General features: G+C 44.7%; 3 protein-coding genes, 2 long non-coding RNA genes, 1 other non-coding gene and 2 pseudogenes across 15 annotated transcripts; 5 read left to right on the top strand and 3 right to left on the bottom strand.

Moving 5' to 3' along the window:
• The first annotated feature begins 9,195 nt into the window (after positions 1-9,195).
• On the top strand, positions 9,196-64,093 carry LOC103352041 (complement C5). The gene is given in 22 exon segments (XM_089301775.1): positions 9,196-9,316; positions 10,578-10,770; positions 11,955-12,111; positions 12,852-12,922; positions 15,065-15,096; positions 15,098-15,154; positions 17,243-17,325; positions 18,635-18,737; positions 19,698-19,812; positions 20,395-20,521; positions 22,067-22,182; positions 22,646-22,831; positions 28,770-28,973; positions 30,108-30,317; positions 30,400-30,549; positions 31,709-31,832; positions 41,197-41,259; positions 44,530-44,718; positions 47,548-47,632; positions 56,764-56,837; positions 61,110-61,229; positions 63,816-64,093. Coding segments are annotated over 21 exon segments (2,490 nt in total). The 5' UTR covers positions 9,196-9,251; the 3' UTR covers positions 61,196-61,229; positions 63,816-64,093.
• Positions 64,094-80,399: 16,306 nt separating this feature from the next.
• C5 (complement C5) lies at positions 80,400-174,997 on the top strand. 2 transcript variants are annotated; one of them, XM_008273377.5, is made up of 41 exons: positions 80,400-80,545; positions 84,247-84,439; positions 88,239-88,401; positions 93,224-93,294; positions 95,247-95,338; positions 97,474-97,556; positions 100,124-100,214; positions 102,145-102,259; positions 104,488-104,614; positions 107,365-107,480; positions 108,686-108,871; positions 110,079-110,282; positions 111,798-112,007; positions 112,128-112,277; positions 114,630-114,759; positions 116,029-116,091; positions 117,165-117,362; positions 119,277-119,367; positions 120,652-120,725; positions 121,408-121,547; positions 121,902-122,129; positions 122,618-122,678; positions 129,223-129,312; positions 130,986-131,198; positions 131,625-131,700; positions 136,263-136,422; positions 139,368-139,463; positions 141,535-141,706; positions 143,903-144,114; positions 150,317-150,469; positions 152,870-152,932; positions 157,386-157,467; positions 159,272-159,320; positions 164,483-164,585; positions 164,932-165,006; positions 165,123-165,228; positions 166,558-166,641; positions 168,476-168,565; positions 171,319-171,402; positions 173,744-173,882; positions 174,470-174,997. In XM_008273377.5, exons 1-41 carry the CDS (start codon positions 80,481-80,483, stop codon positions 174,606-174,608), a joined length of 5,037 nt encoding a protein of 1,678 aa, XP_008271599.2. In that variant the 5' UTR covers positions 80,400-80,480; the 3' UTR covers positions 174,609-174,997. The 2 variants fall into 2 exon arrangements, with proteins under 2 accessions (XP_008271599.2, XP_017205534.2); XM_017350045.4 differs by lacking the exons at positions 164,483-164,585; positions 164,932-165,006; positions 165,123-165,228; ... (3 more) ...; positions 173,744-173,882; positions 174,470-174,997 and adding an exon at positions 162,598-163,253.
• On the bottom strand, positions 124,881-126,055 carry LOC103352037 (dnaJ homolog subfamily A member 1 pseudogene; annotated as a pseudogene).
• Positions 143,259-143,365, bottom strand: LOC127484990 (U6 spliceosomal RNA). Its single transcript, XR_007912199.1, has one exon. It is a non-coding gene; the product is annotated as a U6 spliceosomal RNA (small nuclear RNA).
• LOC127485396 (U2 spliceosomal RNA) lies at positions 164,370-164,445 on the top strand (annotated as a pseudogene).
• On the bottom strand, positions 171,491-178,835 carry LOC127490252 (uncharacterized). 7 transcript variants are annotated; one of them, XR_016211474.1, is made up of 4 exons: positions 178,086-178,835; positions 173,466-173,811; positions 172,418-172,511; positions 171,491-171,716 (listed from the first exon to the last, which is right to left on the bottom strand). It is a non-coding gene; the product is annotated as an uncharacterized LOC127490252 (long non-coding RNA). The 7 variants fall into 7 exon arrangements; XR_016211468.1 differs by having other exon boundaries at positions 178,090-178,826; XR_016211473.1 differs by having other exon boundaries at positions 172,443-172,511; positions 178,090-178,826.
• A 12,262-nt stretch (positions 178,836-191,097) lies between these two features.
• On the top strand, positions 191,098-195,052 carry LOC138845093 (uncharacterized). Its single transcript, XR_011381806.2, has 5 exons — positions 191,098-191,778; positions 193,356-193,591; positions 193,939-194,188; positions 194,406-194,504; positions 194,956-195,052. It is a non-coding gene; the product is annotated as an uncharacterized LOC138845093 (long non-coding RNA).
• A 5,346-nt stretch (positions 195,053-200,398) lies between these two features.
• Positions 200,399-226,611, top strand: TRAF1 (TNF receptor associated factor 1). Of its 3 annotated transcripts, XM_002720502.6 has the most exons (10): positions 201,021-201,416; positions 202,053-202,127; positions 202,829-202,949; positions 203,176-203,517; positions 205,218-205,302; positions 214,221-214,286; positions 214,753-215,163; positions 217,152-217,329; positions 219,785-219,933; positions 223,155-226,611. In XM_002720502.6, the coding sequence occupies exons 4-10, from the start codon at positions 203,378-203,380 to the stop codon at positions 223,371-223,373; spliced, it is 1,248 nt and encodes a 415-aa protein (XP_002720548.1). In that variant the 5' UTR covers positions 201,021-201,416; positions 202,053-202,127; positions 202,829-202,949; positions 203,176-203,377; the 3' UTR covers positions 223,374-226,611. The 3 variants fall into 3 exon arrangements, with proteins under 3 accessions (XP_089157818.1, XP_002720548.1, XP_089157820.1); XM_089301692.1 differs by lacking the exons at positions 201,021-201,416; positions 202,053-202,127 and adding an exon at positions 200,399-200,712; XM_089301694.1 differs by lacking the exon at positions 201,021-201,416 and having other exon boundaries at positions 202,006-202,127.
• The last annotated feature ends 16,699 nt before the right edge of the window (positions 226,612-243,310 follow it).

The raw sequence follows: 243,310 nt of genomic DNA, 5'->3' as shown, positions 1-243,310 counted from the left end.
CCAATTTTTAAAATCAGGATATTTGTTTTGAGACATGAGTTGTTTTTATAAATACATTTTGATTATTAACCCCTTATCAGATGTATGGTGTGCAAATATTTTTTCCGAATCTGTAGGTTACTATTTAATTTGTTGATTCTTTCATTTGCTGTGCAGAAGCTTTTTAGTTCACATAGTCTCATTTACTTTTGTTTCTGAAGCTGAGGTTTTGGTGTAATACTCAAACATTGCCAACCAAGGACAATGTCAAAGAGCTTTTACCCTATATTCTCTTCTACAAGTTTTATGGTTGCATTTCTTCACTTCAGGTTTTTTAAAATCCATTTTGAGTTGGTTTTTGTGTATGATATAAAAAGATAAGCCCAGTTTCATTCTTTGGCTCTTGAAAATCCAGTTTTTGCAGCATTTCTTATTGATGAAATTATTCTATCCCAAGTTTACTTCTTGGTGCCCTTGTTGAAAATTAATCGATTGTATTTGTTTTGATTTATTTATGGAAACTTTATTCTGTTCCATTGGTCTATGTGTCTGTTTTTATTTCTTGATTAGTATAGCTTTGTAATATAATTTTATTTCAAAATTTTTTATTTTTATTTAATTTGTAATTTTAAATCAGAAAGTGTGATGCCTTTAACTTTTTCTTTCTCGAGATTGCTTTGGCTATTTGGGGTCTTCTGTGGTTCCATATGAATTTTAGGATTCTTTTTTCTATGTGAAGAGCACCACTGGGATATTGATAGAGATTGCATTGAATCTATATATTTCTTGGGTAGTATGAACATTATAATGGATGATTTTAGGTGTCAACTTCTCTCTCTTTTTTAAAGATTTATTTTTATTTACTTAAAAGAGTTACAGAGAGAGGGAGAGACAGAGAGAGAGGTCTTCCATCCACTGGTTCACTTCCCAGATGGCTGCAATGGCTGGAGCTGCACGGATCTGAAGCCAGGAGCCTCCTCCGGATCTCTCACATGGGTGCAGGGGCCCAAGGACTTGGGCCATCTTCTACTGCTATCCCAGGCCATAGCAGAGAGCTGGATCTGAAGAGGAGCAGCCGGGACTAGAACTGGCGCCCATATGGGGTGCTGGTGCTTCAGGCCAGGGTGTTAACCTGCTGCGCCTCAGAGCCGGCCCTTGTCAATTTCTCTCAATTAAGGAATACCTGATAAAGCATTATTTTTTTTAGTGTGTCTGTGAGGGTATTTATGGAGGTGATTAGCATATGAGTCTAAGTAAATGAAGTGGGGAAAATCTACCCTCAATGTAGACAGGCACCATTCAATTGGCCTGGGGCCTGGAGAGAAGTAAAAACAAAGAAGGTGAATGTATCTATTTCTATGAGTTGGGATATACTCTTTTTTTAATATTTATTTATTTATTTGAAAGTGAGAGCTTACACAGAGAAAGAGAAGCAGAGAGAGGCCTTCCATCTACTAGTCCACTCCGCAGATGGCCGCAACGGCCAGAGCTATGCCGATCCAAAGGCAGGAGCCAGGAGCTTCTTCCAGGTCTCCCACGTGGGTGCAGGGCCCAAGGACTTGGGCCATCTTCCACTGCTTTCCCACCCCATAGCAAAGAGCTGGATCGGAATGGAGCAGCCAGGACTCGAACCGGTGCCCATAAGGGATGCTGGCACTGCAGGCGGCAGTTCTACCCTCTATGCTGCAGCACTGGCCACAGGATATACTCTTCTTCTCCTGGCCCTGGATGTCAGAATTCCAGCCTCCTTAGCCTTCAGCCATCAGCACTCCAGGTTGTCAGGTTGATGTTCAGACTGAGAATTGCACCATCAACTTGCCTATTTTCTTTGGACTTGGATCGAATCATGCCACGGCATCCAGGATCTCCAACTTGTGGACAGCCTATTGTGGGACTTCTCAGCCTTCACAGTCATGTAAGCAAATTTCCTTAATAAATTGCTTCTCATATATCTATGTGTCCTATTAGTTCTGTCTCTGTAAAACTTTGACTAATCTTAGGCATTTTTAACAATATTAATTATTTCAGCCAATGAGCAAGTTTTTTGTGTACCTTCAGTTTTTTTCATTACTGCTTTGTCATGTATCTGCATGGTTAAATTTGTTTCTGAGTATTCTTTTATGTTATAATAAATAGAATTTTTTCTTTATCCACTTGGTTGGATTTTTTGTGTAAAGATTGATATTGATGTTGATTTTTATATCCTTTAAATTTACTGAGTTCATTTATTCTAACAGGCTTTTTGTGGAATATTTGGGGTTGTTTACATAAGGATTGTTATCTGCAAGTAGGGATAATTTTGCTTATTTTCTGATTTGGATATCTTTTATTTCTTTTTCTTATCTGATTGCTTTTCCTAGTACTTCCAGTACTATGTTGAATAGAACAGTTGAGAGTGAATATCTTTGCCATGTATTGGATCTTAGTGGAAAAGCTTTAAATTTTTTCTCCATTGATTAAAATGTTAGCTGTGAGTTTTTTCATAAATAGGCTTTATTATCAGGGCTGGCGCCATGGCTCACTTGGTTAATCCTATGCCTGCGGCACTGGCATCCCATATGGGCGCCGGGTTCTAGTCCTGGTTGCTCCTCTTCCAGTCCATCTCTCTGCTGTGGCCAGGGAAGGCAGTGGAGGATGGCCCAGATGCTTGGGCCCCTGGACCCACATGGGAGACCAGGAGGAAGCACCTGGCTCCTGGCTTTGGATCGGTGCAGCGCCGGCCGTAGCGGCCCTTTGGGGAGTGAACCAACAGAAGGAAGACCTTTCTCTCTGTCTCTCTCTCTCTCACTGTCTAACTCTACTCGTCAATAAATAAATGAATAAATAAATGAGCTTTATTATGTTAAGGATTTTCCCTTCTATACCTAAGCTGATAAGAATTTTTTATCAAGAAACAGTGTTGAACTTTGTTGAATGTTTTTCCTGTGTCAATTTAGATAATCATGTAGCTTGTAGCTTTTATCTTTCAGCTTGTTAATGTCATGCATCATGCTGATTGGTTTGCATGTGTTAAACCAGCCTTGCATGCCAGAGATAAGTCCCTCTTGATCATGATGTGTAATCTTTTTGATGTTTTGTTAAATTCAGTTAATATTTTATTGAGTTTTGTGTCAATGTTCATCAGGGATATTGGCTTGTAGTTTTCTTATGATGTCTTTGGCTTAGGTCAAGGTTATACTGGCTGCATAAAAAGTATTTTTAATTATTCTCCCTAGCTCTATTTTTTTGGAAAAGCTTAAGAAATTTTGATATTAATTCTTCTTTATTTGGTAATATTCAATGTTTAAGCCATCTGACCTGGCCTTTTCTTTGTTGGGAGGTTTTTAAAATTACTTCATCAGTCTCTCCCTCTTTTGTTTTTAAGAGTTTATTTATTTATTTATTTGAGAGGTAGAGTTATAGACAGAGAGAGGCAGAGACAGCGAGAAAGGTTTTCCATCTGCTGTTTCATTCCCAAAATGGTCACAAAGTCCGAACTGGGCCCATCTGAAGCCAGGAGCCAGGAGCTTCTTCCGGGCCTCCAATACAGCTGCAGGGACCCAAAAACTTGAGCCATCTTTTACTGCTTTCCCACACAACTAGCAGAAAACTGGATCAGAAGAGGAGCAACTGGGACACAAACTAGTACCTATATGAGATGCCAGTACTGCAAGTGGAGGCTTAGCTCACTATGCCACAGTGCTGGCCCCTCCTCAGTCTATTTAATTGTTATTGGTCTGTTCAGGCTTTCTGTTTATTCCTGATTCAATCTTGGTAGGTTGCATTTTTCTGAGAATTCGTTTGGTCTAGGTAATCCAATTTGTTGGCATATATATAAAATTGTTCATAACAGCCCCTTATGATCAGTTGTAGTGTCTTCACTTTAATTTTTTATTTTATTTATTTTAGTCTTGTCTCTTTTTCTTATTTTAGCTGAAAGTTTGTCAATTTTTTTTTATTTCAAGAAAAACAAACTCTTAGTTTTATTGAGTTTTCTCATATAGTTTTTTCTTCTTCTTGATTTGACTTGTATTTGATACTTCCTTCTTCTAACTTTGTGTCTAGTTTGGTCATCTTTTTCTAGTTCTTTGAGCCATAATACTACAGTATTTATGTGCTATATATATATATTTTTAATGTATGTGTTCATTGCTATAAATTTCCCTTTTAGAATTGCTTTTGCTGCATCCCCTGGGTTTTGGTATGTTATGTTTCCAGTGTCATTTGTCTTATGATTGAAAATTTTTTTGTTATTTTTATTTGAAGGACAGAGAGAGAGAGAATAGAGATCATTCATCTGCTGATTCATTCCCCAAATGCCTGCAACAGCCAAGGCTGAATCAGGCTGAAATCAAGAGACAGTGTAGCAGGTAAAGCCACCACCTGAAGTGCTGGCATCTCCTAAGGGCACTGGTTCGAGTCCTGGCTGCTCCACTTCCGATCCAGCTCTCTGCTGTGGCTTGGGAAAGCAGTGGAAGATGGTCCAAATCCTTGGGCCCCTACAGCTGCATGGGAGACCTAGAAGAAGCTCCTGGCTTCTGGCTTTGGATCAGTGCAAATCTGGCTGTTGCAACCATCTGGGGAATGAACTATCAGATGGAAGTTCTCTTTCTCTCTCTCTCTCTCTGCCTCTGCCCCTCTGTAACTCTGCCTTTCAAATAAAGAAATACATTTAAAAAAAAAAAGGACAGGAACTCAACCTGGATCTCCTACGTGGATGGTAGGGACCTAAGTACTTGAGCCTTCACAAGCTGTCTCCTTGAGTGTGCTTTAGCAGGAAGCTGGATATGAAGTAGAGTAGTTGGAACTTGAACAAGGTATTCCAGTATGCAATGTAGGAATCCCAAGCGTTGTCCTAACCACTTTATCAAACAGCTGCCCCAAGGTATTTTTAAGTTTCTCCTTTAGATTTCTTCTTTGACTCATTGGTTATTCAAGAACATATTTTAAAATTTCCACATTTCATGAATTTTCCAAGTTTCCTCCTATTTTTGATTTCCAGTTTCATACAGCTGTGGTTGGAAACAATACTAGATGTGATTCAGTCTTCTTAAGCCCATTAAGATTTGTTTTGTGGTCTAACACATGATCTATTCTGGAAAGTGTTCTATGGGCACCAGATAAGGTTGTGTATGACTGTTGGTGCCTCCGTATCCTAGGTTGTAGGAATTTGTGGCAGCAGTGGTTATAAGCATAGGTTGTTGGGGTCTTTCTTTCTAAATTGCTCAGTCTCATATTTTGCTATAGCAATAGAAAGTAGACTAAGACAGTGTGCCTGGCTGTAAATATATTTTTGTCATTCTGCTTAGCATTTGGCAGATTCTTTCAATCTGACAACTGTGTACTTATATTCTGGAAAATGATTTTAGTTGTTTCATTAGCTCCTCCTGTCCTCTCTATTCTTTCTGGAGTTCCTATTACTTAGCTGCTAGAAGTCCTGACCTGGTCCTCTTTATCTTGTTCATTTTTCTCTTATTTATCATCACTTTGTCTTTTTGCTCTGCTTTTTTGAAGATTTACTCCACTTTATCGTCCACATATTTTTATTTATGCTGTCATGTTATTAATATCCTAGAACTCATTTTTTTCTCTTTTTTCTATCTTATTCTTGCTCTATGGATGCAATTTCCTATCTTTCTTTTTTCTTTTTTTGACAGGCAGAGTGGATAGTGAGAGAAAGAGACAGAGAGAAAGGTCTTCCTTTGCCGTTGGTTCACCCTCCAATGGCCGCTGCGGCCAGTGCGCTGCAGCTGGTGCACCGCGCCAATCCGAAGCAGGAGCCAGGTACTTATCCTGGTCTCCCATGGGGTTCAGGGCCCAAGCACTTGGGCCATCCTCCACTGCACTCCCTGGTCACAGCAGAGAGCTGGCCTGGAAGAGGGGCAACTGGGACAGAATCCGGCGCCCCAACCGGGACTAGAACCCGATGTGCCGGCGCCGCAAGGCGGAGGATTAGCCTATTGAGCCACGGTGCCGGCCCAATTTCCTACCTTTTTGAGTATATTAATGAAGGATTTTTTTTTTTTTTTGGCAGGAGGAGTAGTCTTCACTTTGTATAGTCTGTTTCTTCCAAGTTTTCTGTTATTTTTGTTTGTTTCCCTGAATATTTTGGTTCCTATCTTTCATTTAGAGGTCTTTAGAGATGGTACTTTTTTTTTTTTTTTTTTTTTTGCTCTGTTTGGGGAGGGCAGCCCTTTGGAATTTCAGATTTGGACTTTATTATATTTAAGATGCTAACTAGATATACAAGTAAGGGTTTTGCGTAAGGTGGTTAAATGTATGATTCTGGAGTTTAGGGGAGATCTAGGGAATTAAATGTCGGTGTAGTGGTGTAAGCAAATGATACTCAAGTGCATTGAATTACATGAGATTGCCTAATGAGTGAATGTAGATAGAAAAAAGGAGTGAATTCTAAACTCTTAGCATGTTATCATTCAAGGGGAGATCTTGCCACCAGAGATATAAATTTGAAAGTCATCAGTAAAGAAATGGTGTTTGAGTATTCTTTCTTATAAAGGAAACAGAAGGAATTACAGTTTCCTATGGTCACTTAAAAAAAAAAAAAAACACCTCAGTTGAAAATCCTGCTGAATTTTGTATCTCTGATAAAAGCACAGATAAGAATTCTCCTCATTCTCACTTTAAAGGCTAAGCCAACTGCACAGCAACCAGCAATTCAGTGAATTTTCAACTAACAATCATTTTACCTTGCTCCCTACACCAGGGAGTGTTTAACAATGTCAGGAACATTTGTTGACATAAAGGCTCTACTGACATCTAATGGGTGGAAGCCAGGCATGCTTCTAAGCTGCACAGGCAACAGCTCACTACAAAGAATCACACAGCTCAAAATTCAGTAGCACTGTGCATGAGAAACATTGAGATAATCTCACTGTATTATCTTGTTTATTCTGCTATTTGTCAGAAATCGGGAGAAACAATTCTAAACATTTCAGTATCTGAGGATGTCAAATGTTTATGACCTAAGTTACACACTGATAATAATATGAAATTTGACCAGGAGATTGTTGGCTTTTTGCTTTTTTTTCTCTGTCACTGTGTTTGCTCCTCCTCCGCAACAGTGTAAACAAGAAATACAAATTGTCTTTCTGGACCTGGGTTGTGAAATCCTTATGAGGAGCTCACACAATGGTAAATATACCCTTGAACTAAAGCATTGGTTTTTGTTTCCCCCCTGCAGATGTTTTCAATTACTGAGACAATTGGCCAAAAATAAAGGCACAGTTACAAGCATCCTCATCAGACATGAGAACATTTTCTGTCACATCTGCCTGTAAATGTTCTGAACTATATTGATGCCAGATTTATTGGTCGTGCCAGCTGATCTATAGATTCTTTTGTGTATTAAACCAACCTTTTTAATGCATTGTGATTTGTGATTTTCCTGTCATTGTCCCTGTGGTATCCTGCTTGATTTGGTTCAGAACTCAAACAATTAAATTTTTTTTTTTTTGACAGGCAGAGTGGACAGTGAGAGAGAGAGAGAGACAAAGAGAAAGGTCTTCCTTTGTCATTGGTTCACCCTCCAATGGCCGCTGCCGCCGGCGCGCTGCGGCCGGCGCACCGCGCTGATCCAAAGGCAGGAGCCAGGTACTTATCCTGGTCTCCCATGGGGTGCAGGGCCCAAGCACTTGGGCCATCCTCCACTGCCTTCCCTGGCCACAGCAGAGAGCTGGCCTGGAAGAGGGGCAACCGGGACAGAATCCGGCACCCTGACCAGGACTAGAACCCGGTGTGCCAGCGCCGCAAGGCAGAGGATTAGCCTATTGAGCCACGGCACCGGCCTCAAACAATTAAATATTAGCCTACCATAGAGCTGCCATTGTGGCACAGAAGGTCAAGCCAACACTTGTGTTGCAGCCTGCCATATGAGTGCCAGTTGTAATCCCCACTGTTCTACTTCCTATCCAGTTCCCACAAATGTGACTGGGAGTGCAGTAGAAGATGGCCAAAGTACTTGGACCCCTGCTACCCACATGGGAGACCAAGATGGAGTTCCAAGTTCTTGGCTTTGGTTTGGCCCAGCTTCTGTGGCCATTTGGGGAGTAAACCAGCCAATGGAAGATTCATACTCTCCCTCTCTCCCTCCCTCCCTGATTGCCTCTCTCTCTCTCTCTTTCTCTCCCTCTCTCTCTCTCTCTGTCTCTTCCTCTCCCTCTCCTTCTGTAACTCTGCCTGTCAAAACAAATAAATAAGTAGAGAGTGACATTGTGGTTCAGCAGGTTAGCTGCTACCTGCAAGGCTGTCATCCCTAAGCCTAAGACAGCTAATACCTTTATAGCTTCTTTGTCTGTTTACTGGTTATTGGAAGCCCATTTCTAAGCCCAGATTCCTGGAAACATCTCAGTATCTGGCAGATTGCTCTGGGATTTCAGATCTGCTCTAAAGAGGATCAGTAGAGGCCTCACGAGCCCCAATTCAAAGGAGACCCATGCCAGGGAAGCCTCGGAAACATTTCCTGACCCAAGACAATCCACATATAGTCCAGGATGATAATCTTCTCCCATTGTGCCTTAAATTTAGAGTAGTTCCCTATTAAAAAAAGCCTAAAATAACCATTCTCATGCAAGTGGTGTTTTGAGATACTGCTCTTAAAAGAAACCCATAAAGTGGAGAAGAAAGCATGATAGGGCAGGACAAGAAACTAAGCAAATATGTGGTTTCTCCTGAGGTCTAGCATTAGCCTCATCACAGCCCACAAAGTTGTCCCACCTTGAGGCAAGGGAACTAGCCTGTTGTATCCCCCTGAATCAGTCAGTTATTGGTTGTGGACCAATCCCAGGGAGAAGGGGTAACTTCTAAGGCATCTTCTAGGCAGACTGTATTCTCTAGCTGAGATGAATAACCTGGAGAAAGGTAGAGTTAGGAAATTTAAGCACCCAATATTCACAGCATCTGTAGAAAGAGTATGCTGGCTCAGCAAAGATGATCTGGTCAGGGCATCAGCTGTATCTATTATGCCCAGAAAATGTGCGTGACCAGAATATTTGGTGTTCATGTCCAGCTTTGAAGCATTTTCCTAGAGACTCCTACTTAGGATATTTTTTCCAATTTGTTTGTCAAAATCAGGATTCTCCACTTTGAAGTCTACAATTACCTATGGATATTAAAAGGTTGTCATTTAAATTTTTAGATTTGCTTCTCACTGACTCTACTATCTGATATTAATAATTAACCTGAAGACTAATTTAACCAAAATTTTCAAGCTGAGTTCACAAAAAGAAGGGCAGTTTAAAGAAAGTTTGTGTTAATGATCTAATGCTATCCTGGCCATGGATACTTTAAGCATACTCTGTGTTTTCTTCTACTTGGGAAGAAGTTGGGGACAGGAACAAATGTAAGTGAAGGGTGTATTTTCATTTGAAATCCATCTTTGTTGTGTATGTACAGAAAGCAGAATTCAATCAGTGTTACATGAAATTAACTTCCTGCCTTTTTAGAATGCCAAGTGAATGTCCTCTATTCTCTAGCACCTGGTGGTTTACTCTTTTTTTTCTTTCTTTCTTTCTTTTTTAATCTGAGTGCTTTGGGAGCTTTGTATAACTTATGTTCTGATATTCTCTGTTTTACCCAGGCTCTTACCCTTGCTTCTGGACAAGAGTAACTTCCAGATTGGTGTTTTCTTTGAAAATAGATTCTTAGGGGGGCCGGCGCCATGGATAACTTGATTAATCCTCCGCCTGCAGCACTGGCATCCCATATGGGTGCTGGGTTCTAGTCCTGGTTGCTCCTCTTCCAGTCCAGCTTTCTGCTGTGGCCCGGGAGGGTAGTGGAGGATGGCCCAGGTGCTTGGGCCCTGCACCCACATGGGAGACCAGGAAGAAGCACCTGGCTCCTGGCTTCGGATTGGAACAGCTCCAGCCGTAGCGGCCATTTGGGGGGTAAACCAATGGAAGGAAGACTTTTCTGTCTCTCTCACTGTCGAACTCTATCTGTCAAAAAAAAAAAAGAAAAGAAAAGAAAATAGATTCTTGGGGACCTATGTCATGGCGCAGCAGGTAAAGCTGCTGCTTGCAACACTGACATCCCATGTGGGTCTGGTTTGTGTCCCAGCTGCAGTGGAAGATGGCCCAACTGTTTGGGACCTTGCCACCCACATGGGAGACCTGGAAGAAGCTTCTAGCTCCTGGCTCCATCCTGGCTAGGTGTGGGCTATTGTGGCCATCTGGGGAGTGAGCCAGCAGATAGAACATTCTCTGTCTCCTGCAGTGCCAGCAATATGGGTGCCAGTTTGAGTCCCCACTGCTCCGCTTCTGATTCAGCTCTCTGCTATGGCCTGGGAAAGCAGTAGAGGATGGTGGCCCAGGCCGTTGGGCCCTGCACCCATGTAGGAGACTAGAGGAAGCTCCCGGTTTCTGGGTTTGGATCAGCCCAGCTCCAGCCATTGGAGCTATTCAGGGAGTGAACCAGCAGATGGAAGATCGATATCTCTCTCTCTCTCTCTCTCCCTCTCCCTCTCCCTCTCCCTCTCCGTAACTCTGCCTTTCAAATAAATAAATAAATCTTAAAAAAAATACTGATAATTCATGTTGATTCTCCTAGGGTAAATTTTTTAAATTGTCTATTAACAAATTGACTATATTTTACTGTTTTAACAGGTATGTTGTCACAGCACCTAAAGTATTCTATGTTGGAGCCTCTGAAAATGTAGTAATTCAAGTTTATGGATACACAGAACCATTTGCTGTGACTGCTGCTATTAAAAGTTATCCAGATGAAAGTTTTGTATATTCTTCTGGCCAAGTTACTTTATCCCCAGAAAATAAATTCCAAAATTCTGCAAACTTAACTGTAGGTATTCATCTCATATTTTCTTCTATATGTCAAATGTTTCTTTATAAAATATATACATAGATAACAACATTGATTCCTTTTAGATATGTGGACACAAATATGCTATATATCATGCAATAAAGTGAACTCACTAGTTGATGTGAGATTAAGCACCATTATGTTTATATATATATATATATATATATAAAATGGGAAATGTTAAATGGTGAATCTGTTTCTGATTTGGGGATAATATACAGGTAAGGTAAAAGTCTGAAGTAGGTAAAGGTTATTAAGATGAAAGATTTGGCGGCGTGAGTTGAAAACTATCAATTGACTCATAAGTATTTCAAACTTACGTGATAAATACTAAGAAGAGATCATGTAGATGTTAAAACTTAATATAATATTAGGAATGCACACACACAAACATGAGTTTGGCTCTGTTGTTCTAAAGAATTTCAGAAAAAGGAATGGAGAACATTTTTAGCATTTGTTTTCCTAACTACAAACCATAAAATACTAATTCCATGGTCCTCTAAAATATTTTTTCTAAAATATGAAATTTTTTATATTTCTCTTTGGACTTTAACCAAAGTTTCTTTCAAATAAGTTTTTCAACAATGTATAAGGAAAACTAGAAGTGCGTACAACCATATTATTATAAAATACTGACCCAATGCAATGTATTTGAAGAGAGCCATATACAAATTATATAATGACTAATACTTAAGAAAAAACATTGGTTAAAAATGATTTAGACTTTCAGCATTTCTAAATATAAATATGAAGAGCATTTAGTTCATTTGCAATATTATGAGACAAGTCACTGAGTACTTTCTATGTGAGTTATGAATCCTCCCAATTCTCCTTCCCCTCCATTGCTGATAAGCATTTGAACTTTTGATCATTTGTCAGTGACTTTTGGTGTTTTGTCTGTTAAACATTGAATTTTTTTCAGTGATTGTCATTTAAATTAGAGATTAAATCTGGATTAATTTTAAAGTAACTTTTAAACTAAATTTGATAAGAAAATACAAATCAGAGGTATTTCCATAGAAAAATGAACTGTTTTATTTTACAAAATATTTATGTTTGTTAGAATATAAAGAGTTATTCAAATTATTAGCATGGATACATAAAAGGCAATGCTTTTATTATTTTAGAATTATAATAGTCCTCCACTAAATTTTTTTAAATAGATACAACCAAAAGATTTATCTGAAGCTGCAGTTTCACATGTGTATTTAGAAGTTGTATCTGTCCATTTTTCTAAAGCAACAAAAATTCCACTACGCTATGACAATGGATATCTTTTCATTCAGACAGACAGATCTGTTTATAACTTGGATGATTCAGGTAATATAACGAGGTAATTTTCATCCAAGGGAAGGGGGTGAGTACAGTCTCATTTTGGTAAATTACACCTGGCTAATAGGAGTATACTGAAAGCCATTGAAAATGCTGCTGATGGTATTGATGCTAACTTCTTGATAAGTTGATGATGGTCACCATAATTTTAGCAGTAGAACAAGGTCTCTGTCACTATACATGAAGCTCAGAGTTAGAACTGTCTCTTGGATACCTGGTCAGAGGATGTGTCCAAGGAAAAAGATCATTCTTGTGAGGCTTTCTCTCTCCCAGGTGTTTAAATAGTTAATCACACCTTTAGACATGCAGATTCTTGCCTGCTTCTTCCTTCTGAGTTAGAGAATGTTTCATTGATTGGGTTCTAGTGACACAATTAGTTCTTCCACCTCTATTTACAGAATTTCAGATACTAGATTCTTTTTTATCTAGCAGCGATTTAAAAATACAAAAAGTGAATTAGAAAATAGTAGTTCCTAATAATCTGATTCATATTTTAAATACATAAGTCAAACAATTTTTTAAAATCCATTAAGCAAATATTTTATGAAAAGTATTTTTTTTTCCACTATACTATAAAGGCAAGCTGTGACATCCTGATTGATCCTTTCTTTTAAGCTTGGATATTGTTTTGGACTTTGAAATTTTTCTGTGTCTTGTTTTACAGCATTATTAATAACTTTCAGTTTATTTAGACTTGGAGTTTCTTACAATGACAATTTTTCTTACAGTGAAAGTTAGAGTTTATTCATTGGATGAAGACCTAAAGCCATCCCAAAGAGAAGTTATCTTAACTTTTATAGTAAGTATACCATTAGGTAAATCAAATTTTGACCCTGGCATTTCTATTATAAGAACAAAGTTTTAATTATTATAAAACAAGTCACATATGCATTAATTTATTTTGTCAATATTGAATAATGGAAAACATTTATTCAGCATCTACTATGGGTATAATCTGGCAGTTTTATACTTCTCTTATCCTAAATAATAATTTTTCTGTGTAAAATAAATGTTAGTTGAAATATCTTTGAAAACTTCACTAAAGAACAGCGTTTGGTAGCCCTGTCTCTAAAGCAAGTCATATAATCAATTTGTATGCTTTTGCTGTCTGTGAAGCCTGGGCAGATGTGGGAAGTACTATGAGAAGGGCATGGCTTGTTACTGTTGTTACAGCTTTATAATGTCATTATCCTCCTCAATGGATGAGACAGCTAAGGGTTAGAGAAATTCAGTGATCACTGAGATCATTCTGATAACGTTTAGCTGAATCAGGATTCAAACCCAAGCCTGTGTCTCCAGAGTCAACAGTGCTTAGGCTCTCTCTGTTCATTTGGGGGATGATGGGATGTGTCCCTCCATGAACTTTCGAATTTGGAGACCAGGAAAGCACACATAACACACCAAACCAAGTGAAAGAGGATGTAGGACAAATAGCAGGCCAGCTTGAAAGGGAGGCAAAGCTGGAGATGAAGTTCCCCCTCTCTGAGAGGATTACTAGAGGACAAGATGCTAGTCCCAAACTGGGTCTGGAAGGAAACTATGGAGAGGGTTTGATAGAGAAAAGCTGGATTATGTTTCAGGTGTTGTACAGGGGGAGTTGAGTTCTGGAGCCAGGAAGATGCAAGAGGTGGAGACAACTGTGCTGTGACCCCAGCAGACTGGCCTGCAAACACTTTAGGGAGAGCAGTGGCAGGTCTGGGGAGTTGTGGTAAATCGTCTGGCCTCACAGATCCCACCATTCACTGGTTAGAATTTCCTGTGGAGAAAAGACATCAAGCAGGACAGAGGCGATTGCTATGGCACTGTCTGCATGTGTTCAGGTTTGCTGTCAAAGAGAAGAGGGAAGCAGAGGAGCATTTTGGCCATGGAGTGACATTAAAAAAATGGTGTTGTGCAGGTCTTCAAAGAGGGAGGTGCCTTTCTCTGAAGGGAGGAGAGAACCTCCACTTTGACTATGACCTTGTCTAAACAAGATAAGAGTCGGAGAACTCAAGGGGCTTCCATAGCCTTGGAAACTCATGACTGGTGCATAGGGAGATTATTGATGCCATAAACAGGAGTGTCAATTTGTAAAGTCAACAACAGGAGTCACTGTGCACTTACTCCTCATGTAGGATCTCTGTCCTTAATGTGCTGTACACTGAGGCTTAATGCTATAACGAGTACTCAAACAGTATATTTCACTTTGTGTTTCTATGGGGGTGCAAACGATTGAAATCTTTACTTAATGTACACTAAACTGATCTTCTGTAAAAAAAAAAAAAAAAAAAAAAAAAAGAAATTATCAATTCCCAACTTGACTCTCACTGGGATTAAACATGACAATAGGTCTGATCTGATTTCATCATGATTTAAAAAAAAATCATCTATTATTTTTCACTTTATGTTTCTGTGTGGGAACAAACTGTTGAAATCCTTACTTAAGGTATACTAAGCTGATCTTCTGTATATTAAGATAATCGAAAATGAATCTTGATGTGAATGGAAGGGGAGAGGGAGTGGGAAAGGGGAGGGTTGTGGGTGGGAGGGACGGTATGGGGGGGAAAGCCATTGTAACCCATGAGTCGTACTTTGGAAATTTATATTCATTAAATAAAAGATAAAAAAAAAATGGTGTTGTGGAAGATTATTCTAGAATTTCTGTGCAGGAAGGAGGAAGATGGGTAAGACACCTGCTGGGAGTTTAATGTGTCTTAAAGATTTATTAAAAGGCCTTTTTTCCCTAGAAAGTAATCTTTGTTAACCAAACTGCCAAGTGCCAGTTTTTGCCTCAGTGGGAGGCCAGCATCACACATGCTCAGTTTCAACAGAGACTCTTAGAACCTATTAATGAATATTTCTACAAGAACTATAAATCACGTTATGTTTATATATGGCTTCTGTAGTTACAGGTTTTCAAGAAAAGATTAAACTTGCATTTGTTTTTTCTTTTTGCTCAAAGGATCCAGAGGGCTCAGAAGTTGCCATGGTAGAAAAAAAGTTACACTGGAATTATCACTTTTCCTGACTTCAAGATTCCTTCTAATCCTAAGTATATCAAATTATTTGTTGGTAAAGTTATTTCTTATAAAAGCAGTGGATTCACCCAGGGTCACTGAAGAGCCAGTGGAGCTATTACACTTAACTGAAGTGTGCTGATGATGTTGGCTGTTGTTGTCAATCCTAATGAATAACCTAAGGGAAGGTGGCACTTGCTTGGGCTCTTCTGCGTCAAGGCAGGGGGACTGATATAATACTGTCAGCTCTGGGCACCACAGTAGTCATCTCTAATGTAAAGAGCTCTTTCCATGGCAATGTACACACAGTGAACACAGTGGTAATACAGATCCTGGCCCCCAAATGCTGAGAACGCGACAGAAAAGAGAGGAGGGAAAGAATAGACAGAAGATGTCAACTAAGCGTGTGTTTCATTTTCCTTAAAAGTTTTATAATTTTCTCTGACATTTTAGTTCATATTCCCAGAACATGTAAGATATTTTGAAATATGATTTGAGATTTGTATATTATGTAATGCCTTAAAAGTATAACACTTCAAAGAGGTAAGGGAACTGGCATTTATGGATTTCCTACCATGTACCACACACTGGGCTGGGTCATTTATTTATTTGAGAGGTAGAATTACAGAGAGAGGAGGAGACAGAAACAAAGGTCTTCCATCTGCTTGTTCACTCCCCAAGTGGGTGCAATGGCCAGAGCTGGACCGATCTGAAGCCAGGAGCCAGGAGCTTCCTCCGGGTCTCCCACGCGGGTACAGGGGTCTAAGGACTTGGGCTATCCTCCATTGCTTCTCCAGGCCATTAGCAGAGAGCTGGACTGAAAGTGGAGCAGCAGGGACTCGAACCAGTGCCTATATGGGATGCAGGTGCCTCAGGCAGAGGCCTAGCCCACTATGCCACAGCACCAGCTCCCCCTCTGGCTGGGTACTTTATCACTCTCATTTTCAAGATAAGTAAACTAAGGCTCAGAGAAATGTATAGGCCTATCAACTTCAGACATGGTTAAATAATGAGGCCAAAATAGGAATCAAGATCTCTCTGAGGGCAAGGCTTATCCTTGTTCCTGTTTCTATCATACAGTTTCTCTAAAAACAAACTTATGCTTGGAGCCTGTGCTGTGGCTTAGCTGGTAAACAGCCACCTGAAGTGTTGACATTCCATATGTGTGCAGGTTTGAGTCTCAGCTGCTTTACTTCCTATCCAGCTCCCTGCTAATGGCCTGAGAAGGCAATGGAAGATGACCCAAGTATTTGGGCCCTTGCACCCATGTGGGAGACCTGGATGAAGCTCTTGGCTCCTGACTTAGGTTTGACCCACCCCTGGCTGTTGTAGCCATTTGGGGAGTGAACCAATGAATGGAAGATATCTCTCTCTCTCTTTCTGTCTCTCTCTCTGCCTCTCCCTCTCTAGTTCTGCCTTTCAAATAAATAAATAAATCTTAAAAAATAATCTTATGCTGGCTTTGAGTTATAAAATTTCCAAAACTATATGTTTATATCATTGTAGTTGGGTTTAATCTGATCAAATGGTCCTCAAAATGTAGTCTTTTCTGGCAAATTATGTTGTAAATATCTAGTAATCAGTTATCCATCCATTATGATTAAACTCAAGATTGGTTCAAATGACTAATCAATATTTTAAAATATTTTCTACTTAAATATGTATTATGATATACTAGCAAAAGAGCCCATAGCATGAAAATAAATGTCAATATGTTTACAATTTTCATAAAATGCATTTTTAAATAATTTTAAAATGTCTTCCAAATATTGCGTATTAGGTTGTATATAAATCTTAAGCTGTTGCAGGGTCATCTAGGCATGGAGTTGTAGTCAATGGCCTTGGACCAAGTTTGAGTCCCTGCTCTACCATGATACTATCTGTGTGTTTCTGAACAAGTTTTTTTTATCTCTCTGTGGCTGAGTTTTCTGGTGACAAAATAGAGATAATAATATAATGTATTCCATAGTATTTCTGTGAAGATTGAGCCAACACATGCAAAGTAGTTAGAACAGTACCTGACCCATAGTATGTGCTCCTTTGAATATTAGCTACAATCATTGAGTGAATTAAAGGTATGTTACTTGAGGATACCTAAAATTTTTGATGTGTTGCTTTTATAGATATGGTTTGTGGACTATTAAAGCAAAATACAAAGAGGACTTCACAACAACTAGAACTGCGTATTTTGACGTTAACAGCCGTGGTACTGATGTCCTTCCAAGATCTATGGTTCTCTGTTGCTGTTAGAGATTGTCAAATCTGATCCCCTAAGTTCTAGCAGTTGTTTCCTCTGAACTGAGATGATAATGCCACCTCTGAATCTCAAGCTCAGTGCTCCTTCCCATCAGCCCCCATAATCAATGATATGTTTGGGAAATTACAATGTTTGGGGAGCAAAATGTGTTATATGTATTTTGGAGATACTCATTTCAGTTGTGCTAATAATTATACATAGCTACTTTGTTCATTTCTCATGTGAACTTTTTCTAATGTTAGCTTATATGCTCATATGTAAGCTTTATTTAAGCCAATTTTCTGGCAACCAGATTGATCACAAAAGGAGGAGTATTTATAACTTGGAAAAAAGACCAAGCACATGTTAAACTTTGAAACATTTAACATGCTAAGCTACAGCAACAAAATACCCTGTGAAGCAATGTAACTCTACTTTGGAATTGTTTATTAACTCTCTTGGATATGTTCATGGTTACAAAATTCTGGTTACAAAGGTCCTTGCTCTGATTTTTTGCTTGTACCCGGAAGGGAGAAGCAGCCAGAACAGTGAGTCACTTGCTTTCCCCATCTATAGCCAGCCTCTCACCACCTGTGCTGGTCACTCTGGAGCTAAGTCTCACTTCTCTCCAAAGGGCAGCCTTCTCCTATTGGGTTAAGCATCCTTCAGAGTGTGGTAAATAGGGCTGGGAAGCCTAGTATTATTTCTTGAGTGGATAAGAAAAAAAATAGCTCCATAAGCAGTCAACATAGTATTATTTGTGAATTATAGCATCAAAGAGATAGAAATTCTAAAACTTCCCTTTGTTCTAATTTTCATTTTTGTAAGAAAGTCATTTTCTACAGCTAATAACTAATAACTAGAGATGATATCTTTCCTAGATGAGAGCTGAGATTTCTGCTCAAATTTTGGACACTGAATCAAATTGCTAAACACAAGAGACGTGCCAAAAAATAAAGGCTTTCCAATTTAATAAACATTAATGAAACTTACTGCTGGGGGGAAAGTTTGCACAGATAAACAAGATCAGGACTTTGTCCTTACAGAGCTTAGGCTCTATGACAGTAGCCCAAGTGGCTCAATACTGGCCAGGGCTGTTGGAACAGAAAGATGAGATTGATCACTGTGGAAGATAACAAGGTTTTCCAGGGATACTGATGATTATGATGAAGGGAAGACTATTGGTGTTGCTGCTGTTCACATACTTCATTATGCCAAAGCATTCCTCACTTGAAATACAGTTATAATTTCAGCTGTATTTTTTTTTATTTGCACTTAGATTTGTATTTGAAGAAACCACAATTGTATATTTTAGTGGAACCGGAAAATTACTTCATTAGCCATAAAAACTTTGAAGACTTCAAAATTACTATCAAAGCTAGGTAAGAAAGTTTTTATTTTCAAGTCAGTCTATTCCCTGAGTGTCAAACATACTTCATTTCAAGGTCGAATATGACTTGATTGGCAGTGCTTGCCCCGGGGCCCTAGGTTGAGAAACATCTTCAGGCTCAATGTAGAAACTATTGTAATTGAGCCTATCTACCATAGTTGTGGGTTCAGGTGTATTTTCATGTAGTATATTTGCTGACTCCAATCTTGCTATTGTCGTATAATTTCATAAGCAAAATATGCTAAAGATTGAAGAGCACAGTGACTATTCAGGTGGTTATACTATAAACTATAAAAACTGTATGAAAACATTCTCTTCTCTTATTTTTGACATTTAATATCAGTTGACACACAACTTAATTATCAAAATCAGTTGTAGAATTGATTGAATTGATTCAGAAATCCCAGTTGGCAGATGAACTATGGAAAATTATTTCCTAATGGGGATACTGACTTGCCTGTTTTACATTTAAATAGAGAAAGTTCATGTTTTTCTTTGACTGAAAGGAAAATATGGAGCCCAAAGAAAATAACTTGCCCCCAGAACATATGAGATGGACATGATGCTATCCCTTTTGCTAAAGAGGAGCAGCAGCGAGCGGATCTCTATTGTTGCCACATCATGTCATCGTCATGGTATAGTGTGGCCAGTTACAAAGAGAGCTGGGTCCTAAGTGCAGTTCTCTTTTAATTCATTATGAGCATTAAAAATATGGGAAGTTGGGCAAGTTCTTTTCATCCCTCTGGTACTCACTTTTCTTACTTGTCAACAGAAATAAATATACTTGCATTAGCTCTGCCACTGCAGAGTGTAAGGATGAAATATAAAACTGGTTGTGAGCATTGTTCCAAGAGTAGAAGACAGTTTTCACGTGGTTGTATTTTATCTGCATCTCATTTCTATAGTTGCTTTATTTGAAAAGGGGGTTAATTATTGCATTCTCTTTTGACAGATATTCTTACTATAAGAACGTAACTGAGGCAGAAGTGTCTGTCTTTTTTGGAATCAGGGATGATTTATATGATAGTAGAAAAGAAATGATGGATAAAGCAACACAAAGGATCCAGGTAAGCAGGGATCAAGCTATGATCATAGAAATGGAGAATTCAGTTCACCAGAGTACAGAAATTAAAAATGGACTTTTACCTCCAAATGCTCACAGAACTGAAAAACAGTAATACTTTGGGCTTAGGAAGTTCCACTACTGGAAACAGACAGTTACAGTGATATTTGTTTTCAATTTGGTGACCTGGGTTTGTAAAACCTAGTTCCAGTGACAGTATTATTTCTTTAAGGATATAAATAATATCCTTGAATATACATAATATCCCATCAGGTAGAAAGTGGTACCCAAATTTTAGCCTCAGATTCCAAACATAATTTTGAATCAGATGATCTTAGTCCACTGAGCATCTGTGTACGTGATCCTGCAACTTAACCCAAGGCTTTTGACTGAAAAGAAATGCCCTAAATATTAATCACTTATAACTCATGAAATCAAGCTTATGCTTTGTATTACCCTTAGCTATAACCACAATGTTATTTCCAAGAAGATTTGCAGACTGATGAAAGCAAAATTTGTTGTTTCCTCTTGATAAATTCTTTTTTAATATAGTTTCTACCTTTTTGTTCTCCCCATTGAAAAATAGCTGATCAATGGAGTCGCACAAGTCAATTTCAATACTTCAAAAGCAATTAAAAACCTGCCATATGAAGGTCTAGAAGATTTAAATAACAAGTACCTTAATGTTTTTGTAGAAGTAGAAGAAAGTACAGGTGAGTTCATGTAAACTAATCTATAAAATCACTTCTCACAATTTTTTCTTCTTCCAAATTTTGGATAGAAATCTGCAACCTATTATTGGTACATTCCTGCGCAAAAACATTTATCAGATATGGCCCACCAAGATATTGTCTACCTGCTCCCTTCAGGAGAAATGCTCATGAAAGGCATATTTGTGCAAGATGGTTACCTATTCCCTTGTTGGTGGGATAGCCTTCTCTGTTGTTAAAAACTATTGGTAATACCAGAAAATTTTACTTGAGTAAATAAATGAGATGGTAGAATTATTTATATTGCAGAAGAATCCCATGGTTGTTTGGATTTTTGCTTTATTATTAAATATTCAACACATATCTCTCACCACACTACCTGATGTTTCTTTGAATATTGCCTTGCAAATGAGAACAAGCTTTTCACACTTGTACTATGGTTTGCATGTGATTTGGCCCCCATACATTCAATTTAGTCTCCAAAGTCTTATGTTAATGGTAATAAAAGGATGGCAACGTAATCCGATTATGATGTTTAGAGTTGGAGCTTTGCAGAGTGATTAGATCAGACAGAGAGGAGGCCCCATGATCAACTCCCAGTGGCTTTCTAAGGAAAGAGATAGATAGAAACACATGATCTCTGTCTTTTACTATGTAATATCCTGTGCCACTCTGGAACTCTGCCAGCAGGAATACCATCATCACAGGCCAAGTCAGGAGACCTATCTGATATTAGTCCATGAGTCTCTATAACCATGATCCAAAATAAGTTTCTGTGTTCATATAAGATTAGGCTGTCTCAGGCATTTCTTTTTTTAAAAAAAGATTTATTTATTTTATTTGAAAGTCAGAGTTACACAGAGAGGAGAGGCAGAAAGAGAGAGAGAGAGAGGTCTTCCATCCGATGGTTCACTTCCCAATTAGCTGCAATGGCTGGAGCTGTGCTGATCCGAAGCCAAGAGCCAGGAGATTCCTCTGGGTCTCCCACGTGGGTGGAGGGGCCCACGGTCTTAGGCCATCTTCCTCTGCTTTCCTAGGCCATAGCAGAGAGCTGGATCAGAAGTGGAGCAGCCGGGTCTTGAACTGGCTCCCATATGGGATGCCAGCGCTTCAGGCCAGGGCGTTAACCCGCTGCGCCACAGTGCCGGCTCCTGTCTCAGGTATTTTCATTATAGCAATGAAAAATTTTCTACTATGGTGTCTCTTGTAGCAGGATTTTCAACTCATTGAGGGCATCTGATTATGTGAAGAAAAGAATGGGACAAATAATCTGACAGATAGTCTAGAACAGGGCACTGTAGTTGAAACAAATGAATGGGCATCTTATCAACCTCTGTAAAATGTGCGTTGCTAGTTCATAATGGCCAGGATCTTTCAGAGGGATCACAGAAATCAGACTTTGGGTAAAATTGTATGGGAAGTGACCAGAAGATGAATGAATGGCTTGTCCTTATCCAAATAATTAAATAAATAGAACAGGTACTCACATAGGTCACTGTACTACATTGTTTTTGGCAAATCTGAAAGCAATGCATGTTATTCCATTAGGTGAATTCTTCAAAGAAGCCAAAGAAACTGATGTGAAATATGTTCTCTTTCCCTACACACTGAATTTGGTGGCTACTCCACTTTTCCTGAAGCCTGGGATTCCATATTCCATCAAGGTTGGATGATTATAAAATCTAATATGACTTAATTTTACTATCTACCAATAGGCTGCTTAATCTGTAGATGGCAGAAGAGAAGAATCTCAGAGAGATCTTACTCCTCTGTGACTTCCAGCCCAGACAATTAAATGTAGAAGAGACTTTGGTGGGTGGGTAAGCAATAGGACAAGGCAACCAATATGGCTGCAATGGAAAACAGAGCTCAGATTTAAGCCTGGAAATAATCCTACCCAATCCATGGCCTAATTACAAGTGCATAGCACAGTGTCCTGCTCTATTGAACATTCAATAACTATACATTGAATTGAGTTAAATGTAATACTATTATATATACCTGGAGTGGTGAAAACACACTGGGACAACCCCATCTGATTACTGAGTTAAATATTGTCAAGTTTGTGTTTGAGAACAAAAGAGAAAGTTATTTTAGGATTTTCTTGATATGGATTTGATCCAACAGGTGCAGGTGAAGGATGCCTTTGCCCATTTTGTAGGAGGGATTACAGTAATCTTGAAAGCAAAAGTTGTTGTTAAAACTCAGGCGAAAACTGATCTGGAGCCAAGGAAAAGTAAAACAAATTATCACGATGGAGTAGCTTTGTTTGTGGTTAACATTCCCACTGATGCAACAGCGCTGGAGTTTCATGTGAGTAGAATTCTCATTTGTTGTATCTCCTAACATCTCTTCAGTTTGTGTAGTAGTTAGTGTCCAGACAGATGGGGAAGATTTTATGTGTACATCTAGCAAACTTCTCTGAAAGGTCTGACCTGTGGGTACAGAAAATACAATCTAGTGTGCTGAGTATTCCACAAAGGGAATCAGTCCATCAATTTTGTATTTAGGATATGTTTTCTTTTTATGCTGAACATGATACTATCCAAATTTGAAAATTTTAGAACAACTGCCAGTAGGATACAAAAATGCAGACACTTCTCTTACCCATTATTTCCACTAAAGAACTGTCCACATTCCTTTGCCTCTTCCCACAGCCCTTAAAGCTACTAAAAACTGGCTTTAGCCCTCACCGTTCCACTGAAACTGCTCTTACCTAGATTATACATGTACATCAAATATTTTTCATTTCTATTTTTTTCTTGCCTTCTCTGAGACATCTGGTGCGATTGATTGTGGGCTCTGTCACTCCATGTTTCCTTGTTTTACATTTTCCCTCATTGTTCTTTTCTTTATAGCCTTCATTTTGAAACCATAATCCTTGGCTTGCCCTCTAATGGGAGTGATAATATCCTCAGAGTTTAATGCAGACCATCCTGTCTTATGTGATACATCCACTTGGTGACTTCATCAGCTCTTGGAGCTTATGCTTAAGACTCATCCTAGGCGGAGAATCGTAATGCAGTGGGCTTAGCTGCCACTTGGGATGTCTGCATCCCGTATCATAGTACAAGCTGGATTCTCAGATACTCTATTTCAATACAACTTCCTGCTAATGCTCTTGTGGACGCAGCAGATGATGGCCCAAGTACTGGAGTCCTTAGCATATATCTGGAAGACCCAGATGGAGTTCTGGGCTCCTGGCTTCAACTGTCGCAGACATTTGGGGAGTGAACCAGCAAACAGATGATCAATCTCTCTTTCTGTCTCCCACTCTTTTACTCACTCACTCTGCTTTTCAAATAAATAAATAAAACTTTTTTAAAAAAAAGTTTGTCCAAGGTACTCAAGAGCCTTTTAGACGCTGCCTTCTCCCTTTCTTTTCCTTGGATGTTTCAAAGAAGCGAAACCATTACTTTGTCCAGAACTCAGGACTAACTGCAAACCTGAAACCCAGACTTCCCCTGGACGGTTTGTTTCAGTGGATGGTCCCACAGCCATCTGATTTCTCACTCTTGTGCAAGTCACCCCTCTCTTTGTAGCCAATGGGATAATGTGATCTTTTTGAGACCCAAGTCCGAGCTTGATTGACCTTGTCTCTGTTCCCTTCTCCAAACTTATCTCTTACCACTCTTCGCATCACACCCCAAACTCCAGCATCCTGGACAGTTTGTAGCTCCTCAGCACTCTGCTATTTCCATAAGGCTTTTGCTGCTCTACCTTGGATACTCCTCAGTCTTTATTTAGAGTTTAATTTTTAAGTTGCATCCTCCAAGGAGCCTTCTCTATCTACTCTCTGCTAATGGGGTAAGTATTCCCTACTCCATTTTTGTCTCACAGAGTTTGACTTTCCTGAGGGCAATAGCTGTTGTCTGTATGTTCATCTATGTATCCCCATCAACTAGCATAGTTCCTGACCCATATTAAGAACAAGTGAAATTGGTAGGTGAATGCATAATATATCTCTTTCTAAACCTAAACAAGGGCAAAATGTCTCTCTTGTCTCTAATAGCATGAACCATTTTGTCATTTCTCCCAGCTTCAATCTGACCGACCCTTAGTTGTTTGTGAGACCTTGGGGGTGTGAATTAGTGAATGGCAATAATCTCGCTCTTAAAATTACTTTCACCAGCAAATTATATATAATTCTTTGGCTTCAAATAACAAATAGCTGGTTTCAGCAACTTGTTCAATCGCTAACAGAATGTGACACATATGTTTGTGGAGTTCTTTATGACCTTGCACTTCCCTCTCAAGAACAGATCTTGTTTATGCTCCTAAATTCTTCTCCTTGTCTCTTTCCTAAGAGGCAGTAAAATTATTCACCATCATTTCCACTCACAACATCTCCATCAAATTTTAAGAATTATTGTCAGGAATGACATGGGCAAGGTGGCAAAGTAGGAGATGCCAGCTTTTGCTGACTCACTCTGTAGAGGACGGCAGCATCTTTCAACACTGAGGTAAACAATTGCCATCCCTGACAAGGGCCCTGAGGAGGACTTAGCTGCTTTCTCCCCTCTTCCCTCTGCCCTTGTCCCTAACCAACCATCTAACTGAACAAACAAACAAAAGCCAGCTCTTTCTTCTATTTTGGGACCAGAGCTCCATATCCTCCCAGTGTCATATGTACCCCCCTCACCACAGAGCCATGTACTTCATGGTGCCCATGCTCCAGATCCAGCTCCACAGTTTCTCTGAAATTGCCAGCATTTTAGAACATGACTCTGTGGCCATACCTCATGCACGTGGGCCTCAAGGGTGCAGCTGCTGAAGCTGTGGACTGGCCTGGGGTGGCCCTGGGACCCCAGAGCCCAAGTTGCCCTGTTTGCACCTGTCCTGCAGATCTGGGCTCCACAGCCTCTAAGTGAACATTTATGCTTCTGGCTTTTCAGCCACTGTCACAAAAACACTAACTCACTCTCTATACCTTGAGTTGCGTTTTCTTCTCATAGGCCAACCGCTCAGTGTCCACATCATATATGTCCTTGAATAGCCAAAACAATCTTGGGCAAAAAGAATAAAGTTGGAAGCATCACACTACCTGATTTCAAAAATATGCTACAAAAATATAGTAAATTAAACAGTATTGTATGGACATAAAGACATACACAGAAGAATGTAGCAGAATAGAAAGGCTAGGAAAAATACATGTATTTACAATCAATTGATTTTGAACAAAGATGCCAAGAACATAAATGCAGAAAGGACACCCTTTCAATAACTGGTGCTGAGAAAACTAGATATCCACATGGCAAAGATTGAAACTGGGCCCTTATACCATACATAAAAACAAATCCAAAATATATTGATTTAAGCACAATATCTTAAAATGTATAACTACTAGAAGAAAACATAGGGGGGAAGCTTTATGATATTGGTCTGAGTGCTAGTTTTTTTGGATGTGACCCTAAAAGCCCAGACAATGAAAACCAAATATAGAATAATGAGATTGTAACAGAAGAAACAATTAACAAAATGAATGGCAGCATATGGAATGGGAAAATATTTGCAAGCCATATATCTGACAAGGGGTCAATACACAGAATACAAAATGAACTCAAAACAACTCAACATGACAATAGCTAGATTAGAAATGCACAAGTAAAATGAACAGACATTTCTCATAAGAAGACACAAACAGCCAACAAACTGTATGAAAAAATGCCCAGCGACAGTAACCATCGGGGAAATGCAAATTAAAACTATGATGAGCTATTAGAATGGCTCTTATTAAAAAGATGGAAGATAAGTATTGATGAAAATCTGGAGCAAATAAATCCTTGCACACTGTTAGTGGGAATGTAAATTAGTTCAATGATCATGTGAAACAGTATGAAGTTTTCTTAAAATATTAGAAATAAAACTACTGTATATACCACTCCCATGATTGAATATATGAGGATATTTCAAAAAGTTCATAGAAAATGGAATTTAAAAATAAGTTTATTTTGGTACAGAAAAAAATTTGAAATCCGTGCATAGTTTTTCTATAATATACACTTTAATGGTTTTTTTGAAGACACCTTGTATGCATTAACCTCAATTTTTTTATACTAAAATAAACTTGTCTTTTAATTCCAGTTTCCATGAACTTTTTGACACACCCTCATCTATTCAAAGTAAAGGAAATCAGAATTTCACTGAAGCATTATTTACACTAGCTAGGATATGGAATCAAAATAAATATCAATCAACAGATGACTACATAAAGAAAATGAGGTATATATACACAATGGAATACTATTCAGCCTTTAAAAGAACAGCTTGTCATTTGTGACAACATAGATGGACCTGGAGGACATTATGTTAAAGTGAAATAAGCTAAACACAAAAAACAAATACCACATAATCTTACTTATGCATAGAATTTTAAAAAGTCAAATCATAGAAGTAGAGAGTGCTAGTTACCAGGAGCTGGGGTAGGGAGGGGAATGTTGACATTTCTTCTAAGGATACAAAGTTTCATTTAGACTTAAGAATTAAGTTCATGGGGTCTACTGCACAGCAAGTATCACCATATAACTACAGTTAATAACAATGTATAGTATGCTTGAAGTTGCTAAGAGAGTAATTTTAAATATTCTCTCTCTCTTTCATACACACACACACACACACACACATACACAAAAGTCAAGAATGTGAAGAAGTGAATATATTAATTTGTTTTAGTTATCCCACGATGTATACATGTATCAAAACATCATATTCTGCATATGTATGTATACATCTTTTGTTTTTCATTAAAAAAAAAGTGCTATTTAGGGACCGGCACTGTGGCTCACTTGGTTAATCCTCGGCCTGCAGCGCCAGCATCCCATATGGGCACCGGGTTCTAGTCCCGGCTGCTCCTCTTCCAGTCCAGCTCTCTGCTGTGGCCCAGGAATGCAGTGGAGGATGGCCTAAGTGCTTGGGCCCCTGCACCCGCATGGGAGACCAGGAAGAAGCACCTGGCTCCTGGCTTCAGATTGGAGCAGCTCCAGCCGTAGCGGCCATTTGGAGGGTAAACCAACGGAAGGGAGACCTTTCTCTCTCTCTTACTGTCTATAATTCTACCTGTCAAATAAATAAGTGATATTTACTCACCACTTTGGAAAAAAAAAATTATTGACACAGCCCCCTCCACATTCTCCCTCTCTTCAAATACCTAGTTTCTGCCAGCCTGTGGCAGGAATTGAGTCAATAAGTTGACATGCCAATGAGAAGAAAGCCAATTCTAAAACTTATCTTGGACTCCTCTGGAGCAGCCTAGATTTACACAGTCCATTTTATTATTTTTAAATCAAAAGCCTTTCTAGGGGCCAGCACTGTGGCTCACTTGGTTAATCCCCCGCCTGCAGCGCCAGCATACATAACACGTGGGCGCCGGGTTCTAGTCCCGGTTGCCCCTCTTCCAGGCCAGCTCTCTGCTGTGGCCCAGGAGGGCAGTGGGGGATGGCCCAAGTGCTTGGGCCCCTGCACCCACATGGGAGACCAGGAGGAAGCACCTGGCACCTGGCTCCTGGCTTCGGATCGGTGTAGCTCTGGCTGTAGCGGCCATTTAGGGGGTGAACCAATAGAAGGAAGATCTTACTGTCTCTCTCTCCATCTGTCAAATAAAAAAAGTTTTTTTAAAGCCTTTCTAGAGTTACTTCATAACATAACTTACCATGAGGCCGGCGCCTCGGCTCCCTAGGCTAATCCTCCGCCTAGCGGCGCCGGCACACCGGGTTCTAGTCCCGGTCGGGGCGCCGGATTCTGTCCCGGTTGCCCCTCTTCCAAGCCAGCTCTCTGCTGTGGCCAGGGAGTGCAGTGGAGGATGGCCCAGGTGCTTGGGCCCTGCACCCCATGGGAGGCCAGGAAAAGCACCTGGCTCCTGGCTCCTGCCATCGGATCAGCGCGGTGTGCCGGCCGCAGCGCACCGGCCGCGCCGGCCATTGGAGGGTGAACCAATGGCAAAGGAAGACCTTTCTCTCTGTCTCTCTCTCTCACTGTCCACTCTGCCTGTCAAAAAAAAAAACAAAAACAAAAACATAACTTACCATGATATTTGGCAGTGGGATGCTAATCTGCCTTTTCATAAGGTGTTGTGAAGTCTGAAGACTTATAAAATATGTGGATGCACGTGTACTTGTCAAGCACTTAAAACCAAAATTGGCACAAAGCGAATGCTAGACAAGTGTTAGCAGGTATCGTCACCACCGCCATCATCATATCATTAAAGCAAACTTAACCACCAATGTTTTACATTTTTTGGCACAATCTTTTTTAGATTAGAACTGATGACCCATACCTTCCAGAAGAATATCAGGCCAGCAATGACTACCAAGCTGTGGCTTATTCATCACCCAGACGAAGTTTCCTTTCTCTTAGCTTGACAAATGGTTACAAGAGTTTGCTTGTAGGAGAACAACTAAGCATAACTGTTACCCCCAAGAGTCCTTATGTTGACAAAATTACGCACTACAATTTCTTGGTAAGTTCAATAATATGTGCATCTAGTCCTCAGTTTGCAACAATTTCATTACTTATACAAATAATCCTTACATTGACTCCTTACTTGACATAGTAATATTTAATGAATAATGAATTAATTACTTTAGATGGCACTTTGGTTGTTAAGGGACATTCACAAGTTTTCTCACAACAGAACCTCATGAACCTTCTTTAACTTGCAGACAGCGGAACAGATTGAAAAGCTTGGATGAGCGGCCCTCATTGCAAGTCATAGGAGGTTTAGATTTTCACTTAAATGACCCCTAGGTTGATATTCCTTCTATGCCACAATGCTAAAGGTTTCTTCAGAGACTTCATTCAGTCCACAGACTAGTCAGTGACCTCAACAATGTTTTGTGGTCAATCAATGCATCATACAGCAACAGACTGATAGGCATTGCAGTGTCACTAAAGATTTTGCCCTATTTACAAAGGGAAGAATCCTGGATACAGTGATTCCAGGCATTGCCCATTGTTGTTTAAAATACAAAGTAGGAAGAATGTTAGCTTGATATATTGGAAAAGGCATAGGCTTTGAGTCAGCAAAGTCAAGGTTCACATTCATACCTACCAGTACCTTGAACCAGTTTTATATATGAGTTCTAATTTCTATAACTACTAAATGGTATTGAAAAAAATACTGGGGCCTGCGCCGTGGCTCACTTGGTTAATTCTCTGTCTGCCGTGCCGGCATCCCATATGGGCACCGGGTTCTAGTCCAGATTGTTCCTCTTCCAGTCTAGCTCTCTGCTGTGGCCCAGGAAGGCAATGGAGGATGGCCCAGGTGCTTGGGCCCCTGCACCCACATAGGAAACTAGGAAGAAGCACCTGGCTCCTGGCTTCGGATCAGCGCAGCTCCGGCTATTGCAACCATTTGGGGGATGAAACAACAGAAGGAAGACCTTTCTCTGTCTCTCTCTTTCACTGTCTATAACTCTACCTGTCAAATAAGTAAATTTTTAAAAATACCATAAATTGTGAGGGTTAAATATATTCCTACTTTTGTGACTGATACAAAGGAAATGATCAGTGACATTAACTCTTTATCATCTGCCCAATGATCAACCTAATTTTAAGTCCATTCTGATGCTTATTTGTTGCTGTGTACTTTTAGATTTCATCTAAGGGCAGAATAGTACACTATGGCATGGAGAAGAAACTCTCAGGTTCGTCTTACCAACATTTAAACCTTTCTGTGACTCAGCACATGGTTCCTACAGCCCATCTCCTGGTCTATTACATCATCACAGAAGAGCAGACAGCAGAATTAGTGTCTGATTCAGTCTGCATAAATATTGAAGAAAAGTGTGGCCACCAGCTCCAGGTGAGATACAAATACTATCCCCAGTCTGAGTCCCTTTTCAGTGACTATGAATCTCACACTTTTATTTTTCAACTAATTTTAGATCCATCTGTCTCCGGATAAAGATATATATTCTCCAGGAGAAGCTATATCCCTTATTATGGAGACTCAGTCAGAATCATGGGTAGCATTAACAACAATCAACAGTGTTACACATAGCATCCAGCAAAGAAGCAAAAATCCCATGGAAAGAGTTGAGTAGAGTAAATCTTCTGTTTACTGATATATGTATTACTTGGGGCCAAGGAGCCATTCTGGTTCTGTCAGAGTACCATGTATTGGTCAAAGGAGAAAGATAAAGGAAAAAGATGCAACCACACCAAAGCCTATCTTCTCAACTGGGTTACTTATTATATCTTGAGCATTATTCTAAGTCTTTATACCTTCCTTTCAGTAAATGTCAGCATCATTTTGTTTATTAAACCATTAGGTAGAATGAGCAATAACCTAATTGACTCTAAGAGAGGGTACATTACTATTCCAATTAAATTACTATCCAAGTCTGAAGAAGGAATGTGATTGAAAATGCTAAAGTTCTCATGACTAGAGTTATTGAATTCACTGGGAAGTGTTAGTGTGGGAGACTATATGGCTACACATGGAAAGGTATCAGTAGCCCTAAATAATTGTTTCTTCCCTCTCTGCCCCTTCTCCAGCCACATCCTTTCCTTGCCAAGCCTCAGTCACTGATAATCACTTTCATGGGCCATGTGGGCCGTGATCACAAACTCTGATGAGTAGTCAACACTCTTCATCAGAAAGAGTTCATCAGGCATTCTCATCCATTTTTCTGCTCTGCACTATCCTGAGCAAAGAAATAAAACACAGGTTTCACCCCTCTCAGGCCTTAGAACCCACAGCTGGAAAAGAACCATGAGAGGTAGTGAATATTTCATTTGCTGATTTGTTCACTCACTTCTTTAAGTGATACTTTATTAGTTAATTCAAGGCACAAAACTTCAAGAAGAGAGTGTAAATCATTTTCTAAAAACTGACTGATCAAAGTTATATCCTTAAGGCTTAACTCTTGAGTGAATTTTGGATAGTATTATTAAACCATTAGGTAAAAACTAGGGAAGGGAACAAAAGGGAAAACTGGAGAATTAGATTTTAGTCATTTTAATGCATAATTTTTAAAATTTTATGTAAGTTATGCAAGTTGCATGTATTTCATATATACAGATGTAGGAACATAGCGATATACCCACCCTATCCTCCAGATTTTAATCATTTAAGGAAAGTGACTGAGTAGCAGCTAAAACTAGCCACAAGTCAGGTATTCCTTGTAATGATCACTAAATGTTGTATTTGGGGATGTGTGTGTATGTGCAGATTATTTCCTCTCTGAACAGGTACTTCAAGCTCTAGATAAAAGTAACCAGGGCTCTGGAGCTAGTGGTGGCAGAAACAGTGCTGAAGTGTTCGACTTGGCAGGACTCACTATCCTCACAAATGCAAATGGCTCCCAACCAAATGGTAATTACTTCTGCTTTCAGTGAAGTAGCATGGATATCCTTTTGTGAAAATAGCACATGTGCACGGCTTTTCCTGACCTGTACACGTTCCTCCTTCAAATTCTTGCTGCTTTCACATCACAATTCTTTTTAATATGAAACATTTTTATTGTTTTAAAAGTTTTATTGTGATAGGAACACAACATAAAATCTACACTAAACAAATTTTTAAGTGTACAAACATTGTTATGGACTATAGGTCAATGTTGTATGGCAGATCTCTAAATCTTATTCATCCTACTTAACTGAAATTTTATGCCTTTTGATTAGTCACTCCCAATTTCCACCTTTCCTCTGGTAACAACCATTCCACTCTTAGATTAAATGAATTTTGTCATTCTAGATTTCTTATATAAGTGATATGATGCACTATTTGTCCTTCTGGGACTGGCTTATTCCACTTAGCATAAATGTCTTCAAGGTTCAACCATGTTGTTACGTATTGCAGAAGTTTCTTCTTTCATTTTTCATTTTATGTATATATGTATGTATTTATAGAGGCAGAGAGACAGACAGACAGAACTCTTATCTCTTACTTCTCTTCCAAAATGCCTGAACAGCTAGGGCTGGGCTAGGCCAAACCTAGGAGCCAGGAAGTCAAACTGGGTCTCCCATATGAGTGACAGGCCAGGTATTTGAGCCATCACCTTCTACCTCCCAGGGTATAACCTAACAGGAATCTAGAACTGGGAGCATAGCTGGGACTCAAACCCAGGCACTCCAATATGGGATGTAGGCATTTCAACCCATGTCTTAACCTCTAGGCCAAACGCCTACCTTGAGCAGTATGCCCCATTCTACGCGCGCGCGTGTGTGTGTGTGTGTGTATTTATATATGATTTTCTTTATCCATTCATCTGTCAGTTAGCATTAAGGTTGTTTTCTTTGCTTTTGTGGATAGTACTGCAATGAACATAGGACTGCCAGTATTTCTTTAAAATGCTGATTTCAATTCTTTTGGATAAATATCCAGAAATGAGATTGCTGAATAATGTAGAAGTTATATTTTAATTTTTTGAGAAATCTCTGAATTGTTTTTTTGTTTTTTTTCCCCATTTATTTTTCCACCCAAAGAACCCTTTTATTTAAGGAATACAGACTTCATGCATTTCATAAGTTCAACGTTAAGAATATAGTGATTCTTCCTACCATACCTGCCCTCCTACCAACTCTCTTACCCCTCTCCCTCCTCTTTCACTCCCAGTCCCATTCTCCACTAAGATACATTTTCAACTAACTTTATACACAGAAGACCAACTCTATACTAAGTAGAGTTCAACAATTTGCATGGTAAAAAAAAAAAAAAAACCAACCCAAAACCCAAACCAAAACAAAAAAATGTTCCTCAACAGTCAAGACAAGGGCTATTCAAAGTCATTGCATCATGAATTTCACTTTTTTTTTTTTTTTTAGAAACTTAATTAACTTTAATGAAGAGCCCAAGAATGACACATCTTTTGGGATCACCTAGACATAGTTATAATACAACTCTTTGAGGACAGAGGTCCTGCATGGTAAGTTAGTACACAGTGACTCTTGTTGTTAATTTAACAATTAATTTTCTTGACGAATGCCTTAACCAGCATTCTGGCCTCAGAATCAGCCCTTAAGTCATTCAGATCTGGCTAAAAAGCCCATGAGAGCATTTCAGGCATGGAAAGCCAAAACACTGTGGCAAAAATGACCTACATGAAAGATCTCTGTGAGTGAGATCCCAGTGGAAAGAAGGGGCCAAAGAAGAAGGAGGAACCTTTCTCTGAAGGGAGGAGAGAACTTCCACTTTGATTATGGTCTTGTCTAAAGAATATTGGAGTTTGTGAACTCAAGAGGCTTCCATAGCCTTGGCAACTCATGACAAGAGTAAATAATATTGGAGTTTGTGGACTCAAGAGGCTCCCATAGCCTTGGCAGCTCATGACAAGAGCCTTGGGTGTTCACTGACGTCATAAATAAGAGTGTCAGTTGTTAACAACAGGAGTCACTGTGCATTTGCTCCCCATGTAGGACCTCTGTCCTTAATGTATTGTACTATGAGAATAAATGGTAAAATTAGTTTTCAAACAGTCCTTTATCTTTGTGTGTCTGTGTGGGTGCAAACCATTGAAATCTTTACTTATAGAATTGATCTTCTGTACATAAAGATAATTAAAAATGGATCTTAATGAAGAACGGGATAGAAGAAGGAGTAGGAGATGGGATGCTTGGCAGGTGGGAGGTGCTATAAACCAAAAGTTGTACTTACGAAATTTATATTTATTAAATGAAAGCTTTCTATAGAAAAACAATTAACATTCTTATGTATGATGTCAGTGATCGCCCAAAGCTCTTGACATGAGCTGCCTAGGCTATGGAAGCCTTTTAAATCAAGAAACTCTATGAGCATTTAGACAAGGCCATAATCAAAGTAGAAGTTCTCTCCTTTCAGAGAAAAATACCTCCTCCTTTGATGACCATTTCTTTCCACTGGGGTCTTGCCCACCGAGATCCCTCATGTAGGACATTTTTTATCTCAGTGTCTTGGTTTTCCATGCCTGAAATGCTCTCATGGGCTTTTTAGCCAGAACAGAATGTGTTAAGATTCTGAAGTCAGAGTACTATTTAAAGCAATTATCATTCTATGAGTCTGCTGTGTGGACTTCTTCCCATGTTGGAGCATTCACTCCTTTTTAATTCTGTATACATTCTTATGGGCTTACTTCCAAGGGTGCAGTTTACAAACTTCTCATGGGACCCCAAGTCCCCTTAAGCTGGGTGGTATTGCATTCAATCTTTAAATTGCTTTTGGTAGTATGAACATTTTGATGATATTGATTCTTCCAAACCATGAACGTGGGAGATTTTTCCATTTTTTGTATATTCTTCTGTTTCTTTCTTTAATACTTAGTAATTGTCATTGTAGAGATCTTTGACATCCTTGGTTAAGTTTATTCCAAGGTATTTGATTTTTTTTTTTGTAGCTATTGTGAATGGGATTGATCTTAGAAGTTCTTTCTCAGCCATGGCATTGTTTGCATATACAAAGGCTATTGATTTTTGTGTATTGATTTTATATCCTGTGACTTTACCAAACTCTTCTATAAGTTCAAATAGTCTCTTGGTGGAGTCTTTTGGATCCCCTATATATAGAATCATGTCATCTGCAAACAGGGATAGTTTGAATTCCTCCCTCCCAATTTGTATCCCTTTGATTTCTTTTTCTTGCTTAATGCCTCTGGCGAAAACTTCCATGACTATATTGAATAGCAATGGTGACAGTGGGCATCCCCATCTGGTACTGGATCTCAGTGGGAATGCTTTCAACTTTTCCCCATTCAGTATGATGCTGGCTGTGGGTTTGTCATAAACTGCCTTGTGTTGAGAAATGTTCTTTCTATACCCAATTTGAATAGAGTTTTCATCATGAAAGGATGTTGTATTTTATCAAATGCTTTCTCTGCATCTATTGAGATCATATGGTTTTTGTTCTTCAAAATGTGATCTATCACATTTTAATGTGATCTAGCACACAGATTTGCAAATGTTGAACCATTGCTGCATACCAAGGATAAATCCCACTTGGTCCAGGTGAATGATCTTTCTGATGTGTTGTTGGATTTGATTGGTTAGAAATTTGTTGAGGATTTGTATCTATGTCCATCAGGGAAATTGGTCTGTAGTTCTCTTTCTCTGCTGTATCTTTTTCAGGTTTAGAAATTAAGATTATGCTAGCTTAATAGAAAGAATTTGAGAGGATTCCCTCTGTTTTAATTGTTTCAAATAGCTTGAGAAGTAGAGTTAGTTCTTCTTTAAGTGTCTGGTAGAATTCAGCAAAGAAGCCATCTGTCCTGGCCTTTCTTTGTTGGAAGGGTCTTTATTACTGATTAAGTTTCTATCTTGGTTATGGGTCTGTGTAGATTGTGTCTTTAGGGCTCAATATAGGTGGGTTGTATGTGTCCAGGAATCTATCTATTTCTTCTGGGTTTCCTGATCTGTTGGCATACAGCTCTTTAGAGTAATTTCTCATGATTCTTTTTATGTCTGTGGTGTCTTATTACATTTTCTTTTTCATTTCTAATTTTATTAATTTAGGTCTTCTCTCTCCTTTTCTTTTGCTTTGTGGACCAGTGGTGGGTCAGTTTTTTTTTTCCCAAAAAACAGCTCTTCATTTTGCTGATCTTTTGTGTTTCTTTTTTTGTTTTAATATTGTTGATTTCTTCTCTAATTTTAATTATTTCTTTTTTCCTACTAGTTTTGGGTTTGGTTTGCTGTTGTTTTTCTAGATCCCTGAGATGCATTGATATCTCATTTATTTGGTGCTTTTCCAATTTCTTGATGTAGGCACCAGCTGTTATAAACTTTTCTCTTAAAACTGCTTTTGCTGTATCCCATAAGTTTTGATATGTTGTATTGACATCTTCATTTGTTTCCTGAGATTTTTTGGTTTCACTTTTGATTTCTTCAGTGACCCACTGTTCATTTAGGAGCATGTTGTTCAGTCTCTATGTGTTTGCATATGTTTTAGATATTCTTGAATTGCTGATTTCCAGCTTCATTCCATTGTGATCTGAGAAGATACATGGTGTGATTTTGATCTTTTTTTATTTTGCTGAAACTTGCTTTAAGTTCTAGCATGTGGTTAATCCTAGAATAAGTTCCATGCAGTGCTGAGAAGAATGTGCATTCTGCAACTGTACAATGGAAAGTTCTGTAGATATCTGTTAGGTCTATTTGGTCTATAGTGTAGATTAACTCTGTTTCCTTGCTGATTTTCGGTCTGGTTGATTTGTGCATTGCTGAGAGTGGGGTATTGAGGCCTCCCATTACTATTGTATTGGAGTCTATATCTCCCATTAGGTCCCTTAAAATTTCTTTTAAATAGCCAGGTGCCCTGTAATTAAGTGCATATACATTTATAATTGTTATATCTTCCTGTTTAATTGATCCCTTAATCATTACATAGTGGCCTTCTTTGTCTCTTTTAACAGTTTTTGTGTTAAAGTTTATTTTGTCTGATATTAGGATGGCTACACCAGCTCCTTTTTGGTTTCTGTTGGCATGGAATATCTTTTTCTATCTTTTCACATGCATGCATCTTATTGGTGAGATGTGTTTCTTGTAGGCAGCAAATAGATGGGTTTTGTTTTTTTATCCATTCAGCCAGTCTGTCTTTTAACTGAAGAGTTGAGGCCCCTTACATTCAAAGTGACTATTGATAAGTAACAACTTTGCCTGCCATTTTTTCCATATATATTCCTATTTTTTACTTCGGATTTCCTTTGTACTTTTATTGGGCAATTTTCTTCCTTTACCTTCTTTCATAGTGATGACCATCCTTCTGTGTTTCTGTGTGTAGTACATCCTTGAGCACCTTTTGCAAGGCAGATGGGTTGTGACAAGTTCTTCCAGTTTCTGTTTGTTTTGAAATGTCTTTATTTCACCTTCATTCATAAATGAGAGCTTTGTGGGGTACAGTATTCTAGGTTGATAGGTTTATTTCCCTTATGACTTAGAATATATCTCACCATTCTCTCCTAACCTGTAGAGTTTCTGATTTGAAGTTGGCTGTGAGTCTAATTGGAGATCTTCTGAAAATAATCCTCCATTTCTCTTGTGCACATTTTAGAATCTTTTCTTTATGTTTTAGTATGGTGAGTTTGATTACAATGTACCATGTTTATTAGGAGTTCTATGTGCTTCCTATACTTGGACGTCTCTTTCATTCTCCAAATTAGGGAATTTTTCTGTTATTATTTCATTAAAAAGCTTTCTAATCCTTTCTCTCTTTCCATGTGTTGAGGAACTTCTAGAACCTGTATGTTGGATTGTTTGATAATGTCCTGTAAATTCCCAACAGTGCTTTTAGTTTTCTAATTTCCTCTTCTTGTTTTTTTGTCTGACTGTATAATTTCCTGTGATTTGTCTTCTAATTCAGATATTCTTTCTTCTGCTTCACTGATTCTGTTGTTAAGGCTTTCTAGTGCATTTTTTATTTGTTCTATTGAATTCTTCATTTTCAAGATTTCATTTTGCTTTCTCTTTGAGATCTCAATTTCATGGGATAAATTTTCTTTCATGTCATGTATGGATTTCATTAGTTATTGCATTTGCTTCTGATTATGTCTATGTAATCTTTTTATTTTATATTATTTATTTGAAAGAGTTACTTAGAGAGGTAGAGTCAGAGAGAGAGAGAGAGAGAGAGAGAGAGAGGCCTTCCCTCTGCTGGTTTACTCCCAAATGACCGCAATGGTCAGAGTTGAGCTGATCCAAAGCCCAGAGCCAGTAGCCCCTTCCAGGTCCCCCATGTGGGTTCAGGGCTCAAGCACTTGGGCCATCCTCCAATGCTTTCAGTAGAAAGCTGGATCAGAAGTGGAGCAGCTGGGACTCAAACCAGCACCCACATGGAATGCTGGCACCATAGGCCAGGGCCTTAACCTACTGTGCCACAGTGCTGGCCTCACTTGTATGTAATCTTACATTTAATTGTTTGAATTCCATATTTTGCATTTCTTCAAACTCTTCATTTTCTCAATGTAGTATTGAAGTGTTTTAGTGTTTTATTCTTTTGGGGGTGTCATGTTGTGTTCCTTATTCTTGTTTCCTGAATTGGTGCATTTATTCTTCAGCATTTGTGAAGATACTCTTTTTTTTTTTTTTTTTTTGCTTTTGCGGTTTTTATCTTTGGGCTGTGTCTGTGTGGATTAGTGGAGTGTCTGCTTTCAGGGAATACCTAGAGGCATGTAGTGGGTGTGGCCAGGGAGCTCTATTCAGTTCTCCAGGGTAAAGGAAGTGTTAAGGTAACACCCAGGTTGGATTTGGTAAATCTCCTCCTCCTCTTCTTCTTTTCTTAAATCAGAGGGAGATTTTTTCTTCTGTTGGCATAGACTCAGCGCATTTCCTTTCCTCAGAGGAAACCAGTGCCTGGGCACTAGCCCCAGTGAGTATAATATTCACCCATACTTCTACAAGGACCACACAAAGGATCTGTGCAGTTTGGTGTAAGCAGATTCCCTAGCAATATCCCTCAAGAGGGAACCAGAGAGCCCTGAGCATGTGGAGGTTCCCACAGTGACTGCCCAAAGACCCAGGCACACCCTGAGCCTTCCCACGCAGCCTCAGTATTTTCAAAGCCCTGCAGTCTCAGTTTTTTCACATCCTGGCACACAAGCCTCCCACAGTCATGAACACCCAGCCACCTATCAGTTCTCCCCATCAAACTCAGGCTGGTTGCTGGGTATGGACACAAGCTGGCACAACTGTTATGTATGTCCAAAATGGCACCTGCTCTGTATTGGCTTGTTACAGAATACCATTGCAGGGTGATCGGGGAGAGAGAAACATGCCCCACACCTTTTTTCCCTCTTGTAGTTTGGCAGGTACACTATCCCCTACAGGGCTTCAGGCCAGATTCCCTCTCAGCTTTTCCTGTACTTTATCACCAGTTGCTTGGGCTGCTGCAGTCTGGTCTCACCTCTCCAAAGCTGGTATGGAGGCTCTAGGCTGCTGGGGTCCTGAATTTTGCATGTTCACACCCTCCCAGCAGGTCTGCTGTGTCCCTCTAATTTGCCTGGAGTTTCCTCTGCCATTTTCTCCCTAACTCTTCCCTGAGACTGCACTCTCTCCACTTTTTTAAAGGTATCTTCTCCTAGACTAGAGAGGTAAGCCTGCTCCCTACTGTGCCATCTTAATCCTTCAGCAGTATGGTTTTTCATAGCAGCTGCACTATTTTATTATTCCCACAAATAGTTTACAAAGCTTCTAACATCTCTATATCTTCACCAACCCTTGTTGTCTTGTATTATTATTATTATTATTATTATTAGCCATACTGATATATGTAAGGTGATATCTCATTGTAATTTTGATTTATGTTTCTCAGATGATTTGTGATTGATGCTAAGCATTTTGTCATATATTTGTTAGCATTTTTATATCTTCTTTTGGGAAAAGTCCATTCAGATCCTTAGCCCATTTTTAATAAGGTCATTTGCTTTTTTAAGTTGTAGGAGTTGTGTATTTTGGAGATTAACCCATTGTCATATATATAATTTGTAAACATTTTTTTTTCATTCTGTATCTTTCCTTTTCACTCTTTTTATTGTTTCCTTTGCTATGTAGAAACTTTTTAGTCTGATGCAAGCCTACTTAATTATTTTGGGATTTTTTTTTTTTTGGCCTAGGCTTTTGCTGTCTTCAAGACCAGTGAAATGGTTTCTTCATTTCCTTCTAGTAGTTGTACAGTTTCAGGTCTTATGCTTAAGTCCATAATCCATTATTTTTTATCTGATAGGCAGGGAGAGAGATATTGATCTTCCATCTGCTGATTCACTCCCCATATGCCCACAACACCAAGGCTGGTCCAGGCCAAAGCCAGGAATCTGCAGCTCAATTCAGATGTACCATGTCAGTGGTAGGGACTCAAGTAATTGAGCTATCATCTGCTTCTCCTCGTATGTGCATTAGCAGAAAGCTGGAATCAGAAGTGGAGCCAGGACTCTAACACAGGCACTCTGACATGGGATACTGGTGTCCCAAGTGGTGTCTTCCTACTGTGCTAAATGCCTGCTTCTACTCCATTTTGAGTTGATTTTTGTGTATGGTATTAGATTAGGGGCCAATATCAATCTTTTAAATGTGGATGTCCAGTTCTCCCAATACCAGTTTTTGAATAGACTGTCCTTTCTACATTATATGTTCTTGGCATCTTTGTCAAAAATCAATTATCTATAAATGCATGGATTTTTGTTTACAATACATTGTTATTGATTATAGATACAATGTTGTACAACAGTTCTACAGCTCAAATAGTGGCATTGGCATCAAGAAATAATCATGTATCTCTTTTTTTAAAAAAGAATTATTTATTTTATTTGAAACGCAGAGTTAGAGAGAGGCAGAGGCAGAGAGACAGAGAGAGAGAGAGAGAAATCTTCCATCCACTGGTTCACTCCCCAAATGGCTGCAACAGCTGGAGCCGTGCCCCTCTGAAGCCCGGAGCCAGGAGCTTTTACGGGTCTCCCACATGGGTGCAGGGGCCCAAGGACTTAGGCCATTCTCCACTGCTTTCCCAGGCCATAGCAGAGGGCTGGATCAGAAGTGGAGTAGCTAAGACTCAAACCAGAGCCCATATGGGATGCCAGCGCTGCAGATGGCAGCTTTACCCACTAGGCCACAGCACCGGCCCCCTGTATATCTCTTTAGTAATGGTATATTTCAGATTTCTTATGAGAAATAGAATATGCTCTCTGATAAATGAGCTTGGAATGACTCTGAAAATGCTTTGAGTACTTAGATATATGAAAGAAGCATTTATTTGAGGGATGTTTTTTTCTTTTCTTTTTTGACAGATGGATTATTGAAGAAAATGCTCAGATCAAGAAGAAATGGCAAAGAGGAAATAGAAAGCCTAGGTGCTCCAACATTTCACTTTTTATTTATGAATTTATATCCCAGAATATTCTGCATTTTCTCATTTCTAGCAACTTGATATAGATCAGGTGAAAAAAACTGCAGGCGGTTCCAACCTTTACTTTCCACAGGGGTAAAGCATTCTGGGCAAATTAATCCACACTCATTTCGCATGGTCTTAACCTAAAGAAAATAGATATCCTTCATGCCAAGACTATAATTATAGTCTTTGGTTATTAATTGTTCATAATTTTACTCTATCATAGTAGCTGGTGCAAAAATTAAATGTATAACTTCCATTAAATTCTCCCAAAAGCTAGGTCTGATGAACTAATAGTAGCTAATACTCTGAATCTCTACTATATGCTAGGCACTGTGGAAACCACATATTTAGATTTTATAATTGAATACTTAAACAAATCACATGTAGTAAGTTATTTTATTTTTCTCATATTCCAGATGAGGGTAAGGAGGTAGAAAACAGTTAAGTAACATGACCAACTCATGGGTAGTAAATGGAATAGGGAAAATTCAAACCCAGACCAGACTGGTAACAGAGACCCCTGTACTGTTGACCACTGTGTTCCACTGGGCACTGCTTGCTCTTTTGTTTGGTGTTTTAATATTTAGGCCATAGCCCGATTATTTGGAAGATATACCAGAGCAAACTAATTTTGATACACCACTTAAATTTCAGGCACACCAGTGTTAAAATACACGCTGGATTAGAGGTTACAGATGCTGTGCTTTTATAATAATAATGTTAATAACATCATTTTTAGAAGGCATCACATAAAGAACAATGTTTTTAGAATCAGAAGCTAGGCTTGGGTCTTAGCTTGACTATTTATAGTCATGTGACCTTAGCCAGGATTCTTCTTCTGCAAAATGGGGGCAATTTCTGCCCCAAAGAGTTATGAGAATTAACTGGTATCACATCGGTAAATCATTAAGCTCAGGAGGAACTCAATAAATGGTAACATGAACTACTTGAATCTTTTAAAATATCCTCTTGGAAAACCCACACTCTGACCTAGGCTAGATAGAAATTATGATTAGCATTTTACTATGGCAAAATCAGTTTCTGAAAACTGTCACACCAATTTCAAATGACTAGTAGGGGAACAGTCCCCTGTACTGCAGTCCAATAGACTACGTTATGATACTGCCTCTTGCTCTATCACTGGCTCTGCCCCTTAGAGCTGTGACCACTCCATATCTGTATTTCCTCATCTCTAAATGACAGAGAGGGTCACTATGAAGTCTGAATACCCTGTCAGTAACTTTTAGGAAAAAAAATGGGAGAACAATCTAAATAAATGCTCTTGATCTTCCAAATATGCAGTTAAGTTTCATACTGACCACAACTTGACTGCCTTTGTGCAAGGAGGGTCTGGTGAAGAATGACTATATGAGGACTTTGAAACCAATTATATTACATGAAAACAAGGTCTAATTTAAAAAGCTCCAGGGAGTCGGCACAATGGTGCAGCAGATTAAAGCCCTGGCCTGCAGCGCCAGCATCCCATATGGGCACTTTTTTTTTTTTTTAAAGATTTATTTATTTATTTGAAAATCGGAGTAACACAGAGAGAGGAGAGACAGAGAGAGAGAGGTCTTCCATCCGCTGGTTCACTCCCCAATTGGCTGCAACAGCTGGAGCTGCGCCAATCCATAGGCAGAAGCCAGGAGCTTCTTCCAGGTCTCCTATGCAGGTGCAGGGGCCCAAGGACTTGGGCCATCTTTTACTGCTTTCCCAGACCACAGCAGAGATCTGGATCGGAAGTGGAGCAGCCGGGACTTGAACCAGTGCCCATATGGGATGCTGGCACTGCAGGCGGAGCCTTACCCACTACACCACAGTAGGTGCTGGTTTGAGTCTCAGCAGTTCCACTTCTGATCCAGCTCTCTGCTATGGCCTAGGAAAGCAATAGAAGATGACCCAAGTCCTTGGGCCCCCGCACCTGTGTGGGAGACCTGGAAGAAACTCCTGGCTCCTGGCTTCAGATCAGCTCAGCTCTGGCCGTTGTGGTCATTTGGGGAGTGAACCAGTGGATGGGAGACCTCTCTATTTTTCTCTCTAGCTCTACCTCTCTCTGTAACTCTGTCTTTAAAATAAATAAAATAAATATTTAAAAAAAAAAAACAAGAGCTCTGGGGATGTCTAATGGTGTATCATAGTCAATTCAGGTAGCTGTATAGGGTGGCTTATAAATAACACAAATTTATTTCTTGTAGTTCTTGGGGCTGGAAACTGAGATCAGGGCCCCATGGCTGGTTCTGGTACAGGCCTTCTTCCAGACTGCAGATTCCAGCTACTCTTTGTATCTTTTATGGCAGAAAGAGAATTGTGTGAGAGAACTTTTTGGGGTCCCTTTTATAAGGCACTGTTCTCTTTTATGAGGGCTGTACCTCACTAATTAATAATCTTCCAAAGATCTCTCCTTTTTTTAGGATTGATTTATTTATTTGAGAGGCAGAGAGAGAAAGAGAGAAAGAGAGGAAGAGAGAGAGAGAGAGAGAGAGAGAGAGAGAGAGAGAGAGGTCTTCCATCTGCTGGTTCACTTCCCAAATGGCCCCAATGGCCAGAAATGAGTCAATCTGAAGCCAGGAGCTTCTTTCAGGTCTCTCATGCAGGTACAGGGGCCCAAGGACTTGGGCCACCCTCTACTGCTTTCCCAGGCCGTAGCAGGGAGCTGGACTGGAACTGGAGCAGCTGGAACTTGAACCGGCACCCATATGGGATACTGGTACTGTAGGTGGCAGCTTTACCCACTACACCGCAGCACCTGCCCAATCCTCCTTTTTTTACCATGGCATTTGGTCATATCACTTTTTATGGGACACAAAATTTCATCATATAAATTTTAAAGGAATACTAAATTTCAGGACTTATCACAGAGAAAGAATAAGACTTAGCTGGTTGTGATGACTATCTTTATATATTTGAGGAAATCCTGATTGTGTTGGTTTTTTGCACAAGAATAATTACCTCATGTACCAAAAAGAGTACAGGTAATAGGAGCTAGATTTTGGTTTAGAATATGTTAGGAAGAATTTTTCGACAGTTAGGGCTCTCTGAAATGGAATAGGCTACTGGCACAGGAAGCAGTTTCCTATTCCAGGAGTTGTTCCAGCTGGGGCTGGCTGACCAATGGTAGTAAATGGAGTGAGGCACGGGGCACCATGGAATAAGATGAACCATTGTTTGTAAGTCGGGCTGGAGACTTTGAATAGGTACTTGGCTAAGAGCATTTGTATTATCTTCTCAGCCTCCTGATTCAAACACCGCGTGATCAAGAAATGCTGTTACGATGGAACTCGACTAAGTGAGGAGAGCTGTGAGGAGAGAGCTATGCGTATTACCATTGGACCAAAGTGTGCCAGAGCTTTCTCTGAGTGCTGTAACCGGTGGAACAGTATGAACCATCACAAGAGTTGGATCTTAGGATTATCAGAACGTACGTGTGAACACTCCTTCTCCATGTGTAATACAGCAGGAGGGTGCCATGTGGAATTTGTGCTGCCATGGGAAAAAGTACTTCCAAATTTGATTTAATGTACAAAGACTGAATTATAAACTCAAGTATTTTGGCTAAAAAAATTAAAAAAAAAAAAACAGACAGTGGCAATAATACTAGCTTGGGTACCATTAGTCCCAACATCACCACTAACTCAACTATGTAGTGGTCCTAGGACTTTGTTTATCCTTAACAGCTAATTTGTTGTATTAGTCTGATTTGCATCACTACAGCAAAATACCTGAAACTGGGTAACTTCATAAAGAAAAGAGGTTTATTTTGGCTCATGACTGCAGGTGCAAGGTTAAGGAACTCTAGCAGATTCGAGAGGCTCTGCAGGGCTTAGTATGACAAGAGACAGGGAGTTCATGCCTGAGTGTTTGTCTGTTCTGGTCTTTCTCTTTCTGTGAAGCTGTCGGTAGTAATTCAGTCATGGAGGTTCCACCCTGATGACCTTATCTGATCCTATTCACCTTCCAGACTCCTTACCTCTGAACAGTATCATCATCACACTTAGCTTCCACCCTCCTAACACCTCCTAGTGGGGATTAAACATCAACATGCCTTTCAGGGGATCAAATCATATTCAAACCAGATCATTTGTGAAAGGAAATACCTGGTTAAATGATTCTGTGGTATTCATTTTGTATAGACTTCACTGGCCACACAGCATGCTGCTTCAAATCTTACAAAAGACACTAGGATATGTTCAAGATTCAAAACATTATTCTTATTTTTTTTAAGATTTACTTATTTATTTAAAATCAGAGTTACAGATAGGGAGAGACAGTGAGAGAGATTGGTCTTCCATCTGTTGGTTCCTCTCCAGATGGCCACAACAGTTAGGGCTGGGCCAGGCCAAAGCCAGGAGCATCTTCCGTGTCTTCCACATGGGTGGCAGGGTCCCAAGCACATGGGCCATCCTCCACTGCTTTTCCCAGGCCATTACCAAAAGGTTGGATTGGAAGTGGAGCAGCTGGTCCGCTACTGGTGCCCATCAGGGATACCGGTGTCGCAGACAGTGCCTTTTCCCTCTGTGCCAGAATGCTGGCCCCAAAATATTATTCTTGATTTCACCACAAATTATAATTAACAAGTAGTAAAAGGAACCCCATTAAGCATTCATGGAAAATAATTTCTTTTAGTTCAGTTTTCCATGATTTACATGGAAAAGAATGATGAGTACAACTTATTTTGTAATGTTACTGCCCCATTTAACCTGTTATTTTGTTTTATTTTTCAGTCTGTTTAAATGTACTGCTTGGGAGATCATACAAGTTAAAGCAGAGAATAACTAAGAATACTATTGCAATTTTAGATAAATATTGTACTGAAAAAAGTAAAATGACTTATAGAAAATGCCTTTCCATGAATTTGTAAAAGTATATAATAATATCTGGAAAGTACATTATAATATAAAATTTATCTTAAGTCCTTAATAATAATGCTATTGTAGAGAAATCCTCCAATAATTTATGAATATACTTATTTTCATGACCTAAAAATGAAAGCAATTTATCTATAGGTTTTTTTCTTTAAAGATTTATTTTATTTATTTGAAAGAGTTACAGAGAGAGGTAGAGACAGAGCGGTCTTCCACCTGCTGGTTCACTGCTGGTGGCTGCAATGGCCGGAGCTGTGCCGATGCAAAGCCAGGAGCCAGGAGATTCCTCCAGGTCTCCCACGTGGGTTCAGGGGCCCAAGGACTTGGGCCATCTTCCACTGCTTTTCCAGGCCATAGCAGGGAGCTGGATTGGAAGAGGAGCAGCCGGGACTAGAACCAGCGCCCATATGGGATGCTGGCGCTTCAGGCCAGGGCTTTAACCCAGTGCGCCACAGTGCCAGCCCCTATCTATAGGTTTTAAAAAGGCCAACAAAAAATTTAGAGGAAAATCAACCAAACATTTAAGAATAAACATTTAGGGGCCAGCCATGTCAGCCAAGGCTGGGCCAGGTCAAAACCAAGAGCCAGGAGCTTCATCCAGTCTCCCACATGGATGCAGGGGACCAGAGACTTGGACCATCTCCTGCTGCCCTCCCAGGAGCATTAGCAGGGAGCTGAATAGTAAGTTGAGCAGCCAGAACTCAAACCAGTGCCCATAAAGGATGCTGGCATCACAGGTGATGGCTTAATCCACTATGCCACAACTCTGGCCCCAACCCATTTTTTAAAATATTGTTTATGATATCAGGAGTGTTTAATAGTTATGTGGTCAAATCTGCATACAGCTTCTGGAGTTGCTTTCATATTAGAAAGACTTTCCTCATCAAGGTTGCACATTATCAGGATACTGCAGTCGGAAGCAGAGCTGGGACTTGAACCCAGGCACTCGTGGATGTGACATGCAGATATCCCAGTCTGTGTCTTAACTGCCAACTCAGATGCCTACCCCAGTTTGAGTTCTCTTTACTTCCTATCAGACTTGCCAAAATTTTCTCTGTTGTATTAATCTTTACTGAGAAACACCTTTTAGTTTTGTTTATTGAACCTATAACTGTGTTCTATTTTATTGCTTTCTCTTTATATAATCCTTCAATCTCTCCCATGTACTTTCTTTAGGTTTTTGGTTGCCCTTTTTCTAACATTTAAATTAACCATTTATTTTCAATACCATATTATCATTCTCTTTGGTTTTCCTGATTTAATTCTCTATAATTTTTATTTTTTATAGCTAAAAGTTAACCATCCTGCTCCAACATAAAAGTCTATGATATATTATTCTATTATAAATTTATGTTTAACGTGTTTTCATTTTTCTATTTTAGCAGCAGTGATGTACTCAGTATCAGTGCCAGTTGTTAGAAGAAATGTTTTAGAAAACTGGTTATGGGAAGTATATCATATCTCTAAAAGGTATTTTAAGACTATTTTCTTTTGAAATTGTTGAAGCATCAAAATATAATAAATATAAGGTCTTTTATTCTTTCAGGGCTTTCTTTGATAATCAACAATATCACTGATAGTTGATCAAGGTTTATTTGTTTAGTTATTGGTTTTTCCTTTGGTACCTGAGTTAACCAAAAATTAAGGCTCTTTGCAAAAGAAAACCATTTCAGTTACCTCAAAAATTTTTAAAGGTTTACATCATTTATTTGAAAGACAAAGAGAGGTCTTCCATCTTCTGGTTCACTCTCCAAATGGCTGCAACAGAGCTGAGCTAGAGCTGAGCTGATCCAAAGGCAAGAGCCAGGAGCTTCGTCTGGGTCTCCCATGTGGGTGCAGGGGCCCAAGGATTTGGATCATCTTCTACTGCTTCTCCAGGAGCTGGATTGGAAGTGGAGCAGCTGGGACTCAAAACCATGTCCATATGGGATGCTGGCACTGCAGGCTGGGGCTTTAACCTGCTGAGCCGCAGTGCCGGCCCCACCTCAAAATTTTACTGAGCATGTAGCTTGGGGTGATATTTAAGCTTTGCTCTTTTACATAATTATTTCACTCTTTCCAGATAGTCTCTTTATAATAAACTCTCTAACAATGTAAATTTTCCATTTTGGCAGATATTTCCAATGCTATATTTCTATATAACACACAAAAGACCCAATATTTTCCCCATACCATAAATACACTTTGTAAAATATTAACTAGCCATAAGGCTTCAGAAATCATTGTGGTTTTTTTAAGATTTATTTTATTTATTTGAAAGAGTTACAGAGAGAGAGAGAAAGGGGTCTTCTCTTCGCTGGTTCACTCCCGAAATGGCTGCAATGGCCAGGAGCTGAGCCAATCTGAAGCCAGGAGCCAGGAGCTTCTTCCTGGTCTCCCACTTGGGTGCAGGAGTCCAAGGACTTGGGCCAACCACTGCTGTTTTCCCAAGCACATTAGCCAGGAGCTAGATCAGAAGTGGAGCAGCCCATATGGGATGCTGGTGCTGTAGGCCAGTGCTTTAACCTGCTGTGCCACAGCACTGGCCCCTGGCTTGTGTTTAGTTATCACAACTTGCTTGATGTCCAACAACATCTTTTATTCTCCCTGACTGTAGACTTGTTCACGTCTCTACTCTAATTCATTTTCCAGATACAGACGCTCAAGTGCTTATATTAAAGCCCAAGTCTGGCCATGCCACTTGCATACCTAATATTACTTCTCCATGACCTACTCCCCCAAATCTATGTAGATTTATTCACCCTCATCTACTGGTTCTTGCCACAGCTCCTGCTTCGTTAGCACCAGTTCTTGCTAACACACCCTATTGTTTGTTCCAATAATAAATACCTTGCTATCTTCATACCTTTGCTGGAAATCCACTTTATTAGTCCTCTACTCCTGACAAACCCCATTTCACTTATAGCAACCCAATTCAAATTTTGAATTATCCAGAGTGACTCCCCCAAAATACATAGTTTTGCTGCATTCATACTTTAGCTTATACATGCACCTATTGAAACATTTTACTATCCTCTATGTATTTCCTTCCTCTTTTGGAGTAAATTCCTTGAAGGCAGAATCTTTGTTATTTATTCTGATGTTTAGCCTCAAGAATGTATCTTGTATCTGATAGACACGAATCATCCATGGAATAGCTAAATTAACTAATGGATCTCTTGTTTCTGAACATTCCTTTGTTTTTAACCATTTTATATACTTCAGTTTTCTTAGGATTCACTGAATATAATTTAATTTTCATTTGATAATCAAAGTCCTTTAAAGTCCTTATTGTAAAAGTTGGGTAATGAAGACAAAACATGGGAGTATGTATTTTGTTTATTTTTTTAGAAAGCTTTTATTTAATGAATATAAATTTTATAGGTACAGCTTTTTGGAAGATAGCAGTTCTTCCCCCCATCCCTGCCCTCCCACCCCCATTCCCATCCCACCTCCTAGTCCCTCTCCCATCCCATTCTTCATTAAGATCCATTTTTAATTATCTTTATATACAGAAGATCAACACTATACTAAGTAAAGATTTCAACAGTTTGCACCCACACAGACACACAAAGTATAAAGTACTGTTTGAATACAAGTTTTACTATTAATTCTCATAGTACAACTCATTAAGGACAGAGGTCCTACATGGGGAGCAAATGCACAGTGACTCCTGTTATTGATTAAACAACTGACGCTCTTTTTTTTATGATGTTGGTGAGCACCCGAGGCTCTTGCCATGAGCTACCAAGACTATGGAAGCCTCTTGAGTCCACAAACTCCGAAATTATTTAGACAAGGCCATAATCAAAGTGGAAGTTCTCTCCTCCCTTCAGAGAAAGGTACCTCCTTTTTCTTTGGCCCCTGCCTCCCACCTGGATCTCATTCACAGAAATCTTTCATTTAGGTCATTTTTTTGCCACAGTGTCTTGGCTTTCCATACCTGAAATGCTCTCATGGGCTGATTTTGAGGCCAGAGTATATTTAGGACATTTGTCATTATATGAGTCTGTTGTGTGTCATGCTTCCCGTGTTGGATCATTTTCTTCTTTTTAATTCTATTGTTATTAGCAGACACTTGGTCTTATTTATGTGATCCCTTTGATACTTATTCCTATCTTTATGATCATTTATGCACTTAAAGTGATCACTTTAACTAGCATAATGGCATTAGTACCTGACAACTTAATGGGATTTGAAGTCTCATGTCAAGTTTTTAGCTTTACCCTTAGGTGTAAGTCTGTGGGAACATGTACCAAACTGTACATCTCCTCCCACCCTTATTCCCACTCTTACGTTTTACAGGTATCAATTTTCATTTGGATGTAAACACCTAAGAATAATTCTATGTTAAGTAAAGAGTTCAACGTAAGTAGAAAAAAAAACACTGAAAAGAATAAAATAGTAAACTGTTCCTCAACAGGACAAGGGCTGATCAAGTCACTGCTTCTCATAGTGTCAGTTTTGCTTCTTTAGGTTTCCTTTTAGGTGCTCAGTTAGTTATCACTGATTAGGGAGAAAATACGATATTTGTCCCTTTGGGAGTGGCTTATTTCACTCAGTATGATGTTTTCCAGATTCCTCCATTTTGTTGCAAATGACTGGATTTCCTTTTTTTTACTGCTGTATTGTATTCCATAGAATACATATCCCATAATTTTTTAATCCAGTCATCTGTTAACAGGCATTTAGGTCAATTCCATGTCTTAGTTATTGTGAATTGAGCTAAAATATACATGGAGGTTCAGATAGCTCTTTTATTTGCCAATTTAATTTCCCTTGGGTCTATTCCAAGGCATGAGATGGCTGGGTCGTATGGTAGGGCTATATTCAGATTTCTGAGGTATCTTCAAACTGTCTTCCATAGTAGCTTTACCAGTTCGCATCCCCACCAACAGTGGATAAGTTTACCCTTTTCCCCACATCCTTGCCAGCATTTGTTGTTTGTTGATTTCTGTATGAAAGCCATTCTAACTGGAGTGAGGTGAAACTTCACTGTGGTTTTGATTTGCATTTGACTGACAGCTAGTGATCCTGAACATTTTTTCTTGTATCTGTTGGCCATTTGGATTTCCTCTTTTGAAAAATGTCTATTTAGGTCCTTGGCCCATCTCTTAAGTGGGTTCTTTGTTTTGTTGTTGTGGAGTTCCTTGACCTCTTTGTAGATTCTGGTTATTAATCCTTTATCGGTTGCCTAGTTTGCAAATAATTTCTCCCATTCTGTTGGTTGCTCTTCACTTTCCTGTCACTTTGCCATACAGAAACTTCTAAATTTGATTTAATCCCAGTTGTTAATTTTGGATATGGCTGCCTGTGCTTCTGGGGTCTTTTCCAAGAAGTCTTTGCCTATGCCAACATCTTGCAGGGTTTCTCTAATGTTCTGTAATAATTTGATAGTGTTGGGTTTAGATTTAGATCTTTAATCCATGTTGAGTGGATTTTTGTGTAAGGTGTAAGGTAGAGGTCTTGCCTCATACTTCTGCATGTGGAGATTTAGTTTTCCTAGCACTGCTTGTTGAATCTGCTGTCATTGCTCCAGGAATTAGTTTCATCTCCCTAATCAAATAAAAGTTGGATCTAGATGTTTGGATTGATTTCTGGTGTTTCTTTTCTGTTCCATTGGTCTATCCATCTGTTTTTGTACCAGTACCAGGTTGTTTTGGTTATAACAGCCCTGTAGTATGTCTTGAAATCTGATATTGTGATGCCTCTGGCTTTGTTTTATTGTGTAAGATTGCTTTAGCTATTCAAAGTCTCCTGTGTCTCCATATGAATTTCAGTATCATTTTTTCTAGATCTGAGAAGAATATCTTTGGGATTTTGATTGGCATTGAACCTGTAAATTGCTTTTGGAAGAATGGACATTTTGATGATATTGATTCTGCCAATCCATGAACATGGAAGATTATTCTGTTATTTTTTATCTTCTATTTCTTTTTTTTAACTTTTATTTAGTAAATATAAATTTCCAAAGTACAGTTTATGGATTACAATGCCCCCCCCATAACTTCCCTCCCACTCGCACCCCTCCCATCTCCCGCTCCCTCTCCCATTCCATTCACATCAAGATTCATTTTCAATTATCTTTATATACAGAAGATCAATTAACTATATATTAAGTAAAGATTTCATCAGTTTGCACCCACACAGAACATAAAGTGTAAAATACTGTTTCAGTACTAGTTATAGCATTACTTCACATTGGACAACACATTAAGGACAGAGATCCCATATGAGGAGTAAGTACACAGTGACTCCTGTTGTTGACTTAACAATTTGACACTCTTGTTTATGGCGTGAATAATCTCCATAGGCTCTAGTCATGAGTTGCCAAAGCTATGGAAGCCTTTTGAGTTCGCCAACTTCGATCATATTCAGACAAGGTCATAGTCAAAGTGGAATTTCTCTCCTCCCTTCAGAGAAAGGTACCTCCTTCTTTGATGGCCCTGTTCTTTCTACTGGGATCTCACTCTCAGAAATCTTTCATTTAGGTCTTCTTTTTTATCTTCTATTTATTTCTTTAATGTTTTGTAATTCTCATCATAGAGATCTTTGACATCTTGATTAAGTTTATTCCAAGGTATTTGATTTTAGAAGTTCTTTCTCACTTGTGGCATTGTCTATGTATACAATGGTTGTTGATTTTTGTGCATTGATTTTATATCCTGCTACTTTACCAAACTCTTCTATGAGTTCCAGTAGTCTTTTAGTGGAGTTCTTTGGATCCCCTAAATAAAGAATCATGTCATCTGCAAATAGGGATAATTTGATTTATTTTCTTGCCTAATGGCTCTGGCTAAAATTTCTAGGACTATATTGAATAGCAATACTGACAGTGGGCATCCTTGTCTTGTACCGGACCTCAGTGGAAATGCTTCCAACTTTTCCCTATTCAATATGATGCTGGCTGTGGGTTTGTCATAAATTGCCTTGATTTGTTGAGGAATGTTCTTTCTTTCTTTTGTCGCTCCTCCGCGGGCTTGCGGGAGAATGACACCGGACCGGACGCTGTTGTTTAAGCAAATGACTCTGCGTTGTGCGCTCAAGTTTGCTCCTGTGCTAACCGCATTCTAACCACATTCCACTTGGTGTGTATCCGCATTCTTGTTATTCTTTAGGCGCGTGGTGTGAGATGTCTGCGGCGCCTCGTGGCACATAAGCAAATCCCCCTATGCCACTTCTATCTCGCCTTTATAGTCCTCTCCCACCAATCCGTGCTCTGCTGCCCATGTGCTGAGCACGCTGTTCTCCAATCACAGGTTGGATCAAGAATCAGCTAATTAACGAAGCAGCTGTGTAAGATTTGTTTACTCCCTCTCAGCGCCATATGGTGGGAGATCAGGTGCAGAGAGTTAGTCTCAATAGTCTCAGTAGTCTAGTCTCGTCTTATTTTGCCATGTTGCGGGAGATGGGCCCTGCTCCCCACAGGGCCCTGCTCCCCACATCTATCTATCTATCTATCTATCTATCTATCTATCTATCTATCTTTCTTTCTTTCTTTCTTTTTTCTTTTTTACAGGCAGAGTGGACAGTGAGAGAGAGAGACAGAGAGAAAGGTCTTCCTTTTGCCGTTGGTTCACCCTCCAATGGCCGCCAAGGCCAGCGTGCTGCGGCCGGCGCACTGCGCTGATCTGATGGCAGGAGCCAGGTGCTTATCCTGGTCTCCCATGGGGTGCAGGGCCCAAGCACTTGGGCCATCCTCCACTGCACTCCCTGGCCACAGCAGAGAGCTGGCCTGGAAGAGGGGCAACCGGTGCAGAATCTGGTGCCCCAACCAGGACAAGAACCCGGTGTGCCGGCGCTGCAAGGCGGAGGATTAGCCTGTTGAACCACGGCGCCGGCCGGGAGGTCTTTATTTCACCTTCATTCACAAAAGAGAGCTTTGCAAGGTATAATATTCTGGGATGACAGTTTTTTTCTCTTAAGTCTTGGGCTATATCTCACCATTCTCTCCTAGCCTGTAGGGCTTCTGATGAGAAGTCTGCTGTGAGTGTAATTGGAGGTCCTCTAAAAGTAGTCTGGTGTTCCTTTTGTACACATTTTGAATCTTCTCTTTATGTTTCATTGTGGTGAGTTTGACTACAATGTGTCATGATGAGGATCTTTTCTGGTCATGTCTATTTTGAGTTCTGTTTGCTTCCTGTACTTGGATGGCTCTTTCTTTCTCCAAACCTGGGAAGTTTTCTGCTATTTTTCACTGAAAAAGGCCTTCTAATCCTTTCTTTCTCTCCATGCTTTCAGGAACTCCTAGAACCGATATGATAGGTATTTTTTTATAGTATCCTGTAGATTCCCAACAGTGTTTTTTAATTTTCTAATTTCCTCTTCTTGTCTTTGGTTTAACTGTATACTTTCCTGTGTTTTGTCTTCTAAGTCCGATATTCTCTCTTCTGCTTCACCAATTGTGTTTTTAAGGCTCTCCACTGCATTTTTTATTTGTTCTATTGATTTCTTCATTTCTATTTCTCTTTAAGATCTCAATTTCATATTCTATTGAATTTTTCATTTCATTTTGGTTCTTCTTTAAGATCTCAATTTCATGGGAGAAATTTTCTTTCATATACTGCATGGATTTCAGTAGTTCGTGCATTGCTTTTGATTACTTCTATGTCATCTTATGATCAATTTTTTGGGTTCCATTTCTTGCATTTCTTCTATCTCCTCATTTTCACAATCTAGTATTGAAGTGTCATGTTCTTTTGTGGGCGTCATGTTGTCTTCCTTATTCTTGTTTCCTGGATTGCTGTGTTTGTTGTTCGGCATTTGTGGAGATAACTCTCCTTCCTCCTCCTCCTCCTCCTCCTCCTCTCCCTCCTCCTCCTCCTCCTTATCCTTCTTCTTCTTTACTTTTTTTTTTTTTTTTTTTTTTTTTTTGCTGTGGCGGCTTTTATCATTGTACTGTGACTCTGTAGATAAGTGGAATATCTGCTTTCAGTGAATCTCTAGAGGCTTGTAGTGGGTGTGGCCAGAAAGCTCTGTTCAGTTCTCCAGGGTTAAGGGCATGCCTAAGGTGACACACCCGGGTTTGGCATGGCAAATCAATCTCTGTTAATCAGAAGGGAGGTATATTCTTCTCAGCTGAGCTCTCTTCAATGGAGACCAGAGCCTGAGTGCTAGCCCCAGTGTGTATAATATTTGTCCTTTCTGTCCCAAGGACCACACAAAGGATCTGTGCAGTCCCCAGTGTAAGTTCAGATTCCCCAGCAGTGTCTCTCACCAGGTAACTAGGAACCCCCACGTGTGTGGAATCTCCCACTGAAACTGCCCAAAGTCCCAGCCACACCATGAGTCCTCCCACACACCCTCAAATTTTTTCACAGTCCCAGTTCAGAAGCTTTACACAGTCATAAGTTCCTAGCCCTCTGTTAGTTCTCCCCACCAGAGTCAGGAATCTCGACTCATCTGATTGCTGGGTGCAGACACAAGCTGGCACAGCTGTTACATATGTCCAAAATGGCTCCTGCTCTATTGGCTTGTTACAGTATGCCTTTGTAAAGTGATTGGGGAGAGAGAAATGTGTCCATCCCACCCTTTTCTTTTTCCTTTCCTTTCCTTTCCTTTCCTTTCCTTTCCTTTCCTTTCCTTTCCTTTCCTTTCCCTTCCCTCCCCTCCCCTCCCCTCCCCTCCCCTCCCCTCCGCTCTTTTTTTCTCCTGTAGTTTGGCTGGTACACTTACCCCCACAGAGCTCCAAGCCTGGTTCCCTCTAGGCTCTTCCTGCTGCTTTTTCAGCAGTGGCTTGGGCTGCTGTGGTCTGATCTCACCTCACTTTCCAGCGCTGGTGCATAGGCTCTCGGATGTTGGAGTCCCAAGTTGTGGGCGCCCATGCCCTCCACATAGGTCTACTGTGTCCCTCTAATTTCGGTAGAATTTCCTCTGCTGTTTTTTCCCTAACTCTTCCCTGAAACTACACTATCGCCACTTTTTTTAAAAAACTATCTTCTCCTGGACTAGAGCAGTAAGCTCCCTTCCTACTCTGCCATTTTGGAACTCCAGGAGTATGTATTTTGTTGAACCATATTTATCTGCCTGTATTCGAACATATTTGACTTACACAAATGAGAACTCCATATGCTTCAACTTTTTTAAAATATATATTATTTGTTCTGAATATGTAAGAGACCCTATTATCCTCTGTTGTTCAGTTTTGTTATTTATTTGAGAGTCAGAGAGATAGAGGCAGAGAGATAGACAAAAAACTTCCATCTTCGTTTACTATCAGATACCCATAATGCCACAGGCTAAAACCAACAATCAGAACATAATCCAAGTCTTCCATATGGGTGGCAGGAACCCAACTACTTGAACCATCACCTCTGCCCCTCAGGGAACCTGGAGTCAGAAGTCCACCTGGTATTGAATGCAGGCACTCTGGTGCAGGATGCAGGCATCCCAGTCAGCAGCTTAAATGCTAGGTCAATGCCCACATCTACCCTGTGACCTTTCATCTTTTCTTAAACTCATCTCCACTCATGGCCAGTGATTTAAGCTTACTTCTTTGTGATTTGCCTTAAGAGACCATATTAGAAAAGCACAAATATTCTGATTAATAGAGCATGATAAGTTGATTCAAGTTAATCAAGGTTCACCTGCATTCAATGACTATGAAACATTTTATCTTCTAGGCATCAGCTAAAATTGGTGCTACCTGATTTACCAACTACCTGGGAAATTCAAGGTGTTGGCATTACAAATAAAGGTAAGTAGCTGATGTGCTATATGATGTTGAAATAAGGAGTAGTATATTCATTTTAATCTATTTTTATTTTATTGACATTTCAACCAGGACTTTGGTATTAGCATATTTTATGCTCTCATAATCTTGGATTAAAAAAAAAAACTATGTCTTTGACCATATTTTGACCATGTAATATATTTATAAGCCATCAGTTTGTGAGCAATAATTTCAGGGTTCCATTTCCCTAAAACCTTTCTGATTTGCTGGGGTTTAACAATGGAATGCATTCCTGAGTTCTCTCCCAAATTATAGGTCACATTGCAAATCAATACCACTTATAAATAATTTTTAAAAATATTTATTTTATTGCTCACAAACTTAATATTTTAACCTGCCTAGTAAGTTCTATAATAATTAATGACCTTTCTGTTATGATGAAAAATAGCATTAGGGCAGGCTGCTAAAAACCAATGCAACTTTCTAACCACTGCATCATCAACAATAACTACCACCACCAAAGAATAACAATCCTGATAAAGTTACAATGATACTAAATTCTAAAAGCACAATAATTTACCTAAAAAAATAGAAGTTGAAGGTAGCTTGACATAAGGAGGTGTGAGGAAGGCTGAGGCTGCTGAATTATGGACATAACTAAATGCAAAAGATCTGGGAGTCTGATGACCAAAGTGAGCCAAGAAAGTGTAGGGAGAATGGGCCTCTTGTTGTAGGACTCCACTTCTCATTTCTGGCAGCATTCCACTAGGTAGTGGCCTTTGTGTTCAGCTGCTTTAGATAGTGGTAAAAAATATTAATATGCTAGAAAAATGCATATGAATCAATGTAATACATTCCTTTCATTTCCCAAGTACCATTCATTATGAATTAATTAACATTCAGGCATATACCTATAGCAGAACGGACTGAATCTAGAAAAGTTGTTGGTATATAATTAATATTTTTACTTTTGTACCTTAAAGGAAATTACTCTAGAACTAGCAGAAACTATTCCACTTCTACTTTATTTTAAAAGTTCATGAGATACTGGGGGAAATATAACTACCAGCTGAATATTTGATGATACTAAGAAATTACTATTGACTTTTTGGGGTGTGATAATAGCATTGAAGTTATGTTTAAAAAGGCAAGTTGTTTCTTTGATATATATACACATATATATGATATATATGTATACGCACATATATGATATATATACATATATATGATATCATATATATGTGTGTATATATGTACATACATATATATATGATATACATGGCTGGAGCTGGGCCAATCTAAAGCCAGGATCAAGAACTTCTTTCAAGTCTCCCATATGGATGCAGGGGCCCAAGTATTTGGGTCATCTACAGCTGCTTTCCCAGGCACATTAAGAGTGAGCTGGACTGGAAGTGGAGCAGCTAGGACTTGAACCAGTACCCATAAGGGATGCCTTTGTTGCACATGGTGGCTTTAGCCTATAGCACATGTGACTTTAGCCACAATGCCAGCCCCTGTTTCCTACTCTTAAAAAAATCTTTGGGACCTGTGCTATCATGTAGTGGGTAAAGCCACTGTCTACAGTGTTACATGGGTACTGGTTTCTGTTCTGGCTGTTCTATTTCCAATCCAGCTCCCTGCTAATGCGCTGGGGAAAGCAGCAGAGGTTGGCCCAAGTTCTTGGATTCCTGCACCCATGTGGGAGACCTCGAAGAAGCTACTGGCTCCTTGCTTCAATCTGGCTCAGCTCCAGCCATTGCAGCCATTTGAAGAGTAAACTAGCAGATGGAAGATAGATCGATCGATCGATCGATCTTTCTCTTTCTGTCTGTAACTACCTCTCAAATAAATCAGTAATTTTTTTTAAGATTTTATTTATTTATTTGAGAGGTAGAGTTACAGACAGTGAGAGAGAGACACAGAAAGGTCTTCCATCCATTGACTCACTCCCCAAATGGCTGCAACGACCAGAGCTGAGCCAATCCAAAGCCAGGAGCCTGGAGCTTCTTCCAGGTCTCCCGTGCGGGTGCAGTGGCACAGTGCTTGGGCCATCTTCCATTGCTTTTCTAGGCCATAGCAGAGAGCTGGATTGGAAGTGGAGAAGCCAGGACTAGAACTGGTGCCCATGTGGGATGCCAGTGTCACAGGCAGAGAATTAACCTACTGGGCCACAGCACCAGCCCCAATAATTTTTTTTTTTTAAAGAGTAGGAAACAGAAGTCAGAAGGAGCCTAATCAGGACTATAAAGTGGATACCCAATGATTTTTTTATTGAAACACTCACAAAATTGTGCTTGTTTAATGAGGAATGAATAGGAGCATTGTCATGTTGGAGAAGGACTCTCTAGTGAAGTTTCTTCAGTGCTTTTCTGGTAAAGCTTTGGCTAGCTTTCTCAAAACCCTGTCATAATAAGCAGATGGCATTGTTCTTTAGCCATCCAGAAGGTCAATAAGCAAAATGCCTTGAGAATCCTACAGAATCTGTTGCTATGACCTTTGCTCTTGACTGATCCACTTTTGCCTTGACTAAACCATTTTCACCTCTTGGTAGCCATTGCTTTGATTGTGCTTTGTCTTCAGGATCATACCAGTAAAGTCATGTTTCATCCCTAATTATGAGGATCTTTATTCTACTTATTTAAAATCTCCATTGAATGTTCTGCTCTTGTCTGAAAGTAATTTGAGCATGGCAATTTTTGCATCCATCAAGCAATAAGTTACTCAATTTTAATTTTTCAATCAGAATGTATAAGCTGAACCAATTGAGGTGTCTATGGTACTGACTATAACTTCTGCTGGGAATCATAGGACCTCTTTAATTAGGGCATGAACAAGATTAATTTTTTCCTCAAAAATTAATGTGATTGGTCTGCCACTGAAGGCTTCATTTTCAAAACTGTCTCATCCCTTCTTAAAATGAATTATCCACTTTCAAACTGCTGATTTCTTTGGGACATTTTCCACATAAACTTTTTGTAATGATTTTACTATTCTTCCACCCTAGTTTCACCAAATAAATTAGATGTTTGTTCTTGTTTCAATTTTTAGTAGAATTTATGTTGTTCCAATAGGGACTCTTTTCAAACTGATGCCCAATCCTTATTAGTGCTTCAAGTTAGATGCTGTTCAGTCATGTTATAATGAATTAGTATAAATTTCTTTTGGTGCAAAAATTTTCTTTTCATTATATCTATTTTCCACTAGCTATTTTAAGATTCTCTTATATAAGTTCCATGAAGGCAGAGATTTTTGTCTTTCTTGTTTACTGTTTTTTTAAGATTTATTTATTTGAAAGAGTTACAGAGAGAGGTAGAGACAGAGAGAGGTGTCTTCCATCTGCTGGTTCACTCCCCAGATGGCTGCAATGGCCAGAGCTCCACTGATCCGAAGCCAAGAGCCAGGAGCTTCCTCTGGGTCTCCCATGTAGGCGCAGGGGCCCAAGGACTTGGGCCATCTTCTACTGCTTTCCCAGGCATAGCAGAGAGCTGGATCGGAAGTGGAGCAGCCGGGACTAGAACTGGCACCCATATGGGATGTCGGCACTTCAGGCCAGGGCATTAATCCACTGCACCACAGCACCAGCCCCTCTTGTTCACTGTTGTATTTATATTTAGCTGGAACAGTGGCTAGTCCAGCACAAACTCTTCAAATGTTAATTAAAGGATAAGTGTTGATGCCATAGGTTAAGCTGCCAATTGGGATGCCTACATCACATACCAAGGTGCCAATTTGAAGCCTGTCTCCTCTGCTGCCAATCTAATGCTTCCTGTTAATTCGTCTGGGAGGCAGCAGATGATGGCTCAAATGCTTGGACCCCTGCCACCAACATAGAAGACCCAGATGGAGTTCCAGGTTCCAAGCTTCAGCCTGGCCTAGCCCTGTCTGTTGTGGGCATTTGGAGAGTAAAACAATGAATAGAAGATCCTCTCTGTCTCTGCCTCTCTCTCTCTCTCTCTCTCTCTCTCTCTCCCCCCCTCCCTCCCTCCCTTCTTCCCTCCCCCTCTCCCTTCTTCCCTCTCTCCTTCCTTCCCTCCCTGTCTCTCTTTCCCCTCCCCCCCCCACTGTGTGTGTATCACTCTGCCTTTCAAGTAGGTGAAAACAAAGAAATATTTTAAAATCTTAATTACTTAGGGAAATAAGGGTCACTAAATAAAGCTTCCAAGAACTAGAGAGAAATGTAGAGGAGAAAAGCATAGTATATGATTTTCTTCCTTTCCACATATAAAGAAAAATAGAAGAATTTGAAAGAATACTCAGAATCTGCTCGCATGCTGACGTGTGCTGTTACCCCTATAGGTCTGTGTATTGCTGATACGCTGCAGTTGCAAGTATATGAAGACCATTTCCCAACCATAAATGACAATGCTACAAGACTTAATTAAAAGGCACAGTATCCAACACCAAAATTCTAGGAATGTAAGTAAGTAGGTAAATGCATGACACAAATATCAATGGCTAAGAAAGATAAGATCACTTTACTTAGTGCACAAGACATCTAAGTGGGAAGGAGGTTGTGTGAGAGACGGGGAAGAGGTGCAAGACTCTCTCTGAAATCTTAACATATTGTAAGGGAAGCTAAATGATGCGTTAGGTGAAGACAAGGTTGACAATGATGGGAGGTTTCCCTAAGTAAATCTATAGAAACAGAAAGTACATTGGTTGTTGCTAGGCGTTGGGGAGAAAAGGATTAGGAAGAAACTGTATAATGAGGTAAGAAGTGACTGCTGAAGCCATAAAAACTGAAGAATAATTATGACCCCAAACATTGTTATCAATACATAAATATCATCTTTGCTACAACTGAGGATCAGTTTGTAATAGAAAGCTCTGCTTGACAAGACCAGGCCTGACACCCTGACTGCTATCTGCTGACCTCTGCCACCTGCCCTTCTCTTGACAACCTGGCTGATGACCACCTATGGCCAGAAAAAGGTGTTTTTGGTTGAGTACATACTAGTAGAAAAAATGGCTTTAAAAAATAAAATTACAATCTTAAAATGAAATATTTCAATATACTTTTTGTGAATTCTACCTTCTATTAAAAGAGAATATTCTGGGCCGGTGCCGCAGCTCAATAGGCTAATCCTCTGCCTGGCAGCGCCGGCACACCGGGTTCTAGTCCTGGTCGGGGCGCTGGATTCTGTCCCGGTTGCCCCTCTTCCAGGCCAGCTCTCTGCTGTGGCCAGGGAGTGCAGTGGAGGATGGCCCAAGTGCTTAGGCCCTGCACCCCATGGGAGACCAGGAGAAGCACCTGGCTCCTGCCTTCGGATCAGCGCAGTGCACCGGCCGCAGTGCGCTGGCCGTGGCGGCCATTGGAGGGTGAACCAACAGCAAAGGAAGACCTTTCTCTCTGTCTCTCTCTCTCTCACTGTCCACTCTGCCTGTAAAAAAAAAAAAAAATATTCTGTATTGCTACCTTGCCCCTATCCCCCCCAATAAAACCTTTAATAGTTCTGCTAGAGCTCAATATAATGTTTCTTTTTTTAAAAGATTTATTTATTTATTTGAAAGGCAGACTTACAGAGAGAGGGGGGATGGGGGGATGTATATAGAGAGAGGTCTTGTATCCACTGGTTCACTCCCCAGATGGCTACAATGACCTGAGTTGCGTTGATCCGAAGCCAAGAGCCAGGAGCTTCTTCCAAGTTTCCCACAGGGGTGCAGGGACCATCTTCTACTGCTTTCCCAGGCTATAGCAGAGAGCTGAATTGAAAGTGGAATAGCCGGGACTTGAACTGGTGTCCATATGGGATGCCAGCACTGCAGGCGGTGGCTTTACATGCTACATTACAGCACCAGACCTTCAGTATACTGTTTTTTTGTTTGTTTGTTTGTTTGTTTGTTTTTTTAATTTTTTGACAGGCAGAGTGGACAGTGAGAGAGAGAGACAGAGAGAAAGGTCTTCCTTTGCTGTTGGTTCACCCTCCAATGGCCGCCGCGGCCGGCGCACTGCGGCCAGCGCACCGCGCTGATCCGATGGCAGGAGCCAGGAGCCAGGTACTTTTCCTGGTCTCCCATGGGGTGCAGGGCCCAAGCACCTGGGCCATCCTGCACTGCACTCCCTGGCCACAGCAGAGAGCTGGCCTGGAAGAGGGGCAACCGGGACAGAATCCGGCGTCCCAACCGGGACTAGAACCCGGTGTGCCGGCGCCGCTAGGCGGAAGATTAGCCTAGTGAGCCGCGGCGCCGGCCTCAGTATACTGTTTTCTAATAATTTGTTTATCAGTAGTCATGGATGTCAAATTCAAAAGAAGAAAACACTCTGTTGGACATTTTTTAAAAGATTTATTTATTTATTTATTTGAAAGGCAGAGATAGAGACAGACAGACAGACGGAGAAACAGGGAGAGAGAGGTCTTTCATCTACTCATTCACTCCCCAAATGGCTGCAATGGCTAGAGCTGGTGTCATAGGAGGTAGCTTACCCCACTGGGTCACAACACTGGCCCTGTTTTTTTCTTTTTAATTATTTATTTATTTGAGAGGTAGATTTACAGAGAGAAGAGAGAGCGAAATGTCTTCAATCTGCTGGTTCACTCCCCAAATGACCACAACAGCTGGAGATGAGCCAATCTGAAGCCAGGAGCCAGGAGTTTCTTCCAGGTCTCCCGCATGGGTGCAGGGGCCCAAGCACTTGGGCTGTCTTCCACTGCTTTCCCAGGCCATCAGCAGGGAGCTGGATCAAAAGTAGAGTATCCAGAACTCAAACCAGCACCTATATGGGATGCCAGCCAGTGCTGCAGATCAAGGCTTAATCTGCTAGCCACAGCACTGGCCCATATGTTGGATAATTTTTAACTAACCCAGCATTTATCCTTTCTTTCCTCCTTATCATCAAAATCTGAATTTAACTGGCCATATACTGTCTTGTTTCCCTTGAATTTGAGCAGAGCTTAGTCTCAAGTTCCCTAAGGAAAAGCAATTAGTGTGGGATTTCCAGCAAGGCTACTCAACAAGAATTGCTTCAACAAGGAATGTCCGTTTTTTGCCCTCTTTTTGCAGCCCTTGACTTGGACCATGAAGTAACACTGAAGATGGAAATTAAGTGCTGGAATAGTGCAACAAAAGGTTTCTAGCCCTGCCTCTGATGATATGTGGAATCACAATTCTAGCCGTTGATCTCTCACCTTTAGGTTTCTTTCAAGTGAGAAGGAAATAAATGTTTGTCTCATTAAAGCTAGTTTTTTTGATTGTCTATTATATAAGTGGAATTTGATTCTAATTCATATAGACTCATTCTAAATACTGTTGGTTCTAGCAAATAAAATATATGAGCAGGAGTTTATCAGAGGAATATGGTTTGTATTCTTTTTTTGTTTTTAAAGTAATAAGGAAGGTTTTTTTAAAGATTTATTTATTTATTTATTTATTTGAAAGATAGAGTTACAGAGAGAGAGGGAGAGAGAGAACATTTAAGAGAGGGAGATGGGGGGAGAGACAGAAATTTTTCATCCACTGGTTCACTCCCCAGATGGCTGCAACAGCCAGGACTGAACCAAACTGAAACCAGGAACCAGGAATTCCATCCAGGTCTCTGTTATGGGTGGCAGGATCTCAAGCACTTAGACCATCTTCTGCTGTTTTCCCAGGAACATTAGTAGGCAGCTAGATCAAAAGTGGAGCAGGCAAGACTCAAACCAGCAGCGATTTAACCCAGTGTGCTACATAGGACACTGGCCCCTGGTTTGCTACTCTCAATCCCAGATTTATTTCATCTTTCCAACTCTAACTTCTGTCCTGCTTTCTTCACGTTCCTATATCAAATATTATATTGTATCATATTCATTTTCTTTAATTGCACAATCAATGTCCCAGTCTATAATTTTAAGAAGTTTAGTCTCTATATAGATTATACATACTTTCTTCCCCATTGGCATGTTTTCTCCCATTCAGGAAATAGGCCAATCTGCAGAATACCAAACCACAGAAATCCAGGTCTCAAAAGATCTAGTTTACCTGAGAATCAATGCTATTGAATGTCGCCCTCACAGATTTCAAATTTATGAACTGGAACGTAGATCAGCTTTACCAAGAAGTTTGGGGTTTTTTTTGTTTGTTTTGTTTTGTTTTGTTTTGTTTTTGACAGGCAGAGTTAGAGAGACAGAAAGAGAGAAAGGTCTTCCTTCCGTTGGTTCACTCCACAAATGGCCGCTACAGCCGGCGCACTGTGCCAATCTGAAGCCAGGAGCCAGGTGCTTCCTCCTGGTCTCCCATGTGGGTGCAGAGCCCAAACACTTGGGCCATCCTCCACTGCCTTCCCGGGCCACAGCAAAGAGCTGGACTGGAAGAGGAGCAACCGGGACAGAATCCGGCACCCCAACGGAGGGTTAGCCAAGTGAGCCACGGCGCCAGCCACCAAGAAGCTTTTTGATATCTTTGACAGGAATGTTCCTATGGAGATTTTTCAGTTTATATTGATTTATACTCGGATTATTTTAGTTAATTGATTTCTTTTAGATGCTTTTAGAATTAAAATAAACATTAAGCTTTTACATATTTTAAGTCTAAATTTGAAAATTGAAAGTTTAACTCTGTTAAAATTTAATTGACATTGAGATCTTTAAATTTACATTTTACAAATATGATGCTTCTTCTGGGGCTGTTAAAAAACTCTTTTGAGGGGCCAGCATTGTGGTATAGCAGGTAAAGCTGCCACCTGCAACACTGGCATCCCATAGAGGTACCAGTTCAAGTCCTGGATGCTCTACTTCTGATCCAGCTCCCTGCTAATGGACTTGGAAAAGCAGTAGAAGATGGTCCGAGTGCTTGGGCCCCTGCCATCCACATGGCAGACCCAGAGGGTGCTCTTGTCTCCTAGCTTTGGCCTGCCCCAGCTCCTACTGTTGCAGCTATCTGGAGAGTGAATCACTGGATGGAAGATGTGTGTGTGTGTGTGTGTGTATCTCCCTCTCTCTTTGTAACTCTTTTAAATAAATAAATAGATCTTTTAAAAAAAAAAAACTTTTTTTTGAGTTGGAGGTTGTGACACAGCAGATTAAGCTGTCACTAGGGACATCTGCATCCCATATTGGATTGTCAAGTTCAAGTCCTGACCACTCTGCTTCCAAGCCAGCTTTCTACTAATGCACCTGGGAGGCAACAACTGATGACTCAGAAGGAATTCCTGGCTCCTAGCTTCAGCCATGCCCAGCCCTGACTATTGTGGGCATTTGGGGAGTGGACTAGTGGATGGAGGAGCTCTCTCTTTATCTCTCTGCCTCTTCCTCTTTGTCACTCTGCCTTTAAAGTAAATGAATATCTAAAAAAACTTTTTAAAATTTATTGATTTATTTGAGATACACACACACACACACACACACACGCCATCTGCTGATTATACCCCAAATGCCCCACAATAGCCAGGTCTGGGCTGAGGCAGAAGCCAGGAGCCAACAGTTGGGAACTGTAGCCAAATCTCCCACATGGATGATAGGAACTCAGTTACTTGACCTATCACCATTGCCTCCCAGTGTCTGCATTAGCAGGAAGCTGGAATAAAGAGCCAGAACTGAACCCAGGCACTCCAGTGTGGGACCAGGATCTTAACCACCATGCCAAATGCTTGGTCTCAGTGCTTTTGAATTTAAATTTTTAAAATGTAATTGATAGTAATAGGATATTAAAGGTGATACGCCCTTTGTGGAAATAGTGAGAGAACACAAAAATTTCTAACGTTTGAAAAAGTTTGAAATACCAGTGTCTATCACATGATTCCATCACATAGAAAATGCTAAAATTTTGGTTTCTAATAAGAAACAACCATGATCTCTTATTAACAGTTTCAATATGAAAGGGGGAAAAAACTCAAGGAAACTAACTAGGGAGCAGCACAAGCCGGTCTGTGCTGTCCTGGAGCTTTGCCAGGGTTGTTGAAAGCTGACAATAACTTTATTAAGTGGACAGAGTAGGTACTCTCTCCTATTTTACCACTGAGAAAAGTAAAACTCAGTTAAGATTGGGAAACATAAAACCCAAAGAAATATAATACATACTCAACTATTTATTAAAAAGAAAATAAATGGAAATGAGAGATAGAACATGACAAGAGAAATAAGGGCCAGAGGCTAGTGTTGGTGAGATTCATGAGAAGTCGTGGCCTCACAAATAAATTATCTTAAGATATATTAAATAAGTGAAATTTCCCAGAACAACCACTAGTTGTGAAAGTTAACTAAATTTTGAAAGGTATTATTGCAATCTCTGCCTTTTCCTGTTTTTTGGTGGAATAAAATTTTACTCTATTAAATAGGGACTATCACATCTTATTTCATAGAAATACCTTTATGGAAAAGCATTCTGATTCTGTGGCCTTTCTGAATATTGCTGCATGGTGCAGCATCCCTTGCAACATGCATGGTGCAAGGGATCCTCAGCAAATTAACAACTGATTTCAGAAAGCATGGAGACCACAAAGTAGTGGGATGATATATTCAAAGTGCTAAAAGACTGACAACCAGGCATTCTGTATAATACCATTACTTTGGTCATTAGGATTCAACATATGAATTTTGGAGAGATACAAGCATTCTGAGTCAGCTGTAACAGAACCCAAGGGCACTGGTTCAATGTTACCTTAAAAATTTCTCATCTTCTTGACATTCTCTGATCACTCTGCCAATGCCTTGCCCTGCATAATTAGAAGAGGCTCTTTGTGATATGTTTTGAGATTTATCTTTGGAGTCAGGTAAATCACTCCTGACTTAGTTCCTCCAGGGTTGGTTTTGTGGGTATGCAACCTGTGCAGTCACCTAGGGCTGTGTACTTAAAAGGGCTCCACACTTGGTTAAATGTCTGTTGTTGCTATATTGAAATTATAAATAGTTTTATCTTTGACTTTGTGTTTTATAAGCAAACTCATAGGACAGTAGAGGATGTACATGAGCAGAGGAGATAATGTAATATGAATTACACCATTCCTAACCACCCCATTTACATGAATGCTTGGAATATCCCATGAACACACAATTCTAGTGGACCCACAATGTGTAGAAGTTTAGTGAAGCTCAAAATGAGTACAAAGCAATGTATTAAATCTGTTACTAAGCAAGCAGAGCTCCTGACATCAAAAAAAGACCATATTTGCCCTTGACCAGAGAAAGAAGGCAATGGAATTCTAGAAAACAAGGAACGTTATATCCTTTCCCACTCTTGTTACTTCCGTGTGTCAGGCAACCACTCAACCTGAATACAGTAACTTAGAGGGAAAGAGAAAGGGTAATCCACAGTTCCTTTTCCTTTCAGGCTTTCCTTATTCATCAGTAGGCAAAGGTAGAGAGTGTTGGTGGAACACACACATTTAAAAAAAAAAAAAAACAATAGTTGGGTTAGTTTTGTACAGCATTTCTGCTGTTTTGGGATGAATACAATAAATATGCATGCTCAAGCTATGAAATAAGAATTGTATGATTTTGACTATTCCACATACCCATGAAATGCTCTTTCATTTGCTTTAAAAATGGCCTTGAACCATATGAAGATGAATGGCAATATTCATGCAGATAATCTGAAATGTTAATATCCTTTTATCTTTAATGACATTAAAAATAAAATTAAAATGTACCATGACAAGTTGAGGGATAGACTACAGAGGAGAGGAAAAATCTTAATAGCAGCTTTTTCCCGCTCTTTGAACAAGAGACTCCACTTTTCTCTTGTACAGGGCCCTTCAAATTATTTAGCTGGCCTTGTCTACTTCCTGGTATGTGATTCTGGACTTTTTTGTCTTGAACTTTCTTTGATTATCCGACTCTTCATCTGTAAAATGTGCATAATGCTAAATCAAGCCAAGCAACATCAAGTGACTTCTGCTGAGCAATCATTTTATTAATTTGTTATTTTCTTTGCATCTCACTTTTGTCGATAGCCAGAAAGCATTCTGGGAAAGGAGAATATATACATTTGGTAGGCGGAGGGGGAATAGAAGAATTTGGGAGGTTTGGTAGCTGTTTTGGAAGAAAAATCATTTGAAAAGTTTCATGGTATATTTTAATGAATATTTTTGCATTTCTCTGTTTAAAAAGTATTTCAGAAAGAAAGTAAAGAGTTGGAAAAGCAGGAGATAAGAGGCTAAAAGGAGTCATCAGAAGAACTCCTTCCATGTTTACATGACTTACAGTGCTAAGGGAGTTCACACAAAGGCATCTTATGACGAAGGAAAGAACTGAAGAAGCAGTTCCCAGAAGAGAGTTTGTGAAGCCAGTTTGCCTTGGAAACATGTCCCTCCGAGGCACTAGCGACATCAGCACACATTTTCCCAGTTTCCTTTGGGAAATTATCAAGTTACGACCAGCAGGTGGCACTTGTGAAGCTTCTGTTCTTTAGAAGCTTAGAGTGCGCTTGCAAACTGAAGTGTTGATGACAGTGGCAGTAGTGAGTGAAAGGAACTTTCACAGAAGTAAAATTTTGAGGAAAATATCTATTCTGGTTTGCAAGTTAATTATTACTACGTGATAAATTACCCCAAAAGTTAGTGGCTCAAAATAGCAACAAACAGTAATTATCTTCCCAGGTCCTACAAGCAGGAATTCAGGAATGGCTAATCTGGATAGTTGTGGCTTGAACTCTCTTAAGCGATTGTAGCCACCTACAGGCGTGCTGAGGCTGGAGGATTCACTTCCAAGACAGTGGAAGTGTCACCCACATGGCTCAGGGCAGGAGGCTTCAGTTCTTTTCCACATGGGCTTCTCCATAGGCTTCTTGAGTGTCCGTACTACTTGTGGCTGGCTTTCCCTAGAACAGACAATCTGAAAAGAGAAGACAGGAATAGCAATGTCTTCTTGTAGGACCTGACCCCAGAAGTCATTGTTCCTTTACTTTCACTCTTCTCTATTGATAGGTTGAACCAACTCTTATACAGTGTGGTAGGAGACCCCAGTAGGAGGTAAGGATCCCTGTAGACCATCTTGGAGGCTGGCTATGACATCAGCCTCTGAATGAGTAACAGGTACTATAATTAGGTGAAAGGGGGCCGGTGCTGTGGCACAGCAGGTTAACGCCCTGGCCTGAAGCACCAGCATCCGATATGGGTGACAGTTCGAGACCTGGCTGCTCCACTTCCAATCCAGCTCTCTGCTATGGCCTGGGAAAGCAGTAGAAGATGGCCCAAGTCCTTGGACCCCTGCACCCGCGTGACAGACCTGGAAGGAGCTCCTGGCTCCTGGCTTCTGATTGGCACAGCTCATGCTGTTGCAGCCTTCTGGGGAGTGAACCATCGGATGGAAGACCTCTCTCTTTCTCTGTCTCTGTCTCTCTCTCTGCCTCTCTTCTCTCTGTATAATTCTGACTTTCAAATAATTAAATAAATAAATATTTAAAAAATAAATAAGAATTAGGTGAAAGAACTTAATGTCTAACAAGTAGGATTGTATGAAAAAGAGTGCTCTGGTGGAGCCAGAGAGGGGGTTAGTGAGCTGAGCTGAGCTTCATTAGAAAGTCTATAGTATAGAAAGAACAGCTCAAATGAAGTATAAAACTGTGAGGGGTAGAGGGAGGGTGGGTACTTTCTTCCTTTATGTTACCTCTTTTTGTTTCCTCTGAAGGAAATGTGCTTAACTGCACTCTATTGCTAACATTTGGTTTTCTCCTCTGTCTTACTATTTTCCACCTCCTCCTTTCTCCTAAATCCTCTCCTCCTCTATCACTGATTAGGACCTAAAGTGGCCTTTTAGGACCTGCTATCCCACCCACTACTCTGGTGATGACAAGAATAGTTTGAGCAATGGCTTTCTTTTTTATCTTTCCCCAGTTATCATTTGGGACTAAAATACAAATTTATCCACATGTATTTGAATCAGTGTGTTCCCTAAAACATGGCTTATTTTCTGGCCAGTCCCACCTCTGACCTTCTGTTTAGCTGAGATCTAATACCCAATCTAATATCTAGTACTCAGTCTGCCATTTGACTGGTTTTCACTTTAGGCGATCTTGCTCCAGCACATAGTGAGGAAGGGAAAGCCAGCTATACGTCAGACTGGCCCTTCAGTTGTGTCATGTTTATTCCGCTGTGTACCTTTCAACTTTTGCCTTTGAACACATAATCATATGTAAGCAAAAATCTTAATGTATGGACCAAACTATAAATTATTTATAAAATGGAGGGTCAACTACAGACAACACATCTGGAGAAGGTAAGACCTCAGCATTGCTTGGTAAGTCCCCTTCTTTTTCTATGGATCCCAACATAGTCCAAGCTCCATCTCCACAAGACTGCTCAGTGTGTTTCCAGAGGCAAGTTACCACAATTCTCTGACCCTCAGTTTACTCACTGATAACCTAAGGGCAATGAAACCCTTTAGAGTGGTTGTGAAGATGAGAGAGGATTTAGTGAGGTAATTATGACCACAACTGACACGTATTAGGAACTAATAATTGGCAATGATTGTGTTGTCATTATCTGGATGAGGTCCTGAAAGGTTGGGAACACGTCCTCTTTGTCAGAGTCCAACTCTTGTATACATGAGCGGCATCTGTGGGTCTTGAGATGGTGAATGAACATCTATGGCATTTCTTCTTCTTTTTAAAAATATTTTTATTTATTTATTTTTAATTTATTTGACAGGTAGAGTTATAGACAGTGAGAAAGAGAAAGGTCTTCCTTCTTTGGTTCACTCCCCAAATGGCTGCTACGGCTGGAGCTGCTCCAATCCGAAGCCAGGAGCTTCTTCCTGGTCTCCCATGCATGTGCAGAGGCCCAAACATTTGGGCCATCTTCCACTGCCTTCCTGGGCCACAGCAGAGAGCTGGACTGGAAGAGGAGCAGCCGGGACTAGAACCCAGCGCCCATATGGGATGCTGGTGCTGCAGGCGGAGGATCAACCTACTGCGCCACAGCACCGGCCCCAGCATTTCTTCTTAATTAGTAGACCAGTCCCTGGGAAGTGAGAAGGCTTCCAACAATATCTTGTTTAATGTCAGAATGAAATTATTTTGGAACAAAGACTTTTTTAGAGTTTATGAGATGAAGAAGTAGATTATACATAATCTTCTAAAGGCAATCAATGCTATAACAAGGGAAAAAAGTTTTTAGTGCTGAGAAGTATTCTGGTCTATGTCTACCTTTTTGTGTTCTTGTGCTCATTAAGTTAGAATTCAGATACTCAAAATGTCACAGTTAGAAGGTGTCTTGAGAAGTCAGTCAGTTATCCAATCCAAAACTTAACTTTAAAACAATCAGGAAAAAAAAAAAAAAAAAAAGAAGGAAGGGCAAAACTCTACCAGGCACAACAATAAAAACATTCTTCCATTTTGAGAATAATGAGACCGTAACTAACATATTCTGCCTGGCTGGGCCAGAAAGGTAGAATTGTACTGAATACAGATAAGCTATTATTCCATAAACTTTTAAAAAATATTTATTTATTTATTTGAAAGTTAGAGAACGAGAGGCAGAGAGAGAGAGAGAGAGAGAGAGAGAGAGAGAGAGAGAAAGGTCTTCTATCTGCTGGTTCGCTCTCTAATTGGCCACAATGGCCGGAGCTGCGCCAATCCGAAGCCAGAAGCCAGGAGCCTCATCCAGGTCTCCCACGCTGGTGCAGGCCATAGCTGCTTCCCCATATGGCTGCTTCCCCAGGCCATAGCAGAGAGCTGGCTCGGATGTGGAGCAGTCAGGACTCAAACTGGCGCCCACATAGGATGCTGGCACTGCAGGTGGCAGCTTTACCTGCTATGCCACAGAGCTGACCCCTATTCTATAATTTTTTAAAGAGTATGCCATGAATGTGTCTTAGTAGTATCCACCACTTTTAAGGTTCATGCTATGTGTCAGTTACTTTACACATATGTCATTCTCGTAAGAGCTCGTGACATTATTATTTGGAATTTATAGAGAGTATAAGACTCAGGTACAAGTGGCATTTAAATTGCCTGAGATCACATGGCTAGTTAGAGCCAGGATTGATTTCAAGTCTGCCCCACACCAGACTATACTTTTTTTTCAGTGAAATATTTCAGACTTTTAGAAAAGCACAGCTACCGGCCTATCAATTGCCAGTATAATTACCACAAAATTCTGTTGAATCGTGTGTGAGAAACTGCTTCACTGGCTTCTGATATTTCTTTAATATAAAAGCTAGCAGACACAGCAGCTTTTCCTATTCCAAATTTCTCCTTCTATTCCCAGACATAACTACTGTCTTGATTTAGTATTGACCTTTTCCAACCATATGTTTATATAATTACTACTAATGTTAAGTGTCTATAGGGGACCGGCGCCGCGGCTCACTAGGCTAATCCTCCCCCTTGCGGTGCAGGCATACCGGGTTCTAGTCCCAGTTGGGGTGCCGGATTCTGTCCCGGTTGCCCCTCTTCCAGGCCAGCTCTCTGCTGTGGCCCGGAAGTGCAGTGGAGGATGGCCCAAGTGCTTGGGCCCTGCACCCCATGGGAGACCAGGAGAAGCACCTGGCTCCTGCCTTCGGATCAGTGTGGTGTGCCGGCCACAGCCCGCCGGCCGCAGAGGCCACTGGAAGGTGAACCAACGGCAAAGGAAGACCTTTATCTCTGTCTCTCTCTTTCTCACTGTCCACTCTGCCTGTCAAAAAAAGAAAGAAAGAAGGAAGTGTCTATAGGGACGACGCTGTGGCGTAGCAGGTAAAGCCGCTGCCTGCAATGCCGGCATCCCATATGGGCGCCGGTTTGAGTCCCAGCTGCTCCACTTCCTATCCAATTCTCTGCTATGGCCTGGGAAAGCAGTGGAAGATGGCCCAACTCCTTGTGCCCCTGCACCCACTTGGTAGACCCGGAGGAAGCTCCTGGCTCCTGGCTTCAGATTGGTGCAGCTCCAGCCATTGCGGCCATCTAGGGAGTGAACCAGTGGATGGAAGACTCTCTCTCTCTCTCTCTCTCTCTCTCTCTCTCTCTCTGCCTTTCCTTCTCTCTGTGTGTAACTCTGACTTTCAAATAAATAATAAAAATAAATCTTTTAAAAAAGTGTCTATAGACAATAGTATATCTTTAAACTTCTGTAAGTGCTATCATGCTCTTTGTGTCATTACATAATTTGGTTTTATCAGTCCACATTGCATTCCCTTGTATGAATATATAGTAATTTGTTTATCATTCTGTTGTTTTAGATTGTATCCTAATTTTTGCTATTACAAATAATGCTACAAAGAATGTTCTTGTATTAGTCTCTTAGGTAAGTATGTGAAGTATTTTTTGGGATTTATACCCAGAACATCTACTTTTTCATTATCAATACGAGGCTTTTTGGGACATGTGGTGAATTCCTGATGAGAAGCTGGGATACTGGAATTTGGGTATGGATACTGGTACAGGATTGTAAAGAAACAAGGGACATTTAGAGGGCTTGGTATTGATAGCCCAATTCACTTGGGAAAGAAACTTTATCTTGAAACTAAAGCAGCAGATCTTGGGTACAAGGAGAAAAGATCACGGTTTCTCCCTTGGCCTGAGCAACCAAAAACTTTATTTCAACCTGGATTTGGATAAGTTGCTAAAAGGTAGTAACAGGGAGGGACCAAATAAACAATTGGAAGAGGTTGCTTGGTGTTTTAAGTTAATGTTTGTTAAAGCACATGTCCAGGAAACCCAGAGTTCCCATGGAGTCTCCTGAATACTACCTGGGGTTATGTGGGAGGGGGGTGGAGAGACAGCAGGGCTCTCCCACTCTGCCTCACCTGGAGCAGCCACACTGTTTACACAATGGACTTCCCTGCAGGACTTTGTCTCTCTCAATAAATGTTTTTGTAGCTGAATGCCTTTTATTTATTTATTTTTTATTTTTTTTATTTTTGACAGGCAGAGTGGACAGTGAGAGAGAGAGACAGAGAGAAAGGTCTTCCTTTGCCGTTGGTTCACCCTCCAATGGCCACCGCGGCCGGTGCGCTGCGGCCGGCGCACCGCGCTGATCCGATGGCAGGAGCCAGGAGCCAGGTACTTTTCCTGGTCTCCCATGGGGTGCAGGGCCCAAGCACCTGGGCCATCCTCCACTGCACTCCCTGGCCACAGCAGAGGGCTGGCCTGGAAGAAGGGCAACCGGGACAGAATCCGGCGCCCCGACCGGGACTAGAACCCGGTGTGCCGGCGCCGCTAGGCGGAGGATTAGCCTAGTGAGCCGCGGCGCCGGCCTGTAGCTGAATGCCTTTTTAGACTCATTTAACTATACACACACACATGCACATATTCCCCAGATAACAGACTGATGAGATTTGCTTATAAGCTTCCCTAATCAGATAAGTCCTTACCCCAAGATCTGTTTCACGCTGATGACATGGTTAACCACTAAAATGGACTATGTGTGCTTTATTCTGCCTATATATGCAGTAATCCTATATTAATTACCTATATATAGGTACCTATATATACCTATAAATATAATCCTATATTATTATTACCTATACTTATAAAGACACACCAAATTTAGTGCATAAATCAGTTAAGAATAATAGTATCAAGGGGCCGGCGCTGTGGCGCAATGGGTTAACGCCCTGGCCTGCAGCACCAGCATCCCATATGGGTGTTGATTCTAGTCCCAACTGCTCCACTTCCGATCCAGTTTTCTGCTATGGCCTGGGGAAGCAGTGGAAGATAGCCCAAGTTCTTGGGCCCGTGCACCCACATGGGAGACCCAGAGGAAGCTCCTGGCTCCTGGCTTCGGATCAGCACAGCTCCGGCCTTTGCGGCCGACTAGGGAGTGAACCAGCGGATGGAAGACCTCTCTCTCTCTCTCTCTCTCTCTCTCTCTCTCTAAACTGCCTTTCAAAAAATAAATAAATCTTAAAAAAAAAAAAAAAGAATAAGAGTATCAAATAGCATTTCTATTTTCTCTATGGGAACTGTAGCTCTAGTACCACTCAAGACTGTTCCGAGACATTGCAAAACTTCATTTTGGAAATCTGCTTCTCTTGGAGACATTTTGGCAATCACCAGCTTCTTCTCTCCCTATTGTGGTCTTCTGAAATATGCAGGGTACTTCAAAAAGTTTGTGGACAATGGATTTACAAAATTAGTTTATTTTGGTGCTAAAAATTGAAATCTGGGGCTGGTGTTGTGGCATAGCGGGTAAAGCTGCTGCCTATGTCTCTGGCATCCCATCTGGGCAACAATTTTGTCCCCGCTTCTCCACTTCTTTTTTTTTTTTTTTTAAATATTTATTTATTTATTTGAAAGGCATAGTTACAGAGAGGCAGAAGCAGAGAGAGAGAGAGGTCTTCCATCTGCTGGTTCACTCCCCAGATGACTGCAAACAGCCAGGCTGCTCCACTTCTGATCCAGCTCCCTGCATGGGCCTGGGAAAAGCTGCAGAAGATGGTCCAAGTACTTGGCCCCTTGCCACCCAGATGAGAGACCTGGAAGAAGCCCATGGCCCTCCTGGCTTTGGCCGGGCCCAGCCCTGGCTGTTGTATCCCTCTGGGAAGTGAACCAGTGGGTGGAAGATCTCTCTCTATATATAACTCTGACTTTCAAACAAATAAATAAATCTTTTTTAAAAATTGAATCCATGCATAATTTTTCATAACATGCATTTCCATGAATTTTTAATGAAAAAGCTGTGTATGGATTTCAAAAATTTTGCACCAGAATAAACTTATTTTAACTCAGTTTTTACAAAACTTTAGAAGTAGCATCTGTGTGTGTGTGTGTGTGTGTGTGTATTTTATCACTTCCAATGTCAGAAGTGGCAACTGTGATACCAGTGATTACTGAAGATATCATCTCTGATGTTAACACCCAACTTTGAGGTCCCTAGTGTTGTACTGACATTTTGTTCCCCCTTCAGCTGTGTTAGCAATCTACTGACAGTGCCAATGGTGCTGCTGCCATTTCTAGTTATTCTTTTTTTTTTAAATATATTTATTGTTATTTATTTGAAAGGCAGATCTGGGGCCAGCACTGTGGCATAGCAGGTGGGGCCATCCCATATGGGCACCGGTTCAAGTTCTGGCTGCTCCACTTCCTATCTGGCTGTCTGCTATGGCCTGGGAAAGCAGTGGAGGATGGCCTGAGTCCTTGGGCCCCTGCACCCATGTGGGAGACCCAGAGGAAGCTCCTGGCTCCTGGCTTCGGATCAGCACAGCTCCAGCCTTTGCGGCCAATTGGGGAGTGAACCAGCAGATGGAAGACCTCTCTCTCTCTCTCTCTCTGCTTCTCCTTCTCTCTGTGTAATTCTGACTTTCTGACTTTTTTTTTTAAAAAAAAGGCAGAGTTACAGAAAAGGAGAGAGAGAGAGAGAGAGAATGAAAGCAAGCGAGCTTCCTTCCAGTGGTTCACTTCTCAAGTGGCTGCAATGGCGGGGACTGGGCCAGGCTGAAACCAGGACCCTGGACATTCCCCCAGGTCTCCCAAGTGGGTGCAGGGGCCCTTGCACTTGGGTCATCTTCCATTGCTTTCCCAGGTGCATTAGCAGGGTGCTGGATTGAAAGTGGAGTAGCTGGGTCTTGAACTGGTGCCCATATGTGATGCCTACATCACAGACAGCAGCTTTATCTGCTATGCCACAACACAACCCCTCCAGTTATTATTTAAACTGTTGGCGTCAAAACGTCCAATGCTTGCCCCTCTCGATATTCTAAGGAGAGTAACACTTAGTGAACTTCAGTTTGTCTGTTGTTGGAGCTCCTTTCCAAGGATTAAGGCATGAGATGATGGGTTTGAACAAAACAATCTGAGGGACCAAATACTGTGTTATACTCAGAATCGCCCAGCTGCCTAGTGCCAGCCCATCACACTAGATTAAAACTTGCATGATTCTCACTTTTTAAATTTAGAACACTTTAATTCTGAGGAGACACCTCTGTTTCCCCTGGTTGTCTCCATACTTGGAACAGTCACATGCAAAATAGATGATGCAATTATGAGCCATGCTCAACCTGCAGGCACCCGAGGTTAGCAATGAGGTGAGTTTCATTTCTAAAAACGATATTACACAAAGTATTGCTGAGTCTTTATTCTCTAAATTTCCACCCATTGTTATGCCTCCCTACAAGTTTTCTGCTTTTGAAAGCCATACCCAATATTCACCTTTATCATATATAAAAGGTCTATAGTTTGTATTAACAGGAAATTTGCTTCTAGACACTTTTTACTAAATAAGTGCAAAATAAGTTCTTAAAGAGTACCTTTTTGAAAGATACCAAATTATTACTGTGCTAGAAGCATCTTATGTCTTGATGATTTCAGGGAATAATCACAAGTAATTCAGCTACTTGGTGGGAGGGAATCTTGGGAGCATTGAGGCTGGAGAACCAAGCAGGGCCTGTGGTCAGGAGAGGCCTTATGAACCAGGTTCAGTCATCTGGACTCAATCATGAGGACTGAATTAAAGTAGCATTATCAGTAGGGTCAGAAGAATACCAAAGCTGATGCCTCTTCTAAGATCCTCCTCTTTCAGAAATGTAGTATTTCATTTGAAGGGGAATCATTTCCATGCAGTAAAAGCCAAAACTTAAGACCCTCTCAAAGGTTATATTTTAAAATGTAAAGAAAAATCCTTCTTTGAGCCTCATATAGAAGACAAAAATTTTTAAATAGTTGAGAATCTATAAATTGTTGAACTCTGGTACTATTGAGAACCTTTGAGACCCATCATTTTAAAAATGTCTTCTACCTGAGAAACATGCCAGTGGTTTGCAAGTATTATATGTTAGTGTTTTTCTTGTAACACAAGTAAACCAACTTCTTTGCACTTAAAATACAAATATTACCTACTCTCTCTTAAATTTCCTTTTCCCGAAAATGATGAAAAAAGTACTTTGTTTAATTTTAACTTGACCCACCTTTCGCAATCCGGTTTAATCATTTTACAAATTTACTTTTGAAGTAAATGGGCTTATGGTCAGACAGTGGTGGCAGATGTTTGACATTTCAATGACATGTGATAAACACCTTTAGTGAAATTTGTGTATCAAAATTCCTAAGAGCTTCTTTTTTTTCCTAATGAATTCAGTATTTTAAGCGTTGGTAAGTAGAATCTTATTAAGTCAAAAGAGGAATGTTAATGTGACCATTAATATCTGATTTATAGAAATATGTTCAGTGATCTGTTTTATTACTTTAAAATAGAATACATGGGGCCATCGCTGTGGCGCAGTGGATTAATGCCCTGGCCTGAAGTGCCGGCATCCCTTATGGGCGCCAGTTCTAGTCCCGGCTGCTCCTCTTCCCATTCAGCTCTCTGCCATGGCCTGGGAAAGCAGTAGAAGATGGCCCAACTCCTTGGGCCTCTGCACCCTCATGGGAGACCCAGAAGAAGCTTTTGGCTCCTGGCTTCAGATTGGCACAGCTCTGCTGTTGCAGTCATCTGGGGAGTGAACCAGTGGATGGACGACCTCTCTCTCTGTCTCTGCCTCTCTCTGTAACTCTGTCTTTCAAATAAATAAAATAAATTTTTTTTTGACAGGCAGAGTGGACAGTGAGAGAGAGAGAGACAGAGAGAAAGGTCTTCCTTGTCCGTTGGTTCACCCCACAATGGCTGCTGTGGCTGGCGCACTGCGCTGATCCAAAGCCAGGAGTCAGGTGCTTCTCCTGGCCTCCCATGCGGGCGCAGGGCCCAAGGACTTGGGCCATCCTCCACTGCCTTCCTGGGCCACAGCAGAGAGCTGGACTGGAAGAGGAATAGCCAGGACAGAATCCGGCGCCCCATCAGGACTAGAATCCTGGGTGCCGGCGCCGCAGGCGGAGGATTAGCCTATTGAGCCGTGGTGCCGGCTTAAAATAAATCTTTAAAAAAAAAAATAGAGTGCATACTATATACTAAGGTAGAAATGGGTACTAATAAAAGAGATTTGTAAATGAAAATTTTTCTAATGAGCATCATTAAAATAAACCCAAATATCTTAGAGATAAAATTTTAGTTCATTATAAATTAATTACTAGTCTCACTTGTTATAGGAAGTTTTGTTTTTTCTTGAGCTCATGTTCAAATGATTAAGATCTCCCAATGAAAGATATAAATTAGGTTTTTTGTAAAGAAAGAGATTTTATGTCTGAATGAATGTAAAGTTTTAATGGGCAGCATATCAATTAATAGATATTGGAGGATATTCATTCCCTACTAAATACTAAATACTCAGCATGGTATTTCCATTGCCAATCACAGTGTTTCTTCCACCTAATGTTTAGTTTCTTCTCTAAACTGGGGCAGACCAAGGAACAATTCCTTGGAACCCCTTTGCAAATCTAGGATGTCCTTAGACCATTTCTAGCACCAAGAACACAACACAACCTTTAAGTCATCTCTAAGAAAGACCACCCCATAAGCCCTGTGTTAATCAGACCCATTCTACAGTCATCTCAGTTTGAAACTGAATCTAGATGGATCTCCACCAGTATCAGCATAGCCCTACCTGAGGCATGCTCACAGATGACACAGCCTCAGAACACCTGGCCAGGGAGCAGAGGCCAAAGACAACGTGACCTGGTTTCTAGCATACAGCAGTTCGTAGTGCCAAACTACCTTTTTAGGGTCACTTTATTTGCATTGATTAAAAAAATTTTTTTTCCTTGACGTAAATTTTTGTAAAACTTCTCCTGTCTTTACTTTTGGGTAGGAAAGGGTGTTTTAGTTATGATTTTAGCTTTCCTGCTTAGAGTCCTTCTTTCTAACAATAATTAACTAGCGAACTAATTTACCCAGATTCTTCAAGCTCAGTTTATTTAAAAGGAGAGTAACTTCAAGAAGGTTATATCCATGGTTCACCGCTACCTCCAGCTATGGGCCTTTGGGGAATATTTTGTTTTTTAATCTTCATGGGGAAAAGCTGGGGACAGGAGCAAACGTAAGTAAAACAAACTCTTAGTCATGATGAGTGAAAAAGTAAATTCAACAGGTTATGTTAACTTGAAAGTAGTTTTCTGCTTCTGAGATTAATGAATGGTCTTGGAAGCACTTGGATGTGATGAGTGGCTGAAAACAGAACAGTCTTTATACAATCATTATTTGTAAAAACTTAGTTCAAATTCCTATTTAAAAAAGCACAAGATAAACTCAAGATTATAAACTTTCTTGGCATTTATTGCCTATTGATTTTTCTGGTGCTTAGGTTTCTTTGTATTTTTTAAGACTCTACACACTCCAATCAGGGTTACTTGAGAATCAATTCTAATACCACGATTTGAAAATCTATCGTAATTACTTCTGTATTTATGAGTTGCTTCTTCACAATTTTTAGTGTTATTATAATATTGCATTTTTTTAAAGTTTTATTTATTTTATATGAAAGGCAGAGTTACAGAGAGGCAGAGGCAGAGAGAGAAAAAGAAGTCTTCTATCCACTGGTTCACTCCCCAAATGGCCACAATGGCCAGAGCTGGGCCGATCCAAAGCCAGGAATGAGGAGCTTCCTCCGGGTCTCCCACTCGGGTGCAGGGACTCAAGGACTTGGGCCATCTTCTACTGCTTTCCCAGGCCATAGCAGAGAGCTAAATTGCAAGTGGAGCAGCCGGGACTTGAACTGGCGCCCATATAGCATGCAAGCAATGCAGGCAGTGGCTTTTACCTGCTACGCCACAGCACTAGCCCCAATATTCCACATTTTAAACTGTCTTAAATAGTGATCTCATATGCAGAAATAATATTTTAACAATAGAGAGTATCTAAACAAATATATTCTATATACAATACATATTCTAAATAAATATATTCATTTTTATATATGCAGATAAAATACATATTCAGTAACTAGCCAAAGATCACACTGCTGGAAAGAGACAGAAGCAGGACTTTTAATCTCAATCTGCTCCTTCAAGTTTTTCTGCTTCTTGATAAGCACATACATATAAATGTAAAAATCTATTATAAATATAAATATGTACCTACTGTGTCATCAGTTTAGGACACTCCCATATCTGATTTGTGATTTTATCACATGACCATGATCATCCCATTATGTTCGGTAGTTTTTTTACTTATTCCCCTTTGAAAAACGAGCAGGAGCTCAGAGAGATTTAGGGATTTCATATTAGCAGCAGAACTGAGGCTAGAACCTGGGTCCCATGATTCTTGTTCAGAATTCTTCTGAATTCCTTCCAATACACTGCACTGGCCCTTACTAAAAAGTATCTCCTCACTCTTTGTGAAAAAGAAAACAAGTGGTAATCACCATGTTACAAATATTCATTGAGTACCTACTGTGTGAGAAGTTCTGAGGATATAGCAACTGGTAGAAAACAATTCTTAAAGCTTGCATTTTATTGGAAGAAGCAAACAATGAATGAATGAACCAATGAAAAATGAATAAGTAAAGATCAGGTAGTTATTAGTCTAAGGAGGAAAAAATCAAGGAGAATAAGAGGATAAAGAAATGCCAGGTTATTATTTAAAAGCGTGGCCAAGGAAGGTTCTCTTAAGGAGATGGGACTCAAAGTTTGAAGGAAGTGAGGTAGCAAGTCATGCAAGTATCTTGGAAAGAACATTCCGGGCAGGGAACTTCTGATCTTCTGCATCTATTGAGAGAAATCATAAAAAGCATGAAATTCTTCATTAGGATAGATTATACTACTGATGACTCAATAAGGACTGAACTCTGTATGAAGGATGATTCCAGAACCATCTTTTAGGGGCTTCTAAACACTGAATATTTGTTTCAATACTGCCACCCCTTAGGCAATTAAAAATTAATAATAAACCAAAAACAAAATTTTTAATGATATTGGAACTAAAATAGCATTTTTTTCTTCTACATTTTTTCTGATCACAAAATTCTTTATGGCTAGGACAAATGCCCATCCCCAAAAATCCTTGCCAAGTTCAGTTGTTACAGCAGTTGAAAGTGTTCATTCTGAAAACCGACTGTTTTCAATTTCTAATTCCATAGCTTATCAGCTGTGTGGTGGTGGTAAGTTGATAGCAGTTTCCTCATCTTACAATGAAGTCACAGTAAGACCTTCCTATTGGAATGGCTCTAACGCAGAGTATGGCTACAGGAAATGTATGTTGCTACGCAACATCACAGCTGAACACTTCATTTTCTACCGTCCTCCTGCTCAGCACTAGGGAAGGGGAATTCAGATGATGACTGGACGTCTGGATTTTCTTTCCCTCTTTTACAATTTGCCTGTAAATGGGTCCAGACTAGTTGTCATGTGGAAGGACTGCCAGGTGTTTTCGATGATATAGTTGCTGCCAAACTGATTTCATTGTTGCAGAAGATTACTTTTTCTTTTTTATAACTTTTTAAAATTTTTAATTGATGCATAATAATTTTATATATTTATGGGGGATTTTATAATTCTAAAAAGGCTTTTAAAAAGTCATAATATTTGCAGGAGCCTGCAGCTCATTCTGCCAGGTTCAGAGGTAGGTGTGCCCCAAGCCTATGGGGCAGCCTGAATTAGTTAATCACTACATGCTTTTGGGTTGAAACACACTTCTATGTAATATCACATGTAGTTCTCACTATTCAAATTAGATACTTTTGTGATATATAATTAATAATCTGGTTTATATATTTGAGTTTCCATTTAATCAAATAGTGAAAAAATTACACATTTTAAAATTAATGTTTCAAAAGCTTGTATAGATTTACTTCCATTCCTGTACAAATCACATGGAAAAAAAAAAAAACAAGAAGACTGTGATTGTAGACACACTTGTACTATTGACCTCAACTGTACACATAATGAGAGAGAGATCTGAATATAAAGTCCCACCTCATTCACTTACAAACCCTGTAATCTAGCTCAAACTAACCTCTGTCACCTGAAAAACGGGAATAATACCACTACCTACATCATTGGCTTGTTATGAAGATTAAAAATTCTATTCAAAGTGATAATATGCCTCTGCTAGGGAGAGCCCCTCAATGACAGTTATTATTGCTATTGTTGTGTGGTTATTAGTATTTGCTCTTTGAGGGCTTCCATCCCTAATTCTATTTCAGATACATCACCTCCCACCCCAGTTGTTGTATTTTTCTTCATCCACTCAGTGCTATAATATTTCTAAGATTATTCCCTTTCAATTGATAATGAAATTAACACATTTTGTATAGATCGTGAAATATGCTGGTGCTTTCATATATGTGTTCTTATTTAACCCCCACAGCCTAGAGATATGTTCACAGGTAAATCATTTTAGTCTTAGAGAGGGAGGGCGACATTGCCATACTCACTCAGCCAAAAGCTGAGCCAGAAGTCAATCACTGGTGTCCAGCAGGTCTTTGTCCCATTGGGCCCATTCACATGTGCATTCAACACAATGGAGTGTCATCCTTGGTTGCAAGGGCTCTGGAAGTGCTATTTTTAACTTTCTAAAGGTAAATCTCAATCTCCAGCTCTTTTTCTTAATTCCAAGCTATTTCTTCTTGGAAACTATGCTAAAATGATGATGGATCACAAAAAAATTTTGTTTTAAAATGTCATATAAGTTAAACTATGTCTATCTTAAATCAGATATTTTATTTGAGAGAAAAATTATCAGAAATATAAGAAAATATGTCATATAAAGATACTGAACCTTCTTTTTCCCCTGTTTCAACAGATACGTCATTTCAGCACCAAAAGTATTGCGTGTTGGAGCATCTGAAAACATTGTGATTCAAGTGTACGGATACACTGAAGCATTTGATGCAACCATCTCCATTAAAAGTTATCCTGATAAAAAATTTAGCTACTCTTCAGGCTATGTTAGTTTATCCTCTGAAAATAAATTCCAAAACTCTGCAACCTTAACAGTATGTATTTATCCTGCCTTTTCTTTACATGTGCAGAATATTCTTGAGAAAATGCATGAAAAGTTTAAATATTGATAGCATATAGATTAGATCATTTATAGCACTCTCACTGTGGTTATTAAGTGAATGTCAGTCACTAATGATGATATGAGTAAAACAGAAAATTCTTAACAAAATAAGTATGTTTTTTGAGCAATGCATGTAAATTTTCACATTTTTATTGGAAAATAAAAGCATACTAATGTAAAAATATTTGGATGTGAATTAAAAATACTTCCTTACCATAAAACTCATTACTAGGCCGGCACCACAGCTCAATAGGCTAATCCTCCGCCTTGTGGCGCCGGCACCCAGGGGTCTAGTCCCAGTCAGGGCGCTGGATTCTGTCCCGGTTGCCCCCCTTCCAGGCCAGCTCTCTGCTGTGGCCTGGAAAGGCAGTGGAGGATTGCCCAAGTGCTTGGTCCCTGCACCCCATGGGAGACCAGGAGAAACACCTGGCTCCTGCCATCGGATCAGCGCGGTGCGCCGGCCATGGTGGCCATTGGAGGGGTGAACCAACGGCAAAAGGAAGACCTTTCTCTCTGTCTCTCTCTATCTCTGTCCACTCTACCTGTCAAAAAAAAAAAAAAGTTAAAAAAAAAACTCATTACTACAAAGAAATCAAGAAATGTGAATATGTATATTGATCTGTAGTGTATTGCTCACAAAAATCCATAGATATTATATGTTTGTTTAAATTCCAATAGTCTACAATCATAACTTCTCAAACTAATAAAATTGTTGATTACTATAGTGAATAGTTCTTCCTGGTAACTTATAGTTAATAGAATGATCTTTACCAAATAACTTTTCCTCTGTTAAGATACTGTAGTACAGATTGCTTAGCAATAGACTTGCTGCTCTTTCTTATTAAAAATTCTGATGATAAATACCAGAAAAATCAAAGAACATCAGACTTGAGAAGGGTTCTGGCATCCATTCAAGCCAATATTCCTCTAAAATTAGTTCTTTACATAGAAATTAAAGTTTTGTAAAGAGCTTAAAATTGTATTGATTTTCTAACATTTTAGATTTATAATCTTGTTTTTTATTTTATTTTTTTTAAAATTATTTGAGAAACACAGAGAGAGAAAGGGAGGTATCTGCTGTTTGACACCATAACAGCTGGGATTGGACCAAGCGAAAGCTGGGAACCAGGAACTCAGTCCAGGTCTTCCATGTGAGTGGCAGGGACTCAGTCACTTAAGTCAGCACCCGCTATCCCCAGGGTGCACATTAGCAGGAAGCTGGAATCAGGAGTGGACCAGGAATTGAACCCAGACCAGCATCTTAATAACTAGCCCAAATGCCCCATCCTGTTTATACTTTTTAATTTTATAAAATTTGTAAGCATAAGATTATACTTAGTTTTAGGTTTGTACATATTTTAGTAGTATTATAATAAAATTGTTTTATTCTATTATAAATAAGAAAAATCAACCCTGATAGTCCTTTTATCCTGTGAAGGGGGTATGTTTACTTGTTTATTTCTCATGTTTGAGAAACAATAATCTAAATAAATTCTGATCAAATACAGGAATTCTTTCATTAATATTGGTTGTGTTTTTTTTTTTTTTTTTTGGACAGGCAGAGTGGACAATGAGAAAGAGAGACAGAGAGAAAGGTCTTCCTTTGCTGTTGGTTCACCCTCCAATGGCCGCCGCGGCCAGCGCACTGCGCCTGGCGCACCGCGCTGATCCGATGGCAAGAGCCAGGTGTTTCTCCTGGTCTCCCATGGGGTGCAGGGCCCAAGCACTTGGGCCATCCTCCACTGCACTCCCGGGCCACAGCAGAGAGCTGGCCTGGAAGAGGGGCAACCGGGACAGAATCCAGCGCCCCGACCAGAACTAGAACCCGGAGTACCAGCACCGCGAGGCAGAGGATTAGCCTATTGAGCCGCGGCGCTGGCCCTCATTAATATTCTTGAGAAGAAATGCTTTCCCTTTTTAAAAGATTTATTTATTTAAAAGGCAAAGTGAAAGGCAGAGAGAGAGAGAGAGAGGTAATCTTCCATCCATTGGTTTACTCCTCAAATGGCCACAACAGCCAGGGCTGGGCCAGACAAAAACCAGAAGCCCAGAACTCCGTCTAGATCTCACATGCGTGTGGCAGGGGCCCAGGTACTTGAGCCATCCTCCACTGCTTTCCCAGGCACATTAGCAGGGAGACGGATTGGAAGTCGAGGAGCTGGGGCTCAAACCAGACTCCAATATGGGATGATGGTGTTGCAGGCTATGGCTTAGCCTGCTGCACCACCATACTGGCCCCATGCTGTCCTCTGTTAACAAATGCTTCCACTTATTAGTTTTATTAAGAATTAAAATTCATTTCCCAGGAGTGGTATTTTCAGTATATTTTCTCTTATATGAGATCAGCCACAAGTGACTGACCAATCAAATTTAACTAAAATTTAAAATTTGACTTCTCAGTTGCACTAGCCACATTTCAAGCGCTCAAATAGCTACATATGACTAGTGGCTGTTACATTAGACAGCATAGACATAGAGCATTTCTGTTACCACAAAAAGTTCTGTTGAACAATGCTGATTTAGATGTTTAATTGAAAAAGTAGTTTAAGGTGAGAATCATAAAACTTGATACAGAGCACAAACATTTAGTTTTAATATTATAAATTTTTATTTGCCAATTGCTTGTTGTTATGCAAGATCTTTTTTTTTAAGATTTATTTTATTTATTTGAAAGAGTTACAGAGAGAGGTAGAGGTAGAGGTAGAGAGAGAGAGAGAGAGAGAGAGGTCTTCCATCTGCTGGTTCACTCCCCAGATGGCTGCAATGGCCGGAGCTGTGCCAATCCAAAGCCGGGAGCCTCCTCCGGGTCTCCCACGTGGATGCAGGGGCCCAAGGAGTTGGGCCATCTTCCACTGCTATCCCAGGCCATAGCAGAGAGCTGGATGGGAAGAGGAGCAGCCGGGACTAGAACCAGTGCCCATAAGGGATGCTGGCGCTTCAGGCCATGGTGTTAACACACTGTGCCACAGCGCTGGCCCCAGTGCAAGATCTTTTAAGTGTCTACTGATAGATGTGTCAAATCTTATTTATCATATGTTATGCCTTTAATGAGTTGTATTTGTTCTATAATTTCTGTTTCTTAAAAGTGGAGAAGGACCTTAAAGACACTTGCAAAGCAATCTGAATGCAGGATATGTATAGATTTTTACTGTTTTCCAAACTTTTACCAGAATCTCACATGCTTAATTCCATTGCAGTTGGTTTGTGATTAACTTTTATCCATGTTTCCAAAAGCTAAATTTTCAGAAACTTTTCTTTCTTTCATTGCTTTTTATACATTAAGTTTGTGTATCATTTAAGGTAATGGGGATCATAACAATTAAATACACAAATCATGTATCTCAAACCAGGGAGCAGACACGTGTGATATAATACACAGTGTTCATTACATCAGCAGGATGTTGTACAGAGGGAGTGGAGAGTGTGGGCTGATCCAGCCAGCTCATTAAGTGGACGTTTCTTGTGAGCCTCTCTAGTACTAGTTTTACTAAATGCATACAGAATTTAGCCAACATGGAACCAAAATGACCTTAAATTGCTTAAAGCTAAATTTTTATTATGAGGGCTTTGGGTTAATGTAATTTACCATTCTGGGTCCCGTACCACCTTTTAAATGATGAAATATGCAGGCTGAGTTTTGGTTCTAAGGAGGTTCTATGTGGGTTGTATAAAGACAAAGGATTTTATGACATTAGAATTATGCTTTTTTCCATCAATATTTTCCTTTACAGATACAACCCAAACAATTGTCTACAGGACAAAATGCACCTTCACATGTGTATTTGGAAGTTGTGTCAAAGCATTTTTCAAGATCAAAAAAAATGCCAATAACCTATGACAATGGATTTCTCTTCATTCACACAGACAAACCTGTTTATACTCCTCACCAGTCAGGTAAAGTTGCCTCTTTCTCTGGGAGTGGCGATAGGGGAATTAACATTATATTGTAAAGCTTTTTAATGTCTGATATCGAGTAGAGACATATTTACAACTTATTCAAAAGAGTTTTAGTTCCTAATGACTTTTATATTTTCAAATAGCATTTTAGTTTTACATTTATAGAGAATCGCTAAATAAATTACAATATCAGTAATTGTATTATCTGTTCCATCAGTTATTTCTAAGTAGAAAAACTCTTTTTAAGTATTATAAAAAGTTGTGTTAGATAAACAAATGTAACATGTAATTGCAAGCATAATCTTGGCAATGGGCAAATAATTTGTTATAGAGCCATGTTCATAAAAAAAGTCCATTAACTATGGAGATAATTCTCAAGTTGAGAATACAAATCCAACCATAGGGACTCAGATATTTCAGAAGAGTATAAACTAGATCACAGAAATAGATGAATGTTAATTTTTAAAAAGAATCTATTTAAGAAAGTTTCTGTTAGAACAGATTCGTGTTCATGGTTCTTCTGTTAGATGGAGAAAGGGCAGGATTGTCGGTCAAAACCAAAAATAAAGCATAGAAAAGTATAACGCTGTCCAGTATGTTCACATGTTTGCAAAGCCTCCAGTGCCTTCATCTCTCTTTCTCTCATCATCATGATCATTTGAACACATCAGAGATGGAATCATGAGATACATGTATGGGGGGGCATGGAATTTCATTAATGGTATTGTTAGAGAAATGCAGAGAAAAAGAGGCAAGACCAGCTGGCTTTGTTGAAAACCTTTGCACACAGGAGATACTTGCTAACTGTTGGCTAGTGAAGAGGAGGAGGTGAAACGTGGCTACACCATTACCATTTCAGCAGGAGTATCTCTTAAGATAGTTTAGAAAAGAAAGACCTAGAGAAGGTGGGGCTGTTGTTTTCAGCTTGGACACAATATCATTGCCAGAAGAGCACCATCTCTTGACTTTAAGAAGATGACTGGAGTTCAAGGAAATAGCCTCTGCCCATAAAGGTTAGGTCCTTTTAAACCATAAAAGTGTGTCCTTGCCCCTGTCCTCCTGTGGTTCAGGATACTTCATTAGGGTCATCAGTCTTTGTCCAATAAGTATATACTCCAATACCCAGGGCCTGAGACCTTTCTTAGTTAGCAAGACTGTCCTTAAGAATCATGTTATTTGGCCAGCGCCACAGCTCAATAGGCTAATCCTCCACCTAGCAGTGCTGGCACACCGGGTTCTAGTCCCGGTCGGGGCGCCGGATTCTGTCCCGGTTGCCCCTCTTCCAGGCCAGCTCTCTGCTGTGGCCCGGGAGTGCAGTGGAGGATGGCCCAAGTCCTTGGGCCCTGCACCCCATGGGAGACCAGGAGAAGCACCTGGCTCCTGCCTTCGGATCAGCGCGGTGCGCCGGCCGCAGGGCGCCAGCCGTGGCAGCCATTGGAGGGTGAACCAACGGCAAAAGGAAGACCTTTCTCTGTCTCTCTCTCACTGTCCACTCTGCCTGTCAAAAAAAAAATCATGTTATTTATTATTTCTGTATCAGGATTTTACCATAAGAAGATATGGTATTCTCATTTTTTACACTAGTTAAAAAATTATTTATTAATTTGAGAGAGAGAGAAGGTGAAAACAGACAGTGAGAGCTTCCATTTGCTGATTCAGTCCCCAGATGCCCACATGGGCTGGGGATGGAGACAGGAACTGAATTCATGTCTCCCACAATGTAGGAGGAACCCAGTTACTTGAGCCATAACACTGCCTCCTGGGGTCTATATCAGCAGGAAGTTGGAGTCAGGAGCCAGGACTTGAACCCAGGCACATCAATATGAGATATGGGTGTTTTATCCAGTGTCTGAACTACTAAGCAAAATGCCTACCCCATATCCTCGTTTATTATAATCATAGAGAAAAAAATGAATTTTCCTCCAAATATTTGCCCATTAGAGAGAAATAATGAAGTATAGTGTTTGAAACTAGATTCTGAAGCCAGATTGTCTGAATCCAAATTTCAGCTTGGGCTGTTATTAGCTAAGTGACCCTCTGTGAGTTACTTTCAGAGCCACATTTGGTCAACTATAAAATGAAGATAACAATACAACTTACTTTGTAGAATTGTTCAGAATTCGTATGTGTAAAGCACTTACAACAGTGCCTAGCAAATAGCATGGTAACTACTAAAAATAATGGTTTCCATTGTCATCTAATCTATAGAATAGCACAAAGCCTTATTTACAGAAACGAAAAAGAAGTACTTAAAAGTAATATTTAGTTGGAGCCAGTGTTTTGGTACAGCGAGTTAAGCTACCACTTGTGACACTGGTATCCCATATAAGCACTGGCTGAGTCCGGGCTGCTCCACTTCTGATCCAGCTCCCTGCTAATGAGCCTGGGAAAGCAGCAGATGATGATCTAAGTACTTGGGTTCCTGCCACCCATGACGGAGACCTGGATGGAGTTCAGCCCTGGCTGTTGCAGTCATTGGGAAGTGAATCAGTGGATGAAAGATCTCTTTCTCTACTTGTCATGTAAACAAATACTTAAAAAAAAAAAAAGAAATTTTAATTAATTAAATCTTTTTATTGAATCTGATGTACTGATTGACACATTTAATTTGAAGATCCTAGGATGATTTTTTAGTATCAGCATCTTTAGGATACAGGCTTCATTCTTCAAGGCTTTATAGGATAAAGGACTTTAGAACATTGGCCCAAATCCCTCCATTTCTTGTAACCCATGCCCCACCTTCTTCATCAGCTTCATCTACTACCACACTGCTTCTGCACACACAAGCCCAAATGACCTCTTTTCAGTTGCTCTCCTACCTGTATTGACAGCTGGACAGCATTCTGTGACCTCTGCCTGGCCTGTCCTTGCCCCTTCTTTACCTCACCAACTTCTTCTTTTTTTTTTTTTTTTTTTTTTTTTTGGACAGGCAGAGTGGACAGTGAGAGAGAGAGACAGAGAGAAAGGTCTTCCTTTGCCATTGGTTCACCCTCCAATGGCCGCCACGGCCGGCGCGCTGCGGCCGGCGCACCGCGCTGATCCGATGGCAGGAGCCAGGAGCCAGGTGCTTTTCCTGGTCTCCCATGGGGTGCAGGGCCCAAGCACCTGGGCCATCCTCCACTGCACTCCCTGGCCACAGCAGAGAGCTGGCCTGGAAGAGGGGCAACCGGGACAGAATCCAGCGCCCCGACCGGGACTAGAACCCGGTGTGCCGGCGCCGCTAGGCGGAGGATTAGCCTAGTGAGCCGCGGCGCCGGCCTACCTCACCAACTTCTGATATACCCTAACATCTGGTCACAGAACTGTTCAAAAGAGCAGTCTTTCCTGACCATCCCACCCCCACCCCAGATAATTCAAATCTCCCCCTTCCATTCAAACCCTCTGGAGTTTTCCATAGAATTAATTTAGATTGCCTGTCTCCTACACTGCCTTAGGAGACATTCATTCCTGATTGTTCACTACTACTTTAACTCCATGCCTGGTATAGTCTGGCACATAGAAAGCATTCAACATTCTAGAAAATGATTTAACCACATCATTGGTACAAGCAACTTTATTGACCATGCCTTCAATACACCATTGTTGTGATGACACAAACTGGGTTAGAATCTAGACAAATAATTGTCATAGAAATAAAATAATAAAACTTAAGCAATGGACATTAATTGTTTACTTATGTGCTGAGCTATACAAAAGTTTTGTCTTTAGTTCTCAAAGCAACGCTATCAGCAGATACTAGTGTCCCTGTTTTACCACAGAGATAACTAATATATAGGGAGATTACATATCCCATTCAGGGTCACACTAGGAAGTGGCAAAGGCAGGGGGTGAAACCAAAGTTTTAAACTCCAGGGCTGTGTGCCATAGTTTTGTGATGTCCTCCTCTGGCAGCTCCCCAGCAATGCACAAGCCTAGACCAGGTGTGTCTGCAAGGTAGGAAGAAGGATTTGGGTGTGAGAAGGGAAAGGAGAGAGCAAAGTGTGCAGGATTTATCCAGCTCTGTTCTTTTTTCTTGTAGTCTCAGTAGAACCAGTTTCAATGTGACTTCTCATGTAGGGATTTGCACAACACCAACCCTTTAAAAGGTGTTTGGTTAATGGTGGCAGTTCTATTTTATTTCAGTAAATTTTTGGCCATGAAATAACTTGAATATCAGCAAAACTTAGAGATGGAAATATATATTGGACAGAACTAGATCAGTGTGGCTCAAACAGCTGTCAGTTAAAAGCTACACAGATTTTTCTGTTGTTTAAAAACAGAAAGAGATGGAGAATGAACAATTATTGAGCCCTGCCAATATTTTTTTTAAACAATGAGGATCTGGTTTAATAAATAACAACAGAATACAATTCAAATCAGCCTTGTTGGTTTTCATAAGTAGAAGAGTGTACACTGTCTGAATCAAACCAGTTTTTCATTAAAATCTTCAACTCCAACATAGGACAACATATTAACATGGCTCAATAAAACCATGTCACTATTTTTGCTACTATGAAATTCTTGATCAACAATGACCTAATTACAGTTTAACCAATTCTGAACTATGGATGTGTTCCAAAGACTTTGTTTGTAAATGTATCTGAATGAATTCATTAGGAGAATCAGTTCTTTAAAGTTCAGAGGATTCTTTTCAAAATAAAATACGCTTTAGTAATACATATTTATGCAAACTAACTTTTTCTTTCTTTTAAATTGTGTGTGGTGATGAGTATTGAATTTTTCTAATGGGACTCCTCTCTTTTAAGGATGATTGTTTTTTAAAAAAAATCAAAATACCTGTGTATTTAGCAGCTTTTGATGATATCAATTATTTTTACAGTAAAAGTTAGAGTTTATTCATTGAATGATGACTTGAAGCCAGCCAAGAGAGAAACTGTCTTAGTGTTCATAGTAAGTATCTTATTTATTTTAATAATAAATAAATAAATTCTAAATTAACAAAATAATCCTTTACTGAAGTGGAATAAGTAAAGGAAACTTTGAGCTGGGTCTTAATGAAAAGAATTCATATAGATTCTTTTAAAATAGTGAAGACCATTTCATGTAGAAAACAGCATGAATTCAGATATGGGGGTGGGAAGAAGTACAAAATGAGAAGAGTAGATAAGCTGACTGACAGAAGGTCTGGAAGAGAACTAAACAGAGGCAATGGCAGCTCAAACGCCTTTTCTCTGTCAGAGATGACTAAGGGTGTAAACATAAGCTCTTTATCCCATGTCTCCACGGTTAAGCTTGAGTCATACAGAGCCCTGGCACCACATACAGAAGAATGAATACCAGTTATTCCATGTAAGAGCTGCGCCAGGGACAGAGTATTGAGGAAGCTAATCCCAGAGCTGTAGGGAGGGAGTCAGTTGGTAGGCAGTGTCTTAGAAGGAGCCCTTGAGAATGACTATCTTAGGAGGACTGTGCACAGTGGATGACAAGAACAGCCGGAAAGATGCTTACCTGCAAGTGTGGTTATTATTCAAAAATAATTTTACAATGTTTAATTCAAGAAAGCCAGTTCTGACCATGAATTTCAGTAATGGTAAATAATGCCAAACTTTGGAGTCAAAACTAAACTGAACCACCACAGATAGTCCAAGAAAAGTAGAAACCTAATTTCAGTAATTTGCTAACATAAAACAAAGATTGTGGGGAAATTTATCAGAACTTTGAGGTTTATTTAGCCATTATTAACCTCAAAATGTCTATATTGTACCTTTATTGAATGTCTGGTTTAAAAATATAGTTTGTGGAATATTTTATAAACCTTCAAATGAACATATGTAAAAATTAGAAACAAATTTGTAAAATCAACTAGGTATTTGGTTTATTAAAACCATCAGGTTGTTTCCTTTTAGATTTAATTAAACTTTTTTTAGTTGTACAGTAGAAATTTGAACCTCTTCTATATAGTGAGGAGAGATGGATAAGATTCCAAAAAGAGGGAGAGAAATGGTTTAAATGAACAGTGTTTGCCTTCCATAATACTTCATGTGTCCTCATCCTTCATATAAGATAGGGATATTTGTTGGTAAATATTTTTGTAGATCAAAGATTATATAACCAGTTAAAAATTTTTAAATGTGGTTCCTGTGCTTTTGTGATTGTCATGATTTAGTGTGTTTCCTCGAGATTCCTGTGATAAAACTTAATTCTCAGTGGGGCAGTGCTAGGAAGTTGGGCTCAGTGGGAGGTGTTTAGATCAGGAGGGCCAATTGAGGCTGTCCTTGCAGGAGTCGGTTAGTTCTCACAGGAGCGGCTTTGTTATAAGAGCAAACTCTTTCACACATGCTTGCATGCCCTCCACTTTTCCACTAATGCATCAGGAAACGAAGCAGGATGACGCACTTGTCAAACATCAGTGCCAGCCGGCGCCGTGGCTCAATAGGCTAATCCTCCACCTTGCGGCGCCGGCACACCGGGTTCTAGTCCCGGTCGGGGCGCCGGATTCTGTCCCGGTTGCCCCTCTTCCAGGCCAGCCCTCTGCTATGGCCAGGGAGTGCAGTGGAGGATGGCCCAGGTGCTTGGGCCCTGCACCCCATGGGAGACCAGGAAAAGCACCTGGCTCCTGGCTCCTGCCATCGGATCAGCGCGGTGCGCCGGCTGCAGCGGCGGCCATTGGAGGGTGAACCAACGGCAAAGGAAGACCTTTCTCTCTCTGTCTCTCTCTCTGTCCACTCTGCCTATCAAAAAAAAAAAAAAAAAATCAGTGCCGTTCTCTTGGACTTCCCAGCCTCCAGAACTGTGAGCCAAAATGCATCTCTACCCTTTATAAGTGAAACGAGCCAGCCTCAGATATTCTGTTACAGCAACCAAACCCGCACTAAGACAAGGATGTTTGCTTTTATTCAAAGGATCCTGAAGGATCAGAAGTTGACATGGTGGAAGAAAATGATTATACTGGCATTATCTCTTTTCCTGACTTCAAGATTCCATCTAATCCTAAGTAGGTACAAAGTATTTACTAATCAAGTTTTCCCTAAAGGCATATCTGCAACTTTTTGATGTGAAGCAGAAGAACCAGTCAAATGGAGCCACCTAGTGACAGCAGAAATCTCATGAATGTGGATAGGCAGAATCTTTAAATCTACTGAGGTTAGGCTCAGATCCTGGCTAAAAAAACACCCCACACTTTCCACACTCTTTCCATTTCTCCCATTTGGCTTCATGAGAGAGGATTTAAGAACATATTTAAATAGGATTTGATGAAATAAATATACAGAGAATACATACCTGGTATATACAAACCATGATAGGAGTGTGAGATACAAAATAGAAATGAAGATTCCATAGTTCCTGCTTTGAAAGAACATTCCATAGAGCAGGATGAAAAAGACAAGGGCATTTGTAAATGGCTACCATACAACCTTAAAGCAAAATCTTTGTGTTCATTTTTTTCTCTACCCTCCATAAAGGAGTTTGTAATTAATACACTGTACTAAACTTTTCTGAAAATTTTAATTGAAATTGGGGGTTTTAAACAATCTGGATAATTTTAAAAGTACGTTCCTTGAAAGTACTACACGCTCTATAGAACAGCATGGAATCCATTGTTGCATCACTATCACCGTTTCTCCAACTGTATCTTATACCACTTGCTGCACAATGACGTACTGCGTTCAGCCACGAGATTCTGCCATTCAGCACTCACGTACCTCAGTACCTTTCCCCACGTTGTCCCCTCTGCTTAGACTGTGATGTACCCTGCTCTCACAAGGCTGGCTTCTTCTCATCTTTAGGACACAGGGCAAATGTTGCCTTTTCAAAGGGGCAACTTAATGTGGTCCCTCACTCTCTTTTCCTCTCCATCTAAACACCACGTGTATCTCTTTCATGACATTTATCTCAGATTCATATTTATTTATTATTTATTTGCTTGCCTTTTTATTCCCCACCAGATTGTAAACTCCTGAATGGCAGGGCCCTTATTGGTGTTGCTCATTGTTGCATCTCCAACACTTCAACACAATGAGCGCTTGATAAATATGTGTTCAATTAACGATGATGATGATAACCATAATATTAGCATTTACTGATTCTATAATCAATCTGTAGACATTAGTTTTCCCATTTCACAAAGTAGGTTGAGTAACTTGCCCAAATCAAGCCTGGTAGCAAATGGAAAAGTGAGAATTTGAATTCTCGTGGGAGAATTAACACTAGGAAGCTATCAGTTTTTTATCTTGTTCATTTTATTTCATCTCTAGTGCTTAGTCTAGTGCTCAGTAAATATACTTGAATGAAGGTTGTTGATTAAACAATTTTCCTCTTTAAACAAATTATACTTTGTCTCCAGCCATAATTTCATTTATGTGAAGTGGTAATTTTTTTAAAGATTTATTTATTTATTTGAAGGTCAGAGTTACACAGGAGAGGCAGAGAGAGAGAGAGAGAGAGAGAGATATCTTCTATCCGTTGGTTCACTCCCCATTTGGCTGCAATGGCCAGAGCTGAGCTGACCCAAAGCCAGGAGCCAGGAGCTTCTTCCGGGTCTCCCATGTGAGTGCAGGGGCCCAAGGACTTAGGCCATCTTCTACTGCTTTTCCAGACCAGAATAGAGAGCTGAATTGGGAGTGGAGCAGCCGGGACTTGAACCAGCACCCATATGGGATGCCAGCACTGCAGGCAGCAGCTCTACCCGCTATGCCACAGCACTGGCCCCATAAAGTGTTGATTTTATCATCCAGACACAAACTTGATATGTATTTCATTTTCGTAGAAACATACTTATGGACTTTCTGCTATTCTGTGGGTTTTATATTGTGTGAGCATAATTTTGCTGCATCATTAAGTAAACTCTCAACTGTCATAAGCTTTTAAAATCTAAACTAATGACCATATTAGGATCAAATACTTGCAAAAATAATACAATATAGGAAAAATGAATTACTGAGCAATATTTTTTCTTGGAAATGTTAATTATTTTTGTTTACTGCTTGAACATCTGTCACATATAAAATATATTACTTAAGCTATCCGTATGTATTATTCCATCTTTAAAACAATAATGTATTGTATTTCTTCTGGGTGAATTAGACATGCTTGATGACATCTGTAATAGTAAATATTTTGCTTTCACAGATATGGTGTGTGGACAATTAAAGCTAAATATAAAGAGGACTTTTCTACAACTGGAACCACATATTTTGAAGTTAAAGAATATGGTAATTTTGGACAATTAAAAAAGTTTACCTATAAAAAGTTAGTGTTCTTGCAATAGTTTATTTTCATTAATGTACTTAATGCAAGTCCATTCCCAGATGAGTCAGCCTGTGACTATGGTTACTAGCACTGCTTGGGAAGTTGTAGAGTGGTGGTTGTTTGAATACCTAGATACCAGCACACCCATCCTTGTTAACCAACTGTGACCATGCGGACTAACCTCTCTGGATTTGTGTTCCTCATTACAGAGCTGAAAGAGATCCAGTCCCTTAAGGAGCTTGAATAGTTGAGGTCTTTTCTAAATAATGATTTTAGAAGAAAGGCAGTCAGAAGAGATAAGTAAGACATAGTAAAAGTAATAAATTATTTACTGAAGTCTTACAACCAATTAGTGACAGCACAAACATAATTCAATTTCCTTAACCTTAGTCCAACACTGTTTTCTTTCTGGATCATAAATTCCTAATAAGTTAATTTGAAAATTCAAGATAATCTTATTTTTAAATCAATCATATTAATGGATTAATAATTACCATATAGCTAATCTTTCAATTTCTTATAGTAGTTTGCCAGAGTATCTGTGTGCTCTGCTATCAAATTTAACTGTCTTCTACTTAATGTCATTTTTTATTCCCTCAGGAGGCACATAATAATATGGAAAACAACAAGTACACAAATTTAAACAATTAACAGGGAAAACTATAAAATACATTTGTTATGATGAAAATCAGCCTTAAAGACTGCAGGCTCCCTGTGTCATACAATCCTAACCAATCTGCCTTCCTCAAGGTGTTTTTGCTGCTTTCCGTACAAGTTGAGAATTTACTCACCTCTCATTGTCTGTAGCCACCCTCACTGATTCATCACCAAGCTCCCTCTAAACTACTGCAAAGCCTCCTAACCACTCTCTTGCTTCAAACTATCTCACTTGATATTAGCCCAAACAATCTTCAAATGGAAATGTTGTGTTGTTTCACACTGAAAAGTCCCCAATAGCTCCTTATTCCTTTTATGGAAAATCAAAATTCTTACTTTGAGCTCTTCCTGAATTACCTCCTCTTCAGCCTCATTTTATAGCATCGCTCACCTTGTTTCTCTCGAGCTCTGGTGTCTGTACCTGTGATGTTCTGTCTGCCACAACTCCTACACACATTGCAAGTCTCAGCTTAAGACCCTTTACCCAGAGAAACGTCCCCTGACTTCTTTTTCCTAGTTATGATCCCCTGTACTTTACACCAGTGTCTACACTGCAGTGTAGGCATTTGCGTATTATTTATATCTTTCCTCCTTGCTTTACTATGGACTCTTTAAGGACAGTTTGTGTCTGTCTTTTTGACTGATATATCCGTGTTGATGGACACATGCCTGCTCCATGGCAAGCATGGAAGAGCTGTTTCCCTGCAATTCTTGGCAAGAACACGCTTGCTTTAATCTTTTTTTTTTTAAGATTTATTTATGTTATTTGAAAGTCAGAGTTACACAGAGAGAGAAGGAGAGGCAAAGAGAGAGAGAGAGAGAGAGGTCTTCTATCTGCTGGTTCACTCCCCAGATGGCTACAAAGGCTGGAGCTGTGCCGATCTGAAGCCAGGAGCCAGGAGCTTCTTCTGAGTCTCCCATGTGAGTGCAGGGGCCCAAGGACTTGGGCCATCTTCCACTGCTTTCCCAGGCCATAGCAGAGAGCTGGATCAGAAGTGGAGTAGCCGGGACTTGAACCAGCGCCCATATGGGATGCCGGCCCTGCAGGCCACGGCTTTACTCGCTGTGCCACAGCGCCAACCCCATTTGCTTTCATCTTTAATAGCATTGGAACACAACCCAGAGCAATAAATTGCATTGTTCATTTACTCCAGTATCCATAAATCATGTGAGCAAATCTGAAGTCAGCTGCCTCACTTAGTCTGTCCACATCAGGTTCACCTAATCACTCAATTTTCTATTAACTACAGTGCAGAGTAATAAAATTAGAATTTAGAAGCCCTCTGAGTTCTTATAGAGAGAAGACAGTGCCACTTTTACAGGTTAAATTGTTTTTTCTTGGGCAATCAATTTACCAAAGAGAAAAACATCCACAACTCCCTTTTTGTACTAATTTTACAGTTTTTCATTGCTGTTCTTTCTTATAGATAATCATAAGCTGTTTCTTTCTCACTAACATCAGAGTTTTGTGCTGACACTTAGAGACTGGATGGATTTTATCTAATAAGACAGAATTTTCCTTTTCTATTTTCAATTTATAAACATTTTTTAGAATTATGAGATGGGGAAATGTGCAAAGATAGAGAATGGTCTTTGGTGCACACTCTAGTGGAGGAACTAACTGCCTGTGATAAATGTTATTATCAAAATACAAGTGAACTGCTTCTGGCACATACAGGATGCCCTGACCGCTGGTGGAGTAGGAAGGCTAACCTGAGATGCTGTAGTTGTTGTCCTCGATGATGAAGAGGAGGAGGAGCGGGAGCTGGGCATTGTTTTCTTGATTTACAGCTCGTTCAAGTATGGTTGTTTGCTCTGTTTTAAAGCTACTCTAATTTAAATGATATTACTGTCTCTTTATTTTTATTTGCAGTCTTGCCACATTTTTCTGTCTCGATAGAACCAGAAAGTAATTTCATTGGTTATAAGAACTTTAAGAATTTTGAAATTACTATAAAAGCAAGGTAAGAAAGTCCATTTTTTCAACTTAACCAGTTACATTGAATGCCAACTGTGTTTGGGATTAATTACCTGAAGTGAGATTTATAATTTATTAGCAAAGTCTTCCATGGTTTAATGGCTGACTGATTGAAGAAACATCTTGCCAGTAGTTTATTTGCTTATTCTTATTTTAGCTTTGTTAGTAATGCACAAACAGAAAAAAAGGTCCTAAACTCAGTGTGTATGTTGGGAAATCATTGTGAGTTAGAACACTGGTACTGAGATATTTAAGCCTTCACTTGTCTTTTTTTTTTTTTTAATAGCTTACTCAGTCTTAAAACACACACACACACACACACACACACGCACAATTTACAAGTCTGCAGGGCGGTTCTACTGATCTGGGCCAGGCTGATGTCCACAGGGCTCACCCATGTTATCTGCAGTCAGCTGGGGATGTTACATGTATGGGAGTGGCTGGCAGTCAGCTGGAGTTAAAGTTACTAGGCTGTGTGTGTATGTCACTGCTCAGCAGGAGCAATGCTCAAAGACAAAGAATGGAAGTGTGGGCATCCTCTGGAGGCCTCGGCTTGGTATTTGGCATGTCTTCACTTCTACCACTATCTTTTGTCCAGAGTTACAAGGCCTGCCCAGGGGAATCAGTCTCTTTCCATTGCCTCTAGTATACTCAAGGAACTTCAAAGGTTGTGGCCACTGGAGAGGTGAAGCATCAAAATTAGTTTTGCATGCAACCGGTTCCAAAAGGCTAGGTCATTTGAAAATGAAATATAATGTGGTTGATAACCAATTATACAACTATATGTACCAAGCATTTTTCTTAGAACTCTGCATGTATTAGCACATTTAATCTTTATAACAGCTTTGTGAAGTAGACACTATGTGACTCTGTTCATAGTACAAATGAAAAACTGAAATATTAGATAATTTGCTCAAGATCACACAGCGAGAATACTGCACAGCCTCTCTGGTTCTGGAGTTCACACCTGTATGCTAAACCCTGCCCTGTATCACTTGTCTGTTAGCATTTGCTCTGGAAAATATTGTCATTTGATTTAAACCAGAATAAAATGTTCACTTGAGAGAAAATTATAGAAACTGACTTTTTGTAATGGAAACAATTTATTGTTCAAACCATGAATAAGGAAAATTACTCTTTTTTAAAATATTTTTATTTTATTTGTTTGAAAGACAGAATTACAGAGAGAGGTAGAGACAGAGATAGAGGGCTTCCATCCACTTGTTCACTCCCCAGATGGCCGCAATGACAAGAACTGCACCAATCTGAAGCCAGGAGCCAGGAGCTTCTTCCTGGTCTTCCATGTGGGTGCAGGGGCCCAAGGACTTGGGCCTTCTTCTACTGCTTTCCCAGGCATGGCAGAGAGCTTGATCAGAAGTGGAGCAGCGCCCATATGGGATGCCAGCGCTTCAGGCCAGGGCTTTAACTCACTGCACCACAGTGCCAGCCCCAGAAAGTTACTCATACTTTATAGTATTATTGGCTATGCACAATAATTATATTATTCTTACTTTAATGCTAAACTAAAATGGAAATATGAAGTTTGAATTTTTAAAAATTGCTTGATATTGCTGTTATTGGACATACTCCTTTTAAAGGCATAAGTAGACAATAAGGTGTAGCTCCTCACTGTTGTCATAATCTCTGAGAAACAATGTGGGCTGTGGGAAAGAGCCCTGGAGCTGGGCCTTTTCACCTCCCAAGATCAGCCTTCCCAGGTAGCACAGTGTAGTAAAAATCCATTCAAACTCCAGCTTTCTTATTGTGACCCTATGGAGATGAAATGTAATAGTGGATAGAAGGCACCTTAAAGCCTGTGGGGGGAGAGAGGGTTTGTAATTTCAACTGTTACATTCTATTTGAATCTCATTATTGTAGCCATGTTAGCTAAACAATTTTATGGTACTGTTTGACAGATATTTTTATAATAAAGTAGTCTCTGATGCTGAAGTTTTTATCTTTTTTGGAATAAGAGAAGACTTAAAAGATGATCAAAAAGAAATGATGCATAAAGCAATGAAAAGCACAACGGTAAGATGTTAAGATACATTCACTAGTATCTAAAATGACGTGAGAAATTGGAAGTTACCTCTAGTAAAATCCTCTAGCCCAGTCCTTTTCTTTATGTGGGTGCAGGAATTGAAGGTGAAATCTTCCACTGACTGCGGTAACGTCCCCTTTCCTTGGCACCTGCCTCCCTTGCCATTTGCTCTGCTGCCATCTCCTCCCTCCTTCCCTTTTGTTACTATTGCTCCAATTTCTTACCACAGATTTCTTTGCCTGGCATCTCTGCAGAACTGTTTCTTCTACTTGGGAATGTTCTTTCCTTCTGTCCCCTACTGCTTCTTTGTTGTCTGGCCATACGATCTTCTGATTCAAGTTTCAGCATTGATGCCCTATCACTGGGAAGCCACCTCAACTCCTCTAAACCAGGGTAGCCGGGCCTTCCAGCTACTCCCCAAGCCTCTCTGTTGGGAGCATTTTTCACTCTTTATTACAGTGGCTCTCAACCATGAAGGGCGTTTATGACTATCACAAATGGGAAATTAGGTGCTGCCGGCATTCAGTGGGAAGAGGCCAGGGATGCTGCTAAATTCCTACAATGCACAGAACAACCCCTCTGCAGCAAAGAAATATCCTTTTCTGAATGTCACTGACGCTGAGGTTGAGAAACTCTTCTATATTGGAATGTTTCATTTACTTATCGTTCACTTTTGACATTAAATTCCTTGTGGGTCTGACTTGTTCCCATGATCTGCCCATAGACAATGTTGTTCCATGCAGAGAAGGTGATCTGTAAATATTTGTGAAATTGTGTGTCCATGGTTAAGGGCTGGTGGCTGCTCGAACTGAGGTTAGAGCCCTGTCTCCTTTTCCTTTTTTTTTTTTTTTTTTTTTGGTGTTCTTTACATTATGTTACAGATTATATGTGTTCACTGTTGTATTCTTTCCTGAAATCATTTTAAACTTGAAGAGAGAGATAGACAGGCAAGACAGACTGACATCTTCCATCTACTTGCTTGCTCGTTCTCCAAATGCCCACAAACAAGCTAGGGCTGAAAGCCAGGCTGAAGCTAAGAGCTGGGAACTTAATCCATGTCTCCCACATGGGGTGGCAGGGACCCAACCACTTGAGCCATCAACTGATGCTTCCCTGGGTGCAACCAGGAAGTTGGAATCAGGAGCAGATCTGGGACTCGAACGCACTCTGATATGGGATACAGGCATTCCAGCAGTGTCCTTACCACTTCGCCAAGAGCCTGTCCCTCACTGATGCATATTCATGTGGTTTGCATCATAAATTATTTAGCTTCTGCTTTTGCAAAAGACAGTCTTATTTACTGAAGACAAATTAAAGGCCTTTTTAAAATGCTGATTTCTGTCCAAAACATTGAGATTTAGAGCTAAATAAAATAAAATGCTTGGCCTCAAATCAGTTTTAGAAGAATACATAAGATAAAATCTGTTTAACTGTTAAATAGCATGACTTACCCTGTATCCCTTTACCCACCATATTAAAAAAAAATTTTTTTTTATTTGTTTATTTTTTGACAGGCAGAGTGGACAATGAGAGAGAGAGACAGAGAAAAAGGTCTTCCTTTGCTGTTGGTTCACCCTCCAATGGCTGCCGTGGCCGGCGCACCGCGCTGATCTGATGGCAGGAGCCAGGTACTTCTCCTGGTCTCCCATGGGGTGCAGGGCCCAAGCACTTGGGCCATCCTCCACTGCACTCCCTGGCCATAGCAGAGAGCTGGCCTGGAAGAGGGGCAACCGGGACAGAATCCGGCGCCCCGACCACGACTAGAACCCGGTGTGCCGGCGCCGCAAGGCGGAGGATTAGCCTAGTGAGCCACGGCGCCGGCCTCACCATATACTTTTAAATTAGCTTTTAAATTTGTAAATAGTGAAGTACAAATCAAACACCATAAAACCCAACAAACCTTTAGTTAAGGACAGAAGAAAGGAGAGAGGCCTGGAAAGATGGATGCTGGCTCATAATTTAGAGAAAGACGTCATTGTCAACTAAGTACCAGAAAGATCTGTAGGTCCATGTGCTATTTCCACATCTATAATTCTATACAAATAAATTGGAAAAGAATGCCTGGGCTTGATTTTGGACTCAGTCCTTCCCTTCACTGGTGGTGCTCAATCCATCCTCTGACATTTGCCTTAAATTCACAGGCTCTTAGAAGCAGATTTTGTTAATTTTTCATTATAAATTTTCTGAAGTAACCCTTGCATTTTCCCCTTTTAAAAAGTTGATAAATGGAGTTGCTCAAGTCACATTTGATTCTGAAGTGGCAACTAAAGAGCTGTCCTATTACAGTCTAGAAGATTTAAACAACAAGTACCTTTATATTGCAGTTACAGTCATAGAATCTACAGGTAAGTCTGTGTGTGTGTGTGTGTGTGTGAGAGAGAGAGAGAGAGAGAGAGAGAGAGAGCGCTCTGCCACTCTGACTTTGGGTTCCTAGTCCCAACTGATGTCTGAAGTGGTTCTGCAGGCTCTCTGGCCTGAACATCAAGCACACCAGTCTTCTCACCTGGTGAGAATCAAACCCAAAATGGGATTATGTATGCAACATACTATGCAAATGAAAAATAACAGTATTGCTATAGTTCTAATCTCCATATCTGTGCAATGTTGTACTGGAACTAAATGCTTCCTTCAGCCCTTTCCAGCTATACTATTCAGGAATTCTATTTGAAACTGAAGGTAGTAGTAAGTCTCTAAAATGAGTATAGTAATAGCAGACACCTCATAGGGTTGCAGTGAGGATCAAAGAGCCAAGATATGCAAAACCCTTTAACAGTACTTGTCACATAATGTGTGCCATAGAAGTGTTACTCCTCCTCCTCCTCCCCTCTCCTCTTCTTCCTCCTCCTCTTAGTCTGCTTTATACTTCCCTCTTCTTCTCCTTCCTCCTATTCCTCCTCCTCTTCCTACCCCCTTCTCTCTCTCCTCACCACTGTTTCTTCTTATCCTTCTTCTTCACAAGGGTTCACCTACGACTTCCTTAATATCATGTCCAGCATCCTCAACACATCCCAGTTGTTTTAAAAGTTGTTAGTTACCCCTTCATACTGAGTCAAATTGTCTTGTTTTTGGTATGCCTTGATTATTAATGTTCTTTGTATTTTCAGGTTGATATTGAACCCCCAACTAATGTTGAACAAATAATTTAGACACATTGAGCCCAGTTTTTAATATGTAAAATAAAAGTTAGATCAGATGATCCCTAAGACCCCTTTCATCTCTTTAAATTTGTCCCACTATGGTAGCAGAATGAAGAATCCAGGTAATTATCTAGTTATTGAGCACCTTGAATATAATCAATAATGCTCAGTAAATGTTGGAGAGTGATGATGACTTTATATTCCTTACCTTAGCTATTTTTTCAACACTCTCTTAATGTTTCTTAGTTTATTTTTTCCCTTGATGGATTTCAAATAAATTCAATTTAAACAACATTTATGAGGTATCCAGAGTGTTGCCAAACAGGCAGGCTTGTAAATATGAATGCAATAGCATCCCAGCACTCAGGTGTAAGACAGGTGAACAAAGAACTCTGTTACATGAAAGAATTCTAGGCCAGCGCAGCGGCTCACTAGGCTAATCCTCCGCCTTGCGGCGCCGGCACACCGGGTTCTAGTCGTGGTCGGGGCGCCGGATTCTGTCCCGGTTGCCCCTCTTCCAGGCCAGCTCTCTGCTGTGGCCAGGGAGTGCAGTGGAGGATGGCCCAAGTGCTTGGGCCCTGCACCCCATGGGAGACCAGGATAAGTACCTGGCTCCTGCCATCGGATCAGCGCAGTGTGCCAGCCGCAGCGCGGTGGCCATTGGAGGGTGAACCAACGGCAAAAGGAAGACCTTTCTCTCTGTCTCTCTCTCACACTATCTACTCTGCCTGTCAAAAAAAAAAAAAAAAAAACTCGGTCTTGGGAAAATACTTAATGCTATTGACGACCTTCAGGGGAAGGCAAGCTCCTAGATGATTGTTGAGAGCTAAGATTGGTGTCATGAAGATAATTAGACTTGAAGGAGACTAAGTCAGGTATTAGGGAAGGATGGCAGACAAGGAGAAGTGGAAAAATTTGCACAGAGAGAGCAGGTCCGGAAGAGTGGGCAGTGAAGCTTGGAGAACAGCAGGTTATCCATTTAATGGACGTATTGGGGATATCATGGATGGGATATTGGGAAGGAATTAGAAGGTTCTAGAGCTTTGTTTGTTATTCTTAATAATTTAATTTGAGTTTATTCTGAATAGTTTTAGCTGGACAGTAACACTGCTATGTGGACCCAGAGGGTTCCCTCTTTATCAAGCTCTCTCTTCCTCATTCTGCATTGCTTGCCATGTCCTTGCACTTGAACCCTGAAGTTCCTGTAAGGCCCTGTCTCTGGCCCACCTTCCCTCAATCTCTTTAACATTTTCTTTCTTTATTTTTTTAAATTTTTTCTTTCTTTATTATTTTTTTTGACAGGCAGAGTTAGACAGTGAGAGAGACAGAGAGACAGAGAGACAGAGAGAAAGGTCTTCCTTTGCCATTGGTTCACCCCCCAAATGGCCACCACAGCTGGTGCGCTGTGGCTGGCATGCTGTGTCGATCCAAAGCCAGGAGCTAGGTGCTTCCTCCTGGTCTCCCATGTGGGTGCAGGGCCCAAGCACTTGGGCCATCCTCCACTGCCTTCCCGGGCCAAGCAGAGAGCTGGACTGGAAGAGGAGCAACCGGGACAGAATCCAGCGCCCCAACCGGGTTGCCGGCATTGCAGGCAGAGGATTAGCCAAGTGAGCCACGGGGCCGGCCCATCTTGAACATTTCCAACCCAAACTCAGGTCATTATGAAAAGTAGTGTCTTCCTGTCATTCCTCTTTGGTTCAGTTCTACAGCTCTACTTCCTCAAGGGCATCACTACACGTGAACCTTGTGCATAAGGCTTTAGAAACTCCTGAGGCCTAAGTTCTTCTCTGCACTGCCCCGGTGAACTAAGAACCATGTCCTACTTACTATCGTAAATAAGTGAGTACAGGCAGGGAGTGAGTGAATATGTCTGTGGAAACATACAGAGACAAAATAGGTATCCATGCAGATCATTATGTTCCTAAAAATTGTCAACCTGATGCTTGTCATTTCCTTAGGTGGATTTTCTGAAGAGGCAGAAGTACCTGGCATAAAATATGTCCTCTCCCCCTACAAACTGAATCTGGTTGCTACTCCTCTTTTCTTGAAGCCTGGAATTCCATACTCCATCAAGGTAGATGGGGAGGAGACATCCTGCTGAACATGATTATCGTTTTCTGTTTGTTGGAAGCACAGGGATGGCTAGTGGGAGGAGGGGGCTAGAGAGGCAAAGCAGAGAGGGAGCTCCTTCTGAAGACCTGCTTCCGCGGGCGCAGATGGGGGTGAGCGGCCGCAGACCAGCTGTAGCCGCAGAGTGACTTCAGCTGTTAGGACAGCTGCCAGGAGTTCGCACGACAGCCTGCCTCAGGCATTCTATAAACACTGCATTCAATGATGTGGAAATAAAATCCGACATAGCTATCATTTTAAAGATCCTATGATTTAAAATTATTTGATGGCAAGTTCAAGTCTTACAATTATAAAATGTATTACTTACTCTGGGTAACTGGATCTTAAGACAAAACGATGTACCAAGCCCAAAGCAAACTTTGAACATGCTTGTAACTTCTTACATGCATATACAATACATAATGATATTTTATCATATAATATGCATACAGCAATGTATATAAGAAAATAGAATATAAAATATAACAATATTATACAGAATATAGATCTAAAATATATTTTATAACTTTGTCACATACAAAAATAAAATAATAAAATGTATATATGTGAAAATTGTATGTATATATAGCTCTTTCTATATATATGAATGATGGTAAGAGATCCATATATCTACTCTTTGTTTCTCGTATCCAAAAGAATCATTCTCAGAAGTGATTGCCTCATTTTCTTTTTTATCCAGTTCTAAACCCACCTAAGAAAATACGGAAGTTAGATAGACCTTATCACATCTACTCTTTAACTGGCTTAACAGAATATTTGCAAGAGTAGTTCAAATAGTTCATGGAATAAAAACATAAATTTCCTTTGGGCATTAAATTTTGAATTTTGTGCAAACCAGGAGTCTTCAAAAAGTTGATGGAAATACATATTATGAAAAAACCATACAAGATATTTCAAAAAATTTTCACCAAAATAAACATCTATTAATTCCATTTTCCACAAACTTTTTTAAGTATAGGCGAATCCATTCAAGAATTATTTAACTGAACAGAATTCAACCTTCTATTAGTTGAGAACACACTTTTCTTTTCCGAATTAAACATAAGTAGTTTATATTATGGGAGGAGGAAGGAGAATTATTTCAGAATTGTTATGTTTTAAAAGAAGTAACGAGCTGCTGAAATGGATTTGGACTGTTTGGACACACAGGTGCAGGTTAAGGATTCGCTTGACCAGTTTGTGGGAGGGGTCCCAGTAATGCTGAATGCACAGACGGTCGACGTAAACCAACAGACATCTGACTTGGAGACAAAGGGGAGTGTAACACGTCTCAGTGATGGAGTAGCTTCATTTGTGGTCAATCTCCCATCTGGAGTGACGGCGCTGGATTTTTACGTGAGCTAAATTCTCTTGCTCTATTTTCTAGGACAACGTGTCCTTTTGACTGTATGTTTTGGCTAGAATGCAGAACAGATGTGGTGGATTTTATACACCAGTCCAGAAAATAGTTCTACAATTCTGCATCCAAAACATATGAGTACCAGAGACAATCTGCTAATCCATTGAATAGTCCTCGAGGAAGATGCATTTATAAATGTTTTAATGTGGGACTTAATTATTTTCTCCTATACCAATAAAACTTATTTAAGTGTTAGAACCCAGAAGCTTCAGAAAGGTATGGCAGTGGACATCAGTAGTAGGGAAAGCCTCTTTCCCTTCCCCCACCCTGGTTTTATTTCTTTTCAGGGCCGCAAAAGTTCATTTGTGGAAGCTTCCCTTCTTCCTAACACACAAACCACTCTACTTCAGAGCTCATTTAACAGCCTTCTCTCCCAGAAGATACTGCTTGAGTTCCCAATCTCAAATACAATATGAGTCATTTACTAACACAGACCAGTGAATGCAGCATGTGTATATTCCCTATCGTCTACTGAGCACTCGTTAAGGGGCTGGACACAATACGAAATAGAGAATATTTGCCATGTTATGACTGAAGAAATGAAAACTTTTAGCCTCTCCTTTGATTAAACAATTTATCCAGAGGGAATGAGTAGTGCTAGGATGTAAACTAATGCATATCTCACTCCAGAGTGTGATCTATTAACCTGATTGCTGTCTGCTGGCGGATGGTTCCACCATATCATTTTTAGCCCTCCTGAATTTATACACACTCATCTGCACCACTACTTCATAATGAATCGGGGCCAGCAGTCTCTGTGATATTCATTCACAACTCCTGTCCCCCATCCTCAAGAGTCGGTGCTACTTCCTTTCTTCCACTCCCAATTCCTGCCACACCATCCCATAGTAAAACATTCAACTCACCGTGACCTTGTAGGAACAGTGCCAATGTTTGTTCTTGGAGTATCAGTCTGTCTTCATTAAACCAGACTTTTCTACCACAGCCGTAATCCCATCGCTGTTTTTTGTAGTCTGTAAAATTACTTGCTACCACAGCTGTACAAACACTGGGGTGGTGGAGTTTTTTGTTGTTGTTTTCTTTAGTACTTGGTGTTGTGAAATTTATAGAGCAAACCAAAAAATTTAAAAGATATGCTAAACAGAAAGCATCCTCATGTCTTATTGAAAAAAATTTTTTCAGGTCAAAACCAATGCCCCAGATCTTCCAGAAGACAATCAGGCCAGCAGAAAATACCATGCAGTAGCATACTCCTCTCTCAGCCAGAGCTACCTTTATATTGACTGGACTGAAAACTATAAAGCTTTGCTTGTGGGAGAACATCTGAATCTTATTGTTACCCCCAAAAGCCCATATATCGACAAAATAACTCACTATAATTATTTGGTAAGTACAATAACAATAGATTTGCATCTTATTCACCCCACCTGGAATATTTTCCTTTGCTTATAGAGAAGCATTTCAGTGACTTCTTACTTTTGTGCTTACAGAGCACTTTCACAGGAACATCATCTAATCTAATCTGCACATCAGATTTTCAAAGATCTTTGAAAGACCATGCTTTGTTTTGACCATTTCACAAATGAGAAAACCGTAAGACAGAGAGGGACCATGGCCACTCGATTCAAAAGAGAAAGATTTTATTTAAACTGATCACTCCTTTCACGAGAGAGCTTGATTAAATTGCCTCACCTCTGCGTTGTTTCATTGCTGAAGACCGCATGCCTGGAGATAGCTCGCTGCTGTGAAAGGGGGACCCAGCTCCTGCTCGTAAGAGCGGAGATGCGGGATGCCTGCTGCAGCGCGACAGCTAGCAGTATCCCTGCAGCATCACTGATGTTAAGCAGAAGGTGGATCGATCAAGGCTCGTGGTGAAACCCAGGAAGGAACGTGTAAAACACATTAAGGGCTTCCTGACAGTGGCCAAAGAGGAAGAATGAATTATTCTGAGGTCCAGGCCAAACGTGTGGTAAAGGCCTTTTGAACATTTTTAAAGAAGAAAGGGAAGTAAAGGAGTACCATAGAACAATACTGAGCAGTGAAGAATTCAGGAAAACTGTGGAGTATGCACCAAAACCGTGTGTGCAGTTTTGCTGACAATCTAAGGGATTTTGAGGATATTTGGGCTCCATGTGATTTTTTTTTCTTAAGCTTAAAGCATACGATTTAGAAACTAGTCCATGGCTTTAGAACTTAATTCCCAAATAAGACACACTCCACTGCCTTTTTTTTTTTTTTTTTTTTTTTTTTTGGACAGGCAGAGTTAGACAGTGAGAGAGAGAGAGAGAGACAACAGAGAGAAAGGTCTTCCTGTCTTCCTTTTTCCATTGGTTCACCCCCAAGTGGTTGCTATGGCCGGTGCATTGCAGCCCGCACGTTGCCAGGAGCCAGGCGCCTCCTCCTGGTCTCCCATGCGGGTGTAGGGCCCAAGCACCTGGGCCATCCTCCACTGCCTTCCCGGACCACAGCAGAGAGCTGGACTGGAAGAGGAGCAACCAGGACAGAATCCGGCGCCCCAACCGGGACTAGAACCCGGTGTGCCGGCACCGCAAGTGGAGGATTAGCCTAGTGAGCCAAAAGGCAGTTTTAGTAATAAGCGTGATGACTAAACAGTTTGGGGTTCAAGTTTTAGCTTTCTACTTTCCTAGTTATGTGATTTTGAACTAAAATCAGTGTGACATTCAGTTAATTCCTGCGTCTTAGTTTGCTCAGTGGAAGCATTATGCTCATGGTGTATTGTGAGAATCAAAGGAGTTAAATAAATGTTAAAAATTCTTGGCATATAGTACACCCATACATGTTAACTTTCATTTTCTTTAAGCATAATTTCTGCTCCAGCTCCAAGCTCCATCCTGAAGCACAGATTCGATATTTATTGTTGCTGCCACTGTTTATTTTTAGGTCTTATCCAAGGGCAAAATTGTGCACTTTGGCACAAGGGAGAAACTTTCAGATTCATCTTATCAAAGCATGAACATCCCAGTGACACAGAGCATGGTTCCCTCAGCCCGTCTGTTGGTCTATTACATCGTTTCAGGAGAGCAGACAGCGGAGTTAGTGTCTGACTCAGTTTGGTTAAATATTGAAGAAAAGTGTGGCAACCAGCTCCAGGTGAGACACAAATGATAAATCACAACTGAGTTTTCACCTGAATGAAGGAGGCTATCAGAGAAGCCTCTGCAAAGCTTTGTCTCATACAAATGATCTTCTCTTTTTCAAATGACCATTCAGGTTCATCTGTCTCCAGACGAAGACGTGTATTCTCCAGGCCAATCTGTGTCCCTTAGTATGGAAACTGAGTCACATTCATGGGTGGCATTAACAGCAGTGGACAGTGCTGTGTATGGAGTTCAAAAAACAGCCAAAAAGCCCATGGAAAGAGTTAAGTACAGTAGCGTCCCCACTTGTCCACACCTCTACTTTCTCCCATTTCAACCACTTGTGGTCAACTTTGGTCCAAAAATAGTAAACGGAAAATTCCAGAAATAAACAATTCATAGGCTTTAAATGGCCCACCATTCTGAAATCTCTCACTGCCCTCTCTCTGTCCCACTAAGGATGTGAACCATCACTTTCTCCAACATATCCACACTGTATACCCTGCCCTTCTCAGTTACCAGAGTAACTGCATAAGAGTAATGATGCAGGCAATTTTACCACAGTGTATTGTTATTATTGTTCTCTTTTGCTATAAGTTATTATTAATTTCTTACTGTGCCTAGCTTATAAATTAAACTTTGTCATAGGTATTCTCTACATAGGAAAAAACAAAGCATGGTATACACACACACATACACACACATAAATATGTATGGTTCTATTTGTGGTATCAGGCATCTTCTGGGGGTCTTGGAACATATTCCCCTGTGGATAAGGGGAGACTATTTTAGTGCATTTCTGTGGTTACTATAGGATGGTGTGGCTCAGTGCAACACCTCACAAAGTATGACCACCAGGGCAGGTTATAGGGAAGGAATTAAGGAAAGACTAGGGCTGCTTTTCTATAATCTGCTCAACAGTGTTTTGTAAGAAGGTAAGCCATTCTAATGCTAGTTCCCAAAGTTCAGGTCAACCCTTTCTTATCTTTCCAAATACAGACATATGCACTTTAAAAACATATGCCCATGAGATCAATTATATTCATGGAGCAAAAGTGCTATCAATTAGAAGAGATTGCAAATTTGGGACAAAGTGATGATGGTGGTAATAGTAGCAACACAAAAGAAAACTGGAAAGATACATTTTGGTTTTGCTTTTTTCTGTGTGTCTTATTAATATCTCTGGTGCAGAAGAATTTGAAATTATCCAATTCCCATTTATTTCTACTATGCTGAGCTATTATTTTCTAGGCTTGAATTTATTTGAACAACGAAGAAAGAACTGAGAAACTGTAACTTGGGGGTGGGCATTTAGCCCAGCAGTTAAGACACTCATATCCCATAGCAGAGTACCTGGGTTTAATTCCCAGTTCTGGTGCCTGTCTTCAGCTGCCTGCTAATACAGACCTGGGAGGCAGAGAGGATGGCTCAAATAATTTAGTTCCTACTACCCATCTGGGAGACTTGGATAGTGTTCCTGGCTCCTGGCTTTGGTCCAAGACCAGCCCTGACCATTTCAGGTATTTGAAAAGTGAAGCAGTGGATGGGAGCATGCTCTTTCTCTTTCACTCTGTCTCTCTGTCTCTGTCTCTGTCTCTCTCAAATAAATAAATAAATAAAAAGAAAATGGGGGCAGGTGTGTGGCACAGCAGGGAAGTGCCCACTTGGGATGCCTGCACCCTATATCAGTGTGCCTGGTTTGAATTCTGGTTATTTCACTTCTGATCCAGCTTCCTGTTAATGCACACCCTGGTGGACAATAAATAAAGAATTTTAAAGAAAAATAGAAGAAAAGACTGTAAAGTTAAAAACATTCAGAGACAAAAGGAGTTTGAGCTCAAAATTACAACTGAAATAAGCCCCTAAAACAAGTTCTCACCTACTGAGACCCAAGAGCCCTCCCCTGAAACACACGAGAAACTGTGCTCTTAGTTTAGCAAATGAATTTGTTTGTTAAAAATTAATCTGTTAATTCACTTGTTTGTTTTGAACAGTAACTTGATTGTGGCATGCCTTCTAGGTACAGAACACCATGGGTCTAAGAGTCTCTTCACAGTACCATCTGCTTAACATTTAGCTCTTAATTTTGAGTAGATATATCTTATAAATACAAAAGGAGAGACTAAAGGAATTAAATTGAGAAATGTGGGCTTTGATCATTTGATAAATGAATGGCTTATATATTTCACATGTTTTTGTTTTTTTTTATTTAAAAAAGATTTATTTTATTTATTTAAAATACAGAGTTGACAGAGACAGAGGGAAAGACAGAGAAAGAGAGAGAGACATCTTCCATCCACTGGTTCACTCCCCAAATGTCTGCAACAGCCAGAGCTGGGCTGCTCTCAAGCCAGGAGCTGGGAGTTTCTTTCAGGTCTCAGGGGCATTACTTCGGCCATCTTCCACTGCTTTCCCAGGCCATAGCAAGAGAGCTGGATTGGAAATGGAGTAGCCGGGACTCAAACCGGTGCCCATATGGGATGACAGTGTCACAGGCACCAGCTTTACCCCCTATACCACAACACCAGCCCCTTCATAGGTTTTTTAAAAACCATGTAACAATGAGTACATTTAGTTCTTTAGAGGAATGATTCACACATCTGAATAGGCTCAACATTTTTGCCTTTCTGAACAGGTATTTCAAGCTTTAGAGAAGAATGACCTGGGCTGTGGGGCTGGTGGTGGCCGCAACAATGCAGAAGTGTTCAATCTAGCTGGACTCACCTTCCTCACAAACGCAAATGCAGACAGTTCCCAAGAAAATGGTAAAATGCTCAGCATTTTTATTACTGAAATTTACATTGGTCATTTACCTCCCAACCCTTGTTTTTGTCCCTCCTGAAGAGTCTCTACTGATCTTAGAATGCCATGACTATGCAGCTCCCCTATATAAAACATTTCATGGACTTCAAGATAAAATGGAAATTCATTAATGTAGTATTCTAAGCCTTCCACATTCTCTCCAGCGTTCTTTTAACCTGTTCAACCTTATCTTATGTTTAGGCTATACAGAACCAAGTGTAGTTCTTGGGAGGCACTATGCTATTTAATACTTTTGAATTCATTGAGGCTGCCTTCCCCTCTGTTAACCTGGAGAAGTGAGTGTAAAAGTCATCTTCTGAATGAGACCCCATTCTCATACAAATTGACTATTCTCTCTTTCTTTAATAGGTAGGATATTATAGGAACTAGATCTTTCTATAAATAATACAATAGCACTGTATAATTACACTTTTTGTTCTTAATATTTATCTACTTTCATTTACTTGAAAGGCAGAGTGACAGAGAGAGAGAGAGAGAATTTCCATTTGCTGGTTCACTCCCTGCAACAGCCAGGGTTGGGCCAGGCCAAATCTAGGAGCCCAAATCCCATCCAAGTCACCCAGATGGGTGGCAGGGGCCCAAGTAATTGAACCATCACCAGCTGCCTCCCAGGGTGTGCATTAGTATGAAGCTGAACTGGGAATAGAAGTACTAGGACTTGAACCAACATTCCAGTATGGGGTACAAACATCCCAAGCAACTGCACCACTATGCCTGCCCCTGCATTGCACATTCTTATGCTTAGTTACACGTCTTAACTCACCTATTGCACTGTGTAAGGTCTTCAGGGCAGGACCACCTTCTTTCTATGGTTTCAAAATTATTCACAATTATATTTGATATTGATTCATATTTATGTTTATAATGATATAGAACAAATACCAAGTAATAAAAATAGCATACTTAACAAAACCTTGCTTACTCCAAATGCTTAGGTGTTTCTCTGTAATCAGTGAATCAGAAAGATCGCAGGATTCAAAATCAAATCCATATAAAATAAATCAGACTACATAGATTTTGATAAAGATTTATCTAAGATAAAGGAAATAATATTAAGATGTGTAGTACTCAATGCCTAAGCTGAAAGAGGCTCTCAATACATCTGTATTGAATGAATGACTTGTGAATGTTTTAAGTACTTAAGTAATTTCATGGAATTTTTTTTAGATTTTTATCTTCTTTTTCTCCTTCTTTATCTTTTTTAAAAACAGATGAACCTTGTAAAGAAGTTCTCAGACCAAGAAGAATGCTTCAACAGAAAATTCAGGAAGCAGGTATCTAAAATTCTCATTGTAAAAAGTTATGGTCATGTTACTCAAAAGCTGGAGAAAATGAAACACTCTATAATTTCCTCTAATTTAAATATAATGGGTGAAAAGAAAGATATGGAGGTCTACCTCACCTCGCTCAGAAAGATCAGTCTTGTTAATTTCCCAAACCTTTAATCTGAGGAAAATAGATCCGTGTTGTTTTTATCTCTAGAATCCAAAATATTAACTTTTATTTGTCACAAATATTTACTCTCTACAAACTTCATCTAACAGTTAAAATCATATTCTTTCATTTTATTCTGATAAAATCCACAAGCTAATAAACTCTGGAGTATACATAGAAATTTATTTCTTATACTTCATATATTTAACAGTTAATAGCACTTGGAATTCTTTTGAAAATAGGTCTAGAGTAAATTATTTTAAAATAATTATTTAAATGGTAATGTGATAATTGGTAATGTTTTAGTAAGAAGAACATCAAACTGGAAACCAATGACCTGAGTCCAATAAATAATAATGTTTGAAGTAACATCATAATAATTCCTTCCATTTGTATATGAGTTATTTTACTTTTAATCTTCATTTTAAATTCTAATGATATGAAAAAAGAGAAACTGATTAATCTTAGGACTTACAGTGAAGGGTGATGCTGCTCATGTAGCCCACAAACCATATCATGTAAGAAATGTTTGGAAAAATGTGATATATGGTTGAAGAAGGAATTTCTTGTATAGTGATGACAGCCATCTTCAAGTATTTGAAAGCTTCTTGGATATTTGATTTACTTTACTCAAAGGATGGTGAATCTAATGTGCCAGTTTCAAGACTGAGTATGAGTATTTGGCTTAGTTGTAGAAAGCCCTTTAACCATTTAACATGAATTGGGATGGAATATTTGATGAGGTCACATTCTCACCTTTCCTGGAGTAGTTCCAAGGGTAGGCTAGTCAGTCAATTAGCCATGGCCATTGTGGGTCAGGAGGTCATCAGGTGGTGGAATTGTGATCTCTGCCCAGCGTGAGATGTGATGACGCTATGCACAATCAGGGGAATTTGTATGATTACCTTTTCAGCTGCCAAATACAAACATCCAGTAGTGAAGAGATGTTGTCTTGACGGAGCCCACCGTAATGATGATGAGACCTGTGAGCAGCGATTGGCCAGGGTTACCAAAGGTCCACACTGTGCCAGAGCTTTCAACGAATGCTGTAGCATTGCAAGGCAGTTCCGTGATAAACACTCTCATAAAAATATCCAGTTGGGAAGGTTACGTAAGTCTGACCTTTTCTATCAGAATTCCGCTTGGTATTGAAGAATTTTCTGTAATTTCATGCTGTTAAGAAATGCAGTGTTTTGGGGTCGGCACTGTTACATAGCAGGTAAAGCTGCCGCCTACAGTACCGGCATCCCATATGGGCAACGGTTTGAGTCCCAGCTGCTCCACTTTGATCCAGCTCTCTGCTATGGCCTGGAAAAGCAGTGGAAGATGGCCCAAGTCCTTGGGCCCCTGTATCTACATGGGAGACCTGGAAGAAACTCCTGGCTCCTGGCTTCAGATCAGTGTAGCTCTGGCCGTTGTGGCCATCTGGGGAGTGAACCAGTGGATAGAAGACTCTCTCTCTCTGCCTCTCTGTAACTCTGACTTTCAAATAAATAAATAAATCTTTAAAACAAAAAAAAAAGAAATGCAGTTTTGGGGGGCTGGTATTGGGGCATAGCTACCACCTACAGGGCTGGCATGCCATATGGCCACTGGTTTATATCCTGGCTGCTCCACTTCCAATCCAGCTCCCTGTTAATATGCCTAAGAAAGCAGCAGAGGATGGCCCAAGTGGTTGGGTCCCTGCACCCATGTGGATATCTGGAGGAAGCTCCTGGCTCCTGGCTTTTGCCTGGCCCAGCACTGGCAGTTGCAACTTTCTTGGGAGGTGAACGCAGCAGATGGAAGATACCTCTCTCTGTCTCTCCCTCTCTATCTCTGCTGTTCAAATTTATTTTTTAAAATAAATTTGGTTCGGCCGGCGCCGCGGCTCACTAGGCTAATCCTCCGCCTAGCGGCGCCGGCACACCGGGTTCTAGTCCCGGTTGGGGCGCCGGATTCTGTCCCGGTTGCCCCTCTTCCAGGCCAGCCCTCTGCTGTGGCCAGGGAGTGCAGTGGAGGATGGCCCAGGTGCTTGGGCCCTGCACCCCATGGGAGACCAGGAAAAGCACCTGGCTCCTGGCTCCTGCCATCGGATCAGCGCGGTGCGCCGGCCGCAGCGCGCCGGCCGCGGCGGCCATTGGAGGGTGAACCAACGGCAAAGGAAGACCTTTCTCTCTGTCTCTGTCTCTCACTGTCCACTCTGCCTGTCAAAAAATAAATAAATAAATAAATTTGGTTCACTCCCCAGATGACCACAACAGCTGGAGCTGGGCCGATCCAAAGCCAGGAGCCAGGAGCTTCTTCTGAGTCTCCCATGTAGATACAGGGGCCCAAGGACTTGGGCCATCTTCCGCTGCTTTCCCAGGCCACAGCAGAGAGCTGGATCAAAGTGGAGCAGCCAGAACTCAAACCAGTGCGCATATGGGATGCTGGTGCTGCAAGTGGCGGCTTTACCTGCTACACCATGGCACTGGCCCTTTAGCATTACTTTAGCTGTATGGCGCGCACTCTGTGCATTCCCCTCTTCTATGACACTCTGCTCCTCATTCTAGAAGTCTTGGCTTCTGAAAACTCTCATCTGTGTTGCCATAAATTTCCAAGACAATCATTTTCTGCATGATTCCTCTCCCTGCCCTTGTCATAAACTGGGGCAATGTTAGCATTCACTTAATCTATTCCCCATCTTTCCGGGATCACATTCCTGTGTTGATTCTATTCTAATTTTTGGAAGCTGTTATTTTGTATATTATATCTGTTTTTCTAATTTTGTAGGGCAGAAAGGTAAATCCAGGCCAAATTAGTGCATCTTGGGTAGGAGCAGAAGTTGTCCTTTTTCTTTTGCTTTGGTTTTAGTGGTAAGCATGCTATCAAAGTTTAATGAAGAGAAATAATGAAGAAAGCACACCTGACAAACCATGTGGGCATCTCAGTAAAGAAGTAAGGGCCCAGTCTGCATTCAAACTAAAGTTTTTATGGATGTTGGGTGAAGGCCTTCTTTCTCATATCTTGTTTTTCAAAAACTGAATATGCTATTTTTGTCCAGATACAAAGACTTTGTTACCAGTAAGCAAGCCAGAAATTCGGAGCTATTTTCCAGAGAGCTGGTTATGGGAAGTTCATCATGTTTCCAAAAGGTATTATAATTCTTTGTAGCCAAAAATCTGGAAATTACCATTCCCAATAGTTTACTTAAAGAGTTAAGATGATCCTACCATTTGTTCAAATTTTATTTTGTTTTGCTTCATGCTTTTATTTTAATGTTTTTTGCCCTGGTTATTGGTTCCAAGGCAGCACTAATTATTGGTAAAGAAGAGTACTATTTAATTTTATTTCACTTTAGTGTGCATTCACTGCACACAACTATGTGCTATACACCCTATTAAACAGCTGGTTTCATCCTAAAATATCTGTTGAGGACCCCACTTGTACAGACACAAAAATAAATGTATTAGATGAATTCACACTGCCTCTAAACTCTTTTAAAACCTTACTGGTACAGTGATACAGGCCGGCGCCGCGGCTCACTAGGCTAATCCTCCGCCTAGCGGCGCCGGCACACCGGGTTCTAGTCCCGGTCGGGGCGCCGGATTCTGTCCCGGTTGCCCCTCTTCCAGGCCAGCCCTCTGCTGTGGCCAGGGAGTGCAGTGGAGGATGGCCCAGGTGCTTGGGCCCTGCACCCCATGGGAGACCAGGAAAAGCACCTGACTCCTGGCTCCTGCCATTGGATCAGCGCGGTGCGCCGGCCGCAGCGCGCCGGCCGCGGCGGCCATTGGAGGGTGAACCAACGGCAAAGGAAGACCTTTCTCTCTGTCTCTCTCTCTCACTGTCCACACTGCCTGTCAAAAAAAAAAAAAAAAAAAAAAAACCTTACTGGTACAGTGATACAATGAAGTAAAATAGTAAAATTTTTTACTTAACTCTTTATTCCACTAGAATATAAATTTCTTGAAATCGAGACTATATCTTATGAGTGCAATATTCTCAGTACTTGGCATTATACCTGATACAAATTGGTGGACTATAATTATGAATAAATATACAAACTTAATCATAATCAGAAATTTTTAATAATATCAATTTTGTCTGAACAATAAGATTCCTGACTTTGCTTCCCTATTTTAGAATATACCCACAATGGATACAATTATTTCTTTGCTTTGTATGCTTCGATTTTGCAGTGTTTTGAAGGCATCCTTCTGAACTCGAATTCTCATCATGCAAGTGCAATATCTGAAAACATGAGATATGTAGGAAAGTTACCAACTGTATCTTTCTTGATGTATTTTTCCTCAATAATTGTTAGGATTTTGTCTTCTGATTTTTTTTCTCTCTCTCTCTTCTGAAGTAGTATGAAGTAAAAATTCAATTAATGGATACCTGTGTCACACTGCTATAATATCAACATTTTTAACTTCCAGAAACCAGTTGCAGCTTGTGCTACCTGATTCTCTAACAACCTGGGAAATTCAGGGTGTTGGCATTTCAAACAGTGGTAAGCAAGCTTACTTTAGATACTCAAGGAGTAAATTGATTAGCAAGATGTAGCAGCCATTGTCTACTTAGCTTACCCAGGACTTAATTCGTGCAAATTTTAAAAATATTCTTTTTTATATAATACCAGAAGACTTGACTACAACCACATCTTTGATGTAATTATTGGTTGTTGTTGTTGTAATTTTATAAATGAGTCCCTGGTATCCTTTGCTTTTGTCAGTGGTTGGGAGTTTGAGGAGAGTTAGAAACAATCATACAACTTCTTTCTTGAGCTGATGCCCTTGTGGTAACAGTACAGATCCTTTATAAACAAGCTCAGGGCTGGCTTAATTTGTTTGTTTACTACTTTTGTTTTCACATAATCTTGGTTTCACAATCAAAACTGTGTATTCATTAAATGAAGACAAAAATGGATATCCAAGATTTGGCGCTTTAGTTGATAAACATCCTTATGCCTTAGTATTAAGTATTTGTTGAACAAATAAAGTTTTCTGTTAATATCAGTAATTGATGTCGATTAATGTGTGGGACATCCAAGGACAGAGGTGATAGTGTAGAGAAAAACATGATCCAATATCTTTTTCCCTTGAAGTAAAACCAATGTGAGATGTTTTAGGACTCACAAAGCTTTAGAGGAACTCCCTAACTGGCTTCCACGTTGCTTTCACTTTGGACTGAAGGTCTATGTGTTGCTGATACTCTCAAGGCAAAGGTGTTCAAAGACGTCTTCCTGGAAATGAACATACCGTATTCTGTTGTACGAGGGGAACAGATCCAGTTGAAAGGAACTGTTTATAACTACAGGACTTCTGGGATGATGGTACGTGAGTATTCATGGTACACTAGAATTAACAGGAAAAGAAATATGGTCTTTTCCTGAGAATTTCTATCAATGGAATTATCACACATTCACAAAAATGAAACTTAAACTCAGTTCAGCAGTTTAAACAGCCTAAGGAAGGCAATACTCTTCAGAGGGCGAGCTGAGGTTTTAGCCATCCCTTCTCTTCGCCGAGCTCCACCGTGACTCGTGTGTGTGTATCCGGGAGCCTGACATGAGCTGTCTCCTATGCCTCAGGAGCTAAGGGAGAGAGTTTGTGTCCAGACATAGTCAAAGGTAAACTTTCCTAGAGATAAAGCATTTTGATGTAATTCCTCACCCTTGGTATTTCAGTTCTGTGTTAAAATGTCTACGGTGGAGGGAATCTGTACATCAGGAAACCTGGCCGCTGACCACCAGGGGACAAAGTCCTCCAGATGCGTGCGCCAGAAAGTGGAAGGCTCCTCCACTCACTTGGTGACCTTCAGTGTGCTGCCTCTGGAGACTGGCCTCCACAGTATCAACTTCTCCCTGGAGACTTCATTTGGAGGAGAGACCTTAGTGAAAACTTTACGAGTGGTGGTAAGAAAAGCACTCACAGGCTGCAGGGTGCACGCCCATGCGTGCGTGCATCGTGGTTCCACAGACAGACCCCAGAGCAAGCAGCTCGGCTTTGAATCCTGGCTTCACCACTTCCTAGCAGTGACACAGGTTACATTCCGTGCTCTCTCTGTGCGTCAGTTTCCTCATCTGTCAAATGGAAATTAAAATAGCACCTACCTCATAGAGATTTTAAAAGTTAAATGAGCCAATGCATGCAAACCACTTAGGCCAAATATCTGACCCATAATAACTTCATTTTAAGTGTTTTCTCTGATCAATATACAAATATCCAGAAAATCTCATTCTTACATTGTATATAAAAGTATTTGTACACATTTTTCCTTTTCAAAAAATAGTTTTTATTTTTTTCCCTATTGGAAAAGTAGTCTGTAACAGTTGCTCCAAGGAACTTAGGCCCTATCAATTTAATTATGCTGCTAACTGAATGTTTTATGCCCTTATTTTAGCCAGAAGGTGTCAAAAGGGAAACTCATGCTGGTGTTACTCTGGACCCCAGGGGTATTTATGGTAGGCAAGATGATTTTGTATTTTATATTTTTTCCATTTGCTCTAGAAATTAAAGTTTATATATAACTTAAATAACTATTATTCAAAAGTTTATTAGCTAGGAACAGGAAATCCCACTTATTAGATTACTGTCCTTCTTGATATCTTTTGCTGCACTATAGTCTAGATGACAGAGCCAAAAGAAAAAGTAATTCCATTAATTTTAAATGCAAAGCTTATGTGCGACTCATTTTTCTGTCTTTTTTTTATTATTATTAAAGAGTTATTTATTTGGCCGGCACCAAGGCTCACTTGGCTAATCCTCCACCTGCAGCGCTGGCACCCTGGGTTCTAGTTCTGGTTGGGGCACCAGAATCTGTCCCAGTTGCTCCTCTTCCAGTCCAGCTCTCTGCTGTGGCCTGGGGTGGGAGTGGGGGCAACGGAGGATGGCCCAAGTGCTTGGGTCCCTGCACCCGCATGGAAGACCGGGAGGAGGGACCCAGCTCCTGGCTTTGGATAGGCACAGCACCGGCTATAGCTGCCATTAGGGGAGTGAACCAATAGAAGGAAGACCTTTCTCTCTGTCTCTCTCTCACTGTCTGTAACTCTACCTGTCAAATTTAAAAAAAAAAAAAAAAGAGTTATTTATTTCCTTGAAAGGCAGAGTTACAGAGAGGCAGAGACACACAGAGAGAGAGAGATTCCATCTGCTGGTTCACTCCCCCAAATAGCCACAACAGCCAGAGTTGGGCTGATCCGAAGCCAGGAGCCAGGAGCTTCTTCTGGGTCTCCCACGTGGGTGTAGGGGCCCAAGCACTTGGATCATCTTCCACCACTTTCCCAGACATATTAGCAGGGAACTGAATTGGAAATGGAGCAGCTGGGACTTGAACCATATGGGCTACCAGCACTGTAGGTGGCAGCTTTACCCACTACACCCCAGTGCCCACCCCCATGTTAGTCACTTTCTATCACAGTAATATTTATGAAATTTTACTATGAAACTATCAGTCCAAAGATAACCTGAGAATAAATCCCTTATATAATTACCTAACACATTATTTGAAAACACTATAATGCTGATTAATCCTTTTTTTAAGAAGATGTATTTATTTGTTTGGAAGGCAATTACAGAGAGAGAAGGAGAGACAGAGAAAGATATCTTCCATCCACTGGTTCACTCCTCAAATAAGCCAGAAGCTTCACCCAGGTCTCCCACATGGGTGCAGGGGCCCTAGCACTTCAGCCATTTTCCACTGCTCTCCCCGGTGCATTAACAGGGAGCAGGATTAGAAGTGGAGCAGCCAGAACCTGAACCAGTATAGGATACCAGCATTGCAGGTGGTGCAGGTGGCTTTACCTGCTACACCACAATGCTGGCCCCATTTTGACTTTTTTTAAAAGATTTATTTGAAAGAGTTACACAGAGAGAGAAGAGGCAGAGAGAGAGAGGCGGGGCAGGGAGGTCTTCCATCCCCTGGTTCACTCCACAGTTGGCCACAAAGGCCAGAGCTGTGCCGATCCAAAGCCAGGAGTCACGTGGGTGCAGGGGCCCAAGGACTACTTTCCCAGGCTACTGCTTTCCCAGGCCATAGCAGAGAGCTGGATCAGAAGTGGAGCAGCTGGGTCTCGAACCGGCATCCATATGGCATGCTGGCACTGCAGGCAATGGCTTTACCCACTATGCCACAGTGCTGGCCCACCCCACCCCCCCATTTTAACTTTTAAAACACTACTATAGTTGGATTTTTTTTTTACAGGCAGAGTGGACAGAGAGAGAGAGAGAGAGAGAGAGAGAGAGAGAGAGAAAGGTCTTCCTTTGCCGTTGGTTCACCCTCCAATGGCCGCCGTGGCCAGCGCGCTGTGGCTGGCACACCGTGCTGATCGGAAGGCAGGAGCCAGGTGCTTATCCTGGTCTCCCATGTGGGTGCAGGGCCCAAGGACTTTGGCCATCCTCCGCTGCCCCACCCCCACCCCGGGCCACAGCAGAGAACTGGACTGTAAGAGGAGCAACCAGGACAGAATCCAGTGCCCTGACTGGGACTACAACCTGGGGTGCTGGCACCGCAGGCGGAGGATTAGCCTGTTGAGCCGTGACACAGGCCACTATAGTTGGATTTTACCACAAAACAATAGGAAGTACTGAGCATATTGTGGTTATAACCCTTCACTCACTCACTACTGCATATAAAGTGACAGCACCGAGTCTTATCCCTGCCCCCATTAACAGGTGTAACACTGAATACCTGCTCTGGGAAGATGCTCCTCATCCTCATATGCTTCTCCTTTCTAATGACACCATCCTTCCTGATTTGTATCAAAGTCTATCAGCTCAACCGATCCAGTTCATCAGTCTCTTCTACTTCTTTCCTCTCAGGGAGCTTTTCCAGCCATGGCAGTTTATCTGGAGAGGAAAACCATTCTCTGGAAAGTTTACCTTAAACTCAGTGACTAGGCAACCTTTCCCATAAGGCCTACAATAACTTGTCGTGCCTTCCTTGGGCACACACTTGACATCTCCACATTTGGTGATCTGACCTGGATAAGAGGTGATGACTAGGGTACATTTGTCAAGAGTAGATACTGGCTTTTGGAAGCCACATAATGCTTCAACCAATTCTGTGTGCATATACATGAAAAGGTGCTCTCCCCATCAAATAAAAACGTCACGGTCCTTCTGATGTAACACAGTAATATCTCCCAACTCAAGTCCTAGTTCGTGATCTCCTACACCATGGAATGTTACCTTCTGGCTATCTTTCATGCCTTGTCAATATGAACTCCTAGAATTTTCTTCTCTTGAACTGTTCCCATGCATTGCAGCTTTTACAGCTATCTTTAGGACTGATCCGTTACCCACAGTCCTGGCACTCCCTGCCTATGGACTAGATATGCTGAGCCATTCCAGTCCCTTTCTGATGAATTCTTCTTTGCAATCCCCATACCTCAGCAATTGGACAGCCTACTACTGCTCCTTCCTCACCACCTTGTCCTCCACAAATCACTTCATCTTGCAGAGCCAGTTTACTTGATGCACCATTGTATGACTCTTCTAAGGTTACCAAGAGCTAATGCACAACATTTTTACCCCTATGTACTCTTTATTCCCTTCTTCCTCTTCCAAAAACCATATCAAAGATGTCCACAGGGGTGCCAAAACCACCACCTGCTCCACTCTCCCTAACTGCCTCTCCTCTTCTTTTGCCATATAATTCCCTATTCTTTGCATCAGAGAGAATGTCACAAGCTTGAGAATTCTGCTTAAACGATTCTCTTTCATTTGGATTCTTATCAAGGTGGTACTTCAAAACCAGTTTCTAATAAGCCTTTCTCAGTTCTTCCTGGGCAGCAATGTGTTTGGCCCCAAAAACATCATAGTAAGTGATTTCTCTCACCATTTTTTTTAAAGGTTTATTTATTTGAAAGTCAGAGTTACACAGAGAGAGGAGAGACAGAGAGAGAGGTCTTCATCCGATGGTTCACTCCCCAATTGGCTGCAATGGCCGGAGCTGTGTCAATCCGAAGCTGGGAGCCAGGAGCTTCTTCCAGGTCTCCCACATGGGTGCAGGGGCCCAAGGACTTGGGCCATCCTCTACTACTTTCCCAGGCCATAACAGAGAGCTGGATCAGAAGTGGAGCAGCCGGGACTCGAACCAGCACCCATATGGGATGCTGGCACTTCAGGCCAGGGCATTAACCCACTGAGCCACATCGCCGGCCCCTCTTTTTTTGATAGCTGGTAGGTAGCTGAGGCCCATGGTGGGAAGGGAAAAGAGCATGCACTGTGTACAGCTCAGGCAGCTGCCACTCCTAATCTCTCCCCACACATTCTGGAAACTTCCAAATCATTGCTTCTTGCATAGAATTCCAGGGCATGTTTCCCCACAACTTTGCTTATCCACTTTCTAAAGCAGATTTATCTCTACCATAAAATATTGCAGTGAAAATTTTTATATATCTCCGCTGAAAAATCTGTGAGCATTTATCTGAACTTTGTCCAGGAGTGGGACTGCTGAGTCTAAGGGCATCCATGTACTTACTGTCATTCACTTCTGCTACACTGCTGTTCAGAATGCTTGTACTATTTATACTATTTATACTCCTACCAACATGAGGATTCTTACTCTCCATGTCTTCACCAACATTTATTATTACCTCTCTAAGATGTGGCAGTTTTGATGGATATAAAGTAATATCTCATTCTTACCATTTTAATTTGGAGTCTTCTGGTTATCTGTGATTTTAAGCATTTCTTCATATATTTGTTGGTCTTTTGAGTTTCCTATTCCTGTTACTTTACTTACCTACTCAAATCATTTGTACTTTTTTATTTCCATTTGGGTTTTCTTGTCTATTTCTTTTTTATTTTTATTTATTTAATTAATTAATTAATTAATTTTTGACAGGCAGAGTTAGAGAGAGAGAGAAAGGTCTTCCTTCCATTGGTTCATTCCCCAAATGGCTGCTATGGCTGGCGTTGCACCTATCCGAAGACAGGAGCCAGGTGCCTCCTCCTGGTCTCCCATGTGGGTGCAGGGCCCAAGCTGGACTGGAAGAGGAGCAACCGGGACAGAATCCAGTGCCCCAACCAGGACTAGAACCGGGGTGCCAGTGCCGCAGGCGGAGGATTAGCATAGTGAGCCACGGTGCCAGCCTTTCTTGTCTATTTTTTTTCTTTTCTTTTCTTTTCTTTTTTTTTTTTTTTTTGACAGGCAGAGTGGATAGTGCCGTTGGTTCACCCTCCAATGGCCGCCACGGCTGGCGCACCGCCCTGATCCAAAGGCAGGAGCCAGGTACTTATCCTGGTCTCCCATGGGGTGCAGGGCCCAAGCACTTGGGCCATCCTCCACTGGACTCCCGGGCCACAGTAGAGAGCTGGCCTGGAAGAGGGGCAACCAGGACAGAATCCGGCGCCCCGACCAGGACTAGAACCCGGTATGCTGGCGCCGCTAGGTGGAGGATTACCCTATTGAGCCGTGGCGCCGGCCTTTCTTGTCTATTTCTACCTGATTTTGACTGATATATTCTTTTATTTTTAAGATTTATTGATTTTATCTGAAAGGCAGAGTTACAGAGAGGGAAAGACAGACTGAAAGATCTTCCATTTGCTGGTTCACCCCCTAAAAGGCCATATAAGCTGGGGTTGGGCCAGGCTGAAGCCATGAGCCAGGAGCTTCATTTGGGTCTCCCATGTGGGTGCATGGGCCCAAGCACTTGGACCATTCTCCACTTCTTTCCCAGGTGCATTACCAGGGATCTGAATTGGAGGTGGAGCAGCTGGGACTCCAGCCAGTGCCTAGTGGGATGCCAGCGCTGCAGACTGCAGTTTAACCCACTGTGCCACAGCGCCTGCCCCCTCTAATGTATTTCTTTGGACAACAATGATCCTTAATGTAGAGCAGAAGTAAATGATATTAAGTATGTGTAGGCCCTTTAGCTTCAGCAGCCCCATTCCTGGAGATATAGTTCAGATAAATGCTTACAGATTTCTCAAGGGAGTTTGGAACAGGAAGCATTTATTCTGATATAGTTACATCTATCATAATTTCCTTCTATGATCATGTATTTTTGAGATAATCTTTAAGAAGCCTTTCCCCACCCTTAGTTCACAAGGACATTGCTGGGTATTTTATTCTATGAATTTTACAGATCTGACTTTTAAATCTGTTAAACTCTCTGGACTCTGCCATTGCATGTAATGTCTTGCTGTGTCTTTTATCATGACCCCTGCACGTTAGTAGGAAGCTGGCATCAAGAGCAGCACGGGGATTCAGACCCAGGCCTTCTGAAATGGGATGTACGTGCCTAAGAGTCACATTAACAACTACAACACGCTGCGGCTCACTAGGCTAATCCTCCGCCTCGCGGCGCCGGCACACCGGGTTCTAGTCCCGGTCGGGGCGCCGGATTCTGTCCCGGTTGCCCTCTTCCAGGCCAGCTCTCTACTGTGGCTCGGGAGTGCAGTGGAGGATGGCCCAAGTGCTTGGGCCCTGCACCCCATGGGAGACCAGGAGAAGCACCTGGCTCCTGCCATCAGATCAGCGTGGTGCGCTGGCCACAGCGCGCCGGCCGTGGCAGCCATTGGAGGGTGAACCAATGGCAAAGGAAGACCTTTCTCTCTCTCTCTCTCTCTCTCTCTCTCTCTCACTGTCTAACTCTGCCTGTCAAAAAAAAAAAAAAAAAAAAAAAAAAAAACCACTACAGCAAATTCCTGCCCCAGTGTTAGTAATTCTTAGATTTCAGTTTCAGGAATGATTTTGTAACTTTGGACAGAATGATAGGCTACATTTTACTGGCAAATAAGATTTATAGAACCTATTTATATCTTATAATGACTAGAAAGCATACAGTAGGTAATTTAATGCTTCATTTAAAGAGATTATAGAAGCTTAGGGTTTGTTTAAAAATCCTCAATGATTTTAAGTTTTCTTTTTAAATTGTGATAGTATTGCTATAAAAAAACTTTGTATTTTGCAAAATTCTTTGGAAATGAACACAATATAAATAATCTGCAAGTGATCTCCCCCTAGCAACTCCGTAAATTCACTGTTTCTTTATATTACAGGTGTTGTTAGCAGAAGAAAGGAGTTCCCATATAGGATACCATTAGATTTGGTCCCCAAAACAAATGTTGAACGGATTGTGAGTGTAAAAGGTAAATTAATAAATACCATTTTATTTCTTATTTCACTTTGTGATTCAAACAAAAATTAAATATTTTCATGATTATCTATTTCTCTACTTCCCTAATCAGTAGCATATGTATCTCTGGGAGTTCCCTACCCCTAAAACTCTCACCCACCCCAGCTCCAAATCCTTGCTCACTTTTCCACGTTTCTTCTTCCACTGGCCTGATTTCAATGGAGATTCATTCTCATATGATGGAGGGTGGAGGTGGTCATTAGCCCAAAGACTGCTACAGCAGGAGTCAGGTACTTCCAGCCCTAGAGAACTCTCCCTGGTCTTAGCAGCCAGCCAGTCCTGCTCCAGAGGCTTTGTCACCTGAAGGGACCCTAAGACAACAGAAATGCTTTGCAGAACTACCAGTCCCAGAGGGGTTGTTTGAGCTGTGTGTACTGCTGTAACAAAGTACCCGAGATTGGGTAATTTATGAAGAAGAGAATTTATTTCTCATGGGTCTGGAGACTAGAAAGTCTAAGACCAAGGGGCCAGCAGATTCAGTGTCTGCTGTCGGATGGCATCTTCTTGCTGCCTCGCGTGGCACAAGGTAAAAGGGTAAAATGGCAAAAGCGGAGTGAACAGTTCCCTCGTATCTCTCAGGTCCCACTCACGAGGGCCTGGCCCATGACCTAGTCACCTCTCCAGGAGCCCCACCTTCCTACACCATCACCTTGGTGATTAGGTTTCATCATATGCATTCGGGGCGGGGGGGGACCTATATCAAGCCATAGCAGGAGTTCTCTCTCCAGTACATTGGCCGAGGTGGCATCTTTGGTAGGTGTCCCCTGGTCTCTAGCCGTTACAGTTCAATAGCATGTCATCAAGATGGTAGAATGTCCTGAGCATATTTTATCTCAGATAAAGTTCTAGAATCACAGAATATTAAGAAAGGACCTTTTTGATCATGGGCAGTCCTATTGGTTGATATGTTAGAGAATGACTTGCCCAAGGTTGCACAGTGAATTACAGAGTGCCCACACACCTGCTGTTCAGGCTCTCAGGTTTGCTTCATGAGAGGACTGGTTAATATGCTTTGCAATGTCCAAACCTATCAGGTTGGATGGCGATGAATTTGCCATGCTATATGGAGCAATCTGTCTACTGCTCTACATTTTCTAACACCATGTTGTAGTGATATTTTGTTTATTTATTTACTCATTTGGGAGAAAGAGAGAGAGAGACAACTCCCACCCTCTGATTCACTCCCCAGATGCCTGTAATTGCCAGGACTGGCCAAGCCAAAGCTGGGAGATGGAATCTCAGTCCAAGTCTCCCACATTAGTGGCAGGACTCAATCACCTGAGCCATCATCCAGTGTCTCCCAGAGTGCATATTAGCAGGAAGTTGGAGTTGGGAGCCAGAGCTGGAACTCAACCCAGGCGCTCCCAGATAGAATGCGGGCACCTTAACCAGTGTCTCAACTGCTAGGCCAAATGCGAAGTGATGTTTTTAAGTCTTCTTTTTTTGTTTCTTTTAAACTTATATTCTTAAACACATCTTTGTTTCCTCATTTAATTTCTAAAAAAACAGGTTAATTGCCTGGATAAGAAGAAAAGAACAGAGACGATTGTTCTTCCCTCTTTAGACTGTCCTGTTGGAGGCTGATAGAAAGTGGTTGTGTCTACCATGGTTTCTGTTTCGTTTCAGGACTGCTTATAGGTGAGGTCCTGTCTGCAGTTCTAAGTAAGGAAGGCATCAATATCCTAACCCACCTTCCCAAGGGGAGTGCAGAGGCGGAGCTGATGAGTGTGGCCCCAGTATTCTACGTTTTCCATTACCTGGAAACAGGAAATCATTGGGATATTTTTTCTCCTAACTCATTAATTAAAAAACAGGACCTGAAGAAGAAATTAAAAGAAGGTAAAAAAAATTATTTTATACAAAAACCCAGTAACCTTAAACTAATAGTTGTTATTGTGAGTTATATAAAATCTTCATTGTAAAAACACTTTAGCCAAAAAAAAAAAAATCATGAGGTAGACTCTATTACATTTTTTTTTTAAATGCTATTTCTGAAGCATTTTGGCTTAACTTACCAAAAACCCTGGCTGAGACATCAGCCACCTGCACTCCAGACTTCCTCCTCCTTTGAATGAGAGCAGAATGTTCTGCTCAGTAGTTCCCGATCCATAGGCTGCCTTTGAGAAGTTCCGTGCTGGCCACAGAGCATCCACACGCTGCCCATCACCGGAGCACGGCTGCTGCTCCCTGGGGCCGCGCAGTGTTCTTTGAGTAGACCTGGAGCTCAATGAAACACTATGTTCTTTTTTTTTTGGTGCCTCCTAGGGATAGTGAGCATCATGTCCTACAGAAATGCGGACCATTCTTACAGCATGTGGAAGGGAGGAAGTGCCAGTACTTGGTAAGTAGAAGGTCTTGACTTGCATTTTCATATAGTGGTTTCATAACAACCATTATGGAAACTGCATTCTTCCAGTTGTCCAGGCTAAAAAGCTAGCCATCCTTCACTCTTTTTCTTTTTTTTAAGATTTATTTATTTATTGGAAAGGCAGAGTTACAGATATGTGGAGGCAGAGAGAGAGAGAAGGTGAGAGAGAGAGAGAGAGAATCTTCCATCCGCTGGTTCACTCCCCAAATGGGTGCCACAACCGGAGCTGAGCTGATCTGAAGTCAGGAGTCAGGAGCTTCTTCTGTGTCTCCCATGTGGTGCAGGGGCCCAAGGACTTGGGTCATCTTCTACTGCTTTCCTAAGTGCGTTAACAGGGAGCTGGATTGGAAGTGGAGCAGCCAGGACTCGAACCAGCACTCATATGGGATGCTGGCGCTGCAGGTGGTGGCTTTTCCACTATGCCACAGCACTGGCCCCTCTTCTCTTTTTCTCACAATCCAAATCTGATCCAGCAAACATATTTGGCTTTACCTTTACAATACATCCTGAATTTGGTTACATTTCACCAAAGCTGCCAGGCTGTCCTGTCCACACCACTTGCATCTCCCACCTGGAGTATCCACTAGCCTCCCTAGGGCTTCAGCCTTCAGACTTTCATCCTCTTCACTTCATAATCAACATGGCAACTGGAGTGACCCTGTTAAAATATGAGTTATGCGTGCCACTTATAACTATTCAAAGTCTTCTCATCTTACTCGTGGTGAAAAACTGGCTTTTGCAATCAACACAGCTCAACATGATCTGGCCCCACCTCACCTCTCCAACCTCATGTCCTACACAAACCTTCACTCCACTTGAGCCCCAATGTCATCTTTACTGCCCCTCAAACATAATAGGCAGGCTTCCACCGCAGGGCCTTTGCACTATTCTCTCTACCTGGAATGCACTTCCCCAGCTATGTCAGCACAGCCGTTCCCTCATTTCCCCCTCATCTTTACCATGAAACACTCACAGTGAGGCCTCTGCTGTGTCATTCTAGCTAAAGTTGTAACTCACTCTCGTCCCAGCATGTCATATCCTTCTCTCTGACATTCCTTTTCTCCTTAGCATTTATCATCGACATTTTGATTTCACTTCTTGTCCGGCCCCCTCACTGGAACATAAGCTCCATATGGGCAGTTCCAAGTATTCCTAGGGCCTGGTAAATACCTGGCACACAGTAGGTGCTAAATAGGTATTTTTTCAGTGAAGCATAGCTTCCGTGATTCTGATGATTTGAGGGAAAAAGGACTTGAATTGGTTAAAAAAATCCGTATGGCGGTCAGTTTTCCAAAAATATTATCATGCCTTGACAAAATATTTAATAAAACAGAGTATGTCAGGTGCTTTGTGGGTTCTACCATAGGAAGCATTTAAGAATGTAAGAATTTACAACCTGGAACAATTTAATTTTAGATTTTGTCCTTTGTTGAGAGTCCCTAGTCCCTCTCCTTGGCCATCATGTTTTCTGTAACCTCTCCTCGTGCAACATCATCTTGCCCTTGACTTTCATTGCCTCAATGTCAATGACTCCCTAATTGATGTCTGAGTCACCTCTTTGCTAAGCTCCAGCTCCACATTTCCAGGCCTGGAAGCCAGAGGTCCTTCAAACACAGTCTGTGGCAAATTCATGCTTCCTTTCCCAAATACACCTCTTCTCTGTCCCCTTGTTACAGAGCGAGCTCCTACCTTTTGTCCCCTACTGAGCCAGTCGGTGTCGTCCGTCAGTGTCTGATTCCTTTCCTTCCACCGGGTATCTAATCACTCATCGAGTACCACAAACCTTAGAGTGGGGTATGCCCGTGTGAGTGGCACATTTTAAAAGACACACAGAGCCTTGAGCAGGCCAACTAGACGATAACCACCAGGAAACAGAGGCCAGAGTGGGGCCAATGCAGACTGGAAACTGCTACACCAGGGCCTGGGGGCTAGGTGCCTGCAGAACAGAAATCTCTGGGAGATGCGATGACCTCTTGGTAAAACCCGGAGTTTTTCAGGAATTTGGGGCAAAGCTGCCTGGGTAACATTCAGCCAGGAACAGAGGAACACTTGAGAGCTAGATCCACAAGTTCCTGGAAAGAAATTCTATACAAAGAGGAAAATGGCCAGCACCTGAAAAAGTCTTTGAGAAGTATATAAAAGCAGCAAAAAAGTACAAATGTCACTCATATTAACAGGACTTAAAATTAACATCACCATTTTTCATATTAGCCTACGCTTTTTTTAAGAAAGAAAACATTACCGATATAACTCAGGTTAACCTTTAACCACAAGCTTCCTCCTTATTCCTGTCCACTTTCTGCCAAGGACACTCACTATCTGGAGTTTGTGCATTCTTCTGGACCATTTTAAAATCCTTTATACATGGGGTCAGTGCTGTGGCTCATTTGGTTAATCCTCTGCCTGCAGCGCCGGCATCCCTTATGGTGGCCAGGTTCTAGTCCCGGTTGCTCCTCTTCCAGTCCAGCTCCTTGCTGTGGCCTGGGAGGGCAGTGGAGGATGGCCCAAGTGCTTGGGCCCCTACACTCACATGGGAGACCAAGAGGAAACACCTGGCTCCTGGCTTCGGGTCAGTGTAGCTCTGGCTGTAGCGGCCATTTGGGAGGTGAACCAACAGAAGGAAGACCTTTCTCTCTATCCCTCTCTCACTGTCTAGCTCTGCCTGTCAAATAAAAAAAAAATCCTTTATACAAATACATATGAATTCACATGGAGACCTTTTTTGTGTTTTTGGATGATTAGAAAAAGTATCATACTACTCGGGGCCGGTGCTGTGGCACAGCGGGTTAATGCCCTGACCTGAAGCACCAGCATCTCATATGGGCACCGGTTCTAGTCCCGGCTGCTCCTCTTCTGATCCAGCTCTCTGCTATGGCCTGGGAAAGCAGTGGAAGATGGCCCAAGTCTTTGGGCCCCTGCACCCGCATAGGGGACCAGGAGGAAGCTCCTGGCTTCTGGCTTTGGATCAGTGCAGCTCCAGCTGTTGCTACCAATTGGGGAGTGAACCATCTAATGGAAGACCTCTCTCTCTCTCTCTGCCTCTCCTCTCTCTGTGTGTAACTCTGACTTTCAAATAAATAAATAAATCTTTAAAAAAAAAGAAATGTATTTAAAAAAAAGTATCATACTAAAATCTATTGTTCTGCAACTTGCATTTTTCTCCAATATTTATTTCTTAGACCTTGTAACATAGGTAGATCTACCGCATTCCTTTTCATTGCCATGTAGTATTTAATTTTACAAAATACCACATATCAGAGTGCCTCGGTTTGAGTCCCAGCTCCACTCCCAGTTCCAGTTTCCTGCTAATGTGCTCTCTAGGAGGCAGTGAGTGATGGCTCAAGTACTTGGGTCCCTGCCACCCATGTGGGAGCCCTGGAAGGAGTTCCTGGGTCCTGGCCTTGGCCTGGCCCAACCCGAGCTGTCGCAGGCCTTTGGGGAGTGGACTAGTAGAAAGGAGATCTCCCCCCGCCCCATCACCTTTCAAATAAATAAAAATAAATTTACAAAAATGAAACCCAAAATAAAATAATTTTTTAAAGTAAGGAGGAGAAATGTATGGGGATGTCAGGTGGTCTGTGTCTCGGACGTCTGAGAAGCTGAGAGTGGGAGGCCCTTGAGGGAGTGTTGAATGCACCGCTTTCTAACGTGCTGATGAACATTAGTAGAAGCTGAAAGTGTTTCTTGACTAAGCAATCATGCTCCTGGTAGTTTCCTTGTGGGGGCAGGTGTTTGGTGCAGTGGGTAAGACAGTGTCTGGGACTCCTGCATCCCATATCAGAGCCCTGGATCTGCTCCCACTTCCCGCTTCCTGCTGATAAGCACCCTGGGAGACAGCAGACAGTGGCTCAAGTACTTGAGTTCCTGCCACTCACGGGAGACCCAGAATTAATTCCCAGTTCCTGCCTTTGGCCTGGTCCACCCCTGACTGTTGCAGGTATTTGGGGATCTCTGTGTCTGTCTCACTCTCTCTTTGTCACTCAAATAAATGAAACAAAATAAAATAGCTAAAATTATAGAAACAAAGTTTCCTTGTAATGTGGCAAGTTCTGTGTCATGACAGAGCTCAAGGGAAGACAATAAACAGTCCTGGGGATATTGGGAAAAGGAATTAAGGCCACAGGTAAGGATTTGGATGTCATGGCTTGTACAAATTTTTCAATCTAGAATTTTATGATTTTACTCCTCCATATCTTGTATTTACGGGTAAATGTTTTAACTCTAATCTGTTTGTTTCACCTCTATTATTTTCTATGTTAAAGAATTTTTTTGCCATCAGAAATCAATTGTTAGCTTCTGTGCCAGCTGACAGTGTTGTGATTATGAAGATGTGCTGTTCACATTTGTTGACTGAATATTTTGGAGATCTTCCAAAAATCTTTCCTTCTTTTATAAAATGGTGACCTACTTTGGAATTTAATGTTTAGAATGTCATTTTCTTTTACAGAATAAAATGGTATTAACTGAAATACCCTGTAAGTCAAAAGCCAAAAGGGATTCAATGTTCTAAATGTTTATTTGATTTTGTCTCAAAGGTTAACAGCTTTTGCTTTAAGAGTACTTGGACAAGTAAATAAATATGTAGAACATAACCAAAATTTAATTTGCAATTCTTTATTATGGCTGGTTGAGAATTGCCAATTAGAAAATGGATCTTTTAAGGATGATTCCAAGTATCAACCAATAAAATTACAGGTAAGGAAACCAAGTATATAAATTAGCAATAGTTTTATTTATATACAAGTTTGAGTTTCATTCTCAACCTATTATGAGAAGATGAAGAAGACAGGAAAAAATATATGTACACTTGCAAGAAACTCCCTCTGTGAATGGACAAAGAATATGAAAGACCTCCCTGTACTCTCTAAAGTCAAGAGATCTTCAGATGGTTCACTAGAGGTCAGATAAGTGATATCTTAGATTCTTTGTATCACAGACCTTCCTGGTTCCCAGGAGTAAATTCCAGAGCTCTCACAATGAGTAAAATGTACTAATTTGTCCACGTGCTGTTGGTGTGGAATCTATACCTAAAGTTCAGAGCCTTCTTGCAGTTCAGAGCTGCATGGTATTGTCATGAAAGACAGGACCCTATATCCCTGTTAGTAAGAGGTTGGGGCTGATTTATAGCAGAGTGCAACAAAGCATTACTTGTGACTAGAATCTACTTACAAGTTTGAATTATCAAGCAATTATAACATCACTCTAAGACATCTCAGTAATGTCTTAGAATTCAATAGAATCTTTTTGTTTCTTATCTCTCCCATCCAATCTCTCCTATCATGCATGAGTGAGTTCTGTGATTCACAGTAGGTTTCATAGGACTCCTGGAATAAGTGAAGACAACTGAAATCATCTAGTTGGTATTTGAAAAGTAAAACACTATAACATTTTTTCTTGAGATACTCACCAATCTATCTATCCATCCATCCATCTATTTATTTATCCACAATCATTCAACAAACATTGACTGAGCACCTGATACGGTCAGGATGGGCCCCAGATAGTATCCTTGCCACCAAAGAGTTCATGCACTGGTAGAAAAGGGAGGGTATATACGCTAGTATAGGAGCTGGTGTTGTGTAGACCGTAACACAGCCGCCTGCAGTGACACGTCCCTGATAATGGCCTGAGAAAGTCAGCACAAGATGGCCCAAGTGTTTGGGCCCCTGCCACCCACATGAGAGACCCAGATGAAACTCCTGGCTCCTGGCTTCTACCTGGCCAGCGCTGCCCATTGTGGCCATCTGGGGAGTGAACCAGCAGATGGAAATCTCTCTCTCTGTCCTTCTCTATCTGTAACTCTGACATTCAAACAAACAGATATCCTTTAAAAAAAAAATGCTGGTATGAACACTAGCAACTCTTATCAAAATGCAAGTTCATGTACTTATTAAAAAAGCGTATACTGAATATATACTAAATATAACAGTGAACAAAATAGGTGTTGTCACGTGCTGTAAAGCTTACAGTATAACAGAGAAGTCAGAATTATGTAATTTCAAGCATGTGATACATGCTAAGAAAAGTTAACGTAGTAGTTGAAGGCAGGAGATTTGACCTATGCTGGGGAAGTTGATAAAATGAGTTGACCAGGTTCTAGGAGATAAGTACTGAAGGAAGCAGGAAGAGTGTTCCAAGTAGAGCAGATAGCACACTTAGCATTCTTTTTCAGGGTTAATACTAGTCTTTATTTTTTGTTGAAAATTAAAATTCTATTATATTTATGTTATAAAACATGATATTTAGATCTATGTATACAATGTAAATGACTAAGTGAGCTAATTAATGTATGCATTACCTCACATAATAACCATTGGGTTTTTTTTTTTTTTTGTGGTGAGAACATTTAAAATCTACTCTCTCAATAATTTCCAAGTGCTACAGAATACATTGTTATTAACAATAGTCACCATACTGGAGCTCCTGAATTCATTCTTGACTAAATTAAAATTTTCATCCGTTGACCAATATCTTCCCAATTATCCTCTCATTCCAAGCCTTCTTTTTATTTTCTACTTCTGTGAGTTCAACTTTTTTACATTCTACATACAAATAAGTGACATCATGCTGTATTTATCTTTCTATCACTTAGCATAATATTTTCTAGGTTCATCTGTGTTGTCAAAAATGACAAGATTCATTTCTTTTGAAAGGTGAAATAGTATTCTGGTGTGTGTGTGTGTGTGTGTGTGTGTGTTTCCTTTATCCAGTCATCCATTGATGGACATTTAGGTTGATTGCACATCTTGGCTTTTGAACATGGGAGTGCAGCTGTCTCTTCAATATACTGATTTCATTTCCTTTGGCTGTGTAACCAAAAGTGAAGTCACTGGCTCACAACATACTCCTATTTTAATGTCCGTACTGTTTTCCATAATGGCTGTGCAAATTTACATCCCCACTAACAACATGCAGTGCTTCTCTTTTCTACATTTCCTTGACAACACTTTTTATCTCTTGTCTTTTTGTAATAGTCATCCTAAGAGGTTGGTATCTCACTGTATTTCACTTTGTATTGCCTGATTATTAGTGATTAAGCATTTTTCTACATATTTGTTATGCCATTTTGAATTAGAAGAGGAAGGTGATTCATTCAGTGGACTGAGAGGTAGATAGTGAGGTTGGTGAGAAGGAGAGATGAACATGGAAAGGCACTGAGGTGGGGCTGGAGTTGTGGTGCAAGGGGTTGGGCCACAGCCTGCAATGCCAGCATTCCATTTGGGCACCAGTTTGAGTCCTGGCTGCTCTACTTCCAATCCAGCTCCCTGTTAATGTGCCTGGGAAAGCAGCAGAGGATGGCCCAAGTCCTTGGGCCCCTGCACCCACATGGGAGATCCTGGCTCCTGTTTTGGCCTGTCAGAGCCCCGTGGCCATTGGAAAGTGAGCCAGAGTATGGAAGATATCTCTCTCTCTCTCTGTCTCTCCTTCTCTCCCTGTAACTCCATCAAAAATTAATTAATTTTAAAAAGGCACTGAGATAAGTAAGGAGTCCCAGAGCTTATTGAGGAACAATAAGCAGTCCAGCTGAAGTAGATGATGGGAAAGAGTGGGAGATAAAGTGCAAAATAGGTACTAGAACCAAGCAATTTCACTTTAAAGACATCATTTCACTCTCCTTTTGAAACATCACTTATTTTTAGGGTACCCTGCCAGTGGAAGCCAAAGAGAACAGCTTGTATCTTACAGCCTTCACGGTGATTGGAATTAGAAAGGCCTTTGACCTATGTCCCCTGCTGGTGAGTAGACATTTTTCTCTCTCTAGACCCATCACCTATTCTGTACCAAATACTGGAGGGGCCACCCGTCAGAAGACACTTAGTCTCCAAATCTTTTCCTTCCTTTCACGTTACTTGAAACCAACCTTAGCTGCAGGATGAAAGGATTTTAGAAATGTTGCAGGGATTGCCGGCCCCGTGGCTCACTAGGCTAATACCTTGCGGTAGCCTTGAGGTACCGGCACACCAGGTTCTAGTCCTGGTCGGGGCGCCGGATTCTGTCCCGGCCCCTCTTCCAGTCCAGCTCTCTGCTGTGGCCCGGGAGTGCAGTGGAGGATGGCCCAGGTGCTTGGGCCCTGCACCCCATGGGAGACCAGGAGAAGCACCTGGCTCCTGCCATTGGATCAGCGCGGTGCGCCGGCCACAGTGCGCAGGCCACGGCGGCCATTGGAGGGTGAAACAACGGCAAAGGAAGACCTTTCTCTCTGTCTCTCTCTCTCACTGTCCACTCTGCCTGTCAAAAAAAAAAAAAAAAAAAAGAAAGAAAGAAAGAAAATAAAAGAAAAGAAAAAAAAAAGAAAAACAAATGTTGCAGGGATTAAAGATACCCTAGTCCAAGCTACTTGATAGTTGAGAAAGCTAAGGCCTGGAAGTATGAGTTCAATTGCTCTGTGTCATGGGACTATAGAACCAATAACTGGGACTACGATGGGAAAATGACCCAGTGTCCTTAGCTTCCCTCTCTTACTTCTGCTAAGTCTTACTATATGTGCTAGTGGTATTCTGTAGTGGAGTCCTTCTGTATCCTGCAGGATAAGGATATACAACAGCAGGTTTGCTCCCTTGGGTTGTACAGTTTCATTTGCTTAGAAGATGGGGGAGGGGGAATAGAAGATATGCCTAAGTGAATCAACACAGAAGACTCCAAACATCCATGGAATTGACACAATGCTCTGGGAAGAGATAGCTCCCTGAGCGATGTTAAACACTCTTGCCTGAAAATCAGAAGTCAATCATGTATATCCTTCAAACCAGGATACAGAACCAAGATGCAAAATCTCAAGAGGATTAGCAAGACTGCAACCACAAAACAAAGCCACTTTTCAAAGTTTGTTTCAAAAGCATTGGTTTTTATACTTAAGATAAAATAACAAGAGAGCTAGCTTTTACCTTAGAAATTAAGACATCCTAATCGCATGTCACAGTGTCTGGATTTGAGTGCTGGTTCTGGCTTGACTCCAGCTGCCCTCCAATGCAGACCCTGAAAAGCAGTGGTGATGGCTCAAATAACTGGGTTCCTGCCACCCATACAAAAGACCTGCGTTGTATTCACAGCTCCTGGCTCCAACCATTGCAGAATTTGGGGAGGAAACCAGCAGATAGGAGCTCTCTCTATCTGACTCTTTCTCTCTGTCCCTGTATGTCTATATCTCTACCTTGCAAAATTTAAAAAAATAATAAAACTCTTAAAAGCAATAATCAACAAGGACCAGTTCCCAGAGCCCTAGATAACAAATTGGTATCTGGTGGCCACATGACCAGAGAAGCATTGTGGTGCTGAGAGGAGGAGTCAGGCAGGAGGCTAGCAGCATCACATCAGGCTTTCTCCTGACCCACTCCCCAGAATCACTAGGACAAAGTGACAGGGACTCTTTTCACGGGAATTCTTAGAATTAAAAAATATTTTGGCATTTTGGGGTTTTCTATTTTTTTTTTAATTATAACTCTTTTTTGGACATGTGAGCCCATCTCAGCTCTGCTGAGAAGGAATCCTGAAAGCTGTATCTGTGCTTGGTGCCTCCTCCTGGAAGCCAGAGCTGACGTTGGAATCAGAAACCAAAGGGACAAAACTTCAAAAGAGGAAGTGAGAATGCAGAGACCGGAAGCTCAGCCTCATCTGAACACTCGCATGGTCCTCTTGGCTCTGTTTTCTTGGGAGGATTTTCTTCCCTGAGCCGCCGTCCATTTCTACCCAGTCAGTCCTCTTTCCACCCTTCACTTGTCAGGATGCTGTGACCGGAGGGTGGCTCCCATCAGTTGTTATCCCGATGCTTTGCCAAGAAGCTTAGGAGTCTTCTGCTCCTGTTTCTAGAAAATCAGCACAGCTCTAACGAAAGCTGAGAACTTTCTGCTTGAAAATACCCTCCCAGCCCAGAGCACCTTTACCCTGGCCATCGCAGCTTACGCGCTCTCCCTGGGAGACAGAACTCACCCACAGTTTCGTGCCATCGCCTCAGCCCTGAAGAGGGCAGCCTCAGTTAAAGGTATGACTCACTCCATATGCTCGATCACAAATGTGCATTAAGCACATAGACTCTCCTGATTCAGGGGAGTGAGTGGCATGCGAAGTTTAGTGAGATACAGCCCCTGACCTCATGGAATAAACCATCGCAGTCCCATGCAGTAGGCGCTGTTCATCACTCATTCCGCAAATACTTATTCCTTCCTTTATTTGACAAATAGGTATCGAGTAGTCTGTGGATGCCTCCTACATGCCAGGCACTGTTCTAGGCTCTGGGGATAAAGCAACACACAAAAGAGAACCCCAAAAATCTAGGCCCTCATGAAGCATACATTCTGATATGAGAGGAAAAAAAAAAACAGTGACTAATCAAAACTGAATAAATTGGTGATGACTGATATGAAGTAAAATCAAACAGGGAGAGGAGGAAACGTGAGGCTATGGGCTGGTTATTCTCGATAGGATGATTGGGTGCACGTCTCTCAGAGATGGGATGTGAGACCTGAAAGAAGGTGAGAGAGCAGGCCCTGTGGCTGCCTGGAAGGGTGTTCCTGGGGGAGAAACAGCAGGTGCGGAAGCTGAAGACACATGAACTCCAAGGACAAGGGGTGTGACTGCAGAGGCACAGCATGAGTCCAAAGTGGGGTCTAGGAAGCAAAGGGTGGGGGAGCCAGAGACGGTCATGTTGTAAGGTAGAGGTCATTACAGGGGCTCTCCAAGGCTTCTGTGCGCAGCTGTGCAGTGGACAAGGCACTTCAAGCAAGCAGGTGGATTGACACTGAAATTCAGCCACACATCCTGGGTTAGGGCTGCTTCCACCCAGAGCACGGAGTGCCTTGCCACATTCATGTGGGAGCCAAAGGAAGCCTTAGAACTTTACCACTTCTTAGGGTTAGAAGGGAAGCCAGCAAAGTGACCTGGTCTGTATTTTTCCAAGTTTACTATAAACATATGTATTTTGTTTGAATAATAAAACTACTGCTTCCTGGAGGCCAGGAGTACAGAAACAGAGAATAGCAGAAGTCATTGGCATGACTGGGAACTTCTGAACCCTCTCCTGGGGTTTTATAAAAGTTTTATAAATCTTACATGAGGTTCACAGCTGCCTACAATATTTCACTCTGTCATCACTGTAAAATGAATACATTTTAACATATGCTTCAAAACCATTTGTACAATTCTTTAAAAATAACACAGAGAAATGTCCTGGGCATTGTAAGATAAAGGTCATAAAACGATAGAATTTAAGAGGTAGAAGGGAACTTAATAATTCAAATACTGTTTGAACTGGGAGTTTATAACTCTCAACTAAACCTTTCCTTTTAAATATAACAAATCTGGCATCTGAGAGGAAGGGAAATATTTTGTACAAATTCATGCAAATAATGCAGATATTTTTCTGATACAAATACAGATACATCAAAAGTTTACTAACTTCAAAAATTATTTCCAAGTATATTTTACTGTTTCATAAAAAAAGGATTGCTACAAACAGTATCTGAAGTGGCAGGTTTAAATTACTTTTGCAATAACAAACATAAATTAGAATCAAATTAATGAAAAGTGCTGCATATATGAAACTATCATTGGTGCTTTAAATTCGTGTCATCCTTGTGCAGGGGCCACGCTAATCTTCTCTGAATTGTTCCAATTTTAGTGTATGTGCTGCCGAAGCGAGCACGGTGCTTTAAATTCGAAGAAAATAATAAAAGACCAAACTAAGACTTTTTGGATGTGAATTTTTTCCACTAGGGAAAAAAGTTTACCAATTTATCTTGTAGTATTAGTAATAGTGGTCCTTTATATGTACATGGTGCTTTCTGGTTTATAAAAACTTTTACATTTGTAATGTCTTTGAGTTTTACTGAACAGAAGGAAGCATTATCTATACTGTAAGTGTTATCCAATGAGCCCCACAGAACTCAAGGGGCTTACTCAAGGTGAACCTAGGTCTACTAATTCCCAGTTCATCATACTTTCCATTCTACTATAATACCTCTTCCTAGTTCATATGGGTATTCTATGTTGATCTTTGAAAATACAAAATTAGAAAAAGCACTGTATTAAGAGATTTTGTTTTGTGTTGGCCACCTTAAGGACATTCTTCTTACAATAAGAAAAAAAGTAAGTAACTTCTATAAACCAGAAAGCCACCAGTATTGTTATGTCAAGTTCACATTTTTAATCATGCTAATGACTGGCAATTGTTGATATGCAGGTGGTAGTCCACCCATTTACCGTTTTTGGAAAGATGGTCTTCAACAGCATAAAGACACTTCGGCACCTAATGCTGGCACAGCAGGCATGGTAGAAACCACTGCCTACGCTTTGCTCACCAGTCTGAACCTGAAAGAGATGAATTATGTTAACCCGATCATCAAATGGTTGTCTGAAGAACAGAGGTACGGAGGTGGCTTTTATTCAACCCAGGTAATGTTTCTTTGTCTTGTTTCATCCTTGTGGAAACCTTTCTATTGTCTCCCAAACCACACATTCCACACCCAGTGGCTTCCATGCCTTCGTCCACCAAATGAACATAACATAGATATGAATAGATGTCTGGGTTTGAAGGGCCCCCAGAGGCTAACGGGATTGATACCCTTGTTATACAGAGGAGGAAATGAGCCCAGGGAAGCTCAGTTAAGGAACTGGCAGAAGAATCAAGATCAGAACTTATGTCTCCTGTTGCCAAGCCCAGAACTTCCTTTTTATTTCTTAATGACCATGAAAAGCTAGTAAGGTTATTAGTAATTGCATCACATCCTATGTAATAGACAGTGGTTGCCATGTAGACGAAGGTACTAATGTTTCCTGCCCTGCAAAAAAAATAAATACAGAAGGAGAGAAATACTGAGTGGTGTATGCTTACTTATCTATCAATGCAAACTCATCTGAGTGTGCATATTTTGTGTTATACATAACTACTATGTGGTTGTGCAATTGTTGCATGCAGTCATGCAGGACATAATGACACTGCAGTCAACAATAGACTGCTACACAGTGGGTTAGTACAAATAAAGTTATGATGGAGCTCAAAATCCCTGTGACTTAGTGATGTTAGCTGTTATAACGTCTTTTTTTTTTTTTTTTTTTTTTTTTTTTTTTTTTGACAGGCAGAGTTAGTGAGAGAGAGACAGAGAGAAAGGTCTTCCTTTTCCATTGGTTCACCCCCAAATGGCCTCTGGAGCCAGATGCTTCCTCCTGCTCTCGCATGCGGGTACAGGGCCCAAGCACTTGGGCCATCCTCCACTGCTCTCCCAGGCCACAGCAGAGAGCTGGATTGGAAGAGGAGCAACCAGGACTAGAACCTGGTGCCCCAACTGGGACTAGAACCTGAGGTGCCGGCGCCACAGGCGGAGGATTAGCCAAGTAAGCCGCGGCGCTGGCCTGTTATAACGTCTTAACACAGCACATCACTCACATGTTTGTGGTGATGCTGGAACAAACAAACCCATTGTGCTGCCAGTTGTATAAAAGGATAGCACATATAGTTATGTACAGTAAATAATACTTGATAATGCTAATAAATGACCATGGTACTGGTTTTATTCAATATTATTTTAAGGTATATTCCTACTTGTGAAGAAAAAAAATTTTTTTTGGAATTTTAAACTCTTTATTTTCAGTTATCATTGAAATTTTAGCATAAATATATATTACATTCTTCGATGAATTTTAAAAGGCAAGCATGCTGCAGAATATAGTCAGATGATAACTTTTGACATAAATTTTTCCCCAAAGAAACATGTTTCTTCTTTACATGACCATTAATTGATTGATTTATGTTTGTATTCATTTAATTTTCTTTTTTTTTCTTTTTTTTTTTAGTAAATATAAATTTCCAAAGTACAGTTTATGGATTACATTGGCTTTCCCCCCATAATTTCCCTCCCACTCACACCCCTCCCATCTCCTGCTCCATCTCCCATTCCATTCACATCAAGATTCATTTTCAATTATCTTTATATACAGAAGATCAATTAACTATATATTAAGTAAAGATTTCATCAGTTTGCACCCACACAGAAACACAAAGTGTAAAAATACTGTTTCAGTACTAGCTGTAGCATTACTTCACATTGGACAACACATTAAGGGCAGATCCCACATGAGAAGTAAGTACACAGTGACTCCTGTTGTTGACTTAACAATTTGACACTCTTGTTTATGGCGTGAGTAGTCTCCCTAGGCTCTAGTTTTGAGTTGCCAAGGCTATGGAAGCCCTTTGGGTTCGCCGACTTCGATCTTAATCCAACAGGGTCATAGTCAAAGTAGAAGTTCTCTCCTCCCTTCAGAGAAAGGTACCTCCTTCTTTGATGGCCCCATTCTTTTCACTGGGATCTCACTCACAGAGATCTTTCATTTAGGTCTTCTTTTTTTTTTTTTTTTCCCAGAGTGTCTTGGCTTTCCATGCCTAAAATACTCTCATGGGCTCTTCAGCCAGATCCGAATGCCTTTAGGGCTGATTCTGAGGCCAGAGTGCTATTTAGGACATCTGCCATTCTATGAGTCTGCTGTGTATTCTGCTTCCCATGTTGGATCGTTCTCTCCCTTTTTGATTCTATCAGTTAGTAATAGCAGACACTAGTCTTGTTTGTGTGATCCCTTTGACTCTTAGACCTATCAGTGTGATCAATTGTGAACTGAAATTGATCATTTGGGCTAGTGAGATGGCATTGGTACATGCCACCTTGATGGGATTGTATTGGAATCCCCTGGCACATTTCTAACTCCACCATTTGGGGCAAGTCCGATTGAGCATGTCCCACATTGTACATCTCCTCCCTCTCTTATTCCCACTCTTATATTTAATAGGGATCACTTTTCAGTTAAAATTTAAACACCTAAGAATAATTGTGTGTTAATTACAGAGTTCAACCAGTAGTACTAGAACAAAAAAAATACTAAAAGGGATAAAGTATTGCATTGTACATCAACAGTCAGGACAAGAGCTGATCAAGTCATTGTTTCTCATAGTGTCCATTTCACTTCAACAGGTTTCCCCTTTGGTGCTCAGTTAGTTGTTGCCAATCAGGGAGAATATATGATATTTGTCCCTTTGGGACTGGCTTAATTCACTCAGCATAATGTTTTCCAGATTCCTCCATCTTGTTGCAAATGACCAGGTTTCATTGTTTTTGACTGCTGTATAGTATTCTATAGAGTACATGTCCCATAATTTCTTTATCTAGTCTACTGTTGATGGGCATTTGGGTTGGTTCCAGATCTTAGCTATTGTGAATTGAGCTGCAATAAACATTAAGGTGCAGACAGCTTTTTTGTTTGCCAATTTAATTTCCTTTGGGTAAATTCCAAGGAGTGGTATGGCTGGATTATATGGTACGGTTATATTCAGGTTTCTGAGGAATCTCCAGACTGACTTCCATAGTGGCTTAACCAGTTTGCATTCCCACCAACAGTGGGTTAGTGTCCCTTTTCCCCCACATCCTCTCCAGCATCTGTTGTTGGTAGATTTCTGAATGTGAGCCATTCTCACCAAGGTGAGGAGAAACCTCATTGTGGTTTTGATTTGCATTTCCCTGATTTCTAGTGATCTTGAACATTTTTTCATGTGTCTGTTGGCCCTTTGGATTTCCTCTTTTGAAAAATGTATATTGAGGTCCTTGGCCCATCTCTTAAGTGGGTTGTTTGTTTTGATGTTGTGGAGTTTCTTGATTTCTTTGTAGATTCTGGTTATCAACCCTTTATCTGTTGCATAGTTTGCAAATATTTTTTCCCATTCTGTCGGTTGCCTCTTCACATTCCTGACTATTTCTTTTGCAGTACAGAAACTTCTCAATTTGAAGCAATCCCAAATGTTAATTTTGGCTTTGACTACCTGTGTTTCTGGGGTCTTTTCCAAGAAGTCTTTGCCAGTACCTATATCTTCAGGGTTTCTCCAATGCTCTCTAATAATTTGATGGTGTTGGGTCATAGATTTAAGTCTTTAATCCATGTTGTGTGGATTTTTGTGTAAGGTGAAAGGTAGGGGTCTTGCTTCATACTTCTGCACGTGGAAATCCAATTTTCCAAGCACCATTTATTGAATAGACTGTCCTTACTCCAGGGATTGGTTTTGGATCCTTGATCAAATATAAGTTGGCTATAGATGTTTGGATTGATTTCTGGTATTTCTATTCTGTTCCATTGGTCTATCCATCTGTTTCTGTACCAGTACCATGCTGTTTTGATAACAATTGCCCTGTAGTATGTCCTGAAATCTGGTATTGTGATGCCTCCGGCTTTGTTTTTGTTGTACAAGATTGCGTTAGCTATTTGAGGTCTCCTGTGTCTCCATATGAATTTCAGCATCATTTTTTCCACATCTGAGAAGAAGGTCTTTGGTATCTTGATTGGTATTGCATTGAATGTATAAATTGCTTTTGGGAGAATGGACATTTTGATGATATTGATTCTTCCAATCCATGAGCATGGAATATTTTTCCATTTTTTGGTATCCTCTTCTATTTCTTTCTTTAAGGTTTTGTAATTTTCATCATAGAGATCTTTAACGTCCTTGGTTAAGTTTATTCCAAGGTGTTTGATTGGTTTTGTAGCTATTGTGAATGGGATTGATCTTAGAAGTTCTTCCTCAGCCATGGCATTGCCTGTGTATACAAAGGCTGTTGATTTTTGTGCATTGATTTTATATCCTGCTACTTTGCCAAACTCTTCTATGAATTCCAATAGTCTCTTAGTAGAGTTCTTTGGGTCCCCTAAATAAAGAATCATATCATCTGCAAAGAGGGATAGTTTGAGTTCTTCCTTCCCAATTTGTATCCCTTTAATTTCTTTTTCTTGCCTAATAGCTCTGGCTAAAACTTCCAGAACTATACTGAACAGCAGTGGTGAGAGTGGGCATCCCTGTCTGGTACCAGATCTTAGTGGAAATGCTTGTAACTTTTCCCCATTCAATAGGATGTTGGCCATGGGTTTTTCATAAATTGCTTTGATTGTATTGAGGAATGTTCCTTCCATACCCAGTTTGCTTAGAGTTTTCATCATGAAAGGATGTTGTATTTTATCAAATGCTTTCTCTGCGTCTATTGAGATAATCATATGATTTTTCTTCCGCAGTCTGTTAATGTGGTGTATCACGTTGATTGTTTTGCGCACATTGAACCATCCCTGCATACCAGGGATAAATTCCACTTGGTCTGGGTGGATGATCTTTCTGATGTGTTGTTGCATTCTATTGGCCAGAATTTTATTGAGGATTTTTGCATCTATGTTCATCAGGGATATTGGTCTGTAATTCTCTTTCAATGCTGCATCTTTTTCCAGCTTAGGAATTAAGGTGATGCTGGCTTCATAGAAAGAATTTGGGAGGATAGAAAAATTTTACTGTAAAACACTCTGCCCTGGTACACTAGCAGCATCCTCATATGTCTCCTGCTTACTCTGTCTCTTACTGCATCTGGGTTTGTAGAACTCTACAGTGTACTCACATTAACAAATTCATCTAGCAACATGAGTCTCAGAAAATATCCCACTAGGAAGCAATGCATGATTACATATCTGTATTCAACGTGTAGTTCAATTGTTAACATCTTCCATGTGCCCTGGATGTTTAGCTAATGATGGAGTTCATATTGTGTGTATTGTGTTTGAGTGTCTGTGTGTGTGTGTGTGTGTGTGTGTGTATGTAGAGGTAGAGGTAAAGGTAGGAGGGTCTCTCAGTCTCTCATGATTAATTTAGTGCTCATCTAAGGATTTCCTCGTGCATATAATTGTAGGCTTACCAGAAAATAGTACCATGTTTATTTGCTGCCCGGGGACATAGGCAGAGGGTGTGGCCAAGTATTTAATATTTCTGACCTAGTTATTTTTTGTGCTAATATAAAAGAATACTATAGACTGGGTAATTTATGATGAACAGAAATTTGTTAGTTAACTCAAAGTTCTGGAGGTTGGGAAGTCCTTGATCAGAGGTCAACATCTGGCAAGGGCCTTCTACCTCATTTCATGACAATAAGGAAGGGGAAGGCAAACTAGTCCTTTTATAAGGAACCCACTCCTAGAATAATGGCATTAATCTGTTCTTAATTAGGCTCTGCCTCCCAATAGTGCCACATTGGTGATCAAGTTTCTAACACATGAACTTTGGGGGCACATTTGAAGCAAGCCAACACCAACAAAGATCTATGATATATCACCTACTTGCCCCACCAATCTTACATTACAGCTTGAAAGGAAAACAATTAACTGTTCATGAAAGTAGTACACGTTGAGATGAATGGTATGAAGGGCAGAAGGGGAACAGTAAAACAGAATAATAGGAGGGGGAGTTATGGCCTCACTGCAGATATTTAAGCTGCGACAGAAGCATGAGAAATAGTGACCATATAGAGTTGGAGCAAGGAGTGACTTGCCTGAGGTAACAAGTGCAGAATATGAAGAGGGCCTGGAACTGAATCCACACTTCCTTCCTCACCCTGCCAAGAACAGCATCCCTACTGAGGAGGGAGGGACCCCCTCCACCCATGATGGGGCTTTTAACCCATTTCAGCCAGTCAGCTGGAGGTTCATCTCCAGACAGTGCTGCCCTATCCTCTCATAAGAAAGTTAATTTGGAAACAAGGAGTTTATAAATGAGCTAAACATGTTTTTGTGCCTTGTTGATTGTTGATAGGATACAATTAATGCCATCGAAGGCCTGACAGAATATTCTCTCCTGGTTAAACAACTCCAACTGGATATGGACATCAATGTCTCTTACAAGCACAAAGGTAACTTCCAGAATTACAAGATCACAGAGAAGAATTTCCTTGGGAAGCCAGTAGAGGTAAATGAAGAATTTTTCATAATATTTTATAATGGGAGTAGTGTTAAAATCATCTGTCCCACCCTTATTTCACAAATGTATTTATTTACTACTTAGACATGTTCTGAGTGTCTTCTAAGTTGTAAGCAGGGTGCCTGCTCTATCCTGGTCACTGGGCATTCAAAAATAAAACCCCCAAAACCCATATGTTGGAGAGATAGTCATTTAAATGGACAAGTGAGCAAGAAGAACCTGAGTGGCCATGTAGAAGTACACAGAGGGCCTCTTGATCCAGATGAAAGGTAGAAGGAGTTTGTCAAATATGTCCAGATGTGAGGATTAACTCTGGAAGAAACAGGAAGAAAGAATGGTCCAGACATATAATAACACACATGACAGTACCGCGGTAAAATAAGAGAAAAGATGTGTTTGGGAGTCTGCTGTTGATTCTGACTGACCCCAGACACACGTAACACTGTGAACAAGCTGGAATTGGCCTTTAGGTCCTGTAACTCCTTGTCCCATATCTTTTGCTACTGCTGGATTTTTGAAAGTGAAAACTTTGCTGGTTTATGAAAAATTGCCAAAGAAAAAGACTTATTGGAAAAACTAGATTCTATACTAATACTAGCTGCCAGTATACTGCTGCTAATACTTATTTTACTGATTACTATGTTTGTGTTATACTCAAGTAAAGTTGGAAATAGTCCTCGCCATTCACATCCTCCACAAATCTGTTTGTGAAAAGTAAATAGGCATAAAAAATTCCAAATTTAAGGCAAAAATTACAAACAGATGACCCATAGGAAAATGTTTATAGAAATGGATATAGATATACACAAAGACTTAGATGCTAAATTTAAAGATGCAAAGATTTGAATACAAATCTGATGCACAATTATCCCTAAAAAACCAAAAGATCTGGTGACAGACGTCTGGATGCTGGTAGGTCTTCTTCAATTGGCTGCATCCCCACCACCACACTTCTTGCCTGGCCTCTGCAGGCGTTTGTGCTAGCTTGGGGATGCATCTCCTTTCCTGGGAACGTTTAGAGCTCCCCAGAGGTTCACGTTCTGAGTCAAGCTCTAAACAGGAGCTCTTGGCCTGAGGAGCACGGTGGGCCCATCTGAGGGCACTGGAACTGTTCTTGTCTGCAGGGGCAGTCCAGTCCAGGGCCTCTTGTCATCTTAGAGTAACACAAACCTCAGCCCAGCACGCTGCCTCCCTGTGAAACCTGAGTTGCTGTGACCTAGATTGGAATTACTGACACCAGAATTCCCCAAAATGTGTTGCATGAAAGAATGCTAGGTGGGAAAGTAAGTGAGGGGAAATTCTCATCTAAATGAAGTTAGACAACTTACTTGGTAGAAGATTCTCCTGCTCTGTAACATGTACGTGACTAAGCATGGTGAGTCCAAGGCAGACAGAGGGCAGAGGCAGGGCACAAGGCATTCCCAAATTCATCTGTCAGTGGAAGCTGCTGCTCATGCAGCACCCCAAGGCACTCATTTTCCAGTAATTGCTACTATATTCTGTCAGAAAATAGGAAACTTGACCTGCTTTTCCTACATTTGCTTAAATTTGAAGGACGGATTAGCACACTTTAATGTATACCAGATCCCTTTTGCACTTTGTGCTAAGCAAGGGGAAGGGGAGGCCTCAGAGCAGGATAAGAAAAGAGGCAACTCTGCAGTTCCTTGCTCTAAATGTTCTCTCCCAAATTTGCCACAAATCAGGGAGTATTTGGATGATTAAGTTTCTCTGGAAAAGAGAATTACTCAACTCGGCTCATGTCTTCACTTTCGTCCTGGCAGAGCGAGAAGAACCACAGCAACTAAGGATTTGGCAAGCTGGGGTGGGGTGCCAGGGGCGTGGGGTAGGGCACCAGAGGTCTTGATAAACAGAGGACAGTAACAGTGGGGTCGATGAGCCATCAAGGGGTGGGAGAGGGGTTCCAAGGAGGAAGTAGGAGAGGACCTACAGTAGACTGCACTCCCTTTAAAGTGTGTGGAGGTGCCCTGTTCTCCATGTTAATGAAACCAGTCTCCACTGGGAATGCTGATTTGGAGCTAGACGTTGAGAGAAATTTATTCACTTGGCAAAAGGAAATGAAGACCCATTTTTACCGTTTTTACCGTAGTCATGTATAAATGAAACTGTAACCAACAGCAGCCTCTGATGTGTTGATTCTGTTGGCTCTCTCAGGAGATCTTCAACATCCTATGTATGTGTTAAGGGAAAAGGGGAGTTCGCACATTTTTTAGAGCCTATCTGGGCATAAATTTTCAATGTCATGTCCATTTACTCCCACAAGAGCTCTGGGAGGGGTCTGGTCTGTGTCAGCCCCTTCTTTTCGTTGTTCTCTCCTCCTTCCCTATCAAAGAATAAAAGAAATCACAGTCTCTCTATCCACCTTTCCAGGTGCCTCTCGACGATGACCTTGTCATCAGCACCGGCCATAGCAATGGCTTGGCTACAGTGCACGTAAGTATTTGATTAAGAGCCAATAAAGGTTGTGTCTGTTTGTGCTAGCGACTTCACCACAAAGTCACAGATATCGGACTTTGGGTAACTAAATGACTAGAGTAGGATTCCTTCAGTTTTTTCTTGTCATGGAAAGTCTTTATTTCCTCATTTCTGAAGGACAGCATTCCTGGATACAGTATTCTTGGCTGGCACACAATTTACTTATGATCATGACCGTGTTAATCTTTGTATGTAACACAGTCTGTATATTTGTGGAAATTATGTATCTAGAATTATACAGCTATATAATTTTTATGCATGTATACAAGAGTACTTCCTAAAGTCTGTGGAGTCAGTACAACAGTTAAGAAGCTGGTTGGGATATCTGTGTCCCATTTTGGAGTGCCTATGTTTGAATCCCAGCTCTACTCCCAACTCCAGCTTCCTGCTAATGCACACCCTTGGAGGCAAGTAGGCTGGGTACCTGCCACCCACATGAGAGACTCAAATTGAATTCCCAGATCCTGGCTTTGATCTGACCCAAACCAGCTGTTGTGGGCATTTGGGAAGTGAAACAGCAGAAGTGAAACAGCAGATGGGAGATCTCTTTGTCTCTCTCTATCTGCCTTTCAAATTTAATTAATTAACCAAATTAAAAGTTCATGGAAATGGGATGAAAAGATGTTTATTTTGGCACAAAAATTTGAAATTATGCATGCAAAAAGTCTTCAAAATTCATGGAAAATGCATATGATGAAAAAATTATGCATGGATTTCAAGCAATTTTGTGCCAAAATAAACTTTTTATCATTTAATTCCATTTTCTGTGAACTGTATTTTTTTTAACATTTATTTATTTAAAAGGCAGAGTGTTAAATAAATCTTTAGGAAAAAAAGAGTGGGTGCTGTGTTGCAGTGGGCTAAGCCTCTACCTGTGGCACTGGCATCCCACTTCCAATTAGGGTCCTGGCTACTCCACTTCCAATCCGTATATCTGCTATGGCTTGGAAAAGCAGTGGAAGATGCCCCAAGTCCTTGGGCCCCAGCACCTGAGTGGGAGACCTGGAACAAGCTCCTGGCTCCTGGCTTTGGATCAGCTCAGCTCTGGCCTTTGTGGCCATTTGGGGAGTGAACCAGCAGATGGAGGACCTCTCTCCCTCTCTGCCTCTGCCTCTCTGTAACTCTACCTTTCAAATAAATAAATAAATCTTTTTTAAAAAAATAAAGGACACAGAGAGAGAGAGAGAGAGAGAGAGAGAGAGAGAGAGAGATCTTCCATCCACTGCTTCACTCACCGAATGGCCTCAATGGCCAGAGTTGGCCAAAAAGAAGTCAGGAGCCAGGAGCTTCTTCTGGGTCTCCCATGAGGGTGCAGGGGCCCAAGAATTTGGGCCATCCTCTGCTACTTTCCCAGGCCATTAAACAGGGAGCCAGATAGGAAGCTGGGACTTGAACTGGCACCCATATGGATGGTGGCACTGCAGGTAATGATGGCTTTACCTGCTACACCACAGTGCCGGCACCTTTCTGAACTATTTGAAATACCCTCATATATACATATATGACACATGTGGACATGTACATCTATGTTTGTGTATGTATGCATATAATTTTTCTGTGGTTAGTAACAGTCATGTCTAACTTATCTAGCATATCTGGGGAAAGAGGTATCATGTAAAGGTTTATTTCTTTTATTTTAGCTATTTGGCACTTGCAAGTTTTCTAAGCTATCTGTGTATGTCCATACAGAATTAAACTGCATGTTTTGAGCATAAATGAACATTCTATTGATTATGAGATATCACCTCACCCCTGTCAGAATGGCTAAAATCCAAAACACAGAGAGTAACAAATGCTGGTGAGGATGTGGAGAAAGGGGAACACTTACACACTGTTGTTGGGAATGTAAATTAATGTGGTCACTGTGGAAAACAGTGTGGAGATTTCTTAAACAACTAGAGATAGACTTATCATATGATCCAGTGATCCCACTACTAGATAAATACCCAAAAGACTTGAACACAATGTGTCAAGAACATACCTGTACCACCATGTTTATAGCAGCACTGTTCACAATGGCCAAATTTTGAAATCAATCAAGGTGTCCATCATCACATGAATGGATAAAGAAAATGTGGTATATGTACACAGTGGAATGTTATTCAGCTATAAAAAGAATGAAATTTTACCATTTGCAGTAAAATGGTTGCAATTGGAGGACATCATTTTGAGTGAAATAAGCTGGACCCAGAAAGACGAATACAGCATTTAGCTCCCTTATATGTGAGAGCTAAAATTTAAAGAGAGAGAGAGAGAGAGAGAGAAAGAGAAATGTCTGTATCAGTGTTGCTACAAATATAATTTTATAAAACTTTGTTTGATACTTTTGTCAAGCCATTAATTAAGTATGTCATATTACTATAGTTTTAATGATCTGTGATTACTTTAAAATTTATTGTATAAAATGGGTGAAATGGTCATTTTTCTGTTGAATTGTTTATAACCATTATTTATATTCTTACTAAATTAAGATCTTTTTACTTGCTAAACTAAGGTCTTTTTACTTGCTAAACTTCTTTTTGTGAAATATTTTTAAAAGATTTATTTATTTATTTGAAAGTCAGAGTTACACAGGGAGATGGAAAGGCAGAGAGAGAGAGAGAAAGAGAGAGAGAGACAGGTCTTCCATCCACTGGTTCACTCCCCAATTGGCCGCAACGGCCAGCGCTGAGCCAATCCAAAGCCAGGAGCCAGGAGCTTCTTCTGGGTCTCTCACGCAGGTACAGGGGCCCAAGGACCTGGGCCATCTTCTGCTGCTTTCCCAGGCCATAGCAGATCAGAAGTGGAGCAGCCAGGACTCGAACTAGCGGCCATATGGGATGCCAGCATTGCAGGCTTTACCTGTTATGCCACAGTGGCCCCTTGGTGAAGGATTAAGCCTTTTTACAGTAATGTAAATTTAAAATATATTATCACAAAAACTAATAAAAGACAGAAAGGGAAATGAAGGGGGAGGGAGGATTGGAATATAATGTTCTTGGAATTGTATCTACAAATCATATTGAACCTGTTAAAAACTAATAAAAATTTCTGGGGCCGGCGCAGTGGCTCACTTGGTTAATCCTCCGCCTACAGTGCCGGCATCCTATATGGGCTCTGGGTTCTAGTCCCGGTTGCTCCTCTTCCAGTCCAGCTCTCTGCTGTGGCCCGGAAAGGCAGTGGAGGATGGCCCAAGTGTTTGGGCTCTGCACCCGCATGGGAGACCAGGAGGAAGCACCTGGCTCCTGGCTTCCACTCGGCGTAGTTCCAGCCATAGCAGCCATTTGTGGGGTGAACCAACGGAAGGAAGACCTTTCTCTCTGTCTCTCTCACTGTCTAACTCTATCTGTCAAATAAAAATAAAAAACTAATTAAAAATTTTTTAAAAGCGCAAAGTCAGGAAGTTGAAAAACTAGGATATAAATCAGGAAAACCCTTTAGATGGAGAAAAATTACACTATAGAATTTTGAACTTATTAAAATTTATTGAATAAGAAAAAAAACACTCTATTGATTATATTAATTATGCTCTTACCTTTAGTACACCTATTCCTTCAAGGGCTGTATATAAGACTGCTTGGAAGGGGGTGGATTGTCCACTTTTCTGTCATTTCTGATTGCTGTGCGTAGTGCAAAGTGTGACAGCACTTTGTCCCATCCATACACACCTGTAACTTGCTGTTTCCCGTGATGGCTTGTAGGGTGTGAGAAACACACCCTTCCCAGTCATGTTTTATGTGTAAAATTAAAGTATGCAGGTTCAAGGACGAGAGCCTCGGGAACTTTCCTGTAGAGTAAGGTGCTCAGATTTGACTGCAAGTGGTTTAGACTGGCCGGCGCTGCGGCTCAATAGGCTAATCCTCCACCTAGCAGCGCCGGCACACCGGGTTCTAGTCCCGGTCGGGGCGCCGGATTCTGTCCCGGTTGCCCCTCTTCCAGGCCAGCTCTCTGCTGTGGCCCGGGAGTGCAGTGGAGGATGGCCCAAGTGCTTGGGCTCTGTACCCCATGGGAGACCAGGAGAAGCACCTGGCTCTTGCCTTCGGATCAGCGCAGCGCGCCGGCAGCAGCAGCCATTAGAAGGTGAACCAACAGCAAAGGAAGACCTTTCTCCCTTTCTCTCTCTCTCTGTCCACCCTGCCTGTAAAAAAAAAAAAAAAAAAAAAAAAAAAAAAAAAAGAGGTTTAGACCAAGATTCTGCCTGCAGGAGTTGTTTGTTCTCTTTTTGCTGACTTCGGGTTTTCGGCTGCTTCAGAATATGGAATTTGCAGCAAGTTTAACTGCTGGGAAAAAAATGAGTCTTGAATGTATACCATTTGTATCCAATTATGAAAATAATGTTTCAAGCATTATATTTGCAGTAACCGTATTTCCAGAACACCCTTTCAGTAACCCATTTTAAATAGAATCTTTCTGTTTGCTTGCCCCAATGTAGGTAGCAACAGTAGTTCACAAAACAAGTACCTCTGAGGAAATCTGCAGCTTTCATTTGAAAATTGAAGCCCAGGACATTGAAGGTAAACAGCGTGATTCAATCTACATTGTAATTTTTGCTAAACATAAAGAACATCACATAGAGAGCTTACCTGGTTAAGAGAAATGTGCTTGCTCAAAAAGATTTTTTTTCAGCCAGCTCCGAATGCCTTTAGGGCTGATTCTGAGGCCAGAGTGCTATTTAGGACATCTGCCATTCTATGAGTCTGCTGAGTATCTCACTTCCCATGTTGGATCACTCTCCCCTTTATTTACTCCATCGGTTAGCGTTAGCAGGTACTAGACTTGTCTATGTGTTCCCTTTGACTCCCAGTCCCTTCACCATGACCAACTGTGAACTGAAACTGATCACCTGGAACAGTGAGATGGCATTGGTACATGCCACCTCGATGGGATTGAATTGGAATCCCCTGGTATGCTTCCAACTCCACCACTTGGGGCAAGTCAGCCTGAGCAAAAAGCTCATGAGAGTATTTCAGGCATGGAAAGCCAAGACACTCTGGCAAAAGATCTCTGCGAGTGAGATCCCAGTGGAAAGAACAGGTCATCAAAGAAGGAGGTACCTTTCTCTGAAGGGAGGAGAGAACCTCCACTTTGACTATGACCTTGTCTAAACAAGATAAGAGTCGGAGAACTCAGAGGGCTTCCATAGCCTTGGAAACTCATGACTGGAGCATAGGGAGATTACTGATGCCATAGACAGGAGTGTCAATTGGTAAAGTCAACAACAGGAGTCACTGTGCACTTACTCCTCATGTAGGATCTCTATCCTTAATGTGCTGTACATTGAGATTTAATGCTATAACGAGTACTCAAACAATATATTTCACTTTGTGTTTCTATGGGGGTGCAAACTGTTGAAATCCTTACTTAATGCATACTAAACTGATCCTCTGTAAAAAAAAAAAAAAAAGAAAAAAAAAAAGAAAAAAAAAAGAAATTATCAATTCCCAACTTGACTCTCACTGGGATTAAACATGACAATAGGTCTGCTCTGATTTCATCATCATTTAAAAAAATCATCTATTATTTTTCACTTTATGTTTTGTGTGGGAGCAAACTGTTGAAATCCATACTTAATGTATACTAAGCTGATCTTCTGTATATTAAGATAATCGAAAATGAATCATGATGTGAATGGAAGGGGAGAGGGAGTGGGAAAGGGGAGGGTTGTGGGTGGGAGGGACGGTATGGGGGGGAAGCCATTGTAATCCATAAGTCGTACTTTGGAAAATTATATGCATTAAATAAAAGTTAAAAAAAAAAAAAAAAAAGATTTTTTTTCTTAGTTAAACTCTTACGCAGGCCACCATCCAAGTAAACATCACTGCAGTTTATCACAGTACATGTAACTCTTTAATAATAGTTCCCAACTACTATTAAATAATTAAGCTAAATGTATTCACTACTGATGAAGAAATAGTTTTGATTGTGTTACTTGTAAAGTGTAACTAGTTGTAATGACACAGAAAGGTCTAATTCCACAACCTTGAATTTCTGTTACTTTTTTGTCAGCGTTCCATTTAGGAGACTGAATTCCCTCATCACCATGTTAACCTCCCACCCCTTAGCCTTTCTCTATTCCAAGAGATGCGGCAAATGCACATTTCTCTGCCTCCAGAACAAGTAGAGAGCTATTCTAATTATTGAAAGACTTCCTGGTATTATCAATAGCTATGAATTTTTATTAAAGTCAACAAAAGTACCACCTTGCGAACCATAAATAATTTTTAAGTGTGTTCACAGACTTGCTCATTAATAATTCTGTTCTGACAAAACTGCTAAAAATAGTTTACCCTTTATTTGTGTGTTTGTTGTATGTGCTAGCATCCTACTACAGCGACTTGGGATACAAACGCATCATAGCATGTGCCAGGTAAGCCCATTTCCACAAGGGGAATGTAAACTTCAAGGGCTTACTTTTGCCATAGTGTTATTTCTTGGTATCTTTTTGAATATTAAGATGTCCAGAACATACAAAATTAATTATTTATTTTTTCGCATACAGAAGATAACAAGCATTCCTAAATAACTACTTAATTATAAAGAATGGCATTGGTTTTGTTCCCATCTACTTTTCTCTTGCCTTTTTGTCTTCCTCTGATTCAAACAGCATAATAATAATTGTTTGGTCTTTTAGAAGGGTAGAGATGGGATATAAGTATTGGAGGGAAACACAGAAGTTTCTCTGAAAAGCAGCTCCTGCTCTCCTACCTGGCCATCATCAGCCAGTGGTTCTCAACGTGGGCTGCACATTGAAGTCAGCTGGAGAGTTTGTGGAAATGTCCGAAGCTGAGACCTCACTCCTAGAGATCACTCTGATGGAGCCACACGTTGAACCCTCTGCTCCCTGACTACAGACAACTAAATTAGTTTCCTGTTGCTGCTATGTAACAAGTTACTGGAAACTTAATGGCTTAAAACAACACAACCTTACTTTTTAAAAAGTTTTATTGATTTATTTGAAAGGCAGAGTGACAGAGAGGGAGAAATAGAAAGGAGGCTCCTTCCGTCCACTGGTTCACTCCCGCAATGTGCACAGCAGCCAGGGTGGGGCCAGGTCAAAGCCTGGAAGTCCATCAGGGTCTCCCATGTGGGTGGCAGGGATCCAACTACTTGGGCCACCATCCTCTGCCTTCCCAGGCACATTAGCAGGAAGCTGGATTGGAGGCAGAGTAGCCAGAACTCGAACGGGCACTCTGACATGGGATGCAGGCATTCCAAGCAGTGGCCTAACCCACTGCTCCATGACGTGGACCCCAACGCATAAAGGAGATTCCAGGGCCGTATTCGTTCTGGAGGCTCTAGTGAGAATCCACTTCCTGGCCTTGTTCCAGATCTTACCTGCTGCCTGTGTTTCTCGACTTGTGGCCCTTCCTCTGTCTTCACTGCCAACCTCACAGGATCTTCCGGCCTCTGACTCTGCCTTCTTCCATCATCACACCTCCTTCTCCACTCCCCTACTCTCTCCCTTATAACAATTCTTGTAATTCATTTGGGCCCAACCAGATGATCCAGAGTAATCTCCCTCTCTCAAATCCGTAAGCACATCTATAAAGTCCCTTTTGCCAGATACACATACCGTAGTGTATTTGCAAGTTCGGGGGATTAGGACACAGACATCTTTGAGGGTTATTATTCTGCTTACCACAGCCGTGATCCTAAAATGTTTATGTAAATGTAGGCTTTTTAAAAATGTGTGTCCTTTGGTCTGTGCTGACTGTGCAGAATGAATCGGTTAGTAACAAGGCCAGCACTAGAACTTGGGCTTGTGCCCTCCTCTTTCCAGCACCCCTCACTACTTCTTGTTCTGTCCTTTTTCCTTCACTCCTTATGTTGTCAGTAAGGAGACATCTATGGATGGCATAGTTCTGGTTTCAGTCATAATCACATGTGATACCAAAGCACTCGGGATGAATAATCTGGAAGTTCAGTAGTGCTGTGTCATGGGTTAGAGTTGAGTATGACTTTGGAGATGCTACAGTAATCCCATTATTTTAGAATAAAGAAACTGAGACCCAAAGAGGTAAAGGAACCTGCCAATTCTCACAGAATATGAGACAGAGCTAGGGACTGAAGTCTGTGACCCCTGACGCCCACTCCAGCATCTAAACCGCCTCTTTCAGTCCAATAATCTAAGACTACTGATACGGGGGAGCAACAAATGGTCTCTCAGTGCCTCCCTCCCAGCTGTTTCCCTGTGTTGTTCGTGGTCCTGGGTCTGATCACTCTCCTTAGGAGTCTCCCTTCCCAGCCCGATTTCCATCTTTGGCAGCCTTCCTTGCTTTCAACACTCCTTGCTCCTTTCCTTGGCCACTCCCTGACCTACTCACTCTCTCTCTCTCTCTCTCTCTCTCTCTCTCTCTCTCAAACATGCTTCTACATTCCCTAAAGTTTTCCCATTAAGACCATTCCTTCCCAGGCAGCTTCCTCCTAACTGCCATTACCGACCCTGGAATACCTATCTGCTGGGGAGGGGGACACAAGCAAAGTCATCACTTAATCCAGAGAGGTTGCCAGAGGGAGGCAGGAGCTACCTTCTGGGCAGAACCAGAACCCATGCATGGGACCCCAGAGGGAGGTCTCTAGAGTCAGCACAAAAAGGATAGTGGAGCAGAGCACCTGTGGGGCAGCCTCTGCCAGCAAGCACTCAGTGGCCTTGCACAGATGAGCTTGCTTCCCCAGACCTCTCTGTAAAGCAAGGCTATCGGCCCGCTTAGCTCAGCGTCCCTGCCAGTTCTAATGGTCCCCAGTGCTGCCGTACATAAAACGGCTCTCATCAAAAACTCACTCGTTTGACTTCATTAGCAGGGAGCCTAATTCGGGTTGTCAGCATCCAAAAGAAATCAAGTAAAAATGCGATAGTGAATGTTCTATCCTTTGATTTTACAAATTGAGGACAGAATGTTCAGGAAAGGCGGATTGAATATGCTTTTGGCTCTTTTTAGGTTGGGAGGAGTCCAAAAGTAACTGTGTAGTCCCTTATTCATGTAAGAAGTTCTTTGCCTTCAAATATGTTCTCTCCTGATTAAAAAATACCAGCACAGTTTCTGTGTTCAGAGGGTCTCTTTCGTGTACTTAGCTTTTTATAACCTCTCCGTTGTATTCCTAAGGAAAGAAAAGATTTCATTTCTCTTGCAACAAAAGGCCTTTGGGGAAGATTGCTGGTTTTGGCAGCAGGCAAAAGGCTTCTTGAAAGGAGGATTTCTGTTCCACAGTTGAAACAGTCTCCATGGCAACCAGTCATCAAGGCTCCGACAGCCTTTTCAGGGACACCCTGCACTGGGAGGCCCTTTTCCATCCTGTTGACAGAGTGTTTTTGCCTCTCTCTGTGAGTGAGTTCCCTGCTCTATCCACCCAACCCAGGAGAGTTCAGATGTCACAGTGCAGTGCCGAGCCACCTCCTGATCTAAATGATTGAGCTGGTGAAGAACGCATCTGAGATTTTACCATATTTTAGTTACTGCGGTAAATATTACATCTGAAACTTCTAGCAGGGACTGCTTTCTATACGCTGTGTAAGGTGTGATGGAGGAAAAGCCCTGACATCCCACAAACTCACACACGTCTCCTTTTTCACAAACACTCCTCCCACTGAGTGAGATCCGCTCATTTCCATCTCGGTAAGCTGTTTCACCTCTTCTTCCTTTCAGCCTGACTGCTCTTCCAAGCGCTGCTCTCACATATTCAGCTGCTTCTTCAAGCAACTTGAACTGAGGCTGGAACCCGAAACAGCTTGAACAGAACTATGCTTCCTCCGCTCCCCGCCCACCCCCACCAGACTAACCCTCCTTTATGTCCTCCAACTCTGCTGAGTGGTTGCACCAAGCCTCTGACACCCAAGACCGAAACCTTGGCATTATAAAAACAAACCTAAAACACACGTGTATACTTCTTTAGAGTTAATTTCATAAAAAAGAAAACGAGCTTTGAGAGGGGACTTGATTCGTGGAAATCTGTCAGCAGAACTGGGATAAAATCCAAGTTTTTTGATTTCCCCTTTCAGTGTTCTTTTCTCTCTTCCAAGAAAATCTCCCATTTTATCCCCTCTGCCTTTCTCCTTAACTTCCTAGACAGGAGATAGTCCTTGAAAGATTCTTTTTTACATAAAGTACTGTGGAAGTTTAGAAAATGGAGGAAAGTATAGAAAAGAAAGAAAAGACAGAATCAAGCATAATCCCACTAAATACATTAAGTGTATTTTCTTTCAGTGTTTGCCCGGATGTGTTTATTGAGTCTCTTTACAGTTAACAACTAATTTTCTTCTTTGAATGTGCTCCATTAAAAAAAGAATTAAAGCAAGAAGTGAGAGACATAGAAGACATTGATTCTTAAAAAAAAAAAAAAAGATTCATTTATTTATTTGAAAGAATTACACAGAGAGAGAAGGAGAGGCAGAGAGAGAGAGAGAGGTCTTCCATCATTGGTTCACCCCCCAAGTTGGCTGCAATGGCCAGAGCTGTGCTGATCCAAAGCCAGGAACCAGTAGTCTCCTCCAGGTCTCCCATGAAGGTACAGGGGTCCAAGGACCTGGGCCATCCTCCACTGCCTTCCCAGGGCACAGCAGAAAGCTGTATCAGAAGTGGAGCAGCCAGGACCCGAACTGGCAGCCACATGGGTTGTTGGCACTGCAGGCGGTGGCTTTACCTGCACTGGCCCTGATGGTGATTCTTATGCATAAGAGTGACCTAGACCTCCTTTGTTCTTCATTCCTGACTTTGGACATGGGCTCTGCTCTCATCCTCAGTTTCCCCAGCTGGTTCACTTGAGGTGGATGACTTGTGTTCTCCAGTAGAGTGGCCCTTTGGTGTTATTGGAAGGAAAGAGAAGAGATGACTGAAGGAGCTCTTGTAACTCTCAGAATCAGGGATTCTAACCCGTATATTATAGACATATACAAATCAAATACATGGAGACCCAAATTTAAAAATTAAAGCCTGCTGTGGCCGGCACTTTGGCGTAGTGGATAAAGCCAATGCTCTGGTCCAAGTCCTCACTGCTCCACTTCCAATCCAGCTCCCTGCTAATGCACCTGGGAAAGCAGTGGAAGATGGCCCAAGTACTTGGGCCCCTGCACCCACATGGCCACATGGGAGACCTGGAAGAAGCTCCTGGCTCCTGGCTTTGGACTGGCCCAGCCCTAGTCATTTGGGGAGTTAACCAGCAGATGGTGGATCTCTCTCTCTCTCTCTCTCTCTCTCTCTCTCTCTCCCCTCCCCCCTCTGAAATTCTGCCTTGCAAATAAATTAATTAATTAAAAAAATTAAAGCCGGCTAAGGAGTAGGGAAAGACAGCCTTTTCTTAAAGAATCTTATCTACAAAGGGTCTTCAATAAGTTCATGGAAATGTGCTTTATGAAAAAAGTATGTGTGAATGTCAGTCTTTTTTGCACCAAAAGTAAACATATCTTTCAAACGCATTTTCCATCACTTCTTGGCCTTTTGGCTAAGATCAAGTGTAGTATCAAATGCATTTTCCATAAGCTTTTTGAAGTACCCTTGTATCTATCTGTTCCCTTTCCTAATCTCTTGCTTTTAGCTACAAGGCCAGCGAGGAAGAGTCATCATCTGGATCCTCCCATGCAGTGATGGATATTTCTTTGCCCACTGGAATCAGTGCCAACCAAGATGACTTAAGAGCTGTAAGTGTTTCCTTTTTAATATTGCTGTGAGTGTTTGGCTTTCTTTTCTGTTTTATAGACAGACTTGTTTCTTTTCATTTTAATATGTTATTTTCATAAAATCACTGAGAATATATGTTCCAAAACAGCCAACTACCTAAGTTTTGATTTATCGAAATGAAGTGGAGCATACACATGCATGTTCTGAAATGAAATGTGCATGTTAACGTTTCAAGGACAGGACTTGCTCTTCAACTTCTTTAGATAATGGATTGCATCCCTGTGATTTAACATCCCATCAACAGGTGAATGCATTTAAGCAAAAAAATGATGAAACTAAAATAGAGTTTTTTCTTTCCTCCCTCAGCTTGTGGAAGGGGTGGATCAACTATTAACTGACTACCAAATCAAAGATGGACATGTTATCCTGCAAGTGAATTCGGTAAGCTGCCCATCGTGACATTCCCCCTTGCTATCATGATACGAAATCTGTAAGCTAAAATTTCCTGGGTATCTTCTCCCCTGTAACTTCCTCAAATTCTTGAATTTGTGAAACAGATTCCCTCCGCTGATTTTCTTTGTGTCCGATTCCGGATATTTGAACTGTTCCAAGTTGGGTTCCTGAGTCCTGCTACTTTCACAGTGTATGAATATCACAGACCAGGTAACCAACTCCACTTGGAAAATTGCTTTGGAAGACTCCTCTGTATTCTTTTTTTAATAGAAAACTTTTATTTATTAAATATAAATTTCAAAAGTATAACTTTTGGATTATAGCAGTTCTTCCCCCCTTTACCACCCTCCCACCTGCAACCATCCCATCTCCTACTCCCTCTCCCATCCCATTCTTCATTAAGATTCATTTTTAATTATCTTTATATTCCTCTGTATTCTTTACAGAAGCTTTAGCTCCACTAGAGGCCTGGAAATTTCATTTATTTTCTCTCTTAGAGCTCACTCTTCTTAAAAGTCTCAACCAGAGCATTCAAAGAACTTCAAACTACTGCACAGACACTACTGCACACAAACTACTGCGGACACTGAGCAAACCATTTCACCTCTGTCTGCAGTTTCTTCATTTTCAAAACAACTGGATCATATTGCCTCCAGCTTTAAAATTCTTTGTCTCAAGTATATCTGTGGTGTACATTTTCAGTACTCGCTGCATCTCTTCTTTTTAGGAAGGAAGCTCACATAACCTATTTATTCCTCCCAGCATGGGTTCTACCCCATTTACATTCTCATTACATTTTGAAGATACCTCTGTTAGAGCAGATGTCACATTGCCTTATAATTATTGGTTTGCATGTTGTTCTCACCAAGCCCAGATAGAATGTTTTCATCCTTGTGACCATAGTAGCTAATAGTGTCAGATAGAGATATAGATATAGATAGAGATATAATGTGTTTATTGAATAAATGATCCCACATTTGACTATTCAACCACTTCCAGGAATGTTGAGTAATTGGAGAATTTATTGATTTACAAGTTAGATGACTCTATCTTGGGAAGTTCTACCTGTTAGAAAATTCTTAAAATGAACCAAACTCTGACATGCAGTCATTCTGCTTTTATTTCTGAAATCATAGAGAATATATGCTTAGCCCCTTTGTCCAACCTAAACAATTATAATTCTTTCAACAGATCCTCATGTAACCTAACTTATTTTCCTCTGATTCATGGGAATATCAAATATTTTCAATCTAGGAAATGAATATTGAAGAGGAAAACTTCACACTTGATCTTAGCCAAAAGGCTGAGAGGTGATGAACAGGAAAACTTCAAGCACAGAACTAAGCTAACTTGGGGAGATCTTTTTGAGCATAAAGAGGCCACTGTATAGGCAATTCATAATTTAAACTCCATGGTCCTTAGCCATAAAAAGAAATGTTTGGAATAAGCTATTTCTGTGACCCCGTGTAGCAGAACAATCAGTAAATGTGTTATGGATCTACCAAGCCACTTCTCCTAACCGTGCTTTTACTGCCACAGATAAACAATGCACCATGTTTTATAGTACTTCCAACACCAAACTGCAGAGAGTCTGTGAAGGAATGCTGTGCAAGTGTGTGGAAGGTAAAGTCCATTTAGCACATCTACTCTGCATGCTTGGGGCCCTCATTTGATGCAGCAGCCATGTTGCCCTTTGGGACATGGATATTGGGACAATGCCCAATGTCAGAGTCCCTGGGTTCATGTCTCAGCTCCACTTCTGATCCAGCTTTCTGCTGGTGTGCAGTGGGTAAAGACTCAAGTGGTTGGGTCCCTGTCACCCACATAGGAGATCTGGATTGAGTTCCAAGCTCCTGGCTTTACCTGACTAGCCCTGGCCAGGCTGTTTGGCCGTTGGAGATGTAAACCACTCAATGCAAGATTGATATTTCTCTCTCTCTCTCTCTCTCTGCCTTTCAAGTTAAATAAATAATTTTATTTAAAAAAATTTAAACCTCATGCTTATTTAAAGCAGCCACTTATAACCCAAGGCTTATCTGAGAAAGCTGTTCAAAAGTAGAAATGTAGGGGCCAGCATTGCGGCGCAGCGGGTTAGGCCACCACGTGCGACACCAGCATCCCATATCAGTGTGCCAGTATGAGTCCTAGCTGTTGCGCTTCCAATCCAGCTCTCTGTTAATGTGCCTGGGAAGGCAGCAGAAGATGGCCCAAGTGCTTGGGCCCCTGCCACCCATGTGGGAGACCTCTCTCCCTCTCTATAACCCTGCCTTTCAAATAAATAACCATTTTTTGAAAGTAGAAATGTAATCTCAGCTGACTGAGAGTTAATAACTCCTTGAGTTTTGTAAAGCTGCTTGTCCACCCCTCCTGAACAATCTGATGGTTGATATCGTACAGGAACAGAGAAGCACCATCCAGATGGTTGTTGGATATCACAGGGATAACATTGTATGAAGTTTTTTTTTAACCTGGTCTTTCTAACATAATAGGAACCCAAACCAAGAGACCAGGGGCCCAGGACCAAACCACTATCGCTTCTTTCTTTCTTTCTCTTTGTCCTTCTTAGTTTTTGTAATTCTCTGGTTATTGTCCAGTTCCTTTCAGTCTTCTATTAGTTGAAGACAAACTTTTTGGCAAAGGAGTAAATCCAGAACTCACCATAATGAAAAAACTGGTTCCTTGAAGGCCAGGGTTTTTAGGTTTTATTTTTTCAAAATTCTGAACATCTACACATTTCCTAGGTACTTATACAATGCAGTAGCCACGAATCAGTCATTATCATTTAGGATCCTTCAACAGACTTTTTTTTAAAGATTTATTTATTTATTTAGAAAGAGTTAGAGAGAGAGAGAGAGAGGAAGAGACAGAGAGACAGAGCTCTTCCATGTGCTGGTTCACTTCCCAGATGGCCACAACAGCCAGCACTGGGCCAGGCTGAAGCTGGGAACAGGGAGCTTCTTCTGGGTCTCCCACTTGGCTGGCAGGGGCCCAAACACTTGAGCCATCTTCTCCTTTTTTCCAGGCCACTGGCAAGGAGCTAGATTGGAAGTAGAGCAGCAGGAACACGAACCAGTGTCCATATGGGATGCCAATATCGTAGGCAACAGCTTTTCCCACTGTACCACAACACTGGCCCCTCAGTGGACTTTTGATGATATTCATAATGGAAAAAAATTTCCCCCTTCCCATAAGGGAAACATACATTTTCCTAAAGTGCTGAATGTGGATAACAACCCATTCTAAGTCCTGTGTTCAATATCTCTTGGGGGGTTGTTCCTTTTACTTTTGCTTTGTGTAATGTTTTACTTTGTGAAAGAGGAGAAAATGGACAGGTCTTAGGAAATTGACATTTCTTATGTTGGATTGTCTCAGGGCTCATGGGAAACAGCATTTACTCCCAAAGAGAACATTGCTTTCTTTATATTAATCTCACTTTTACCATTTTCCACAAACCCAGCTGACTGTGGGCAAATGGAGAAAGAATTGGATCTGACCATCTCTGCAGATACTAGAAAAGAAAAAGCTTGTAAACCTGAGATTGTATATGGTAAGTTCAAAAGTTTAATAGATTCCTTGAAATGTGAAATCTTATGAATGCATGATCCGTTACAAAGACAAAAGCTTTACACAGAGATTACATGGATGCAACATTCCACCGGCTCACCTTGAGGGAAAATGCCATCCACTTTCAGCATTAGCAAGCAAAGTTACTTATTCTTCAGCCAAGAAATATGACTTTATTAAACTTGATAGGAGGGACATGCATGCCTGTCAGGACATGGTATTGGAATAGATCCTTCTGAATCACAGACGTGGAGCCATATTTGCAGGGAACTTTGGAGTAGCCACAGAGGTGTAAGGTTTCGGTTCTGTATTCATCCAGATGCTGGAGCAGAGACAGAGGCAATGGTGGTTTGGGGTTTGGGGTTTTAAAAAATCTATTCAAGCAATACTCCGTAATTTTTACTCTACGCAGAATTGCAACCTCTGTGTAAGACTCTCTCCATTTCAAAAGCAAGATCTCCTGATTTTCCAGAACTCAGAACTAAATCAATACTCAAGTCCCAGATAGAATTAGCTCCTTCGTCTTCTTCCCATAGTTTTTGATATTTATTTCTGGATTTTTTTTAAAGAGATCGTATTGTACCCTTTGTCGAATCTTTTTTGTTTTGAACATTGTAAGGGTGTTATTTATAAATAAAAATTAATTACAGCTGATTTCACACTTTATGTTACCAGCTGTTTTCATACCCTGTTTCTTATTAGAGTCCTGTAAGAACCTGTTAGCAAACAGGATTATCACTGTTTTACCAGTCAAGAGATCAAGGCTCAAGGGCATGCCAGAAGCAAGCAATAGAACTAGGGTGCACCCTGCTCTCCAGTGTCATTTCCTTCACAGTCTGCTCAATTCTCTTAATGGAAATACAGCCACCAGAGTGAAGTTTGTATGCTGTGTGGCATTTCTTTTCTTTGAATTCATCTTGACTTCAAAGAAATTGCCTGAATCAGACAAGATTTTAAAAATATGTCAGGCAGGTATTTGATGTAGCAGTGAGACACACATGTCCCATATCAGAGTACCTGGGTTCAAGTCCTGGCTCTGCTTCCAGTTCAGTTTCCCACTAATATGTACCCTGGAAGGCAATAGATGCTGGCTCAAGTGTTTGGGTACTTGCCCCTGACATGGGATATCTGGATTGAGTTCCAGCCTTTAGTCTGGAAGTTTGAGGCTTCAGCCTGGCCCAGCCCCAGCTGTTGCAGGCATTTGGTGAGTGAAAACAGTAGACGGAAGATTTTCTCTCTCTGTCTCTGTCTCTCTCTCTCTCTCTCCCTCCCTCCGTCCCTCCCTCTCCCAACCCTTTCAAATAAATAAAATATAAAACACACCAGGACTTGAAAAGCATACTATATTCCCATTGCTTTAAAACAACATTTTCATTAAATTATTTCTTCCTTTCACTGTCTTAACACTGAACTATCAGAAACCTAGTTTAACAGAATAAATGAATCTGGAGTTATTGGGCTATTTTCAATAAAAGACTTGTCTGGCTTTTCCTGGAGGCTACAATCTATTACAGGAGGAGTAGAGTGGGGGAAAAATGTTTCCTTTTTCTACCCATGCCAACACAGTAACTACATTACCCCTGTCACCATGAAGACTTATGAATCTGATGTTTGGGACTAATTTACATAGCCTTTGGTTCTACACAGTCTGTTCTGTCACCTCTCCATTTCCGGAATTAGACTCAGACCAGAGGATCTCGAAAATGGACAAACCTTTTAGGTCATTCGTTTCAACACCATCACAAGCAAAAATAAAAGGGATCTTTTCTGAGGCCACATGGAAGGGCTGGACCTCTTCACACTGTTCATTGCAGAGTTCAGGTCAAACACACCATGCATCAAGCATTCTTGCTTGAATGAGGAGAAAACGGGCTGCGGGTGGCTCATATCGGACAGTTGCCAATCCAAGCCAGGATGAATGAGAAAACAGGATACTACTTAAAACCAAAGATCAAAGCCAGTGGAGCTGTATGGAGAAGCAAGGCTCACGAGGTAGGCCTGAATGATAGATGATGAGGGTCCCCTCTGTGGCCCTGTGGGGAAGTCAGCGGTTCTTCAAAGGGCACCACGGGCGTGACTTTTTTTTTTTTTTTTTTTTTTGACAGGCAGAGTGGACAGTGAGAGACAGAGATAGAGAGAAAGGTCTTCCTTTGCTGTTGGTTCACCCTCCAATGGCCACCATGGCTGGCGCGCTGCGGCCGGCGCACCACGTTGATCCGAAGGCAGGAGCCAGGTGCTTCTCCTGGTCTCCCATGGGGTGCAGGGCCTAAGCACCTGGGCCATCCTCCACTGCACTCCCAGGCCACAGCAGAGAGCTGGCCTAGAAGAGGGGCAACCAGGACAGAATCCAGCGCCCTGACAGGGACTAGAACCCGGTGTGCCGGCACCGCAAGGCGGAAGATTAGCCTAGTGAGCTGTGGCTCTGGCCTGACAGGGTTTTATCCTGTTTACTTATTTATGTGCTTTTGTTATTTAAGTTACAACGGCCCTTATCCTAGTCAGCCTGTTCTGCAGGAGTAGCCAGAGCTAATGGTTGATCCTAGAAGAGTGAGTGAGTGCAGAGACGGAGGCCCGATGGGAAGGCGTCCTGAAAGACAGATCTACCTCAGGGTGCCCAAAAGCTTGCCATGCTTCCATTCTCATTTGTCTGACAAATTCTGGCTCCTACTGGATACGGCCTTGTGGCATCAACCCTGCATTATTTCATTTCCACTTTTTCATTTGTTTGTTTGCCAGCTTATAAAGTTAGCATCACATCCATCACTGAAGAAAACGTTTTCGTCAAGTACACAGCAACCCTTCTGGATGTCTACAAAACCGGTGAGAAACCATTCATTCACTCTTCCATCCAGCAAACAGGGAGTACCTACTGCGCGCCAGGTGTTATGTAAGACACAGAGGCTGCAACTTGAATAAGATAGGTAGAGTTTTTATTATTCCAAATGTTGCACTGTAAGAAACCAATTTGTGATGTCATTTCATTTTTGTGTCCACAGATGGTCACACCTTTCCTTTATTTGAACCTTGATTGCCTTTATGATGAGAGCGGTGTGTGACTAGCACTTGGGTCTTTTCCCAGTCCAGCTTCTGAGCACCGATGATATCACATGCAGTAGCAAGCCGTTCCTTTTTAACTGAAACAATAAATCACTTTTCATTCCAGAAAGAACAAGCATTTATTTTATTATTTTATTTTATTTTTCTTGCATAGTATCAAAGGACATTCCAGACTGCTAGGAATTCTGCATAGCCCCAGGAGATTCCCAAGTCGCAGAATTTTATTACTATCATTTCTGCTGTAGATTCAGAAGATTATTTTTATATTTAAAATCAAAAGTTAAGAATTTTTGCATATTTATCACCTCTGAATGTTCATTTTTAATACTTCAAAATTTGAATTTATATAAATATCAAAATACTGTAACTTGCTACCTATACAAAAATGGTTGTACACTAATAAGAAACCATTTTTGAATCAAGAACAAACTATGTAGTTTGAGGATAAAAATAAATTGCTAATTCTCCCAAAGCACTGGGTGCTTAGAGTAGATGAGGATCTAAGTGAAAACAAGATTAGTGGTTATTAAAGCTGGGGCTAATTACTTTCTCTTCTGAATATATTTGAAATTTTCCATTACTAAAAAGTTTTCAAAAACAGTAAGGCCCACACAACCACACTTCTTCTTCTGTCAGGGGTTGAATTGGCAGGTGGTGCTGCGAATGTTGGTCACACACTGCTGCAACAGGTAGCTATGGTCACTGGGACAGCCTAAGAAATGAGCTCAAACTAATATAATGTGCGTACTCCGGAGTTCTTATTACTAATGAAAATTACCACTTATACAGTTACTGTTACATACGCGTTACCAACAAGTTCAAACAGCTGCATAGCTAGGAGTCAGACACAGTCTCTGGCTCAGGAGACAGACCTGTGGGGTGAAACATTGTAATAGAAACTCAGGTATAAAAGAAAGGGAAGACACAAAGATACTTAGGACAAAGAGCAGCAAGAAACGTTTGCCAGACGAGAAGAGGCAGGACACGAAGATTGGGGCCAGCAGCCCAAGGTAGCCAGTAAAGCTGCTGCCAGCATCCCACATGGGCACCTGTTCCTGGCCCAGCTTTCTGCTAATGGTCTGGGAAAAGCAGCAGAAGGTGGTCCAAGTGCTTGGGTCCCTGCTACCCATGTGGGAAAACTGGAAGAAGCTCTGGGCTCCTGGCTCCGGCCTGGCTCAGGCCTAGCTCAGCTCTGGTGATTGTAGCCATCTGGGGAGTGAACCAGTGGACAGAGGATCAAAGTGAAAACAAGATTAGCAGTTATTAAAGCTTATATATATATATATATATATCCTCTCTCTCCTTCTGGATCTCCCATGGGTGCAGGGGCCCAAGGACTTGGGCCATCTTCTACTGCTTTCCCAGGCCACAGTAGAGAGCTGGATTAGAAGTGGAGTAGCTGGGTCTCAAACCGGTGCCCATATGGGATGCCTGTGCTTCAGGCCACGGCGTTAACCTGCTGCGCCACAGCACTGGCCTCAATATCCTCTCTCTCTGTAACTCTTTCAAATAAATAAATCATTAAAAAAACTTTAAGGGACCGGCAGTTTTAGTCTTCTTAAAACTTTCCTGTCTTGTACTTTTCTACAAAGCTGACCATTGTCAGCTACCAGATACTTCAATATTTTGCTATATAGCATAGGGAGAGCAATATTGTCCTATCATAGATAAGTTCCTTTAATTCTAGGCCTGCAAGACTTATAACAAGCATTTGTATGATTCTTACTATGTTCCAATCACTTCATATACTAACCCATTTGATCTCACAACAGTTGTTCAGGTACGTTTTTATTATATTCATTTTCAGACAAATATTGACGACTTACCTTTTTCAGATGAGGGGGATGAGCCCTTAAACAGAGAGCATCAATCATTTGCCCAGAGCTTCACAGCTGGGGTTTAACCCAGAGAGTCTGTCTTAACTATATGTAGAGAGAGTTATAACTATATGTAGTTACAACGTATCATACAGAATATAGAACGCAAAGTCCTCACTGTGTAGATGTTTCTGTTCTCTCGGTCACCATGAGGAAGCAGACGACATGAGAGGATTTACAATGTGACATCAGGACTAGCATGTGCTAACCGTCCTTGCGTGTCGCAGGAGAAGCCATTGCTGAGAAAGGCTCTGAAATCACCTTCATCAAGAAGACAACCTGTGCTAATGCTGACCTGCTGAAAGGAAGACAGTATTTAATTATGGGGAAGGAAGCCCTTCAGATAAAACACAATTTCAGTTTCAAGTAAGTCACCAGTATTCTGGAGTCTCTGATCTTTCCTCCAGAACTGAGTGTAATTTGTTCTTAAATCCTCTGTATGTTTCTTACGTACCTTGCTGTTAACCAACAAGCCATTAGAAACCAATTAAATCTATGAGTTGAAAACAAGAGCTATAGAAAGCCATCACAGCAGCCGAGGACTTAGCTGAACTGATAAACCAACTTAGGTGAGCAAGTGCACCTGGTGATGAATCTGGCCTGCTTACCCCACCCACCCCCCACCCACCAAGCTGGATCCGTCAGCATGTGCCCAGAGGGCTGCGTCTGTTAAGAGGAAAGTGTTTAAATATGCACTTTCTTATCTTGTCTATTTCCAAAAAAATAGACATTACCATCAGTGTCGTTCCTGCCTTCCCCCTGGGAGCCCCAGGAAGCTTCATGATCTTCAGGGGCTTAAGAACCTTCCCAAGGCGGGGCTGATGCAGAGGGGTTTGTGAAGCCTTGCCCCTGTGGACCTGCCACAGCTGGGCTCCTGCCAAGGGGGTCACATCCAGCCTTTCTCTCTGCACGGCCAGCATCACAAATGCTTTGCTCTCATCTCTTCTTGGCAGGTACATCTACCCGTTAGATTCCTGGACCTGGATTGAATATTGGCCTTCAGACACAACGTGTCCATCGTGTCAAGCGTTTTCGGCTAATTTGGATGAGTTTGCTGAAGACATCTTTTTAAATGGCTGTGAAAATGCCTGAAGAAGTTCAGCTGCATTCACATCTCACTTAGAGACTCCTGGTGCGGAAGCTCCGTATTTTAAACATTCACAGCTGGCCTTATTTGGAAAGCTTGCTTTACTTAGAATTAATGGCACTAGCTTTTATTAGAGAGTGACTTTCAAGGCTGTAACTTTCTAAATAACATGGCCAAGGGGATGGTGGGGCATGAAGACAGATACTCCAAGGTTATTAGACACCAGAAGCAATACATTGGAACACCTCCTAAAACCTACCACTCAAGAATGTTTGCTGGGGCCAAAATAATAGTCTTATTGAAATGGAGTATCTTACAAAAACATGGCCTGTGCTTGAAAGAAAATACCAAGGAACAGAAAACTGATCATTAAAGCTTGACTTTGCTTTCAAAATGTGCTAAAAAGCATGTTATTTTATGCTAGGTCAGCGTCAGCCACACAAAGACAGGCAGATTGAGAAAGGCAGTGGAGAGAACCTTCGTCCTAGGAAAGCCCAACCTCGGGGCCCTTAGCAAACGGAGAGTGTAAGAGAGCTTGTCTTCCCCCCTCTTCTCCTGCCCCCTCCATACCCAGGCGGGAGATCCTCTGTGCCCTTGCCCTCCCTCCCAACACACACTCCTTTCTCCCAGAAGCTAGCCAGTAATTGCTCTACCAGAAGACAGGCCTCAGAGCAGCAGCCTCGGTGAACTATGCCAAGGCAACAGACTCTGAGCGTAATGGTTACAGTGACTGAAGCCATGCCCGTTGGAAGAACCTGCATTTCACCATGAGGTGAAACGCTGCAAGACCTCATCGTGTGCTGCATCAATACTAAGATTTTCCACCTCCAGAAACTTAGGACTTTGTTTTTAAGGTCAGAGCTCACACTGTGGGCACTCCTTTGGCAAAAACAACCACCGTGTCCAACATGCCCAAACTCTCTGTCTGTGAGGGCTGAAGGGGCTCCCTCCAGCACAGCCCTGGCAGAGTCTGCTGTCACCTTCTTGCCGAATGCAGAGTGGTGGGAGCTGCCTCAGACGTGAGGGTCTGAGCATGCTGGCTGCCTTCTCCATGAGCGTGAAGGTGAACAGGTTGGTGCACAGCGGCCTCACTGGCCCACAGTGCAGCTCAACTGTCCAGCTGAGGCAGGCACCTTTGCTTCCTGTGTCTCAGTGAAGGCCTCTGAACCAGTAAGTCTTCTCCGGTCTTTCCTCCCAGCCCCTGTGATGCTGATTTACTCAGCAACATCAACAAATATGTATTGGTCAGTAAATGTAGGCCCAGACCCTAGTCTAGCGGCTTGGCACCAAGATTCCTGTCCTTGTAGAGCTCAGATTCCAATTGGGGAAGATATGCCATGATGAAGACGATAACTAAGGAATTGACCTTGCATATTAGAAGGTGGTAGTTATAGGAAAAAGTGAGGCAGAATAAGGGAGACCGGGAATGGCCAGGGAGGGGCTGTGGTTTCAAATAGAATGGTCAGGTCAGGGGAGATTTCCTTGGAAAGGTGAGATTTGAGCAACAGTGTGATGGGTGTAGGGAGTGAGCCACATAGCTAGCTAGGGGAAGAGTGTTCCATGCACTTCAGGGTACCTGGTGCCCAAGCACAGAGCAGGAGAATACTGGTATGCTAAAGGAGAAGCGAGGCGGCTGAGGTAACAGGTGCAGGTCATGAAGACCAGTGGAAATGGCTTTGGTTTTACTTGGAAGCGAACGGGAGCCTTTGCAAGGTCTTGAACAGAGTAGTAGCATGGTCTATCTATATATTTTTTTAAATTTTAACATTATTTTTAAAAAGATTTATTTATTTGAAATAGCTACAGAGAGAGGTAAAGACAGAGTAGAGGTCTTCCATCTGCTGATTCACTCCCCAAATGGCTGCAACGGCCGAAGCTGCACCAATCTGAAGCCAGGATCCAGGAGCTTCTTCTGGAACTCCCACGTGGGTACAGGGACCCAAGGACTTGGGCCATCACCCACTGCCATAGCAGAGAGCTGGATCAGAAGAGGAGCAAATGGGACAGGAACAAGTGCCCATATGGGATGCCAGCATTGCAGTCAGCAGCTTTACCCACTACACCACAGGGCTGACCCCAATCCTACTTTCTTAAAGAATTATCTATGCTGAAAATACATAAACATAGAAGGAAAGAGACCAGTCAGGAAGCTACTGCAACAAACCAGGCAAAGGCTGGTGGTACCACAGCTCAGTGTGATGAAAGTAGCAATGTTGAAAAGTGATTGGATTCTGGATATATTTTAAAAGTAGATCCAGCTGGGTTCCCTGAGAGGTTGGAAGTAAGTGTGAGCGAAAATGAGTAAATGAGTAGTTAAGGATGATCCCAAGGTTTTTGGCCTGAGCAACTGGAAGAATGATGTCAGAGAGGCTGCAAATGGAGATGGAATGGGTTGTGGGGAGGTAGGAGTCAGGAATTCAGTTTGGGGTGTGTTGAGTTCTTGAGGAGAGAAGTCAAGGAGACACCGATCACAGTTCTGGAGTTCAGAAGAGAGGGCTGAGCTGAAAATGTGATTCTAAGAGCCATCAGCATTTAAAGCCATTAGGATAATTCTAAGAGCCATATTAAAGCCTTTAGACAGGATAGGATCACTGAAGATGTGTATATAGAAAGAGGAGGGACAAGCAAGACCAAGGAAGACTTCTGGAATGTTTCAATACCAAGCTGTCGGGGAAAACAGATGGAGAACCCATTGTGTTAGGAGGAAAAATGAGACAGTGAGTGTCCTGGAAGTCAAGAGAAAGGAGAGAGTTTCTAGAAGGAAGTGTTGGACTGTGTCAAACGTTGCTGAATGGAGAGGAAACGAAGACCTTGCTGTGGGGTGACTCTGACAAATGCCGTTTGTCTGAAGCCGTGGGGACTCCTGATGGGAGTGGGCTCAAGGGTGAGTGGGAGGAGAAGATTTGGAAGCAGGGAGCATGGGCAGTTTTTTCAAGAAGTTTCACTATAAGGGAAGGCAAAGAAATAGGTTGAGGGAAGCAAAGTGAAGAAACAGGTAAGATGGGAAATAGCTGAAGGACACGATCTAGTACAGAGTAAAGAATGGATAACGCAGCGGGAGCATGGAGAACGCGGGGGTCCTTCAAGAGAGAAGAGCGGGTAGGACCCGGAGCACGAGCGGAGGACCTGGCTGTAAACAAGAGTGTTGCCACAGGCCCCTAAATTTCTGTAAGGTGCCATGGTTCACTCTGTGTTTTAGGTTTGTCGGGTCATGCGGTCTCTGTTGCAACTGTACAATCCACTCCTTGTAAGACAAATGCAGCCATCAAACATGCATAAGGAAATAGAGCACATTCAAGGGTAGGCTGGACTTGGCCTTGGGCAGCAGTATTCCAATCCATGGACCAGTGGGCTGGGGGCAGATGTGGTGCTGAGGTCTACGGCAGTCCCTTTGCTCAGAGAACTGGGCTGGCAGACCATTACCTGAGACAGGGAGTGGTGAGACCACGAGGGAGGGGGCTGGGGTAAGACACAAGACTCACATACTGAGAACGCGCAGCGTCGTTGCCTCTCAGGATCAGGGTCCACTTCAGGATTTAGTCATGAATTTCAGTTGGGACTGGCCAGCATGGGCTGTGGGATTTTCTTCAGCCACATGCAGATCCTTTGCAGAATCAAATGAAAGCTATAGACTCATCAGTTTCCTCTGCTCAACACAATCAGGAGCACCTGTAACCGAACACAATGAGTTAACTGATTCTGCCACCCAGGAGAACACACAAGTCATGGGAACCAGGAGGTTTCTTGGTAAGAGGGTGGCAGAAAAGACTGCTTCTGGGATTTGGGCTTTGAATCGGCTGTGTTAGAGATCATTCAAGGAAATGGAGCGAGGGTGGAGCCTTGCTGTCAGGATGCTGTCAGGAAGCAGGGGCAATCCCGAGACCGAGCCTCTTAGTTCTTTTCCAGCTGGGAGGGGAGCAGCAGCGCCCTCTGCCTTAGCAGGAAAGGCTGAGTGGCTGTTTCTGTGGTTTGGGCCCCATGCTTGTTTTCATTCTCCACTCAAACGTGATGGTAGAGTCGTCTCTTTCTGTCTTGATCCATTTTGTCTGACACTGAGACACCAGACTCAACGTTGGCACTGCAGCCCAACTCTGAGTCCCAGGCCAGCTCCTGGAGCCACCAAGACTCCCACTGACAGGGACGCGCTTCTTGTTCAGACCCATTTCCCCAGAAAAATGCACACAATCCCGTCCTAAGTCTTTGACGCCCTGCAAGTCTGTGCACGGACGCCATGATGGAAACCCCAGAGGCTTAGCGCACAGAGGAGGCCCCCGAGCCGCCAAGCAGCTCTGAGCTGTGTTTGGGGGGCGGGGTTTCCTCCTGAAAAGAGATCGAGTCCGTGTGTCTGTGTATTTATAGTGATGAGAGAAATGTGTCATGTCGTGAAGACATGATCTCCAGTCTTGGGATTAAAATGTCTCTTTGTGCCTCTGAGAGAGAGGAGAGCAAGAATGAGAAGAAGAGAAAGGAGGAAAGAGGGAAGGTAGAAGGGGGAGGACTATGTTTTAAGACAAGATGGTTTATGATGCCATTTCTAAGAAACTTCTGGCTTCTTCTCAGCTGGCAGAGTTGTCGCCCTGACAGGCACGTTGGCAGACACTTCTCTTCCTTGGAACACACTGTACACTCCTTCACCGCTCCCATCATAATCAGGTATGTGTGTGTGTTACATAAACAGCCACGAATTACATAATCCTAAAACGTCCAAACCAGAAAGGCCTTGGAGCCATCTCATCCAAGTCACTAATTTTCACCTGGGAAAACCAAGGCCCAGGGGAGCAGCCTGCCTGTGGCCATGGCGCCGTGAAGTGGAAGGGCCGGGACGGAAGCCCCAGGCCTCTGACGCTAACTAAGCCTGGGGTTCTTTCCACCCAACACTGAGCAGAAGCCACAGAGAAAGATCTCTCTGTAAAGACGCATTCTCTTGCAGTCAGCCGTTCAAATACAAAGCAGATGTCCCAGGGGGGAGCAGGCTCCCCAACACCGGGGCCATCCAAGCAGGGCCCCGCCGCCGCCTTCCAGGAACACTGCAGGGGTGACTCCAGGGTGGGGCTCTGGCCCTGATGAGAAGCAAAAGTCCCCTCAGCTCTGAGAGTCCATTGGTAGTCAAGAAAACATCTAGTTTACTTCTTTAAGCCTCCACGTTCACAACTGCAAAGTGCAGGAATAATTTCCAAGTCAGAAGACTCCTGTAAGACTGAAATGAAATGATACAAATAAAAAAAATGCCTACAAAATGACTTACCAATGTGGCATGGTAGAATGAGCTTATGGTTGGCTAGTGATACATCCCCGACATGCCCTAAGTGATAAATCTAATGAGGTTTCTCCTTGTGAATATCCTACTTAGAATCATAAAATATTGGCTGGTGCCGCGGCTAACTAGGCTAATCCTCCGCCTAGCGGCGCCGGCACACCGGGTTCTAGTCCCAGTAGGGGCGCCGGATTCTGTCCTGGTTGCCCCTCTTCCAGGCCAGCTCTCTGCTGTGGCCAGGGAAGGCAGTGGAGGATGGCCCAAGTGCTTGGGCCCTGCACCCCATGGGAGACCAGGAAAAGCACCTGGCTCCTGGCTCCTGCCATCGGATCAGCGCGGTGCGCCGGCCGCAGCACGCAGGCCGCGGCGGCCATTGGAGGGTGAACCAACGGCAAAGGAAGACCTTTCTCTCTGTCTCTCTCTCTCACTGTCCACTCTGCCTGTCAAAAAAAAAAAAAAGAATCATAAAATATTGACATTTCAAGAGCCCCTAGAGACAACCCTTCTGCATCTCACAGAGGAGGAAAGAGGACCAGGAAGGATCAAGAATTCCTCAGGCTTCCACTGCAGAGTCCAGGCTAACATTCCCCACTCATGAGAAACCAGAAGGACCGCTGCTTTTCTGTATTATTTGGCTGGATGATGCGTGTGTGTGTGTTGGTGTTGGGGGGGTGGTAGATTGAAGGAGGCTTAGAACTGAATGCATCAAGAGAAATCAGAGTTGGGCAAACATTGTTTGGCTTAATAAGATTTCTCTGGCTAGCACAGTCGGTGGTCACCCGGGCAGCTGGATGCCTTCGTGATCATTAACTTAGCTCTGTGCCTGGGTTCTGTCTTTTTGGAAATGAGGTCATTGTTTTCTCTTGGCTCATGTTTGAAATAAGGTCAAGAAAGCGAAAGATCTTTTAAACTGTTCAATTTTGAGCAAAGACGGGCACAGCATTAATAACCAAAAACATCTTTGTGCTAAGAGACCATAGGCAGAGGCTGCCCGATGTGCTTCCCAGAGGTTGGGGAAAGGCCACAGCATCCCCCAGCACCTCAGATTTCCCTGCCAGTGCTTCTGGGAAGAAGTAGCGCCAGGCAACGTGGAGTCCCTGACTGGCTGTGCTTGTGTCAGATTCCCGAGCTCCACCCCCGACCTATTGCATCAGCCTGTGGGAGTGGAGTGGAGAAGTCTGTATTTCAGCAAGATTCCCCAGGGAAATGAAGCCCCTACGGTTCCAGGGGTGTCGTCCCAGGGCTTGTGAGAACGCAGATTCTGACTGTGCGAGTCTGGGGAGTACAGGAGCTCCTACATCTCCTGGTGCTACAGCGCCGGACCTTGAGTAATGAGATTCTAGAGTGTTCTGTAAAATCAGGGACTCCTGCATGAAGGGAATCAACGTTGTTGAGCATAACCGTGCCCAAGGCCTTCAGGAACAGGTTGTAGGAGAAAAGGCCGAGGGACTCCGGGGACAGGGGAAACGCAGGCAGTGAGCAGACAGAGATCAAAGGGGAGGGCCCTGGAGGCCAGAAGGTGCTGAGGGTGGTCTGGGCATGCGTCATACTCCTCGCACTGAATACCCTCTAGGTTCCTTGCATTCATCAAATCAATTAATCTGCGGAACAACCTAGCTCTGTACTATTAATCATCTCTAGCCAACAGAGACGTAAACCAAGGGACAGAGAAATTAGGTGACTTGCACAAGGTCATTCAGCTGCCGGATGGAATTGGGATTTGGAACTTCTCTACCTCTTCACCTGTAGGCTCTTCTGCATCGAACAGACTGTGCCCTCAGTAAGCCTCTAGTCCAGTGTGGAATATGGGCTAGCAATAGCCGAACTTGGACGATGCTTGGATTGCCAGGTAGCACTTCATACCCTCCACATGTGTCCACTCTGTTAGCTCTTGTAGCAACTCTGTGAGACGGAGACGAAATTGTCATCTTCCCTCTGCAATCCGGCAAATGAGTAACCCTGCCTAGAGTTACCCGGCCGGCAGACGGCAGAGCTGGGATGTGCCCTGTGCCTCCTGGGGAACAGGTTCTAGAAATGAAGAGTGCAGCGAGGTGCAGCCGAGAGCACCTAGCCCACAGGCTGCGAGAGGGGAGGTCATGAGAGCTTCCTGGGGCAAGAGACACGTAAGCTAAGGTCTAAGCATCTTAGCAGGTGAAGAGGGCATGAGAGGGATGGAGGGAAAGACAGGGGTCCCCAGGAGAGGGAGCAGCCAGTGCAGACTGGGCCAAGGATGAAGTGCTGACGCACCTAACAAGCACTCATTGTGGTGGGTGCTTGGCGGGGTAGAGGGACAGGAGAGGTGAGAGGGAGGGTCATGAGGGGCTCCAACGTCACGGGAGGGAGTGTGAGCAGAGAGGTGCCATGGAAAGGAGATGGGTGACACGTTGGGCAGCGTCACTCACTGGTTTGGCCCATCACGCATTCAATAAATGGGCACAAGGCTGAGTGCCGGGCACCGAGAACACAGCATGGGCCAGACAGAAACAGGGGGCTTCTGGCAGGGAGTGTGGGCATTAAAGACATGGTTTATGCAAGTCAGTATTTGATGATGGCTGTAACGATACTGGGGAAAGTGACCCCGTGCAGAGGCCCAACAAGACAGAGGAGCGTGGGTGATACATGAGAGAGATGAGCCATTGCGGACTCCTGCGGGGACACCCTGTGCTAGACACTCAGGTCCCCAGCAAGGGTGAAGAGGCGAGGAAGAGCCAGCCCAGAGGGAGGGTTTGCCTCTCCTGGAGTCTCCCTGGCTGGCAGCCACAGCCTTGGTGATGGAAGGGAGCGGAGACCAAGCCTCGGCAGTCAACAAGAACCCGAATCAGAGCAAATCCTTCTAAGGAAGGGTCCTGTCCTGTGAGAAAGAGGTTGGAAGAGCCAGGGCACTTTTGGGCATAAGAATGGTCTGGGTTGGAGGGGTGCTGGTGCACAGTGGAGAGCAATGTGCTTGACCTGAGTGGCTGGCGGGGTTGGGAGTGACAGGGCAGGTGTCCCACATAAGGTAGACCAGGACAGTAAACATGCTCTTGTTTAGGTCCCTGAACACCCCGCCATCTGTCTCCCACCACCGTTGGTTCCCAAGACTCTGTCACCACACAGGGGACCCTGGGTAGAACATCCTCCAATATTTATTGCACTCTGATTTCATTAGCAAGCTGGTAATTCCCATCCAGTCACATCCTTAGGAGGTGTCACTGCCCTCACTTCACAGGTGAGGAGGCTACAGTTCAGAGCAGGCTGCCAACTGGCCTGAAGTTACATATCTAGTAGGTGCCACACAGATGTGGGCCCGCGCTGTGGCGTAGCCAGCAAAGCCGCCACCTGCGACGCTAGCATCCCATATGGGTGCTGGTTTGAGTCCCAGCTGCTCTTCTTCTGATCCAGCTCCCTGCTATATATGCCTGGGAAAGCAGTGGAGGATGGCCCAAATCCTTGGGCCCCTGCACCCATGTGGGAGACCTGGAAGAAGCTCTTGGCTCCAGGTTCTTGCCTGGGCCAGCCCTGGTCATTGCAGGCATTTGGGGAGTGAACCAGTGGATGAGAGGGCTCTCTCTTTTTCTCTCTACCTCTCTTTCTCTCTCTGTAACTCTGATTTTCAAATAAATAAATCTTAAAAAAAATGACCAAGATGTGAAGCAGACCTTCCTAACACTTGTGCCCCTCCTTGAAAAATGTTCTCACTCCACAGACAAAGAGAGGGGCCCAGGCACCATCAGTGCCTTCCCTGAGGCCTTCCAGTCCTTGGGAATCCAGTCCCCAGCTCCGCGCAGCTGCTGCCTCCACGTGGTCTTGAAGGAGGAACCGGGAGGCGAGCATCCCGGAAGAGGGCTGGTGCCCGTGGAGAGTGAAGGGCCCTAAGTGCCCGAGTGTCTGGGGAGATAAACCGCAGGCCGAAAAGTGGGGCCCCCAAGCTCTCACCCTGGCGACCACTGCCCAGGCCCTTGGCTGGCAGGGTTCCACACTACCAAGTACCCCAGGACCCTGGCTCCCCCCAACCCCGTGGCAGTGTAAGCCTGCATGTGGTGGCTGAACCTCGCATTTCAGCATTCAGTAAAGCAACTTGTTCTCCTTTTCTGATATTTTCCTTTAACTCATGCTGTTTCTTGCAGTTGTAACCATTTCTCTTTTTTCCTTCTGCTTATTATCAGTTTGCAGTTATCTTGCATTGGCTTATTTATTATTGCCTTGTATTTATTCTTGGGATTTTTTTTTTCTTGTTCATTTCATTTTTTTAGTAATGTTCCTAGCCAAGTGTTATTCATGTAAGTCCTTTAAAAAAAAATCTGCCATCATTCTGCTGTCTGGACAGAAAGCCAGCACAGGGACACGGGGCAGAGCACTGTGGAAAGGGCCTGGCCATGTGTATGACTGCATAAAACAGGCCTCTCTGTTCAGACAGGTTTATGTACAGAGGAGCTCGTGTCACTTAATCTCCAGATCCGGTGTCCTAGAGAGACCAGCTCCAGTTCAGAAATAGCTTCCAGGGCCGGCCGACGGCTTAGTGGGTTAGGCCACTGCCTGCAATGCTAAATCAGAGTGCACGTTTGAGTCCTTGCTGCTCCATTTCTGATCCAGCTCCCTGCTAATGCGCCTGGGAAAGCAGTGGAGGGTGGCCCAAGTCCTTGGGCCCCTGCACACACGTGGGAGACCCAGAAGGGAGTAATCAAGGATCACTCATAGCCTGGCCCAGTCCTGGCTGTTGTAGCCATTTGGGAAGTGATAGAAGACTCTCCCTCTCCCTCTCCCTCTCCCTCTCCCTCTCCCTCTCCCTCTCCCTCCCTCCCTCCCTCCCTCCCTCCCTCTCTCCCTCTCTCCCTCTCTCCCTCCCTCCCCCTTCTCTCTCTGTAACTCTTCAGTCTGAATTTATTTATTTTATTTGAAAGCAGAGTCACAGAGAGGCAGAGGCAGAGAGAAAGGTCTTCCATCCGCTGGTTCACTCCCCAAGTGGCTGCAACAGCTGGAGCTGCGCCAATCTGAAGCCAGGAGCCAGGTGCTTCTTCCAGGTCTTCCACAAGGGTACAGGGTCCCAAGGACTTGGGCCATCCTCCACTGTTTTCCCAGGCCACAGTAAAGAGCTGGATCAGAAGTAGAGCAACCAGGACTTGAACCAACGCCCGTATGGGATGTTGGCACTGCAGGAAGCAGCTTCACCCACTAGGCCACTAGCACCGGCCCCTTAAATAAATATTTTTAAGAAGAGAGAAATAGCTTCTGCAAAGGGGCCTCTGTACCAGATCCAAGCCCACTTTGTGCCCTGGACTCCAGCCCCTTACAGCTCCCCAGCTGGGCCTCCAGGAAGGACCTCACTGAGCGGAAGAGCAGGTGCACCCACCAGTTTTTCTGCTCACCTCCACTTCTACCGCCAGACTTGAGTGCACATGGGAGATCTGCCCCTGCATGGGCCTGTGTGGCCCGGCCACAGCCCCTCCTGACAGCCTGTGGAGTAGACTGCTGAGTTGGTTAATTATTGCCACTGTGTCTGCTGACCCCCCAGAGGCAGAGGCTCTAACCTGCAGCCCCACATCCCTCTCGGGCCCTCCCCTCCCCTCCCCTCCCCGTGTACTATAAATCACCACCTTGGCACACAGGATTCAAAAGGCTGCCCGACAAATGAAAACTGATCTTCCCTCTTTGCAAAGCTATTTGACAATACATTTCATGACCCAAAATATGATTATATCTCTTGATCTGGTAATCTTCCTGTTGAATTATTTATACAGAGTAAATTCTCAAAAGGAAAAACAATGTTTGCACACAAAGGTCTTCTGTGGAGGATTAATTATTCATTCAATAAATATTTATTGAGTGCCTCCTACATGTCAGACTAGATGATTCTAAATGGTGCATTCATGATAAACAAGGTCCTACTCTCCTGAAGATGGCCATACTTGGGGAGAAAGACAATTAATACTTATATAAATAATTCTCTGCAGATAATTAAAATAAAAGTCCAGGACTACTGTGGACTGTTGCAGGGGCCACCAGGTGAATGTTCCACACCCGGTGGCATTTTAGCTGAGATTCTCATGATGAGGTAGAACCACCAAATGAAAGTCCAGGACAGAACATTCCAGAAAGGGAGGCTGGTGACTCTAAACAGCCAATGGTGCTGGGAGCAGCAAGAAGGCCGGCACGGCTGCATCACAGAAAGCACACGGTGGGGAAGGAGGTCTGAGGCGTGGGAGGGGTCAGACCCATGGAATTTAGTGAGCACTCGGGAGATGTTTGGGGTTTATAAGCCGGGCATACTCAGCACGGGCCTGAAACCCGATTATCTGTGATAACAGAGGCAGGGAGAACATCTGGGAGCTATTGCAGTTGTCCTGGAGAGAGGTTACCAGCTCAAACTGGAAGTGTAGAACTGGAGGTGGAGAGAAATGGGTGGATTCTGGGTATATTTGGAGTGCGGCTGAAGGGATTTGGTGGAAGAATTAGGATGAGATAATGAAAGCAGAAACAGCAAGGATTACTTAAGGATTCTTGGCTTGAGATATTGTGGGTGCCAATTCAGAAAATAAATTTACGAAAACACAGAACGGAGATGTTATGAGTTGAACTGAGTGCCCCTAAAAGATGCATTGAAGTTCTACCCGCCACCCACGGTACCTCAGGATGTGACCTTATTTGGAAGTGAGGCTGTTGCATATGTAATTAGAGAATCAGTTAAGATGAAATCATACTGGAATAGGGTAGGCCCTTGATCCAATGTGGCTGCTGTCCCTGTAAGAAGAGGGAACTTCAGACACGGAAATAGAAACACCAGCGAGCGGACCATGTGGGGACAACAGCAGGGAGTGGATGCTGTGTGAAGATGCAGACATGAGAGGGATACACGTACAGGCCAAGGAACACCGAGAATCACCACTGCCCCCAGAGGTGGGAGACAGTGGGGCAGATTCACCCACAGAGCCCTGGAAGGAACCCATCCCAATGACACTTTGATCTCAGACTCCCAACCTCCAGAACTGTGACAGAATGCACTTCCGTTGCTTTAAGGTGCCCAGTTTGTGATATAGTCAGAAACTGTGGATCAAACCAGTGATATATCAAAACAATTGGGGGGAAAAACATTGCATCTGTATAGAGCATGTGCAAAGATTTTCTTGCTTGCCATTATTCCCTAAACAATATAGCATAACAGCCATTCACATAGCATTCACATTGTGTTAGATATCATAAGTAATCTAGAGATGATTTGAAGTCTAAGGGATGGTGCGTGCAGGTCATATGCCAGTGCTACACTGTTTTATGCAAGGGCTTTGAGCACCTGCAGATTTTGGTGCCCAGCGAGGTCAGGGAACCAATGCCTCATGAAGGAAAGCAAAGGACAACTGATCTTTGCTGCCACCACCCTCACAAGCCAACTCAAAAGCCACCAAGGGCCTCTGTATATTCTCTAATACAGAAGACAATAGGCCTGGCTACATCTGAGAAGACTTTTAGACATTCACGTGGACACAGGGGTCTGGAATTGTGGTAAAACAATGCACCATACTTTAGCAAAGTTCCATACATGATATTCAAATGTGACATGTAAAGTGATAGCCTGAAAGGGGGAACTAATCGCATCCCTGATGGTACACACATTCCATGAACATGGTATGCTGCCTCTAGAAAGCCATCGTGAGACAAGATGGAAACTGAAAAATGCCAGTGGAAGTGTTACACACACACAGTCAGTGATCACCACTATGTAGTAACTGTCTAAGGATGAGAGCAGGAATCAAGCTGGGTTCAAATCCCATCTCCGACTCTTCTGAGCCAGCTGTCACCATCCCGTGGATTACCTTCGTGCAGTGTGTTCGTAGCACCAGGATAAATGAACACAAGGCTGAATTTCAAAGTACTGAGAGGAAAGAGTACAGAAGCAGTCAGAATAGAAACAGAATTAAAGCAAGGATTTCCTGAAAGACTTGACTTATGGAAAAGAATTGCATGGCCTGAGTTAGGGTGCTCACTGTGGGCTGGACGTTGCACCTGCTTCAAGGAATAGATGACGTGAGAGGGCCAATAAACTGTTCCCTGCAGACACACCTGTGCTGGCACTCACCCCACACACAGTCCTCTGACTGCTTATCCATGCCCCTCTGTCCCACTGTGAGCTCCTTGTCCTGTCCCTTTCTGTGTCCTGAGCACAAGACCTGGCAGAAGGTAGGAATGAATTAAGTCGGTGGCACTCTAGAGCAATCAGACTCCGAGCTGAAGATCCTGCAACAGAGGCACACAAGACTGAGTGCCTTGACCTGAGGGTACCCTGCAGGTGCGCACGTGAAGCCTAAGGTACAGCTGAACTTTCAGGCAATGGCTAAATGGCTGGACCAAGGCCAGCACAGTGTCTTACCTGCTTTGAAAGGAAGAGATAGAAGCAAACAACACCAACTGGAAATCTGTAATGGAAGAAGAGGTCGCATTTTATCATAGCAAATCTATAATGGCTATATTGAGTAAATGAGGCTCACTGTGGATACTCAAAAATCAACTGTATTTTGTCTTATAATCCTCTATAGAATGTACTCAGATAAAAAGAAGTCCTTTCCCCAGCCTTTAGTGAAAGCTTGAGCATCTTACAACTACTCTGATCACTCTCAGGAAGTAGACAGTCTGGTGAGGATGCCAGTTACAACTCCAGTCACCACTTAGATGTTCCGTCCCCCATGAGAGCAAGAGTCCAAACTTGCCTTAATATTTAGTCTCCTCTCCTTTCCCAGCTGGGGCTTGCCACAGGTAGAGCCCATAGCGCTGGAAACAGGGTCACTAGCAGCCCAGTCTCCCCGGACCAACTGTGGCTGCTTTTACTGGGACAGCACCTTTTTAGAATGCAGCACAGCACAAACCTCCCACCTTAGCCACTTGGAAGTGCGGTAAGTACACTCACAGGGCTGTGCGAGCTGGATGTGACTGCTGCCCTCTCTGGGTTGAAGGGATGGAGTAGGGAGGAGAGAGCGGTCAGGAGAGCTCTCACTTGACCAGCACGGTCCTCTGATGGCTTTCAGGGGCTTTCAAGCTTCCTCTGTGTGCATGTCCATGGGGTTTTTAGGCATTCCCCCAGTCACTAAGGACCTCCGGTTTCTTGGCAGCTCTGCACTAGCCTGTGTCCCATTGTTCCCTTCCTCTGCAGCCCTGGGGATTCGCAGCAGCTTTAGTTCATCCCTGAACCCTCGACATGAGCTCTTCCTGGACATGCCCCATTCTAACTCTGGGAACCACGTCCTTTGGCCAAACCAACTTCGGGAGGTCAGGTGGATCCCAGCAGAGCCACCCTCTCCTTTGCCTTATTTGTCTGACATGGTGGCTGTCTCTCCTTAGGATTTCTCAGGTAGCTCTCAGATGCCACTGTTGGACAAAGTGCACCCCATCTCCTGCTCTCAAACTACCACTGGCAGGTTCTGAGGTCTCTAAGTAAGCTCATGAAGCCCCCTCTCTCGGGAAGAAATAAAGAAGATCCCCTTGTTACGACCTCTCTGCAACACAGTCTTCATTCAGCCCTGGTCTTCTAATGACAGAGCCACGGGTCTCCTACAGCTAAGCATAAAGTGTGTGTGCGCACACACACACACACACACACACACTCAACATGGGAAAAATCAGAAATGAATCTAGTGGGGCAGGCATTTGACCTAGTGGTGAAGATGCTGGATAAGATGCCCACATCTCGTGCCAGAGCGCATGGGTTCAATGGCTGCCTCTGGCTCCCAATTCCAGCTCCTTGCCAATACAGACCCTGGAAGGCAGCAGGTGCTGGCACAAGTCCTGGCCATTGTGGGCATTTGGGGAGGGGGTGAATCAGTTGATGAGAGTTCTCACTCACTCTCTGCCTCTCAAATTAAAAGGAAAAAATTTAAGTGACTCCAACACTGCTTCCCAAAGGGTTTGGTCTCTTAAGGGAGCTGAAACAAGCACCCAGAAGATGACCACAAGGTGGGACATTCCTGCTGGGTGCAGTGGGGAGGGCTCCATGAAGAAGGTGGACCTTTGAGTTGGACCCTGAAGAACTGCCTAACACATGCATGTGTTGGAATGCAGTCATCTCAAAGCTGGGGAAATGTGAGCGAACGCCCAGCGGTGGGAGGCTGGGGAGGTGTGCACAGAGACCCTCGGGTCAAACAGTGGAAGAGGAAGACCAAGCTGGGCTGCAAATGAACAAGATGAGGGCTCTGAAGTGTCTCCTGCAAGACATGAGCAGCTCTGAAAGTTCCTAACAGGGCAGCAGGATGAAGGTGGATTAGGGAGTGACTAATTCCTGGTGAGACACATTCTGCATTTCCTTGAGTCATTAACCAGGGTGCCACGAAAAAGAAAAACAAGAAAACCCTTCCAGGACCTGCCTGCTTTTTTTCCAGGAAATCTGCTCTTTGGAGCCACTCATGTGTTCAGTTTAGAAAGACCCCCACCCCAATCCTGTTTTCAGTGTTCATTAAGGGGCCTTGACACAGCTGCCAGCCCCAGGACTCCGCTCCCAGCTCTGAAGCCCTTGGCTTCAAAAGCCCGATGGGGCTGCTTAAACCATTTCTCTGTGGCCCCGAACGCGGCCCTGTGCAAGAGTCCAGGGAGCAGAACATCCCTCGCTGAACAGAAAGACCAAGGAGCCTGTCTCTCCGGTGACACCAGCCACCGAGGCCCTGCCCTGGGCCCCACTGAGTTCAGTCCTGGAGCCAAGTGGGAAAAATCCAGGAGGATGCAAAGCCAAGAAAACAGCAGCTCCATGCTCAAATCCCAGCTCTTCCCCGTCCCTGCTGCTCCTGCGACCTCACTGAGCCTCTGCATCCGAATCCATAGAATGGAGACTGGACCACTTTCCTGACGAGGTGGTGTGTGATGTGGGAATGATGGAGATTGGCAGGTGTAACCAGCACGCGGCAGCAGGTCAGTAACTCGCAACCCCACACTGATCAATGCATTGCTGATTCAAGGAAAGGTGAATCCGGTGATGTCCCTAATCCTCTACGCTCTGCCCCACACAGGGGCGCTGAGGCGAGCAGGGGCCTGCACCTGAGCTCAGGCAGCTAGCTGTTTCTTGTTTCATCATTTTCAACAATGGAAATTAAAATGACAAAACACCACTTCCTAGTAACACTCACTGGCATCTACTTGGGATGAGGCCACATCCTTCAGCCTCTCCCCACTGCCACCATCTGACTCAGTTTCCCCATCTGCAAAGCAGTCTGAAGTTGGTCCCCCCCTGCAGCTACCCACTAGGTTGGGAAGACGGTGCCCAGCAGAGGGCGCTCCGAGCGTAACCTCCCGGCCTAAAGCCCGGAGGAAAAGGCAACAGGCCAAGGAAAATTCTGGTGGAAAAAATGAAGACAGAATTCCAGGTTTATGAGTCCCAGACTTTGAAAAACAAAACTGCTGAGCTGTCTCCCGAGTTAGGGAAAAAGAACGCCACAGCCGCCTTGAGATCCAGGAAACTATCCGTGAAGGCTTTGGGCAGGGCGAGGCCGGCAGGGGGAACTTGGGGTGGCTCAACTTAGGTTCTAGTGCCTGGGAGGTGGGAGACGGGGTGGGCGCTGTGCATGTGGGAGTGCGGGTGGGCACGTGGTCTTGGGCACGATGGGGTTTTGTGAGATTACACGAGCTGTGTCTGTACCTTTCGTGAACTGCTGTGGGCACAACCCACAGCATCCATTGGGCACCTTCTAGGCTGCGCTGGGCACAGTGCTAGATGCAGAGGCACGGTCCCTAACTTGCAGAGTTTGGTGGAGGATACCGAATAACAGCACCTTAAGTTCTCAGTGCGCGCGAATGGGGGGCTGTTTGTGTAGCAGGTCAGAGCCCCGGCTTTGTGGTCGGGGAGCTTGATCTTCGAGGCCAGCCACCCACTAGTTCTGCGATCTTGGTGATCTCTGTGACGCGCAGTCTCTCAAGACATGGACTGTGTGTGTGTCAGAGCTCGGCGGCGGGCTCCATCACGTGTGCGCGTCTGGGTGAGTGGATGTGCGATGCCGATGGCCCCGGGGGAGTTGTGTGTCCACACATTTGCACTCCTGCCTGGGATGCTTATGGACTGCCAGGCTCTCCCAGAGGTCACAAATAGTGGCCCACAGACGTGGCTGGTGGGGATTCTCATGTGGTTTGGGTTTGTATTTTGGCTCAGGGAGTGCTCTAAAAATCAAGATGTTTCACATAAAAAATCCAGATTTCCACTTTCTCTTGCAGCCTAGAAAGATGCAGGGCCCCCGCATGCATGTGCGTGTGTGTGCCTGCACGCCACGGTGTCTGCTTCCTGATACTATGTCCCTCCCCGGGGCACCCTCCCTCCTGGCAGGGCTCCAGGGCTGTCCTGGGAAGGGTGCCGAGGCGGCTCAGGAGCGCTTGTGTGCAGACCTGCTCTCTGTGAGAGGAGAAGCAGGACCAGGCCGCTGGGCCTCTCCCAGCAGCCCCAGTTTCAGAGGGGCCAGAAAGAGCTGCAGGCCCTACCCAAGACTCTGCAACTGGACGCTGGCTTTGGACGATAGTAACAGAGGAGACGGGAGTCTGAGACGATAGCTTGTCTTGTCTATCTGATTTTGCATTTAAAATGTCATAAGGCAAGGCAGGCATTGGACCCAGTGGTTAAGATATGGGTTGGGATACCCATGCCCCCATACAGAGGGCCTGGGTCCAATTTCTGGCTCTGGCTCCTGACTCCAGCTTCCTGTTAGGACAGACTGTGGGAGGTGGCAGTGATGGCTTAGGTGATAGGGTTCCTGCTGCCCACGTAGGAGAAATGGATTGGGCTCCCAGCTCCTAATTTGGCCCAGCTCAACCCAGCCCCAGCCGTTGTGGGGTGTTTTGGGAAGTAGACCAGTAGATAGGAGTCTCTCTCTCTCTCTCTCTCTCTCTCTCTCTCTCTCTCTCCCCCCTCTCTCTTCTCTCTCTCTATCTCTATCTCTCTCCTCTCTCTCTCTCTGTCTCCTCTCTCTCCTCTCTCTCCTCTCTCTCTCTCCTCTCTCTCTCTCTCTCTTCTCTCTCTCTCTCTCTCTCCTCTCTCTCTCTCTCTCTCCTCTCTCTCTCTCTCTCTCCTCTCTCTCTCTCTCTCTCTCTCCTCTGTCTCCTCTGTCTCCTCTGTCTCCTCTCTCTCCTCTCTCTCCTCTCTCTCCTCTCTCTCTCTGCCTCTCATGTAAACCACTGTCACAGGACAGCTCTGGAATGATTAAGATGGCGATCTCCCCAGAAAGTTGCTACAAGTGATTTGCTAGTTTATAAACCAGCAAACAGCCTCCTGGAAGAAGCAGAAAGCAGTTGGTAAGCACACTTGGGAGCTCATAAGGAAGAAAGGTAGGGCTGGCACTTTCCTAGCATCCCTGAGCTGGGGATGACAAACCAGTCCATCTTCACAGATACTGGCGGGGCTCACTGTGTGGGAGATGGGGCTGGGCGCGGGGATCTGCAAAGGCAGGAGGGACTGCAAACAGTCTGTAGGGGAAACCAGATTGAAAGATGAGCTTATCTGGGGGCAAAAGGATTCTGAAATCCACACGTAGTTTTTGCCTAATCCAAATTTTCCGTGAACTTTTTGAAGACCCTGCCTGTCTGCCCTGCTCGTGACCCTCAGGAAACTCAGCCTGGTGGAGAGCAACTGGTGCACAGATGAAAGGATGGAATGTTATCGAGATACTGGGGCCAAAAAGGGGCCAGAGAGAGGCTTCTGGACCTCTTACTGGGCAAGCTTGGCTTCCTCTCTTTCGCAAGACAAGGAGTTCGGACGACATGCACAAATACCAGCCCCATGCCTGGGCGTTCTTTGAGGGTCTGAAGGTACAGCCTGGGTGCTTAGCTTCTTACCCCCACCCCCACATTCCTGCTCCCAAATCTTGGCTTCTGTTGGGAATTCATGTGGCCCGAGCTCTAAAAGAAACACATTGGTGGAGGTTTTTCACATAGTTTCCCTAATGAAAAACGGTCTGGAGCCCCAAAACACCTGGCCCTAGTGGAAGAAGATTCTAGCATCTGTTACAGGAGTTCCTGGGGCCACACCCCAAGTCCAGATGGGAAAAGCAGTCCCTACACAGGCAGGAGAGTGGTGCCCCCTCCCCAGCAGCAGGGTCTGGATGATTAAGGGGTTCACACATATGGATTACTCTGAGGTCATTCTCCCACTGCAGGTAAGAAAAATAAGGCAGGGCCGGCGCTGTGGTGCAGCGGGTTAATACTCCGCCTTTGGCGCTGGCATCCCATATGGGCACCGGTTCTAGTCCCAGCCGCTCCTCTTCCGATCTGGCTCTCTGCTATAGCCTGGGAAGGCAGTGGAAGATGGCCTAGGCTCTTGGGTCCCTGCACCTGCATGAGAGACCCGGAAGAAGCTCCTGGCTCCTGGCTTCGGATCGGTGCAGCTCTGGCCATTGCAGCTATTTGGTAAGTGAACCAAAGGATGGAAGACCTTTCTCTCTGTCTCTGCCTCTCACTGTCTATAACTCTACCTCTCAAATAAATAAATAAAATCTTAAAAATAGAAAAGAAAAATAAGGCCCAATGTGGGCGGGACCGCCCCTCGGTCCTGCAATCAGTGGCAGAAGCAGATCTCCTGATTTCTAAAAAGAGCTCTCCCAACTCCTTGGTTTTTCTCTCCCAGGTTGAGCACTGGACATGGAGTGAGCTGAGGACCGCCAGATGTCAACAGTTGTTGAGCAAGAGCCCCAGCCAGCAGCCCTGGAACCCGAGCCTCGCCAAGGTGAGTGCGAAGGGAGAGCAGCAATGCGGAAAGGCCCGGTCCAGGGTGTCCAGCTTCGGGACAGTATCCGTGAAAGAAGAAATTCACTCATAGCAGAAACCAAGCTCTTAAAACAGGTGCATGGGCGGCCAGAGATGGCAAAGAGAAGCGGCAGGGTGGCTGGAGTCAAGGCCGCCCTTACCACTGGCATCTTGGAGCTTGTTCTGGGACCACTCAGCTGACCAGGGGTCCACTGGCACCCAGGTCCTAAGCTGAAATCCCCAGTGAGCCTTCAACAGGGCCAGTCACAAAGCCAATCAGAAAAGCCCCAGGGACATCCTGGTGCCTACCAAGAACTTCCTGAGCACACTGGCTCTCTCTGAGTCTGAGCAGCTGTGCAGATAGGGAAAATCACTAGACATAGAAACTCCCTTCTACAAACAGCCCCGATTTCTCTTCAAATTTTTGCTAGAATCCCACGTGTAATAGCACAAAACCCAGGGAAAGAAAGAGCGGGCCGAAGATACTCAGCGTGCGTGAGGCTGGTGGAATCCTCATTGCCACCCAGGTAAAAGTCTCTGTGAAGGGCGCCCCGCCTGTTAGTCCCTCACTGAATGAATCTGCGTGGAATGTCCCCTGTCCCTGGCATTGTGCTGACAACAAAGGGGACATCAGACACACGATGCTTTCACATCTCTAATTCATTTGGTTTAATGGATTAAGAGGTTTAATTGGCACACCCAAACCAAGGCAACTTGATATGCTAGAGTCTTTATGGGATGATTCGGTGTAGGTCATTGTTTTGTCATAAGTAAGGTAGTGTTCGGTCTTCTAATCTCTAGGTTGCTGATAGACTATAATTATCTGGTTAGGGAATGGTCCTGGCTCAGGAATCAGAAGTTATCCGGGGGCCGGCACCATGGCTCACTAGGCTAATCCTCTGCCTGCGGCGCTGGTACCCCAGGTTCTAGTCCCGATTGAGGCACCAGATTCTGTCCTGGTTGCCCCTCTTCCAGTCCAGCTCTCTGCTGTGGCCCGGGAAGGCAGTGGAGGATGGCCCAAGTGCTTGGGCCCTGCACCCACATGGGAGACCAGGAGGAAGCACCTGGCTTCTGGCTCTGGATCGGCGCAGTGTGCCAGCCGTTGCAGCCATTTGGGGGTCTCTCTGTCTCTCTCTCTCACTGTCTAACTCTGCCTGTCAAAAAAAAATTTTTTTTAATCTGGGATGATTAAGAGGATGCCAGCAGGAAAGCCGTTCACTGGTTGTTTTGGCTAAGCACAAGCCTGGGTACAGCAGAGACAAGGCATGCTGCTGGCAAGAAAATAAAGAATGGGAGGGCACCCCGGGGAGCTCTGGGTGTTGTTAGGGAGACACCCACTGCCCACTTGGGGCTCTGTGTTAAGTGTTGACAAACAGAAGCGTGCCCAGTCACTGGCATTAGCTGCCCGGGTTCACTCACTTCCTCATTCCTGCTCTCGGAAGCAGAAGTCATTAGGGGACTAGCACCCATGTCTGCTGCGTAAGCTGGGGCCGTGTGCTCAGCAAATGCATGTGGGGAAAAGTCCATGCAAACGGCAACAGCCACAAGGGCTCCCCCACAACCTTCCCCTTCAGCCCTCCCCGAGCCGCACCTGCCCCACACTGCATTGCCTGTCCTCCTGGCCATCCCGCTCTGACGGAAGGCTCATGGATCCGCCTCTTCCTGGGAGGACCCGCAGGCCTGGGGGCTGGGGACACGGAGTCAGCTGGCCCCACTGCCCCTGCCCGTACTCCTCACCTGGATTTCGTTGAGCTGAAAATGTCAGGTGCCAAGGACCCTGGAAAGCATCTCTTCCGTCCTAGGCACCTGATATGTGTAGCAACTGAGGCCCAGAGCAGGAGGACAGCTCAGGGCTTGCCAGTGAGGGGACTGCCAGCACGCTCGGAACAGACCGAGAAAACACATCCTACAGGGACCGCTCTTCCTCCCAGCCTACTGAGGTCCGGCGGCTTCACCTCGACCAGACTGTTTAACTCTTTTAAGTCTTGGTTTTCTCAACTGGAAGAGACAAAATTGTTCTCACCACTTGATAGTGGTTATAGGCCTGCACCGCGGCTCACTTGGCTAATCCTCCGCCTGCGGCGCCGGCACCCAGAGTTCTAGTCCCGGTTGGGGCGGTGGTTCTGTTCCAGTTGCTCCTCTTCCAGTCCAGCTCTCTGCTGTGGCCTGGGAGTGCAGTGGAGGATGGCCCAAGTGCTTGGGCCCTGCACCCCATGGGAGACCAGGAGGAAGCACCTGGCTCCTGGCTTTGGATCGGCGCATCGCACCGACCGTAGTGGCCATTTGGGGGTGAACCAACAGAAAGGAAGACCTTTCTCTCTGTCTCTCTCTCTCTGTCTAATAAACAAATAAATAAATCTTTAAAATAATAAGAAGAAGAAGCTCAGTCGAAGGAGACATCATGAGTACCACGTTTTCTTTTAAAAGAAGGGGGGCAATACATATAACGTGACTGAAGCAGTGTTGGGCATTAAATTATTTTTTTATTTTTTTATTATTTATTATTTTTTTGATAGGCAGAGTTAGACAGTGAGAGAGAGAGAGAGAGAGAGAAAGGTCTTCCTTTCCATTGGTTCACCCCCACAAATGGCCGCTATGGCCAGCGTGCTGCACCGATCCAAAGCCAGGAGCCAGGGGCTTCCTCCTGGTCTCCCATGCAGGTGCAAAGCCCAAGCACTTGGGCCATCTTCCACTGCACTCCTGGGCCACAGCAGAGAGCTGGCCTGGAAGAGGGGCAACTGGGACAGAATCTAGTGCCCCAACTGGGACTAGAACCCAGGGTGCCAGAGCCACAGGCGGAGGATTAGCCAAGTGAGCCGCGGTGCCGGCCGGGCATTAAATTAAAGACAGCCACTATTACTGTTGCTGGTATCACTTCCACCGCAACCACAGATACTGAGGCTCCAGCCTGGTCCTGCCTCGCTCTGGGGCACTGATGACCCAGGCCCGTGTAACGTCTCCCTTCTCCAGTGGTGCCTTTGGCTCCCAGCGTCCTGGACTAGAGCACACATTCTCTGTCGGAGAAAAGGCTGAGCGGACTGCGACAGCAAATGCAAGCCAGGGAGAGGATCCCAGCCTCCACGCCTGGGACCTGGAGACATCGAGTGAGGCCTGAGCTTTTCAAAGAGCATGAACTTGCCAGGACGTCGAGGCCCAAGGTCAAGGTGGGAAAGAGAGAAGCCCAGGGCGGAGGCTGTTGGCCACCTGTGCTGCTTAACACAGCTGTTCTGCTTCCGAGTGCCCTGTGTATCTTGGCTGCATGAGAGACAGCATCCCATGAGGCCGTGGTCCTACAGCTAACACCAAGTTGCAAAAGCCCAAGGCATCCCATGATCTTTAAGGCCCTTTGCTGCTAAACAACAACAACAAAACTGTGCATTCCTAATTCTTGAGTTACTACTTAAACACTCATTTATTTGTCATCCCTTCTCCCTAAACAACTGATTTAGTGGCCAAGGGAAAAATCAAAACAGAACACAGGGTTCCTGACTTCCAGGCCACTGCTCCTTGCAATCGGACCGAAGTGCAGTGCAAGGAAGTGCAAATGTTTTCATGCCAGGGAGAAACTGTCGGGACTTTGTACCACTTTCACCATTTTTCCTTTCCGCATCTTGAAACAGATTATAAGCTTCTACCCTAGGAAACAGCAGGCCAGGAGGTGGTCAGACACTTAGAGATAAAGTTGAGGGGGGTTCGCTTGTGTTCTGCCATCTTCTTTTTTCTTTTTTTTAAAGATTTATTTATTTATTTAAAAGTCAGAGTTACACAGAGAGAGAAGGAGAGGCAGAGAGAGAGAGAGAGAGAAAGAGAGAGAGAGAGAGAGAGGTCTGTCTTCCATCCACTGGTTCATTCCCCAATTGGCCGCAACTGCTGGAGCTGTGCCGATCCGAAGCCAGGAGTCAGAAGCCTCTTCCGGGTCTCCCACAAGACTTGGGCCATCTTTTACTGCTTTCCCAGGCCAGACCACAGAGCTGGATCAGAAGTGGAGCAACCGGGACTCGACTTCCATATGGGATGCCGGCACTGCAGCTGGCGGCTTTACCTGCCCTGCCACACCACCGGCCCCTCTGCCATCTTCAACACAGAATAGCCCGCTGATCTTTAAATCAGCCAGCATTCTTCTAGAACTTCCAATCTCTAGCTCCTGGGCAGGAGTCACAAACTGCAAGGCTCAGAGACCCGGCAGGCGACTTTAGTGTCAAGGGTGTGAGGGCAGAACTGGAGAAGGAAAGCCGGGGCCGGCTCTGAGAGCAAGCCAGCCAGACACGGATGGGGAGAGGCGGCCGAGGCGCAGGCAGCACCTACTTCCCTGCCTTTGCTTTCTTGTTCCTCCGCCACCAGCACTGAGGCCTTGGCCAGATGGGCTAATTTCTCTTTTTAAACTTATTTTTAGAAAAAGAAAATTCTGCTTTGTAGAGATGAGTGGTCTCCGAAAGGCCTTATTTCCTTTCTGAGTCAGGTTCAGCCTCACAGGCCTCAGGTTTCAATTTCTACAGTCTTGCCTTTCCCCGGGCACTCAGAGGCCCGCCGGTGGTGCCCCCTCTGTTTCAAGAGCCCCCCAAATTAAGCCAAGTGACTACAGACAAGTTTTTGGTACTTTCCAAAATTAAACTATTTCCCTTGGTAAATTTCCAGCAAGTGAGCTCATTAATCTGAAAACAGGATGTGGCACATGAAGAGTGAGGTCAGATGGCCTGCTTTATGCTCTCACCCTGGCTTAGGACTGCAGAAGTGGGGCGGGGGTGCACAGAGAGTGGGACCAGGGAATGACTGGCATGTACCACAAAGCCTTGAGAAACCTCGCTTCATGGATTCTACCAAGAATCGATACTTTTTGTTTGTTTAAGATTCCTTTATTTATTTTACAGAGAGAGAGAGCCGAAGATCTTCCATCTGCTGGTTTACTCCCCAAATGGTTACAACAGCCAGGACTGGGCCAGGCCAAAGCCAGGAGCCTGAAACTCCATCTGGGTCTCCCCCAAGGGTGGCAGGGACCCAAGTACTTTGGCCATCCTTGCCTGGTTTCCCAGGCACATCAGCAAGGAGCTGGATCAGAAGTGGAGCAGCCGGGACTCGAAGCAGCGCTCCTAGGGGATGCCCGCATTGGTGGGTGGCGGCTTAACCTGCTGAGCCACAACACTGGCCCCCAACCGATTTGAGTCCCTTTCTCTTGGAATTAAGAGGCCCCATAGAGGCCACCTCTGGTCAGCCTCCCACAGATTAGAGGAACTCCCTCTCGCAGGCTCCTGAGATCCTCTGCCTGTTCCCACGCTGGCGTCTCCCGGAATTCCAGGGGGAGCCCAAGCTTCTCTTTCCACCAGCGAGACACGGAATGCACACAGGCCTGTCCACTACAGGCTGAAAGACAGCATCGTGGTCTCCCACACGTGGGAGACTTTTTTCCATCCCAGGTTTTACAAAAATCACGAGAAGTAAGAGATAGTCTCCTGCTCTCAGAGTCAAGACCTAAGAGCAGGACCCCAACACGGGAAGAAAATGCAGCAGGTGCCTCGGAGCGTTCAAACCAAGCACCACCGCCAAGGCGGGCAGCCTCACGCCTCCCTCAGCCAGCAAACAGCTTGTGTCTAATTGGCGAGAAGCAGAAATAAAGGCTGTTTGTGTCTTTTAGGCCACAAGTCTGCCCCAGGTTCCATGAACGTACACAGGTCCTCTGTGTGTGCGTGCGTGCAGACAAAACACAGTAGCAGTTCCCTAAAATGCTGGAAGCGCCGCACCTGGAGCTCAGCACCTGCTGCTACCCGACTGCTCGGACCCAGTGCGCTGAGCCGGGAAGTGACCCGGCGCGGCGCAGCCTCCCCGCGGGAATCCGAGCCGCGTGAGGCTCGGGCTGGCTACTTTGCGTCTCACGCCCACGGAGCATTTCAGGCAGGCAGGGGACCAGAGTGAAGGTTCCAGGGCGTTTTTACTGAGTAGCCAGTGCGCGCAGGCTCTGCTCTGGGTGGCGGGAACACGCGGCGCTCAGGGAGTGCAGGGCGCGGCGCCCGAGACCCGCCGGGCCTCAGTTTCCCCAGCAGGGGCGCCCCCGGGGCGGCCTCCGGAGCAGGCCCGAGTGCCGGCGCCGGTCCACCGCCTGGCCTGCCCGGCTTCCGTCCGCGGGGCCGCGTCCTCCGCGTCCCACCGGAAGCTCCAGCCCGACTCGGGCAAGCGGCGGCGGCGGCGGCGCCGAGGTTGGTCGCCGCGCACCCCGCGCCTCTCCGCCCCGGGACCGCGGGCGGCTCCCGCGCCCCGATCCCCGCGCAGCCAGCCCCGCGCGCTTCGGCGCGGCCTGGGAGCGCGTGGCTGCGGCCGCAGAGCCCGGCGCGGACTCGCTGGGCCCCCTGGGCCCTCCCCCCCTCGGGCACCTTCACCCTCCTCTCACACCTGGAGATGCGGTGGTGGCGGCGAGGCGACAGCCACTTTGCGCTCGGGGGCGGGGGGCGGAGCGGGGTAGCGCACCGACGGTGCGGCAGGGGGCCGTGCTGGGGCCAGCGGGACGCGAGGGCAGAGCAAAGCTGGGCACCCAGTGCCATCCTAGGGGCAGCCCGCGGAGGCTTCCTGGAGGCGGGGTCCGGGCCACGCGCACCCGGAGGGCTGAGCGGGAGGCTGGGAGATGGGGGTCCCACAGAGATGGGACTTACACGGAGAAAAGGATCAAGGCGACCCTCTGGGGTGGGGGGTTGGGCTCCCTGCGAGGGGGTGCAGGAAGTCTGAGAGAAGCAAGGGATCCTGCAAGGACCGGCTAGAACGTTATCAGCTGCTGGCCGGGGGCTGGTTGGGTAGAAAACTGGGATAGGCCTGGACATATGTGACCTTGGCATTTTGTGTAGCCTTGGGAGATAGCTGCCTGCAATTCAAGGCCTGTGTGGACAGTCTTTTCTAGAAGGTTCCACCGGTGAGTGGCAAGAGAGTGGCTGTGGGCAGGGAGTTAGAGGAGGAGGAGGAAGCGCATTTTAAAGTCTGTTCGATTGGAGCATGGGCTCTGGGTTCAAAAATCCCCTCCCACCTTGAACTTGTCGCTTAACCTCTCAGTGTAAAATGGAGATGAAGCTGGCCGTACTTCCTCGGGGTCGTGTGAAAAGTAGGGGCGGTGATGCCTGTGAAAGAACTCAACCCAACACTAAAAAGTGGGACGTCTCGTTTTCTACTTTTGGGATGAGAGCAGATTGGGCTTCTTGTGACGCTGAGCGGAAGGCGTTGAATACCCAGGGGCGAGCCCGGGGACCCAGAGCCTGCCTGGGGAGGCGGGGCTTGGGCGCCTCTCTTCTCCCAGCCAGGGGGAGGGCGGGGACCGTGGGGAGGCCGGAAGGGTGGCAGGCTGAACGTCGTGAAGTGGGTGGCAGTGGGCCCAGGTGCAGGTCCTGGTCTCAGGTATCTTAGGGAAATAGGCGGTGGAATTTTTCTAAGCTCAGATGACTCCACCTGGCCCACCCTGCCTGCCTGGGAGGCTCAGTTTAAGTAGACAGGTATGAAAACGCTAGGCAGGGATCGTTTACCATGCAAGTCCTTTCCCCTTGTTTTGAACAAACAGAAGAGCTTCGGCCATCAGCTGAGTAACTGTCAAAGCCTTTCGAGCTGTCTGTAGGGTGCTGCTCCCCACCTGCAGGTGCATTTGGACCTCATGGCAGGGGGTGGGGGGAAGGTGGTGTTGTTAGCCTCGTTTTATAGATCAAAACCTGCAGTTCGGAGGAGTCAGGGTTTATGTGGCAGTACCCACTGTGAGTAACAGGTGGACTGGCAGTCCCAATTCAGATCTGTGCGACCTCAAAGCCTACTGAATGAAACGTCACGATCTGTAACAGCCCCGCAGGAGAGAGAGATGTGCAGGGCCTGAGTGATGGAGAGAGACAGACAGGGAGGTCTGCGACCGTGGGCTTCTTGGAGCCTGCAGAATTCCTGGCAGGTGCTATAAGGACTCCCAGGGACAGCCTCACCTAGCTCGTGGTAGACGTGCCTCGGCCCGCTTTCCCTGCCAAAGTCCGTCCACATCCCCCTTGGCTGCTGAGACCCGGCGCCCGTGGTCTCCTCTTTGCTTTGTTCGCCTCGGGACAGGGAAGTGGTGGCGCCTGACCCGAGCACATAGCCGCCTATGACTTCCTGAGTGGGACAGCGGGGAGAGGCCCCTACAGAGGCTGCGTTCCAAAAACCTGGGACTTCAAAGGAGGGGCGGGCCTGTGTGGTTCCTGTGATGGCCGGGCAGTGCCACGGCTGGGCTGGGGGCATCAGCAGAGGCTGCCGGTTGCCTGGTCAGAGGGTCGCAGAATCGGAGTGCCCAGAGATCACCTCTTGCAACTTCTTCTTTCGCAGATGGGTTAACCGAAACCCATGGTGAGGAAGTGACTTTCACCTGAGATTACCCAGACGCTCTGGACGGCACCTAGAACTTTTAGAACCTGTTTCAAGGACCCTGGGGCTTTCCGCCAGGAAGGTGAGCACCCCCGGTGGGCGGTCTGGGCTGCTGGGGTGGGGGCGTCTCCCGCTGCACCCTGGGGAGGCGGCGGAGGAAGCCCTGTCGGCCGGGGGCAGCCTGTGGTTCTCTCTCTCTGGTTCCTGAAAGTATCTCACTCGGCTCTCGCTCTCTCTCTCTCTCTCTCTCTCTCTCTCTCTCTCTCTCATTCTTGCTCACTCCAAAAAATGACTGGACACTCCTGAAGCCTGCAGTCACCATCCAGGGGAATTTTTTTCACCACAAAGGGTAATTCCTGCCCCATCCCTGCCATGACTCAGCTGTGACGTTGAACCACACACGCTGGAGAGAAGATAAAGTCATCAGACTCCTGTGCACCAGAGTGGCCCAGCCCAGAGCCCGGCTCTCCTCTCCTCACAGGCCCTTGAGGGCCAGCAGGGAACCCCAAGATGGCCTCGAGCTCAGCCAGCAGCCCCCGCCCGGCCCCCGATGAGAACGAGTTTCCCTTTGGGTGCCCCCCCAGCGCCTTCCAGGACCCGGCAGAGCCCAGGGCCCTGTGCTGCACAGCCTGCCTCTCTGAGAACCTGAGGTGAGGGGGCGAGGCGCGAGGGGCGGGTGGCGAGGAGGTACAATGAGGGGCCCTGGTGGGAGGCGAGGGAGAGAGGAGCCCGCGACTTGACCTCTGCGGGCCTCAGCTTCCACACCTTTCCTCCCAGGCCCTGCTACGGCCCCTCGGGTAGTTGTGGGAGAAGCGAGGCCACCCTCTTACCGCGTGCCTGGTGCAAGCCTGCTCATGTCCCCGGGCCGCAGCTGTCTTGCGGGGGAAGTTATTCGCTGCCTCACAGAAGTGCTGTGAGGCTCAATCCATGAGATTCCAGAAGTCCTTAGAATAATGAATGGGAAGCCTTAGGGTCAATGACAAAATGCCACGCACATATCACATCCTGTGGGCTGGCAGCCCTGTGACAGGGGACAGAGTGTAGAGGGAGGCATAGCATATGTATACCATATACCATGCATGCTACGTATATGTATTACGTGTTCCACACGGGTACATGTGTGTATATATCTTTTTATCTATACATGTATGTATGTTGGAAATATCTATAACCCAGAAAGGTGTGGCCAGTACTATCACCAGCATCCCTCCTTAGGCAACTATTATGCACCCACTGTGTGCCAAGCTTTCCTTGGCTCTGCAGAGCAGCCTGGACAGACGGGTACTGTAATCACCGTCTTCTACGAAGGAGAAGGCCGAGGCCTATGAGAGGGAGAGGAGGCCAGCTTGTTCCAGGCACTTTCCTGAAAAATAGGCCCTTAAGCAGCATGACCTTTTGTTTGGGGCTTTACAACTTGAGTAGGTGGGAAGACGAACTTGGCTGAGGGAGAAGTTCGGGTGATGCAGGGGGGTGGGGAGAGGCTGGGAGAAGGGGCGTGGTCATGGAAAGGCCAGGTGGTGGCCAGGAGTGCAGCTGACCCATTTCCCCAGCGAGATGGGGCTTTGGGGTTCATCTCAGGTTTTTGTGCAGGGTCCCTCTCCATTCTCCATGCTCCCAGGGGGAAGGGAGCTGACTGTTGGTAAAAGGGGCGGGGGCCTGAGGCCCAACAAGTGTCTGCCCATTCCTGCTCCTGAGTCACTCTGCTGAGGCCAACCCACATGCCCTCAGGACCTCATTTTTCCCACCTATGAAATGGGCCAGGCCGGTGGCTCTCACTGTGGATCGGAATTTCTTGGGCGCTCACCTGCAGCGACACGGGTCACAATGTGACATCCACCTCCGGCTGGGAAACCCCAGGCTAGGTCTGGGAGACCCCTTCTTGTTCTCAGAGTCCGTGGTCACCCGTCATTACCAGAAATAGGAGCCCAGCACCACACACAGGACACGAAGGAGCAGTGCCATTCCACATCCGCATTCCCTCGCCTCAACTCCTGAGTTTGGGAACGCACGACGTTCTCGGGTTTCAGAAGAGCCAGTTGGTACATTACGTCATCGCTGGAGCAGGGACTGGGGCAACACCCTGTTCTCAAGCTGGTTAACGCTTCTGCAACGCAGCATGCAGGGCCCAAGTGGGACCCAGGGCTGCCATAGCCCCTGATGCGCTGAGATCAAAGGTCACTAGGAACCCAGGCAAAGCATCAGGTGCTCCGCGCCTCTGAGGCTCAGGCAGGGTCGCGATGGCGGCTGCCGCGGCGCCCAAGCAGGGTCTAGGCTTTGGCGGCTGCCAGGAGAGGCCCTGGTGCAGGAGTCAAACTTCGCTCAGAGGGATTTGTTCATTTTTTTCCCCCAGGAACTGTGAGGACCGCATCTGTCCTGCGTGCAAAGGGGACAACCCAACCTCCGTGAGCCCCGGAAGCCTCCGGACCCAGGAGAAGGTACGTCGGCGCAGCCGGGAAGCGGCGTCACTCCGCTTTCTGGATTTTCCCAGGTTGAGGCCAAGCAGACGGCCGCCTCCCTCGTGGCCCAGAATCTGCCATGAATTTGTTTTGCTAGCAGTGAGGAGGCTGATGCTCACAGTGGAGGGGCAGCTTGCCCACGGCCACCGACTGGTCTGTAATAGGTCAAAGGTGAATGGTGACTGTCCAGGCCAGGGGCCAACAAACAAAGGCCAGACCCAGCTTTTTGACAGCCTGTGTTGAGCGTTTATATTTTTAAATAGTTGGGGAAAAGAAATCAAAAGAAGAATGACCTTTGGAGTCACATGAAAATTATATGAAATGTAAATTTCAGTGTCCATTACTAAGTCTTCCTAGTACCCAGCCAAGCCCATTCACTTAGCTGTTCTCTGCGGCCGCTTGCTCCCTAGCGTAGTGGAATTCGGTACTCGCAACAGAGGACTTAGAGCCCCAAAGAGTTGCTCTCTGGCCCTTTGCAGAAAAAGCAAGCAACCCTCGATCCAGGGAGCTCGCTCTGCCCCTGCCAGCCCCTTCTCTCCGGCAGGGAGAGGCCATTGTCAGCACCCTTCTCGGCTCAGGAGACGCCCTTGGGAGTATGAGGGGCCAAAGAGACAGTCTCGGGTACCACGGTTTAGAATCCAAGGCCTCCCAAGCTGGAAGGACCTTCATGGGGGGTCTCTCCTGCCCAGAGGGTCCCACATGCCAGCCAGAGCCCACCCATCCTCACCAGTTCCTGAGGTGGTTTTTTTACAAGACTAAATTGTTTGCATTTATACAGTCAACTTTTACTCTGAGATGGTGTCCCTCCTGTACGTGTCTTTGTATAAATGAAACAATATGATCGAAGGTGGCAGAGTTTTAGGCAGCACCTTTGCTATTTAAAGCTAAAAGCTAGCAGGCTTGGAGCCCAGGGTGGGTGTTTGGGCTGACATTTAAGATGCCTACAAACACCCACATCCCAGTACTTGGGTTCAACAGCTGGCTCCCAGTGGCTGAGCCCAGCTTCCTGCTGGTGCAGACCCTAGGAGGCAGCGGCTGTGGCTCAAGCAGCTGGATTCTTGCCACCCACGGGAGGGGCTTGAATTTGTGCCCAGCTCCGACTTTGGCCTAGCCCTACCCCAGCCATCACAGGCATTTGGGAAATGAACCAGCTCTCTCTTGCTTTCTGTCTCTCTGCCTCTTGAATAAATATTTTTTTAAAAAAATTTTAAATATAGCACTCTTTATATTAATCTCCCAGTGAAACAAAATACACACCTATATTGGTCTATGAATCCAAACACATAGAAATCACCACTGTCTAAAATATAATCCCTTCATTTGCATGTGAGACACCCCCCCCCCCAGTACCTGTAGGGAAGTCTCAGTGCTGCCCAGTGTCCAGGATCCCACTGCCCGGCTCCCCTCACCACCCCCACTGTGAGACCCCCAGCGCCTTTCAGTCCAGGCCTCCTCTGGCAGCAAACCATGGTCCAAGGATGGAGGGCCAGGCGTGCAGGGAGGGCGCTGTGCCATTCACTGCCTCCCTGTGTCGCTGGAGGCGGGGCCCGGGGCCTGTTCCTCCATCTGTGAACTGAAGATGCTCAGGGGGCTGTGCGTGGCCTGCCCAGGGCCTGGGATGTCCAGGTCATGAGTCAGCTGCGGCCAGGGCGGCTCCCCCTCCCGAGGTTGCACCTGAGGCTTATGAGTCTGCACACTCCTCCTCCTCTCTCACACTGGTCCCTGTCATCCGGAGAGTTCGGGGCAATTTCCTGCCCCATCCCGTGTTGGTTTGGAGGGCTTTCCCGCCCCCTCCTCGGGAGCCCCTCCTCTGGGAGGCTGTCGGGGAATCATAGCAAGGCCGAAATGGGTTTTCTGCAGCTTCATGCTCTGTGATGTGGTGAGAGTTCAGATGGTGCACTGGTCTATGGGTTAACTTCCTGAGCCCCCGCCTGGCTGTCTTCGAGGACCAGCAGTGAGACACGAGCAGATGCGTATCTCTGTGGGCCGCAGTGCCCACCTTCCAAGTGTGGGAACCATCACCTGCTGCCCCACAGAGTCTGCGCCAGCAGGAAGCTGGAGTCAGGAGCTGCAGCCGGATATCAAACCCGGGCACTCCCATATGGGATGTGGGCATCTTAACTGATGGACCGCACACCCACCCAAGCCTGCTTTTAATTTTATCCAGTAAAGACGTCACCCAAAACTATCATCTTCTGTCGCATCACTTCATTTATGCAAAGATGGTCTCAGTGCCCAGCTGCAGAAGCACCCTGCCTGTTTAAACGTTCTAGGACTGTTGCCTCTAACTTGTTCTGTTCTTTCCTCCTAACAAAGTAACGCATGTTCATTGTACAAATCAGTTTAGGCAAGAGGTATCTTAATAGCTCTTAATCCAGTGGTTTTCATATTCGTACCTTTGTTAAAGTGAAATCCCTGTGGAAGTCCCTGATGAAGAGGAGTCTGGGGCCCATCTTCTTAATTCCTCTCCTTCTTTCTCCTGTCCCAGCTCCTGATGGACCCTGGGGACGCCTAGAGCCCAGCAGAGCACAGTTGGAACCTTGCTGCCTTCAAATGGCAGAGGCTGTAACAGACGGTGGGGGAGGGGAGGAGGCTGCCTGGGGGGGAGGGGGGAGGACAGGGTCCCCTCTGATGCAGCCAGACCTCCCGGAAGCACCAGCCTTCCCCTCCCTATTGACTTCCCCGTGGGATTAGTCCATTCCGTTACTATAGCGAAATGCCTGAGGCTGGGTCACTTGATAAGGAAAAGAGGTTTATTCAGTGCACGGCGTGGAGGTCCCAGAGCGTGACCTGGTAGCATAAGGCACCACAGTGGTGGGAGTGCATGCTAGAGAGAGCGAGCACGTGGCTGGACGGGAAGCCAGAGTGATCCAGAGGTTGGACTCGCTCTAAAATCATTCTTGTAAGAATTAACTCAGGGTCCCACAAAAACCCTGTCAATCCCTTTGGAGAGCACGTCCCCCATGACCTGAGGCCTCCTCTCGTAGTGCTGCCGCACCTGTTAGCATCGCCCACTGGGGACCCAGCTTCTGACACAGGAACCTCGAGTGCTCATCACGGCTTCCCCGGAGACAGGCTGCCAGGAGGGCGAGTCAGTGTCCTGACCGCCTGCGCACAGCCGCGTCCTGGAAACACCAGGGACTCCACTGACCCCTGGGCCTGGTGGGAACTTCGGGGGGACTTTTGACCGATGGGAAGCAGCTTGATTGTAAGTCAGCACTTTGCACAGTGGTGATTCCTGAGTCTGTGCATCCCCTCCTGGGCAGCAGCTGGGCTAAGGCCAAAGGTGCCCATCCTTGCACGCTTTCCGTGCCTTCTGCTTATCAGTTTGTCCTCATCCTCTGAGCTCATTAAATTAATAGCCCCTGAAGATGCGCCCAGAGCCACAGCCTGATCACCCAGTCCAAGAAGCAGACAGTCAGGGGTTAACGTTGACCTCGTTAGGGACTCGGTTCTTGCCCAGGATGCCCTTTCGGTAGAAGGGACAATGAAGCGGGGGTGGACCTGGGGCTGGCAGATCGCATTCAGTTCTGTTTAGTGAGAAGTTCTCGTCCTCTCCTCCCTCTGAGGCCTGATGTGAAAGGCAGGAGCAAGCTGGTGTCTGATGCCAGGGACTCGCAGGGCTGCCTTAGCTTTCTCTAGAATCAGAAAATGCCAGGCGTTCAAGCCATCTCGTCCAGTTTTCACTGTGTGCTGGATTCCTGCCGAGTGTCTTGATGTCTTTCCAAACTCATTACTTCACGAGATGGCCTCTTCCACCCTGGGGGGCTCTGGCTATTGCAGCATTTCATTTGCACTGCACTGAAATCTGTCTCCTTTTGGAGCCAGTGAAAGGCAAGTCCCCCAAGGTGGTCCCGACCTGTGGGAAGACACCAACCACATCCCTCCTGAGCCTGCCCCCGTCTCTGTGCATCTGGGGTAAATAGGCTCCCATTTCTCTGTGTCCCCTGAAGTGTGACACCTAGAAAGGACCCCCGAACCCTTCACTTCTGAACCTGCAGTCCAGTGACACCCTGTGCAGTGGACGGCCGTGATGTCTCTATTTTACCGATAGGTGATTCATTGAGGCTCAGTGAGGCCTGCCTGGACCAATCCCAGCAGGTAGGAGGCAAGGCCAGGCCCCAACTCCTGCATCCCGGGCTGGTGGCGTCTGCTCTGTGTGGCCTCACTGAGTGGTTGGTGCATGTTTAAATAACACAGCCAGCTGCAAGTCCTAGAGTCCTCCAACCGCTGTCAGAAAAGTGAGAGGGCAAGGCCCACTTTCACCCAGGAAAATCAGGCGGGGCTCCCTGCTGATGGCAGCTGAGCTGAGTCAAGGTTGGCAAAGAGGACACTGGTCCAATACAGAAGAGGGTGGAACTGGCAGGCTGGGCATGTGGACCAAGCTGCTTCCCTCCCCATCTTCCCCCAACTATAGAGTGCTCGTAACTATAGAGTGCCTCCCCCTTGGTGCGAGCAGAAACAGCCTGGGGGCAGCCAGAGCCCCAGCCCAGCAGAGGGGCAGTGCCTGGCACGGCCCAGGTCCTCCTGTTCTGCACAGCGGCAGCACGCCTGCTCCTTGCCTCTCCCCACACCCACACTCTCAGACACCTGCAGATCCCCCAGCAGGGGCCTCCCACAGCGACCCTCAGCGACCCCATCTCCAAGGGCCTGGGTGGCAGGGAGGCCAGGATCACGCACAGCCAGACGTCTGAAATGCAGACAGAGGCCCGGCTCCCGAGGCTGGCGTTCTGCGCTCTCTCTGTCTCTCTTTCCTCCTCCTCCGGGGAAATCCCACCGCAAACTGTATTATTAACTATTTGCAAGCAGTGAGGCTGCTCCCACAGGGCCACGTGGGGCCCCAGAAACTGGCCAGGCCGAGCCAGGCCGGGGACAGAGCCACTGTTCTTTCCTTACAGCCCATGCCTGAGTCCCTCACCTGTCGCCTGGGTCCCCAGCCTTCAGGGGACACCACGCTTTGGTCAAGGTGAGGACTCTGGTGGAGAGGGAGGACCCAGGCTCCTGGGCTCCACCATAACCAGCCCTGTCACCCTAGGCAGGTCACAGGCCCCTGTCCCTGCGTGGGGGAAGCAGAGCCTTAAAACCCCGGCCCCCTCCTTGTGTGGGAGAGTCTGATGGGGCCAGGGCTTACGCAGGCTCCGGCTGCAGGAGAAAAGACCCAGGCTTCAGGAGCTGCACAGCTCACAGGCATGGCACGACCTTGGTGAGCCGTCACCCTGCCGCTCCACTGTACCGCCAACTCCTCCCCGTGTCCCCAAGTCGTCTTCCCTCTCTGTCTGCGTCCAAATGTCCTTTCCCTGTAACGTCAGTCGGACTGGATCAGGGCCCACCCTGAAGATGGGCTCTTGAACGACCTCCATCTCCGTGCTGTTAGATACTGGGGGTTAGGACTTCAACGTAGGCATCTGAGGTTGGGGGTGGGGGGGTGGGGATAGTACAGCCCATACAATGGCAAAAGAGACAGCAGATGTCATTCATTTAAGGATCTAGAGATGGGAGGATCGCCCTGCACCACGTAGGTGGGCCCAGCGCACTCACGAGGGTCCTCGGAAGAGCCAGACGAGAGAGTCTGGCGGGAGGGAGGTTGGAAGACGTTCTGCTGCTGTTTTGAAGGTGGAAGAAGGGGCCACAAGCCAAGGAAAGCTAAAAAAAAAAAGCAAGGAAATCCGTCCTCCCCCAGAGGCTCCGCAGGGAGCATGTTCCTGCTGGCACCTGGACATCAGGGCTTCTGACGTCCAGAACGTGAAAGAATTATCGATTTGCATTGTCTTAGCCAATAAGTTTGGAATTTTGGCCGGCGCCACAACTCACTAGGCTAATCCTCTGCCTGCAGCACCGGTACTCTGGGTTCTAGTCCCGGTCGGGGCGCCGGTTCTGTTCCGGTTGCTCCTCTTCCAGGCCAGCTCTCTGCTGTGGCTCAGGAAGGCAGTGGAGGATGGCCCAGGTGCTTAAGCCCTGCACCCACATGGGAGACCAGGAGGAAGCACCTGGCTCGTGGCTTCAGATCGGCGCGGCGTGCTGGCCATAGCGGCCATTTTGGGGGGTGAACCAACAGAAGGAAGACCTTTGTCTCTGTCTCTCTCTCTCACTGTCTAACTCTGCCTGTCAAAAAAAAAAAAAATTTGGAATTTTGTCACAGCAGCAATTGGCACTGATGTCAGCCCTTACGTGTATTATCTCATTTAATGTTCACAGTAACTCTGCAAAGGGGGTGCTGCTAATATCCCCATCTCGAAGATGGGGAAACCGAGACAGAGAGAGGTGAATGATTCTCCCGGGGCCACACAGCTGGTATGAGACGTGACGGAGATGAGCTCCGGGCCAACAGGCTGGCTCCAGAGCCCACACCCACGACCGCTGTGTGCTCTAAGGAATGCGTGAATGATGGTGGGACCAGGGGCAGCCCCTGAAGGCCTTTTGAGTCACCACAGCTGCTCCCAGCCCATGCCACCACAGACAGCAGAGTGAGGGTGGCCCTTGGCCCCTGCAATGGGCTTTCCCTGTTCACACTTCGCCCGCCCCCAGGCCTAGCTGCCATTTAACACCCCTCCACCTGCGGGGTGATGGCCACACCCCCACTGCTGACTCCATCACTTTCACCTCCTCACCCCCTTCAAGCTTGAGCCCTTGGGACCAGAGGATTCAAATCACGGGCTCGAGGGGGATTACAGGGCCTGAGAGGAGCCCCAAGGCCACTCACCCCCAGCTCAGACCCACATGTGGCATCAGGTCCCCCCAGTGTCCCCTCTTATGGAAGCTGCCTCTTGGGGGAGCCTTCATCCTTGCAAATGTCCAAAGCCTCGGTGGTCCCCCTGCCAAGGCCACCCTCTGCCCACCCCTCACCCACCCCAAAGCATCTCTTTTCTGTTCCTCGTTGGGAGCAGCTTGTCCCTGGAGTCCAGAGCAGTGGAACAAGGCATGGGTGGCCCTGTGCCCTCTCTCCCAAACCAGCTGCACTCGTTAAACCCACAGTCCTCTGCTCACCCCACGTTTAAAGAAGGAGAACTAGGGTGGCTCCTGATTCACCGAGTCCAGAAGACCTCCGCCCCCCGCCCCTGCCTTCAGTTCCCCTTTCGCTTCACCCTCAAGGTCGTTCTTCCACAAAAAGCAACAAAAGTCCTGTAAAGTCAAGATTTTACTCACATGCAGCAACACAGCTTCCTCATTTTCAGTGCGCAGCTGAGGAGCATCCCAGCTAACGGGTGTCACGTACCCACCACCGCGATCAAGATGCCAAACACTTCCACCCCAGACAAAGTGCTCTGTGCCCCTGCGCGCCCCTCCCTCCTCCTACCTGCAGCCCCGCCCAACCCCGATCCCCTTTCTATCACTATAGATTTGCCCTTTCTAGAACCTTAGAAGAATGGAGTCGTGGTGAAATGCAGTCATTTGTGTGTGTAACTTCTTGCGTGTAGCGTGTCTTGTTACTGTGTGTGTGAGTGTTGAATTTGTGACAGTGCTGAGTCGTGGGGTATGGAGATGCCATGATTTCAGTGTGTGCACATTTGCCAGATAATAACATGGGAGTGGCTGTAATGACTACGGCTGCTGTGAGCCTGCACATACACGTTTGAGTAGATTGTGTTTTCCCTCGTCTTGGGTAAACCTTGTCTTTGTCCTAGGAGTGGGCTGTGTGGGTTGTACAGGAACTTTCTAAGTGGGCTTTGTGAGTCAGTTCATTTATAAAGACGGCTTCACTTTATCAGATGTCCCAGTGTAAGGTCTCCCATGGGATTTTTCCAAAGTGTCTTCCATTCTGCGTTCCTACCAGCGACATGAAGGTTCCCACTGCTCCAGCCCTCACCAAGGCTTGATACTGTCAATCTTTTTCATAAGACTTGAAATTTTTCATGTACTTTGATTTTATTTGGACGACGTAGGGACAGAGTCCAGTGGAGTTTTAGCCCGTGGGCGGTTGCATCTCAGTGCACGCCCCCTTTCCCAGATGGCTACTGGTATCAGCCGCTCCGCAGGCTCCTTTGTCACCCTGTGTCTCCCTTTGTACAGTGTCTATGCAGGATTCTCCCTAATACCCATTTCTCATGAGGTTACCTGCTGCTAACTCTTGAATTGTAAGGGTTCTTTATATATTTAGGATATAAGTCCTTTTGCAGGTACATGTTTTGGAAAAAGGTTTCTCCCATCTCTTGCAGACTTATTCCTGATAAGAGAGAATGGTGTGTGGAGGAGTCCGGAGGCCATGCTGCTTCCCAGCTATGGCTCCTTGGGCAGCTCCCTTCCCTCTGCTATGTCAGTAAAATGGGGGGGGACACCCCATCTTCCCCACAGCATTGTTCTGAGCCCTAAGAAGAGTTATGACGTAAGAGAGTTTGGTAAACCCTTCAGACCTGAGTAGGTTTGGAGCAGTATCAAGTTGCTGTCAGCAGTGAGCCCCTGCTGTGTGCCTGCTCTTGGGCTGTGTGTTATCTGGGAGGGAAGCCCATGCAGGGCAGGCACAGCTCGATCAAGGATAGATGGCCAAGGAGGGATGCCAGCGGGAACTCCGAGACCTGTGCCCGTGGGCTTCAGGAGGAGGGAGGCATTGACATGTGTGGCAGCAGGTTCCAAGTGTCTCCTGTGCCAGGCACTGGGAATATGCAGCCATGACTCTCCCAGAGACCCTAGACCAGTGGAGCAACCCAATGTGAATGAAACTTTCTGAGCTGTGTGGAATGTGTCCCAACTGGAGGAATAGCAGTGCTGCCTGGGATCACCACAGGGGCCCTGGCCCCGTTTGGAAGAACTGAGACACAAAGGGTAGAAAGGGGCCTTCCAGGCTCAGGGAACAGCAGGTGCAAAGTCACGTGGCCCAGCCTGGCTCCTGGTCCTTTGCCGAGAGCCCTAGACGTGGCCACAGCGATCCCTATAACATCCAGTGACGCAACTGTTATTTCCAGATTCACCCCGAGGTGGCTGAGGCTGGAGCTGGGTGCCCCTTTGCAGGTGTTGGCTGCTCCTTTAAGGTAAGTGTTTGAGTGTGAGAACGGGGATCTGTCCACAGGGTTGCAGACCTTTGGGTCCCCCATTCCAGCCCCTCCAGAATTTTGCTGTGACACTAAGCTACTCCTCTGGATGCCCCTTATGACTGATGACTTTCCCGAGCAGCCGATCTCACTATTAAGCCATGATGGTGCTTTAAGTACCATCTAAGCGTTGGTATAGCATCACCAAAATGGCCCCGTGTCTCTCTCCATGGTCCTGAATCACCCTTGCACTCAAGGGCAGGGAGGACCATTGTCTAGAGGCCAGGATGCATGTGGCTGTGTCCTGCCTAATGCAGGCTCCTGCACACCCCTCCCTACGACTGTACAGAAAGCTGCTTCCCCTTTGCTGAGTGGATGGACCTGACTGTGATGAGAGGGTCCCTCCCCTGCTCTCTGGTCCTCCCTCCGCCTCTGTGTTCATTGATCAGCCTCACTCTCTTGGCAGGGAAACGCACAGTCCTTGCAGGAGCATGAGGCCACCTCCCAGGCCTCCCACCTAAACCTGCTGTTGGGGTTCATGAAACAGTGGAAGGCTCAGCTGGGCTCTGGCCTGGGGTCCGGGCCTATGGCCTTGGAGCGGAACCTGTCAGACTTGCAGCTGCAGGCCGCCGTGGAGGTGGCAGGGGACCTGGAGGTGGACTGCTACCGGGCACCGTGCTCTGAGAGCCAGGAGGAGCTGGCCCTGCAGCACCTCATGAAAGAGAAGCTCCTGGCCGAGCTGGAGGGGAAGCTGCGCGTGTTCGAGAACATCGTCGCCGTCCTCAACAAGGAGGTGGAGGCCTCCCACCTGGCCCTGGCCGCCTCCATCCACCAGAGCCAGCTGGACCGCGAGCGCATCCTGAGCCTGGAACAGAGGGTGAGTGTGGGAGGCCGGTTTTCCTTCAAGGACAGCTCGGGGAGCTCCCTCTGCCCCCAGAGCAGTGGCCCCGTGTTCCTCCTACCTGCTCAGAGCAGGTACTCCTCCACCAAAACCCATGTCCCCTGGCTCCCAGGACTTCCTAGAAGAGTCCTGGGTCAGGAGTTAGAGTCATGGCTCACTCGGTTAATCCTCCGCCTGCGGCGCCAGCATCCCATATGGGCGCTGAGGTCTAGTCCCTTGCTCCTCTTCAAGTCCAGCTCTCTTCTGTGGCCCAGGGGGGCAGTGGGGATGGCCCAAGTGCTTGGGCCCTGCATCTGCATGGGAGACCAGGAGAAGCACCTGGCTCCTGGCTTTGGATCAACGCAGCACTAGCCGTAGCAGCCATTTGGGGAGTGAACCAACGGAGGGAAGACCTTTCTCTCTCTCTCTCTCTAACTCTCTAACTCTAACTCTACCTGTCAAATAAATAAAAAAGAAAAAGAAAGAAAAGAAATTAGAGTCAAGGTCAAACACACCCCCACTGCGGCCGTCTGTTCGTTTGCTTGAACTCCTGTGGTGGGACACTCCTTCCTTTTCCTTCTTTTCCTTTTACAGCTCATTCCGTTGCTGGACGTTTTTCACTATTAGTGAGTTTTTCCTTATACTAAGCTCCCGCCAGCCTCTCCCTGTCCTGCTCCATTGTTCCTGGCCCTGCCTCTTAGGGTCTACAAGACAAAGCTGCCTTCAGGTCCCTGTGGCAGCCCCCGAGGGACGCACAGTCGGTGATCACATCCTACCAAGCACTTCCGCGGCCTGGCACCTCCGTCCCCTCGCCTGGGCATGTATCCCGTTGTCCCGGTGCCCGCGGGCTCCGTCTCTGACCCTGCATGCTTGCAGGTGGTCCCACCCTGACTCCAGTGAGCCCACTTCCTCTGTAGCACATGTGCACAAGGATCGTCCCCTTCCTGACCCCAGAGCTCACACTTCTCTCAGTGTAGCTGTCGCCACGCCAGTGTTGCTGTCCCTGCCACAAACTAGATCTTTGTCTCCTCTCGCGTTAGGGCTGGGGTTTAGTTTCAGCCCCAGCATTAGCTCAGTACCTGGGCCTGAGCAAGTCGCTTTCCCTCGGATTTATTTATTTGAAAGGCAGAGTTACAGAGAGGCAGAAGGGGTGGGGGGGTGTTGAGGTGTTTCATCCACTGGTTCACTCCCCAGATGGCTGCAATAGCCGGAGCTGCACCGATCCAAAACCAGGAGCCAGGAACTTCTTTGGGTCTCTCACATGGGTGCAGGGGCCCAAGGACTTGGGCCATCTTCCACTGCTTTCCCAGGCCACAACAGAGAGCTGGATCAGAAGTGGAGCAACCAGGACTCAAACCGGTGCCCATATGGGACGCCTGCACTGCAGATGGCAGCTTTACCCCCTGCACCACAGCGCCAGCCTCTGAAGTTTCTTTAAGGACATTCACTCTCATCCCTTCTTTCTCTACGAGAACAAATGTGTGTTCTTCCAGCTTTCCTTGGGGAAATCTACGAGAAGGGCCGGGCACAGGGCTGGCATGGCCGAGTCAGGCCTTTGTGTGATTCCCAGTTGAAAGGCAGGGCCCCCGATGGCAGCAGCTGTGTCTGCTTTTACACGCCAGCACCATGCAAGGCAAGGATGCAGACAAAGTGAGCATGGCTCCGGCCTCGGGCAGGGGGCGGAACCCACGTGACAGGAAAGGGAGAAAAATATATTGCATGAAACCATTGTAAGGGCTCCATAAGAACCCAGAGGAAAGAGGGGCCAGCCGAGCTGGGGGCAGCTCACAGAGGAAGGGCCACAGGAGTGGGGCTCCTGATGGGTGAGTAGGAGTTGGCCCCTGAGGCAAGAAGGACAAGGAATTCCAGGCCAGCATGGTAACTGCATTAGTGCAGGTGCACCTGCTAGAGCGAGGCTTGGGGCAGCTCCATCTCCAGCCTCCAGCTGGGTTCTGTGTCCCTGGCTGAATGGGCGTTCCCTGCAGGTGGTGGAGCTGCAGCAGACCCTGGCCCAGAAGGACCAAGCCCTGGGCAAGCTGGAGCAGAGCCTGCGCCTCATGGAGGAGGCCTCCTTCGACGGCACCTTCCTGTGGAAGATCACCAACGTCACCAGGCGGTGCCTCGAGTCTGCCTGCGGCAGGACCGTCAGCCTCTTCTCCCCAGGTAACACCTTCCAGGGCCCAGGAGACCAGCGGAGGGGACAGCCACGCCTGGGACAGCCGCTGTGATTCCCGCTCGGCTGGGATGCACCTGGTCCCAGCACGGAGGAAAGAGAGGGATGCGCAAACCTTGCTCTGCCGTGGGGCTCTGAGCAGACCTGCGTGCTCCCTGCATGACGGTCAACTCCGGCCGGCGCCGCGGCTCACTAGGCTAATCCTCCGCCTTGCAGCGCTGGCACACCGGGTTCTAGTCCCGGTCGGGGCACCGGATTCTGTCCCGGTTGCCCCTCTTCCAGGCCAGCTCTCTGCTGTGGCCCGGGAGTGCAGAGGAGGATGGCCCAAGTGCTTGGGCCCTGCACCCCATGGGAGACCAGGAGAAGTACCTGGCTCCTGCCATCAGATCGGTGCGGTGCGTTGGCCGTGGCGGCCATTGGAGGGTGAACCAACGGCAAAGGAAGACCTTTCTCTCTGTCTCTCTCTCTCACTGTCCACTCTGCCTGTCAAAAAAAAAAAAAAAAAAAAAAAAAAAAGACAGTCAATTCCGCCTGGGAATACAAATGGCTGGCCACTTCCTGTGGACCTGAGTGTGCAAGAGATGCCCCGTGAGCCCACGCTGTGCAAATGGCAGGGGTGTCGGGGATGGCTTTGCACTGGTGGATACCCTGGGACCCTGCCCTCGGGGAGCCCACGGGATGCATCAGCCCAGGGAAGAGCTGAGTCAAGCCCGTGTGTGGTATGTGACTGTGGGCAGCGGGTGAATGATGTTGTGTAGACACGGGCAGTTCTTACTCGTCGCTGGGCCCCTGGGCTGGGCACGAAGCCTTGCATAAAGTAGTCGCTTGCTGTGTTCTGCTTAAAGACAGGATGTCTGTTAATGTAGCAATGCCTATATCTGTGCATAAAATGCTCCATTTAAACCACACCAGGTGTCAGGGCCTGGGCCAGCACGGGACAGGCGATGTCACAAACCCTCGCCAAGTGCCTGTCGTCTCAACACCGTGTTACAGATGAACAGGCTGAGGCCGGGTCCCGTGCCCAAGGCTGGAGGGAAGCTGGGTGCGGTGCCTGGACTCGGACTGGCATGGTTTCCCCCGTCCTGCTCAGGTGTGTCTGAGTGCACGCGTGGCTTTCTGCCGGCTGCGCCCTCAGCCTCTAGTGCCTGCCTAGGCTTCACGCCTTTCCTGTTTGTCAGCTCCTCTCACACACCCAAGAGCAGCCGTGCCAGGCTGATTCCTCTTCTGCACAGGAGATGGCTGGCGGGGCGGGGAGGGGGAGGGTTCCCCGTGCAGCCTGGAGCAGTCCGCAGCCCCCAGTGCCTGGCAGCCCTGGGCCCCCCTCACCTTCTATGTGCACACCTGTCCTCTGCGATTCTTTCCAGAGAGGAAAAACAAGCAGTGTCCCTGGCTTCTTCCTGGCACTTCACGGGCAGGCATGAGTCAGAATGTTGCCTGGCCCTCCTCCGCCCCCTTCCTGCCCATGCCTGCACCCTGGCTCCACCCAGGGAGGGGCCACCGGAAAGTGGCAGCTGCCAGAACCCACGCTGGAGGAACTGCCATGTCAGCTGCCCCGGGAGAGAGCCCCAGGGGCCCCCGGGCAGGCTCACCAGTGATGGAACAGCCCCTGGGGGCCTTGGTCAGGGTGGCTACTGGGACTGTGAGCCCCCCCCACTCACCTCCAGCCTCCAGGGGACCCCAACCACTGGGCCTGGGGCAGCAGAAACAAACTAGTGTTTTGGGAAAAAAAAATTTAAAGGGGTCACCTGCAAGGCCCATATGGGAGTCCATTCAAGTCCAATCCAACTCCCTGGGAGTGCACCTGGGAAAGCAGCAGAAGATGGCCCAAGTCCTTGGGCCTCTGCCACCCCCATGGGGAGACCCCAGATACAGTTTCTGGCCCCTGGCTTCGGCCTGGCCCAGTCCCAACTGTGGTGGCCATTTGGGGAGTGAACCAACCAATGGAAAAACTCGTGTGTGTGTGTGTCTCCTTCTCTCTCTGACACTCTGCCTTTCAGATAAGATAAGTAAATCTTTATAGAGAAAGAAACAAGTGTTGGGGCTTAAAAAGGCCTCTCAACCTGGCTCTGCCCCAGCACATTGTGAGACGGTGACCAGCCCCTTCCTGTTCATGGGCTGGGTTTTCACAAACAGCTTTTGGTTAGATCAGTGTTTCTCAAAGTGTGTTCCCAAGGCCAGTGGCACTGGCAACCCATTTGAACTTATGAGATGCAAATTCTGTGTCCTCACCCCAGGGCTACCGAGTCAGAAGCCCACTGGGCGCCCGGGCAAAGCTGCGATTGGGTTGGGTGGTGGGTGGTTGCCAGCCTCCACCTTTCTGACCCGCTCATCCCCAGCGTTCCCAGTTTTGAGCCTGTGACCTTGGTTCTGCCAAATTGTGGGGCCTTGGTTTTCTCACCTGCCGAGCCCCGTGCTGCCCGGCTGACTGTGGCTTCCGCATTTCAGCTTTCTACACTGCCAAGTATGGCTACAAGTTGTGCCTGCGACTGTACCTGAATGGGGATGGCACGGGCAAGAGGACCCACCTGTCTCTCTTCATTGTGATCATGAGAGGGGAGTACGACGCTCTGCTGCCATGGCCTTTCCGGAACAAGGTACAGGCAGGGAGGAGGTGATGGGAGAGTCGCGGGGAAACTTGGGGGCCTGGGACTGGTCCCAGTCTAGCCATGAACTTGGTCTTGTGACCTGGCAAGTCCCCACTCTCTTTGCTTTATCGGTTTCCCTTTCATAAAACAAGAAGCTAAGTTCAGATCCAGAGCCTCTGGCTCCATGAGCCTGGGAGCTAAGGTGTCGGAAACAGAGCTCTCCTACAGCATGGAGAAACGCAGCTGTCACGGTGGGGTGCATCGGGAGGACTTCCTGGAGGAGGGGCTATGAGGCTAGCCTGTGCCGGCAGGGTTTTCAGAAAAAGGAAGGAGGCAGGTGCCACTGTCCACCTGTAAGGCGTGGGCCCAATCCAGAACCCTGACAGCGCCAAATGCTGGGGACCCTCCCTCACGGCTTCTGGGAACGTAGGTCGGTTCCGCCACTTTGGAAGAGAGCCTGGCAGTTTCTGACAAAACGAAACACACCCTCACCCTGCGACTCAGCAGCCACGTGCCTTGTTATTTACCCAGAGATGTCCACGCAAACACCTGCTTGCGGGTGTTTATAGTGGCTTTATTCATGATTACCAGAAGCCGGCAACAAACAAGATGTCCTTCAGAAGATGAATGGACAAACGATGGTACGTGCAGGTGAATATTATGCAGCAGTAAAAACAAATGCGCCATCACGCCATGGAGGACCCCGAAGTGCATGCTACTGAGTGAAAGAAGCCAGACACACTGTATGATTCCAACTACATGACATTCTGGGAAAGGCAATAGTATGGAGACAATAAAAAAAAATCAGACGGGAGCCCAGTGTTGTGGCCCAGCAGGTGAGGCTGCCACTTGCAACACCAGTATCCCATATCGGAGCGCCTATTTGAGTCCCGGCTGCTCCGCTTCCAGTCCAGCTTCCTGCTAATGCACCTGGGCAGGCAGCAGATGGTGACTCGAGTGCTTGGGCTCTTGCCACTCACAGGGGAGACCTAGATGGAGTTCCTCGCTCCTGGCTTTGGCCTGGCCCAGCCCTGGCTGTTTGCAGCCATTTGGGAAGCGAACCAGTGGATGGTGGGTCTGTTGGTCTGTCTTTCTCTCTCTCTGCCTTTCAAGTGAATAAATATTTTTTTTAAAAACTGAGTGGTGGCCTAGGATAGGAGAGAGTGTATTTCAGGCCGTGCAAGTCCTCTGCATGATAGCCCTGTTATTCGGCCGTGTACACGATGGCCTCTGGTTGGTAAAGATACCTCTGTATAGGCTCATCAGTTGTAACAACTGTAGCCCTTGGGGGTGGGAGGTGTTGAAAGTGGAGAGGTTGTACAGGGTGTGGGTAGGAAGGATATGAGAAATCTCTGTACTTTCTGCTCAATTTCACCCTGATCCTAAAACTGCTCTAAAAATAAAGTCTATTTTAAAATGTTAAGGGGGGGAAAGGGGGCTCTTGTTCCCTGCACAGCGCTGAGAGAGAGGGAGGGGTCAGGAACCCAGATGTCAGCTGGCATGGGAGGCAGGCGCCCCATGGTGGTCTGAGCGTGAGTCAGTGGGCAGCAGGCAGCAGTTTCCAAAGGTGCCAAGGAGGTTGTTAAAATACCAGCAACCGGGGCTTAGCACTATGAGTGCAGGGCCCGAGCGTCAGGCTTCCGGGCTGTGCAGCCAGGTTTCAGAGCGATTTCAGGAGGCCAAGGGAACCGATTTCAGGCACCTGGCAGGGCCACGGGCCAGGGCAGACTGTTTGCACCACTTTTATTTATCATTTTATCTTTTTTTAATGTTTATTTACTTTTCTCTCCTTGAAAAGCAGAGTTACAGAGAGAGAAAGAGAGTTCTTCTGTCTGCTGATTCATTCCCCCAAATGGCTGCAGCAGTTGGGGCTGGGTCAGGCCAAAGCCAGGATCCTGGAACACCATTGGCATCTCCCATTTGAGTAGCAGGAACCCAAGGACTTAGGCCATCATCCGCTAACTCCTGGGATGCATCAGTAGGAAGTTGGATCAGAAGAGGGAGTGGCTGGCATGCAAATCAGCTCTCCAGTATGGGCTACAGGCATCCTATTCTGCAGTCTAACCCACTGCACTGCAATGCCCAGCCCTATTAAAAAAATTTTTTATAAATGACATTTATGGGGCTGGTGCTGTGGCTTAATAGGCTAAGCCTCCACCTGTGGCTCTGGCATCCCATATGGGCACCAGTTCATGTCCTGGCTGCCCCTCTTCTAATCCAGCTCTCTGCTATGGCCTGGGAAAGCAGTAGAAGGTGGCCCAAGTGCTTGGGCCCCTGCACCCATATGGGAGACCCAGAAGAAGCTCCTGGCTGCTGATTTTGGATCAGCCCAGCTCCAGCCATTGCAGCCATTTGGAGAGTGAATCAGCAGATGGAAGATCTCTCTCTGTCTCTCCCTCTCTCTGTCTATAACTCTGCCTCTCATGTAATGACATTTATTTGTTTATTTGAAAGGGAGGGAGGGAGAGAGAGAAAGAGAGATATCTTCCATCTGCTCTTGCACTCTCCCAAATATCTGGGCCAGACTGAAGCCAGGAACCTGGAACTCAACCCAGGTCTCCCACGTGGAGGGCAGGAACCCAACTACTTGAGCCATCACCTGCTTCCTCACAGGGTTGTATTAGCAGAGAGCTGGGATCGGCAGAGGCAGGACCTGAACCCAGCCCCTCCGATGTGGGATATGGGTACCCCAAGCAGTGTCTTAGCTGCCACACCAAACACCTGTCCCTGTGTCACATTCAGATAATCGGCTGCTTCAGGGTGTACGTAGCTGCTCTGTGGATACCAGAAGCTTGATATATGTTTCAGGGCATTGATTGACAATCTCTAGGTAGAGGCTCTATCTGTCCTTACCCCACTGCCTTGTTGGGGGTCAGGGGGTGGTTCCAGCTGAAACTGATGAATCCAAGATGTCAGAGCCGGCAGGGACATTTAGCTTATTGAGTCCAGCCTCCTTGTCAGTGCCCCAGTCCCGTCCTTACCCCCCAGCAGTCAACCAAACTAGTGGTTCTGCCGGGTAGAACACAGGCTCCTAAGCCTAGGACAGCCCCTGAGCCTGCTCAGAATGGCAGGTGCAGCCTTTTCATTGTCTGTTTGTCTCCTGGTCTCAGCCGAGGTTCAGAGGGGCTGCACAGGCAGTGGGCAGGCAGCTTGCTCTGAGCCAAGCCCTGGTTCTCCCGGTCACAGCGCCACCATCCAGGCCTGACCTCGCCCTGTCCCCTGCCCTGCAGGTCACCTTTATGCTGCTTGACCAGAATAACCGGGAGCACGCCATCGACGCCTTCCGGCCGGACCTCAGCTCTGCGTCCTTCCAGCGGCCCCAGAGTGAAACCAACGTGGCCAGCGGCTGCCCTCTCTTCTTCCCCCTCAACAAGCTGCAGTCACCCAAGCATGCCTACGTGAAGGACGACACCATGTTCCTCAAGTGCATCGTGGAGACCAGTGCTTAGGGCGGGCAGGTGGGGCTCCTTGGGGAGCCAAGTGAGATGACTGTGACTTCTGCCCTTGATGTTCAAGAGCACAGGGCTGCACCAGGGCTTGCGTGACCTGAGCAGGACTGGCAGGTCGACCAGCTGGCTGTCCGCTTGGAGTGCTGGGCAGCATTGCTCCCTGAGGCTTCAGCCATGGCACCCAGAGGCCTGGGAGCCACTTCAGCCCTGACTGTTGAAGTGGACTTGGCCCAAGATGGGGAGAGGATGGGACCCGGCCTAGGGCACGGGTGGTGACTCGGAGCTGTAGGATCTAAGCGGAGGAGCTCCTGGGGTAGGCAGATCTATACAGGGACCCCACGGAGAGCTGGCAGTGTGTTTGCTCTTCCTGCCCAGGGTTAGGCTGGGGCCGAAGGGACAGGGTGCCAGTGCGACCTCAGTCTGTCCAAGCCATGAAGGAGTTTCCCATCACTGGAGGCAAACAAGCAAATCCAGAGGCCTGCACGGGGTGGGGCGGGGGGGGGGGGGGGCACTGAACTGGAAGTTGGGCTTTGAAGATCTTCCAGTTCTTTCCAGTCCAGATGGTCTAATGCCAGGCCTCCCTGACCCAGGTGAGCCTTCCAGGCTGGAGGGTTCTGGAAACACTCAGGAGCCTCCTGCCATCAAGTTCCCCACTCACATCTGGGACCACAAGGCAGGCTGGGCTGGCTGCAGTGCACCTGCCACCCCAGGCCTGGCAGCTTAGGTTCCCGCCACACAGGGGCATGCACACGGCCTGCATCCAGGCCTCCCCCGGCTGAACGCCCCTGCACGGCATCTAGGGGAGACCAGGAGACTGGCGCTCTCCAGAGTCCCAGGTCAGCCGGTAAACCGAGGCACTCACTTCTCGACCCTGACCAGAACCTCTGCACCACTGGGCAGGGGTCGTCCTTATAAATATGTATTAAAAACCAAAAGAATTTTTTTAAAAATCTCTTCCGAGGCTTCATCAAGTGTGCAGTTGGAGTTGGTGGCGCTGAGCGAGTTTGAAGAAGCCCGTTGCTCCGTTGCTGAGTTCCAGGTGGTGCCGTTGGTATTGCAGGGGGCGTCAGAGCCGGTGTGCTGGCAGCAGCATCCTCTCTGGCCTCAGTCTCCCCTTCTGTGCAGTGAGGGGATGCCCCTAGCCTGTCTCCCTCCTGGATTGCGTGACCCTCAAAGGGGATGCCCCACAGGAGAGCCAGGGACACCCTGGACACCGCTGCCTGTCCAGGACCAGCAGTGGCCCATGCTTGACTTCTCACCTGGATGGCATCAAGCCCCGTTCCCTTCAGGGACCCTTGCCTGGCTGTCCAGAGCCCCTGGTGCTTCCTGTTACCACTCAGGGCTCCAGGCCAGGCCCCAACCACTCGCCCCTGCAGCCTTGCCAACAGCTGACTCCTCTGCTTGCGGGGGCTGTGAGCAGTGGTGGCTCCAGGCAGGATCCGGGTGGCAGGGGGCTACAGGGGAAGACGGAAAGGGTGGGATGGGCCAGAGCAAAAGCACCTGCGCACAGCTGCTCAGCCAGAGCCCTGCGGGCGCCCCCTTGGCCAGTCAACAGTCGCCTGAGACAGTGATGTGGAACAGTGATGCATTTCCCAGGGAAGCCCTGCGCTAGCCAAAAGCTGGACAGCACCTCTCTGCCAGGTGATTGAAGGGCGGGGCGGGCAAGGCGCAGGCAAAGCTGCCTGGAGCCTCACAGCCTGGGGTGCAGCAGGCACCCTCTCCTCCCCTTCTACAGATGGGGAGGTGGAGTCCAGAGAAGCTGGGGGAGGGGTGGGAGGTGGGCACGGACCTTAGACACCAGGTCTTTCACTTCCAGCTCTTTCCTACCTCCTTGAGCTTCCTCGTGGGTGAAGTCATCAGTCACAGTGGGCTCGCCCCTGCATGGGAGGCAGTGGGAGGCCGTGGGTCCTTGTGCTCCCCGCCAGAGACCAGCCTTGCAGGACCTGGCTGCACCCCAGGAGGGCAGGGCAAGCAGATTTGCCCAGAGGCCACCCTTGGACAGCCCCAGGCAGTAAGGACAGTGGCTGTTTTACACTGTTCATTTTTGATCCTAGAAAAACTGGAAAACAACGATATACAAAAAGAAAGTAAAAATCACCCCTGAGGCCCATGTCTAGAGAGTCAGAGCGGAGCGTTTTTGTGCATTGTCTCTTTGGGAAGGTGGACACAAATACTCACGCACACACACATGCGGACTTGCTAGAATCCAAATGATGACCACAGTATGCTCCCTTCTGTTCACTTCCTACCATTAGCGCCTCAGCTCACAGGCAAGGAAGAAGAGTGAAATAAGTCGCTCAAGGCCACTCCAAATACGTGGTGGGTCAGGATTCACACTCAAGTCTCTGGATGCTAAGCCAGACTGACGTCATCATGACTGTTAAACAGAGAAACTGAGGCAGGGGAGGGGAGTGATGTGCCTGCGATCACATGTCCAGGTCCTGGGCAGACTGGCCCCTGGCTTTGGATGTCGGGCACCCCTTGTGCAGGGATCTGGAGGAGACAGGGCATGAGCCCTTGGTTGGCAGAGTTCTGAGGACGTGCAGGACATCACATGGCAAAAGGCAGGGAGCGCACCTGGCTCTTGTGGCCCCTCTGCCCCTCGGTACAAAGCCACCAGGATTGAGTCGTGGGGTCTGTACCCTCCTGCCCTAATCTAATGCCAGTCGCTCCCCAAAGGCCCCACCCCGGCACACCTGGGGCCGAGTCAGTTTCCACCCTCTTCATACTATTTCCGGCACGACCTGGGGGATTGAACTCCTGGGGGCAGACCATTTTTAAACCGCAGCGTGTCCCCTAAGACAGGGTCTGCCGCACAGTGGGCAAAGGGACCCCAGATGCATTTTGATACTTGGACACTGGTGCCACCAAATGCAGAGAGGGAAAGCCAAGGAGCACACGGCCTCCTGGGGCCTCCAGAGAGAGCTCAGCTCTGCCAACACCCTGACCTTAACTCTGGAAGACTCGCTTCAGCCTTGCAGCCTCTGGAACCGCAAGGTGACACATCCATGCTGCTGCAAGCCACAAGATCTGTGGCAATGGGTGCAGCCACCAGAGAAGACTCAGCAGTGCACGCCAGGGGTGGCTACTGCAGCGGGAGCTGTGCTCTAAGTCTATAAAACACCAGATTTGGAAGACTCAGTGCCAAAGAGAATTTATTGTGCTAATATTTTTATATGGATGACACTGAATTGGTAAATACCTTGTCAGAGTACATAAAATATATTGTTAAATGTAATTTCACCTGTTTCTTTTTTTTTTTTTTTAATGTGGTTGCTAGAAAGTTTAGAATTCTGTCTGTAGCCTGCTTTTTATTCTCGCTGGGCAGCATGAGAGGACCTTGCTCATTGCTGTGGCTAGGGGGAGCCAGCTCTGGCCACTCTATGTGGTCCCAAGTCAGCGCCTTTGTAATAACGGATGGGGGCTTTGTGCTGGGTAAAGGAATCACTGCCTCCCACTTGCCCCCACCCACACACCGCAGGTGGGGAGTCCTAGTGGTGAGTGAGTCCTCCTGCCTCCCCTCCCCCCACCCCCATCTGCCTCCCGGCCAGCCCAGGTCCCTGTAAGACGTGACTTTTATTTTTAGCCCTCACTGCCTCTGCGCAGCTGGCTGTGAGGCCCGCTGGGTGCAGGCCAGCCCCAGGATTGCCACCTCCCTGCCAATAGGGGTCTCCAGAGAGCCCAGTTTCCTGGCTCTGGGACCTTGCCAGTCTGTGAGCAAGCTCCCAACATCCCTTGCAAGTAAATAGAATCCACACGATAAGTCAAAGGTGAAGCGGTTGTTACAAGTTAGGAGGTGGCAGGGCTGGATCTTGGAAGCAAGTTGTTAGTTTGAGCCTTCCTCCCAAAAGCCTAACACCTCCCGGGGGCTGGAGCTGTGCACCCTGCCAGCTCAACTCTGGGCAGCCTTTCTCTGGGGGTGTTTTCAACCTTGGAAAAGTGTGCTAAGCAAGAGCAGAGCAGGCAATCAAATTGGAAGGAAAGGGGATGGTGGATGAAGGCTGGCCTCAGGGAGTGCAGCCCACCATCTCATAACAAAGATCCACACAAGCCTAGAGCAAAAACTAGGATTGCCTTGGGCTTCGGAACCCAAGCTTTGGCATCAGGAAAGCCTGGGTTCCAATCCCAGCCTCATTTTTCAGAGCTCTCTGGCCTGCCCCCACCCCAGCCTCAGTCTCCCCCATGACACAACTGATGTGCTAGTGGTTAGAAGCCTGGATGAGATGACGGACATAGGTGCTCGATGCAGCACCCCACCACGCCCTGGCTGCTGGCAGCATTCATCAAGGGCTTGCTGTGTGTGCAGCCCCGCGCTGAGTGCCACCTAATGCCTCTCATCCCAGCAGCACAACAACCCCGCGAGGCAGCTGCCCTTCCGGTCACCACTTTACAGAAGAGACAGAAAAGAGGTCACCCTACAAGGTCACACAAGTGAGGTCGAGCCTGGGTTTTTTGTTAACAGCTTGGATACAGTCCACCCACCATACAACTCTGTATTATGTGCAGCTGTGCAGCCATCGCCACGGTCAATTTCAAGACATTTTCATCACCCCAAAAAGAAACCCACCCAAACTCTCCCCATTCACCCCCATCCCAGTCCTGGCCAACCATCATCTACTTTCTGTTTCTGTAGAAATAGCTGCCTGTTCTGGACGTCCGCTCACTCATCCGGGCACACTCGCACCAGAAGCCTGGGTTGGGAGTTCAGGGCCGCTGCCTGGGTTAAAGCACTCTGCCTCCTTTATGAGATGGAACCCCGGGAAACGTTCCTGTGGATGTGCCCCTTGCTCCCTTCAAAGGGGAATGCTTACATCGCGTGTATCCAGGGTCACATACTTTCAGAAATGATAGTCCTTGTCTGCAAAACAGGGTGCAGGGTGCCCGCTTTATGGGACTGATGTGAGGATTATGCAAATTCAGCCACATAAAGTGCTTAAAACCATGCCTGACTCACGGAAGGACCTCAACAAATCAGACTCCTTGTTGCTACTTACTGCAGCTTCCAGTAACTGTGACAAGACTGATGAACCTAAGCAAGCAACACTGTCTTTTGATATCCAAAGCCCCATTGTAAAAACCTGATACTCTGAGTTTAAGGTGCACTTCAAGGTTAAGCGAGTATATCAAGAGGCTGTGAGGGGCCAGTGCTATAGCACAGAGGGTTAAAGCCATGGCCTGAAGTGCCAGCATCCCATATGGGCACCAGTTCTAGTCCCGGCTGTTCCTCTTCTGACCCAGCTCTCTGCTATGGCCTGGGAAAGCAGTGGAAGATGGCCCAAGTCCTTGGGCCCCTGCACCCACGTGGGAGACCCGGAAGAATCTCCTGGCTCCTGGCTTCGGATCAGCGCAGTTCCAGCCGTTGCAGCCATCTGGGGAGTGAACCAGCAGATGGAAGACCTCTCTCTCTCTCTCTCTCTCTGCCTCTCTGCAACTCTGTCTTTTAAATAAATAAAACTTTAAAAAAAAAAAAAAGAGGCTGTGAAACAGACCCAAGTTATCTAAATTCAAACGGGTCATCCTCTGGCCAAGTTATATCTGATCAGCCCCTTCCTAGCCCCTCCCTTGGGATAGTCCTGCCCCTCCCAACCCCCCACCCAGCACCAGTATCAAGGCTCAGCCCCCAAGGCCCCTCCTTGGTTAAGGCTGTCTCCCCTCCTTCGGTCGCCTGCATAGCACAGTGCACTGGGGAGATGGAAACCTGCTGTGAGGGTCATTTTCTGTGTCACCCAGGGGTCACTGTGAGGTATGTGTAGATGTAATCAGTTGGCTTTCGGGGCAGATCATGCTCGTTGGTCAGGGTGCAGCTGATGCGGTCCCTGAAAGGCACTGAGAACAGAGTCCCCCTGTGGCCCGGAGCCGCAGGGCCTGCCTGAGGATTGGAGGCTGCCGTCCTGCAGCCCACCCTGTGGATGTCAGACCCACCTCGCAGCACCCCACAACCACGAAAGTCCGTCTCTTGCCATCAGTCAACCTGAGACAATCTAGAAGGTTTGCTTTTAGGCTCTTTTGGGGGGGGGAAGGGGGAGAATTACGGAGAGGGGCACACACACACACACACAGAAAGAGAAAGAGAGAGAGAGATGTCTTCCACCCACTGATTCACTCCCTACTCCCTAAATGGTTGCAATGGCTGGGGCTGGGACAGGCCAAAGACAGGAGCTTCATCCAGATCTCCCACATGCATGCAGGGGCCCAAGCACTTGGGCCATCTTCCACTGCTCTCCCAGGCACATTAGAGGGAGCGAGAATGAAAGTCAAGCAGGGGCCGGCGTTGTGGCACAGCAAGTTAAAACCCTGGCCTGAAGTGCCGGCGTCCCATATGGGTGCTGGTTCTAGTCCTGGCTGCTCCTCTTCTGATCCAGCTCTTTGCTGTGGCCTGGGATAGCAGTGGAAGATGGCCCAGGTCCTTGGGTCCCTGCACCCATGTGGGAGACCCGTAGGAAGTTCCTGGCTCCTGGCTTCAGATCGGCACAGCTCCGGCCATTGTGGTCAGTTGGGGAGTGAACCAGCAGATGGAAGACGTCTCTCTGCCTCTCCTCTCTCTGTGTAACTCTAACTTTCAAATAAATAACTTAATTAAAAAAAAAAAAAAAAAGGAAGTGAAGCAGCCAGAACTCCAAACACTGCCTATATGGGATGCTGGCACTTCAGATGGTGGCTTGACCTACCAGGCCACAGCGCCAGCCCCTGTTTTTAAACACTGTCCTGTTTTCTAAGTGCAAAATGTTTTGAAATGGATAAAATACATAATAATTTGAATAAGGTAAAGGCAGGGTCCATTTCATGGGACGTAGATGAAGGTTCCAAAGAGTATTAAGGAGGATTATATGAAAGTGCTGGTGCAGCCACTGGATCAACACAATGGGAACCTCACCCAGCGCCTCTTTAAGGCCATCTGCTCACCTCTGTGGCCAGGGCAGGACAGAGCTTACTGGAATTTTCTATGCATTGTCTCCTTAGAAGCTGGCTTCCTGCCTTTGGGAGTCCTAGTAACCAGGGAGGCCAGGGGACAGTCAGCCCTCAGCAGGGGCTCCCTCTGGAGCTGGGCAGGAAAGAGCACTGGACATAGCATCCTTTACGCTGGGTTCCCACCCTGACCTGCTCCATCCCAGCCTCGTGGCCTTGAGCCCCGTCTCAGCACCAGCCCTGAGCCCACCTCTCACGTTGGGCAAAGTCGGAGAGCAAAGTCCTGAGCAGTGGGTGCGGATGTGTGGGCTGGGCTCACGCTCCCCACCATGGGTGGCCCCCGGGAGGGTTAGCGAAGCTGTAGGCCAGTCTCTAAAGTCTTCCACCAACGGTAAGTCGTTTCTGTAAGTATCCACTCATCAAACCCCTCCTGGTGCTTCCTAGGTGTCCGGCACTGCGCTGGCACCAACCCAGTGCACAGGCAGGTGGCGCAGACAGACAGGGGACGGCGGCAAATCAGTGCGCCTGCACGCAGCCCGGGCGGCCCAGGGGCTGGAGGGGCCGGCCGGGAGCCAGTTTGCCGGCTCCCCTCACTCCCCGGGGGCCGGCCCAGCCCGCCCAGCACCCGAAGCATATGGAAGGCATTCAGCGGCGCTTGCGTTCCAAACACGCGGCTCCGAGCTCCCAGGCGTCTGTTCCTGGAACGCGCCAGGCCCTCTCTAGGCCTGATAAGGGGGCCTCCTGCTGCTCCTTTCCCGGGAGCCCGGCCAAGGCGGGGCAGGGGAGTCGCGCTCAGTCTGCATGAGGGGCTCCCCGCTGGCCCTAGACAGCTCCACCAGGAGTGGGAGGTGGCCTGGGGGAGAAGGGGCCAGGTGGCCGCCGGGAGGGCTGCAAGCCCAGTGTCCTGTGGCTTTGTTGTTGCAAAATAATAAAAACACTCTGCTTAGCAGGCAGAGTGAAAGATAAAAGAAAAATCGTCCTAGGGTTGGCATCCAGGACCCCAAGCTAACTTCAGATGGGGTCTCCCTTACCTTTGTCCTAGTTCTCCTCCTGGGGCCCATGCACCAGGCTGCTTGAGGACCACCCCTGGCTGGGGAGGCCCATTACTGAGCGCCAGCCCTGTGACAGGCAGGAGGCCACATGAACCCCCGCTGCTTGGCCTCTGCCGGAAGTGGGGTCCCAGCTGACAGATGAGGTGACCACAGCTCAGAACTGGAATCCACCACGCCAGGGGTCCACAGACTGGCTGTGCGTCCGGTCCCCCGTGGGCTTGTTAAAACCGAGTGCCGAGTGCCGGGCTCACCCCTGAGTTCTCTGATTCATAGTTCTGGGGTGGGGCTGGAGAATTTGCATTCAGGACAGGCTCCCCATCTGGGACCACACGTTGAGTACGTCTGCCCTATGCAATAGTGCTCTGAATCGGCGTCTGGCGCTTAGGCAGGCCTTCAGTCCACCAGCTGACCTCTCCCACCATAAGGGTCTCTGGTGAAGGGCATCCTGGCGGCCCACCTGGCCTTGTATCCTCAGGGGAGTGACCCCAGTCACCCCTGAATGCTCTCCCTGCACCCCTTCTGAATGTGCGCACACCCATCCGGCGGGAAGGTCAAGTTGCCCTTCAGGATGAATCTGCTGTCTGTCATAATCACATGAGAGGGTCCCAGCGAGGGGGAGCCCGGGAGGCTGCAGAAGACCGCCAGAGGCTTCCAGCAAAGGGATCTCCCCCTCCGGGACTAGGGAATTCGGTGATGGGGCAGCCGGCAGGGTGCTCAGCACCCGAGCAGGCGGGGAAGAGAAGGGTGCAGCTGAGGGAGCCGCTGCCGTGTCTGCTGTAACCAGGGGAGCAGAGACCTGGGACTTTCTGCTGTAGTCGCTCAGCAGGTACATGCGGCTTCTTTGTCGGAATCCAGCCAGCTCAGGCGAGAGGCCATCATCCTCACTCCTGCTACCTACCTTTTTGTGAGGTTATTCAATAATGACCTTCATGGGGCCAGCACTGTGGCATAGGCTAAGCTTCCCCCTGCAGCGCCGGCATCCCATATGGGTGCCAGTTTCTGTCCCGGCTGCTCCACTTCTGATCCAGCTCTCTGCTATGGCCTGGGAAAGCAGTGGAAGATGGCCCAAGTGCTTGGGCTCCTGCACCCTTGTGGGAGACCCAGAAGAGGCTCTTTCTCCTGGCTTGGGATTGGCCCAGCTCTGGCGGTTGTGGCCATTTGGGGAGTGAACCAGCAGATGGAAGACCTCTCTCTCTCTCTCTCTGCCTCTCAAATAAATAAATAAATCTTTTTTTAAAAAATGACCTTTATATATGAGGGTGTTTTAAAGGACCGAAAGAATGACAGCTGCCACTTGTTAAGTGCCTGTTAGACACCGACACTTGGCCTACCCATGCTCCTCCAGTCCTCCCCACAGCCCTGGCAGAGCAGGTGCTGAGATTATTCCCAATGCACAGATGAGGAAAATGAGGCTAAGGCAGGTTAAGCCATTTAGCAGAGGTCCTAGTCCCTAGGAAATGACAGGGCTATTATCTCCAAACCGCCGCTTTCCACTCCATCATTCTGCCCTCATTTCCTGAACACCTGCTCTGCGTGCACAGCCCTGGGTGGAACCGCGAAATGAATCATTCAAGTAGTCACTTATTCAATAATCTTCTTTTTTTGAACACTTACTATTTTTATGCACTTATTTATGTATACCATGCCTTATTCCAGAGAGCACTTAACGTCTTTACTTGATATACAAGAGAATACATTTCTAAAGGAATGGTCATGTGGCAAGCCACAAATGGGAAACAGACCGTTGGAAAAGCAGCCCGGGAATGAGACAGGTTACACCAAGGGCCACTCTTGGGGTCCTACGTGCTATGGGGACAGGCACTCTAAACTGCTCTTTGCACGTTCCAGCAGCCAAAACTTGATCCCGCCCCTTTCATCCTGTCCGTTAAACAACACCGACACACCAGTAGCTGGGGCAAACCCAAAATTCTCAGAGGCCCTGAGGCCACTGAGAGCAGAGAGGTCATTTTCTAGTGAGTTGGCATAAAGAACCCAGATGTCCCCAGACAGCCTTCTGATTGCACACACAGCACAGGTCCCGGGGGCTGCTTCGCCAACCCCCCTCTGTGCTGGCTCAGGTCCCAGCTCTGAGCCCAGAGAGTGGGCGGCACGAGGCAAGCGCCCACTCCCTGCTGCCTGCCCAGAGCTGCAGCAGAGGCTCACGGCAGACCGCAGGTGAGCTTGTTTGGCCTGAGCTTTTCATTTAAATTGTTGGAATCTGTTGTGGATTTGAAATGCTTAGGTCTCACATTTGAAAATCCAGATTCTGTCAGTCTTCTTAAATAAAACGAGATTTAACCACATGGAGTTCCCTTTCCTGGAAGACCAGCCTTGCGACGGCATAGCCAAGTGTTTTCCGTGAAAGCCCTGTTTGCTTCGGCCCCGCAAGTAACCAGGGGAGTGCATTCCTGCTTGGGTGCTGTGGACCGTGGACATCAGCGTGTATCAGCATCACCAGGTAACCCGTCTGCAGAGCAGAGTCCCAGGGCGAGCTCCCTGTATTTGAGATGGGCACCTTTTTTGTTTGTTTGTTTTTTGACAGGCAGAGTGGACAGTGAGAGAGACAGAGAGAAAGGTCTTCCTTTGCCGTTGGTTCACCCTCCAATGGCTGCCACAGCCGGCGCACCGCGCTGATCCGATGGCAGGAGCCAGGTGCTTCTCCTGGTCTCCCATGGGGTGCAGGGCCCAAGCACTTGGGCCATCCTCCACTGCACTCCCGGGCCACAGCAGAGAGCTGGCCTGGAAGAGGGGCAACCGGGACAGAAACCGGCGCCCCAACCGGGACTAGAACCCGGTGTGCCGGCGACGCAAGGCGGAGGATTAGCCTAGTGAGCTGCGGCGTGGGCGAGATGGGCACCTTTCTCACAGATGCTTGCAATGTGAGTGGTCTCTCCTGTGCTCCTGACAGCACAGAGCACTGGCGGGGCCCTGGGTGTCTGCACAGCCTCCTGGAGCCCCTGATCCAGAACAATAGATCAATAGGTTTCTTCCAACATATCTTTGGGCGAATACAGTGGAGTGTGAGTTCAAGGTTATCCTTCCTGATGGATGCCAGGAACAGCACTCCTCCAGGTGGCTGGGTCAGCACTGACGCATGTGTTATAAATTAGAGGCCTCCGTCTTGGCTGGACACTAGAACCATCTGGGAGGGCTTTACAACCCACACTCCCCAACCTAGACCAGTGAAAGCAAGGTCTCTGAGGATGAGAACACAGGCGCCCACGTTTTAAAGTTCCCCAGGTGACCCCAGGGTCCTGCCAGGAGGAAAGATCAGAGCTTAGAAACAGTGGCTTCCCTGTGCCAGGTCTGGTACTGGCTGCAGAGGGGGAGGTGAGGGGCTGGACTGTTAGGACAGGGGTGATGGGTGGAAACACAGGGCAGGGGCTAAGCCAGCCTGGGGCACCCAAACTCTCCCCAGCAGAGGAGAAGCATGGGCTGAGCTCGGGGAATAAACACCATGCAGCCACACCAGGAAGGGGAAGGCAACCCCAGCCAAGGCAAGGATACAGTTCAAGGCTCTGAGGCCCAATTGGAGGGAGGGAAGGAGGGAAGAGGGGGAAGGGGTGGGAACGGACTGAATCCCAAGAGCCTTGTGTGCCAAGCTAAGGAGATTGAACCCGACCCAAGCCAAGGAGTCCTATGGATGAGCAAACCCATCATGGGCTGGGGCTACCAAGGAGGGCTTCCTGGAAGAGGTCAGATTTCAGTTGAGGAAAGGCTAGGATTTAGAAAACCAGCATCTTGATAAGCTAGTGAAAACCCCTCCCTCCCCCCACACCATTTGAAACGGTTTGAATCATAGACTGGCTGTGCTAGAGATGTGTTTGTCTCTGATTTGAGAGCTGCGGTTTCTCCATAACAGAGTCTGGGCCCCAGCCTTTGACTAGGAACCAGGAAGGAATGAGGCACACAGCCGTCTGCCCAGCGAGCTCATTGCCGCGGTGCAGCGGGCTGCCCCAGCGCCATGGCGTCACCGGCTTCTTCCTCCAGCAGCGCCTCACTCCTAACTGGTCAAGGTTTCAGTACATTTTTATGGGCTGCCCCAGAGCCAGCTGGAAGTTCTTTTTCCATAAACCCTCCCTGAGACAAGTAGCCAGGTTTCACATATTAAAGTGAAAATGTCAAAAGGGTTGTTTTAAAAAAAAAGAAAGAAAAAGAAATGCAGGCTGATCTGTGGGGCCTGCGCTCGCAAAACTCGGTTGGGGCCTAATAGCATCTGCTCATTTATTTTCCACAAAACTGATGGTCAAGTTAGAAGGGCGATCATTGTCGCCAGTTCATCCATTCGCTCAGCAAACACTGACTGGCCATTGACTGGATGCCAGGCCTGGAGCTGGGCACTGATAGGCTGCCCCAGGGCAGCACGGCCCCAGCCCCACCACTCTCCAGGGAGCAAAATCTCTTCTGGTTTACGGATGCTTTTGCATGCAATGTTGTGGGCTGTATGTATCCCCATTTTCAGAAAAGGATATCAAGGCTTCTAGAAATCAGGTAACTTCCTCAGTGGTAGAAACTGACCTTGGGTCATCCAAGTCCGGAGCCCAAGTTCTATCCATGGCGGCTTGCTCCTTTCATTTTCTTTTATTTAAAGGCTCGTTTAATTATTTGAAAGGCAGGTTACAGGAGATAGGGCGGGGTGGGAGGAATGAGAAAGAATCTTCATTGGCTGGTGCACTCCCCAGATGGTCGCAATGACTGGGGCTGGGCCAGGCTGAAGCCAGGAGCCAAGAACTCCATCCGGGTCTCCCACATGGACTCTCAGACCATCTTCTGCTGCTTTTGAAAGCAAGAGCATTAGCAGGGAGCTGGATCAGAAGTGGAGCAGCTGGACTCAAACCAGCACTCGTATGGGATGGTCTCCCTTCAGGTGGTGGCTTAACCCTCCACGCCACGACGCCAGCCCCAGCTGCTCCTTTGCAAGCAATGCCATCTACTGTTATTGGCTTAAGTTGGGCAACAGCTTGGAGAAGTTCAGCCGTGACTTATCATCTGCCCAGCATCTACCCCCACCTTAAAACTCTGATTTCTCTTTTGGGGTGTTCACATTTGGAGGAAGGAAAAACTAGCTCACTTTGGAAGCCCAGTGGAGCCAAATCCTACCCCAGCATCTCCACCTGCCCAGATGATGAGCAGGGGTGTGTGAAGTACAACCTCAGCCAAGCAGATACTCAGTCTCAGACTGACTCCTGCGTGAGTGGTGAGGGAACTATTGGGGACTGAATTCCCTCAGGGGAGGACCCTGGATCAGACTGTACCTGCAACCTTCCCTGGCCTGGAGTCCTGAAGTTCCCTTGGCTCTGGCTTTGGGCCAAGTCTGTTCCTCACTGTCCTCTATTGAGAACTCCTCTGTTGGTCTTGATTGCTCCTAACCAAGAATCTCAGCTGGTGGATGGCAGGTCGTAGGTCTCCATCTTATATACAGAGCTGGTGGGAAATGGGAACCTTCCTTGGTGCCGTGGACCCTAACCAAAGAGTCTCTTATCAGGAAAACCAGTTTTGGATGCTGTGAAAATGTTGGCACAGCCTCTGTTGCCAAGGCCTGAGACACATCACAGCAGACAGACCCAGTTGTCCAGGCTACACCCCAAAAAGCCAGGCACAAAGTCCTGTTCATGTCTCACTGGTGGACGCCAAACCTCTCAACTCTGCTAGCTGTCACCACGCTCTTTCTGTGCACAACTCCACCCCTCCCCATCCGGCCCTTCTGGCCTTTTAAGGGTCGTGTGTGTGTGTGTGCGTGTGGAAAGGAGTCTGAAGTCCTAGCCGTGGGTGTGCTCTCTGCTGAAGGAGGGACATGCTGGGTCTAGGGACAGAGAGCCAGGACAGGGGTGGGCAGAGACCTGCGCACGTGTCCCTAGGTGCTCTGGAGAGGGGCTGGGAGGGGCGGGATGGTGGAGGACAGTGCATCGATCAGTCCCTGGAGAAACAACCAATAGGAGGCTTGCTTGCTAAAATGATGTAAGTATTCCAAGGAGCTGGCTCACAGGACGGTGAGGCTGCCAAGCCTAGAATCTATAGAGCAAGCCAGTGGGGGAAGCTTGGGCAGGATTAATGCTGCAGTCTCAAAGCAGAGTGGTTAGAGATTTTTTTTAAAAAGACTTACTTATTTGAAATGCAGAAGAAGAGACAAAGAGAGAAGGATCACCTATCCACTGGCTCACTCCCCCAAATGACCACAGCAGCCAAGTCTGGGCCAGGCTGAAGCCAGGAACTCCATCCAGGTCTCCCATGTGGGTGGCAATTGGCCAAGCACTTGGGCCACCTTCTGCTGCCTTTCCAGGCACATTAGCATGAAGCTGGATCAGAAGCGGAGCAGCTGGGACTCAAACTGGCACTCAGATACCGGAAGCCGACATCAAATGCAGTGGCTTCACCTGCTGTGCCGTAATCCCAGCCTATTGAGGCAGAGTTGTTTTCCTCTGGGGAACCTTCCTGTTTGCTTTTGAGACCTTCAACTGATTGGCTGCAGCCCACCCCATGATGGAGGTGATTTCCTTAAAGGCAGCTGCTGGCAGATGTTAACCACACATGTAAGATGCCTTCATGGCAAGACCTGAATTGGTGTTGGATTAGATAACTGGATACAGTAGCCTAGCCGAGTTGACACATCCATGAAGCTTCCTGGAGGTGTCTGCCCAGCGTGGTAGCACCTGTGCCTGTCAGGGGCATTGACTGCAGGCCACTGAAGCAGTGGTTGGGGTGAGGGGCACCCAAGCTGACACTGGGCCATGATGAGTGTGTGCTTCACGACCACACCGAGGGTACACTGCCAAGTGCTGGGGGTGGGTGAATAACTAGGGCATGGTTTGAGCCAGCCTCTTCCTTGCTTTTTCTGTGGCCTGTACAGACCAAGCCCCTGGCTACAGAGGCCTGCTGTGTGCTCTGTGCAGTGCCCACTCTTTTTTTTTTTTTTTTCCTTTTGCCTAGCATCCTTTGTTATATTTCTTACTTGGTTCCATGTCCATACACACTGTTCCTGCTGTCCCTACCAGCCCTGACTCTTGGGGGTTCCTGCCTGCCTGTTGACTGCCCTCTTATGTTCTGACCACTCCCTCCACCCCACTCCAGCCACCACACACCTACCTGGGCCCACCACTGCCTCCCAGGTGGGATCCAGACCTGAGAAGTCTGGATCTGAACCACATCTGAAATGAGGCATCCCTTCCCACAGTCTCCTACTCCCAGGCAAATCTCCCACACAAGCAGGGCTCCCTCCACGCAGCCCCAGCCCAGATGTTTCCTCTCTGCTGTGCTGGGATGCAGACGTGACCTTGAATCGTGGTCTGGGAAGAATCAACAGAAGACACGGATCTGAAAGGTCCCAGCTAAGCCTCTTAGAGTTATTGCCCCAACGTAGAGACAGGGTCAGAGAGCAGAACAGACAACAGAGAAAGACCAGGCCTGAGAGTTTCTTCTGGGAGCGTGGAGGACTGGAGGTTATCTTGAAAGAGCCGTGGGACTCCAGGGAAGAATCGCAGCCTCTCCACGCTGAAAGAGCCGCCCAAGGTCACTTGAACATGCCCTCACCCAGACGGAGATTCATGTGAATGTGACATGTCACAGAACACTCAACCAGAAGGCTTTCAAAACAAATATTAGTGATAGCAAAATTCAAGAAGACTGCTGGGAATTGGCGAAAGCAACATGACCCACATCTCTGGACGGGGGGCAGAGACCTTGACCAGCAAGCAAGTGGCTCATGATGATTTACCACTTGACCTTGAACAAGCCTCTTCTGCACAACCACGAGGGTGCTCTTCCTGCTCCCTCGATTTCAGCTTCCTCCTCTGAAAATGGAAAGTTGGGTGACTTGACTTGGAAAGGCCTCTCCAGTTGGCGATGTGACCTAGAGTTCTGTGTCTAACACCCTGTCCCTCCCAAGTCCATCACCTACACAGTGAAGGAGTCAGAACCCCCACTTTGCTCATCCTGCAGAATTGCTGGGGGGATGAGATGGGAGAGATGAAGTACTTTGTCTAAATTCCGAAGAGCTACTCATATGAGATTTTTGTAAAAGATTTATTTATTTATTTGAAAGGCAGAACTACAGAGAGACAGAGGCAGAGGCAGAGAGAGAGAGAGAGAGAGAGAGAGAGAGAGAGAGAGGGAGAGGTCTTTCATCCTCTGGTTCACTCCCCAGATGGCCACAATGGCCAGAGTCACGCCAATATGAAGCCAGGAGCCAGAAGCTTTTTCTGGGACTCCAACGTGGGTGAGGGGCCCAAAGGCTTGGGCACCTTCCACTGCTTTCCCAGGCCAAAGCAGAGTGCTAGATTGGAAGAGGACCAGCTGGGGCTCAAACCAGTGCCTATATGGGATGCCAGCACTGCAGGCAGTGGCTTTACCTGCTACGCCACAGTGCCAGCCCCTATGAGATATTATTTAATATGAGATGTTATGGGCCGACGCCGTGGCTCACGTGGTTAATCCTCCGCCTGTGGCGCCCGCATCCCATGTGGGCACCAGTTCTAGCCCCAGATGCTCACTCCTGGAGTCATCACCTGCTGCCTCCCAAGATGTATATTAGCAGGAAGCTGGAATTGGAAGCAGAGCCAAGACCGGAAGCAAGGCACTCCAATATGGAATGAGGGTGCCCAAGCCTGATTGCTATGTCTAGGTGTCTTTTTTTTTTTCTTTTTGACAGGCAGAGTGGACAGTGAGAGAGACAGACAGAGAGAAAGGTCTTCCTTTTGCCGTTGGTTCACCCTCCAATGGCTGCCACGGCCGGCGCACTGCAGCCGGCGCACCATGCTGATCTGATGGCAGGAGCCAGGTGCTTCTCCTGGTCTCCCATGGGGTGCAGGGCCCAAGCACTTGGGCCATCCTCCACTGCACTCCCTGGCCACAGCAGAGAGCTGGCCTGGAAGAGGGGCAACTGGGACAGAATCCGGCGCCCCGACCGGGACTAGAACCCGGTGTGCCGGCGCCGCAAGACGGAGGATTAGCCTAGTGAGCTGCGGTGCCGGCTGTCTAGGTGTCTTACACTAAGTACAGACCTATAGACAGCTGTCAGCATTTAGAGGGACAGAGGGGTGGGATGGTTAGAGGCTGTACAGCCGGACTGCACATTTACCTGTCTGCCCCTGTGTAAAGCGGGACGGTAACAGCACAGGTAAAGCCCTGCACCGTGCCTGGCCTGTGGGGTGCTCTCTGCACACTGTGCACCATCAAGACTACTGTCCAGTCAGTCACAAGGCCAGGAGGAAGCACGGGGCAGGGGCGTGGGTGCTGGCTTTTAAACACACCAGCCTGACCTGGCTTCCAAGCTCAGCTTGAATCCCACAAATGTCCACTGCAGGGTCACTGTCTCCTTGCTGGCTCTCTTCTAGTTCTCAGGCAGCTCGATTCACCTTATCCTCTTCCTGAAATGCTCAACAAGGTCCTGGACTCCTTGGGGACCAGTCCTCATGCATTTCCTCTGCCTCGCACATGCACAGCTTGGGCTGAAGGGCCCAGCCATCCCATGGAGATTCATTCACAGATAACTGGGTCCCCAAAAACTGCCTTGAGAATATTGAAACTCACTAAAGGACTCCTTGTATTCTAATGTGGAGATAATTTTAAAGATACCTTTAGGGGCCGGCACTGTGGCACAGTGGGCTGAGGTGCTGTCTGAAGTGCTGGCATCCCATAAAGGTGATAGTTCAAGTCCCGGCTGCTCCACTTCCGATCCAGCTCCCTGCTAATGTGCCTAGGAAAGTAGCAGAGGATGGTCCAAGCACTTGGGCTCCTGCAGTCATGTGGGAGACCAGGAAGCTCCTGGCTTCTGGTTTTGGATAGGCCCAGCTCTGGCTGTTGTAGTCATCTGGGGAGTGAGCCAGCAGATAGAAGACCTCTCTCTCTTTCTCTCTCTCTCCTCTTTGTAACTCTTTCAAATACATAAATAAATCTTTTAAAAACAGTGCAATAAAATGGCATAAGTTAACAAATTACATTGTGCCCTGGCTGTTTAGAATTCCATCTAATTATCTATCATCCACCCATCCATCCATCTAGCCAATTCTATTTTTTATAATCACATGGTTTTTATATCAACCAAAAGCTCTGATTGACTATAATATGTAGAATTCATTCATAAAAAAACAAGAAGCTAGGCCGGCGCCGCGGCTCAATAGGCTAATCCTCTGCCTGCGGTGCCAGTACTCCGGGTTCTAGTCCCGGTTGGGGCACCGGATTCTGTCCTGGTTGCCCCTCTTCCAGGCCAGCTCTCTGCTGTGGCCCGGGAGTGCAGTGGAGGATGGCCCAAGTACTTGGGCCCTGCACCCCATGGGAGACCAGGAGAAGCACCTGGCTTCTGCCATCGGATCAGCGCAGTGCAACGGCCGCAGCACGCCGGCCGCGGCGGCCATTGGAGGGTGAACCAACGGCAAAAGGAAGACCTTTCTCTCTGTCTCTCTCTCTCTCTCACTGTCCACTCTACCTGTCAAAAAAAAAAAAAAAAAAACAGAAGCCAAAAATAGCTATGAAATTAAAAAGACAATGTTTTGATGGGTTACATCTTTATATGAGATCCTTTAGGAAAATGACTAGGGGCCACTCATTGGTTCTCAACTTTATACTTTGACCAGGAGCCGACCACTCCTTGTCTGATCCCTGCCCCTCCTCCCTGCCACCTTCATTTCAAACAGGCAGACAACACAGTAAAAGCTTTTCAATCTGGGAAGGGGAAGGATGACAACTGTAGCCCAGCCTCCAGCTTGGTCAGACCTTCACCCTGGGCCACACCAGCTTCAGATCTCTTCCTTCTTCCCCAAACAATCAAACATTGGAGGTGTAATTCAATCCCTTGAGTGCTCCTGGCTGAGGCCACCACAGTCCTCCTCCCCAGAGGCAGCCCCTATTCTTAACCCAGTGTATTTTCCCCTGTACCTTTTAGTACTTTCACTACCTGACTCTGTTCCTAAAAATAGAAACCCAGGGTACCTTTGAGTGTTGTTTAAAACTTCTCATATCACAAGATACAACTGGAATGTGGGTTTCCCTCTAGCATGTCTGTTGAGACTTGGAGCCTGGGTTCATTTTTACTCCAGCATAACAATCCATTGTATGAACAGTTTGCAACCTCTCTGACGGCTGTTGATGGGCAATCAATCAGTCTCAGATCTTTCACAATTATTTGCTGATGGCTGGAGTGGAGTCACTGCATTATGGATAGGAGTATCTTTGGCCCCACTAGACACTGCCATCCTATTCTCTAAAGTCGCTGTACCACTTTATGGCTCCTTCAGTGATGCAGGAGGGGCCCACAGCGCCACAGCCTCAGTGCCCCCAGCCCCACTTCTTACTCTGCCTGTCTGGCGGAGGTGCGACGTTGGATCACAGACTTTTTCATTTGCATCTTTCACATGGCCAATGAGGCTGAACATCTTTTCATATTTTGAGCTACTCTGGACATTTAGGTTTCCTTTTTTGTCAACTGCCTGTTTTTATATCCCTTACCTGTTTTTAAAAATCGGCTTGTTTATCAGCCCACTATTCTCCCTCCACCTGGAATCTATCCCCACGCCCCTCTATCTTGATCCTAGGTAAATGCCACCTTTTCCATGAAACTTAGCCCCTAAATAAGCACTAATGACATGACACATTTCTTGTGGCTTTACAATTTCCTGTCTTATAGCGTTTTAACAGCTTCTCATTTTTGCATACCACTTTCTGGTGTACAGAACACCTGCTCCACCTGTTCAAGTCCCGGCTGCTTCACTTCCGATCCAGCTCCCTGCGAATGCATCTGGGAAAGCAGTGGAGGATGGCCCAAGTGCTTGGGTCCCTGCCACCCACGTGGGAGATACTAATGGAGCTCCAGGCTCCTGGCTTCGGCCTAGCATAGCCCTGGCCATTGTGACCGTTTGGGGAATGAACCAGCTGATGTCATTCCCCCATCTCTGTAACTCTGCCTTTCAAATAAATAAATCAGTTGAAGCCCTGGCCTGAAGCGCTGACATCCCATATGGGCGCCAGTTTGAGTCCTGGCTGCTCCAC

This window comes from Oryctolagus cuniculus, chromosome 1, assembly GCF_051225735.1.
Source record: "Oryctolagus cuniculus isolate XC-2025 breed Fujian yellow rabbit chromosome 1, ASM5122573v1, whole genome shotgun sequence".
NCBI lineage: Eukaryota > Metazoa > Chordata > Mammalia > Lagomorpha > Leporidae > Oryctolagus > Oryctolagus cuniculus.
This window is presented reverse-complemented; position numbering and strand designations above follow the sequence as displayed.

What these genes read in the sequence shown, in the direction of transcription:
- C5 (XM_008273377.5), top strand. Translation starts at nt 80,481, where the DNA reads ATGGGCCTTTGGGGAATATTTTGTTTTTTAATCTTCATGGGGAAAAGC. An exon ending in TTATACTCCTCACCAGTCAG is followed by an intron (nt 88,402 to 93,223) that starts GTAAAGTTGCCT and finishes TTATTTTTACAG; the next exon opens with TAAAAGTTAGAGTTTATTCA. An exon ending in GAATTCCATACTCCATCAAG is followed by an intron (nt 107,481 to 108,685) that starts GTAGATGGGGAG and finishes TTGGACACACAG; the next exon opens with GTGCAGGTTAAGGATTCGCT.
- TRAF1 (XM_089301692.1), top strand. Translation starts at nt 203,378, where the DNA reads ATGGCCTCGAGCTCAGCCAGCAGCCCCCGCCCGGCCCCCGATGAGAAC. An exon ending in GCCTCCGGACCCAGGAGAAG is followed by an intron (nt 205,303 to 214,220) that starts GTACGTCGGCGC and finishes TGTTATTTCCAG; the next exon opens with ATTCACCCCGAGGTGGCTGA. An exon ending in CATGGCCTTTCCGGAACAAG is followed by an intron (nt 219,934 to 223,154) that starts GTACAGGCAGGG and finishes CCTGCCCTGCAG; the next exon opens with GTCACCTTTATGCTGCTTGA.